Source organism: Engystomops pustulosus, chromosome 4 (genome assembly GCF_040894005.1).
Source record: "Engystomops pustulosus chromosome 4, aEngPut4.maternal, whole genome shotgun sequence".
Classification (NCBI taxonomy): domain Eukaryota; kingdom Metazoa; phylum Chordata; class Amphibia; order Anura; family Leptodactylidae; genus Engystomops; species Engystomops pustulosus.
Window position 1 is genome coordinate 62,412,620 of NC_092414.1, and position 278,749 is coordinate 62,691,368.

General features: G+C 43.7%; 3 protein-coding genes across 11 annotated transcripts; 2 read left to right on the forward strand and 1 right to left on the reverse strand.

Moving 5' to 3' along the window:
* The first annotated feature begins 81,929 nt into the window (after nucleotides 1-81,929).
* Nucleotides 81,930-178,145, forward strand: LOC140126526 (ranaspumin-like). Of its 9 annotated transcripts, none has more exons than XM_072146068.1 (15): nucleotides 81,930-82,110; nucleotides 82,231-82,292; nucleotides 83,250-83,309; nucleotides 84,634-84,690; nucleotides 84,781-84,831; nucleotides 89,280-89,345; nucleotides 92,357-92,404; nucleotides 99,815-99,859; nucleotides 106,896-106,943; nucleotides 107,461-107,502; nucleotides 127,653-127,703; nucleotides 129,025-129,057; nucleotides 151,048-151,089; nucleotides 151,270-151,300; nucleotides 177,830-178,145. In XM_072146068.1, the coding sequence occupies exons 1-14, from the start codon at nucleotides 82,023-82,025 to the stop codon at nucleotides 151,288-151,290; spliced, it is 714 nt and encodes a 237-aa protein (XP_072002169.1). In that variant the 5' UTR covers nucleotides 81,930-82,022; the 3' UTR covers nucleotides 151,291-151,300; nucleotides 177,830-178,145. The 9 variants fall into 9 exon arrangements, with proteins under 9 accessions (XP_072002169.1, XP_072002172.1, XP_072002176.1 ...); XM_072146066.1 differs by lacking the exon at nucleotides 177,830-178,145 and adding an exon at nucleotides 153,029-153,343 and having other exon boundaries at nucleotides 81,931-82,110; XM_072146071.1 differs by lacking the exons at nucleotides 99,815-99,859; nucleotides 177,830-178,145 and adding an exon at nucleotides 153,029-153,343.
* LOC140126523 (uncharacterized) lies at nucleotides 164,977-237,166 on the forward strand. Its single transcript, XM_072146063.1, has 11 exons — nucleotides 164,977-165,127; nucleotides 222,306-222,614; nucleotides 224,940-224,983; nucleotides 226,155-226,217; nucleotides 226,350-226,406; nucleotides 228,654-228,704; nucleotides 229,607-229,672; nucleotides 231,162-231,212; nucleotides 234,476-234,508; nucleotides 235,270-235,349; nucleotides 237,035-237,166. The coding sequence occupies exons 1-10, from the start codon at nucleotides 165,040-165,042 to the stop codon at nucleotides 235,318-235,320; spliced, it is 813 nt and encodes a 270-aa protein (XP_072002164.1). The 5' UTR covers nucleotides 164,977-165,039; the 3' UTR covers nucleotides 235,321-235,349; nucleotides 237,035-237,166.
* A 5,505-nt stretch (nucleotides 237,167-242,671) lies between these two features.
* On the reverse strand, nucleotides 242,672-250,103 carry GDF9 (growth differentiation factor 9). Its single transcript, XM_072146076.1, has 2 exons — nucleotides 249,686-250,103; nucleotides 242,672-245,110 (listed from the first exon to the last, which is right to left on the reverse strand). Exons 1-2 carry the CDS (start codon nucleotides 250,002-250,004, stop codon nucleotides 244,188-244,190), a joined length of 1,242 nt encoding a protein of 413 aa, XP_072002177.1. The 5' UTR covers nucleotides 250,005-250,103; the 3' UTR covers nucleotides 242,672-244,187.
* Between the last annotated feature and the right edge of the window lie 28,646 nt (nucleotides 250,104-278,749).

The window sequence follows — 278,749 nt, forward strand, 5'->3', positions numbered from 1 at the left end:
ACTGTCCCAGCAAAGGATCCTCTGGTGAGCTCTCTACACTTGCTGCAGAAGCTCAGACTAGCAAGCTCCGCCCACCAGCTCAGAGCTTCTGAAGTTTAGCAGCAGCTATGTATGCTGCTGCCAGTTGTGTATGGTGCTGTGTGTATAATGTTGTGTGTGATGCTGTGTGTATGCTGCATGTATATGCTGTGTGTGTATGATGCTGTGTGTATGCTGATGCCTTCTGTGCATGATGCTGTGTGTATACTGCTGCCTGCTGTGTATGATGCTGTGTGTATACTGCTGCCTGCTGTGTATGATGCCGTGTGTATACTGCTGCCTGCTGTGTATGATGCAGTGTGTATGCTGCTGCCTGCTGTGTATGATGCCGTGTGTATGCTGCTGCCTGCTGTGTATGATGCTGTGTGTATGCTCCTGCCAGTTGTGTATGATGCTGTGTGTATCCTGCTGCCTCCTGTGTATGATGCTGTGTGTATACTGCTGCCTGCTGTGTATGATGCTGTGTGTATGCTGCATGTATTTGCTATGTGTGTATGATGCTGTGTGTATGCTGATGCATTCTGTGCATGATGCTTTGTGTATATTGCTGCCTGCTGTGTGTGATGCTGTGTGTATGCTGAATGTATATGTCGTGTGTGTATGCTGTGAGTATATGCTGTGTATGTGTGGTGCTGCTCTGGCAGTTCCAATTGCTTGCCTTCTAGAACTACTGGCTCCCCCCCTGCACTGCTCTGCTCTGCTAGGGTTGCTGTGTTGTCGGCAATGAAAGGAGGGGATGAGAGAGAAGCAAAGATGGCTCTGGAAGAAGAACATGGCTGCACAGCCCCACTAATTGCTCTCCTGACCCCTTCTCCAGACTCCTGGTGCTCAGTTCTGAGGTTTTCACTCTCCCACAAACTGCCCATCCATGGGCTTTGGCCTTCCCTCAGCTTCTCTCATCTCACACCTCCCTTTTCCCTCCTCTTCCTGCTTACCTTTTTCGGTCAGCATTTAACCCCCTCATTTACTCTTTTGTCCCCGCCATCTACTACCTGCTGATGTACCAGTTCTGGCATAGAAGCACTGAAATAATCACAATTTTTGCAGCGGTAAGCAATCAGAACCCGGTGTCTTGCATTGTTTTAATAGCCGCCCAAATCACTCATATGAAGTACAATCTTGCCGGCTGCTCTTTTCCCTCCTGATATAGATAATTTACTATGCAGCAAGGACACCACATCATCTGAAGTCAAGGGACAGCAACATCAGGATAATAATAATAATCTTAATTTATATAGTGCCATCAAATTCAGTAGCGGTTTATGGATTTAAGGCAATGGACAAAATGCAGCAGAGCCACATTTCTAGGGGACCGCTGGTGGTTCCACAGATACACTGGTTGGCCAGTCCTACCCTGCCCATGAGATTACTTGGTGGCTTTTAACCCCATCCCCCTCCTTGAGGTAACTGTACATCATCAGGTGCGGGTAGTTGCTGCACCATGAAGTACAGTTAAGTCATGGAGATTCCACAAACTCAGAAGCTGAGCTTCTGCGATCACTGCAGGATCCCACTAGCATGTGAGAGTCGGGTTCCCGCAATAACAGCCAACATTGCTGCTATCCTGCAAAAAAAAAAACAAGTCATAAAACAGCTCTGTATACAAAAAAATGTAAATGTTATGTCTCGTAGAACATGGCGATGCACAAGAGAGTAGGTTCTATAGCTATATAAATGGGGTATCCCCGTAATGATGGTGACCCATAGAATACAGATAACATATTGGGGACATTTACTAAGGGTCCGCGGACCGCATTTCCTTCGGGATTCCCAACTATTTCCGTTTTGCGCCGCATTTAACCGGGGGGTTTTGGCACACGCAATCCGATTTTCATGCAACACAGATCGGGAAGAAGAATGTGAACTCCTGCGGACCTGAGCGGGGAAGCGACACATGCAGGATCTTGTTGAATCGTGGCAGACTTCATCCTCGTCGGACAACGCACCTCTGGGTTATAGTATGGTATACAGACATCAAAAAAAGCTAACAATCCTAAACCAGAATTAATGATTTACTTATCCCCACCAAGAAAGAGTTGATAAAATCTCATCAATTAGCTATTTAAACCCCCTAAATGATGTACCTGAAAAGTGGATCTCATACCAGCAAAAAATATTCCCCATTATGTCCACATTACAAAAAATCTAAACATTTTATAGCTTGTAAAATATGAGAATGCAAATCTGCTCTGAATGGGGGTCCTTCCATTGTATGCCCAGCTGTGTGCCCATACAGCAGTGTACAAACACATATCTATCCTGGGTCATTATACTTCTAAATTTATTCCAATAGGTAACAAGTATAGACATGCTAGATTACACCCCGCGTGGCTTACAACTACAGTTAAAAGGGCAATTAATGAGAAAAAGAGGGCATTCAAAAAATATAAATCTGACGGGTCACCTGAGGCTTTCAATACTTACAAAAAACTTACCAAAATCTGTAAGAAGGAAATCAAATCAGCCAAAATACAAAATGAAAGACAGGTGGCTAAAGATAGCAAAACAAGTCCCATGAAATTTTTTAAGTATATCGATGCAAAAAAAAATGGTTGGATTCCTTTATTCTGAAAATAGGGCACCGGTGACTGGAGACAAAGAGAAGGCGGAGATACTTAATAGGTAGAGATGAGCGAGCACTAAAATGCTCGGGTACTCGTTATTCGAGGCGAACTTTTCCCGATGCTCGAGTGCTCGTCTCGAATAACGAGCCCCATTGAAGTCAATGGGAGACTCGAGCATTTTTCAAGGGGACCAAGGCTCTGCACAGGGAAGCTTGGCCAAACACCTGGGATCCTCAGAAAAGGCTAGAAACACCACGGAAATGGACAGGAAACAGCAGGGGCAGCATGCATGGATGCCTCTGAGGCTGCTTAATCGCACCATTATGCCAAAATTATGGGCAACAGCATGGCCATGACAGAGTGACCGAATGAGGCTAGATAGCATCTAAAACATGCAATAATTGACCCTGACACTATAGGGGATGGCATGCAGAGGCAGCGGCAGCAGTGGCAGGCTAGAGAGTGTCATGGTGACATACCCTAAATGGACTCAGGTTTCACCAAAGGAGGTGAGCAAGAAGTGCTGAAATGATTTCCTATGTGAACAAAAGGTTGACGGTATATTTAGTCGATAACACAGCATGGTGGCGTCATAGTGACCAAGTTCCATAACGTATCTGGTGAAACACCCGAAAAATTAGCCTGACACAGCTCTTTTGATAAGGGGACGACATGTGGAGGCAGCCATGGAGACGACTTCCATGATTAAGAGCGACAGTATGGGGCATTCATATTGCGCTGCTATGATTGCAACTTCAGGTCTCCAGCATGACGGCGACAGATGGGCCGAGTTCCACTATGTATCTGGTGAAATACCTGGAAATTCTGCCTGACACAGCTCGTTTGATAAGGGGATGATGTGCTGCATATCCTCTCGTGCTCCAGCGTCTGGGGTATAGAGAGTTGAAAGTTGCGCATGGAGACATTGGTGGATGCTGTGGAGGATCGTGGAGGCAAAATGGACATGAAACAGCAGGGGCAGCATGCATGGTTGCCTCTGAGGCTGCCTAATCTTGGGATTGAGCTGGCGGTCCGCTGCCAGGTGAGCTTTCGCCTGTCCAAGCCCCTGTCTCTCGGCTCCTCCCCACCCAAAATGGGCCTGGGGGCCAGAAGCGTTTACTTTGAAAAAATTATAATTTTCAAAGCAGGCCGGGTCGTTTGAATATTTCACCTAGAAATAATGGAAGAGCATAGTGGTTCTATTTTTAATTGTTTTTTCGGAAATGGTTCCATGATTAAGAGCGACAGTATGGGGCATCCATATTGCGCTGCTATGATTGCAACTTCAGGTCTCCAGCATGGCGGCGACAGATGGGCCGAGTTCCACTATGTATCTGGTGAAACACCTGAAAATTCTGCCTGACACAGCTCGTTTGATAAGGGGACGATGTATGGAGGCAGTGAAGTAGTAGTAGATTAAAGGTGGTGTAGTTAAAACTATGTTAGTTGGATCTTGGGATGGAGCTGGCGCTCCGCTGCCAGGCGAGCTTTCGCCAATCCAAGCCCCTGTCTCTCGGCTACTCCCCAAACAGCACTTCTAAGAACCTTTTGTATAAGATCAAGTGTAGTAGTGTTCTTATAAGTTTGGGTTATGGCGGGTGAGGGGAATGTAATCAGATGCGCAAGAAGCGCTGAAATAATATTGGTAAATGATAAAAGTTTGCCAGTATATTTTGTGGATTACGCAGCAGGGTGGCGACAAAGTTAACAAGTTTGATGTGGAAGCCATGAAAACAACCCAAAATTCTGCCTGACACAGCTCGTTTGATAAGGTGACCATGTATGGAGGCAGTGAACTAGTAGTAGATTAAAGGTGCTGCAGTTAAAACTATGTTAGTTGGATCTTGGGATGGAGCTGGCGTTCCGCTCCCAGGCGAGCTTTCGCCAATCCAAGCCCCTGTTTCTCGGCTACTCCCCAAACAGCACTTCTAAGAACCTTTTGTATAAGATCAAGTGTAGTAGTGTTCTTATAAGTTTGGGTTATGGCGGGTGAGGGGAATGTAAACAAATGCGCAAGAAGCGCTGAAATAATATTGGTAAATGATAAAAGTTTGCCAGTATATTTTGTAGATTACACAGCAGGGTGGCGACAAAGTTAACAAGTTTGATGTGGAAGCCATAAAAACAACCCAAAATTCTGCCTGACACAGCTCGTTTGCTAAGGGGACCATGTATGGAGGCAGTGAACTAGTAGTAGATTAAAGGTGCTGCAGTTAAAACTATGTTAGTTGGATCTTTGGATGGAGCCGGCGCTCCGCTGCCAGGCGAGCTTTCGCCAATCCAAGCCCCTGTCTCTCGGCTACTCCCCAAACAGCACTTCTAAGAACCTTTTGTATAAGATCAAGTGTAGTAGTGTTCTTATAAGTTTGGGTTATGGCAGGTGAGGGGAATGTAAACAGATGCGCAAGAAGCGCTGAAATAATATCGGTAAATGATAAAAGTTTGCCAGTATATTTTGTGGATTACACAGCAGGGTGGTGACAAAGTTAACAAGTTTGATGTGGAAGCCATGAAAACAACCCAAAATTCTGCCTGACACAGCTTGTTTGATAAGGGGACCATGTATGGAGGCAGCTATATGGACGACTTTTGGAGGCAGCTATGGCGATTACGTGTGGAGGTAGCAATGGAGACAACGTGTGGAGATAGCTAAAAAGACGACGTGTGGAGGCTGCTATGGAGACAATTTAATTTGGATAGTGCCTGTATGTGGCAGTCCAAAAAAGTTTTCAAACCAGAGGAGCAGGTAGGTGGTCCTCCAGAAAAATTAAATAGATTGAGTGCCTGTATGTGGCAGTCCAAAAAAGTTTTCAAACCAGAGGAGCAGGTAGGTGATCCTCCAGAAAAATTAAATAGATTGAGTGCCTGTATGTGGCACTCCCAAAAATTGTTTAAAACAGAGGACCGGGTAGGTGGCCCTCCAGAAAAATTAAATACATAGAGTACTATAGCTAGAGCCAGTTGGCCCTGGAAAAAAATAGCCAGTTTCCTCTGCTTTAGTGTACAAAGAGGAGGAGAAGGAGGACAATGAGGAGGAGGAGTGCATACATTATTCAGGTTGAGCTTCTTTCACCTGGTGGAGAATGGAAATTCTGAGAAATCCAGGCTTTATTCATCTTGATAAGCGTCAGCCTGTCAGCGCTGTCAGTCGACAGGCGTGTACGCTTATCGGTGATGATGCCACCAGCTGCACTGAAAACCCGCTCGGACAACACGCTAGCGGCAGGGCAGGCAAGAACCTCCAAGGCGTACAGCGCCAGTTGGTGCCACATGTCCAGCTTTGAAACCCAGTAGTTTTAGGGAGCTGTGTGATCATTTAGGACGATGGTATGGTCAGCTACGTACTCCCTCACCATCTTTCTGTAAAGATCAGCCCTACTCTGCCGAGACTGGGGACAGGTGACAGTGTCTTGCTGGGGTGACATAAAACTGGCAAAGGCCTTGTAAAGCGTACCCCTGCCAGTGCTGGACAAGCTGCCTGCTCGCCTACTCTCCCTCGCTACTTGTCCCGCAGAAGTACGCCCTCTGCCGCTAGTGCTGTCAGAAGGGAAATACTGTTTCAGCTTGTGCACCAGGGCCTGCTGGTATTCATGCATTCTCACACTCCTTTCCTCCCCAGGGATGAGAGTGGAAAGATTTTGCTTGTACCGTGGGTCCAGGAGAGTGAATACCCAGTAATCGGTGCTGGAATAAATTCTTTGAACGCGAGGGTCACGGGATAGGCAGCCTAGCATGAAATCTGCCATATGCGCCAGAGTCCCAACGCGCAAGAATTCACTCCCCTCACTGGCCTGACTCTCCATTTCCTCCTGCTCCAACTCCTCCAACTCCTCTTCTTCTGCCCATACACGCTGAACAGTGAAGGACTGAAGAATGGTCCCCTCTTCTGTCTCACCAACATTCTCCTCATCCTCCTCCACCTCCTTCGATATGCGCTGAGAAACAGACCTGAGGGTGCTTTGGCTATCAACAAGGGAATCTTCTTCCCCCGTCTCTTGTGACGAGTGCAAAGCTTCCGACTTCATGCTGACCAGAGAGTTTTTCAACAGGCCAAGCAGCGGGATGGTGAGGCTGATGATGGCGGCATCGCCACTGACCATCTGTGTTGACTCCTCAAAGTTACTCAGCACCTGACAGATATCAGACATCCACGTCCACTCCTCATTGTAGACTTGAGGAAGCTGACTGACCTGACTACCAGTTCTGGTGGAAGTTGACATCTGGCAGTCTACAATCGCTCTGCGCTGCTGGTAAACTCTGGATAACATGGTTAATGTTGAATTCCACCTCGTGGGCACGTCGCACAACAGTCGATGAGCGGGCAGTTGGAGGCGGCGCTGCGCTGCCCTGAGAATGGCAGCATCTGTGCTGGACTTCCTGAAATGCGCACAGATGCAGCGCACTTTCGTGAGCAAATCAGACAGATTGGGGTATGTCTTGAGGAAACGGTGAACTATAAGATTTAACACATGGGCCAGGCATGGCACATGTGTTAGTCTGCCGAGTTGCAGAGCCGCCACCAGGTTATGGCCGTTGTCACACACAACCATGCCTGGCTTCAGGTTCAGCGGTGCCAGCCACAGATCAGTCTGCGCCGTGATGCCCTGTAATAGCTCTTGGGCGGTGTGCCTTTTATCGCCTAGGCTCAGCAGTTTGAGCACCGCCTGCTGTCGCTTAGCGATGGCACTGCTGCTGTGTCTTGAGCTACCGACTGATGGCGCCATGCCCACGGATGGTAATTCGGAGGAGGAGGTGGAGGAGGGGTGGGAGGAGGAGGAGGCATAGTAGGCCTGAGAGACCTGGACCGAGGTAGGCCCCGCAATCCTCGGCGTCGGCAGTATATGACCAGCCCCAGGGTCAGACTCGGTCCCAGTCTCCACCAAGTTAACCCAATGTGCTGTCAGCGATATATAGTGGCCCTGCCTGGCAGCACCCGTCCACGTGTCCGTGGTCAGGTGGACCTTGTCAGAAACGGTGTTGGTCAGGGCACGGATGATGTTGTCTGACACGTGCTTGTGCAGGGCTGGGACGGCACATCGGGAAAAGTAGTGGCGGCTGGGGACCGAATACCGAGGGGCGCCCCCCGCCATGAGGTTTCGAAAGGCCTCGGTCTCTACCAGCCTATAGGGCAGCATCTCCAGGCTAAGCAGTTTGGAGATGTGGACGTTGAGGGCTTGGGCGTGTGGGTGGGTTGCACTATACTTCCTTTTGCGCTACAGCGTCTGGGGTATGGAGAGCTGAACGCTGGTGGATGCTGTGGAGGATCGTGGAGGCGAAGATGGGGTTTTCGCACGGGAGGTGTTTGGGCCGGGGTCCTGGGCAGGGGGCTGACTAGCAGATGACACAGGGGAAGGAGCAGTGGTGTGCCCCGCCGGAGGTGAACGGGCTTGGTGCCATTGAGTGGGGTGTTTAGCATTCATATGCCTGCGCATACTGGTGGTAGTTAAGCTAGTAGTGGTGGAACCCCCTGCTGATCCTGGTTTGGCACAGGTTGCACACCACAGTCCATCGGTCATTCGGTGTCTCTTTAAAGAACCTCCAGACTTCTGAAAATCTAGCCCTCGCCACGGGAGCTTGACTACGTGAAACATTTGGCGCTGATGCACCAGTACTGGCCCTGCCTTTCCGTCTGGCCCCACCACTGCCTCTTCCAACCTGTTCTGCTATAGGACTCGCCTCAGTCTCAGAAGCACTATGTTCACCCGGCCTATCAACCGAGCTTGGGTCTGTCACCTCATCATCCTCCGATCCCTCAGTCTGCTCCCCCCTCGGACTTCCTGCCCTGACAACAACTTCACCACTGTCTGACAACCGTGTCTCCTCATCGTCCGACACCTCTTTACACACTTCTTCCACTACGTCAATAATGTCATCATCACCCACAGACTGCGACCGGTGGAAAACCTGGGCATCGGAAAATAGCTCAGCAGCAACCGGACAAGTGGATTGTGACTGTGGGAAGGGTCCAGAAAACAGTTCCTCAGAGTATGCCGGTTCAAATGCCAAATTTTGCTGGGAGGGGGCAGACTGGGGGGAAGGAGGCTGAGGTGGAGGAGTGGAGTAGTGCTGATTTCGGTGACATGGGTGGACTGAGTGGAAGACTGACTGGTGGACAAATGGCTAGAAGCATTGTCCGCAATCCACGACATCACCTCTTCGCACTGTTCTGGCCTCAACAGTGCTCTACCACGAGTCCCAGTAACTTGAGACATGATGAACCTAGGGAGTGTAGCTCTGCGGCGTTCCCCTGCTCCCTCATCAGCAGGTGGTTTCTCACCCCGCCCAGGACCACGGCCTCTGACCCCTGCAGTAGTTGGACGCCCACGTACATGCCCTCGTCCTCTACCCCTAGCCCTCGGGTTAAACATTTTCAAAATTAAAGTGTAAACTTAATTTTTATGTGTTATTTGTGTTTTTTTTTTTGTTTTTTTTAAACAAAACGATGCTATCCTATTGCTATGGCTAGTTTCTAACCTACACTGACAGCACACAACTGGATTTTGTGCTGTTCCTGATGACTTTGAGTTACAAAAAGAATTAAACGTAAAAAAAAATAAATCAGAAGACTGTGCCTAATTCAAATCAAACCCCTAATAAATTGTCCCACTTCGGTGTTTGAGGTGGATATGTGTGTCACTAAGAGCTAAACCTAATGGTCGCAAGTCTCCCAGCAAATTCCTCACAATATGGTACTAGCTGCACTACTAGTGGCAGCAAGCCCAGCCACAAGCAAACAAAAAAAAAGTAAAATATAACGCTATTGTAGGCCTAAATAAGCCGTTGGGGTTCCCCTATGGCTATTTTCTAGCCTACACTGAAAGCACACTGCTTTGCCATATTACTTTGAGTTATAAAAAGAAATAAACGTAAAAAAAAATAAATCAGAAGACTGGGTTACTAAGAATAGAAGTTGTCAAACTAACCTGATCTGCTTCTATGAAGAGGTGAGCAGGTGCCTGGATGGAGGAGCAGCTGTGGATATTGTGTTCTTTGCAAAGGCATTTGACACTGTCCCTCATAGACGCCTGATGGGTAAAATAAGGTCTATTGGTTTGGCAGAAATCATTTGCAATTGGATTGAGAACTGGCTGAAGGATCGTATCCAGAGAGTTGTGGTCAATGATTCCTACTCGGAATGGTCACAAGTTATTAGTGGTGTAAACCAGGGTTCTGTGCTTGGCCCATTACTATTTAATATATTTATTAATGATATAGAGGTAGGAATTAATAGCACTGTGTCTATTTTGCAGAAGACACCAAGCTGTGTAGTGTAATACAGTCTATGGAGGATGTTCATAGGCTGTAGGGTGACTTGGACAAACTGAGTGTTTGGTCGTCCACTTAGCAAATGAGGTTCAATGTGGATAAATGTAAGGTTATGCACCTGGGAGCTAATAATCCAAAGGCAAAATATGTCCTTAGGGGAATAAATCTAGAAGAGTCCCTCGTTGAGAAGGACCTAGGGGTACTAGCAGATCATAAATTGAATAACAGCATGCAATGTCAATCAGCTGCCTCTAAAGCCAGTAGGATCTTGTCATGTATTAAAAGTGGTATGGACTCTCAGGATAGGGATGTAATATTACCACTGTACAAGGCATTGGTTCGGCTTCACCTGGAATATGCTGTCCAGTTCTGGGCACCGGTCCATAAAAAGGATGCCCCGGAGCTGGAGAGGGTTCAACGTAGAGCCACGAAAATGATAAGGGGAATGGAGGGTCGTAGTTATTGGCAAAGATTAAAACAACTAGATTTATTTAGTCGGGAAAAGAGACGACTACGAGGGGACATGATTAATTTATTTAAATATATGAATGGTCCATACAAAAAATATGGTGATTAAATCAAATCAAATTGACGAGGGGGCACTGTCTCCGTTTGGAGAAATCAAGGTTTAATCACCAGAGGCGACAGGGCTTTTTTACTATGAGAACTGTCAATCTGTGGAATAGCCTGCCTCAGGCGCTGGTCACAGCAGGGACAGCAGAGAGCTTCAAGAAGGGTCTAGATGCCTTTTTACACCTAAATAACATTGATGGTTATGTTATATAGAACTGTTTCCCCTAAATCCCTTCCTCATACAATTCCTTCCCTTCCTTGGTTGAACTTTATGGACAAGTGTCTTTTTTTTTAACCGTATAAACTATGATACTATGATATGGAGTATTGGCATACTTAATAGAAATCTTTGGGATTTGGCCCAAAATAAATGTATTGTCCCCAAAAAGTAAAAATTGTAAATTCCACCAACAATTTTGTTTTAACTCCTGTAAAGGATCCTAGTGAAATAAAAGGATGCATAAAAAACCATGCCAACATAAAGCAGACATTTGGGAAATGTTATTTATGACGTTATTTGGCTGCTTGAAAAGCAAAAAATGTTTGCCAAATTTAAACGCAAAAGATATCATACAAATTTTTCCGCAATCAGGCTCGTCCGAAAGCCCAAAAGTGGCTTGGTCCTTAAGGGGTTAAACTGTATGCATGCAGCAACTTTAATTCCCTTTCCCAAACAGCAACATTAGGAGGTATGCTGTATGTAGAGGGTATGCCCCATGCTTTTATTCTCCACCTTTTTTGCCCCTTCTGCATAAGGATTGTTTATTGTAGATACTCTATAAGGATACAGTTTATGAACTGTCATATTATTAACCTAGATCACAGACGGCATATAATAGCATGATTCACATACAGTAAAGGCCTAGAATAAAACGGATAAATATTGTCAAGAGTTTAATTCTTTCAACATTTCTAAAATTAAGGGCAATCTGAATTATAGCCACAAGGGGGAGCTTTGCAGGTTTGAATCACTTAGTTACATTATAACCCTGATATACTACAATTCTGTTAATTTTCAGCTTTGATTGTGGTAATTGCTGTGTTTTTATCTTTGGATGAAAAGATGAAAAAAGTGACATCCAGCATTATGAATGTCAACATCTTTAAAGAGTTTGTATGTTCTTTCTGTGTTTGTGTGGGTTTCCCCTGGGTTCTCCGGTTTCCTCCCAGGCTCCGAAACATACTGGTAGGTTGCTTAGATTGTGAGCCCCATGGGGACAGGGACTGATCTGGCAAGTTCTGTGCAGCGCTGCATAAAAATAGCTCTATAAATAAAGGAATTATTATTATTATGATAGAAGATAAGTGAGAGATAAATACATAGAAGAGAGATAGAAGATTGATTCATAAATAGATAGATAAAAAGCAAGATATGGTAAATGGTCAGATTATAGGAGATAGATGATAAGCATCTTCAATTCAATCAAAGGGTATTAATTAGAGATGAGCGAGCACTAAAATGCTCGGGTGCTCGTTATTCGAGACAAACTTTTCCCAATGCTCGAGTGCTCGTCTCGAATAACGAGCCCCATTGAAGTCAATGGGAGACCCGAGCATTTTTCAAGGGGACCAAGGCTCTGCACAGGGAAGCTTGGCCAAACACCTGGGAACCTCAGAAAAGGATGGAAACACCACGGAAATGGACAGGAAACAGCAGGGGCAGCATGCATGGATGCCTCTGAGGCTGCTTAATCGTACCATTATGCCAAAATTATGGGCAACAGCATGGCCATGACAGAGTGACCGAATGAGGCTAGATAGCATCTAAAACATCCAATAATTGACCCTGACACTATAGGGGACGGCATGCAGAGGCAGCGGCAGCAGCGGCAGGCTAGAGAGTGTCATGGTGACATACCCTAAATGGACTCAGGCTTCAAACCAATGGGTGGCAGAGAGGAACCAAAGGAGGTGAGCAAGAAGCGCTGAAATGATTTCCTATGTCAACAAAAGGTTGACGGTATATTTAGTCGATAACACAGCATGGTAGCGACATAGTGACCAAGTTCCATAACGTATCTGGTGAAACACCCGAAAAATTAGCCTGACACAGCTCGTTTGATAAGGGGAAGACATGTGGAGGCAGCCATGGAGACGACTTCCATGATTAAGAGCGACAGTGTGGGGCATCCATATTGCCCTGCTATGATTGCAACTTCAGGTCTCCAGCATGGCGGCGACAGATGGGCCACGTTCCACTATGTATCTGGTGAAACACCTGAAAATTCTGCCTGACACAGCTCGTTTGATAAGGGGACGATGTATGGAGGCAGTGAAGTAGTAGTAGATTAAAGGTGCTGCAGTTAAAACTATGTTAGATGGATCTTGGGATGGAGCTGGCGCTCCGCTGCCAGGCGAGCTTTCGTCTGTCCAAGCCCCTGTCTCTCGGCTCCTCCCCAAACAGCACTTCTAAGAACCTTTTGTATAAGATCAAGTGTAGTAGTGTTCTTATAAGTTTGGGTTATGGCGGGTGAGGGGAATGTAAACAGATGCGCAAGAAGCGCTGAAATAATATCGGTAAATGATAAAAGTTTGCCAGTATATTTTGTGGATAACACAGCAGGGTGGCGACAAAGTTAACAAGTTTGATGTGGAAGCCATGAAAACAACCCAAAATTCTGCCTGACACAGCTCGTTTGATAAGGGGACGATGTATGGAGGCAGTGAACTAGTAGTAGATTAAAGGTGTTGCTCTTAAAACTATGTTAGTTGGATCTTGGGATGGAGCTGGCGCTCCGCTGCCAGGCGAGCTTTCGCCTATCCAAGTCCCTGTCTCTGGGCGACTACTCCCCAAACAGCACTTCTAAGAACCTTTTGTATAAGATCAAGTGTAGTAGTGTTCTTATAAATTTGGGTTATGGCGTGTGAGGGGAATGTAAACAGATGCGCAAGAAGCGCTGAAATAATATCGGTAAATGATAAAAGTTTGCCAGTATATTTTGTGGATAACACAGCAGGGTGGCGACAAAGTTAACAAGTTTGATGTGGAAGCCATGAAAACAACCCAAAATTCTGCCTGACACAGCTCGTTTGATAAGGGGACGATGTATGGAGGCAGTGAACTAGTAGTAGATTAAATGTGCTGCAGTTAAAACTATGTTAGTTGGATCTTGGGATGGAGCTGGCGCTCTGCTGCCAGGCGAGCTTTCGCCTGTCCAAGCCCCTGTCTCTCGGCTCCTCCCCAAACAGCACTTCTAAGAACCTTTTGTATAAGATCAAGTGTAGTAGTGTTCTTATAAGTTTGGGTTATGGAGGGTGAGAGGAATGTAAACAGATGCGCAAGAAGCGCTGAAATAATATCGGTAAATGATAAAAGTTTGCCAGTATATTTTGTGGATAACACAGCAGGGTGGCGACAAAGTTAACAAGTTTGATGTGGAAGCCATGAAAACAACCCAACATTCTGCCTGACACAGCTCGTTTGATAAGGGGACGATGTATGGAGGCAGTGAACTAGTAGTAGATGAAAGGTGCTGCAGTTAAAACTATGTTAGTTGGATCTTTGGATGGAGCTGGCGCTCCGCTGCCAGGCGAGCTTTCGCCTGTCCAAGCCCCTGTCTCTCGGCTCCTCCCCAAACAGCACTTCTAAGAACCTTTTGTATAAGATCAAGTGTAGTAGTGTTCTTGTAAGTTTGGGTTACGGCGGGTGAGAGGAATGTAAACAGATGCGCAAGAAGCGCTGAAATTATATCGGTAAATGATAAAAGTTTGCCAGGGTATTTTGTGGATAACACAGCAGGGTGGCGACAAAGTTAACAAGTTTGATGTGGAAGCCATGAAAACAACCCAAAATTCTGCCTGACACAGCTCGTTTGATAAGGGGACGATGTATGGAGGCAGTGAACTAGTAGTAGATTAAAGGTGCTGCAGTTAAAACTATGTTAGTTGGATCTTGGGATGGAGCTGGCGCTCCGCTGCCAGGCGAGCTTTCGCCTGTCCAAGCCCCTGTCTCTCGGCTACTCCCCAAACAGCACTTCTAAGAACCTTTTGTATAAGATCAAGTGTAGTAGTGTTCTTATAAGTTTGGGTTATGGCGGGTGAGGGGAATGTAAACAGATGCGCAAGAAGCGCTGAAATTATATCGGTAAATGATAAAAGTTTGCCAGTATATTTTGTGGATAACACAACAGGGTGGCGACAAAGTTAACAAGTTTGATGTGGAAGCCATGAAAACAACCCAAAATTCTGCCTGACACAGCTCGTTTGATAAGGGGATGATGTATGGAGGCAGTGAACTAGTAGTAGATTAAAGGTGCTGCAGTTAAAACTATGTTAGTTGGATCTTGGGATGGAGCTGGCGCTCTGCTGCCAGGCGAGCTTTCGCCTGTCCAAGCCCCTGTCTCTCGGCTCCTCCCCAAACAGCACTTCTAAGAACCTTTTGTATAAGATCAAGTGTAGTAGTGTTCTTATAAGTTTGGGTTATGGCGGGTGAGGGGAATGTAAACAGATGCGCAAGAAGCGCTGAAATAATATCGGTAAATGATAAAAGTTTGCCAGTATATTTTGTGGATAACACAGCAGGGTGGCGACAAAGTTAACAAGTTTGATGTGGAAGCCATGAAAACAACCCAAAATTCTGCCTGACACAGCTCGTTTGATAAGGGGACGATGTATGGAGGCAGTGAACTAGTAGTAGATGAAAGGTGCTGCAGTTAAAACTATGTTATTTGGATCTTGGGATGGAGCTGGCGCTCCGCTGCCAGGCGAGCTTTCGCCTATCCAAGCCCCTGTCTCTCAGCGACTACTCCCCAAACAGCACTTCTAAGAACCTTTTGTATAAGATCAAGTGTAGTAGTGTTCTTATAAGTTTGGGTTATGGCGGGTGAGGGGAATGTAATCAGATGCGCAAGAAGCGCTAAAATAATATCGGTAAATGATAAAAGTTTGCCAGTATATTTTGTGGATAACACAGCAGGGTGGCGACAAAGTTAACAAGTTTGATGTGGAAGCCATGAAAACAACCCAAAATTCTGCCTGACACAGCTCATTTGATAAGGGGACGATGTATGGAGGCAACTATATGGACAACGTGTGGAGGCAGCTAAAAAGACGACGTGTGGAGGCTGCTATGGAGACAATTTAATTTGGATAGTGCCTGTATGTGGCAATCCAAAAAAGTTTTCAAACCAGAGGAGCAGGTAGGTGGTCCTCCAGAAAAATTAAATAGATTGGGTGCCTGTATGTGGCAGTCCAAAATAGTTTTCAAACCAGAGGAGCAGGTAGGTGGTCCTCCAGAAAAATTAAATAGATTGAGTGCCTGTATGTGGCCGTCCAAAAAAGTTTTCAAACCAGAGGAGCAGGTAGGTGGTCCTCCAGAAAAATTAAATAGATTGAGTGCCTGTATGTGGCACTCCCAAAAATTGTTTAAAACAGAGGAACGGGTAGGTGGCCCTCCAGAAAAATTAAATACATAAAGTACTATAGCTAGAGCCAGTTGGCCCTGGCAAAAAATAGCCAGTTTCCTCTGCTTTAGTGTACAAAGAGGAGGAGAAGGAGGAAAATGAGGAGGAGGAGTGCATAAATTATTCAGGTTGAGCTTCCTTCACCTGGTGGAGAATGGAAATCCTGAGAAATCCAGGCTTTATTCATCTTGATAAGCGTCAGCCTGCCAGCGCTGTCAGTCGACAGGCGTGTAGGCTTATCGGTGATGATGCCACCAGCTGCACTGAAAACCCGCTCGAACAACACGCTAGCGGCAGGGCAGGCAAGAACCTCCAAGGCGTACAGCGCCAGTTGGTGCCACATGTCCAGCTTTGAAACCCAGTAGTTGTAGGGAGCTGTGTGATCATTTAGGACGATGGTATGGTCAGCTACGTACTCCCTCACCATCTTTCTGTAAAGATCAGCCCTACTCTGCCGAGACTGGGGACAGATGACAGTGTCTTGCTGGGGTGACATAAAACTGGCAAAGGCCTTGTAAAGCGTACCCCTGCCAGTGCTGGACAAGCTGCCTGCTCGCCTACTCTCCCTCGCTACTTGTCCCGCAGAAGTACGCCCTCTGCCGCTAGTGCTGTCAGAAGGGAAATACTGTTTCAGCTTGTGCACCAGGGCCTGCTGGTATTCATGCATTCTCACACTCCTTTCCTCCCCAGGGATGAGAGTGGAAAGATTTTGCTTGTACCGTGGGTCCAGGAGAGTGAATACCCAGTAATCGGTGCTGGAATAAATTCTTTGAACGCGAGGGTCACGGAATAGGCAGCCTAGCATGAAATCTGCCATATGAGCCAGAGTACCAATGCGCAAGAATTCACTCCCCACACTGGCCTGACTCTCCATTTCCTCCTCCTCCAACTCCTCCAACTCCTCTTCTTCTGCCCATACACGCTGAACAGTGAAGGACTGGACAATGGTCCCCTCTTTTGTCTCGCCAACATTCTCCTCCTCTTCCTCCTCCACCTCCTCCGATATGCGCTGAGAAACAGACCTGAGGGTGCTTTGGCTATCAACAAGGGAATCTTCTTCCCCCGTCTCTTGTGACGAGCACAAAGCTTCCGACTTCTGACCAGAGAGTTTTTCAACAGGCCAAGCAGCGGGATGGTGAGGCTGATGATGGTGGCATCGCCACTGACCATCTGTGTTGACTCCTCAAAGTTACTCAGCACCTGACAGATATCTGACATCCACGTCCACTCCTCATTGTAGACTTGAGGAAGCTGACTGACCTGACTACCAGTTCTGGTGGAAGTTGACATCTGGCAGTCTACAATCGCTCTGCGCTGCTGATAAACTCTGGATAACATGGTTAATGTTGAATTCCACCTCGTGGGCACGTCGCACAACATTCGGTGAGCGGGCAGTTGGAGGCGGCGCTGCGCTGCCCTGAGAGTGGCAGCATCTGTGCTGGACTTCCTGAAATGCGCACAGATGCGCCGCACCTTCATGAGCAAATCAGACAGATTTGGGTATGTCTTGAGGAACCGCTGAACTATGAGATTTAACACATGGGCCAGGCATGGCACATGTGTCAGTCTGCCGAGTAGCAGAGCCGCCACCAGGTTATTGCCGTTGTCACACACAACCATGCCTGGCTTCAGGTTCAGCGGTGCCAGCCACAGATCAGTCTGCGCCGTGATGCCCTGTAATAGCTCTTGGGCGGTGTGCCTTTTATCGCCTAGGCTCAGCAGTTTGAGCACCGCCTGCTGTCGCTTAGCGACGGCACTGCTGCTGTGCCTAGAGCTATCGACTGATGGCGCCATGCCCACGGATGGTAATTCGGAGGAGGAAGTGGAGGAGGGGTGGGAGGAGGAGGATGCATAGTAGGCCTGAGAGACCTGGACCGAGGTAGGCCCCGCAATCCTCGGCTTCGGCAGTATATGACCAGCCCCAGGGTCAGACTCAGTTCCAGCCTCTACCAAGTTAACCCAATGTGCCGGCAGCGACATATAGTGGCCCTGCCCGGCAGCACTCGTCCACGTGTCCGTGGTCAGGTGGACCTTGTCAGAAACGGCGTTGGTCAGGGCACGGATGATGTTGTCTGACACGTGCTTGTGCAGGGCTGGGACGGCACATCGGGAAACGTAGTGGCGGCTGGGGACCGAATACCGAGGGGTGGCCGCCCCCATGAGGTTTCGAAAGGCCTCGGTCTCTACCAGCCTATAGGGCAGCATCTCCAGGCTAAGCAGTTTGGAGATGTGGACGTTGAGGGCTTGGGCGTGTGGGTGGGTTGCACTATACTTCCTTTTGCGCTACAGCGTCTGGGGTATGGAGAGCTGAACGCTGGTGGTTGCTGTGGAGGATCGTGGAGGCGAAGATGGGGTTTTCGCACGGGAGGTGTTTGGCCCGGGGTCCTGGGCAGGGGGCTGACTAGCAGATGACACAGGGGAAGGAGCAGTGGTGTGCCCGGCCGGAGGTGAACGGGTTTGGTGCCATTGAGTGGGGTGTTTAGCATTCATATGCCTGCGCATACTGGTGGTATTTAAGCTAGTAGTGGTGGAACCCCTGCTGATCCTGGTTTGGCACAGGTTGCCCACCACAGTCCGTCGGTCATCCGGTGTTTCTTTAAAGAACCTCCAGACTTCTGAAAATCTAGCCCTCGCCACGGGAGCTTGACTACGTGAAACATTTGGCGATGATGCACAAGCTCTGGCCCTGCCTCTCCGTCTGGCCCCACCACTGCCTCTTCCAACCTGTTCTGGTATAGGACTCGCCTCCGTCTCAGAAGCACTGTGTTCACCCAGCCTATTAACCCAGCTTGGGTCTGTCACCTCATCATCCTCCGATCCCTCAGTCTGCTCCCCCCTCGGACTTCCTGCCCTGACAACAGCTTCACCACTGTCTGACAACCGTGTCTCCTCATCGTCCGACACCTCTTTACACACTTCTTCCACTACGTCAATAATGTCATCATCACCCACAGACTGCGACCGGTGGAAAACCTGGGCATCGGAAAAGAGCTCAGCAGCAACAGTCACTTACAATATGATGTCACCTGGATAACAACACTGTGCTATCCTGTGCTAGTAGTACACAAATTTACTATACACCCTCCTAATAGTTTATTACATAGTTCCAAACCAATAGATGAAAATACATAACATCACCCTAATGAACTTACGGTATATACAGCCCCCAATAAATGATGTACAAAACCCCATGTACAGCCGCCCTGTAATTAAAATCTGCCCCCCATATATGGAACTCCCCACTTTAATGATATACAGTACCCCATAACATTCTTCCCTTTTAAAGATGTGTCGCCAATGTAAAATACCCCTATTTAAGTTATATACAGTACCCCATCAACCGACCCCCTATTTAATCAGTATCCAACCCCCTATAAAAAGACACCTCCATCCCCAGTTTAGTTATATAGAACCCCCACCCCCATTTTAATCATGGGCAGCATACTGATTCATGGCCCTCTTCCACCAGGTTTTGTCATATATAAAGCCCCATAATACCCCCCAATTTAGTTAGGATCCGGCCCAATATTTAACTCTCCCTCTCCTTTTCATTATATACGGCCTCCCACAATTTTTTTATTAATAATATGGCCAGTTCAAAAATAATAAAACTTTTACTTACCTCCTCCCACGCCAAGGTTCTCTCCTCTTGGCTCTTCTGCCGGACAAGCGCTTCCTTGCATGGAGGCAATCATGTGATGTCATCAAATGCTGCCTGTGTCCTCCAGAGCAATAAATAAAGCAGCTTTGCCACACTCTACCACTTGCCTCCATGTCTGTAAGACAAAGGAAAGTGATAGTAATCGGACAGTATGGACTTGCCAGCAGTGGTGGGTGATTTGGGCAAGGGCCAAAATAACCAACAGCTGTTCTGCCGCCCCTTTCAATGTTCTGCATCCTGCTTCTTTGCAGTTCCGGCTCTGGTCTGCAGTCATTTTGTGATCTTGGCCCTTATAGCAGGAACACAGTTGCCCATTATCAAGTAATAGTACATGGTAGGTAATAAACATTGATTGTAAATCATTTCCATTGAAATGGACTCTACAGAGTGGTGTTATTTTTTTTCTCTTTTTGTCACATATGGTGCTACGTGCACTTTTTTTTTCCAAATGAAGATGTGTTCACATGCCAATATAGCACAAATATTGAAGAACATTATGAAGAACAGGATCTAGATGCAGGACTTTAATGTAGTAAATGAAATGTGTTACGCAAACTGTCTCCTTGACAAATGAGAAGCTCCGTTCTTGGAAGAAAGTGCGGCACACACCTGTTGTAACTAGCACTTGTGTGTTTATGAACCCACTGTTCTTTAAGATTTGTTTGTCTTTCGGATGCAGGATTTTGCTTAGAGGCATTGGTGTCTTTTAAGCATTTCATTAAATGTTCTTGCAATAAAGTAATGTACTTAGTTTGCACTGAGGACAGTTTGTACGTTTGTACCAGGACCAAATTCCCAGCCACATTTTACTTTGAGCTTTAACCAACTTGCTTTCCTCCCGTAGCATCCTGCAGCCTTCTTTCCCCTAAGTAACAAAGTAACATGGGAATTAGAGATGGGCGAATTGATTCTAATACATTGTAATTCGTTTAGAAATTCAGGAAAACTTTGATTCGTCATGAATCCGGAGTTTACAATGATTTGAGGGAGCAAAGTTTTTTCTTTTCCACTTTATTAGCTAAATAGGCATGAGCACAATGTGTTACATGAGGCAGAGAACTCTGGGAAGGAGAAAGGAACACCCTCAATGACATCTGCAGACCTGTAAGCCAATCAGCGTTCGGCAGGCTTATGTGATGTCACAGCCCTATAAAAACAGTCACCCATTTCTAATCTCGGCATTTCACACTGCATGTGCTGTCTGTAGCGTCTAGCTGCTTGTACTGTACTGTGCTGTAGTGATTTTTGCTCCAATTCCAGGGTGTCCGTTTTGGGGAATCTGTATACCCCAAATTGCTGGTCTTTTTTGTTGCTGAAGTTACTAACAAGAAATCTGTGTAAAATCCATGCAGTTGCTGCAGTGATTTTTGCTCCAATTCCATGGTGTCAGTTCTTGTGATTCTGTATACCCCAAATTTCAAGTTTTTTTTGGTAGATAAAGTAGATCCGTGTCAAATCAACATAGTTGTTTAACCAATATGCCAACTGCCGGTGTCATCTAGTGGCAGTGTGTTGATAACAAACCAAAGGTTCCGATTAGTTGACTAGATCATCCACTTCCTCCCAAATGACATCTGACAACCCCAGTCAAGAGTCCATGGGTTCGTCAGATACAACCCTTAGTTGGCATGGCCCAGGAGCAGGTCAGTGCCCCTTACCTGTCCTCAACAGGTCTCTGTCCTGTTCATTTCCCTCAGCCAGAGATGTACTAGGTGGTCTGGGCTCAGCGCCACTATACAGTGTGGATGAATTCATTGAGGACAGTCAGCAGCTGCTTGACAGTGAAGAGGTGGGGCAGACATCAGCTGCTTCGTGCAGAAGGCAGGAAAGTAGAGATATGGAGAGTGGCATGGGAGGTTATGTTGCACTTGCTCTAGTCTAGCGTGTGTATATGTTGAATCTGCGGGCAGAAAGTGAAACGTGGTCAGGGTGCTAACGTTGGCACCATGGCCCTGCGTCGACACATGCAGCGTCACCATCCAATGACCTGGGAGAAACGTGGGTCAGATGTGGTGGTCCATCCTGTCTGTATCCTCCTCCTTCTCCACCACCACCTCAGCCTGCAAACATCTAAGTGCTGCTCCATCATACCACATGTGCAGGGCACATCGTTGTCACGCAGTTCTACAACTGGTTTGCCTGGGCAAACTAAGTCACACAGGAGGAACTGCTCTGCGTCATGCAAGAAGAAATCAATCTGTGGCTTTCACAGCGATAACTGCAAATCAGAACCATGGTGACAGACAATGGGAGGAACATGGTGTCCAAGCCGCACTGAGGAGGGAAGGTCCATGCGCCCTGCATGGTGCACGTGTTCAATCTGGTTGTCAAAAGGTTCCTGAAGTCTTCCACCCATCTGCAAGACATTCTAAAAATAGACAGGAAACTGTGCATGCACTTCAGCCATTCTTACAAAGGCAAGCACACTCTCCTCGAGTTGCAGCAGCAGAACAGCCTCCCCCAACATAGACTGATACGTGGTGTTTCCACGAGTTGGAATTTCAACCTCCATATGTTAGGCCACCTGTATGAACAGAGAAAAGCCATTAATGATTTTTTGATGATGCAAGCCGACAGGAGTACTCCCCTGTGTAACTTTGATGTCAGCCACTGGCAGCTCATGCGTGACACCTGCCGTTTGCTCAGGCCCTTTGAAGAGGCCACATTACTTGTCAGTCGCCAGGACTGCGGGATGAATAACATCATTCCACTTCATGCTTCATGTCCTGGAACTGATGCTGTAAAATCTGTTTGGTCACGGCACTGGAGAAGTGGAGACTAAATCTCATGGCCTCATGAGTTCATTGGGGGCTGAACTCTCTGGCTTACCATGTTGCTGCCACCTCCACACTCTGTCATTGTGCCACTTTGTGGCATAATGCTGTTTTCACCCTCCACCACTCTATGACATTGCCACTATGTTTGGTTTTCCCCTTCATTTCATCTGTCAGAAGGAATGAAAAAATTCAGGATTGATAGCCAAAAGCAAGAGAGGATACAGAACACAGAGGACATGCAAATATCCCATTTACTGGTCATCTCTGTGTTTGGATCAACTCTTGTTTGTTTTTTGCTTTAGCAATACTGATGGATTATTGACCGATTGAAAGCGGACACTGATGGATGAAAAGAAGGGCAAAATGATCAGTGACGTCAACGCAAAATTACTGCCGACACCCTCTCCACACTTTTGGGGGGTTTCTACATGTATCCACGTCTAACAGAATAGGTTCTGTCATAATCTACTGTACTCAGTAAACTGAACACAATACTAACACTAAATATATATATATATATATATATATATATATATATATATATATATATATACAGACCAATCACAGTAAACTCAGGGTGGGAGAAACAGATGGCCTCAGACTGACCGTATTAATGGTTAACCCAAATCGGCATACCCGCCCCCGTCCCCCAAAAAACAACATAAGGCACTGTTTGGATAAAAAAGGTGGGGTCGGCCACAGCTTTATTAATAACAATATCCAAATTTAAACAGACCTCTGAGGAACCCAGACCCGTTCCCTAAAATTCACCTAGAATGCCTGGCCCGCCTCCGTGGGAGCATGTCCTGGTTGGTCCGTCAGGGGTCAAGATTCCACCACAGGCCAAGCTGTGACTACTAACAACAAACATAGCATCAAAACAACCAAAAACCATACAACAGTCAAAAGGACAACCTACATTGGGAATACAAACATAGGAATAACAAAATTATAATTTAAGGGAGGGAGGGAGGGAATCTCTTGAGCCCTGAGCAGTCAAAAAGTGGCTGGACTAGCTCCGCGCTAGCCACCGGGTGGCCAGCTAGCTTAGCTGGCCACATGACCGGAGGGGGAGGGGGAGAGGGAGCAGGAGGGGCCACACTGAAATTAAAGCACGGCCAGTTCTGCAGCCCCCCGACTTAGGCAGCCTGCGGGCTGACCATGAGTAGCTTCAACACAATAGTGCAGCAGACAAATATTCAGCCAGCTGAGTGGCTCAGCAAACAAGGAGACACAGAACAAGGCACCAGGACACAGGTTTCCTGACAGATTCCCAGTCTGATGTCTCCTCTAAGGAATCCTCTGACAACAGCTACTAGGAGTCTGTAAGTCATTCAGTAACAAACATGAGTATGAAAGTATTGAACAAGCATAGAGATTTTCAGATTCATTAAAATGGCTCTGGTCCCTGATAAATCTGCTGGCAGTGTCTTCTGCTATATGGGTTGTTTGTGACAGTCAGTCACAAAAGTTGCAAAAAAATATCAAAAGTTGCAGAACATAGACAATGGCTGGCATAAATTTGCACCAAAACGGAAGCTTGCAACTTTTTGGGGGTCATTTACGTCGCGTTTTCCCGACGTGTTACCCACATATTTCCTATTTGCGCCGATTTTCCCTGTATTGCCCCGGGTTTTTGGCGCACGCAATCGGATTGTGGCGCATCGGCGCCGGCATGCAAGCGACGGAAATCGGGGGGCGTGGTCGAACGATAACTCGATGGATTCAGAGAAACCGCCGCATTTAAAAAAAAAAAAAAGTGTCGTGGGACACACGCTTACCTTCATCCAGGATGGCTCGGTGAACTCCAGTGCGTTCCGATGCTCTTCAGCACAGCAGCGACACCTGGTGGACGTCGGAGGAACTGCCTTAGTGAATCGCTGGAAGACCCGAATCCACCGCAGAGAACGCGCTGCTGGATCGCGAATGGACCGGGTAAGTAAATCTGCCCCATTAATTCAATCCTATTGTGAAAATTTGTCTATGCAAATAATGAATTAGGTCTATTTCACAAGGACTTTGCACTGCCCTATGTTCATTTGTCGCAATGGAAAGTCGCAAAACAGCATTCGTACCTCAACTGCACAAAAACAGCATCAGGCATAGATATAAAATCCCAATAATACATTCCCCCCCCCCCTTTATTTCCAATTATTACTACTGGGCAAAGTGGAATTCACTGTTGTAGTCCCTTTTGTAAGTCCCATAGATTTGCATGGGAGAGACCAGGACTGGAATATGGTATGGGGCGACATCTACTCCCACTGCTCCAGTCTTCTGTGGCTCTCTCAATGTGGTCATCTCATGATAAAGCCTGGGGAATGGAGAAGGGTGGCACCTTTTTCCACCACAATTTTTTTTTCACTCAACTTACCATTCAATATGCTTTGATACAAAGCTCTGTGAACTGCCAGCTATTTTAACAATTAACTTCAGTGGCTTCCTGTCCTTGTGGAGTGTGTCAATGACTTCCTTCTGGACATCTGTCAAGTCTTCTCCATGATTGTGTTTCCTACTGAACCAGACTAGGGTTTTGGATTTATTATTCTAATTTCTGAGTCACTGAAATTTACTAAGGGCTCGATTCGCGTTTTCCTGACGTGTTACCCGAATATTTCCGGGATTTTGGCGCACGAGATCGGATTGTGGCGCATCGGTGCTGGCATGCACGAGACGGAAATCAGGGGGCGTGGCCGAACGAAAACCCGACGGATTCGGAAAAACCGCCACATTTAAAACAAAAAATCTGTTGCAGAGCTTGCACTTACCTTCACTCAACCCGAGCTGGTGAACTCCAGCGCGTTCCGATGCTTTTCAGCGCAGCAGCGCCACCTGGTGGACGTCGGAGGAACTACCTTAATAAATCCCGGCCGGACCCGAATCCAGCGCAGAGAACGCGCCACTGGATCGCGAATGGACCAGGTAAGTAAATCTGCCCCATTGACTTTTGGGTTTTCATTGGCTGTAAGTCATAATCATCAACATTATTATTAAAAAAAACATCAAATTATTTGAAAAGTTCACTCTGTTTTTAATTACTCTATTTAATACACAGTATAAGTTTCACTTTTTGAAAAACTGAAAAAAATTACTTTTTGCTGATGTTCTAATTTATGTATAAGCACATGTATCTTGAACTTGCCGTAGAGGGCACTGTATGTGTTTGTATATGTGTTAGCAATATGACGCCAGCAGCAGGTATAGTCATTTATTTCCTGGAAAATATAGCATTGCAGACAGTGCAAATTGAAATGTGAGATTTTTCCAAAAACTTACCATTTAAATGCACAATAGGGCACAGTTTTCTGTCAGACTATGATCATTCTTTTGGGTGAAAACTGCTTGCACAGGTGTTTAAGAAGTGCCAGCACCTGATTTGTATCTATTCTTCATGCAACACAGATTTCTGCACTGAAGGTGGCGGTCCGTTGCTCAGTCAGACCATGCGGCAGATTTAACATGCAAATACAACAGAAGTGTGTTGCGTGGCCCATGTTAAAGGTGCACTGTCAGGGCAATGCAGGGGGCACCAGATTCATCAACTAAGGGTTGCATTTCTTCTTTAACCCTATAGGAAAATTAAAATATTGACCATATTTAATTAAAAAACTTAACTGGCCGATGTTAATGAATGCTTTGAAACCCCTGTTGAGTTAAAATGTTTTTTATACCACTTTAGCACTTTCTTGAAAATATTAGTTTCTAAAATGGGAACATTCTGTTGGGTTATTCATCCATTGTTCTTGTGTCTCATGGGCTCTGATAATGTGATGTAGAACCTGAAAACTCTTGCAGCAAAATCTCCTCTCCAAAAAATAGAAGACCTCCAATGGTCTCCATCGCTTCTCCAGCTTAACATGGGGTGTTTCAATACACATGTAAAATTGTATAAAAAAATTTAGGATAAATTTTCTACTTTAAGCCTTTAAGGCTGTACCATGTGATAAAAAATGTCTCGATTGACACTTCTTTGCCATTTCCATTTTGGGACACATTTTGGGAAAAATTTTAACCCCCTTACCGACATGTGACGTAGTACTTGTACGTCACATGCCGGGTGCGGGTGCATGGAGAGGGCTCACGGGCTGACCCCTCTCCATCACCGGTAAGTCTTTGCTGCATATTGCAGCAAAGTCTTACCGGTAACACCCACGATCGGTGCAAGCAGCCGCCGGCTTCAAAAAGATGGCGACGCCTGGGCGCAGCTATCTTGCCGGGGATCGTCACTCCCCGTGACGTCATCGTCACTCCCCGTGACGTGACGTCCTGGTGACGTCATTGGGGATCACCGTTCTGTTGCCATGACAGCCTCAGGTCTTACGAAGACCAGAGGATGCTTCGGGTTAACCCTTTATTTAAAAAAAAAAAAAAAAAAATATTACAAAAAACTTAAAAATTCAAATCATCCCCCTTTCCCTAGAACTGATATAAATATAAATAAACAGTAAAAATCATAAACACATTAAGTATCGGCATGTCCGAAAAAGCCCGATATATCAAAATATAATAACAGTTTTTCACAGCGTTTAGCCCCGTAACGGAAAATAGCACCCAAAGTCTAAAATGGCTTTTTTGCCATTTTAAAAAATATAGAAAATTCTATAAAATGTGATCAAAAGGTCGTACACTCCTAAAAATGATAAATTGTAAATGTCATCAAAATTCGCAAAAAACCGACACCTCCTAAAGCTCTGTATACCAAAGTATAAAAAAGTTATTAGCACCAGAAGATGGCAAAATCCCCCAAAAATTTTTTGTACAGGAAGTTTTAATTTTTGTAAATGTATGAAAACATTATAAAACTTATACAAATTTGGTATCCCCATAATCGTACCGACCCAAAGAATAAAGTAGACATGTCATTTGGGGCGTACAGTGAAATCCATAAAATCCAAGTCCACAAGAATATGGCGCGAATGTATTTTTTCACCAATTTCACTGCATTTGGAATTTTTTTCCCACTTCGCAGTACACGGCATGGTATATTAAATACCAAAAATATGAAAATGCAAAAACAAAAAAAGCATCGGCGGGAAGGGGTTAATAAAAAGCAATCAAAAGGCTGTACAGTCCCCAAATGGGTATCAATAAAACGTCAGTTTGTCATGTAAAAATTTACACCTTACACAGGTTCATACATCAAATTATAAAAAAAAGTTATTTGATATTCCCATGATTGTACCCACCCATTGAATAAATTATTGGGGTCATTTGTAGCACACAGAGAAAGGCATAAAAATGAAACCCAGATAAAATGTTTTCCTCAATTTTAATGCATTTGGAAAGTTTTCCAGCTTTCCAGTACACGGCATGGAATATAAAAGGCTATCAATTGAGGCTGTGTCCAATGGAGGATTACCAAATAGGATCCCTAAGTGGCCACTAATACAGCCAGCATCCATCACCAATGAACTGTGTCCTCCCTGGATTGAAAGTACAACCTCTTCAGAAAGCTTCTAAAATAGTATCTCCTCAAGTGGCAGCTCGACGTAGTAACGCTGATTCTACAGTCCTGAAACTTCCTGGAGCCGGAGCTAGAAAGATAGCTGCATATAAAGGAGATAAGAAAGAGAAAGTGAATGGCTGTCCATCACTCCTCACTGCTACTGGAAAAACTGCTGCTGAGAGGCCTACACTATGAGGCGCGCTGGCAATCGAAGATTTAAAGGCCTAGCGTGACGATAATTGGCGCTCGCCGGCTGCCCTTCCTGTTTAAATCCCGGCCCTTTCCTGTGTCCCCTGCTAGATTTTCATACCTGTGCCCAAGAGAAAACTTGTTCCGTATCCACCCTGTCTGTATTGCGATTCCTGTTGTGATTCCGGTTCCGTTACTGACTACGGTCCCACTATTGTGGGCTTACGTCCTCCTCCGCAGTGATCCAGTGGGTCCACTACCCCTGGTGCCTGACACAAGCTTTAAGGGTCAGTATGTTATCCTATTGACTTATTTGTTACTATTGTGTAATTATTGTGTTGTTCTTTAGGTTATTGTTTCTGAGGGTCACAAGAAGGATTTAATTTTCTGGCTGAATATTTGTGTGAAAATCCACATCGGACTGTTCTCCATTTTCGGGATTTGAGCAGCTTTGACAGATATTTAACAGGGGTTTGCGCTGGGATTGTGTCGCACACAATTGGATTGTGCCGCAACTGCGCTGACTTCCATGCGACAGAAATCAGGTGGCGTGCCGCCAGACGATCCGACTGATTCGCAGTATTTAAGATTCAAGTTGTGTCGCAAGACAATGCACTTACATGCACCAGAAAGAAGAAGGTGAACTCTGTCGGACCTGAGCAGGGAAGTGACACATCGTAGTGAATTGGGGCAGAGTGCATTATCGGCGGACAATGCACTTTCTGTGAACTCCAAGGAACAAGTAAATAAATCTCCCCCAATGTCTTGTTACAGGGATCATAGGAGAGAGCCTGGTTGTGGTTTAGGTCCCTCTAAAAGGTAGCCAATAGGAAATCATATCTGTTAAATAACTAGGACATAATTTGTAGTTTTGACGCCACGCTTACAGGGTAGAAGTGAGGAATTTTACTTTAGCTTTCTTGTAAATTTCGAAACTCCAATGGATTGGGAAAAGGGTGAGATGACATAACTTCCCTGATCTTTAAGGAAATCAACCACTTAAAAAAGAAAAAAAAAAGATACAAACCTGCACTCGTCTTGGTGTTGATCTCTGCGCTGTCCTCCGCTAGTCTTGACACTCTGGGATCACCTATGAAACATGATAGGCAGCAAAATGAAGATGGTTGCATCATTATAATAATTTAGTGGAAGGAATTATGAGATTTCTTAACAACTCACCTAAAAAATGTCTCACTGCTGGGAGGGGGGTGGGGGTGCAGTGTATTCCATTAGCATGTGGACATTTCATTCTACATGACGTCACAAACTGGGAAGTGGGAGGAAGATCTACCATCTATAAATTATGGGCCTATGCTGTCCAAAGGAATTCATAGTTGGTTCTCCCACAGCGAATACTGCTACTATTTCATTAATAAGAGAAGAGAAAATACACCAAGCACCAATTCACACTGATTTCGTAAGATAGTTAATATAGAAGTTTTAATCGAGTTGTGGTCTCAATACATCAAAAAAATAAAATAAAATACACATCCTTATTCTCACATATTAAATTTCAATGTTATACATAAGCAACAATAGATAAAATACATAACAGTACTGAATATCAAACGCTTATAAAAATCAGTCCTATATAAGTAGGCAGCAATATAAAGCTGCAAAAAAATAAACGTAATGTTTTTACCCAATTAGGACATTAAACGGTATCACGGTGTGATCTCTACCGTCGGCAAATTTCCGGCAAAATTTGATTCAAACCGAATCAAATCATGGCGAATCACATTAAAAAACAGGTATTTCCTGGCTGCAGAGAGCCTGTAGGGTGTTGTACAACATTGTGCCACACTTAAATATGCATAGGGAGCGTGGTTTGGTGTTCAAACAATGCTGTGCTTTAGTATGACACACACATGACAGCCGCCGCTCTTAGAATCGCTTCACTCTTCAATTCCATGGACACTTACAGGGGCCAACTTCACCAAATAAGTGAAGTGGGAACGCAGCCTGACAAGGTAACGTCTGTGCCAACTCGAAAGGACATAGCTGAGGGCCAAGATCCCACTATAACATCAAAGAGTGCACTCTTTTTACACTGACATCAGATGATTCCATAGATTACAACAGAACCTGTTCTGTTAAACGCTGATACATGTAGAAACCCCCCAAAAGCGTGGAGAGGGTGTTGGCAGTAATTTTGCATCGATGTCACTAATCATGCCTTGCCCTTCTTTTCATCCGTCAATGTCCGCTTTCAATTGGTCAATAATAAATCAGTATTGCTAAAGCCAAAAACAAACAGGAGTTGATCCAAAACAGAGCTGACCAGTAAATGTGTTATTTGCATGCCCTCTGTGTTCTGTATCCACTCCTGCTTTTGGCTATCAATCCTGACTCTTTTCATTCCTTCTGACAGATGAAATTAAGGGAAAAACCAAACATAGTGGCAACGCCATAGAGTGGTGGAGGGTGAAAACAGTAGACAGCGGTCAGTTGGCAGCAGCAATGAGTAGGCCGCAGAGTGGCACAATGACAAGTTATGGAGGTGGCAGCAACATGGTAGGCCACAGAATGGCAGAATGACAGAATGTGGAGGTGGCAGAAGCGGCATCATGAAGTCAGTGAGTGGCACAATTACAAATTCTGGAGGTGGCAGCAACATGGTAAGCCACAGTGTGGCACAATGACAGAGTGTGGTGGTGGGCGGAAGCAGGAGCAGCAGCATGAGGCCAGAGAGTGGCACAATGACAATTTGGGGAATACAGATTTGGGGAATACAGAACCCCAAAAAATGACACCCTGGACTTTGAGAAAAAATCACTCCAGCAACTATGTTGAGTTGACACAGTTTCTTGATATCAACTTTAGCAACAAAAAAGAATTGAAATTTGGGGTATACAGATCCCCCAAAACGGACACCCTGGACTTTGAGCAAAAACCACTCCATCAGCTACTGAGTACAAGCAGCTAGACGCAGTGTGAAATGACACATGCAGTGTGAAATGACGGGATTGTTTTTATAGGGCTGTGACATCACATAAGCCTACCGGTCGCTGATTGGCTTACATGTCTGCACATGTGATCGAGGGTGTTCCTTTCTTCTTCGCAGAGTTCTCTGCCCTGTGTAACACATTGTGCTCGCAGGGAAAAAAATAAATATAGGGTAAAAAAAAAAAAATTGTTTCCACGAATCACCGTAAACTTCTTATTCATGCCGAACCGAAGTTTTCCTGAAATTAATTATCACATTAAAACAAAAATCCACCACTAGAGATGAGCGAACACACTCGTCCGAGCTTGATGCTCGTTCGTGCATTAGCGCACTCGTAACTGCTCGTTGCTCGGACGAATACTTCGCCAGCTCGAGAAAATGGCATCTCCCGCCGTTTTGATTTTTGGCGGCCAGAAACAGAGCCAATCACAAGCCAGGAGACTCTGCACTCCACCCAGCATGACGTGTTACCCTTACACGTCGATAGCAGTGGTTGGCTGGCCTGATCAGGTGACCCTGGAATAGACTAGCCCCTGCCCGTGCTGCTCGCATCATTCTCTGTCTGGATGCCGTTAGGGAATGAGCTGCTGCTGCTGCAGGGATAGCGTTAGGGTGTTATATTAGCTTACTGTTAGGCAGGAGTGAGTCTACAAGAACCCAACAGCCCTTGTTAGGGCTAGAATAGCGTTATATATTTATATATATATTTTTTTTCGTTTGCTTGTGGCTGGCCTTGCTGGCACTAGTAGTGCAGCTAGTACCATATTGTGACGAATTTGCAGGGAGACTTGCGAACGTTATATTTAGCTCTTAGTGACACACATATCCATCTCAAACACCGAAGTGGGACAATTTATTAGGGGTTTGATTGAATTAGGCACAGTCTGACGATTTTTTATTTTTTTTTTCAAAACTTAAAGTGACTTAAAATCTAGTTGTGTGCTGTCAGTGTAGGTTAGAAACTAGGCATACAAGAATCCAATAGGCCTTCTTAGGGCTACAATACCGTTATATATTTTATTTTTTTTTATTTGCTTGTGGCTGGCCTTGCTGGCACTAGTAGTGCAGCTAGTACCATATTGTGAGGAATTTGCAGGGAGACTTGGGAACATTCTATTTAGCTCTTAGTGACACACATATCCATCTCAAACACCTAAGTGGGACAATTTATTAGGGGTTTGATTTGAATTAGGCACAGTCTGCTGATTTTTTTTTTTAATTTAATTTTTTTTTCAAAACTAAAAGTCATCACAGGCAAAGCACAAAATCCAGTTGTGTGCTGTCAGTGTAGGTTAGAAACTAGCCATACAAGAATCCAACAGGCCTTCTTAGGGCTACAATAGCGTTATATATATATTTTTTTTTTTGTTTGCTTGTGGCTAGGACTTACCATATTGGGACTTACCATATTGTGACGAATTTGCAGGGAGACTTGCGAACGTTATATTTAGCTCTTAGTGACACACATATCCATCTCAAACACCTAAGTGGGACAATTTATTAGGGGTTTGATTGAATTAGGCACAGTCTGCTTTTATCTTTTTTTTTTCCTTTTCTTTTTTTTATAACTCAAAGTCAACAGGCACAGCACAAAATCCAGTTGTGTGCTGTCAGTGTAGGCTTGAAACTAGCCATACGAGAACCCAACAGGCCTTCTTAGGGCTGCAATAGCGTTATATATTTTATTTTTGGTTGATTTGCTTGTGGCTGGCCTTGCTGGCACTAGTAGTGCCGCTAGTATCATATTGTGACGAATTTGCAGGGAGTCTTGCGAACGTTCTGTTTAGCTCTTAGTGACACACATATCCATCTCAAACACCTAAGTGGGACAATTTATTAGGGGTTTGATTGAATTAGGCACAGTCTGCTTTTTCTTTTTTTTTTACTTTTACAGTTTACACTTTAATTTTGAAAATGTTGAACCCGAGGGCTAGGGGTAGAGGACGAGGGCGTGGGCGTCCAACTACTGCAGGGGTCAGAGGCCGTGGTCCTGGGCAGGGTGAGACACCACCTGCTGATGAGGGAGCAGGGGGACGCCGCAGAGCTACACTCCCTAGGTTCATGTCTCAAGTGACCGGGACTCGTGGTAGAGCACTGTTGAGGCCAGAACAGTGCGAAGAGGTGATGTCGTGGATTGCGGACACTGCTTCTAGCCATTTGTCCAACAATCAGTCTTCCACGCAGTCCACCCATGTCACCGAAATCAGCACTCCTCCAGCTCCTCCACCTCAGCCTCCTTCCCCCCAGTCTGCCCCCTCCCAGGAAAATTTGGCATTTGAACCGGCATAGTCTGAGGAACTGTTTTCTGGACCCTTCCCAGAGTCACAAACCACTTTTCCGGTTGCTGCTGAGCTCTTTTCCGATGCCCAGGTTTTCCACCTGTCGCAGTCTGTGGGTGATGATGACATTGTTGACGTAGTGGAAGAAGTGTGTAAAGAGGTGTCGGACGATGAGGAGACACGGTTGTCAGACAGTGGTGAAGCTGTTGTCAGGGCAGGAAGTCCGAGGGGGGAGCAGACTGAGGGATCGGAGGATGATGAGGTGACAGACCCAAGCTGGGTTGATAGGTCGGGTGAACACAGTGCTTCTGAGACGGAGGCGAGTCCTCGACGAGAACAGGTTGGAAGAGGCAGTGGTGGGGCCAGACGGAGAGGCAGGGCCAGAGCTGGTGCATCAGCGCCAAATGTTTCACGTAGTGAAGCTCCCGTGGCGAGGGCTAGATTTTCGGAAATCTGGAGGTTCTTTAAAGAAACACCGGATGACCGACGGACTGTGGTGTGCAACCTGTGCCACACCAGGATCAGCAGGGGTTACACCACTACCAGCTTAACCACCACCAGTATGCGCAGGCATATGAATGCTAAACACCCCACTCAATGGAACCAAGGCCGTTCACCTCCGGCTGGGCACACCACTGCTCCTTCCCCTGTGTCACCTGCTGCCTCTGCTAGTCAGCCCACTGCCCAGGACCCCAGCCCAAACACCTCCCGTGCGAAAACCACACCTTCGCCTCCACGATCCTCCACAGCATCCACCAATGTCTCCATGCGCAGCGTTCAGCTCTCCATACCCCAGACGCTGGAGCGCAAGAGGAAGTACAGTGCAACCCACCCACACGCCCAAGCCCTCAACGTCCACATCTCCAAACTACTTAGACTGGAGATGCTGCCCTATAGGCTGGTAGAGACCGAGGCCTTTCGCAACCTCATGGCGGCGGCCGCCCCTCGGTATTCGGTCCCCAGCCGCCACTACTTTTCCCGATGTGCTGTCCCAGCCCTGCACAAGCACATGTCAGACAACATCATCCGTGTCCTGACCAACGCCGTTTCTGACAAGGTCCACCTGACCACGGACACGTGGACGAGTGCTGCCGGGCAGGGCCACAATATATCGCTGTCGACACATTGGGTTAACTTGGTGGAAGCTGGGACCGAGTCTGACCCTGGAGCTGGTCATATACTGCCGACGCCGAGGATTGCGAGGCCTACCTCGGTCCAGGTCTCTCAGGCCTACTATGCCTCCTCCTCCTTTCACCCCTCCTCTACCTCCTCCTCCGAATTACCATCCGTGGGCATGGAGCCATCAGTCGGTATCTCTAGGCACAGCAGCAGTGCCGTCGCTAAGCGACAGCAGGCGGTGCTCAAACTGCTGAGCCTAGGCGATAAAAGGCACACCGCCCAAGAGCTATTACAGGGCATCACGGCGCAGACTGATCTGTGGCTGGCACCGCTGAACCTGAAGCCAGTCATGGTTGTGTGTGACAACGGCCGTAACCTGGTGGCGGCTCTGCAACTCGGCAGACTGACACATGTGCCATGTCTGGCCCATGTGTTAAATCTCATAGTCCAGCGGTTCCTCAAGACATACCCCAATCTGTCTGATTTGCCCACGAAGGTGCGCCGCATCTGTACGCATTTCAGGAAGTCCAGCACAGATGCTACCACTCTCAGGGCAGCGCAGCACCGCCTCCAACTGCCCGCTCACCGACTGTTGTGCGATGTGCCCACAAGGTGGAATTCAACATTAACCATGTTATTCAGAATTTACCAGCAGCGCAGAACGATTATAGACTGCCAGATGTCAACTTCCACCAGAACTGGTAGTCAGGTCAGTCAGCTTCCTCAAGTCTACAATGAGGAGTGGACCTGGATGTCTGATATCTGTCAGGTGCTGAGTAACTTTGAGGAGTCAACACAGATGGTCAGTGGCGATGCCGCCATCATCAGCCTCACCATCCCGCTGCTTGGCCTGTTGAAAAACTCTCTGGTCAGTATGAAGTCAGAAGCTTTGCGCTCGTCACAAGAGACGGGGGAGGAGGTTCCCTTGTTTATAGCCAAAGCACCCTCAGGTCTGTTTCTCAGCGCATATCGGAGGAGGTGGAGGAGGAGACGGAGGAAGAGGAGGAGAATGTTGGCGAGACAGAAGAGGGGAGCATTGCTCAGTCCTTCACTGTTCAGCGTGTATGGGCAGAAGAAGAGGAGTTGGAGGAGTTGGAGAAGGAGGAAATGGACAGTCAGGCAAGTGAGGGGAGTGAATTCTTGCATGTTGGGACTCTGGCGCATATGGCAGATTTCATGCTAGGCTGCCTATCCCGTGACCCTCGCGTTCAAAGAATTTATTCCAGCACCGATTACTGGGTATTCACTCTCCTGGACCCACGCTACAAGCAAAATCTTTCCACTCTCATCCCTGGAGAGGAAAGGAGTATGAGAATGCATGAATACCAGCAGGCCCTGGTGCACAAGCTGAAACACTATTTCCCTTCTGACAGCGCTAGCGGCAGAGGGCGTACTTCTGCGGGACAAGTAGCAAGGGAGAGTAGGCGAGCAGGCAGCTTGTCCAGCACTGGCAGGGGTACGCTTTACAAGGCCTTTGCCAGTTTTATGTCACCCCAGCAAGACACTGTCACCAGTCTCGGCAGAGTAGGGCTGATCTTTACAGAAAGATGGTGAGGCAGTACGTAGCTGACCATACCATCGTCCTAAATGATCACACAGCTCCCTACAACTACTGGGTTTCAAAGCTGGACATGTGGCACGAACTGGCGCTGTACGCCTTGGAGGTTCTTGCCTGTTCTGCCGCTAGCGTGTTGTCTGAGCAGGTTTTCAGTGCAGCTGGTGGCATCATCACCGATAAGCGTACACGCCTGTCGACTTACAGCGCTGACAGGCTGACGCTTATCAAGATGAATAAAGCCTGGATTTCTCAGGATTTCCATTCTCCACCAGGTGAAAGAAACTCAACCTGAATAATGTATGCACTCCTCCTCCTTATTTTCCTCCTTCTCCTCCTCTTTGTACACTAAAGCAGAGGAAACTGGCTATTTTGCCAGGGCCAACTGGTTCTAGGTATAGTACTCTATGGGGGTCATTTACTAAGGGCCCGATTCGCGTTTTCCCGACGTGTTACCCGAATATTTCCGATTTGCGCCGATTGTACCTGAATTGCCCCGGGATTTTGGCGCACGCGATCGGATTATGGCGCATCGGCGCCGGCATGCGCGCGACGGAAATCGGGGGGCGTGGCCGAACGAAAACCCGACGTATTCGGAAAAACCGCCGCATTAAAAAACCGAAAAAGTGTCGCTTAGGAAGCGCTTACCTTCACCTGGTCCAGCTCGGTGCATTCCGGCGCCTTCAGATGATTTTCAGCGCAGCAGCGCCATCTGGTGGACGGCGGAGGAACTGCCTTCATAAATCCCGGCCGGACCCGAATCCTGTGCAGAGATCGCGCCGCTGGATCGCGAATGGGCCGGGTAAGTAAATATGCCCCTATGTATTTAATTTTTCTGGAGGGCCACCTACCTGGTCCTTTGTTTTAAATAATTTTTGGGAGTGCCACATACAGGTACTCTATGTATTTAATTTTTCTGGAGGGCCACCCACCCGGTCCTCTGGTTTGAAAACTTTTTTGGACTGCCACATACAGGCACTAAATCTATTTAATTTTTCTGGAGGACCACCTACCTGCTCCTCTGGTTTGAAAACTTTTTTGGACTGCCACATACAGGCACTAACCAAATTTAATTGTCTCCATAGCAGCCTCCACACGTCATCTTTATAGCTGCCTCCACACGTTGTCTCCATTGCTACCTCCACACATCATCTCCATAGCTGCCTCCCAAAGTCGTCCATATAGCTGCCTCCATACATCGTCCCCTTAGCAAACGAGCTGTGTCAGGCAGAATTTTGGGTTGTATTCATGGCTTCCACATCAAACTTGTTAACTTTGTCGCCACCGTGCTGTGCTATCCACAAAATATACTGGCAAACTTTTATCATTTACCGATATTATTTCAGCGCTTCTTGCGCATCTGTTTACATTCCCCTCACCCGCCATAACCAAAACTTATAAGAACAGTACTACATTTGATCTTATCGAAAAGGTTCTTAGAAGTGCTGTTCGTAGCCCACGCCTGCTTTGAAAATGATACTTTTTTCAAAGTAAACGCTTCTGGCCCCCAGGCCCATTTTGGGTGGGGAGGAGCCGAGAGACAGGGGCTTACACAGGCGAAAGCTCGCCTGGCAGCGGACCGCCAGCTCCATCCCAAGATTAGGCAGCCTCAGAGGCATCCATGCATACTGCCCCTGCTGTTTCCTGTCCATTTCGCCTCCACGATCCTCCACAGCGTCCACCAATGTCTCCATGCGCAACTTTCAACTGTCTACACCCCAGACGCTGGAGCATGAGAGGATATACAGCACATCATCCCCTTATCAAACGAGCTGTGTCAGGCAGAATTTTCAGGTGTTTCACCAGATACATAATGGAACTTGGCGCATCTGTCACCGCCATGCTGGAGACCTGAAGTTGCAATCATAGCAGCGCAATATGGATGCCCCATACTGTCACTCTTAATCATGGAAGTCATCTCCATGGCTGCCTCCACATGTCATCCCCTTATCAAACGAGCTGTGTCAGGCTCATTTTTCAGGTGTTTCACCAGATACGTTATGGAACTTGGTCACTATGTCGCCACCATGCTGTGTTATCGACTAAATATACCGTCAACCTTTTTTTCACATAAGAAGTCATTTCAGCGCACCTTGCTCACCTCCTTTGGTTCCTCTCTGCCGCCTTAACCAGGCAAAATACTGATACATACAGTGCTACACGTTATCCTCGCCAAAAGGAACTTTTTTAATTGGTTTGAAGCCTGAGTCCATTTGGGGTATGTCGCCATGCCGCTCTCTAGCCTGCCGCTGCTGCCGCTGCCTCTGCATGCCGTCTTCTATAGTGTCAGGGTCATTTATTGGATGTTTTAGATGCTATCTAACCTCATTCGGTCACTCTGTCATCGCCATGCTGTTGCCCATAATTTTGGCATAATGGTGCCATTAAGCAGCCTCAGAGGCATCCATGCATGCTGCCCCTGCTGTTTCCTGTCCATTTCTGTGGTGTTTCCATCATTTTCTGAGGTTCCCAGGTGTTTGGCCAAGCTTCCCTGTGCAGACCCTTGGTCCCCTTGAAAAATGCTCGAGTCTCCCATTGACTTCAATGGGGTTCGTTATTCGAGACGAGCACTCGAGCATCGGGAAAAGTTTGTCTCGAATAACGAGCACCCGAGCATTTTAGTGCTCGCTCATCTCTATCGACCACCAATCAAAACGCCTCCAAAAAACTCCCATTCCAAAACAAGTTACAACTCCCAACAATATCCCCTCTGTATCCGATCTCACCCTTCACACTCCAAAACCATCAGGACCTACCACCACCCCAAATTTCTTTACTCCCCAATCCATTCCATCCCCTTTCACCAATCTAGAGACAAACATCTCTCCCTTGAATCTTCCTACTACCACTTTTGAGAGCATATGCCATAGCAATCTCCCAATGCAGCCACATTTGATTTATCCATTCTCACCCAACATAATACACCACCACCATCATCCCCCATAACCAGAACTCCACTCTGATAACTACACTCACCCAAACTCCTACCAGTTTAATCAATACCCCTACCCATTCAAGATCACCTATCAACCCAACCCCAGCTTCTTAAAGCACCCCATGTGTACCAAATCATAAGAAAACACATCAGTTTTTTTTCCAATGGTGCTCAGTAGAGATGAGCGAACATGCTCGTCCGAGCTTGATGCTCGGTCGAGCATTAGGGTACTCGAAACTGCTCGTTGCTCGGACGAATACTTCGCCCGCTCGAGAAAATGGCAGCTCCCGCCGTTTTGCTTTTTGGCGGCCAGAAACAGAGCCAATCACAAGCCAGGAGACTCTGCACTCCACCCAGCATGACGTGGTACCCTTACACGTCGATAGCAGTGGTTGGCTGGCCAGATCAGGTGACCCTGGGATAGACTAGCCGCTGCCCGCGCTGCTCGGATCATTCTGTGTCTGGATGCCGCTAGGGAGAGAGCTGCTGCTGGTCAGGGAAAGCGTTAGGGTGTTCTATTAGCTTACTGTTAGGCAGGAGTGATTCTCAAAGAACCCAACAGCCCTTCTTAGGGCTACAATAACGTTCTACTTTTTTAATTTTAATTTGCATCTAGTACCATTTTGTGAGGAATTAGCAGGGGGACTTGCTACCGTTGTGTTTAGCTCTTAGTGGCACACATATCCATAGCAAAGACCGAAGTGGGAAAATTTAGTAGGGGTTGGATTTCAATTAGGCACTAACTCAGTGTCATCTCATCTGGCATAGTAGTGTGCTTTGATACTTGGCTAGAAAATAGCCATAGGAGAATACAAAGAGCTTACTTACGCATACAGTAGCGTTCTATATATTTGATTTCTGGTTGATCTGCTGGTGGCTGTACTTTCTGCAGTGCATGTACTAGCCAATTCTGAGCAATTTGTAGTGAGACTTGCGACCGCTGTGTTCTGCGCTTAGTGACGCACATATCCATAGCAAAGACCGAAGTGGGAAAATTTAGTAGGGGTTGGATTTCAATTAGGCACTAACTCAGTGTCATCTCATCTGGCATAGTAGTGTGCTTTGATACTTGGCTAGAAAATAGCCATAGGAGAATACAAAGAGCTTACTTACGCATACAGTAGCGTTCTATATATTTGATTTCTGGTTGATCTGCTGGTGGCTGTACTTTCTGCAGTGCATGTACTAGCCAATTCTGAGCAATTTGTAGTGAGACTTGCGACCGCTGTGTTCTGCGCTTAGTGACGCACATATCCATAGCAAAGACCGAAGTGGGAAAATTTAGTAGGGGTTGGATTTCAATTAGGCACTAACTCAGTGTCATCTCATCTGGCATAGTAGTGTGCTTTGATACTCGGCTAGAAAATAGCCATAGGAGAATACAAAGAGCTTACTTACGCATACAGTAGCGTTCTATATATTTGATTTCTGGTTGATCTGCTGGTGGCTGTACTTTCTGCAGTGCATGTACTAGCCAATTCTGAGCAATTTGTAGTGAGACTTGCGACCGCTGTGTTCTGCGCTTAGTGACGCACATATCCATAGCAAAGACCGAAGTGGGAAAATTTAGTAGGGGTTGGATTTCAATTAGGCACTAACTCAGTGTCATCTCATCTGGCATAGTAGTGTGCTTTGATACTTGGCTAGAAAATAGCCATAGGAGAATACAAAGAGCTTACTTACGCATACAGTAGCGTTCTATATATTTGATTTCTGGTTGATCTGCTGGTGGCTGTACTTTCTGCAGTGCATGTACTAGCCAATTCTGAGCAATTTGTAGTGAGACTTGCGACCGCTGTGTTCTGCGCTTAGTGACGCACATATCCATAGCAAAGACCGAAGTGGGAAAATTTAGTAGGGGTTGGATTTCAATTAGGCACTAACTCAGTGTCATCTCATCTGGCATAGTAGTGTGCTTTGATACTTGGCTAGAAAATAGCCATAGGAGAATACAAAGAGCTTACTTACGCATACAGTAGCGTTCTATATATTTGATTTCTGGTTGATCTGCTGGTGGCTGTACTTTCTGCAGTGCATGTACTAGCCAATTCTGAGCAATTTGTAGTGAGACTTGCGACCGCTGTGTTCTGCGCTTAGTGACGCACATATCCATAGCAAAGACCGAAGTGGGAAAATTTAGTAGGAGTTGGATTTCAATTAGGCACTAACTCAGTGTCATCTCATCTGGCATAGTAGTGTGCTTTGATACTTGGCTAGAAAATAGCCATAGGAGAATACAAAGAGCTTACTTACGCCTACAGTAGCGTTCTATATATTTGATTTCTGGTTGATCTGCTGGTGGCTGTACTTTCTGCAGTGCATGTACTAGCCAATTCTGAGCAATTTGTAGTGAGACTTGCGACCGCTGTGTTCTGCGCTTAGTGACGCACATATCCATAGCATAGACCGAAGTGGGAAAATTTAGTAGGGGTTGGATTTCAATTAGGCACTAACTCAGTGTCATCTCATCTGGCATAGTAGTGTGCTTTGATACTTGGCTAGAAAATAGCCATAGCAATAGGATAGCATTGTTTGGTTTTAAAAACTCAAAAAAAAACAAAAAACACAAAAAAAAACAAAAAACACAAAAAAAAACAAAAAAAAGTTAAAAAAAAAATAAAGTTATAACTCTCATTTTAAAAATGTTTAACCCGAGGGCTAGGGGTAGAGGACGAGGGCGGGGACGTGGGCGTCCAACTACTGCAGGGGTCAGAGGCCGTGGTCCTGGGCGGGGTGAGACACCACCCGCTGATGAGGGAGCAGGGGAACGCCGCAGAGCTACACTCCCTAGGTTCATGTCTGAAGTTACTGGGACTCGTGGTAGAGCACTGTTGAGGCCAGAACAGTGCGAACAGGTGATGTCGTGGATTGCTGACAATGCTTCGAGCAATTTGTCCACCGCCAGTCAGTCTTCCACGCAGTCCACCCATGTCACCGAAATCGCCACTCCTCCAGCTCCTGCACCTCAGCCTCCTCCCCCCCAGTCTGCCCCCTCCCAGGAAAATTTGGCATTTGAACCGGCATACTCTGAGGAACTGTTTTCTGGACCCTTCCCACAGTCACAAACCACTTGTCCGGTTGCTGCTGAGCTATTTTCCGATGCCCAGGTTTTCCACCAGTCACAGTCTGTGGGTGATGATGACCTTCTTGACGTAGTGGAAGTGTGTAAAGAGGTGTCCGACGATGAGGAGACACGGTTGTCAGACAGTGGGGAAGTTGTTGTCAGGGCAGGAAGTCCGAGGGGGGAGCAGACTGAGGGATCGGAGGATGATGAGGTGACAGACCCAAGCTGGGTTGAGAGGCCGGGTGAACACAGTGCTTCTGAGACGGAGGAGAGTCCTCGACCAGAACAGGTTGGAAGAGGCAGTGGTGGGGCCAGACGGAGAGGCAGGGCCAGAGCTGGTGCATCAGCGCCAAATGTGTCAACTGGTGAAGCTCCCGTGGCGAGGGCTCTTGCGGCGAGGGCTAGATCTTCAGAAGTCTGGAGGTTCTTTAAGGAAACACCGGATGACCGACGGACTGTGGTGTGCAACATTTGCCAAACCAGGCTCAGCAGGGGTTCCACCACTACTAGCTTAACTACCACCAGTATGCGCAGGCATATGAATGCTAAACACCCCACTCAGTGGCAACAAGCCCGTTCACCTCCGGCCGTGCACACCACTGCTCCTTCCCCTGTGTCAGCTGCTAGTCAGCCCCCTGCCCAGGACCCTGCCACAAAAACCCCATCGTCGCCTCCACGATCCTCCACAGCATCCACCAGCGTTCAGCTCTCCATACCCCAGACGCTGGAGCGGAAACGCAAATATAGTGCAACCCACCCGCACGCCCAAGCCCTTAATGTGCACATTTCCAGATTGCTAAGCCTGGAGATGCTGCCCTATAGGCTAGTAGAGACCGAGGCCTTTCGCAGCCTCATGGCGGCGGCCGCCCCTCGGTATTCGGTCCCCAGCCGCCACTACTTTTCCCGATGTGCCGTCCCAGCCCTGCACCAGCACGTGTCAGACAACATAATCCGTGCCCTGACCAACGCCGTTTCTGACAAGGTCCACCTGACCACGGACACGTGGACGAGTGCTGCCGGGCAGGGCCACTATATATCTCTGACGGCACATTGGGTTAACTTGGTGGAGGCTGGGACCGAGTCTGACCCTGGGGCTGCTCATATACTGCCGACGCCGAGGATTGCGGGGCCTACCTCGGTCCAGGTGTTTCAGGCCTACTATGCCTCCTCCTCCTCCCACCCCTCCTCCACCTCCTCCTCCGAACTACCATCCGTGGGCACGGCGCCATCAGTCGGTAGCTCTAGGCACAGCAGCAGTGCCGTCGCTAAGCGACAGCAGGCGGTGCTCAACCTGCTGAGCCTAGGCGACAAAAGGCACACCGCCCAAGAGCTATTACAGGGCATCACGGCGCAGACTGATCTGTGGCTGGCACCGCTGAACCTCAAGCCGGGAATGGTTGTGTGTGACAACGGCCGTAACCTGGTGGCGGCTCTGCAACTCGGCAGACTGACACATGTGCCATGCCTGGCCCATGTGTTAAATCTGATAGTTCAGCGTTTCCTCAAGACATACCCCAATCTGTCTGATTTGCTCACGAAGGTGCGCCGCATCTGTGCGCATTTCAGGAAGTCCAGCCCAGATGCTGCCACTCTCAGGGCAGCGCAGCGCCGCCTCCAACTGCCCGCTCACCGACTGTTGTGCGACGTGCCCACGAGGTGGAATTCAACACTGACCATGTTATCCAGAGTTTACCAGCAGCGCAGAGCGATTGTAGACTGCCAGATGTCAACTTCCACCAGAACTGGTAGTCAGGTCAGTCAGCTTCCTCAAGTCTACAATGAGGAGTGGACGTGGATGTCTGATATCTGTCAGGTGCTGAGTAACTTTGAGGAGTCAACACAGATGGTCAGTGGCGATGCCGCCATCATCAGCCTCACCATCCCGCTGCTTGGCCTGTTGAAAAACTCTCTGGTCAGCATGAAGTCGGAAGCTTTGCGCTCGTCACAAGAGACAGGGGAAGAATATTCCCTTGTTGATAGCCAAAGCACCCTCAGGTCTGTTTCTCAGCGCATATCGGAGGAGGTGGAGGTGGAGGAGGATGAGGAGGAAGAGGAGGAGAATGTTGGCGAGACACAAGAGGGGACCATTGTTGAGTCCTTTACTGTTCAGCGTGTATGGGCAGAAGAAGAGGAGTTGGAGGAGTTGGAGGAGGAGGAAATGGACAGTCAGGCCAGTGAGGGGAGTGAATTCTTACGCGTTGGTACTCTGGCGCATATGGCAGATTTCATGCTAGGCTGCCTATCCCGTGACCCTCGCGTTCAAAGAATTTATTCCAGCACCGATTACTGGGTGTTCACTCTCCTGGACCCACGGTACAAGCAAAATCTTTCCACTCTCATCCCTGCAGAGGAAAGGAGTGTGAGAATGCATGAATACCAGCAGGCCCTGGTGCACAAGCTGAAACAGTATTTCCCTTCTGACAGCGCTAGCGGCAGAGTGCGTAGTTCTGCGGGACAAGTAGCGAGGGAGAGTAGGCGAGCAGGCAGCTTGTCCAGCACTGGCAAGGGTACGCTTTACAAGGCTTTTGCCAGCTTTATGTCACCCCAGCAAGACACTGTCACCTGTCCCCAGTCTCGGCAGAGTAGGGCTGATCTTTACAGAAAGATGGTGAGGGAGTACGTAGCTGACCATACCATCGTCCTAAATGATCACACAGCTCCCTACAACTACTGGGTTTCAAAGCTGGACATGTGGCACGAACTGGCGCTGTACGCCTTGGAGGTTCTTGCCTGCCCTGCCGCTAGCGTCTTGTCCGAGCGGGTTTTCAGTGCAGCTGGTGGCATCATCACCGATAAGCGTACACGCCTGTCGACTGACAGCGCTGACAGGCTGACGCTTATTAAAATGAATAAAGGCTGGATTTCTCAGAATTTCCAATCTCCACCAGGTGAAGGAAGCTCAACCTGAATAATTGATCCACTCCTCCTCCTCCTCATTTTCCTCCTTCTCCTCCTCTTTGTACAGTAAAGCAGAGGAAAATGGCTATTTTTTGACAGGGCCCACTGGCTCTTGCTATAGTACTTCATGCATTTAATTTTTCTGGAGGGCCACCTACCCGGTCCTCTGTTTGAAACAATTTTTGTGAGTGCCACATACAGGCACTCAATCTATTCCATTTTACTGCAGGGCCACCTACCTGCTCCTCTGGTTTGAAACATTTTTGGGACTGCCACATACAGGCACTCAATCTATTCCATTTTACTGGAGGGCCACCTACCTGCTCCTCTGGTTTGAAAAATGTTTGGGACTGCCACATACAGGCACTCAATCTATTCCATTTTACTGCAGGGCCACCTACCTGCTCCTCTGGTTTGAAACATTTTTGGGACTGCCACATACAGGCACTCAATCTATTCCATTTTACTGGAGGGCCACCTACCTGCTCCTCTGGTTTGAAAAATTTTTGGGACTGCCACATACAGGCACTCAATCTATTCCATTTTACTGGAGGGCCACCTACCTGCTCCTCTGGTTTGAAACATTTTTGGGACTGCCACATACAGGCACTCAATCTATTCCATTTTACTGGAGGGCCACCTACCTGCTCCTCTGGTTTGAAACATTTTTGGGACTGCCACATACAGGCACTCAATCTATTCCATTTTACTGCAGGGCCACCTACCTGCTCCTCTGGTTTGAAACATTTTTGGGACTGCCACATACAGGCACTCAATCTATTCCATTTTACTGGAGGGCCACCTACCTGCTCCTCTGGTTTGAAAAATGTTTGGGACTGCCACATACAGGCACTCAATCTATTCCATTTTACTGCAGGGCCACCTACCTGCTCCTCTGGTTTGAAACATTTTTGGGACTGCCACATACAGGCACTCAATCTATTCCATTTTACTGGAGGGCCACCTACCTGCTCCTCTGGTTTGAAAAATTTTTGGGACTGCCACATACAGGCACTCAATCTATTCCATTTTACTGCAGGGCCACCTACCTGCTCCTCTGGTTTGAAACATTTTTGGGACTGCCACATACAGGCACTCAATCTATTCCATTTTACTGGAGGGCCACCTACCTGCTCCTCTGGTTTGAAACATTTTTGGGACTGCCACATACAGGCACTCAATCTATTCCATTTTACTGCAGGGCCACCTACCTGCTCCTCTGGTTTGAAACATTTTTGGGACTGCCACATACAGGCACTCAATCTATTCCATTTTACTGCAGGGCCACCTACCTGCTCCTCTGGTTTGAAACATTTTTGGGACTGCCACATACAGGCACTCAATCTATTCCATTTTACTGGAGGGCCACCTACCTGCTCCTCTGGTTTGAAACATTTTTGGGACTGCCACATACAGGCACTCAATCTATTCCATTTTACTGGAGGGCCACCTACCTGCTCCTCTGGTTTGAAACATTTTTGGGACTGCCACATACAGGCACTCAATCTATTCCATTTTACTGCAGGGCCACCTACCTGCTCCTCTGGTTTGAAACATTTTTGGGACTGCCACATACAGGCACTCAATCTATTCCATTTTACTGGAGGGCCACCTACCTGCTCCTCTGGTTTGAAAAATGTTTGGGACTGCCACATACAGGCACTCAATCTATTCCATTTTACTGCAGGGCCACCTACCTGCTCCTCTGGTTTGAAACATTTTTGGGACTGCCACATACAGGCACTCAATCTATTCCATTTTACTGGAGGGCCACCTACCTGCTCCTCTGGTTTGAAAAATGTTTGGGACTGCCACATACAGGCACTCAATCTATTCCATTTTACTGCAGGGCCACCTACCTGCTCCTCTGGTTTGAAACATTTTTGGGACTGCCACATACAGGCACTCAATCTATTCCATTTTACTGGAGGGCCACCTACCTGCTCCTCTGGTTTGAAAAATTTTTGGGACTGCCACATACAGGCACTCAATCTATTCCATTTTACTGGAGGGCCACCTACCTGCTCCTCTGGTTTGAAACATTTTTGGGACTGCCACATACAGGCACTCAATCTATTCCATTTTACTGGAGGGCCACCTACCTGCTCCTCTGGTTTGAAACATTTTTGGGACTGCCACATACAGGCACTCAATCTATTCCATTTTACTGCAGGGCCACCTACCTGCTCCTCTGGTTTGAAACATTTTTGGGACTGCCACATACAGGCACTCAATCTATTCCATTTTACTGGAGGGCCACCTACCTGCTCCTCTGGTTTGAAAAATGTTTGGGACTGCCACATACAGGCACTCAATCTATTCCATTTTACTGCAGGGCCACCTACCTGCTCCTCTGGTTTGAAACATTTTTGGGACTGCCACATACAGGCACTCAATCTATTCCATTTTACTGGAGGGCCACCTACCTGCTCCTCTGGTTTGAAAAATTTTTGGGACTGCCACATACAGGCACTCAATCTATTCCATTTTACTGCAGGGCCACCTACCTGCTCCTCTGGTTTGAAACATTTTTGGGACTGCCACATACAGGCACTCAATCTATTCCATTTTACTGGAGGGCCACCTACCTGCTCCTCTGGTTTGAAACATTTTTGGGACTGCCACATACAGGCACTCAATCTATTCCATTTTACTGCAGGGCCACCTACCTGCTCCTCTGGTTTGAAACATTTTTGGGACTGCCACATACAGGCACTCAATCTATTCCATTTTACTGGAGGGCCACCTACCTGCTCCTCTGGTTTGAAACATTTTTGGGACTGCCACATACAGGCACTCAATCTATTCCATTTTACTGCAGGGCCACCTACCTGCTCCTCTGGTTTGAAAAATGTTTGGGACTGCCACATACAGGCACTATCCAAATTAAATTGTCTCCATAGCAGCCTCCACACGTTGTCTCCATTGCTACCTCCAAAAGTCGTCCATATAGCTGCCTCCATACATCGTCCCTTTATCAAACGAGGTGTGTCAGGCAGAAATTTGGGTTGTTTTCATGGATTCCACATCAAAGTTGTTAACTTTGTCGCCACCCTGCTGTGTTATCCACAAAATATACTGGCAAACTTTTACCATTTAGGGATATTATTTCAGCGCTTCTTGCGCATCTGTTTACATTCCCCTCACCCGGCATATCCTAAACTTATAAGAACGCTACTACACTTGATCTTATACAAAAGGTTCTTAGAAGTGCTGTTTGGGGAGTAGCCTAGAGACAGGGGCTTGAATTGGCGAAAGCTCGCCTGGCAGCGGAGCGCCAGCTCCATGCGCATCATGCGCTTCTTGCGCATCTGTTTACATTCCCCTCACCCGCCATATCCCAAACTTATAAGAACGCTACTACACTTAACTTGGTGCAGGCTGGAACCGAGTCTGACCCTGGGGCTGGTCATATACTGCCGACGCAGAGAATTGCGGGGCCTACCTCGGTCCAGGTCTCAAAGGCCTACTATACCTCCTCCCACCCCTCCTCCACCTCCTCCTCCTCCGAATTACCATCCGTGGGCATGGCGCCATCAGTCGGTAGCTCTAGGCACAGCAGCAGTGCCGTCGCTAAGCGACAGCAGGCGGTGCTGAAACTGCTGAGCCTAGGCGATAAAAGGCACACCGCCCAAGAGCTATTACAGGGCATTCCACATCAAAGTTGTTAACTTTGTCGCCACCCTGCTGTGTAATCCACAAAATATACTTGCAAACTTTTACCATTTAGGGATATTATTTCAGCGCTTCTTGCGCATCTGTTTACATTCCCCTCACCCGCCATATCCTAAACTTATAAGAACGCTACTACACTTGATCTTATACAAAAGGTTCTTAGAAGTGCTGTTTGGGGAGTAGCCTAGAGACAGGGGCTTGGATTGGCAAAAGCTCGCCTGGCTGCAGAGCGCCAGCTCCATCCCAAGATCCAACTAACATAGTTGCAGCACCTTTAATCTACTACTAGTTCACTGCCTCCATAATAATAATAATAATAATCTTTATTTATATAGCGTCATCATATTCTGTAGCGCTTTACAAATCATAGGAAACAAATACAAATGTAATGTAACAGAGCACAACATTTGTATGGAACAACAGGAGTGAGGTCCCTGCTCGCCAGAGCTTACGGTTTATGAAGATGATGGGGTAACACGAGGTAAAAGAATATTTAATGGTCAAGCCATTCTTCTTAGGGAATAGAAAAAAATATAATAAATGGAATTGCTGTCGCTTGAACCACTCAGCCGTCATCTTATATACCAGGTCCAGGGTGAATGGGACTGCAGAGAAGTCTGGTGCCTGTTGGTTGCTGGATAACAGATGGGAGGACGACACAGGACGGGTTAGTAGAAGAGTTAAAACTTCATGCAGTTAATGAGTGTTATAGGCTTGCCTAAAGAAATGGGTTTTAAGAGCATGTTTGAAACTTTGGAGGTTAGGTATTAGTCTGATAGTCCGGAGCAGAGCATTCCATAGAATTGGTGCAGCTCTAGAGAAGTCTTGGAGACGCGAGTGGGAGGTCCGCACTAGGGTAGAGGTTAATCTAAGATCACTGGCGGATCTAAGAGCACGGGTTGGGCGATAGACTGAGATAAGAGAGGAGAGGTAGGGGGGTGCAGCATTATACAGAGCTTTATGGATGAGGGTTATTATTATTTTAAACTGTATTCGAAAGGAGACTGGCAGCCAGTGCAGCGACTGGCATGAACTGTAAGCATACATGGTCCCCTTATCAAACGAGCTGTGTCAGGCAGAATTTTGGGTTGTTTTCATGGCTTCCATGTTAACTTTGTCGCCACCCTGCTGTGTAATCCACAAAATATACTGGCAAACTTTTATCATGTACCGATATTATTTGAGCGCTTCTTGCTCACCTCCTTTGGTTCCTCTCTGACACCCATTGGTTTGAAGCCTGAGTCCAATTAGGGTATGTCGCCATGCCACTCTCTAGCCTGCTGCCGCTGCCTCTGCCTCTGCATGCCGTCCCCTATAGTGTCAGGGTCAATTATTGGATGTTTTACATGCTATCTAGCTTCATTCTGTCACTCTGTCATGGCCATGCTGTTGCCCATAATTTTGGCATAATGGTGCGATTAAGCAGCCTCAGAGGCATCCATGCATGCTGCCCCTGCTGTTTCCTGTCCATTTCCGTGGTGTTTCCATCCTTTTCTGAGGTTCCCAGGTGTTTGGCCAAGCTTCCCTGTGCAGAGCCTTGGTCCCCTTGAAAAATGCTCGAGTCTCCCATTGACTTCAATGGGGTTCGTTATTCGAGACGAGCACTCGAGCATCGGGAAAAGTTCGTCTCGAATAACGAGTACCCGAGCATTTTAGTGTTCGCTCATCTCTAGTGCTCAGTTAATAGCCAAAAAAGAAATAACCCAGACAAGGCACCAGAGGTGGAAAAAGAAATTGTAGAAACAACAAACCATCTTCCACTGAAACAACAAATACTAGTCCAAAACCCAAAGAAAAACAAGAAACTGAAGTAATAATCTTCAATCTATCATCCCATGAACTACAGAAACATGAAATTAGCCTTCTCAACAAAGGGCTCTCCTACTTCCCCACCTCTAAACAAATTCCAAATTTTCATTGATCTACAATCATTCATTAGGAAACTCACCTCTAAACATATTCCAACTTTTCATTGATCTACAATCATTCATTAGGAAAGTCACACTAACGAGACACTTCACTCTTCCTAAAAAAGATTTTAAAGGATCCTCAACCAGAGGCGACAACTCACCAAAAAATTACGCTATCTCACCATCCCAATCCGGTGACAACCCTTGTGATTCCCTAGTCATAAACAGGGGCCAAAATCCACCTTCTACCCTCTCCATCATAGAAGCAACTACATCGAAAAATCCATGACTCTGGTGGAGAAAGAATTCAGGTCCATTAACTCCAATATAAAGCAATCTCATAATATGACAATCTCCGAAAGAAGAGCTATGAAATCCCATGTGACCAATCAATCCATAACTATATGCAATGCAGACAAAGGTGGAGGGATCGCCATCCAAGATTGACAAAGCTACATTGCAGAAGCCCTAAAAATAATAATTTTAGTGATAACTAAAATTGAAAAAGATTATGTATGGGTGAAAAACCCCAACACCCTGAGCTTTTATCATCTTTAGCGTAAAGATACGCTAAAAACGCCCAGGGAGACCAATTATCTGCATCATTTACTCCATCTACTGCGATCTGTCACACTACCTAGACATATATGTCATGTATCTGCTGGAATGCCCGTGCGGCCTCCAATATGTAGGCCACACAACCCAACAACTCAAGTCCCAGATGAATAGTCATAGAAGCAATATTACAAATGGATATACAAAATATCATCAAAAAGATTTTACAACTTTCTCCATAACCCCTGTCGAACAAATTCTGGAGGGAAATGACCACCTCAACCAACTATGCCAAAGGGAGCTGTTTTGGATTATTAAGATCAATTGCCTCATCCTAATTACCTGAATGAATCCTTGGAAAATAATTTTTAACATGAACCAACCCAATATCAATCACAATTCACCCCAACACAAAATATTCCATGAAACCATTTACATCCTCCATATCCCAACCTACACCTTAATTCCTCTACACATTGAGAAATATATATATATATATATATATATATATATATATATATACATAGCCCCACTACCCCATCTCCCATCTCCCCCCCCCCAACCCCCAATAAAAAGCACCCTCTTTCCCCTTTCTTTTAGGTCACACATCAGTGTGTCATCAAATCCATTACCCTCTGCTTTTGCCCCTTTGATTGGCCTTACCAACCATCATCATCAGATCTATTCCCCATCTTTACTGCCGTTTACCCACTCCCCTTATTATAAGTTATTCACTCATGATATCAATCATACATCCCAAAACAGAACGCCAATGTTAGCACTTTTTCTTACTTTTTCCTTCTTTTAATCTTTATGTCTTCGTCCCACAGTTAACGCTAACCACGGCTGACAGAGTACTAGAATCCCGTTCCCAAAGCGCACTACCGTGCATGCGTCACACCAACGTGTCGCCACTAATCCCGGCTGACATCTTACTGAATCCTGTATCCAGTACCCATATGCCAACCCCAGTTTCTGGCGCGAGCCAAACCCTCTAACCGCAACATATTAACACTGCCGTGACTGAACCGCCTGTCAGCTCTAGGACATGACTTCATCTCCGACGCTGCAGGTAAGAAAGGTTTTCCAATAAAACATGCTATCTTAACTGTGAAATATATTATCTGACTAAATTTTTTTAATTTTTTATTATCTTTATTTAAACAAATACCCATGTTCCAATTCGAAAAAATTTACTCAGTATCATTGTATATCAATTGTCATTATTTTATTTTATTTTATCCTATTTTAATTCATACTTTTTTAGTTTCACTCCACTTGATAAAGGAACTTTTAACTTCGAAACATGTTGTAACCTGAGATACAAATAAATGCTCCTCTAATTCTAACAATGTAAAGCTCTGAATTTCTGTGTGCGCTGTCTGTGACAGTCACCAACACATTGCTCCATATCCTGATCCAGACCATCCTGGCAACAGTGTCCCAATGACTACTGTCTAAAGCAGTGGCATAACTACCACCGTAGCAGCCGTAGCGGCTGCTACGGGGCCCGTGAGGTTATGGGACCCGTCGATGCACGGCAGAGTCATAATTTAAAGATACTGTGCCCCTGGGCAACTCCCTCTGTGTCCCTGCCGAGCCCACCCAGTGACTGACAAAGTGCGTGGCACTCTAAGTCTATAGCAAACCGCCCACCAAACTTCCCACGCTACAGCCCCCTCCCCCTGCTTGCCCACCGAACTCCCTGCGCGTGCGCCCACTGAACTTTCCGCACGCCCACCCACCGAACTTACTGTCCGCCCCCGCCCACCGAACTTACCGTCCACCCGCCCACAATCTTACCTTCCGCCTCCGCCCACAAAACTTACTGTCCACCCGCACACCACTCTTACTGGCCGCCCCCACCCATGAACTTACCATTCACCCGCCCACTGATCTTACCGTCCACCTGGAGCCTTCCTCAGAAATAGCGTTGTGATGAATTTAGCACAACTGCATCTGGTGACCCACTTTCCAATTGTTTATTCTAAATACCATCAGTTTTGCCATTACAATAATACTACTCTATGAGCTCTACTTGGTCTCTCCTTGTCTGCATTTCTATCTTGCATAGCTGGACAGGGCTTTATGTGTTAAATTTGAGGCTCTCTAGTATAGGTGAATCCGTGACATAGAAAAGGGATGGGTTCTGGGTTCAGCGGCCAGAAAAAAAGGAGCAAGAACAAGGGTACCCCACTAGGATGCTCCACCAGGGGATTCTTGGAAATATGCAAATATGTTTTCCGTGATGGGATTAGGAAACCAATGCCTCTTTAGCTACCTTGAATGGCAGCCCCTTAACATCAAGCATGACTTTTAGAAAGCATAAAGACATGAGGTGGGATTATATTGAACCCCGTAGTGTAGACAGTACTGTTTTGATGTGGTTGCATCTCTTCAGTAAAGTGTAGGGAACTGTAGCTGAGTGAAAGGGTTGGGACTTTTGACTAGGGTCATGAAGTCCTCATTACAGAGAATTTGCCAATTAATGCTGCCCTGCAGGAGTGTGGAAGCGTATAGTCCTTGATGCTCCACTGAGGGATTCTGGGAAATATCGAAATATGTTTTCCAGGATGGGATAACCATTATAAGTTAGCTGAAGTCCACTGTTTTCTTATCCGATTCTGGAAAACATTTTAACATATTTCCCAAGATTTTGTGGGACATACTTGCCAGTGTATATTTCATGTAATTTGTCAAGAGAAGAATTCTAAAAATATGAGAGAGTACAAATAACATAGGATATATTTAATGTTGATTCAGGAAGCTTTAATGACATATTTGGGATCGGGGCTGGTTTCAGCCTTGCAGGGATTTTGCCTTCCTCTGGATCAATGCTGTGTGATTAATTGTTTGGACTTGATTGACCATTATCTTTGTTCAACCCTTGCTACTATGTGACTATGTAACCCACTGCCAGTTTTCCAATGAAATGCTGAAACCCCTTCTCATAGAAATAAATGTGGTTACTATTTGTACGTAACATGTAAAATGGTATGAGAACTGACTTGGCCACAAAACCAGACTTAAAGGGATGTTCCCATTTCGGCAAATTAATGTTATTGTTTGCATGATGAAAAATGATACAGTTTTCCAATATACTTTCTGTATCAATTCCTCATGGTTTTCTAGATCTCTGCTTGCTGTCATATAAAAAGCTTCTATGTTTGCTTCCAGTGGATAGAAATCTGGCTATCATCGCACAGGTGCACAGCTCGTTATATCACACAGCTCTGATTACTCTCTGTGATATAACAAACCGTGCACCTGTGTGGTCAGATTTCTGTCCACCGGAAGTAAACATAGAAGCTTCGTATAGAATGACAGCAAGCAGGGATCTAGAAAACCGTGAGGAATTGATACAGAAAGTATATTGGAGAATTGTATAACTTTTATTATTCAAACAATAACATTTATTTACTTAAATGGGAACACCCCTTTAAGTATTAAAGGACCTAAATACGCTCTGATCCATTGTACAAGCTATGGATATATGAAAAATTGATGGCAAAAACCATATGGGTAACCATCACACAGTGTTACAAGTGCTGCAAGCTTCTGGCACACAGAAGTACTTATGCCTTTGCGTGTCTCACTATGTGCAGTGCTCAAACTTTGTGGAGTCCATTGCATCATTGCTAGTTTACTCACAGATGATTTATAGTTTCTGGGAAAAGTTTAATTAATTTCATAGCAGTTCACTTTAAATGCCAACTCATTTAAAAAACAAATAAGAAGCTAGAAAGAAGTCCCAATGCTAGAAAAGACTGTGCACAAAATGCAGTTGACAGTGGACATATGGAAGAGCGCGTCCCCGGTGAAGGCTTCAACTTTGCATTATACCTTGGTGGTGGTACTGCATTATGCTGCATTATATGCTGTGAATTATCTGACTTGTATATCACACTTTGAAGGCACCTTCGTGTAGGCATATCTGGTACATAGAAAGTCAGTCAGTCTCAAAATTAAATTTCTTTATAGATAAACTTGAAGTTCTCTGTTTTGTACTAGTGCTCTATTCATCATGCAGAGAGGGAGGTGAACAGTAGGTGAACATCATGTAGGTGTACAGGGGCTGAGTATAGTATTTGTCATTTCACTCGAGGACTTGGTCATGGCCATTTCAGTAACAATTGTGTTAAATAACAGTTCTTAAATATTAACAGTTTTGCAGGAATCAAAGATTGTAGATGGCAATGGAGATCATATACAATGAAATGTCAGTTGCTTAACCCTTTAATTTACTAATATGTTCTAAGGCTGGTAAAGGAGTATGCAGGGGACTCTCAGGCTGAGCTTTCTCCATACAGATGGGTTGTTTGTTGTAACACCCACCTTTAACACCAACAGTCAGTGTAGGCACCGATTGGGGGTGTTAACGTCAACAGCTTCTCGTGCGTCATTTAGAACCCAGCGGTGCGTGGGTACCACTATGTCGGTTCTGATTATATATGGTATGTAAATATATTGTGTATAAACTTGGTGTGATTGTAACTAGAGATGAGCGAACATGCTTGTCCGAGCTTGATGCTCGTTCGAGTATTAAGGTACTCGAGACGGCTCGTTGCTCGGACGAGTATTTCCCCTGCTCGAGATCGAGCATTTAATTAAAAAAACACAGTGAAGAACAATGAAGAATAGAATAAAAACAGTGAACACAGTGAACACAGGATCATTTAAGTGAAAAACACAGTGAAGAACACAGTGAAGAATAGATTACAGATGTTCGGCACATCTGCTTACTTGTCGGAAGATACGCGCGGAACGGTGCGAACAAAATAGCATGTGAAGAACAATATATATGTGTGAAGAACACATTGAAGAACACGGGGAGCAGGACAGAGACAACGGGGAGCAGCACAGAGACACCGGGGAGCAGCACAGAGACACCGGGGAGCAGCACGGAGACATCGGGCAGCGGCAGCACAGAGACATGGGGCAGCGGCAGCACAGAGACATGGGGCAGCGGCAGCACAGAGACATGGGGCACGGAGACATGGGGCACGGAGACATGGGCACGGAGAGCAGCGGGGCACGGAGACATGGGGCACGGAGACATGGGCACGGAGAGCAGCGGGGCACGGAGACATGGGGCACGGAGACATGGGCACGGAGAGCAGCGGGGCACGGAGAGCAGCGGGGCACGGAGAGCAGCGGGGCACGGAGACATGGGGCACGGAGACATGGGGCACGGAGACATGGACACGGAGAGCAGCGGGGCACGGAGAGCAGCGGGGCACGGAGACATGGGGCACGGAGACATGGGGCACGGAGACATGGGCACGGAGAGCAGCGGGGCACGGAGAGCAGCGGGGCACGGAGAGCAGCGGGGCACGGAGAGCAGCGGGGCACGGAGACATGGGGCACGGAGACATGGGCACGGAGAGCAGCGGGGCACGGAGACATGGGGCACGGAGACATGGGCACGGAGAGCAGCGGGGCACGGAGACATGGGGCACGGAGACATGGGCACGGAGAGCAGCGGGGCACGGAGAGCAGCGGGGCACGGAGAGCAGCGGGGCACGGAGACATGGGGCACGGAGACATGGGGCACGGAGACATGGGCACGGAGAGCAGCGGGGCACGGAGAGCAGCGGGGCACGGAGAGCAGCGGGGCACGGAGAGCAGCGGGGCACGGAGACATGGGGCACGGAGACATGGGGCACGGAGACATGGGCACGGAGAGCAGCGGGGCACGGAGAGCAGCGGGGCACGGAGAGCAGCGGGGCACGGAGACATGGGGCACGGAGACATGGGGCACGGAGACATGGGCACAGAGAGCAGCGGGGCACGGAGAGCAGCGGGGCACGGAGAGCAGCGGGGCACGGGACAGCGTATCTCCCGACAAGTAAGCAGATGTGCAGAACATCTGTAATCTATTCTTCACTGTGTTTTTCACTTAAATGATCCTGTGTTCACTGTTTTTATTCTATTCTTCACTGTTCTTCACATCTGTTAACTTGTCGGGAGATAATATACGCGCGGAACAGTGAAGAATAGATTGCAGATGTTTGCATACATCTGCTAACTTATCAGAAGACATTCTTTTTCAATTAATTAACACATTTTATTCCCGAACCATGGTCCCTTTGAAAAATGCTCGAGTCTCCCATTGACTTCAATGGGGCTCGTTATTCGAGACGAGCACTCGAGCATCTGGAAAAGTTTGTCTCGAATAACGAGCACTCGAGCATTTTAGTGCTCGCTCATCTCTAATTGTAACATGTTAGAGTATACATATAAATTCAATTTTTTTTTGGTGGGGGGACAGGAGGGCCCCATGCAGAAGTCTGCTATGGGACCCTGCCTCTCCTAGCTATGCCCATTGTCTTTACTTGGCTATTCAAAGGATTCCCTGTCTGATTTTGTCTCTGGGGAATCCCCCGCCGACAGCTACTAGGAGTCTGTAGGATGACACAAGTCATTCACTACCAAAAATGAGCATATATATAATATATATTTCCTGGTCGTCCTATAGCAGCACTGAATGGGATAAGTCTCACATCCTCCTATTGGACAGAAGATAACAATTAATTAGCAATAGAGATTGGTAGGCTGACTCCCTATAAAATACCCCTAATGAGCTAATGAACACCCATGTTTTTTTCTTCTGTGGAAGTGGATAACAAGAAGTTTGGTTGAGCATTGGCTCCCTGTCCCACGGTTTGGGTGCTCCATTCCCTTGGGACCGCTGCCTGGTGGCAGCTTGTTGCATAACCTGAGTGTGTTACAGGGTCACTGCACAGCACATTGGGGGTCATTTATTAAGGGCCCGATTCGCGTTTTCCCGACGTGTTACCCGAATATTTCCGTTTTGCGCCGCTTGTACTTAAATTGCCCCGGGATTTTGGCGCACGCGATCGGATTGTGGCGCATCGGCGCTGGCATGCGCGCGACGGAAATCGGGGGGCGTGGCCGAACGAAAACCCGACGTATTCGGAAAAACCGCCGCATTTAAAAACCGAAAATGTGTCGCATAAGGACCGCTTACCTTCACCTGGTCCAGCTCGGTGCATTCCGGCGCGATGAGTTTACTTTCAGCGCAGCAGCGCCACCTGGTGGACGGCGGAAGAACTACCTTATTAAATCCCGGCCGGACCCGAATCCAGAGCGGAGAAGCCGCCGCTGGAACGCGAATGGACCGGGTAAGTAAATTTGCCCCATTATGTCTGGTTGTATGCTGATATCAGCTGTTATCACCTCACGCAAGTATACCTGTGTTTCCCCGCTGTATTTTGTTTCCCCCGCCTTACCACGTCTGTAAAGGGTGGAGTTGGGCTTGCCGGGTGTCATGGCGCTTGTTGCATTGCCTCGGCGTCGCGCGGGGTGGTCTGCGCGTGCCCGGGGTGGAGGTGCGGCTTGATTCTGTCGAGTCTCCCTCTGGCGCATGCGCGGTAGGTCACTCCAGCGCCACGGTCTGTACGCATGCGCGAGTAGGAAGTCCGGTCTCGAGAGACTTTCTATTTAAACAGATATGGCGCGGTACGTGGGTAGCGCTCGCCAGGCAGCAGAGCGTGCCCACGGGAATTGTAAGTTCTTACCTCCGGTGCCCTGCTGGTTCTGTTTTATGGCAGTATAGTGTTCCTAAAGTTAAGTGTCTTCCAGATGCCCTCAGGAAGAAAAAGTGCCAGAAAGAGCAGGCATAGATGTTGTACTACCTGTCACCAGCCCTTTACCAGAGGATTGGGAACCAGACTTGTGTGAAGCATGCACTCCACACCAGGAGGAGATGAGTTTACAGGCAGATTCCACCAGGTTTTTTTCTTGGCTGGCTTATTCCCATTCTGCAAATATATGTAATGCTTCTCTGGCCTCTGTTCCAGTGGCAAGGGCATTGAGGATCTGGTTAAGCCAGCTTACCCATGATGTCAGGGATGGCGTATTGAGGAAGGATATTTTAGAGGATATCTCTCTTCTCAAATCAGCGTCAGAGTTTCTTTGCGACTCTCATGTAGACACAATCAAGCTAACATCATCTAGTCTGGCCTCAATAAATTCTATAAGGCGTGCTCTCTGGATAAAGCTCTGGCCAGGAGATGTCCCTGCTAAAACCCATTTTTGTAATCTACCATTTCAGCCGTCAAGTCTTTTTGGTCCACAGCTGGAAGAGATCTTAAAGGTCATTATTGATGACAAAGGCACTTATTTTCCCAAACCTAAGAAAAGAACAGCTTTTAAGTCCTTTCGTTCTAGACAAAGATCTCCACAAGTCAGAAGACAGTTTAGAAGAGATGACAAAAGGGGTTTCAGGAATCGGTTTGTCCAGAATAAAAAACCTCATTCAGAGCCCTCCAAGAAGTCTGAATTATGACGCCAGGCCTGTCAAAGTCGGAGCAAGGGTTTCCCAGTTTTCCCACATATGGGTCAAAACTTCTTCAGACGCATGGGTCAATTCTCTTGTAAGAAGAGGTTATTCTCTGGAGCTAACCAGCTTTCCTCCAGACAGGTTCTTCATCAACCATCCTATCGATCAAATTGTTCCTCGTCTTCTTCAGGACAAGGGTGCCCTGGAGCCTGTCCACTATCCCCAGAGAGTTTCAGGCGTTTATTCCAGAGTATTTCCTGTCCCAAAGCAAGGAGGATCTTGGAGACTGGTTATAGATCTCACTTACCTCAACCAGTTTATTCTGAAGAAGAGATTCAGGATGGAATCAATCAGAACAACCCTACCTCTAATCTCCAGGAACTGCTTGATGACAACAGTGGATCTGAAAGATGCGTATCTGCATATTCCAGTACTTCAGAGTCACAGGTCACAAGTTTCTCTGGGTCGCTATACTACAGGACAAAACAGTACTGCATGACAAAACAGTACTGCATTACCAGTTCACGTGTCTACCCTTCGGTCTGAGTTCAGCGCCCACAGTTTTTACGAAGGTCGCGGTGGTGTTATCGGCAGCCCTCAGGTTACAAGGCATTCAGGTGATACCCTATCTGGACGACTGGCTTCTAACAGCTCAAACGGAGCACTTAATGTACCACAATCTAGCAGTGGTCCTGAAGACCCTGGAGGTTCATGAGTTTGTGATCAACAAAAAGAAGTCATCTCTGGTTTCTGCAACCTCTCCAAAATTTCTAGGTTTCATAATAAACTCTTCCAACATGACGCTCTCTTTGTCATTAGCCAGAATTACAGCTCTGAAGAAAGCTATCAAGTATCTGATTCTGCACCCCAGGACAACAATCAGGAAAGCCATGGCAGTCCTAGGACGAATAACCTCGGCTATAAAAGCAGTCCCTTGGGCAAAAACCCATATGAGGGGTCTCCAAGCATCCATTCTCTCCCAATGGTCAAGGAATCTGCGGTCTTTGGACAAACCAATGACAATCTCAGTCCAGGTTTTCAAGGACTTAATCAGGTGGTCCCGAAACCCACTATTAGGCAGATCCATCCAATTCCTACAGCCAGTGGTCCTTACATCAGACACATCCAATTGTGGCTGGGGCGACCTATTGAAAGACCAATGAGTCCAAATTGCCTTCGAACCTCAAAGAAATGAGGGCTGTACGTCTGGCACTTCTTCACTTCTCCAGTCTCCTACTCGGTCAAGAAGTTTTGGTCCGATCAGACAACCTGGCAGTTGTTTTCTATATCAACAAACAGGGGGGCACGAGGAGCCGGTCTCTTGCCAGAGAGTGTTCCCTTCTGATGACCTGGGCCGAACAGACGGTTCACAACCTGATGGCGTCAAGATCCAGCTCAGCTTCCCCAGTTTTGTTCCCTGTACAAGCAGGAGAACCCAGTAGTGGTGGATGCACTCTCATTCGACTGGACAGACCAATTTCTTTACATATTCCCACCGTTTCCTCTCATTCCGAGAGTGTTACAGAAGATCAAGAGAGAGAAAACAACAGTCATAGCCGTGATTCCATTTTGGCCGAGAAGGACCTGGTTCCCTGTCATTGTCAAGAGAGGAATTCTGGTTTCTACCTCCCTGGAAGGACTTGCTACTCCAGAACGGGTTCCTTCACCCCAACCCAGCACCTCTCCATCTGGTGGCCTGGAAGCTGAAAAGGGGAATCTAAGAAGGTCGGGGTTTTCAGATGAGGTTATTGACACATTGTCGGAATCTAGGAAACTGAAGACATTAAAAGTCTACCAACGTGTCTGGGGAATCTATAAGCAAAAGAGCTTCTTCTACTCACGTACCTTCCTTCCTTCAATTTCTGCAGGATGGCTTAAAGAAGGGCTTAAAGTTTAATACACTGAAAGTCCATTTTGTCGCCATTAATTCTTCCTTGGGCGGAATCTTCTCTAAGAACCTGTTGGTCAGGAGATTCTTCAGGGGTCTGAAGAAGTTAAAGCCTACAGTTATGTCACCTCTACCGTCTTGGGATCTTTCTATTGTTTTAAAGCATTTATGTCAAGAACCATTCGAACCAATCTCAGATATCCCTCTGCATCTTCTCTCCTGGAAGACTGTTTTCCTGGTGGCCACTTTTTCTGCAAGGAGGATTAGTGAAATCCAAGCCTTCTCCTGTAAGGAACCGTATCTGAGAGTCATGGAAGACTGCATAATTCTTCGTACAATGCGGGGTTTTTTGCCGAAAATACCTTCTCAATCAGCTTTAAATCAAGAGATCTTCCTGTCCTGGGTACAGATGCCCCAGAAGAAGAGCAAGGAAAGCTTCAAGCCCTGGATGTGAAGAGATCAGTTTTTGCTTATCTCCAGAGTGCAGAAGTCTTTAGGGAGTCTGAAGCCCTGTTTTTACAGTTCAGAGGCCCTAGTAAGGGAAAACGGGCTAGTAAGTCTACTCTAGCCAGATGGATTAAGGACATAATTTCTATGTGTTATGATCTAGAAGACCTTCCGTCTCCTCTTAACCTGAAAGCACATTCAGCGAGATCAACGGCTGCATCGTGGGCTGAAATAGCCCATATATCGTTGGATCAGATATACAAGGCGGCAGTATGGTCGGGTCCTTCAACCTTCATCAGGCACTATAGGCTCAATGTGGGGTAGGCTCGGGGTAGGCTCGGCCTTCAGCAAGAGTGTAATTTGTTCGGGTGCCTCGAAGAAACCCACCCCTTATGTTTCTAATGCTTTTCAAGTCCCATTCAGAGCTGCTGAAGGACAACCAGGAATATTGAAATTTGCTCACCGAAATTTTGGTTTCCTGTAGTCTGTAGGCAGCACGTAGATCCCCCCCAATAAAAAGTACTTATTGCTGCATAAGAAAACACGTGTGTTCATTGGCTCAGGGGTATTTTATAGGGAGTTAGCCTGCCAATCTCTATTGCTAATTAATTGTTATCTTCTGTCCAATAGGAGGATGTGAGACTTTACCCATTCAGTGCTGCCTATGGACTACAGGAAACCAAAATTTCGCTGAGCAAATTTTGATTATATATATATATATATATATATGTATATATATATATTGAACAAGTACCGAGATTTTGTTTAACCCTAAGTCAGATTCATTAAAGTGGCTTGTGTGTGGCTGGTGTTTTGGGTTTATTATTTTAATTTCTGAGACAATGGGGCTCATTTACTAAGCTTCGCTTAATTGGACTGAGCGCCGTATTTAACTTTTAAATTGTGTTGCAAGCCGTTTGTTTAAAATGCACCACAAAAAAGATGGTGAACTCTGTCGGACCTGAGCTGGGAAGCGACACATTCATGATTTCAGGCGCGCAATCTTAGTGAATAGCCGTGAATAGCTTCTGTGAACCCCAGTGACCCTGTAAGTAAATGTGCCCCAATGACTTTTGGGTTTTCTTTGGCTGTAAGCCATAATCATCAACATTAATATAAAAAAAACATCTAATCACTTTTATTCTGTTCATTCTGTTTTTTATTGACTCTAAATAATACACAATGTGAGTTTCACTTTTTGAATTGCATAACTAAAAAAAAATAACCTTTTGCTGATATTCTAATGTAGTTATAAGCATGTGTATCTTGAAATTGCCGTAAAGGGCACTGTACTGTTGTGTTTGTACATTTGTTAGCAATATGACGCAGCCAGCAGTTATAGTTTTTTTTCCCCAGAAATTATAGCACAGTGCAAATTGAAATGTGAAATGTTTCCAAAAACATACCATTTCAATGCAAAATGGGGCACATTTACTAAAAATGCCGTGCTCCAGTTTTTTGTTGGACTTTGCACGTTCTTTTAGGTGCAAACTGTTATTTAAATCCTTAAGGACGCAGCCTGTTTGTAAGTTAAGGCTCAGTCCTTTTTTTAAAATTTGACCAGTGTCTCTTCCTGTAGTAATAACTTTTAAACACTTTAAGATAACCCTGTGATTTTGAGATTGTTTTTCTTGTGAGACACTGTAGTTTATGTTAGTAGTATCATTTCAGTGATCAGTTTCTTTTTGGGGGGATAGAAATTCAATAATTTAGGAAAAATTTGAAAAAAGGACAATTTTCAAAGTTTCAAATGTTCTACCTTTTAGACAAAAAGTCATACCACAAATTTGTAAAAAACCTTTTGCCATTGGTCTTCTTTTTATTACCATAATTTGTTTTACGTTTATGTTTTTTTTACGGATCTGAGAAGGTTTCAAGTTTTAGTAGCAACTTCTCAGATTTTCAGCAGATTTGAAAAATGCTACATTTTTGGTGACCAATTCAGTTTGTAAGTGCCCTATAAAGCTTTTGTACTATATACCCGCACAAGCAGCACCATTTTACGAACCTAACATCTCAAACCATTCAAATCAGCATTTGAGATGTCTGTTAACCATTTAATTCTTGAAATTTCAAATTTTTAATAAGATTATTCTCATTTAGCCCTAAAATGGACACATTCAGAAGGAACTTGAGGTAAATATATACCCCAAAATTTTTGCCCTGCTCTTCTGAGTACGGAAATACCAGACATGTGGATGTCAACTGCTATTTCATCACACAGCGATGTCCAAAACAGAGTTAGTGCTGTTAGGTTTTTGGCAGCCAATTTGGCTACAATTTTTTTGTGGTGCCACAGTGTACTTGAAGAGCCCCTGCAGTAACAGTACAATAGAAAACCCCCAAAGATGTCACCATTTAGGAATCTAGACCCCTCAAAGAATTTATCTGGGGTTATGGTGAGCATTTTAACCCCCAAAATGTTGGTCAAAATCTTATGCAAAGTAAGTGGTGCAGAGCAAAATTTGTTTTGTTTTTTTTTCAAAAATGTCATTTTAGTGCCTGATATATTGTGCCCATCCCATGGCACTTTAGACAAACACCCCAAAAAATAATTCTGCGGGTTGTACAGAGTACGGCAATGCCACATGCGTGCTAATAATTGACAGGCTGGGCACACAGCAGGGCTGAGAAGGGAAGGAGCAAAATTTTGCTTTTTGAGCACCGTTTTCACACGTCTGAATTTGGAGTGCCCTGTCATGTTCGCAGGGCCCGTAAGGTACCAGTGTAATAGAGACTTCGGAGAAATTATACCATTTTGGAAACTACACCCATCAAAGAATTTATCTGGGGTTGTGGTGAGCATTTTAAATCCCAACATGCTGGCCAAAATCTACTGCAAAGTAAATGGTGCAGAGTGGAAATTGTGTTTTTATCTCAAAAATGTAATTTTAGTGCCTCATACTTTGTGCCCAACCCATGGTACTTTAGACAAACACCTCATAAATTATTCTGTGGGTTGTTCTGAGTACAGCAATACCACACATGTGCCAATAATTGACATGCTTGGCACACAGCAGGGCTGAAAAGGGAAGAAGCAAAATTTTGCTTTTGGAGCACACTTGTCACTAGACTGGTGTTGGGTGCCCCTGAGCTACCAGTGCAATAGAAACCCCTGATTAGTGACCCCATTTTTGGAAATGGCACCCCTCAAATCTATGGTTGTATGAACATTTTAACCCCTGAGATGCTGGTCCATGTAATACAAAGTGAGGGGGCAGTGTAAAAATTGCATTGTTTTCTCAAATGTGCCAGAGTAGGAAGAAATGTATTCAGCCCAACTCATGTCACTGTGGATAAACACCCCAAAAATCATTCTGTGGGTTATTATGAGTATGGCAATACCCTATGTGTGGCAATAGTCTACAGGCTGGGGACATGGCAGGCCTGAGCAGGGACAAGCAAAATCTAGCTTTTGGAGCACCCTGGGTGCCCCTGAGGTACCAGGACAATAGAAACCCCCAAGTAGTGACCCAATTTTAGGAATGGGTAACCCTCAAAGAATTTATTTAGGGTTGTATGAGCATGATCCATAAGATCCTGGCTCAAACACAAATTGAATGGTGTCAAGTAAAATTTGCTTTGCAATTTCTCAAAATTTGTCATTGTAGTGTCAAAAGTATTTTGCCCAATTCATGCCACTGGAGACAAACACCCCAAAAATCGTCATGCAGGGTCTCCCAGGTACGTGGCAATACAAGTTGGAGACACAGCAGGGCTCGGAAGAGAATGGCATTTGGAGTACCGACATTGACATTTTTTTGGCAATATAAAACATTTGTAGATGCCCTTAAGGATTAGTACAGTAGAAACCCATGAGAACTGACCCTATATGAAAACTACATCCCTCCTTGAATTAATCTAGGTGTGTAGTGAACATTTTAACCCTACAGGTGGACCCCAAGGATGATGCATAATGGATAGTGCATAATTCAAAATATCCATTATGTCATCTTGTGCCCAGTTCTCCCTGGTAAGGCAATACCCCATATGTGCCAATAATCTACAGGCTGGGCACCCGGCAGAGCTCAGCAGGGAAGGTGCGGCATGCGGCATGAAGTATAAGCTGTGTGAGCTGTGTGCATCAGGGTACAATTATATATCCAGGGACGTGTGGCAAATTCTGAAACACTCCTTCATGCATAACCCTGGTTTCTTGGGGCACATGTCACACTAGTATATCGTTTGTGTTTTATGCCCCTTTTGGAGCATGCTCTGCACCTCTTCTGTGTCCTTCCCTTTCTGGAAGTTTGGGGAACTTCTCCTGGAAAGTGCTGGTACACTTCTCCTGGTACAATACGTGTTGTGGCCTCGCTTTCAGGCATACTAGCACTCCCCCTTTCCTGGTCTCCAAAAATGAACAACTTGACTACCACCTGTTGAAATTCCAGTAAAGTTCCCCTCTGGCCTGCACCATCTGCATGATGTGCATGGCCAGCTTCTTCTACCACACCCTCGACTTCCACTTGGCGTTGTATCGCTGAAGTACCTGGTCCAACAAATCCACCCCTCCCATGTACCTATTGTAATCCAAAATACGGTCCGGCTTCGGGGTTTCTGTACTGGTACCTTGTACAGGGGCAGGGATGGTGGTGTGCCCATGTATTGTTGTTAGTACAAGGACCTTTCTCTTGTTCTTGTACCTCGGCACTTTAGAAGTCCCAGGCACTTCAGCACTAGAATGAAAGCGCCTTCTCGGGGGTTCCTCAGAGTCGCTTTGTGAGGACGAGGTGGACAATTAAAACGTCCCTACACTCGTCACCACTAGCAGACTCCATATCGGAGGCCATATAATTATGTAACTCCAAGTCAGTATATGTCTTCTGGGACATGATGGGGGGATAGTACACAACCTACACAGAACAATGCCTACTCCTCCACACAATGCCTGCTCCTCCACACAACGACTTCTCCTCCACACAACGCCTGCTCCTCCTCAAAACGCCTCCTCCTCCACAAAATGCCTACTTCTCTCTCCTCCAAGAAACGCCTTCTCCTTTACAAAACGCCTTCAGTAAAGGGACAGATCACTAGCACAACTCTCTCCATCACCACCAATCACAAAATAGCGATGTTGGAGAGTGTTGGGTTAGTAAGATCTGCCCCAAAATTGACACAGATCGCTGTTATTGGCCAGTCTGTATTGACTGGCCAATGGCCACGATAGACGTCACAGGACCAATCAGATTGGTCCCTTGATGTCATAGGAGGGGTGTTGGCTGGCGATGCCGACACCTCCCACCAAGGTGTCACCATGTCTCGCGACAGGGTGACGTCCAAACTGCAAGTAGCGATTGTGTCCGATATATCGGACACTGAGCGTTATGTCACTGCGCTCAGCGTCCGATATATCGGATGCTGAGCGTGAACAGGTTAATATTTGTATGTGCGTGTGTGCTTTTACTTTATATGTCCCCCATGAGGTCATAAAAGACCCCTGGGGGACATTTTTTTTTAAATGTTCACTTTTATTTTTTTTACTTTTACAAGTTTTCCCCTGTATCTGAGGCATCTATAAGAGCCTCAGTTACAGGGGAACGCCCACCTGTTACTGGGGATTCAGATCAGAGCTGTACTGGGTCTAATTAGACACAGTAGCTCTGAGTAACCCCTTCAGACCCAGCAGTCAAGTGACGGCCATGTCTATGGAGCCAACAGGCGCGCCGGCTCAGCCACTCATTCAGCGCAGTGCACAGAGGAGAGGAGAAGGGAGAAGTGGTAACGAACTGCATCTCCCTTCTCCCTAGGGTCCTAGGCGATTAGTGCAGGAGCAGCAGAAAACTGCAGCGACGTCTAAAGTCAGCGGGCGAGCAGAGAGGAGTTAAGAAGTGCCTGCAGCACATTTGTTGTGTCTTTAGCCAGTGTGGGGCGCTCCAGCAATAGCTGGTGGGACTGGGGCTGTTGGAAAAATAAAAAACAACATACTCATACTAAGCCCCATTTCTAAGTTTGTACTTGGTCCCACTGGGGTGTTGCTACGCCATAATCTTTACGGCTACACATGGGGTGATTTTAGGATTAATTTTCAACTCTAAGCCATTAAGGCTGTAATGGCCCTGTAATACCCATCTTGCGATACATAAAAATTTGGGTGCTAACACCTTAAACAGCTCCATACACCAAAAGTATGAAAAAGTTATTTGATATGCCCATCATCGTACCCACCCATAGAATAAAGTGTAGGTGTCATTTGGAGCAGACAGAGAAAGGGTAAAAATAAAACCCAGAAGAAAATATTCGAAATCCATTTTTCCTCAATGTCAATGCATTTGGAAAGTTTTCCAGCTTTCCAGTACACAGCATGGAATATAAAATGCTGTCAATTGAGGATGTGTCCAATGGAGGGTTACCAAATAGGATTCCTAAATGACGACCAATACAGCCAGCATCCACCACCAATGAACTGTGTTCTCCCTGGATTCAAAGTACAACCGCATCAGAAAACTTGTAAAATAATATCTCTTCTTCTTCAGAGGTTTATAGTAGCCAGAAAGTGGCAGCTTGACATAGTAACGCTGATTCTACAGTCCTGAAGCTTCCTGAAGCCGGAGCTAGCAAGACAGCTGGACTTAAAGGAGATAAGAGAGAGAAAGGGAATGGTTGTCCATCATGACTCGCTGCTACTGCTTTTGAGAGGCTTTCACTGTATGTTGTGTTGTATGTTATCCTATAGAACTATTTGTTACTATTGTGTAATTATTAGAGATGAGCGAGCACTAAAATGCTCGGGTACTCGTTATTCGAGACAAACTTTTCCAGATGCTCGAGTGCTCGTCTCGAATAACGAGCCCCATTGAAGTCAATGGGAGACTCGAGCATTTTTCAAGGGGACCAAGGCTCTGCACAGGGAAGCTTGGCCAAACACCTGGAAACCTCAGAAAAAACGCACCATTATGCCAAAATTATGGGCAACAGCATGGCCATGACAGAGTGACAGAATGATGCTAGATAGTATCTAAAACATCCAATAATTGACCCTGACACTATAGGGGACGGCATGCAGAGGCAGCGGCAGCAGCGGCAGGCTAGAGAGTGTCTTGGCAACATACCCCAAATGGACTCAGGCTTAAAACCAATGGGTGGCAGAGAGGAACCAAAGGAGGTGAGCAAGAAGCGCTGAAATAATATTGGTAAATGATAAAAGTTTGCCAGTATATTTTGTGGATTACACAGCAGGGTGGCGACAAAGTTAACAAGTTTGATGTGGAAGCCATGAAAACAACCCAAAATTCTGCCTGACACAGCTCGTTTGATAAGGGGACCATGTATGGAGGCAGTGAACTAGTAGTAGATTAAAGGTGCTGCAGTTAAAACTATGTTAGTTGGATCTTGGGATGGAGCTGGCGCTCCGCTTCCAGGCGAGCTTTCGCCAATCCAAGCCCCTGTCTCTAGGCTACTCCCCAAACAGCACTTCTAAGAACCTTTTGTATAAGATCAAGTGTAGTAGCGTTCTTATAAGTTTGGGATATGGCGGGTGAGGGGAATGTAAACAGATGCGCAAGAAGCGCTGAAATAATATCGGTAAATGATAAAATTTTGCCAGTATATTTTGTGGATTACACAGCAGGGTGGCGACAAAGTTAACAAGTTTGATGTGGAAGCCATGAAAACAACCCAAAATCCAAAATTCTGCCTGACACAGCTCGTTTGATAAGGGGACCATGTATGGAGGCAGTGAACTAGTAGTAGATTAAAGGTGCTGCAGTTAAAACTATGTTAGTTGGATCTTGGGATGGAGCTGGCGCTCCGCTTCCAGGCGAGCTTTCGCCAATCCAAGCCCCTGTCTCTAGGCTACTCCCCAAACAGCACTTCTAAGAACCTTTTGTATAAGATCAAGTGTAGTAGCGTTCTTATAAGTTTGGGATATGGCGGGTGAGGGGAATGTAAACAGATGCGCAAGAAGCGATGAAATAATATCGGTAAATGATAAAATTTTGCCAGTATATTTTGTGGATTACACAGCAGGGTGGCGACAAAGTTAACAAGTTTGATGTGGAATGCACTGTAATAGCTCTTGGGCGGTGTGCCTTTTATCGCCTAGGCTCAGCAGTTTGAGCACCGCCTGCTGTCGCTTAGCGACGGCACTGCTGCTGTTCCTAGAGCTACCGACTGATGGCGCCATGCCCACAGATGGTAATTCGGAGGAGGAGGAGGTGGAGGAGGGGTGGGAGGAGGAGGAGGTATAGTAGGCCTTTGAGACCTGGACCGAGGTAGGCCCCGCAATCCTCTGCGTCGGCAGTATATGACCAGCCCCAGGGTCAGACTCGGTCCCAGCCTCCACCAAGTTAAGTGTAGTAGCGTTCTTATAAGTTTGGGATATGGCGGGTGAGGGGAATGTAAACAGATGCGCAAGAAGCGCTGAAATAATATCCGTAAATGGTAAAAGTTTGCCAGTATATTTTGTGGATAACACAGCAGGGTGGCGACAAAGTTAGCAACTTTGATGTGGAATCCATGAAAACAAATTTCTGCCTGACACACCTCGTTTGATAAGGGGACGATGTATGGAGGCGGCTATATGGACGACTTTTGGAGGTAGCAATGGAGACAACGTGTGGAGGCTGCTATGGAGACAATTTAATTTGGATAGTGCCTGTATGTGGCAAACCAAAAAAGTTTTCAAACCAGAGGAGCAGGTAGGTGGCCCTCCAGAAAAATGAAATAGATTGAGTGCCTGTATGTGGCAGTCCAAAAAAGTTTTCAAACCAGAGGAGCAGGTAGGTGGCCCTCCAGAAAAATGAAATAGATTGAGTGCCTGTATGTGGCAGTCAAAAAAAGTTTTCAAACCAGAGCAGCAGCTAGGTGGCCCTCCAGAAAAATGAAATAGATTGAGTGCCTGTATGTGGCAGTCCAAAAAAGTTTTCAAACCAGAGGAGCAGGTAAGTGGCCCTCCAGAAAAATGAAATAGATTGAGTGCCTGTATGTGGCAGTCCAAAAAAGTTTTCAAACCAGAGGAGCAGGTAGGTGGCCCTCCAGAAAAATGAAATAGATTGAGTGCCTGTATGTGGCAGTCCAAAAAAGTTTTCAAACCAGAGGAGCAGGTAGGTGGCCCTCCAGAAAAATGAAATAGATTGAGTGCCTGTATGTGGCAGTCCAAAAAAGTTTTCAAACCAGAGGAGCAGGTAGGTGGCCCTCCAGAAAAATGAAATAGATTGAGTGCCTGTATGTGGCAGTCCAAAAAAGTTTTCAAACCAGAGGAGCAGGTAGGTGGCCCTCCAGAAAAATGAAAAATAGATTGAGTGCCTGTATGTGGCAGTCCAAAAAAGTTTTCAAACCAGAGGAGCAGGTAGGTGGCCCTCCATAAAAATGGAATAGATTGAGTGCCTGTATGTGGCAGTCCCAAAAATTGTTTAAAACAGAGGACCGGGTAGGTGGCCCTCCAGAAAAATTAAATGCATAAAGTACTATAGCTAGAGCCAGTGGGCCCTGTCAAAAAATAGCCAGTTTCCTCTGCTTTAGTGTACAAAGAGGAGGAGAAGGAGGAAAATGAGGAGGAGGAGTGCATAAATTATTCAGGTTGAGCTTCCTTCACCTGGTAGAGATTGGAAATTATGAGAAATCCAGGCTTTTTTCATCTTAATAAGCGTCAGCCTGTCAGCGCTGTCAGTCGACAGGCGTGTACGCTTATCGGTGATGATGCCACCAGCTGCACTGAAAACCCGCTCGGACAACACGCTAGCGGCAGGGCAGGCAAGACCCTCCAAGGCGTACAGCGCCAGTTCGTGCCACATGTCCAGCTTTGAAACCCAGTAGTTGTAGGGAGCTGTGTGATCATTTAGGACGATGGTATGGTCAGCTACGTACTCCCTCACCATCTTTCTGTAAAGATCAGCCCTACTCTGCCGAGACTGGGGACAGGTGACAGTGTCTTGCTGGGGTGACATAAAGCTGGCAAAAGCCTTGTAAAGCGTGCCCTTGCCAGTGCTGGACAAGCTGCCTGCTCGCCTACTCTCCCTCGCTACTTGTCCCGCAGAACTACGCACTCTGCCGCTAGCGCTGTCAGAAGGGAAATACTGTTTCAGCTTGTGCACCAGGGCCTGCTGGTATTCATGCATTCTCACACTCCTTTCCTCTCCAGGGATGAGAGTGGAAAGATTTTGCTTGTACCGTGGGTCAAGGAGAGTGAATACCCAGTAATCGGTGCTGGAATAAATTCTTTGAACGCGAGGGTCACGGGATAGGCAGCCTAGCATGAAATCTGCCATATGCGCCAGAGTCACAAAGCGCAAAAATTCACTCCCCTCACTGGCCTGACTGCCCATTTCCTCCTCCTCCAACTCCTCTTCTTCTGCCCATACACACTGAACAGTGAAGGACTGAACAATGGTCTCCTCTTGTGTCTCGCCAACATTCTCCTCCTCTTCCTCCTCATCCTCCTCCACCTCCTCCGATATGCGCTGAGAAACAGACCTGAGGGTGCTTTGGCTATCAACAAGGGAATCTTCTTCCCCCATCTCTTGTGACGAGCGCAAAGCTTCCGACTTCATGCTGATCAGAGAGTTTTTCAACAGGCCAAGCAGCAGGATGGTGAGGCTGATGATGGCGGCATCGCCACTGACCATCTGTGTTGACTCCTCGAAGTTACTCAGCACCTGACAGATATCAGACATCCACGTCCACTCCTCATTGTAGACTTGAGGAAGCTGACTGACCTGACTACCAGTTCTGGTGGAAGTTGACATCTGGCAGTCTACAATCGCTCTGCGCTGCTGGTAAACTCTGGATAACATGGTTAATGTTGAATTCCACCTCGTGGGCACGTCGCACAACAGTCGGTGAGCGGGCAGTTGGAGGCGGCGCTGCGCTGCCCTGAGAGTGGCAGCATCTGTGCTGGACTTCCTGAAATGTGCACAGATGCGGCGCACCTTCGTGAGCAAATCAGACAGATTGGGGTATGTCTTGAGGAAACGCAGAACTATCAGATTTAACACATGGGCCAGGCATGGCACATGTGTCAGTCTGCCGAGTTGCAGAGCTGCCACCAGGTTACGGCCGTTGTCACACACAACCATGCCTGGCTTCAGGTTCAGCAGTGCCAGCCACAGATCAGTCTGCGCCGTGATGCCCTGTAATAGTTCTTGGGCGGTGTGCCTTTTATCGCCTAGGCTCAGCAGTTTGAGCACCGCCTGCTGTCGCTTAGCGACGGCACTGCGGCTGTGCCTAGAGCTAGCGACTGATGGCGCCATGCCCACGGATGGTAGTTCGGAGGAGGAGGGGTGGGAGGAGGAGGAGGCATAGTAGGCCTGAAAGACCTGGACCGAGGTAGGCCCCGCAATCCTCGGCGTCGGCAGTATATGACCAGCCGCAGGGTCAGACTCGGTCCCAGCCTCCACCAAGTTAACCCAATGCGCCGTCAGCGATACATAGTGGCCCTGCCCGGCAGCACTTGTCCACGTGTCCGTGGTCAGGTGGACCTTGTCAGAAACGGCGTTGGTCAGGGCACGGATGATGTTGTCTGACACGTGCTGGTGCAGGGCTGGGACGGCACATCGGGAAAAGTAGTGGCGGCTGAGTACCGAATACCGAGGGGCCGCCGCCGCCATGAGGTTGCGAAAGGCCTCGGTCTCTACTAGCCTATAGGGCAGCATCTCCAGGCTAAGCAATCTGGAGATGTGGACATTAAGGGCTTGGGCGTGCGGGTGGGTTGCACTATATTTCCGTTTCCGCTCCAGCGTCTGGGGTATGGAGAGCTGAACGCTGGTGGATGCTGTGGAGGATCGTGGAGGCGACGATGGGGTTTTTGTGCCAGGGTCCTGGGCAGGGAGCTGACTATCAGCTGACACAGGGGAAGGAGCAGTGGTGTGCACGGCCGGAGGTGAACGGGCTTGGTGCCACTGAGTGGGGTGTTTAGCATTCATATGCCTGCGCATACTGGTGGTAGTTAAGCTAGTAGTGGTGGAACCCCTGCTGATCCTGGTTTGGCAAAGGTTGCACACCACAGTCCATCGGTCATCCGGTGTTTCCTTAAAGAACCTCCAGACTTCTGAAAATCTAGCCCTCGCCGCAGGAGCCCTCGCCAAGGGAGCTTCACTACGTGACACATTTGGCGCTGATGCACCTGCTCTGGCCCTGCCTCTCCGTCTGGCCCCACCACTGCCTCTTCCAACCTGTTCTGGTCGAGGACTCCTCCGTCTCAGAAGCACTGTGTTCACCCGGCCTCTCAACCCAGCTTAGGTCTGTCACCTCATCATCCTCCGATCCCTCAGTCTGCTCCCCCCTCGGACTTCCTGCCCTGACAACAACTTCACCACTGTCTGACAACCGTGTCTCCTCATCGTCGGACACCTCTTTACACACTTCTTCCTCTACGTCAAGAAGGTCATCATCACCCACAGACTGCGACTGGTGGAAAACCTGGGCATCGGAAAATTGCTCAGCAGCAACCGGACAAGTAGTTTGTGACTGTGGGAAGGGTCCAGAAAACAGTTCCTCAGAGTATGCCGGTTCAAATGCCAAATTTTCCTGGGAGGGGGCAGACTGGGGGGGAGGAGGCTGAGGTGCAGGAGCTGGAGGAGTGCCGATTTCGGTGACATGGGTGGACTGCGTGGAAGACTGACTGGTGGACAAATTGCTCGAAGCATTGTCGGCAATCCACGACATCACCTGTTCGCACTGTTTTGGCCTCAACAGTGCTCTACCACGAGTCCCAGTAACTTCAGACATGAACCTAGGGAGTGTAGCTCTGCGGCTTTCCCCTGCTCCCTCATCAGCAGGTGGTGTCTCACCCCGCCCAGGACCACGGCCTCTGACCCCTGCAGTAGTTGGAAGCCCACGTCCCCGCCCTCGTCCTCTACCCCTAGCCCTCGGGTTAAACATTTTGAAAATGAAAGTTATAACTTTAATTTTTTTTTAACTTTTTTTTGTGTTTTTTAGTTTTTAAAACCAAACAATGCTATCCTATTGCTATGGCTATTTTCTAGCCAAGTATGAAAGCACACTGCTATGCCAGATGAGATGACGCTGAGTTATGAAAAAATAAACGTAAAATAAAAAGGAAATGGCAGACTGTGCCTAATTGAAATCCAACCCTTAATAAATTGTCCCACTTCGGTCTTTGCAATGGATATGTGCGTCATTAAGCGCTAAACACAACGGTCGCAAGTCTCACTACAAATTCCTCACAATATGGTAGTAGATGCACTACAGCAAGGACAGCCACCAGCAGATCAACCAGAAATAAAATATATATAACGCTATTGTAGGCCTAAGTAAGCCGTTTGGATTTTCCTATGGCTATTTTCTAGCCAAGTATGAAAGCACACTGCTATGCCAGATGAGATGACGCTGAGTTACGAAAAAATAAACGTAAAATAAAAAGTAAATGGCAGACTGTGTCTAATTGAAATCAAACCCCTAATAAATTTTCCCACTTCGGTCTTTGCGATGGATATGTGCGTCACTAAGCGCTAAACACAACGGTCGCAAGTCTCACTGCAAATTCCTCACAATATGGTAGTAGATGCACTACAAAATTGACCGATGTCCGGCGTGCAAGCGAGGTAGTGTCTCTGCCCCAGGGATCATATTTATGTGAGTCTTATCTATCATAACATACTAATTGTACCAAAGTGTTGGACCTTTTTGAATGTTACATAATCGTACCAGAGATTGACTCACATGACCCTGAGATTGATTTGTTTTATGCAAGCAAATATTCAAAGAAATGTGCAATACTTAAAGGGAAGTGCAATACATATATTTATGGAACAAACTGAAAATTACTGAGAAAAATGTATTAATAAGAAGTTTTGAAGTAAAGATAAGATTGGTTTACTAAGCCTGTATATGTGGTCAATTGTTGGACATTGTTCATAGACTGAGTAGATGCACTACAGCAAGGACAGCCACCAGCAGATCAACCAGAAATAAAATATATATAACGCTATTGTAGGCCTAAGTAAGCCGTTTGGATTCTCCTATGGCTATTTTCTAGCCAAGTATGAAAGCACACTGCTATGCCAGATGAGATGACGCTGAGTTATTAAAAAAATAAACGTAAAATAAAAAGAAACTGGCAGACTGTGCCTAATTGAAATCAAACCCCTAATAAATTTTCCCACTTCGGTCTTTGCGATGGATATGTGCGTCAGTAAGCGCTAAACACAACGGTCGCAAGTCTCACTACAAATTCCTCACAATATGGTAGTAGATGCACTACAGCAAGGACAGCCACCAGCAGATCAACCAGAAATAAAATATATATAACGCTATTGTAGGCCTAAGTAAGCCGTTTGGATTTTCCTATGGCTATTTTCTAGCCAAGTATGAAAGCACACTGCTATGCCAGATGAGATGACGCTGAGTTACGAAAAAATAAACGTAAAATAAAAAGTAAATGGCAGACTGTGTCTAATTGAAATCAAACCCCTAATAAATTTTCCCACTTCGGTCTTTGCGATGGATATGTGCGTCACTAAGCGCTAAACACAACGGTCGCAAGTCTCGCTGCAAATTCCTCACAATATGGTAGTAGATGCACTACAAAATTGACCGATGTCCGGCGTGCAAGCGAGGTAGTGTCTCTGCCCCAGGGATCATATTTATGTGAGTCTTATCTATCATAACATACTAATTGTACCAAAGTGTTGGACCTTTTTGAATGTTACATAATCGTACCAGAGATTGACTCACATGACCCTGAGATTGATTTGTTTTATGCAAGCAAATATTCAAAGAAATGTGCAATACTTAAAGGGAAGTGCAATACATATATTTATGGAACAAACTGAAAATTACTGAGAAAAATGTATTAATAAGAAGTTTTGAAGTAAAGATAAGATTGGTTTACTAAGCCTGTATATGTGGTCAATTGTTGGACATTGTTCATAGACTGAGTAGATGCACTACAGCAAGGACAGCCACCAGCAGATCAACCAGAAATAAAATATATATAACGCTATTGTAGGCCTAAGTAAGCCGTTTGGATTCTCCTATGGCTATTTTCTAGCCAAGTATGAAAGCACACTGCTATGCCAGATGAGATGACGCTGAGTTATTAAAAAAATAAACGTAAAATAAAAAGAAACTGGCAGACTGTGCCTAATTGAAATCAAACCCCTAATAAATTTTCCCACTTCGGTCTTTGCGATGGATATGTGCGTCAGTAAGCGCTAAACACAACGGTCGCAAGTCTCACTACAAATTCCTCACAATATGGTAGTAGATGCACTACAGCAAGGACAGCCACCAGCAGATTAACCAGAAATAAAATATATAACGCTATTGTAGGCCTAAGTAAGCCGTTTGGATTCTCCTATGTCTATTTTCTAGCCAAGTATGAAAGCACACTGCTATGCCAGATGAGATGACGCTGAGTTATGAAAAAATAAACTTAAAATAAAAAGTAAATGGCAGACTGTGCCTAATTGAAATCCAACCCCTAATAAATTTTCCCACTTCGGTCTTTGCGATGGATATGTGCGTCACTAAGCGCTAAACACAACGGTCGCGAGTCTCACTACAAATTCCTCACAATATGGTAGTAGATGCACTACAGCAAGGACAGCCACCAGCAGATCAACCAGAAATAAAATATATAACGCTATTGTAGGCCTAAGTAAGCCGTTTGGATTCTCCTATGGCTATTTTCTAGCCAAGTATGAAAGCACACTGCTATGCCAGATGAGATGACGCTGAGTTATGAAAAAATAAACGTAAAATAAAAAGGAAATGGCAGACTGTGCCTAATTGAAATCAAACCCTTAATAAATTTTCCCACTTTGGTGTTTGAGGTGGATATGTGTGTCACTAAGAGCTAAACACAATGGTAGCAAGTCCCCCTGCAAATTCCTCACAATATGGTACTAGCTGCAAATTAAAAAAAAAAATGTATAACGTTATTGTAGCCCTAAGAAGGGCTGTTGGGTTCTTGTAGAATCACTCCTGCCTAACACTATTCTAATAGAACAGCCTAACGCTTTCCCTGACCAGCAGCAGCTCTCTCCCTAGCGGCATCCAGACACAGAATGATCCGAGCAGCGCAGGCAGGGGCTAGTCTATTCCAGGGTCACCTGATCTGGCCAGCCAACCACTGCTATCGACGTGTAAGGGTACCACGTCATGCTGGGTGGAGTGCAGAGTCTCCTGGCTTGTGATTGGCTCTGTTTCTGGACGCCAAAAAGCAAAACGGCGGGAGATGCCATTTTCTCGAGCGGGCGAAGTATTCGTCCGAGCAACGAGCAGTTTCGAGTACGCTAATGCTCGAACGAGCATCAAGCTCGGACGAGTATTTTCGCTCTTCTCTAGTAATTATTAGTGTTGTGCCCTAAATTTTGAGGGAGATGTTGCACTTTAGGTTACTGTTTTTGAGAGTCACAAGGAGGATTTAGCTGAATATTTGTTTGAAAATCCACCCAGAATCTGCTATCTTACTGTACAGGACCCAGGTGACACAATGCACACTACCTCTGTCATAGGTGGCTCTTATCCCTCATCATGGACCTGTGATCTGTGGGCCCTCTCTAACTGCAGTTGCAAGAAGTGTATAGCTTGGTACTGGTACTGTAGCTATGTAGAAAACTTTGTTCTGGTACCGCATCTATGTGGTTCTGGTAATAGCTCTATGAAGTTAGCCACAATAATGGCAATCTCTGAAAAATGCAAATCGTTTTACACAAAAGAAGACCTCATATGTTAATTTAGACAGGAAAAAGTTATCCTCTGGATGGTAAGTAAAGAAAACAAAAACTTCTGATTCTCCTCAATTCACTCAATCAGGAATATGAAAATACTGTGTGGTAAAAGTATGAAAAATGCCCATGATTTACTGAGTGAAACCCCTCCAGACTTTTAGTTTCATTTACATTCATAATCAGTGCAAGCCTTTCACACTCTTTCACACATTTGCAAATGTTAATTTCATTTATAACATGAGCAGAAACAAAATGTCTGTACCTTCAGCTTATTGTGGAAACCTGCACAGCAGAGGGGGGGTGCGACATATAGGCTACATCAAAAAGTGGCCTTATAAAGGTATCAGATAAGTTAACACCTCTCTAGACATAATAGGGCACATTTACTTACAAAGTCGGACAGTTCACTAACAGTGCTTTGTCCATGTATTATACTTTGTGAGACCGATTTGAACATAGGGTGTGCGACACAATTTAAAAATTAAATATGGCGCTTGGTCCGAATCAGTCGGCCGGACTGACGGCATGCCCCCTAATTTGTGTGACATGGAAGCCAGGGCAACTGCAACATAAAGGGTCGTGTGCAACACAATAGCAGTGCAGACACTTCTTAAATACCTATGCAAGCCGTTTTAGCCTAGAAGAACGTGCACAGTCCGACAAAAGTGCATAGCAATGGGGCTCGTTTACTAAGGTCTTTGCACCACACTTTTATTGGACTTTGCACAGTCTTCTAGGCTAAAACGGCTTGCACAGGTATTTAAGAAGTGTCTGTGCTTCTATTGTGTCACAATCAACCCTTTTGTGTCGCAGCTGCGCTGGCTTCCATGCGAAACAAATTAGGGGCCGAGCTGTTGGTCCGACTGATTCGGACCAAGCACTGTATTTAACTTTCAAATTGTGTCACACACCCTATGTTAAAGGTGCAACACAAAAAAGATGGTGAACTCTGTCGGACCAGTGCAGGAAATCGACAGATTCATGATTTCCGTCGCTAGCTCTTAGTGAATAGGTTGTACCAAGCATAATACACTGACAATGCAGTTTTAGTGATTTTAGTGATCTGTCCGACTTTGAAGGGTTAAAAGGAATGGAACTTGAGACTGCAAAATGAAACCTAGAAGGCTGCCCAAATGAATTCTTAATTGGGTCTCACAGTAGCTACTATTTTATTAATAAGGTAATTAACTTATTTACATTTTTATTTAGCAACTGTTTGTACCGTATATACCGGCGTATAAGACGACTTTTGAAGACAGAAAATTGTCTTATACGGCGGCGGTTGGGTCGCGCTGCATGGAGAGGGCTCACGGGCTGAGCCCTCTCCATAGCCGGTAAGTCTTTGCTGCATATTGCAGCAAAGGCTTACCGGTAACACCCGCGATCGGTGCTAGCACCGATCGCGGGTGTTTTCACAGCGTTGGCTGCCGGCAAAGCTGCCGGCAGCCTCAAACAGTGGCGTACCGATCGCGGTACCAAGGCCCGCACCTGACCCCTGTGCTGCGCTGATAACTCGGCGCAGCACAGCGGGCAGATGTTTTGAATTGTGACAGCCGCGGGCCTTTCCGTTACAGCGCACGGACTGTTCTGCATCTGGTCCGTGCGCTGGATCAGGAGGGCCCGGAGCTGTCACAATTTAAAATTTGAACGGCCCCCGATATGCCCCCCGTCCCACCCACCTCCCCACCCACCTCATCCATCGACGCCGGCACAGGCTTAATGACGCGCCTGCCTGCGCCGGGTCTGCTGAGGTCTATGACCCGGCACCTGACCTGGCAGACGCATCATCAGCCGTCTCCTGCGCCGATCTTTAGAAGAGAGAGAGGGCGCGAAGAGGAGCGGAATAACTAGGTAAGTTTTATTTTTCATTTTGCTTAAATCTATGGGGCCCTGTTTCTATTTGGGGGGGGGAGGCATAGGTGAAAGTTAGGAAATGGCTATTTGGGGGGGGGGATATTACCTATGGGGGACATTAATCACGGCTACTGGTGGGGGGGACATTGATTATGGCTACTGCTAGGGGGGACATTAATCACGGCTACTGCTGGGGGTGGGGACATTAATTATGGCTACTAGTGAGGGGGGGACATTAATTATGGATACTGGTGAGGGGGGGGACATTAATTATGGATACTGGTGAGGGGGGGACATTAATTATGGATACTGGTGAGGGGGGGGCATTAATTATGGATACTGGTGAGGGGGGGGACATTAATTATGGCTACTGGTGGGTGGGGGCATTAATTATGGCTACTGGTAGATGGGGGACATTAATTATGGCTACTGGTAGATGGGGGACATTAATTATGGCTACTGGTAGATGGGGGACATTAATTATGGCTACTGGTAGATGGGGGACATTAATTATGGCTACTGGTAGATGGGGGACATTAATTATGGCTACTGGTAGATGGGGGACATTAATTATGGCTACTGGTGAGGAGGTGTTCAATGTTTTTATGCATACCGATGGTAATGTTGTTGTTGTATGCCTTATGTTTATGAGCAACAGTTTTCCTGCTATATACCTGCATGTCATAAGAATTTAAATTAAAAAAAGGACCATGTTAAATTCAAATCTGTTTTTTTTTTTTTTTTTTTTACCGGTGTTTTGTATGCGTTGGAAAAGGGGTAGTCTTATACGGCGAATATATCTTAAACTCTATATTTTAACAGGAAAGTAGGGGGGTCGTCTTATACACCAGGTCGTCTTATACGCCGGAATATATGGTATATGTGTCATGTGTATATTGTATTATCTGACAAGTGTATGTTTTTATGTATGCACTGTACTTTTTGTATATTAAAATTAAAAAAATTAAATATACCAAATATTTTTACATTTTAACAAATTAAAACTTAATAAGTCTCTGCTTGGAGTCTTATAGAATCTAAGTTTGGGAAGAGACAGCGCTACTAGGATTAATTTTTAGTAATTGTACAGAGGATTATGTAATTTTTAAATCTTTAATTTGGGTTACTAAATTGTTGAGCGACTTATTAGACAGGCACCTAATTGCCTTCTTAATAGTAATTATTTTAAAAGTGGGTGGTGGTAGCAAGGAAAGTGAGGAAATTAAGTGAGCACCAGGGCTAGGAGAGTAAAGTTTAAAGTAAAGGCGTCATCTTGCATAGGTGGATGGGGCTTTAAGTGTTAAAGGTGAGGCTCTCTAGTATAGGTGAACCACTGACATCACTCAAGAGTGGGATTTTCATCACATACTGTATTTTAGTTACAGGTAGAAAATTAAATATGTCATAGTGAATGTTAAATTTAAAACTGTTTGTTTTATAAAAACTGGATAAGCCCTTAAAGGGGTTTCCTACATATATCAGTTTTTAATCATTATCTCTTTTCTCTTAACATCAAAGCATTCATTTCATCTGCCAGGCACAGATGGACCAAAAGTCTCAGTGGAGAATCCACAGAGAAGATTCAGGATTAGATAACACAAGCATATAGAGTAACAGTCAAAATACTCAAGTGCTCTGAAAGCCAAGGGGTAGCAACACTATTGTACATAGAGACAGAAAAAGATAAGGCACCAGCATGAAAAAAAACTTGTCCTTATGGCTTTCATACTTCTCATCTTTGGTAACATAAAAAGAGGAGACTGGAACAATGAAACATTTGTTATATTTGTCTATGAAGAAGATATGAGTGACATTGTAACCTCCTAAGCTAATATTTTCTACATCATAGAAGACGTCACAGTCACCGGCAAATCTGTGCTGTTTACTTAGGTGTTGCCAAATGGTAAAACAAACTTTAAAGCAGAAGATATTAGTACGTGTTTTCTTCAGTGTCTTCAGTCCTGCTTGACAGTATAAATTGAACGTCGCGTTCCCTTCCAGTCATATTCATCTTGAACAGGCTGAGCTGACTTCGATTTCAGAATGAAGATTGCGGTTGTACTCTTAGTCATAGCTGTAAGCAGCTGCAGCGGACAGCTTTCTGGGGCCGGTTCTGTTGATGACGTTCCTGGTGAGGTTCCTGTTATTACTGAAACTGATATGTACTGGAATACATGTCTACCATAAAAAGTTCCCTTCTGTTTTATATAATGTTATATAATTGTGTTACAATTACTATTTTATGCTTTAGGACTTCGTGGTGATGGAAAAATTCCAGATGCTTTTAGTCCCTGCCTAATCCAAGCAATAGAGGTTCTGTATAATTGTTTTTATTATATACTTATTTTAATTATCTATTTAATTTGTACAAGTATTTCATTGTTTATTCATCATATCAATATAATAAGTAGATGCAATTTTCCACTGTCCTAACATTTGAAGGACAATTTCAAGGAACGGTCATTCTTAACAGTCCAGTCAAAAAGGGAAAACAATTATCTAGAAAATTAGCAATATCTCATTAGACATGCAGAATGCAGAACATGTAACCTGTATGAGGGTGAGTGGTTTGTTTACCTGCTTACAATATGAAAGGATCTGAACTAAAATGTCTGGAGTCTGATTATACCCTGCAGACAATGACACAGAATGACCCCACATACAACTTTCTGGACCGGTCCAGCAGGCAACGATCAGGAGGGAACATTTCTAGAATCATTCCTCCCCAATCACTTCATACTCTGTTATAAGAGAACAAATAATCAGTACCATATTATTTACACCTACAAGGCATAGTTCCTGACAAGTAGCCTGGTATTACCCTCTAAAGCTTTATGCCCTGTAAGTGTAGGCAATATTACACCAATATTTTACTTATGTCCTGTTACTTATCCTAAATCTATACATATTTTACCATATTTATGTAAACCTTATACTTTTGTACTGTTTTTTCCATTGTAAGACTAGAAATGTAGCTGCAAGATTTTGGGTACCCATACCAGATCTTAAAGAGGTCCCCATAATGTATAATTTATTATTATTTATATTAAACTAAACTATTTGCAGGGGATGAGACATGTAATGAGCCCCTAAGGCTCCGGCCTCTGGTGCACCTACACCCTCTCAAGTTTTGCCCCTGTGTAAGACCACTTCTTACTCCTTGTCATATATTCTAGAGATGCTTTGCAGCTTAGTATAAAGTATAAAAGAATTCTATAACAGTAACAATAGAAGGAATGCATTTCATTTCATCATTTCTGTCTCAAACAGGAATCCAGTACACTTCATTTAAGACTGGCAATATTAATGTGTACCTATGACGAGGGAAAGGTAAATATATGTGCTCCGAAGATATATATATATATATATATATATATATATATATATATATATATATATATATATTAATTTATGTATATGTGGGAATAACATGTACTAGGTTTCACACCTTGACATTAATGCCACAAGCACATGACAGCAATAAGGAGGTGGTATTCTAGTATCATGGATTAAGGTTGGTGGGGACCCCCGGGCAAAAAATCTGGTGGGGGCGCTCACTGAATGTAGTCCAGACAGTAATCTGTCAGCCAGGACCCCCGTACATTCAGGTAAAGGAGACATCTCAAACATGTACACTCAGGTATAGGATACATCTCATATCAGTACACAAATGTATAGGATACATCTCATACATGTATACACAGGTATAGGATACATCTCATACATGTATACACAGGTATAGGAGACATCTCATACATGTACACACAAGTATAGGATACATCTCATACATGTATACACAGGTATAGGAGACATCTCATACATGTACACACAGGTATAGGATACATCTCATATCAGTACACACAGGTATAGGATACATCTCATACATGTACACATAGGTATAGGATACATCTCATACATGTACACATAGGTATAGGATGCATCTCATACCAGTAAACACAGGTATAGTATACATCTCCTACATGTGCACACAGGTATAGGATACATCTCATACATGTACACACAGGTATAGGATACATCTCATATCAGTACACACAGGTATAGGATACATCTCATACATGTACACATAGGTATAGGATACATCTCATACATGTACACATAGGTATAGGATGCATCTCATACCAGTAAACACAGGTATAGTATACATCTCCTACATGTGCACACAGGTATAGGATACATCTCATACATGTACACACAGGTATAGGATACATCTCATACCAGTACACACAGGTATAGGATTCATCTCATATGTGTACACACAGGTATAGGATACATCTCATACCAGTACACACAGGTATAGGATACATCTCATACCAGTACACACAGGTATAGGATACATCTTATATCAGTACCCACAGGTAAAGCATACATCTAATACATATACCACAGAACATTAGAACTGTTTAAGTTACAGTCGGGAATGGGATCTATATATAAAAAAATGCATTTCTGACTGCTATTTTAACAATTAATATCTATATTTTCCCTTTAAAATTTCACCAGAATTGTGTTTTAGGTGTCATGGTTCAGAAGATATAGATATATGTAGGTTATTGAATTGTTTAACAAAATTTTTTAGTATTACAGTATTATAGACAGAAATAAAAGTTCTAATAATCTTTGTGTTGTGTCGCAGAGTCAACTGAATGATGAAAATTGGAATTCTCTTTATAATTCATTAGAAGAGGTTTTGGTATGTTTTCTTTGAGATATAAAGAAGAATGTGACAAATTGTGCAATTATTATCTTAAACAAATATACAATTTGTAATTTCCCTTTTCAGAAAGATAAGCCTTGTGCAATTTCTACCATCTTAGGAGACGTTGATAAATTGGTAAATATTTCTCTGTTATTCAAGTATTTAATATCTATAGTAAATGTATGAAACATTAGACAACCATCATTTGAAGACTCAATGGGGGGAGTTAAAAGCTGCAAATGCACCAGTTGTCTGACGCTCCAGACTAGCAGAAGCAGATGCATCTACTGATATACAGTTTTGTTGGAAAAGGTCCAGTATAACCAATACCTAATGTCATAAAATCTTTGAAGAATTATTCTTTTATTTTGGTAGAGTGCAGGTGATCAGAACAGGTGATAGAGTTGAAACCAGAACTTTATATACACTACATAAAAAGACACATCCACACAAGGTTTTCTCACTATCTTAAATTTAATGAGACCTAAAATTCCCATTTTAGGTGAATTAGGATTACCAAAATCATTTGTATTTGCCACAATGATGTTGACAAACATTTCACTAGTATTTGGTACCATTGCCCTTAAACCGTATGACTTGGGTCAAACGTTTTGGATATCCTTCCACAAGCTTCTCTCAATAGTCGGTAGGAATTTGTGCCCATTCCTCCTGAGAGAACAAAACCTTATTAAGAATGTGAGTAAACCTTTGAATGATATTTTTTTTATTGCAGTACTGAATATTGCAGGAGATCATAATCAACTTTTCAATATTTATTAACCTGTTGTTGCTCCTTGATGTACTATTACGGCATAGAGATTGGCAAATAGTGCTCCACGCTGGGCTACTTCTTACATCCCATATCACCATGTTGCGATATTGCGATATAACTTGGCTGAAGTATTAAGGAGAATCTCCTGCCCACACCAGCCCCGGCAAGCTCTGTGAAATCTGACTGGCCAATCACAGTTTTTACATAGTAAATGTTATTTATTAGTGTATTTTCTAATATACTTTGTTAACAAATTCTGCTTAGTTTTTTTTTTTTTAAATCAAGCTACTCCCTCCTACAGAGATGCATATTCCAGCATGTAACAGTGTGTGTCTATGGAGGCTGCATGAGCTCACATCTAACTTCCTGTGTTTGGTTAAACAATTTTGGCAGTGAGGATTAACCCCTTCGCTTTCAGCTTGATGTTTGCAAATATTGCTCACAGCATACTACAGCCAAGGAGAGAGCAGAAAGGATTAACACTGACAGCTGGGGAGAAAACAAGAGAGAAGAGAGACCTGTCTTCATTCTTGTACACAGAATTGCCCTAGAAACGTAGAAGTAACGCTGTAACTAGGGGGCACTGTACAGCCTGTTACTTTACAAACTAAGGAGAATTTGTTAATGAAGTATATTGTATGTTTACTGCTCCCTCCCCACAATATCAAAAATCATCTGAAATGATGGTTTCTCTTTAAGTATCCTCATTACTAGCTAGGTGCATTTTTAGCTCCTTTTTGTGCAGTGCACATAGGAGGTTTTTTTTTTTGCGCCCTATTGTTAGGTGCACCCAGTATAATTTTCTTTCCAGTGCGCCATCTATTTGGTGCAATGTATTTAAAGGAAATTTATCGCTAACATACCACAAAATTAAACTACACATACTGACTTATTGTCCCGTTGCTTGTCTTCTTTAATCCTGACATGCCGGGATCACTGGAAAAAAAGAGTTAGAAAAAGCAGTTCATTGTCAATTATTTATTCCTCCTGTGAAGAATGGAGAGGCTGTACAGAGAGGGGGACAACATTATAAAACTGTTGTTTATCCCCTTAGCGCTCTGCGCCGTAGCTGTACTACGCTGAGTCCCGCAAATAGCGCTCAGCGCAGTACAGCTACTGCGCAGAGACGATGCCGGTTCAGCTCTGCACAGGAGCCGAACCAGCATGGGGGGTCGCGGGATGTCAGCGGTAATCTACCGGTCGGAGTGGGCTCCGATCGCGGGTGTTTAACCCGTTAAATTCCGCCAATGCCGTCAACACGACCGCGGCATTTAACCTGCCTTCCGGAGGTCTTTACGCCACGATCGCCACCCCCCCCCCACGGCGTTTTCGAGGGGTGCCGATCGCTGCTATGGCACCTCTGGGGTCCGATCGGGACCCCAGAGAAGCCTGAAGGCAGTGCCTTTAAGATAGCGTCTGTGACGTCATCTTAAAGGCAAAGTGTCAGCCTATGCATATGCATAGGCTGACACTGCCAATACCCTGCAATACATGAGTATTGCAGAGTATTATCATGAATAAGCAATCAGATGATTGCTTGTTCATGTCCCATGGTGGATCAAGTAAAAAAAATGTTTTTCAATAAAAAATAACTTTATAAGTCACTAAAAATGCCTATAAGCCCCAAAACATATAAAGAGACATATAACGCTCAAAAAAGTCTAAATCATAACACAAACCCCACATATATAGTATCACCGCGTCCGTAACAATCCATAGAATAAAACTAAATTACTATTGAACCCATATGATGAACGCCGTAAAAAAAAACTTTAAAAACCTGCCAAAAATTATGATTTTTACCTATTATATCCCACTAAAAATGCAATAAAAAGTGATCAACAAAACATATGTACTACAGAATGATACTGTTGCAAAGTACAACATGTCCCGCAAAAAACAGGCCATCAACCAGCTCTGTAGCCAAAAACGTAACAATGTTATGCCACTTGGAAGACGGCGATGCAAAAATGATATATTTTTCCCCACATTAGGGTTTTATTTGGCAAATTTAGTAAAAAATAAGAAAAAATATTCATGTGTGGTATCCCCGTAATCGTATCGACCCATAGAATAAAGATTATTAGGCTATACGGTGAACACGAAAAAAAAAAAAGTTAAAAATCCAGTACAGAATTGATGCTTTTCTACTCATGACCTCAAAAAAAGTTCCTAAATTTTCAACAATAAGTGATACCAACCCCAAAATGGTAACACTGGAAAAAGCATCTCATCCCACGAAAAAAAATGCCGTCATATGGCCCCAATAACGGAAAAGCGAAAATTTTATAGCCTTCGAAAGGGGGCAACGAGAAAACTAAAATCCTGGCAGCTGCAGGGTGCTCCTTCCCTTCTGCGCCTCGCAGTAACAAGTAATGTCCACATGTGGGGGGTCTCTGCACTCAGGAGAAATTGTAGAACACATTTTATGGTGGGTTTTCTCTTTTTATCTTTTGGAAATGTGTAAATATTAGGGCTAAATGAACGTATAACCGACAAAATTTGACCATTCTAAATTTCACCGCCATTTTGATTCAATTACTATGAAGATCTCAAGGGGTTAACAATCTTCGTAAATGCTGTTTCTGATATCTTGAGGGGTGCAGATTTGAAAATGGGTTGGAAAATAGGGTGGTTTTAATGCTAAATATGTAAAATTTAATCCCCAAAATAGTCAATTCGGAAAATTCGGAAAATCGCTATTCGATTTGTAAGCCGCGTGACGTCAAAATAAATTATCCAAACATTTCAAAAATTATGAAAATGTAAAGTAGACATATGGGAAATGTTATTCGGCAAGTTATTTAGGTGGTAAATCTATCTGCCTGAAAACGCTGTGATTTCGAATTTTGAAAATGGCAAATTTTTCTAAAAACTCATCATTTTTTTCTTTTTTTGTAAATAAACGCAAAACTTATCAGCCAAAATTTACCACTAAAATGAAGTACAACATGTGAGGAAAAAACAATCTCAGAATCACTTTGATAAGTAACAGTGTTCAAAAGTTATAACCATATAAAGAGACGCAGGTCAGAATCCAAAAAATGGGACTGAGCCTTAAAGAGGACCTGTCACCCCAAATTAGTACCCCCATCCAAACATACCTACTGAATCTTCTCCCCGGCCCCTTTCTAATGCTGCCAATTTCAAAGTCCTGGCATTAATCAAACTTCAGTAATTGGCGCTATAGCATATGACACCTAACATACTTGATGTCCGATCGACGGATAAGCAGTCCAGCTTATTCATTAGGGGGCCGTCCAGGCACTCCTCTTCTCCACAGGCCGCCACTCCCCCAGGCACCAGTTCTTTTCATATGCACTAGATGCAAGCGATCGTGGCATCCAGTGTGCAAGCGCCGCTGGCGTCATGTTCCCGGCACCTACTACGCGCGTGCAGCGGGACAATTGGAGCCCGGGGGAGTGGCGGCCTGTGGAGAAGAGGAGTGCCTGGACAGCCCCCTAATGAATAAGCTGGACTGCTTGTCCGTCGATCGGATATCAAGTATGTTAGGTGTCATATGCTATAGCGCCAATTACTGAAGTTTGATTAATGCCAGGACTTTGAAATGGGCAGCATTAGAAAGGGGCCGGGGAGTAGATTCAGTAGGTATGTTTGGATGGGGGTACTAATTTGGGGTGACAGGTCCTCTTTAAGCTACAAAATGGCTGCGTCCTTAAGGGGTTAATAAGGCAGAGTCCACATTACCAATTGTACAGAAGGTGGACATCAGGATTTATAGTCTATGAGCTATCTAGAATCAAGACAGTACTGCATTTCTGTATATCGAAGTATTCATTTCTAATTTCAGAAAGCCCTTGGAAAATCTACTGCAGAGATTGTGGAATACCTTGTTGAACCCTTAAGACCTGTTTTGGTATGTTTTTTCATAATATACAGTATGTATAAGCATATGTATGAGTTTCGGCATGTAAGAAGCGGAAAATGATCATATCAGAAAATGTGGCCATAGCACTACCATATTTTTTGGACTTCTATACACATAAACACACACACAGGTCTGCTATACACACATAAGTAACACACTAGCCACTACTATACATATAAAAACACACACAGCCTGCTGTACACACATAAGGAACACACTGGGCACAACTATACACATAAACACACACAGCTCTGCTATACAAACATAAGGAACACTCTGGGTACTACTATACACATAAACACACACACATGAGGAATAAACTGTACAGTACTATACACATAAACACACACAGCTCTGCTAGACACATAAGGAATACACTGGGCACTACTAAACAAATAAATATACACATAGCTATTATCAGACTCCAGAGATAGTGGACCCACTGGACCACTGCGGACGATGACTTAAGCCGATACCTGGGACCAGAGTCTAAGTGGCACCTGGTTTTCACCAGAGCCCACCGCAAAGCGGGTTGGACTTGCTGCGGCGTGGTACCACCAGGTCGTTCCACGGGTGCAACTTTGTCCGCAGTGGCAGCCAAGACGAAGTACACAGAAGTCAGGCGGAATTGTAGTCAGGAACAGAATCGAGGTCACAACGGGAAATCACATTAAACGCAAAGGACATGGGAACAAAGCTTTTTATAAGGCTGTGAAGCACAAAGATCCGGCAGGGAACATAGGAAGGTTGTCCTCTAGCTGCCAAGACCTCTCCTCCAGCCCGAATCCCTTCCTGTCAACAAGAAAGAAACACTTCCCTCTGACTGACCTCATACCCAGGACCTCTTTCACCTCATAGACATCAGAGCAGTTCAGGATGACAGGCTTCAACAGGGAAACATGGAAAGAGTTCGGGATACAACTGGTGGGGGGAAGGCGCAGTTTATAGGCCACAGGGTTGATGCGTTTCAGCACCTCAAATGGACACAGATAGCGAGGACCAAGCTTGTAGCTGGGAATCTACAGCCGGACATATTTTGAAGACAGCCACACGTTATCACCCGGGGAGAAGACTAGAGGAGGCCTGCGTCTCTTGTTGGCCTGGGTCTTGGTGCAGGCAGACGCCCAAAGTAGAGATTTCCGTTTTTGCTCCCAGATGGAACAAAGGTCTTGAACCAATTCCTCCACAGCATGAACATCAACGAAGAAGGGAGTGTCACCGGCAGATTCAGAGACCAGAGAATTATATGCAACTTCTGCCCAAGGTTAGAGGGTAGACCAATGGTCCTAATGAGCAGAGACAAAGTGCCGAAGATAGCAGCCCAAAGTCTGGTTGACCCTCTCCACTTGTCCGTTAGACAGCAGATAAAAGGCAGAAGAGCTTAAGCTTAAATTGCAGTTGGCTAAACAAGAAACGCGAAAACCTGGATGCTCTGGACCCCTCGGTCCAAGCCAATTTGTTAAGGAAGCCCATAAAGCCGAAAGATGTGAAGAAAGAACAAGCTGGCAAGACGTGGAGCCGGTGGCAGACCAGGCAGAGGCACAAAGTGGGACATCTTGGAGAACCTATCCATTACCACCGAGATGACAGTATTACCGGAGGAAGATGGAAGATCTGCAATAAAGTCCATGGCTATGTGAGTTCACGGACAACTGGGTATCGGCAATGTGCAGGAGCAGACCTGCTGGCTTAGAACGTGAAGACTTGTTACGGGCACAGGAAGTACAGGAACTCACAAAATCTCAAATGTCCTTGACCAGATCTGGCCACCAGTAGTAACGAGATATGAAAGTGATAGACATCTGCACCCCAGGGTATCCAGCCACATGAGAGCAGTGTCCCCAAGTTAGTATCCTCTTCCAAAGAACTGGTTGGACATAGATCTTGCCAGGAGGAAGCTGCCGTAGGTCCACAGGAGCAGAAACAACCAGAAGTTCCAGAGAAATGATATGACGAGGAGCCGGTTCTTCCCCAACAACATCAGAGGCACAAGAGAGGGCATCAGCTTTGACGTTCTTCTCGGCTGGTCGGAAATAAATCAAGAAGTTGAACCAGGAAAAGAAGACTGACCAGCGAGCCTGTTGAGGATTGAGATGCTGAGAAGTCTGGAGGTACAGTAGATTCTTGTGGTTGGTATAGATATAGACCGGATTATTAGCTCCTACCAGAAGATAGCACGACTCCTCCAAAGCTAGCTTTATGGCCAGAAGTTTCCAATCACCAATCGAATAATTCCTCTCTGCGGTGGAGAAGGTTTTAGAGAAGAAGCCGCGGGTGAGGGTTCAACCCTTGGGTCTGTTTATTGGGGGCATGAGTTGGCTGTCTATATACTGGAAACAAGGGGCTTCTGGCTATGTACTGGGGGCATGAGTTGGCATGCTTTACACTAGGCTTATACTCGAGTCAATACATTTTCCCAGTTTTTTTGTGTTAAAATTAGGGGTTGAGTATATATGGTAATTATGCAGACCTCCGTGCTTTCACTTAACACCCACTCCCCTCCATCCATCTGCCCAAAAACTGGATCACCTGGCGTCTGATAATACTAGATGGGCCGTCTGTGCTATGTGCACTTCAGCGCCTAGTGCTAAATAACATATGTTTAAAAGTTGTTTTCCTCTGGGTTCTTGGCATTTAAAGCTTAATGTAAACATATTTCTCTACCTAGTACTAAAGCCCAACCCTGAAAAAAATATATAGTTTAAATCCTGACTACCCAAGTGGTAGTTTTCCTTTAATCATAGATATTAAATTTAAAGATTGTTCACAATTTAAACGTTGTGAACAGTGCTTAGAAACCATCCACTGCTATTAATATATCACTGTAATGATTGCTAACGACAGTGGGCTCTACCCCATTATGGGACTGTACTTACACCTGTTCCTTCAGGTACCTGTAGGGGGAAAAAGCTTTGCCTAGATCTATTGGCTTTTAATTGATTACTGCCTAAGCTTCTACTTGTTTATTTAGGATTTTTTGTATAATTTTTCTAACATAGGACAGCACTGAGGTCAGCAAGCTTGTTATGGACACAGCCGGTAAACTGGTAAGACACGTACTTCTCTATGTTCTATGTTCTACACATACTTCTCTAAGCAACAAATCGCATCCACTATATCTAATCATAGCAAATACACCAAGTATAATAAGCGATTATTAGGGCCAATTAAAGGTTCCAAAATACCTTTGTCCTAAAGGCAATTGATTAAATAAATCTATCGATACTCACAAAATTAAAGGGGTATTCCCATTTCCGCAAATTAATGCTATTGTTTGTACAATAAAACGTTATACGATTTTCCAATATATTTTCTGTATTAATTCCTCACTGTTCTCTAGATCTCTGGTTGCTGTCATTCTATAGAAAGCTTCTATGTTACTTCTGTGGTCACACAGGTGTAAGACTTGTTATAACACACAGCTCTGATTATTCTCTGTGATATAACGAGACGTGCATCTGTGTGACCATGATCAGATTTATGTCCAATGGAAGTAAAAATAGAAGCTTCCTACAAAATGACAGCAAGCAGAGATCTAGAAAACTGAAGAATTGAAACTGAAAGTATATTTGAAAATTGTATAACTTTTTATTGTACAAACATTAACATTTATTTGCTGAAATGGGAAGACCCCTTTAAGTCCGGCACCCACCGCCATGTACCCCTGCCACCAATATCCATAACACTAATAGGTAAGACTTGTGTTCCTATGCTTTTATTGCCACTAGGCCGTATTATTGTTTATCTTTTTTAAATGTTTAATTGTGTTTAACCCCTTAAGGACGGAGGGTTTTTCCGCTAATTTCTCACTCTCCAACTTCAAAAATCCATAACTTTTTCATTTTTACGTGTACAGACCTGTGTGAGGGCTTATTTTGTGCGCAACAAATTTTACTTTCCAGTAATGTTATTTATTTTAACATGCCGTGTACTGCGAAGCTGAAAAAAAATTCTAAATGTGGAAAAAGGGGGGTGATTTGAATTTTTAATATTTTATAAATTTTTTTTATTTTTTAAACTTTTTTTTTCTTTTTTTTCCCACTATTTCTTAGACCATCTAGAGTACATTAACCCTAGATGGTCAGATCGCTCCTACCATATACTGCAATACTTCTGTATTGCAATATATGGCATTTTTGCAGCACATTCATTACAATGAGTCACTGGCTCATTGTAACGAATCTGCAGAAGCCATGTAGCCTCGGGTCAAACGAAGACCCGAGGCTACCATGGCAACCGATCGCCGCCCCACCGATGACGTTGGGGGGCGCGGCGATCGTAATAAAGATGGCGGCGCCCGCGCAACGCCGTCTTTTAAACGCTGCCGGCGACTTTGCCGGCGGCAATGAAAGGGTTAATAGCCACGATCGGTGCAAGCACTGACCGCGGTTATTAGCGGTGGGGGTTTGTTGCAATATGCAAAAACCCCCACCCTTGTATGAAGAGGACTCAGCCCGTGAGCCCTCTTCATACACTCCTCATACCTCTGCACCGTAGAACTATGGCGCAGAGCGTTAAGGGGTTAATTGTGTATTATGTGTTTACGTTGTTTCTCTAACTCCTTGGCTCATACAGTGGGGGTCATTTACTAAGGGCCGATTCGCGTTTTTACAACGGGTTACCTGAATTTTCCCGTTTTGCGCCAATTTTCCCTGTATTGCCCCGGGATATTGGCGCACGCGATCGGATTGCGTCGCATCGGCGCCGGCATGCATGCGACGGAAATCGGGGGCGTGCCCGTATGAAAACCCGATGGATTCGGAGAAACCGCCGCATTTTTAAAACGAAAGTGTCGCTGGACACACGCTTACCTTCACTCGGCCCGGCTTGGTGAACTTCAGTGCATTCAGCGCAGCCGCAACACCTGGTGAATCGCCGGAAGACCCGAATCCACCGCAGAGAGTGTGCCGCTGGATCGCGAATGGACCAGGTAAGTAAATCTGCCCCAGTGTGTATAAAAAATGTGCAACATGATGTGTACTATTATATAATAGATGTCAAAAATGAAAGTCAACTTTGCGGTATGTGCCTCCATTTCACCATTTCACAATTATAATGTACTAGTCAATTGAGTATAGTGGGTGGGTTGCCCTATACTATGCCGTCTTCGGTCTCCTTCCAGTTGGAGAGGTAGTAATGATAAGAATTACAGCCAAGAGAGACACCTAATGTATGTCATAGTGACAGGTACTTACATGTTTCCGGTGTAAGCACACAGCCCTTTGATAATCGATGTATCCTGTAATCTATTGTCTGTTCTACTCTATCTCCCGGCGCACGCGCAATACTATCTAGTCGAGTACCGCTAAGTCTAGGCGCACACGCACAGTCTTTTGATACCCGTTGGACTTTTTTGTCGACCGACTGAAATGTTCTATCTTCTCGCGCACGCGCAATACCAATAGGGATATTTTAACTAAGACTTCGTGCATGCGCGTATCCTCTGAGACATCGCGGTACTTTGCGATACTTTCGTAGGGAGACTGATTCTAAGATTTCGCACATGCACGCACCTTTCGAGGTATCGCGGCATTTTTGCGGTACTCTCGTATGATGCTGATGTCATCAGGGATGGACGTCACCTACCGATGCCCTCACTGGCTGGAGGTATCCAATGATAATAAGGTAAAATATTCCATCAGCGGTACTGGGCGTGTCTAAAGGTTCTTTGAACCAATGAGCCCATAGGGATAGGGTATGCGAGCCACTCCCTTTATACCACGAACCTTCCAGCATGACCTCCTGAATATCTATTGGTCAGCACTGGGGTCAACATCGCAGCATTAAGTGAATCATTGGTGTATATCATCAGGTAGTCCCACCTCAAAATTATATATACCCACCCAGGCTCCTCCCACAAATCATTACCCCGATCCCCTGATGACGCTGGTTATCCGGCGAAACATGTCGGGGGGGCTACTGTTTGGTTTTTAAATTGACTTGTTTGAGGCCGCCATTGAGAAGGGTCACTGCAGAGACCCGTTCACATACGTATTGGCTGGGTGAACACTCAGCATTGTTAATGATACTAGAGTAAATAGCAGCCTCATACTTGCGGATTTTAAAATAGAGTGTGATTAACTACTTACTACAAAAAAATCTTATTAGACTTAATAAAAGTTATGTTTTAGGCCTGACCGATAAGGCTTTATCCTGTCTTAGGACAGATTTGTAAATAGATTAGCTTTTTGCCTTGGCAGTCCTAAAAGGGCTTTCTTTGTGATTTGAAAATCTTTATGTTATAAGACTCAGTATATATGCTGTATGTGCACATACTATATGTGTGTTCAGGGGCGGTCCGGAGCTGGTCCGGGGCCGGTCCGCACTCCCTACAACTTTTGATTTAATCTATAGTACCTGCAGCTATAGTACCATGTCAGCTGTCCGGCCCTCCGTGTAGCTCCGCGGCTTGGTGTAAGAGGCGCTGAGCAGTGACGTCACTATCCCGCGCCTCTACACCAAGCTACCGAAGACTGGGGACAGGAAGAAACATGCGCCAAAGAGGTGAGTATTATGTTTTGGGTTTTTTTATTATAGATTGGGCGACATTAATTATATGTCTGGATGGGGGGGGCATTAATTATATGGCAGGGGGGCATTATTCTATATCTGGGGCTGGGAGGGGGCATTAATTTTATGTCTGGGCCGGGGGGGGGGAGCATTATTCTATATCTGGGGCTGGCAGGTGGCATTATTGTATATCTGTGGCTGGCAGGGGGTTATTAATTATATGTCTGGGGCAGGTAGAGGACCTTGTTCTATATCTGGGGCTGACAGGGAGCATTAATTATATGGTGGGGGGCATTATTCTATATCTGGGGCTGGCAGGGGGCATTAATTATATGTCTGTGGTGGGGGGGGCTTTATTCTATCTATCTGGGGCTGGTAGGGGGCATTAATTATATGTCTGGGGCGGGGGGCATTATTCTATATCTGGGGCTGGCAGGGGGCATTAATTATATGTCTGGGGCGGGGGGCATTATTCTATATCTGGGGCTGGCAGGGGGCATTAATTATATGTCTGGGGCGGGGGGGGCATTATTCTATATCTGTATTATAGCAATTATAGCCAATTTTATAGTTTCTTCCAGGGCCGTTTTAAATTCCCAGTCCGCCCCTGTGTGTGTCTATCTGATGAGTATATAGTGTATATACGATGTGCATATACAACATGTATGTTTATAAATGTGTGAATGCATATATACTGTATGCATGAGTGTACAAATGTAAATGTGACTGCATAAGACTGTAAAAGTATGAATGTGTATATATACAAATGTATTTATAACAGTGTATAAATGTGTTTATACTGTATATGTGTGTGAGTAAATAAAATATGTTTTTAAGGTGTGAGGGGATTAAGAATTCTCCTATGGGGCTCAGCATCTTCTTGATACACCACTGTGTGTATTGCATATAAGAAACTTTCATTTTAATTGGTTGCAGAAATTCATTTAGATCGGAATAAACCTGCCCATTTTGAGTCTCTATTTATTCACCACCACACATGTATACCTAAAATGAATTCTTATACTGTTACTGTAAATTGATACAGGTATTGGTCATTTACTAAGTGGAGGCAGAAATTGGTCAATTACTGACTTATGGCTGCTGCTGGTCATTTACTGGGTAGAGGCCGCTGCTGGACATTTACTGAGTGGAGGCTGCTGCTGGTTACTTACTGAGTAGAGGCTGCTGCTGGTTATTTACTGAGTGGAGGCCGCTGCTGGACATTTACTGAGTGGAGGCTGCTGCTGGTTACTTACTGAGTAGAGGCTGCTGCTGGTTATTTACTGAGTGGAGGCCGCTGATGGACATTTACTGAGTGGAGGCTGTTCTGGTAATTTACTGAGTGAAGGCTGCTGCTGGTGATTTACTGAGTTGCTGCTGGACATTTACTGAGTAGAGACTGCTGGACATTTACTGATTAGAGGCGGCTGCTGGACATTTACTGAGTAGAAGCTGCTGCTGGTCCTTTACTGAGTTGCGTCTGCTGCTGGTTATTTACTGAGTAGAGGCCGCTGCTAGACATTTACTGATGGGAGGCTGCTCATGGTCATTTACTGAGTAAGGCTACATTCACTCGACACTATGCCCGCCGTACCATAGCATGGCTACTGTTACATCCATACTTTTATACACATAGCTCTGCTACATCCATACATTTACACACACAGATCAGCAATACACACACAGAACAACAGAAATAGAAACGCACTCATCACTGCTACATACACTGCGCACTGCTATACATAGTGGGCACTGCAAAATACACAAATACACACACACTGACCGGGTGCTACTATACACATAACCACATACAACTAAATGGGATGAGATACACTTTCCAGGTGCATCACTTAGGGGGATTAAATAGCTAATCGATGAGATTTTATGAACTCTTTCTGGTTTATTGTTTTTAGCTGGTTTTTGTTGGCTATATTTGTGAATAATGTGGTGACAGGTTCCCTTTAAGACAATAACCCATTTGCATAGCTTTTCATGGTTGACTTGTTTTGGAGAATATAGAACTCATTTGGTAAGAAATTTGCTTGTTGTTGCATTGCCATACATCGCCATCTAAGAGTCATGACATTTTTTTTTGTATTATGGAGCTGCTTTAGGGCTTGTATTTTGCGGGACAAGCTTTGCTATTTATTGGTATCAATGTTACTTTTTGATCACTTTTTATCCTGTTTTTATGAGGTTGGATTTTATAATATTCTAACTTTTGCAGGTTTTTTAAAAATGGCTTTTATGACTTTCACCGTACGGGTTCAATAACAATTATATTTTAATGACCATCTTGTACTTACTCATCCGGTGGAGTTCAAAGGAAGTGCATTGTCCGATGATAATGCACTGTGCCACGATTCACTAAGATTGTGCGCCCGATATTATGCAAGTGTTGCTACCCCGCTCAGGTCCGGAAGAGTTCACCTTCTTCTTCGTGGTGCATGTAAGTGCTTGGGCTTGTGACACAATTTGAATGTTAAATCCTGCGCTCAGTCCGAATCGCCCCCCCCCCCCCCCCGATTTGTGTTGCGTGAAAGCCAGCGCAGCTGTGCCAATATCCGATCGTGTGCTACACAATCCCCTATCAAATACCTGTCACCTGTCAGTGAAAAACTCCCGAAAACATCAGAAAGTCTGACGAAAGTGCATCCACGAACCCTTAGTAAATTAGCTTTTTTTTAATGAGAATTATGATTTTTATATTGCATGGGGCATTAGGAGCAGTTTATTCTTTTTCTTATAAATTTTTTTACAGTTTTGTTTTGTCCCAGTGTAGGATATGAACCAGTGATCATTTGATCATACTAATGTATTGAAGCTTATTTCCTTCTGCATAGGCTAACAGGCACACTGTTAGATTGTGCTGACTTCATCTGCTGACTGCAGCCATGGTGTCCTTCATAGGGCTGCCTTTGCCGGTTAAGCCCTATAGACACCAGGGTCACCTGCTGTTAGTGTAGGAACCCGACTATCACACACAGCCAGGCTCCTGCAGCAATTGCACAGGCTCTGCTTCTAAGCCTGAGCAATTGCTAAGACATAAAGGGCCGGCACCAGCACTGGGCATAGGTGGGCAAATGCTGGGGCCCAGAGCTGCTGGGGGGCCCACATAAGGCTGTACATAAGGAATCAATGGGGTGACGGGGCTATATCTAATTAACCCATAGGGTGCAAGGGGGACTTATATAAAAAAGACAAAAGTAGACATGGCAAACATTTGTTTTCATGCATACTTTGAGAATGCTGTAGCTAAATTGATGCAGAAACAGAGGGGGGTGTAGTGCTAGGGGAGCATGAAGGGAGATGGAAACAGAGTAACAGTCTGTGAAACTAGAGCACTGAGGGGCTTTGGCAACCCCCTCTTAGCCCTATTTGCTCATTTTAAAAGAAGGAAGGCCATTGATAACAAATACAGTATAATAAGATTACCAGAGTCATGTTGTCTGGATCTATGAGTGAGTGTCCCTGGTTTATCATGATGGATTTTTATTGTAGATTTCCTTTAATGGTGATACATGTTCCTTGTTTGGTACAGATCTCCCAGATGTTGGCCCAGTGTTTGGCTTAAAAAGTCTGAGTGCATATAAGAGGTATTTGTCAGGAGACTTTACCGGTTTATATGTTCTTCTTTGAAATATAAATACTTTTCATTTACCTGAGAATGAAATATTAGAAACAAAGTCCAGACCCCTTTCTTCCATGTATACAACGTTGGATGAATTCAGCCTTATTTACCAAAATTATGGACTCATTTTGTTTATCTTTTAATATTACAGTATATTGAGTGCTAGAAACACATAAAATATGAATATCTTTAGTTTGGGCATATGACAATGTTCTGGAGAGTAAAGTCCCAGTTGCATTGAAATTTGGTTTGCATTTTAAAAGACAATCAATATGTAACATAAAGTAGTAATTACCACATTCTTATTTTATTCCAGACAAAAAAAATGCTTAAACCCGAATGTTTGCCTTTGCTTATAGGTGTAAGTATGATTCATTCTCTATTTAAAAAAGTGTACAAAGTACATTTCATCATAGCTGTAAAGTCACCCTACAGTGTTAGGCTACATTCACACGACCATCATGGGGATGTACACAGGTAAAAAGAAGGAACATGTTCTTTCTTTCTCCTTGTGCACGGATGTGCACCGTGCATCCCAATGGAGTGGGTAGCAGTGCCCAGGGCTCACCCCTCCTCCTCTCCGGCGTGCGTCCCGTAGGCCGTAGCCGTGTGAATGTAGCCTTATTTAGAAAAATACAAGGGCTAGAAATGCAAATCAGATTGACAGTGTTTAAAGGGGTGTTCCCACAAGGACAAGTTTCTTAAATATACTCAGGATAACAAAATAACACATTCTCTAATTCAATTTTCTTAACAAAAATACAGTATTTCACAGATATAACTCCAACCTGTCTCTATCAGTCCTGGTGTGCACAATTTCAGTTGTCCCTGGTTTCCGACCTTGTATCTTCTGTCTTCTTGTCTGAAGCTTCACAGAGCTTGTCTCGCTTGCTGCTCCCTGCAGGGGCCCCAACCCTTGCATTTCAGGACGGAGCTCTCACTGACACAGACACTGACTTCCTGCCGGCAGCATTGTAAGGTGTCTAATCCTACAAATAGGCAGATAAGTTCTTTATCTAGGGCAGATGGAGAGAGGCATATAGTAGAGCTGACAGTATGTTATGGCTATTATCTCATGTATAATATGCATCTCATGGATCTCATCATCTCTTATCTCTGATCTGTCTCATCCCTCTTTCCAAGTGTCAGACACTATTAGAATATTCAGAAGCTAAATGAAAGTGTATATAAACCTGTACTCTGATAATCTAAGCACAATTGTCAGTACACAGCATTTCATAGCACAGAGGAAGCAAGTGTCTGCTTAGAGAGTCATAGGAGCTAAAACACCAATAAAACTGGTAATGGGCATGGGCAAACCCCTTTAAATGATTGTATGTTTTGTACATTGACACCAACCCCTCCCCCCCAATGCCCTATAGAGAGCCTCCAGTCCTGCACTGTTTGACATGTGGCAGAGCACAAAAACTATTAACTATTAGATAGGCACTGCACAGTACTACAATAGACAAAATAAGAAGTCTGCCATGTGAGCCACCCCTTTCACCCCATACTTATTCTACCCACACAAAATATAATTCCCCTTTATATTCTCAAATCTCTTCCTCACATAGAACTACTCTTCTTATTCTGCCTACATGGGCTCTGAAATGTATTACTGTCATCCTGAAGTTGTATAAACTGCAGAGTATCACTTATTTATTAATGCTGAGAGCTGCGTTGAGAATATGCAGAGAAGGAGGGGGCTCCTTTTCCATTACCATCAGCATCCTGCACTGCAATCAGAAATGCAAAAACAAGTAGCAGGGACATGTGCCTATCCCTACTGCCTATCCCTACTGCCAATTATTCCTGCTGCTTCTACTACACAATCTAATGATCTGGTTGTGGAGCCCTTTTGTGTGTTTTTAATCGTTTTGAGGTCCTGATGGCCCTTGTTACTATATATAAATAGTAAATAAAGTTCTGCTGATTGAATTGGTAAATGTTTTTAGTTTTGTAGGCACCATATGTTTTGATACCATGATAATTGATTTATATAAGACAGATCACATAGGGGCTAGGGTATTAGCATTATTTTAAAAGTTGATTTTGAGGAAGGAGGCCATGGATAACAAATGTAAGTAGATTACCACAAGTAAGTATCTCTGGTTTATCGTGCTTGATTTTGAAAGTAGATTTCCTTTAATTAAGTATATTACAATGTTTACTATTAGCATCTGCACTTTTCATTACTGCAATAAAATGCTTCATGTAAGACTTTAACCCCTTCCCGATATTTGACGTAATAGTACTGCATCGCGGGAGGTGCGTTCCCGCAAAATGCAGTACTATTACGTCAAGCTTCTGGCGCCGGCTCCTGAACGGAGCCGGCGCCAGAAGCTGCGGGTGTCGGCTATATATTATAGCGGGTGTTAACCCCTAACACGCCGCGGTCGCGCTGACCGCTGCGTGTTAGAGGCATTTAAAGTTTATTAAAGCTGAATCGGACATCCCCCCCGCGGCGCTTACCGGGGGGGTCCGCTGCTCCGATCGCAGCCCCGGTACTGCCGGTGCCCGCGGCTGCGAGACCTTCTGGCAGGACCCGGCTGTAAGACACTGGGCATGCGCAGTCTTACATTACACAGTGCAATACATCTGTATTGCACTGTGTAACCTATAAAAAAGCTTGAACAAGTGATCAGAAGATCACTTGTTCAAGCTTAGATGTCAGTAACTGTAAAAAAAGTAAAAATAAATAAATAAAGGTTTTTTACAATAAAAATAAATAATAAATGAAAGTGAAAGTCCCCCCAAACACCACATTTCCCTTTACACAAGTAATAAAGTATAAAAAACACTAAATCACGAAAAAACCCCACTTATTTGGTATCGCTGCGTCAGTAACAATCTGTACAATAAATCATAATCATAATTGGACCCGCTCGGTGAACGTGGTAAAAAAAAAAAAAAACTTGCCAAAAATGTAAACTTTTTATCAAATTGCTTTACAAAAAATGTTCTAAAAAGTGATCCGAAAAAGTTACAAGCACCAAAATGATACCAATAAAAAGAGCAACTTGTCACGCAAAAAATAAGCTTACAACCAGCTCCGTAAACCAAAAAATACTATAATTATGCTGCTATAAAAATGGCAATACTAAAACAAATGCAATTTTTTCTATTCTAGTTTTCCTTCAATAAAATTGGACAAATAAAAATAAAACTATATAAATGAGGTATCAACGTAATCGTAGTGATCCGTAGAATAAAGATAATATATTATTGTTATGCTACAGTGAACACCCCCCAAAAAAATGCTAAAAATCCAAAACAAGAATTGATGATTTTATTTTCCTCCACACGTAAAAAGTTAATAAAATTGCTTCAATAAGCTAAAAACCCACTAAAATTAAGTTTTTTTTACAGTGCATCTCGTCTCGCAAAAAATAAGCCCTTATTTGTCTAAATTGCTTAAAAAATAAATAAAGATTGTATAGCCTATTCCCAACGAGCGTTGTTATAGAATGGTGCGGCGGGTAGTGACTTGCCAACACCGGTCAGGGTAAGACGGCGGCTGTTCACTGATCGGGGTAAGACGGAGGCTGTTCCTGACAGCCATCCATCCTGCCCCATGGACCAGAAGGGTTACGTTCCCCCCACACACCCCCAGTTTATTATAACTGCTATTGGCTCATCAATGCAGACCAGCCAATAGCAGCAAATTTACTTATGACGTCAGTAATACCGATCACCATGTCTGTAGACACGGTGATCGGGGCAGGGTGGCGGCTGTTCCTGACAGCCACCAATTTTGCCTTGCGGTCCAGAGGGGTTTTGTTTTCCCCCTCTGTCCATGTTTGCCGCTATTGGCTGGTCGATTTGGTCCAGCCAAAAGCAGCAATATTCGTCACAATGGGCATCGCTAGGGTGAATAAGAGCAACACTTGGCGATAATTTCCCTACTAAAACGAAGATACGGTACAAAAGTGCTGGCTGTGCACATTGTTCAGATGATGCTGTACAACTCTTACGAGCTGTTCCAATGTGCAGGTCCTGCCGTATCATTTCTCAGTTTTCAAGAGGAAGATATTAGGAAACTAATATTGGGACAAGAAGGACGGGGCCCCTGTACCTCTGGTTTAGATGTTCCTGTGTTTTGCCAGGACAGCATTTTCCCGGTGAATTCTGCTGCTTCTAATGGTAGGACTCAATAAAGAGTCTGTTCCAAAAGAGAAGTTAGGATGGACACTACATACTACTAAGAGACCTGCGACAACTCCAGAGTGACAAAAGTTTAGTTGGTCCCTTGATATATACTACCTCCTTATACACTAGACATTCACAATTCACGCCCAACCTATTGTGAATTAATTTCGGTAAAATGAATAGTTGTAACAACTGTTATGTCCCGTTGCTCCCTATACCCCTCCATTATTTCATAAGGGGCGCCACATAACGGGCACTGAACTTTCCAGAAATAATTGCAATTTCCATCTTGGACTCCATTGCACATCATATTTGGAAACCACCTGTATGTTCAAAATGCTCATTTCACCACGTGTATTACCCTACACCAATTATTACACCTTGCTATATTCCCCAAGGGGTGTACATTCAACAGTTAGGGTTACTTTTTGGGTTTTCCTATGTTTTGGTACCACTACGGCTCTCCAAATGTATCCAGACACATGTGAAGGATTTCTTGCAAATTTGCCCTCTAAAAGACAAACATCCCTCTTTTCCTCTACTGTGCGCCCATAAAGTATTTTATATGCACATGTGGGGTACTTCTACACTCGGGAGGAATAGTTTTACACCTTTTTTGGGGTTATTTAATATATTATCCCTTGTGGCTTACATAAATTAGGGGTAAAGTGACATTTATAGGAACATTTTCACCTTTTTAATGATTAGGGCCTTATTGGATCATTCACCTGTAGGGGCAAATACATATATTACACATTGCAAAATTCTCTAAGGGGTGTGCATTCAAAGATTAGGGTCACTTTTCGGATTCTTCTCTGTTTTATACCACTAGGGTTCTCCAAATGCATGTCAAACATTTCTGTCAAATTTGGCTTCTAAAAGGCAAACATTCCCCTTTCCTTTTACTGTGCGCCCATACAACATTTTATATACACATGTGGGGTTACTTCTACACTTGAGAGAAATAGGTTTACACATTTTAGGGGGTTATTACATTTTTTTATCCCTTGTGGCTACATAAAATTAGGAGTAAAATGACCTTTATAAGAAAATGTTCACCTTTTATCTATTTAAGTCCTAATTAAATCAAACACCTTTACGGACAAATACACATATTACACCTTGCTAAATTCTCTAAGGGGTGTGCTTTCCAAAATGGCGATACTTGTTGGGGTTCCGCTCTGTTTTGGTACCACTACGGCTCTCTAAATGCATCCTGACATATGTAAAGGATGTCTGTCAAATTTAGCTTCTAAAAGGCCAACGCCCCTCTTTCCCTTCTGAGCTTCACTGCGTACCCATACAACATTTTATTTGCATGTGTGGGGCAATTTTATACTCGGGAGAAATGCTAGTACACATTTTTTGGGGTTGTTTCATCTTTAATGCCTTATGGGATACAAAAATTAGCCGTAAAAGTGACTTTTTTGGGAAAATGTTCACCTTTTTCCTTTTAGGGACCTAATTGAAGCAAACACCTGTAGGGGAAAATACACATATTACACCTTGCTGAATTCTCCAAAGGGTGCACTTTACAAAATGGTGACACTTGTTGGGGTTCCCCTCTGTTTTGGTACCACTAGGGCTCTCCAAATGCATCCTGACACATGTAAAGGATGATTGTCAAATCTGGCTTCTAAAAGGCCAAAGCCCCTCTTTCCCTTCTGAGCCCTACTGTGTACCCATACAACACTTTATATGCAAAAGTGGTGCAGTTCTGTGCTTAGGAGAAATAGTTTTACACATTTATGGGGTTGTTTCATCTTTTATCCCTTGTGGCTTACAAAAATTTGGGGTAAAAGTGACTTTTTTGAGAAAATTTTCACCTTTTTTCCCTTTTGGGGCCTAATTGAATCAAACACCTGTTGGGGAAAATACACAAATTACACGTTGCTAAACTCTCCAAGGGGTGTACTTTCCAAAATGGTGTCTCATGTTGGGGCTTTCCTCTGTTTTGGTACCATTATGGCTCTCCAAATGCATCCTGACACATGAAAACTTTTTCAGCCATATTTGCCCTGCAAAAACGAAACAACGCTCTTTCCATTCCAAGTGCCCCGCTGTGCCCGTACAGCAGGGTACAGTGACAAAATGGGTATTGGCATACTCAAGAGGAATTGCCCTCAACATTGTAAAATGCATTTTCCTTTTTAACCCATTGTGAAGGTGCAAATTTTAGTGTTCAATGAATCTATAGTGAGATAAAATTACATTTCTCTAATTTCACTTTCATTTATCTTTCACCCTCATGAAACGCTCAAAGGGTTAACAAAATTCCCAAAGGTTGTTTTGAATATTTTGAGGGGTGTAGTTTCTAAAATGGTGTCATTTGTGGGGGTTTTCTGTCATATGGGCCTTATAAAGTCACTTCTAACTAAATTGACCCTCCAAAAGTAGGTTTTGATGATTTTCGTGAAAATCTGAAAAATTGCACCTAAAGTTATAAGCCTCCTAACATCCTAAATAAAGGAAAAGATGTTTGAAAAATGATGCCAAGTTAAAGCAGACATATGGAAAATGTTAGTTATCAAGTTATTTTAGTGATATGACCAACTTTCCAAAAAGTAGAAAATTTTGAATTTGGAAAACATTGTTTTTCTCAAAATGTTTGTCAAATTTCCATTTATTTCATAAATAAATACTAAATATATTGATTAAATTTCTCAACCAGCATGAAGTACAATGTGTCACGAAAAAACAATCTCAAAATCAACTGGATATGTTAAAGCGTTCCAAAGTTATAACCACTTAAATAGATACATGTCAGATTTTAAAAAATGGGCCGTGTCAGGAAGGTGAAAAGTGGCTTTAGCGTTAAGGGGTTAAGGTCAGTTACATTGTAATTTATTATTTTTTACAAATCATAGTTATTTACAGGCCACACAATGTATATTTCAATAGTTGCCAGATCTGTGTTACTATGAAACGTAGAGTAAGAAAAAAACTGGAAAAAAATGCAGTGATAGAAAAATACACTTCAGGTGACATTAAGTGTGTGTGTAATTTACATGGACTGTGCTGCTACTAGGGCAGACAATATCCGATAGCTGTTGAAGTGATAGAGCTTTATCCTTTTCCATTAATAGGAAATTGTATATAAAGTGACCGGGTCCCTCCATGGCTCCAGCAATAACAATTCCCTTAGCTGGGCTGTCATTACTGGACCAGAAGTAGAAATTGGATTTATATAAATAATTTACTGAACCTATAAACAAATAGGTGATAATAATATGTTCTTTCATTTCCAGGGAGATGTTCCGCAACTTCTAATTGACTTAAAAACACAGGCATGTAAGGTAAGTAACCACCTGATAACACTGGAAACCTACCTGCGTAATGGGGGAGATTTATCAAGCTGTCCAAAAGTAAGACTGTTCATAGTTGTCCATGGCAACCAATTACAGCTCATCTTTCATTTTACCAGTGCACATGAATATTTTAAAGGGGGGCTGTAATTGGCTGCCATGGGCAACTAAGAACATTTTTGTTTTTGGACAGCTTGATAAATCTGAGTTAGTCTAATCAACAGCGGCTAACTGAACGCCCCACTACTCAATTGGCCTCAGTTACAACTTGGTAAAAGCATCATGTAACATCGTTGCACATTATAGGGAATGTCCTATTCCTGCATGGGTGGTCATTTGCTATGGACATCAGCATGTGAGTCATAAATACATGACCTATTGAAGCACTGTAATACATCTTGACACATGATTTTATTTGAGATCTAAATGCTTAGTATTGGTTTTGTGTATGTTTAAATTCATTAAAAAAAAAAAAAAGATATAACATGTTATTATGATTCCTTTATAGGGGTCCAACAAAGAAATTGTTATGAAAGATTTAAGTATTCTGGTAAGAATCCTTTCATTATTATATTTTATATTAAAATGTTCTACAAAATATTTATGAAATATTTTTTGTTAGGCCCCTTTCACACTTGCGTTTTTCACGCGCGTTTTCTGTGCATGCTTTTGACGTGCAGAACTTGCATTGCACTCTGACCCATTGTAATCAACGGGCTTTTTCAGACTTGCATTTTTTTTCACGCACACACGCGCGTTTTTTTTTAATGCGCATTTTAATCTCGACATGTTCTACTTTTGCAAGTCACGCGTGTGAAAAACGCACCATACAAGTCTATGGAGATGCATCAAAAATGCATTGCACTCTGAGACACTTGCAAGTACAATGCAAGTGCAATGTGTTTTTCACGCATCAATTGCCATAGAAAAGATAGAGCTCAGTCCTGAGTCCATTTCACGCGCATTATCTGCGCGTGAAAAACGCATTGAAATTGCATTGAAAACGCGCATGAAAAACTGAGACACTGAAGAAACTCTGACTGAAAACTGATTGCACTCTGATGCAAAATGTGCGTTTTTCATGGACCAAACCCTGATCGCACCCTGATCAAACTCTGACGTGATCTGCAACGCAAGTGTGGAAGGGGCCTTAAATGTTTTTTTTCAATTTTAACATAACATAAGATTTTGGGCTTAAAATGTAGTGTTGCCAATGTTTTGGCACCATGTAACAAAATATAGCTTTTTTTTTTCCAGTTTCTATTTTATTTTCTAAATTGCTGCAGCACTTATGTAGAGCTATAGGCAGGCACTTACTTGTATTCCAGAAATAATGTGGAGGTAACTAAATGGGGCTTATTTACTAAGGTCCCGTGGCCCCATTTCCTTTGGGTTTCCCGACGTTTTCAGGGATTGCGCCGGGGATTGCGTCCCACGCAAACGGATTGTGTTGCAATCGCGCAGGCTTCCAGGCAACACAAATCGGGGGGCGAGCCGATGGACGATCTGATGGATTCGGACTACACGCTGGATTTAACAAGTCAAATTGTCTCGCAAGACATGCACTCACATACAACGGGAAGAAGGTGAACTCCGGCGGACCTAAGCGGGGAAGTGACACATGCAGGGTATCGGGTGCACAATCTTGTTGAATTGCAGAAGACGTCATGCTCGTCGGATAATGCACCTCTCGAATCGCGCAGGGACCAGTTAAGTAAATGTGCCCCATTGAGTTCTATAAAGAAATTTCTATGTGCAAAATACCCCACTGGAGACCGACAGTGGATGGGGGCATATATGTGGTTAGGACCAGAGGGCCTGGCTTGGTAGTGGCCTTGCGGCCAGTGTCATGGTAGCTGTGTCCTAAACTAGGCTTTGTCCACCACTGTCAGGACAAGCTGGGTAGAAGCAAGAAAAGGAGGGAGAGACTGTGATATATTAGATATTCCCAGCGGGGCACTCCTAGTGTATCGGTGATCAATCCCGGGCAGTTACGGAAAGGAGGTCCAAGATGTTAACAGCAGGCAAGGATGCCCCCTTCAATAAAGTAACATTCTGAAAAATTACAGTTAACTGACAGGCTTGCTATGGTTTTTCCTCTGGGTACCAGATCTGTCAGTTGGCCAGATTTTGCTGAAGACAATAGTCCTTAGTTGCAGGAACAGTTGCAGTACCTCAGTCCTGGACCTATGAGTCAACTAGACTGACTTTGCCTCCTTTGCAGCCTTTTTGGCTCTGCTGCATCAGCAGCTCAGTAATCTGTGAGCTGTCAACATGGTCTATTTCTCTAGACTAAAAACAACTGATCCAGAACTGCAGGCAAGGTATTTATATCAACAAGGTCTTTAGTTACATTACATGCTCTGAGGTGCATTACCGCACAATTGGGGAGATTTACAAGAAGTGTCTGATAACAGAACTGCTCTAGTTGCTCATGGCAACCAATCAAATTGGTTGCCATGGGCAACTAGAACCATCCTGCTCTCAGACACTACAGATAAATCTCCCCCAATATGTTTTCCACATTTTTCAACAGAACAATTAACCCTTGGGTTATACAACCTGTAAAGCCTATTTTGAACTTCTGAACCTGAGTGGTTGATAACCCCAGTGGTGTGTTCAGTTCCACTGGATCTATACTCAATTCTCTGCCTAAGCAGTAATTAGGGCGTAATATGGTCTCTCTGTTTCTCACAAACTTTATCCACAAACATCATCTTTGGATAAACCATAATGAATACAGTCCAACTGGATCTATTTATCATTAAACGCCAGGTGTGGATTTATAATGGCCTAACTCTGGGCATAATATTACATGTGCAGATAACAGGTGTGACATCATCTATAGTCATATTCAGATGTAAGGATTGTACTATAAAGTGTTTTCTTATAATGTAATTGAATATGGTTTGTCTGTGAATTAAATATGTAGAATATAAAAAATATAAATAAATACAAATTTCCGACCTATGCCTCCCCTATGGGTTTTTCTATTTTTCTGTAATTACCATATTTTTAGTCCAAAGAAACAGTACTGCCAAACCCTCCAGACCTCTTATCTGGAGATCAGTTGAAGCATTGGCAAAGAGTCCCTGAACCATTCTCCCTGCTGAGCTGTCACAAAACTTTTGTTAAAGGACTTGATGTGACATCATTAGGTCATGTGACCCAGAAGTGGTGGCTCTACTTACATGGAGACTGTGAGTAGCTATGGGGCAGCAGGCTGGGGAACTGGGCAGAGAAGAGGAGCCTGGATGTACTATGGGAACGTGTAGTTGGAGGGAGCTGTTCAGAAGAAGGGGAGGCTGGTTATACTGAGGGGATGAGGAACTAAAGGGAATGTGCAGGAGCAGGGGTGCTGGTTATACTGAGGGGATTAAGAGCTGGAGGGAGCTGTGCAGGAGAGGGAGAGGTTGGTTATACCGAGGGGATGAGGAGCTGCAGGGGATGTGCAGGAGAAGGGGAGGCTGGTTATACTGAGAGGATGAGTAGCTGCAGGGAATGTTCAGGAGAAGGAGAAGCTGGTTATAGTGAGGGGATGAGGACCTGGAGAGAATGTGCAGGAGAAGGGGAGGTTGGCTATATTTATGGGATGAGGAGCTGCAGGGAATGTGCAGGAGAGGGGGAGGCTGTATATACTGAGGTGATGAGAAGCTGGTGGGAATGTGCAGGAGAGGGGAGGCTGGTTAAGCTGAGAGGATGAGGAGCTGAAGGGAATGTGTAAGAGATATGTGACTGAATATGCTGAGGGGATATGGAATGGGAATGGGCGGGAGAAGGGTAGGCTGCTTATACTGAGGGGATGAGGAGCTGGAGGGAGCTGTGCGGGTGAAGGGGGGCTGGTTATTCTGAGGGGATGAGGAGCTGGATGGAATGTGCAGGATAAGAGGAGGCTGGTTATACTGAGGGGATGAGGAGCTGCAGGGAATGTGCAGGAGAAGTGGAGGCTGGTTATACTGAGGGGATGAGGAGCTGGAGGGAATGTGCAGGAGAAGGGGAGGCTGGTTATTCTGAGGGGATGAGGAGCTGGAGGGAATGTGCAGGAGAAGGAAAGGCAGGTTATACTGAGGAGATGGAGAGCTGGAAGGAGCTGTACAGGAGAGGGGGAGGCTGGATTTGCAAGGGGATGAGGAGCTGGAGGGAATGTGCAGGAGATGGGGAGGCTGGTTATACTGATGGGATGAGCAGCTGGAGGAATTGTCCTTGAGAAGGGGAGGGTGGTTATACTGAGGGAATATAGAGCTGGAGGGGATGTGCAGGAGAAGAGGAGGCTGGTTATACTGAGGAGATGATGTGCTGGAGGCAGCTTTACAGGAGAGGGAGAGGCTGGTTATACTGAGGGGATGAGGAGCTGGAGGGAATGTGCAGGGAAGGGGAGGCTGGTTATACTGAGGGAATGAGGAGCTGAAGGAATGTGCAGGATAAGGAGAAACTTGTTAAACTGATGGGATGAGGAGCTGGAGGGAATGTGCAGGAGAAGGGGAGGCTGGTTATACTGAGGGGATAAGGAGCTGGAGGGAATGTGCAGGAGTAGGGGAGACTGGTTGTACTGAGGGGATGAGGAGCTGGAGGGAATGTGCAGGAGAAGGGGACGCTGGTTATACTGAGGGGATGAGGAGCTGGAGGGAATGTGCAGGAGAATATGAGGCTGGTTATACTGATGGGATGAGGAGCAGGAGGGAATGTGCAGGAGAAGGGGAGGCTGGTTATACTGATGGGATAAGGAGCTGGAGGGAATGTGCAGGAGAATATGAGGCTGGTTATACAGATGGGATGAGGAGCTGGAGGGAATGTGCAGGAGAAGGGGAGGCTGGTTATACTGAGTGGATGAGGAGCTGGAGAGAATGTGCAGGAGAAGACGGGGCTGCTTATACTGAGGGAATGAGGAGCTGAAGGAATGTGCAGGATAAAGAGAGACTTGTTATACTGAGGGGATAAGGAGCAGGAGGGAATGTGCAGGATAAGGATAGACTGGTTATAGTGAGGGGATGAGGAGCTTGAGGGAATGTGCAGGATAAAGAGAGACTAGCTATAGTGAGGGGATGAGGAGCTGGAGCGAATGTGCAGGAGAAGGGGAGGTTGGTTATACTGAGGAGATGGAGAGCTGGAAGGAGCTGTACAGGAGAGGGGGAGGCTGGTTATACTGAGGAGATGGAGAGCTGGAAGGAGCTGTACAGGAGAGGGGGAGGCTGGATTTGCAAGGGGATGAGGAGCTTGAGGGAATGTGCAGGACAGGTGAAGGCCCTTTATACTTAGGGAATGAGGAGCTGTAGGGAATGTGCAGGAGATGGGGAGGCTGGTTATACTGAGGGAATATAGAGCTGGAGGGAATGTGCTGGTGGGGGGGAGGCTGGCTATACTGAGGGGATGATATGCTGGAGGCAGCTTTATAGGAGAAGGGGAGGCTGGTTATACTGAGGGGATGAGGAGCTGGAGGGAATGTGCAGGAGAAGGGGAGGCTGGTTATACTGAGGGAATGAAGAGCTGAAGGAATGTGCAGGATAAGGAGAGACTTGTTATACTGAGGGGATGAGGAGCAGGAGGGAATGTGTAGGAGAAGGGAAGGCTGGTGATACTGAGGGGATAAGGAGCTGGAGCGCATTCTGCAGGAGAGGGGGAGGCTGGTTATACTGAGGGAATAAGGAGCTGGAGGGAATGTGCAGGAGAAGGGGAGGCTGGTTATACTGAGGGAATAAGGAGCTGAAGGGAATGTGCAGGAGAAGGGGAGGCTGGCTATACTGAGGGCATGAGGAGCTGGAGGGAATATGCAGGAGAAGCGGAGGCTGGTTATACTGGAGGGATAAGGAGCTGGAGGGAATATGCAGGAGAGGGGGAGGCTGGTTATACAGAGGCAATGAAGACCTAGAGGAAAGGTGCAGGAGAATAGGAGACTGGTTATACTGAGGGGATGAGGAGCTGAAGGGAATGTGAAGGAGAAGGGGAGACTGGTTATACTGAGGGGATGAGGAGCTGGAGGGAATGTGCAGGAGAAGGAAAGGAAGGTTATACTGAGGAGATGGAGAGCTGGAAGGAGCTGTACAGGAGAGGGGGAGGCTGGATTTGCAAGGGGATGAGGAGCTTGAGGGAATGTGCAGGACAGGTGAAGGCCCTTTATACTTAGGGAATGAGGAGCTGTAGGGAATGTGCAGGAGATGGGGAGGCTGGTTATACTGAGGGAATATAGAGCTGGAGGGAATGTGCTGGTGGGGGGGAGGCTGGTTATACTGAGGGGATGATATGCTGTAGGCAGCTTTATAGGAGAAGGGGAGGCTGGTTATACTGAGGGGATGAGGAGCTGGAGGGAATGTGCAGGAGAAGGTGAGGCTTCTTATACTGAGGGAATGAAGAGCTGAAGGAATGTGCAGGATAAGGAGAGACTTGTTATACTGAGGGGATGAGGAGCAGGACGGAATGTGTAGGAGAAGGGAAGGCTGGTGATACTGAGGGGATAAGGAGCTGGAGCGCATTCTGCAGGAGAGGGGGAGGCTGGTTATACTGAGGGAATAAGGAGCTGGAGGGAATGTGCAGGAGAAGGGGAGGCTGGTTATACTGAGGGAATAAGGAGCTGAAGGGAATGTGCAGGAGAAGGGGAGGCTGGTTATACTGAGGGGATGAGGAGCTGGAGGGAATATGCAGGAGAAGCGGAGGCTGGTTATACTGGAGGGATAAGGATCTGGAGGGAATATGCAGGAGAGGGGGAGGCTGGTTATACAGAGGCAATGAAGACCTAGAGGAAAGGTGCAGGAGAATAGGAGACTGGTTATACTGAGGGGATGAGGAGCTGAAGGGAATGTGAAGGAGAAGGGGAGACTGGTTATACTGAGGGGATGAGGAGCTGTAGGGAATGTGCAGGAGAAGGGGGGTTGTTTATATTGAGAGGATTAGGAGCTGGAGGAAATGTGCAGGAGAAAAGGAGGCTGGTTACACTGAGGGAATAAGGAGCTGGAGGTAATGTGCAGGAGAAGGGGAGGCTGGTTATACTGAGGGATGGAGAGCTGGAAGGAGCTGTACAGGAGATGGGGGAGGCTGCATTTGCCAGGGGTTGAAGAGCTGGAGGGAATGTGCAGGAGAGGTGAAGGCTGTTCATACTTAGGGGATGAGCAGCTGGAGGAAATGTGCTGGAGAAGAGGAGGCTGAATATACTAAAGGGATGATGTGCTGGAGGGAGCTTTACAGGAGAGGGGGAGGCTGGTTATACTGAGGTGATGAACTAGAGGGAATGTGCAGGAGAAGGGGAGGCTGCTTATACTGAGGGGATTAGGAGCTGGAGGGAATGTGCAGGATAAGGATAGACTTGTTATACTGAGGGGATGAGGAACAGGAGGGAATGTGTAGGCGAAGAGGAGGCTGGTTATAGTTAGGGAATGAGGAGCTGGAGGGAATTTGCAGGAGAAGGGGAGGCTGGTTTTTCGTACTGAGGGGATGAGGAGCTGGAGGGAATGGGCAGGAGCAAGAGGAGGCTAGTTATACTGAGGGGATGAGGAGCTGGGGGGAATGTGCAGGAGAGGGGGAGGCTGGTTATACTATTAGGGATTAGGAGCTGGAGGGAACTCTGCAGGAGAGGGGGAGGCTGGTTATACTGAGGGGATGGGGAGCTGGAGGGAGAAGATGGAGCTGGATGTACTGAGGGTATGCGGAGCTGGAAGGAATGTATAGGAGAAAGGAAGGCTGGTTTTACTTAGGGGATGAGGAGCTGGAGGGAATGTTCAGGAGAAGGGAAGGCTGGTTATATTGAAGGGATGAGGAGATGGAGGGAAAATGCAAGAGAAGCGGAGGCTGGTTATACTGAGGGGATGAGAAGCTGGAAGAAATATGCAAGAGCAGGGAAGGCTGGTTATACTGAGGGGTTGAGGAGCTGGAGTGAATGTGCAGGAGAAGGGGAGGCTGGTTATACTGAGGGGAAGAGGAGCTGGAGGGAATGTGCAGGAGAGGGGAAGGCTGGTTATTCTGAGGCAATGAGGACCTAGAGGGAATGTGAAGGAGAATAGGAGGCTGGTTATACTGAGGGGATGTGGAGCTGGAGGGAATGTGCAGGAGAAGAGGAGGCTGTTTATACTGAGGGAATAAGGAGCTGGAGGAAATGTGCAGGAGCAGGGGAGGCTGGTTATACAGAGAGGATGAGGAGCTGGAGGAAATGTGCAGGAGCAGGGGAGGCTGGTTATACTGAGGGGATGAGGAGCTGGAGGGAATGTGCAGGGGAAGGGGAGGCTGGTTATACTGAGGGGATGAGGAGCTGGAGGGAATGTGCAGTAGAAGGGGAGGCTGGTTATACTGAGGGAATAAGGAGCTGGAGGGAGTTTGCAGGAGAGGGGGAGGCTGGTTATTCTGAGAGGATGAGGATCTGCAGGGAATGTACAGGGAGGGTGAGGCTGGTTATACTAAGGGGATGAAGGGCAGGAGGGAATGTGCAGGAGAGGGGGAGGCTGGTTATACTGAGGGGATGAGGAGCTGGAGGGAATGTGCAGGAGAGGGGGTGGCTGTTTATGCTGAGATGATGAGGAGCTGTAGGGAATGTGCAGGGGAAGGGAAGGCTGGTTATAGTGAGGGGAAGAGGAGCTGCAAGGAATGTGCAAGACAATAGGAGGCTGGTTATATCGGGATGAAGAGCTGCAGCTAATGTGCAGGAGAAGAGGTGCCACAACAAGGCACTGACAGCATTAGAACAAGCCATGCATAAATACACTAACTATTCACCAGAACTCTTGACTTACATAATTACTGTTACAGATCTTTTACTCCATAACCATTATTTTTCTTTCAACAGAAAGTTTTATTTCCAGATTCAGGGATGCCCTATGGGCTCATGTTTTTCACCTTTCCTGATGAACATCTATGTGTTCATGTGGGATATGTGCTCCATGTACAGTGTGGACAACCCATTCCAGGACCATATTATATGGTACGGAAGATACATAGATGATGTGCTCATCATCTGGGGGGGTCCGCGCTGTGCATGGATCAATACTACATCAATACTAATAATTACAATCTTCAGTTTACTCACAACACAGAAATGATAGAAGTACCATTCTTAGATTTACTCTTACAGGGATCTGCTTCTACTAATTCTATCATAACATCACTATACAGAAAACCCACTAGTGGTAATTCTATACTTCATGCGGACAGTAATCACCCTAACCATGTCATTTATAATTTACCCTTAGGTGAATATATTCGAACAAAAAGAAGTTGCAGCAACACTAACCTATATACCCAGGAAAGAAAAAAAACTAGAAAAAAGACTTAGAGATAGAGGGTATACCAAACAGATGCTCAACAATGCAGCACACAAAGTAGATAACATGGACAGGCAGATTCTAATACACGAATCAAAAAGGACACAAAACAATGACAATAAAAATAATCAAATAGTTTTTGCTACACCATACAGCAATGATTATCATGACATTACCAAAATCATTAAAAAGTACTTACCGGTACTTACAGCTGATGAAAAATCCTATAATATAATCAAAAATGGATGCCGCTTTGTAGCACGCAAAGCCACAACAATAGGAAGCATGGTATCCCCATCAGCATATGAAAACAAACAATGCAAACAGTCTCCCACATGGCTATCCACCAAGGGGCCCTACCTGTGTGGTGGGAACAGATGCAACACATGTAAATATATGATTTCAACAAAAGAATTTGTGTCGTGCCACAATAAAGAAAAATATAACATTTCCACGTTGATAAATTGCAATACCAATTATATAGTGTATCTGGCTACCTGTACCCAATGTCAGGTTCAATACGTCGGTAGCACTATACGACCTTTAAAAACTAGATTAGCGGAACATATTTGAGATGCCACTAATATTAACATTATCAAAAATAAATCATGTTTATCCAAACATTTTCTAGAAACGCATCAAGGCAATACATCCACTCTACAGGTCACAGCTATGGAAAGGGTTACAGCACCGCCAAGGGGAGGAGATAGGACTCACAAACTTAGAAATAGAGAGATTCATTGGATCCTAAAATTAGATACCCGCTATCCATGCGGTTTAAATAATAGATAAGATACACTCTACTTCTACTAAATATAAATTTTGTATGTATTATATTTCCATATCCCAGATAAAAAACTAACCAGTTACCCTTCTTCTTCTGTGGATGTCCCCACTCACCTGTTTGTTACCACACCTCTTTTTTAGTATAAAACATTGTTGTACACGGAGGCAGATAGACCATGACTAAGGACGATATGCCAGTACTTGTCCGAAACGCGTAGGTCTGCCGTTTCTACATATTTTTAACAGGGAGCATCTTAGCTCATTTTTTACTATGGCTTTTTTGTTTTTTTGTATCTGCATAATATGGATTAAATAAAGAAAATGCTAATTTAACCTATTTCCCACGAGTGCTGGATCCATCTACTACTTTATCAGAAGAGGTGAATGGTTATACTGAGGTGATTAGGAGCTGGAGGAAATGTGCAGGAGAATGGAGGCTGGTTATACTGAGAGGATTAGGAGCTGGAGGAAATGTGCAGGATAAAGGGAGGCTGGTTATTCTGAGGGGATGAGGAGCTGGAGGGAATGTGCAGGATAAAGGGAGGCTGGTTATTCTGAGGGGATGAAGAGCAGGAGGAAATGTTCAGGGGAGGGGGGGACAGGTTATACTGAGTAGATGAGGAGCTGGAGGGAATGTGCAGGAGAAGGGGAGGCTGATTATATTGAGGGGATGAGGAGCTGGAGGGAATGTGCAGGAGAGGGGAAGGCTGGTTATACTGAGGGGAAGAGGAGATGGAGGGAATGTGCAGGAGAAGAGGAGGCTGGTTATACTGAGGGGATGAGGAGCTACTGGGAATGTGCAGGAGAGGGGAAGGCCGGTTATACCAGAAGATGAGGAGCTGGAGGGAATGTGCAGGAGAAGGGATGGCTGGTTACACTGAGGGGATGAGGAGCTGGGGGGAATGTGCAGGAGAAGGGGACGCTGGTTATACTGAGGGGATGAGGAGCTGGAGGGAATGTGCAGGAGAAGGGGAGGCTGGTTGTACTGAGGGGATGAGGAGCTGGAAGGAATGTGCAGGAGAAGGGGACGCTGGTTATACTGAGGGGATGAGGAGCTGGAGGGAATGTGCAGGAGAAGGGGAGGCTGGTTGTACTGAGGGGATGAGGAGCTGGAAGGAATGTAGGGGGGAGCTTCAGGGAATGTGCAGGAGATGTAAAAGCTGGATATACTATCAGGGGCTGGAGGATGTTTTGCAATGGAAGGGGAGGCCGTTTTTCCTTTCTGTAAAATATCTCCGCAGTTAGTCATCCTCAAAATATTAAGTACTGATAAGGGATGTTAATTATAAGGGATTGAGAGCTCGTCCATGTAGACCAATATGTCATGCTTTGTGCAGCGCTGCATAATCTGTAGGCGCTATATAAATAAAGAATTATTATGTAGGGGAAGGGATGAGGAGCTAAAGGGGAATGTATTACATATGGTGGTTTGGAAGCTGAGGGTATGTATGGGGATAAGTCATTATAAGGATTTGAGAGCTAATGGGGGTCATTTACTAAGGGCCCGATTCGCGTCTTCCCGACGTGTTACCCGAATATTTCCGATTTGCGCCGATTGTACCTGAATTGCCCCGGGATTTTGACGCACGCGATCGGATTGTGGCGCATCGGCACTGGCATGCATGCGGCGGAAATCGGGGGGCGTGGCCGAACGAAAACCCGACGTATTCGGAAAAACCGCCGCATTTAATAACCGAAAATGTGTCGCTTGGGAAGCGCTTACCTTCACCTGGTCCGGCTCGGTGTATTCCGGCGCGATCAGATGCATTTCAGCGCAGGAGGAACTGCCATCATAAATCCCGTCCGGACCCGAATCCTGTTCAGAGAAAGCGCCGCTGGATCGCGAATGGGCCAGGTAAGTAAATCTGCCCCAATGTTGTGCTTCGGGAAGGGGGGGGATGGGGATCTTGCACGCAGCTGAGCTAGGTGTGCACCTATGTACAGTAGCAGAGCTAAAAGAAAATATGGTACTTGAAAATTCCCCATTCATGTTCCTATGACATTTGAAGCTGCCTGCAGCAATTAGTTATTTCAGGGGCCCCATCAAAAGAACATTGAGCTAGAACAGGGCAAGTACTTGTTATTTTTTTACCTTCTTCCAGACCTACAGGATTTTTCCTGTGAATGTAGAGAACCCCTTTCAAAGTCCATTTACTGTTTAGGATGAATTTATATGACAACTATGTATAATGTTTAGAGATGAGCGAACATACTCGTCCGAGCTTGATGCTCGTTCGAGCATTAGCGTACTCGAAACTGCTCGTTGCTCGGACGAATACTTCGCCCGCTCGAGAAAATGGCAGCTCCTGCCGTTTTGCTTTTTGGCGGCCAGAAACAGAGCCAATCACAAGCCAGGAGACTCTGCACTCCACCCAGCATGACGTGGTACCCTTACACGTCGATAGCAGTGGTTGGCTGGCCAGATCAGGTGACCCTGGGATAGACTAGCCGCTGCCCGAGCTGCTCGGATCATTCTGTGTCTGGATGCCGCTAGGGAGAGAGCTGCTGCTGGTCAGGGAAAGCGTTAGGGTGTTCTATTAGCTTACTGTTAGGCAGGAGTGATTCAACAACAACCCAACAGCCCTTCTTAGGGCTACAATAACGTTATACTTTTTTTTTTTTTTTTTATTTGCAGCTAGTACCATATTGTGAGGAATTTGCAGGGGGACTTGCTACCGTTGTGTTTAGCTCTTAGTGACACACATATCCACCTCAAACACCAAAGTGGGAAAATTTATTAGGGGTTTGATTTCAATTAATTTACTTTTTATTTTACGTTTATTTTTTCATAACTCAGCGTCATCTCATCTGGCATAGCAGTGTGCTTTCATACTTGGCTAGAAAATAGCCATAGGAGAATCCAAACGGCTTACTTACGCCTACAATAGCGTTATATATATTTTATTTCTTTTTGATCTGCTGGTGGCTGGCCTTGCCGTAGTGCATCTAGTAGCCAATTGTGAGGAATTTGTAGTGAGACTTGCGACCGCTGTGTTTAGCACTTAGTGACGCACATATCCATCGCAAAGACCGAAGTGGGAAAATTTATTAGGGGTTGGATTTCAATTAGGCACAGTCTGGCAGTTTCTTTTTATTTTACGTTTATTTTTTCATAACTCAGCGTCATCTCATCAGTGTGCTTTCATACTTGGCTAGAAAATAGCCAAAGGAGAATCCAAACGGCTTACTTACGCCTACAATAGCGTTATATATATTTTATTTCTGGTTGATCTGCTGGTGGATGGCCTTGCTGTAGTGCATCTAGTAGCCAATTGTGAGGAATTTGTAGTGAGACTTGCGACCGCTGTGTTTAGCACTTAGTGACGCACATATCCATCGCAAAGACCGAAGTGGGAAAATTTATTAGGGGTTGGATTTCAATTAGGCACAGTCTGCCATTTCCTTTTTATTTTACGTTTATTTTTTCATAACTCAGCGTCATCTCATTTGGCATAGCAGTGTGCTTTCATACTTGGCTAGAAAATAGCCATAGCAATAGGATAGCATCGTTTGGTTTTAAAAACTAAAAAACACAAAAAAAAAATAAAAAACACAAAAAAACACAAAAAAAAGTAAAAAAAAAATTAAAATTATAACTTTCATTTTCAAAATGTTTAACCCGAGGGCTAGGGGTAGAGGACGAGGGCGGGGACGTGGGCGTCCAACTACTGCAGGGGTCAGAGGCCGTGGTCCTGGGCGGGGTGAGACACCACCTGCTTATGCTTTGAGCAATTTGTCCACCAGTCAGTCTTCCACGCAGTCCACCCATGTCACCGAAATCGGCACTCCTCCAGCTCCTGCACCTCAGCCTCCTCCCCCCCAGTCTGCCCCCTCCCATGAAAATTTGGCATTTGAACCGGCATACTCTGAGGAACTTTTTTCTGGACCCTTCCCACAGTCACAAACCACTTGTCCGGTTGCTGCTGAACAATTTTCCGATGCCCAGTTTTCCACCAGTCGCAGTCTGTGGGTGATGATGACCTTCTTGACGTAGTGGAAGAAGTGTGTAAAGAGGTGTCCGACGATGAGGAGACACGGTTGTCAGACAGTGGTGAAGTTGTTGTCAGGGCAGGAAGTCCGAGGGGGGAGCAGACTGAGGGATCGGAGGAGGATGAGGTGACAGACCCAAGCTGGGTTGAGAGGCCGGGTGAACACAGTGCTTCTGAGACGGAGGAGAGTCCTCGACCAGCACAGGTTGGAAGAGGCAGTGGTGGGGCCAGACGGAGAGGCAGGGCCAGAGCAGGTGCATCAGCGCCAAATGTGTCACGTAGTGAAGCTCCCGTGGCGAGGGCTCCCGCGGCGAGGGCTAGATTTTCAGAAGTCTGGAGGTTCTTTAAGGAAACACCGGATGACCGACGGACTGTGGTGTGCAACCTTTGCCAAACCAGGATCAGCAGGGGTTCCACCACTACTAGCTTAACTACCACCAGTATGCGCAGGCATATGAATGCTAAACACCCCACTCAGTGGCACCAAGCCCGTTCACCTCCGGCCGTGCACACCACTGCTCCTTCCCCTGTGTCAGCTGATAGTCAGCCCCCTGCCCAGGACCCTGGCACAAAAACCCCATCGTCGCCTCCACGATCCTCCACAGCATCCACCAGCGTTCAGCTCTCCATACCCCAGACGCTGGAGCGGAAACGGAAATATAGTGCAACCCACCCGCACGCCCAAGCCCTTAATGTCCACATCTCCAGATTGCTTAGCCTGGAGATGCTGCCCTACAGGCTAGTAGAGACCGAGGCCTTTCGCAACCTCATGGCGGCGGACGCCCCTCGGTATTCGGTCCCCAGCCGCCACTACTTTTCCCGATGTGCCGTCCCAGCCCTGCACCAGCACGTGTCAGACAACATCATCCGTGCCCTGACCAATGCCGTTTCTGACAAGGTCCACCTGACCACGGACACGTGGACGAGTGCTGCCGGGCAGGGCCACTATATATCGCTGACGGCACATTGGGTTAACTTGGTGGAGGCTGGGACCGAGTCTGACCCTGCGGCTGGTCATATACTGCCGACGCCGAGGATTGCGGGGCCTACCTCGGTCCAGGTCTTTCAGGCCTACTATGCCTCCTCCTCCTCCCACCCCTCCTCCACCTCCTCCTCCGAACTACCATCCTTGGGCATGGCGCCATCAGTCGTTAGCTCTAGGCACAGCAGCAGTGCCGTCGCTAAGCGACAGCAGGCGGTGCTCAAACTGCTGAGCCTAGGCGATAAAAGGCACACCGCCCAAGAGCTATTACAGGGCATCACGGCGCAGACTGATCTGTGGCTGGCACCGCTGAACCTGAAGCCAGGCATGGTTGTGTGTGACAACGGCCGTAACCTGGTGGCGGCTCTGCAACTCGGCAGACTGACACATGTGCCATGCCTGGCCCATGTGTTAAATCTGATAGTTCAGCGTTTCCTCAACACATACCCCAATCTGTCTGATTTGCTCACGAAGGTGCGCCGCATCTGTGCACATTTCAGGAAGTCCAGCACAGGTTCTGCCACTCTCAGGGCAGCGCAGCGCCGCCTCCAACTGCCCGCTCACCGACTGTTGTGCGACGTGCCCACGAGGTGGAATTCAACATTAACCATGTTATCCAGAGTTTACCAGCAGCGCAGAGCGATTGTAGACTGCCAGATGTCAACTTCCACCAGAACTGGTAGTCAGGTCAGTCAGCTTCCTCAAGTCTACAATGAGGAGTGGACGTGGATGTCTGATATCTGTCAGGTGCTGAGTAACTTCGAGGAGTCAACACAGATGGTCAGTGGCGATGCCGCCATCATCAGCCTCACCATCCCGCTGCTTGGCCTGTTGAAAAACTCTCTGATCAGCATGAAGTCGGAAGCTTTGCGCTCGTCACAAAAGACGGGGGAAGAAGATTCCCTTGTTGATAGCCAAAGCACCCTTAGGTCTGTTTCTCAGCGCATATCGGAGGAGGTGGAGGTGGAGGAGGATGAGGAGGAAGAGGAGGAGAATGTTGGCGAGACACAAGAGGGGACCATTGTTGAGTCCTTCACTGTTCAGCGTGTATGGGCAGAAGAAGAGGAGTTGGAGGAGTTGGAGGAGGAGGAAATGGACAGTCAGGCCAGTGAGGGGAGTGAATTCTTACGCGTTGGTACTCTGGCGCATATGGCAGATTTCATGCTAGGCTGCCTATCCCGTGACCCTCGCGTTCAAAGAATTTATTCCAGCACCGATTACTGGGTATTCACTCTCCTGGACCCACGGTACAAGCAAAATCTTTCCACTCTCATCCCTGGAGAGGAAAGGAGTGTGAGAATGCATAAATACCAGCAGGCCCTGGTGCACAAGCTGAAACACTATTTCCCTTCTGACAGCGCTAGCGGCAGAGTGCGTAGTTCTGCGGGACAAGTAGCGAGGGAGAGTAGGCGAGCAGGCAGCTTGTCCAGCACTGGCAAGGGTACGCTTTACAAGGCTTTTGCCAGCTTTATGTCACCCCAGCAAGACACTGTCACCTGTCCCCAGTCTCGGCAGAGTAGGGCTGATCTTTACAGAAAGATAGTGAGGGAGTACGTAGCTGACCATACCATCGTCCTAAATGATCACACAGCTCCCTACAACTACTGGGTTTCAAAGCTGGACATGTGGCACGAACTGGCGCTGTACGCCTTGGAGGTTCTTGCCTGCCCTGCCGCTAGCGTGTTGTCCGAGCGGGTTTTCAGCGCAGCTGCTGGCATCATCACCGATAAGCGTACACGCCTGTCGACTGACAGCGCTGACAGGCTGACGCTTATTAAGATGAATAAAGCCTGGATTTCTCATAATTTCCAATCTCCACCAGGTGAAGGAAGCTCAACCTGAATAATTTATCCACTCCTCCTCCTCCTCATTTTCCTCCTTCTCCTCCTCTTTGTACAGTAAAGCAGAGGAAACTGGCTATTTTTTGACAGGGCCCACTGGCTCTAGCTATAGTACTTTATGCATTTAATTTTTCTGGAGGGCCACCTACCCGGTCCTCTGTTTTAAACAATTTTTGGGAGTGCCACATACAGGCACTCAATCTATTCAATTTTTCTGGAGGGCCACCTACCTGCTCCTCTGGTTTGAAAACTTTTTTGGACTGTCACATACAGGCACTCAATCTATTTCATTTTTCTGGAGGGCCACCTACCTGCTCCTCTGGTTTGAAAACTTTTTTGGACTGCCACATACAGGCACTCAATCTATTTAATTTTTCTGGAGGGCCACCTACCTGCTTCTCTGGTTTGAAAACTTTTTTGGACTGCCACATACAGGCACTATCCAAATTAAATTGTCTCCATAGCAGCCTCCACACGTTGTCTCCATTGCTACCTCCAAAAGTCGTCCATATAGCTGCCTCCATACATCGTCCCCTTATCAAACGAGGTGTGTCAGGCAGAAATTTGGGTTGTTTTCATGGATTCCACATCAAAGTTGTTAACTTTGTCGCCACCCTGCTGTGTTATCCACAAAATATACTGGCAAACTTTTACCATTTACGGATATTATTTCAGCGCTTGTTGCGCATCTGTTTACATTCCCCTCACCCGCCATATCCCAAACTTATAAGAACGCTACTACACTTAACTTGGTGCAGGCTGGGACCGAGTCTGACCCTGGGGCTAGTCATATACTGCCGACGCAGAGGATTGCGGGGCCTACCTCGGTCCAGGTCTCAAAGGCCTACTATACCTCCTCCTCCTCCCACCCCTCCTCCACCTCCTCCGAATTACCATCCGTGGGCATGGCGCCATCAGTCGGTAGCTCTAGGCACAGCAGCAGTGCCGTCGCTAAGCGACAGCAGGCGGTGCTCAAACTGCTGAGCCTAGGTGATAAAAGGCACACCGCCCAAGAGCTATTACAGGGCATTCCACATCAAACTTGTTAACTTTGTCGCCACCCTGCTGTGTAAGCCACAAAATATACTGGTAAACTTTTATCATTTACCGATATTATTTCAGCGCTTCTTGCGCATCTGTTTACATTCCCCTCACCCACCATATCCCAAACTTATAAGAACGCTACTACACTTGATCTTATACAAAAGGTTCTTAGAAGTGCTGTTTGGGGAGTAGCCTAGAGACAGGGGCTTGGATTGGCGAAAGCTCGCCTGGCAGCGGAGCGCCAGCTCCATCCCAAGATCCAAATAACATAGTTTTAACTGCTGCACCTTTAATCTACTACTAGTTCACTGCCTCCATAATAATAATAATAATAATCTTTATTTATATAGCATCATCATATTCCGTAGCGCTTTACAAATCATAGGAAACAAATACAAATGTAATATAACAGAGCACAACATTTGTATGGAACAACAGGAGTGAGGTCCCTGCTCGCCAGAGCTTACGGTTTATGAAGATGATGGGGTAACACGAGGTAAAAGAATATTTAATGGTCAAGCCATTCTTCTTAGGGAATAGAACAAAATATAATAAATGGAATTGCTGTCACTTGAACCACTCAGCCGTCATCTTATATACCAGGTCCAGGGTGAATGGGACTGCAGAGAAGTCTGGTGCCTGTTGGTTGCTGGATAACAGATGGGAGGACGACACAGGACGGGTTAGTAGAAGAGTTAAAACTTCATGCAGTTAATGAGTGTTATAGGCTTGCCTAAAGAAATGGGTTTTAAGAGCACGTTTGAAACTTTGGAGGTTAGGTATTAGTCTGATAGTCCGGGGCAGACAATTCCATAGAATTGGTGCAGCTCTAGAGAAGTCTTGGAGACGCGAGTGGGAGGTCCGCACTAGGGTAGAGGTTAATCTAAGATCACTGGCGGATCTAAGAGCACGGGTTGGGCGATAGACTGAGATAAGAGAGGAAAGGTAGGGGGGTGCAGCATTATACAGAGCTTTATGGATGAGGGTTATTATTTTAAACTGTATTCGAAAGGAGACTGGCAGCCAGTGCAGCGACTGGCATGAACTGTAGGCATACATGGTCCCCTTATCAAACGAGCTGTGTCAGGCAGAATTTTGGGTTGTTTTCATGGCTTCCACAACAAACTTGTTAACTTTGTCGCCACCCTGCTGTGTAATCCACAAAATATACTGGCAAACTTTTATCATTTACCAATATTATTTCAGCACTTCTTGCGCTTCTGTTTACATTCCCCTCACTCGCCATATCCTAAACTTATAAGAACGCTACTACACTTGATCTTATACAAAAGGTTCTTAGAAGTGCTGTTTGGGGAGTAGCCTAGAGACAGGGGCTTGGACAGGCGAAAGCTCACCTGGCAGCGGAGCGCCAGCTCCATGCCAAGATCCAACTAACATAGTTTTAACTGCAGCACCTTTAATCTACTACTAGTTCACTGCCTCCATACATGGTCCCCTTATCAAACGAGCTGTGTCAGGCAGAATTTTGGATTGTTTTCATGGCTTCCATGTTAACTTTGTCGCCACCCTGCTGTGTAATCCACAAAATATACTGGCAAACTTTTATCATGTACCAATATTATTTCAGCGCTTCTTGCGCTTCTGTTTACATTCCCCTCACCCGCCATATCCTAAACTTATAAGAACGCTACTACACTTGATCTTATACAAAAGGTTCTTAGAAGTGCTGTTTGGGGAGTAGCCTAGAGACAGGGGCTTGGATTGGCGAAAGCTCGCCTGGCAGCGGAGCGCCAGCTCCATGCCAAGATCCAACTAACATAGTTTTAACTGCAGCACCTTTAATCTACTACTAGTTCACTGCCTCCATACATGGTCCCCTTATTAAACGAGCTGTGTCAGGAAGAATTTTGGATTGTTTTCATGGCTTCCATGTTAACTTTGTCGCCACCCTGCTGTGTAATCCACAAAATATACTGGCAAACTTTTATCATGTACCGATATTATTTGAGCGCTTCTTGCTCACCTCCTTTGGTTCCTCTCTGCCACCCATTGGTTTAAAGCCTGAGTCCATTTAGGGCAGTGGAGGCGAACCTATGGCACTGGTGCCAGAGATGGCACTTGGAGACCTCTCTGTGGGCACACTGGCTGTCTCCCAGGCACAGAGTTTGTCTGACATAACACCTTCCTGCAGTCTCAGGCAGTCCAAGTAGTGACCCATCTTGTGCTGCTTGGTCCTGTCTGAAGAGTTAAGAGGTGTGGACAGGGTCGGATTAGAGCTCAAAGATTCTGGTAGCAATAAAATTGTTACTGCCTAAATTGCAGTGTTGGCACTTTGGAAATAGCTAGTGTGTTTTAGGTCTCATTTTGGGCACTCAATCTCTAAAAGGTTCACCATCACTGATTTAGGGTATGTCGCCATGCCACTCTCTAGCCTGCCGCTGCTGCCGCTGCCTCTGCATGCCGTCCCCTATAGTGTCAGGGTCAATTATTGGATGTTTTAGATGCTATCTAGCTTCATTCTGTCACTCTGTCATGGCCATGCTGTTGCCCATAATTTTTGCATAATGGTGCAATTAAGCAGCCTCAGAGTCATCCATGCATGCTGCCCCTGCTGTTTCCTGTCCATTTCCGTGGTGTTTCCATCCTTTTCTGAGGTTCCCAGGTGTTTGGCCAAGCTTCCCTGTGCAGAGCCTTGGTCCCCTTGAAAAATGCTCGAGTCTCCCATTGACTTCAATGGGGCTCGTTATTCGAGACGAGCACTCGAGCATCGGGAAAAGTTCGTCTCGAATAACGAGTACCCGAGCATTTTAGTGCTCGCTCATCTCTAATAATGTTCAAAACAATTTTTATTTCTTTAGGAAAAGGCATTATGCGTGCTGGACGACATTGCTGATTTGGATATTAATGCAGTAAGTTTTTAGGAAAACCTTTAAAGATGGTATTTGTTGATGGGTGAATAACAAACTATTTGTCTGTCTGTGTGCTTGTACTTTTTCTCCTTCTGCAGGCCTGCAAACCTTTGTCTCTGTCCACTATTGTTTCAACAGACAAACTAGTTCAGCATTCACCACTCAGCATTACCTGATGTTACCTGTGTGTGCACAACCTGCGCAGAGGGTGAGCTGGGGTTATATAGCTGCACCTGATTAATGGCAAGTGATGCTGAGCTGCCTACATATGTTCGCATTTTTTATGATTTGGTTACTTGGTTACAGACAGACAGACTGTATTGTGATTTTTTTATATATATTATTTATTTATTATTTGTGATGTTTGCTGTTAAATTTGCAACTCAAGGGTGTCTCTGATCTGACAACAGGGGAGCTGCTTGTTCCAAGGTTGCTGTAACTTGACCCCCAGCATTTTTGTTCTTGCTATGTTCTGTTTATTTATTTTTTTTGTTCAAATAAATATAAGCCTTTTCTTTATACCTGAAGCCTGAGTCAAGACCTTTTTTAAACGGCCAAAAGATCTCATCAGTATTCCCACGAAGACAGGTTTCTTAAATGTACTCAGGATAACAAAATCACATTATTTAATTCAATGTTATTAACAAAAATACAGCATTTCACAGATATAATTCCATCCTGTCTCTATCAGTCCTGGTGTACACAATTTAGTTGCCCCTAGACACGATCCTGTATCTTCTGACTTAGGGTCGGCCACCATCTTGGATTTCTGTGTGAGGCCGTGTAGCTGAGATTTCTGTCTCTCTGCTCCCTGCACTCTAGCCCTGCCCCCCTGCAATCCAGGACGAAGCTCACACTAGTAGTAGTGCTTGGTATGGGAACTGGAGGGCTGTCCTACAGCCTGGCAGGTCTCCAGCAGGTGAGGGGAGGCCGCTGCTGGGACATGTTATTAGTGAGGGGAGGCCTCTGCTGGACATGTTATTAGTGAGGGGAGGCCGCTGCTGGGACATGTTATTAGTGAAGGGATTCCACTGCTGGCCATGTTATTAGTGAAGGGAGCCCACTGCTGGCCATGTTATTAGTGAAGGGATCCCACTGCTGGCCATGTTATTAGTGAAGGGATCCCACTGCTGGCCATGTTATTAGTGAAGGGAGCCCACTGCTGGCCATGTTATTAGTGAAGGGAGCCCACTGCTGGCCATGTTATTAGTCATGATTTTATTTGAGATCTAAATGCTTAGTATTGGTTTTGTGTATGTGTAGAAATTCAATTTAAAAAAATAAAAATAACATATAACATGTTATTATCATTACTTTATAGGGGTCCAGCAAAGAAAAAGTTATGAAAGATATTGTAAGTATTCTGGTTATCATATTTATGAAATATTTTTTGTTAAATGTTTTTTTTTCAATTTTAACATAACATTCCCATCCCCCAATCCCATAAACAATATTAATTTCTATATTAGTGTCATTGTTAAGATTTTGGGCTTAAATATGTAGTTTTGCCAATGTTATGGCACTATGTAACAAAATATATCATTTTTTTCTACTTTGTATTTTATCTTCTAAATTGCTCAAGCACTCATGTAGAGTTATAGGCAGGCACTTGTATTCCAGAAATGATGTGGAACTAACTTATTGGGGGTCATTTACTAAGGGCCAGATTCGCGTTTTCCCGGCGTGTTACCCGAATATTTCCGATTTGCGCCGATTGTACCTGAATTGCCCCGGGATTTTGGCCACGCGATCGGATTGTGGCGCATCGGCGCCGGCATGCGCGTGACGGAAATCGGGGGCGTGGCCGAACGAAAACCCTACGTAATCGGAAAAACCGCCGCATTTAAAAACCGAAAAAGTGTCGCTTGGGAAGCGCTTACCTTCACCTGGTCCGAGGTGGTGCATTCCGGCGCGTTGAGATGATTTTCAGCGCAGCAGCGCCACCTGGTGGACGGCGGAGGAACTACCTTCATAAATCCCGTCCGGACCCGAATCCTGTGCAGAGAACGCGCCGCTGGATCGCGAATGGGCCGGGTAAGTAAATCTGCCCCATTGAGTTCTATAAAGAAATTTCAATGCGCAAAATACCCCACTGGAGAACGACAGTGGATGGGGGCATTTATGTGGTTAGGACTAGAGAGCCTGGCTTGGTAGTGGCCTTGCGGCCAGTGTCATGGCAGCTTTGTCCTAAACTAGGCTTTGTCCACCACTGTCAGGGCGAGCAGGGTAGAAGCAAGAAAAGGAGGGGGAGACCGTGACGTATTAGATATTCTACTGGGGCACTCCTAGTGTATCGTTGATCAATCCCGGGCAGTTGTGTAAAGGAGGTTAAAGATGTTAACAGCAGGCAGGGATGCACCCTGGATACAATAAAGTAACATGCTGAAAAATTACAGTTAATTGACAGGCTAGCTATGGTTTCTCCTGTGGCTATCAGATCTGTCAGTTTGCCAGATTTTGCTGACAATAATGCTTAGTTGTAGGAACAGTTTGAGTACCTCAGTCGTGCACCTATGAATCAACTAGACTGGCTTTGTCTCCTTTTCAGTCATTTTGGCTCTACTGCATCAGCAACTCAGTAATCTGTGAGCTGTCAACATGGTCTATTTCTCTAGTGGTGTCTATTACACCAGTGGTGTGTTCAGTTCCACTGGATCCATACTCAATTCTCTGCCTAAGCAGTAATTAGGGCCTTATATGGTCTCTCTGTTTCTCACAAACTGTGTCCCCAAACATCATCTTTTGGTATATCCGCTCTGTAGGATGGACACTTCTTTTCATTAACACTGATCAGGTGCTGCGTGACCACCTATAATGATTCTGATTTTTATTGCTACACTTAATTGGAATGATAATTTTACACTTTGTATATGAACCTCGATGTTCTTTGAATAAACCATAATGAATAGAGTCCAACTGGATCTATTTATCATTGAACGCCAGGTGTGGAATTATACTAACCTAACTCTGGGCATAATAATGTAATTGAATATGGTTTGTCTGTGAATTAAATATGTAAAATATAAAAATAGCAAATTTCCGACCTATGCCTCCCCTTAAAATGGTTTTTCTAGTTTTCTGTAATTACCATATTTTTAGTCCAAAGAAACCTGTACTGCCAAACCCTCCAGACCTCTTTTCTGGAGATCAGTTGAAGCGCTGGCAAAGAGTCCCTGAACCATTCTCCCTGCTGTACTGTCACAAAACATTTCTTAACCCCTTAACGACTTGGCCTTTTTTAGTTTTTTCACTTCCATTTTTCACTCACCACCTTCAAAAATCTATAACTTTTTTTATTTTTCCACATAAAGAGCTGTGTGACAGCTTATTTTCTGCGTAACAAATTGCACTTCGTAGTGACAGTATTTAATATTCCCTGCCGTGTACTGGAAAGCGGGAAAAAAATTTCAAATGCAGTGAAAATGGTGAAAAAACCCATTTGCGACGTTTTCTTGGATTTTACAGATTTCACTGTGCGCACCAAATGACATGTCTACTTTATTCTTTGGGTTGGTACGATTACGGGGATGCCAAATTTGTATAGGTTTTATAATGGTTTCATACATTTAAAAAAATTAAAACCTCCTGTACAAAAATTTTTGGGGGGATTTTGCCATCTTCTGGCGCCAATAACTTTTTCATACTTCGGTGTACGGAGCTGTGGGTGGTGTCATTTTTTGCGACTTTTGATGGCGTTTTCATTGCTATCATTTTTAGGACTGTGCGACCTTTTGATCACTTTGGAGGGAAAAGGGAGGCTGGTTATACTGAGGGGATTGGGAGCTGGAGGGAGAAGGGAAGCTGGTTATAGTGAGGGGATTAGGAGCTGGAGGGAGAAGGGAGGCTGGTTATACTGAGGGGATTAGGATCTGGAGGGAGAAGGGAGGCTGGTTATACTGAGGGGATTAGGATCTGGAGGAAGAAGGGAAGATGGTTATACTGAGGGGATTAGGATCTGGAGGGAGAAGGGAAGCTGGTTATACTGGGGATTAGGAGCTGGAGGGAGAAGGGAGGCTGGTTATACTGAGGGGATTAGGAGCTGGAGGGAGAAGGGAGGCTGGTTATACTGAGGGGATTAGGATCTGGAGGGAGAAGGGAGGCTGGTTATACTGAGGGGATTAGGATCTGGAGGAAGAAGGGAAGATGGTTATACTGAGGGGATTAGGATCTGGAGGGAGAAGGGAAGCTGGTTATACTGAGGGGATTAGGAGCTGGAGGGAGAAGGGAGGCTGGTTATACTGAGGGGATTAGGAGCTGGAGGGAGAAGGGAGGCTGGTTATACTGAGGGGATTAGGAGCTGGAGGGAGAAGGGAGGCTGGTTATACTGAGGGAATTAGGAGCTGGAGGGAGAAGGGAGGCTGGTTATACTGAGGGGATTAGGAGCTGGAGGGAGAAGGGAGGCTGGTTATACTGAGGGGATTAGGAGCTGGACGGAGAAGGGAGGCTGGTTATACTGAGGGGATTAGGAGCTGGACGGAGAAGGGAGGCTGGTTATACTGAGGGGATTAGGAGCTGGAGGGAGAAGGGAGGCTGGTTATACTGAGGGGATTAGGAGTTGGAGGGAGACGGGAGGCTGGTTATACTGAGGGGATTAGGAGCTGGAGGGAGAAGGGAGGCTGGTTATACTGAGGGGATGAGGAGCTGGAGGGAGAAGGGAGGCTGGTTATACTGAGGGGATTAGGAGCTGGAGGGAGAAGGGAGGCTGGTTATACTGAGGGGATTAGGAGCTGGAGGGAGAAGGGAGGCTGGTTATACTGAGGGGATGAGGAGCTGGAGGGAGAAGGGAGGCTGGTTATACTGAGGGGATTAGGAGCTGGAGGGAGAAGGGAGGCTGGTTATACTGAGGGGATGAGGAGCTGGAGGGAATGTGCAGGAAAAGGAAAAACTGGTTTTACTGTTAGAACCTGGAGGATGCTTTGCAACAGAAGGGGAGGCTGTTTATCCTTTCTGTAAAATTACAGTATATACAGTAGCAGGGCTGAAAGAAATTATGGTACTTGAAAATTCCCCATTCCTGTTCCTATGACATTTTAGGCCTTCAGCAGTTAGTTATTGAGCTAGAACAGGGCAAGTACATTATTTTACTTTCTTCCAGACCCACAGGATTTTTCCTGTGAAGGTAGAGAACCCCTTTCAACGTCCATTTACTGTATAGCATGAATTTATATGACAACTATGTGTAAAATCTGCTTGGTTTTGGGGTGCCAGTTAATATTAAATTAACAACAATATTCAATGGATCTTTATAGGGGATTTATTAAGGGTACAATACAGGGAAGTATACATAGAGGGTAAACTAGCTAAGGGACAGAGAGATGGTGGGGAAGGAAATGCTCTCTAAAGATCTGTATACCATCTTGTATACATACACACGTAGCTCACACACTTTGCCCATCATCCCACCTCCACCACTGTCTTGGCCAATCCAATGATGATGTAGAGTCAATATATTCTTATCACACAACCTTGCAGGACAAGTAACTTGAGTCTTTGTTTCCCACAGGATCTGGGACAATGCCCAGGGGGCAATGACATACAGCTGTCCTCAGTGTGTCAGGATGGCCTTAGCCTCCAGGTGTAATAACACAGTCCATTGTAATCACATGCAGCTGTCTCTACAATCTTTATTAGGGGCAATGTAGGCATTTATGGCTTAGTTCTTCCTCTGTCCACAAAGACCCTTTACACTGTCTCAAGCCACATCATTTCATATTTCCAACATTATGCCCCTCTGGGCCTGAAAGGCCCACACACCATTAGACCATGTTTAGAACAGAAAATAAAATCCATTTCTCCTCCATTATCTTCTTTGGGTGTGGAAATGATCTTTCTTCTTCTGGCTTTTCCTCAAGACAAAGTAGTTGAAGGTTGTATGGGTAAGGAATAGGGCACCAATGGTCATCACACCATTCACTCACATTCATTCTCCTATCCATTTCTGGAATAACATTTTTCATCTATACCATTTATCTAACAAATATAGATCTCCATATATGCTAGTAACTGTCATATTTACAATATACATTAAACTAACACTGTATATCATATACAAAGCAAACTGAAAATCATTATAACGCAGATATGAAATTACATCATAATAAAATAAACAAAAAATCATAATAATAGAAACCAATAACAATAGTAAAGCAACAACTGATTCAAACAGATAGTCCATGGGGTAATCTAGGGGTTTCCAGATTATACCTTATTAAAAGGTTATAACTAGTTTCGTAAGGATGATCAGTTTTATCACATTTACCCCATTACCAAATTTAATGTCTATTTTTACAAAGTTTGATATTTACACTCCCAAATACTTTTACATTACATATCATAAATGTCTTCTGTTGTCCAGAACTGTATAGATTTACTAAAGGTATACCATGAATACATATCATGTAAATAAAAATGTCAGCAGTCACTATACTAGTGGATTCAGAAAATGTCACTAATCACCCTCTAGGGTAGGTGTCCTTCATCTAATCTTACTTGTGTACAATAACATATAATATACAATGTAGTTATGTAGCTGAGACATTAATTACTATATGTTTAGGCATCCATGGAGACAGACACACATAGATTAAGAACATTAAAATAAAAAAAAATTCAAACTGAATGCTGCTTTTATTTCCCTATGTTTTTCATTTAGATGCTTTACTGGTATAAAGGAAAGTGCAGTTTGTTTGAAAAACTTAAAATTAAGTTGCCAGTGAGACAAATGTATCAGAGAATAACCTTAAATAAAAATACATATGCAAACATCTACATATCAGAATGTATCTGAGACTGTCTTGTTTACAGTCCTCTGGTAAATGCATAACAGGAAAAAATAAAGCTAAATATCAAATGATCCTCATCTTCCTTATTTATATGTTTTTTAAAGCTTTATGCGAATTTACTATAGTCTGCCCCTTTGGTACTGCATTACCCTCTAAAACCATGCCCCTTTGGTACCACAAAATGGTACCAAACACTGTATAAAAAAATGCTTCATTTAAAAAAAAATGAAAAAAAAAAACAAAAAAGAACATCAGGAACTTAAACAAAAATGTGTATTGACACGGTTTACATAATACATTTAACAGAACACAAAACAGACAACATAAAACAATGAGAGCTACCGTATATATACCGTGTATAAGCCGAGTTTTTCAGCACAAAAAATGTGCTGAAAAACGTCCCCTCGGCTTATACACGAGTCACAAGTCCTCTTCTGGCTTCCGCGCCCGGCTACTGCACATCGCGCTGGGCGCCGCCATTGCTCTCTCACTCGCAATGGCGGCGCCCGGCGCGATGTACAGAGGACGGCGCGGAAGCCAGAAGAGGACCCGCGCGACATCTGGGGAGCAGCGCTGCAGATCGGGGCCACCGGAGGGTGAGTATATAAGTTTATTTTTTATTTTTTTTAAGGCTGGGCAGCGCTGTATACTACTGGGGGCAGGCTGGGCAGCGCTGTATACTACTGGGGGCAGGCTGGGCAGCGCTGTATACTACTGGGGGCAGGCTGGGCAGTGCTGTATACTACTGGGGGCAGGCTGGGCAGCGCTGTATACTACTGGGGGCAGGCTGTGCAGCGCTGTATACTACTGGGGGCAGGATGGGCAGCGCTGTATACTACTGGGGGCAGGCTAGGAAGTGCTTTATACTACTGGGGGTAGGCTGGGCAGTGCTGTTTACTACTGGGGGCAGGCTGTATACTACTGGGGGCAGGCTGGGGTGGCGGTATACTACTGGGGGCAGGCTGGGCTGTGCTGTATACTACTGGGGGCAAGCTGGTTAGTGCTGTATACTACTGGGGGCAAGCTGGTTAGTGCTGTATACTACTGGAGGGCAAGCTGGGAAGTGCTGTATACTACTGGAGGGCAAGCTGGGCAGTGCTGTATACTACTGGGGGCAAGCTGGGCAGTGCTGTATACTACTGGGGGCAGGCTGGGCAGCGCTGTATACTACTGGGAGCAGGCTGGGCAGCGCTGTATACTACTGGGGGCAGGCTGGGCAGCGCTGTATACTACTGGGGGCAGGCTGTGCAGCGCTGTATACTACTAAGGGCAGGATGGGCAGCGCTGTATACTACTGGGGGCAGGCTGGGAAGTGCTTTATACTACTGGGGGTAGGCTGGGCAGTGCTGTTTACTACTGGGGGCAGGCTGTATACTACTGGGGGCAGGCTGGGGTGGCGGTATACTACTGGGGGCAGGCTGGGCTGTGCTGTATACTACTGGGGGCAGGATGGGCAGCGCTGTATACTACTGGGGGCAAGCTGGGCAGTGCTGTATACTACTGGGGGCAAGCTGGGCAGTGCTGTATACTACTGGGGGCAAGCTGGGCTGTGCTGTATACTACTGGGGGCAAGCTGGGCTGTGCTGTATACTACTGGGGGCAGGCTGGGCTGTGCTGTATACTACTGGGGGCAGGATGGGCAGCGCTGTATACTACTGGGGGCAAGCTGGGCAGTGCTGTATACTACTGGGGGCAAGCTGGGCAGTGCTGTATACTACTGGGGGCAAGCTGGGCTGTGCTGTATACTACTGGGGGCAGGCTGGGCTGTGCTGTATACTACTGGGGGCAGGATGGGCAGCGCTGTATACTACTGGGGGCAAGCTGGGCAGTGCTGTATACTACTGGGGGCAAGCTGGGCAGTGCTGTATACTACTGGGGGCAGGCTGGGCTGTGCTGTATACTACTGGGGGCAGGCTGGGCTGTGCTGTATACTACTGGGGGCAGGATGGGCAGCGCTGTATACTACTGGGGGCAAGCTGGGCAGTGCTGTATACTACTGGGGGCAAGCTGGGCAGTGCTGTATACTACTGGGGGCAAGCTGGGCTGTGCTGTATACTACTGGGGGCAGGCTGGGCTGTGCTGTATACTACTGGGGGCAGGATGGGCAGCGCTGTATACTACTGGGGGCAAGCTGGGCAGTGCTGTATACTACTGGGGGCAAGCTGGGCAGTGCTGTATACTACTGGGGGCAAGCTGGGCTGTGCTGTATACTACTGGGGGCAGGCTGGGCAGCGCTGTATACTACTGGGGACAGGCTGGGCTGTGCTGTATACTACTGGGGGCAGGCTGGGCTGTGCTGTATACTACTGGGGGCAGGCTGGGAAGTGCTGTTTACTACTGGAGGGCAAGCTGGGCAGTGCTGTATACTACTGGGGGCAAGCTGGGCAGTGCTGTATACTACTGGGGGCAGGCTGGACAGTGCTGTATACTACTGGGGGCAAGCTGGTTAGTGCTGTATACTACTGGAGGGCAAGCTGGGAAGTGCTGTATACTACTGGAGGGCAAGCTGGGCAGTGCTGTATACTACTGGGGGCAAGCTGGGCAGTGCTGTATACTACTGGGGGCAGGCTGGGCAGCGCTGTATACTACTGGGAGCAGGCTGGGCAGCGCTGTATACTACTGGGGGCAGGCTGGGCAGCGCTGTATACTACTGGGGGCAGGCTGTGCAGCGCTGTATACTACTAAGGGCAGGATGGGCAGCGCTGTATACTACTGGGGGCAGGCTGGGAAGTGCTTTATACTACTGGGGGTAGGCTGGGCAGTGCTGTTTACTACTGGGGGCAGGCTGTATACTACTGGGGGCAGGCTGGGGTGGCGGTATACTACTGGGGGCAGGCTGGGCTGTGCTGTATACTACTGGGGGCAGGATGGGCAGCGCTGTATACTACTGGGGGCAAGCTGGGCAGTGCTGTATACTACTGGGGGCAAGCTGGGCAGTGCTGTATACTACTGGGGGCAAGCTGGGCTGTGCTGTATACTACTGGGGGCAAGCTGGGCTGTGCTGTATACTACTGGGGGCAGGCTGGGCTGTGCTGTATACTACTGGGGGCAGGATGGGCAGCGCTGTATACTACTGGGGGCAAGCTGGGCAGTGCTGTATACTACTGGGGGCAAGCTGGGCAGTGCTGTATACTACTGGGGGCAAGCTGGGCTGTGCTGTATACTACTGGGGGCAGGCTGGGCTGTGCTGTATACTACTGGGGGCAGGATGGGCAGCGCTGTATACTACTGGGGGCAAGCTGGGCAGTGCTGTATACTACTGGGGGCAAGCTGGGCAGTGCTGTATACTACTGGGGGCAGGCTGGGCTGTGCTGTATACTACTGGGGGCAGGCTGGGCTGTGCTGTATACTACTGGGGGCAGGATGGGCAGCGCTGTATACTACTGGGGGCAAGCTGGGCAGTGCTGTATACTACTGGGGGCAAGCTGGGCAGTGCTGTATACTACTGGGGGCAAGCTGGGCTGTGCTGTATACTACTGGGGGCAGGCTGGGCTGTGCTGTATACTACTGGGGGCAGGATGGGCAGCGCTGTATACTACTGGGGGCAAGCTGGGCAGTGCTGTATACTACTGGGGGCAAGCTGGGCAGTGCTGTATACTACTGGGGGCAAGCTGGGCTGTGCTGTATACTACTGGGGGCAGGCTGGGCAGCGCTGTATACTACTGGGGACAGGCTGGGCTGTGCTGTATACTACTGGGGGCAGGCTGGGCTGTGCTGTATACTACTGGGGGCAGGCTGGGAAGTGCTGTTTACTACTGGAGGGCAAGCTGGGCAGTGCTGTATACTACTGGGGGCAAGCTGGGCAGTGCTGTATACTACTGGGGGCAGGCTGGACAGTGCTGTATACTACTGGGGGCAGGCTGGGCAGTGCTGTATACTATTGGGGGCAAGCTGGTTAGTGCTGTATACTGCTGGAGGGCAAGCTGGGAAGTGCTGTATACTACTGGAGGGCAAGCTGGGCAGTGCTGTATACTACTGGAGGGCAAGCTGGGAAGTGCTGTATACTACTGGAGGGCAAGCTGGGCAGTGCTGTATACTACTGGGGGCAAGCTGGGCAGTGCTGTATACTACTGGGGGCAGGCTGGGCAGCGCTGTTTACTACTGGGGGCAGGCTGGGCAGCGCTGTATACTACTGGGGGCAGGCTGTGCAGCGCTGTATACTACTGGGGGCAGGCTGGGAAGTGCTTTATACTACTGGGGGTAGGCTGGGTAGTGCTGTTTACTACTGGGGGCAGGCTGTATACTACTGGCGGCAGGCTGGGGTGGCGGTATACTACTGGGGGCAGGCTGGGCTGTGCTGTATACTACTGGGGGCAAGATGGGCAGCGCTGTATACTACTGGGGGCAAGCTGGGCAGTGCTGTATACTACTGGGGGCAAGCTGGGCAGTGCTGTATACTACTGGGGGCAGGCTGGGCTGTGCTGTATACTACTGGGGGCAGGCTGGGCTGTGCTGTATACTACTGGGGGCAGGCTGGGAAGTGCTGTTTACTACTGGAGGGCAAGCTGGGCAGTGCTGTATACTACTGGGGGCAAGCTGGGCAGTGCTGTATACTACTGGGGGCAGGCTGGACAGTGCTGTATACTACTGGGGGCAAGCTGGGCAGTGCTGTATACTACTGGGGGCAGGCTGGGCTGTGCTGTATACTACTGGGGGCAGGCTGGGCTGTGCTGTATACTACTGGGGGCAGGCTGGGAAGTGCTGTTTACTACTGGAGGGCAAGCTGGGCAGTGCTGTATACTACTGGGGGCAAGCTGGGCAGTGCTGTATACTGCTGGAGGGCAAGCTGGGAAGTGCTGTATACTACTGGAGGGCAAGCTGGGAAGTGCTGTATACTACTGGAGGGCAAGCTGGGCAGCGCTGTATACTACTGGGGGCAAGCTGGGCAGTGCTGTATACTACTGGGGGCAGGCTGGACAGTGCTGTATACTACTGGGGGCAAGCTTGGCAGTGCTGTATACTACTGGGGGCAAGCTGGGCAGTGCTGTATACTACTGGGGGCAGGCTGGACAGTGCTGTATACTACTGGGGGCAGGCTGGGCAGTGCTGTATACTATTGGGGGCAAGCTGGTTAGTGCTGTATACTACTGGAGGGCAAGCAGGGAAGTGCTGTATACTACTGGAGGGCAAGCTGGGCAGTGCTGTATACTACTGGGGGCAAGCTGGGCAGTGCTGTATACTACTGGGGGCAGGCTGGACAGTGCTGTATACTACTGGGGGCAGGCTGGGCAGTGCTGTATACTATAGGGGGCTGGCTGTCTTTATACTGGGGGGGGGGGGTCTGTGACCAATCCATTTCCCACCCTCGGCTTATACTCGAGTCAATAGGTTTCCCCAGTTTTTGGTGGTAAAATTAGGGGTCTCGGCTTATACTCGGGTCGGCTTATACTCGAGTATATACGGTAATTCAGCTTCTACACATCTTAGGGTGGGACAGCAGGCAGTTTCCAATCCTTCTTCTGTCAATGATTAAGGCCCCTTTCACCACGAGATCAAAGAATGGAACCTGTAGAAGCAAAACAAAAGTGTTAGGCCCCTTCCACACTGGCGTTTTTCACGCGCGAGTTCTGCGCGTGCATTTGACGCGCAGAACTTGCATTGCACTCTGTCCCATTGTATTCAATGGGTCTTTCTTCATTAGCGTTGGTTTTCACGCGCGTGCTTGCGTTCGTTTTCACGCGCGTCAAAATCGCAGCATGCTCTACTTTTGTGTGTCACGCGCGTTTTTCCCGCCCCATTCAAGTCTATGGAGATGCATCAAGAACGCATTGCACTCGCAATCATTGCAAGTGCAATGCGAGTGCAATGCATTTTAAACGTAAGGGTTGCTAGGTGACCAGAATAACAGTATTTCCCCTGCTCGAGAACGATCATTTAATTAAAAAAACACAATGAAGAACAGTGAAGAATAGAATAAAAACAGTGAACACAGTGAAAACAGTGACCACAGGATCATTTAAGAGAAAAACACAATGCAGAACACAGTGCAGAATAGATTACAGATGTTCGGCACATCTGCTTACTTGTCGGGAGATACGCGCGGAACGGTGCGCCTAAAATAGCATGTGAAGAACAATATATATGTGTGAAGAACACATTGCAGATGTATTTAAACATCTGCAATGTGTTCTTCACACACATATGTATTGTTCTTCACATGCTCGTGTGTGCGTGAAAAAAAATGCAAGTCTGAAAAGACCCATTGGTTACAATGGGTCAGAGTGCAATGCAAGTTCTGCGCGTCAAAAGCACGCGCAGAAAACGCGCGTGAAAAACGCAAGTGTGAAAGGGGCCTTAGTTTCTTTGTCTTGGAGTCATATGACAAAAGAAATTCAGCCTACAAGAGAAAGAAAACAAAGTTAGGCCCCTTCCACACTAGCGTTGCATTTCACGTCAGGGTGCAATGCGTGAAAAACTGACGTTTTTGGCTTCGTTTTTGTTCCATTTTTCCTTGGAGTCATTAGCGTTTTTACGTTTTTCACGCGGGTGTTGTTCGCGTTTTTTTTTTGCATTTTCGTTGCGTTTTTCACGCGCGTTTTTTAAGTCAATGGGAGACTCAAGCATTTTTCAAAGGGACCATGGTTCGGGAATAAAATGTTTTATTTACCGTATATACTCGAGTATGAGCCGAGACCCCTAATTTTACCACCAAAAACTGGGAAAACCTATTGACTCAAGCATAAGCCGAGGGTGGGAAATGGATTGTTCACAGACCCCCCCAGTATATAGCCAGCCCCCTATAGTATACTGCCTGCCCCCAGTAGTATACCGCCACCCCAGCCTGCCCCCAGTAGTATACAGCCTGCCCCCAGTAGTATACAGCCTGCCCCCAGTAGTATACAGCACTGACCAGCTTGCCCTCCAGTAGTATACAGCACTTCCCAGCTTGCCCCCAGTAATATACAGCACTGCCCAGCTTGCCCCCAGTAGTATAAAGCACTGCCCAGCTTGCCCCCAGTAGTATAAAGCACTGCCCAGCCTGCCCCCAGTAGTATACAGCACTGCCCAGCCTGCCCCCAGTAGTATACAGCACTGCCCAGCCTGCCCCCAGTAGTATATAGTGCTGCCCAGCCTGCCCCCAGTAGTATACAGCGCTACCCAGCCTGCCCCCAGTAGTATACAGCGCTGCCCAGCCTGCCCCCAGTAGTATACAGCGCTGCCCAGCCTGCCCCCAGTAGTATACAGCGCTGCCCAGCCTGCCCCCAGTAGTATACAGCGCTGCCCAGCCTGCCCCCAGTAGAATACAGCGCTGCCCAGCCTGCCCCCAGTAGTATACAGCGCTGCCCAGCCTGCCCCCAGTAGTATACAGCGCTGCCCAGCCTGCCCCCAGTAGTATACAGCGCTGCCCAGCCTTAAAAAAAATAATAAACTTATATACTCACCCTCCGGTGGCCCCGATCTGCAGCGCTGCTCCCCAGATACCGCGCGGGTCCTCTTCTGGCTTCCGCACCGTCTTCTGTACATCGTGCTGGGCGCCGCCATTGCTCTCTCCCGGCGACGGGACAGAAGACGGGCATTGAAGCCAGAAGAGGACCCGCACGGACATCGGGGGAGCAGCGCTGCAGATCGGGGCCACCGGAGGGTGAGTATATAAGTTTTTTATTTTTTAAGTATTTTTTAAGTGTATTTTAACTTGTGACTCCTGTATAAGCCGAGGGGACGTTTTTCAGCACATTTTTTGTGCTGAAAAACTCGGCTTATACACGAGTATATACGGTAATTGAAAAAGAATGTCTTCTGATAAGTTAGCAGATGTATGCAAACATCTGCAATCTATTCTTCACTGTTACGCGCATATATATTTTCTCCCGACAAGTTAGCAGATGTGAAGAACAGTGAAGAATAGAATAAAAACAGTGAACACAGGATCATTTAAGTGAAAAACACAGTGAAGAATAGATTACAGATGTTCGGCACATCTGCTTACTTGTCGGGAGATACGCGCGGAACGGTGCGAACAAAATAGCATGTGAAGAACAATATATATGTGTGAAGAACACATTGCAGATGTATGGAAACATCTGCAATGTGTTCTTCACACACATATATATTGTCCCATGGCTGTTATAGCAGGTGCTGTGAAAGATCCTGCCAGGCGCATTCTTTTTACAGTAGTATTGCAGGATAATGTATTCACAAGTCAAGTCATCACATCCCCTAGGGTTCAAGTACCCTGGAGAGGGCTAAAATATATTTTAAAAAATGTGAAAGAAGTTTAAAAATAAAAAGTTACATTTTGTTAAAATAGCGAAATTGAGGGGGGTACCATATGCATTCATGTTGGTTGGTGCTAAAATGACATTCAACAGGGTGTGCTGGGATTACCTCAGAGCTGCCCTCTTAAAATTTGGGTTTTTGCCCAGTTTTATTGATACCATTATGAGTTTCTATAGTAAACCCTCAGCATTCGTGAGTGGTCTGGGCTCTATTTCTATTCCTTTTTAAAAAGATTACAAATAAATTCTCCTGTTTTTCATATTATAAGATCAATGAAAACAAAAGAAAATTATTGCTAAATAATAGCTCTAAACTGCAATTGAAACAATTTACCTTCATAATTTACCTTCAATAACACTCTCCATACATATTCATGTTTTTAAAATTCTTTATTAGCACGGAACAATAACTTATGCCTTTTATGAATGACTTATAATAAAAGTTATGTTTTAATATGAGTCCGTATATGGGGTTATGCTTGTTTGCCTTGGCATTTTCTGAAAAATGTTTATTACCCTGCTGCATTAAAGAATTCATAGATTTGTTAGAGAGATTTCTCGGAAATTATCAAAATGAATATGTAGGACTTAAAGGGATATTCCCATGAAAACAAGATTCTTAAATATACTCATGATAACAAAATAATACATTCTCTAATTCAATGTTATTAACTAAAATACCGCATTTCACAGATAAAATTCCAACCCAAAAATATATATTTATCCCTAATATAGACAGATATCCTATTCTACCATAGTGTGCGACACCGAACAGTAAATTTATTAGAAATTGGGGAAGGGGGAAAGATATGGTAAGATAGGTGAAAGTTAACTTTTATTTGTTTAAATTAATAGATAAACAAATAAACGTGCTGCTTTAATTTTATATCACAAAATTATTTAATACTAGCTAATTATTAGGGGCTACATTCACACTGCCGCATAGGGGGGTGTATATATGGCCGACATATATACGTCCGATATACATCCCCCATAGACGGCAATGGGCGCACGGCGCCCTACGGGAGCGGTACGGTGCAGCACACACATAGGATATGTCCTATCATTTCATGGCTGTGCGCCATGTATCCCTATGGAGAGGGGCGGGGGTGAGCAGCGCGCTACGGCGCGGTGGGCAACGGCTGTCTGAATCCAGCCTTAGGGTTTCATTAGGTGCACTATAATCTGTTAGTATTCAAATTCAAGCCGATGCAAATGTAACAGGGGGTTTTTTTTCTATCGCAGCCCTGCAGTGAAGGCAGACCGCTAACAAACTCTGCTAATCATAGTTGACAGCGGAAAACACAATAGCAGCATCCAACCCAGCTATTATCTTGCAACAACATTACGACCTTAGCTGCAGAGGAAATTGCCATTTATGGCGAACAGCAGTTTTCGGATAATGCTGTCAGGCACACAACATTGTACCACTGCATAACACTGAAATCATGATGTAACTAAGAGCAAGTTTTACGTCCCAGTTTTACGTCCCAGCAGAATTAATAACCGGTGAGATTATAGTGTGAAGCTTGGCTGTTTCAATCTTTGTACATGTATTAATGTGACATCACACAAAGTGAAGTATATAGTGAAGGTGTTTATGCCATATTTCATTTATAAGCTCCTAATAACTAGCTATTAGAGATGAGCGAGCACTAAAATGCTTGAGTGCTCGTTACTCGAGTCGAACTTTTTCCGAGTGCTCGTTTCAAATAACGAACCCCATTGAAGTCAATGGGAGACTTCAGCATTTTTCAAGGGGACCAAGGCTCTGCACGGGGAAGCTTGGCCAAACACCTGGAAACCTCAGAAACACCATGGAAATGGCCAGGAAACAGCAGGGGCAGCATGCATGGATGCCTCTTAGGCTGCTTAATTGCACCATTATGCCAAAAGTATGGGCAACAGCATGGCGATGACAGAGTGACTGATAATTGACCCTGACACTATAGGGGATGGCAAGCGGAGGTAGCGGCAGCAGCGGCAGGCTAGAGAGTGGCATGGCGACATAACCCAAATGGACTCAGGCTTCAAACCAATTTAAAAAATTCCTTTTGGCGAGGATAACGTGTAGCACTGTATGTATCAATATTTTGCCTGGTTAAGGCAGCAGAGAGGAACCAAAGGAGGTGAGCAAGAAGTGCTGAAATGATTCCCTATGTGAACAAAAGGTTGACGGTATATTTAGTCGATAACACAGCATGGTGGCGACATAGTGACCAAGTTCCATAACGTATCTGGTGAAACACCCGAAAAATGAGCCTGACACAGCTCGTTTGATAAGGGGACGACATGTGGAGGCAGCCATGGAGACGACTCCATGCGTCTGGGATACAGACAGTTGAACGTTGCGCATGTAGACATTGGTGGATGCTGTGGAGGATCATGGAGGCGAAATGGACAGGAAACAGCAGAAACAGCATGCATGGATGCCTCTGAGGCTGCCTAATCTTGGGATGGAGCTGGCGGTCCGCTGCCAGGCGAGCTTTCGCCTGTCCAAGCCCCTGCCTCTCGGCTCCTCCCCACCCAAAATGGGCCTGGGGGCCAGAAGCGTTTACTTTGAAAAAATTATAATTTTCAAAGGAGGCGGAGTCGTTTGAATATTTCATCTAGGAATAATGGAATAGCATAGCGGTTCTTTTTTTTTATTTTTTTCGGAAATGGTTCCATGATTAAGAGCGACAGTATGGGGCATCCATATTGCGCTGCTATGATTGAAACTTCAGGTCTCCAGCATGGCGGCAATAGATGGCCCGAGTTCCATTATGTATCTGGTGAAACACCCAAAAATGTAGCCTGACACAGCTTGTTTGATAAGGGGACTATGTATGGAGGCAGTAAGGTAGTAGTAGATTAAAGGTGCTGCAGTTAAAACTATGTTAGTTGGATCTTGGGATGGAGCTGGCGGTCCGCTGCCAGGCGATCTTTCGCCTGTCCAAGCCCCTGTCTCTCGGCTCCTCCCTGACCAAAATGGGCCTGGGGGCCAGAAGCGTTTACTTTAGAAAAAGTTATAATTTTCAAAGCAGGTGGGGGCTACAAACAGCACTTCTAAGAACCTTTTTTATAAGATCAAGTGTAGTACTATTCTTATAAGAAATTGGCCTGGTTATGGCGGGGGAGGGGAACGTAAACAGATGCGCAAGTAGCGCTGAAATAATATCGGTAAATGACAAAAGTTTGGCAGCATACTCAGGTAGGTGGCCCTCCAGAAAAATTAAATACATAGAGTACCTGTATGTGGCACTCCCAATAATTGTTTAAAACAGGACCGCATAGGTGGCCCTCCAGAAAAATTAAATACATAGAGTACTATAGCTAGAGCCAGTTGTCCCTGGCAAAAAATAGCCAGTTTCCTCTGCTTTAGTATACTAAGAGGAGGAGAAGGAAGAAAATGAGGAGGAGGAGTGTATACATTATTCAGGTTGAGCTGCTTTCACCTGGTGGAGAATGGAAATCCTGAGAAATCCAGCCATTATTCATCTTGATAAGCGTCAGCCTGTCAGCGCTGTCAGTCGACAGGCGTGTACGCTTATCGGTGATGATGCCACCAGCTGCACTGAAAACCCGCTCTGACAACACGCTAGCGGCAGGGCAGGCAAGAACCTCCAAGGCGTACAGCGCCAGTTCGGGGCCACATGTCCAGCTTTGAAACCCAGTAGTTGTAGGGAGCTGTGTGATCATTTAGGATGATGGTATGGTCAGCTACGTACTCCCTCACCATCTTTCTGTAAAGATCAGCCCTACTCTGCCGAGACTGGGGACAGGTGACAGTGTCTTGCTGGGGTGACATAAAACTGGCAAAGGCCTTGTAAAGCGTACCCCTGCCAGTGCTGGACAAGCTGCCTGCTCGCCTACTCTCCTTCGCTACTTGTCTCGCAGAAGTACGCCCTCTGCCGCTAGCGCTGTCAGAAGGGAAATACTGTTTCAGCTTGTGCACCAGGGCCTGCTGGTATTCATGCATTCTCACACTCCTTTCCTCTCCAGGGATGAGAGTGGAAAGATTTTGCTTGTACCGTGGGTCCAGGAGAGTGAATACCCAGTAATCGGTGCTGGAATAAATTCTTTGAACGCGAGGGTCACGGGATAGGCAGCCTAGCATGAAATCTGCCATATGCGCCAGAGTCCCAATGCGCAAGAATTCACTCCCCTCACTGGCCTGACTCTCCATTTCCTCCTCCTCCAACTCCTCTTTTTCTACCCATACACGCTGAACAGGTAAGGAGCTTCCCGCTTCTGTCTTGCCAACATTCTCCTCCTCCACCTCCTCCGATACGTGCTCAGAAACAGACCAGAGGGTGCTTTGGCTATCAACAAGGGAATCTTCTTCCCCCGTCTCTTGTGACGAGCGCAAAGCTTCCGACTTCACGCTGACAAGAGAGTTTTTCAACAGGCCAAGCAGCGGGATGGTGAGGCTGATGATGGCGGCATCGCCACTGACCATCTGTGTTGACTCCTCAAAGTTACTCAGCACCTGACAGATATCAGACATCCACGTCGACTCCTCATTGTAGACTTGAGGAAGCTGACTGACCTGACTACCAGTTCTGGTGGAAGTTGACATCTGGCAGTCTACAATCGCTCTGCGCTGCTGGTAAACTCTGGATAACATGGTTAATGTTGAATTCCACCTCGTGGGTACGTCGCACAACAGTTGATGAGCGGGCAGTTGGAGGCGGCGCTGCGCTACCCCCCTGAGAGTGGCAGCATTTGTGGTGGACTTCCTGAAATGCGCACAGATGCGGCGCACCTTCGTGGGCAAATCAGACAGATTGGGGTATGTCTTGAGGAACCACTGAACTATGAGATTTAACACATGGACCAGGCATGGCACATGTGTCAGTCTGCCGAGTTGCAGAGCCGCCACCAGTTTACGGCCGTTGTCACACAACGGTGCTAGCGGTGCCAGCCACAGATCAGTCTGCGCTGTGATGCCCTGTAATAGCTCTTGGGCGGTGTGCCTTTTATCACCTAGGCTCAGCAGTTTGAGCATCGCCTGCTGTCGCTTAGCGGCGATGGTAATTCGGAGGAGGAGGTGGAGGAGGGGTGGGAGGAGGAGGAGGCATAGTACGCCTGAGAGACCTGGACCGAGGTAGGCCCCGCAATCCTCGGCGTTGGCAGTATATGAGCAGCCCCAGGGTCAGACTCGGTCCCAGCCTCCACCAAGTTAACCCAATGTGCCGTCAGCGATATATAGTGGCCCTGCCCGGCAGCACTCGTCCACATGTCCGTGGTCAGGTGGACCTTGTCAGAAACGGCGTTGGTCAAGGCACGGGTGATGTTGTCTGACACGTGCTGGTGCAGGGCTGGGACGGCACATCGGGAAAAGTAGTGGCGGCTGGGGACCGAATACTTAGGGGCGGCCACCGCCATGAGGTTGCGAAAGGCCTCGGTCTATACCAGCCTATAGGGCAGCATCTCCAGGCTGAGTAATTTGGAGATGTGGACGTTGAGGGCTTGGGCATGTGGGTGGGATGCACTGTATTTTCTCTTGCGCTCCAGCGTCTGGGGTATAGAGAGCTGGACACTGCACATGGTGACATTGGTGGATGCTGTGGAGGATCGTGGAGGCGAAGGAGTGGTTTTGCCGGGGTCCTGGGCAGGGGGCTGACTAGCAGAGGCAGCAAATGACACAGGGGAAAGAGCAGTGGTGGACCCAGCCGGAGGTGAACGGCCTTGGTTCCATTGAGTGGGGTGTTTAGCATTCATATGCCTGCGCATACTGGTGGTGGTTAAGCTAGTAGTGGTGGAACCCCTGCTGATCCTGGTGTGGCACAGGTTGCACCCCACAGTCATTTGGTCATCCGGTGTTTCTTTAAAGAACCTCCAGACTTCAGAAAATCTAGCCCTCGCCACGGAAGCTTCACTATGTGAAACATTTGGCGCTGATGCACCAGCTCTGGCCCTGCCTCTCCATCTGGCCCCACCACTGCCTCTTCCAACCTGTTCTCGTATAGGACTCGCCTCCGTCTCACAAGCCCTGTGTTCACCTGGCCTATCAACCCAGCTTGGGTCTGTCACCTCATCATCCTCCGATCCCTCAGTCTGCTCCCCCCTCAGACTTTCTGCCCGGACAGCAACTTCACCACTGTCTGACAACCGTGTCTCCTCATCGTCTGACACCTCTTTACACACTTCTTCCACTACGTCAAGAAGGTCATCATGACCCACAGACTGGGACCGGCCTGACAAGTGGTTTGTGACTCTGGGAAGGGTCCAGAAAACAGTTCCTCAGAGTATCCCAGCTCAAATGCAAAATTTTCCTAGGAGGGGGCAGACTGGGGGGAAGGAGGTTGAGGTGGAGGAGCTGGAGGAGTGCTCACTTGGGTAACATGGGTGGATTGCGTGGAAGACTGGCTAGTGGACAAATGGCTAGAAGCATTGTCCGCAATCCACGACATCACCTGTTTGCACTGTTCTGGCTGCAACAGTGCTCTACCACGAGTCCCAGTAACTTGAGACATGAAGCTAGGGAGTGTAGCTCTGCGGCGTTCCCCTGCTCCCTCATCAGCAGGTGGTGTCTCACCTCGCCCAGGACCATGGCCTCTGACCCCTGCAGTAGTTGGACGCCCATGCCCACGCCCTCATCCTCTTCCCCTAGCCCTCGGGTTCAACATTTTCAAAATTAAAGTCTATTATATAGACAAAACAGAAATATAAACTGTAAACTTTTTTTGTGTTTTTTTTGTTTTTTGAATTTTTTTGTGTTTTTTTATTTTTTTATAGAACAGCCGTGAGATGACAGTTTCTCGAGCGGGCAAAATACTCGTCCGAGCACCGAGCAGTTGCGAGTATGCTAATGCTCGAACAAGCAGCAAGCTCGCTCATCTCTACTAGCTATTATTCAATAATTTTGTGATACATCATGCTTCCTTTAAATATAAAAGGATTTGCATGCTCAATTTTACAATAAGGGGTTCATGCATACATTTGAGGACATGCCCTTTGCAGCTGTGCCCCTTGCAGCTGTGGAGCAAAGACAATAGCGGGAGAGGCTGTTCTACCAATTATCTGTATGTGTGTCCTTTTTGATGGTGGAGGCCATGGGCAGAATTGTATCCCCCAATTAGGCTGGCAGAGTGGTGCCATTGGCTGGTGCCTACCTGTTGTGCTGGCCATAGACTGTATTTGAAAATGCTTAAACTATTACAACACTGCAACAGGAAGAAAACATTTTTCTTCGCTGCACCACCACACAAAAATTGAATTAAAATTAAACAATCAAACAGCAGACCGATTTACAAAGTTTGGATCTGTGCTAAATTTGGGTGGTCCGGGTTCCTTTCATCAGAAGTTCAGATCCTGGTTTGGGTCCAGCCCAACCAATTGACACTAATGGCAGCTGCATTTAAATTGATGCAGGGCATCAGCATGCTGACACCATGGGGCAGATTTACTTACCCGGTCCATTCGCGATCCCGCGGCACGTTCTCCAATGCTGATTCGGGTTCTGCTGGGATTCACTAAGGTCGTGCGCCCGATGTCCACTAGGTGTTGCCGCTGCCCTGAAGTCCGCCGGTGTTCACCTTCTCCGTCTCGGTGTATGTGAGTGCTATTCTTGCGACAATTTTTTTTTTAATTCCACGCTTTTTCCAAATCCTTAGGGTTTTCCGAAGGCCACATCCCCGATTTCTGTCGCGTGAAAGCCCTCGCCGACGCGCCACAATCTGATCACATGCGTCAAAATCCCGGGGCAATTCGCCGCAAATCGGAAAAATTCATGAAACCCGACGAAAGTGTGCGATTCGGACCCTTAGTAAATGAGCCCCATTTATTCCAATGCACACACATACAGTACATTAATTTAGATCTGTTTGGGTACCAAACCCCAACAAGGACCTAAACCACTTGTGATCAGTACTGAGTATAAACTGTTTAAATTCCGCCTGCGTAGTCGTTGTGGTTTGGGTCCGTGTTCAGGTTTGGTACCCAAACAGATTTTCAGGTTTGGGTTTGGCTGAACTTGGCCAAATTCAAATCTCACAGTCCCAGTTATTGTGAAGTACAACACCTTCTAAATTGCAGATGTCACCCTTTCATTATAAGACATGACTCTAATTACTGAGCTATCACTAAACGAGCCGTGCACATGTGTGACATCATATGACTAGGGATAGTTTCTATCCGCTGGAAGTAAACATTGAAGCTTCTCATTCAATGACACCATGCAGAGATAGGAAACAGTGAGGAATATATATGCAGTATATTGGAAAAACTACATACATTTCTATTTTACAAACAGTAACCTTACACAACCTTACACAACGTTACAACCTTACAAACTGCACAGCCCCTGTCAGAAGTTTTTTGTCTTGGTTTTAAATTGTTATTTCATTTCTGTTGCTGCAGACTACAGTTGAGGATCCTACATTGAATACTTTATGTTCTCTGGTAAGTGTTTTCACTACATCATATAGAACTACTGTATGTTTACTATAGATGTATATACTGTATATATATATATATATATATATATATATATATATATATATATATATTTTATTTTTTTATTTTTTTTAAATTTTATTTTTTTTATTGCCTGTGTTAGTAATACAGTTATCTTTATTTTAGTTAAAACGTTTCATTCCATGAATATAACCTGGTAAGTAGTACCTAGTCACTTGGATTGTCATTATACTTATAAAGTACAACTTTGTACAATAAAAATAAAGCATCCACTGACACTAATCGGATACTTCAGTGCTAAATAATTGTTTTTCTGAATAATAGCTAATCTCCAATATATAATCGCTATAAAAATTAAATCCACTTTGATTTACATTGTATTAATACCTTATATACTCGAGTATAAGCCTAGTTTTTCAGCACAAAAAATGTGCTGAAAAACCCAAACTCGGCTTATACTCGAGTCAAAAAAATAAATATATCTAAACTCACATTTCCGGCGACCCCTGTATATCTTTTATGCGATCTGTCCGGCAGGGTCTGGCAGGCTATATACACTGGGGCAGGGTCTGGCAGGCTATATACACTGGGGCAGGGTCTGGCAGGCTATATACACTGGGGCAGGGTCTGGCAGGCTATATACACTGGGGCAGGGTCTGGCAGGCTTTATACACTGGGGCAGGGTCTGGCAGGCTATATACACTGGGGCAGGGTCTGGCAGGCTATATACACTGGGGCAGGGTCTGGCAAGCTATATACACTGGGGCAGGGTCTGGCTGGCTATATACACTGGGACAGCGGCGGCTGGCTATATACACTGGGACAGGGTCCGGCAGGCTATATACACTGGGGCAGGGTCCGGCAGGCTATATACACTGGGGCAGGGTCCGGCAGGCTATATACACTGGGGCAGGGTCCGGCAGGCTATATACACTGGGGCAGGGTCCGGCAGGCTATATACACTGGGGCAGGGTCCGGCAGGCTATATACACTGGGGCAGGGTCCGGCAGGCTATATACACTGGGGCAGGGTCCGGCATGCTATATACACTGGGGCAGGGTCCGGCAGGCTATATACACTGGGGCAGGGTCCGGCAGGCTATATACACTGGGGCAGGGTCCGGCAGGCTATATACACTGGGGCAGGGTCCGGCAGGCTATATACACTGGGGCAGGGTCCGGCAGGCTATATACACTGGGGCAGGGTCCGGCAGGCTATATACACTGGGGCAGGGTCCGGCAGGCTATATACACTGGGGCAGGGTCCGGCAGGCTATATACACTGGGGCAGGGTCCGGCAGGCTATATACACTGGGGCAGGGTCCGGCAGGCTATATACACTGGGGCAGGGTCCGGCAGGCTATACACACTGGGGCAGGGTCCGGCAGGCTATATACACTGGGGCAGGGGCTGACAGGCTATATACTGGGGAGGCTGTGACCAATGCATTTCCCACCCTCGGCTTATACTCGAGTCAATAGGTTTTCTCAGTATTTTGTGGTAAAATTAGGGGCCTCGGCTTATACTCGGGTCGGCTTATACTCGAGTATATACGGTACATTAAAAACTTTTACACCACTTTTGAAAAGTCAGTGTGGTTAGACTCCTTGCACCAGATCTCCCTCCAGCAAAAAGGGCCAAGACACAGATCCATGAATAGAAAAATAAAATTGCAATGGTGATTAAAGGTTTTAAAAATATTAATAATTAACTATATATTTTTATTCATTTGTACAATAAGCAACAGAGCTTTAATTACTGTCAGAGGAACAGTAAATGAGTTGTTGGATGCTTCCACATCCCTTCCATCAGAGATATCACAGTCCAGTAATGTAAGCTGTCATTGCAGTGAACGGCTTTCTCTCATCATATTTAATAACTGCATATTTGTACTGTCATTTATGTGTAATGTTTCCTTTATTCAGGCACTGTATGAGTCTACAACATGAAAGTTGTCACAGAGGCTCGGAGAATGGTATGCTTACAAACTAATTCTTCACATAAGGATAGTAGCCACAATCTCTTCTCTGCATCTTTGATAAAGGCGTGCCTGAAAATATTACTTCCGGACATAAGACACATGTTGTATTATCGTCAACTATCACTGCCGATCATGTGATGGCATCGCTGGTTTGTTACAATGTGTTGTGTTCATCAGTGAAAAACAGAACCTGTTAATATTTTCATGAATTTCTTTGCTTTCAGTAGACTAATAAAAATTTAGCAGAGCAAATAAAATATTTTCTTGTGGCTTTTGCTTTATATTAAAAACCTTCTTACGGTCCAAAATTCCTTCTTGTATGAATATTATATCCCCTACAAGTCTGGAATCACTTCCTACATATGATACTAGAATCATACTACCTGCTTTCAATCTGCGTTCTCAGGACCATTGGAGGACCTTCAAATGTCCTGAAATAGCTCTTGTGTATATCTGTAATGAGAGCAGGAACAGATTTATAAGGATATTATGGCTGATATATTATAGCGCTTTGCAGTATAAAATTTGGTGGTTAATGTTGGTCTACACTCACTACACTTTATTACGTACACCATGCTAATAACGGGTTGGACCCCCCCTTTGCCTTCAGAACTGCCTCAATTCTTCGTGGCATAGATTCAACAAGGTGCTGGAAGCATTCCTCAGAGATTTTGGTCCATATTGACATGATGGCATCACACAGTTGCCGCAGATTTGTCGGCTGCACATCCATGGTGCGAATCTCCCGTTCCACCACATCCCAAAGAAGCTCTATTGGATTGAGATCTGGTGACTGTGGAGGCCATTTGAGTACAGTGAACTCATTGTCATGTTCAAGAAACCAGTCTGAGATGATTCCATCTTTATGACATGGCGCATTATCCTGCTGAAAGTAGCCATCAGATGTTGGGTACATTGTGGTCATAAAGGGATGGACATGGTCAGCAACAATACTCAGGTAGGCTGTGGCGTTGCAACGATGCTCAATTGGTACCAAGGGGCCCAAAGAGTGCCAAGAAAATATTCCCCACACCATGACACCACCACCACCAGCCTGAACCATTGATACAAGGCAGGATGGATCCAAGCTTTCATGTTGTTGACGCCAAATTCTGACCCTACCATCCGAATGTCGCAGCAGAAATCGAGACTCATCAGACCAGGCAACATTTTTCCAATCTTCTACTGTCCAATTTCAATGAGCTTGTGCAAATTGTAGCCTCAGTTTCCTGTTCTTAGCTGAAAGGAGTGGCACCCAGTGTGGTTTTCTGCTGCTGTAGCCCATCTGCCTCAAAGTTCGACGTACTGTGCGTTCAGAGATGCTCTTCTGCCTACCTTGGTTGTAACGGGTGGCGATTTGAGTCACTGTTGCCTTTCTATCAGCTCGAACCAGTCTGCCCATTCTCCTCTGACCTCTGGCATCAACAAGGCATTTCCACCCACAGAACTGCCGCTCACTGGATGTTTTTTCTTTTTCAGACCATTCTCTGTAAACCCTAGAGATGGTTGTGCGTGAAAATCCCAGTAGATCAGCAGTTTCTGAAATACTCAGACTAGCCCTTCTGGCACCAACAACCATGCCACGTTCAAAGGCCTCAAATCACCTTTCTTCCCCATACTGATGCTCGGTTTGAACTGCAGGAGATTGTCTTGACCATGTCTACATGCCTAAATGCACTGAGTTGCCGCCATGTGATTGGCTGATTAGAAATTAAGTGTTAACGAGCAGTTGGACAGGTGTACCTAATAAAGTGGCCGGTGAGTGTATGTTATAATCCATTATTGACAAGAGCTTTAAATCTATGAGAAGGAAGAGGAGACACAGGAAGTGCTTGTACAATGGTCCAGCAATTCTTATAGGGGTTCAGAATAGATAAAATTAATGAATAAATAAATACATATATAAATATATAAATAATGCCACTTTATGAAACTAGTTTCATAATAAAACCTATATGAATTTGGTATCTCAGTGATCATAATACCCCAAAGATTAAAAAAATGTGTCAGTTCGGGCGCCCTGTGGCCTTAAAGGGGTATTCCCACTACAGCAAATTAATGTTATTGTTTGTATACCCGAGATATATACTCGAGTATAAGCCGACCCGAGTATAAGCCGAGACCCCTAATTTTACCTTCAAAAACTGGGAAAACCTATTGACTCGAGTATAAGCCGAGGGTGGGAAATGCATTGGTCACAGACCCCCCCAGTATGTAGCCAGCCTGCCCCTAGTAGTATACAGCCTGCCCCTAGTAGTATACAGCCTGCCCCTAGTAGTATACAGCCTGCCACCAGTAGTATACAGCTTGCCCCCAGTAGTAAACAGCCAGTCCCCAGTAGTATACAGCCTGCCCCCAGTAGTATACAGCACTGCCCCCAATAGTATACAGCACTGCCCCCCAGTAGTATACAGCACTGCCCCCAGTAGTATACAGCACAGCCCAGCTTGCCCCCAGTAGTATACAGCTTGCCCAGCATTAAAAAAATAAATAAACGTATATACTAACCTCCGGTGGCCCCCACGTGCAGCGCTGCTCCCCCGATGTCCGGGCGGGTCCTCTTCTGGCTTCCGCGCCCATCTTCTTTCTTCTCTAACTTCGTGCTGGGCGCCGCCATTGTTCCCCGCCTAGTATGACGTCAGCAGCAGCGCGAAGTTAGAGAAGACAGAAGACGGACACGGAAGCCAGAAGAGGACCCGCGCAGACATCAGGGGAGCAGCGCTGCACCTCCGGGCCACCGGAGGATGAGTATATAAGTTTATTATTTTTTAAATATTTTTTAAGTATATGTATGTGTGTATTGACTCGTGTATAAGCCGAGGGGACGTTTTTCAGCACATTTTTTGTGCTGAAAAACTCGGCTTATACACGAGTATATACGGTAAGAAAAAGTTATACAATTTTCCATTATACTTTCCGTATTGATTCTGCACAGTTTTCTAGATCTCTGCTTGCTGTCATTCTGTAGAAAGCTTCTATTTTTACTTCCAGTGGACAGAAATCTATCCATGGGCACACGGGCGCATGGCTCGTTAGTATCATAGAGAGTAATCAGAGCTGTGTGTGTGCATCAGTTTCTGTAAACTGGAAATAAACACTGAAGCAATCTATAGAAGGTCAGCAAGCAGAGATCTAGAAAATGGCGAGGAATTGATACAAAAAGTATGTTGGAGATCTCTTTAACTTTTCAGTATACAAACAGTAAAATTGGGCATACCCCTTTAAATAAGGTGTAAAAGAGAGTATTCAGTGAGTCTTTATTTATAACTGTGTGAAAGAAACAACTCTAATTATTAGAAATTGATATGTGTTTTTACTGCCCGTAGAGAGTGGAACTGCTTAGACAGAAGCATCTCCAGAACCAACTGTGAGAAGGAGGCAAACTGTTTCAAATACAGCTAGATCATGGCAACCCGCTTACTAAGCCATACACATATGACACCAAGAGAATAGGGGCTTAAGGGTGGATAACCATAGCTTCATATAAAGCCTGTAGCCTGCACAGAGACCTAACTAGTGCACGTCCACATCATAAAAATCTTCCTCCAAGAAAAATCATGGGCTATGCTCTGCCTACAAGATGAAACAATCCCCCTAAATCCCCAGAGCTGGATGAAGACCTAAAAGAGAAAAACATTACAGGCAGTCCCCGTGTTATGTACAAGATAGGTTCTTTAGGTTTGTACTTAAGTTGAATTTGTATGTAAGTCAGAACTGTATATTTTATAATTGTAACCCCAGTCAAAATATTTTTTGGTCTCTGTTGCAATGTGATTTTAAAAATGTTGAGTTGTCATAAGAACCAGAATTTACAATAAAGCTTAATTCCAGACACCTTTGAAAACAGTTATAACCCTTTATAGTAGCCTAAGGCTAAAGTACATTAATTTACCAACATCCAGCGGTCCGTTTGTAAGACGGGTGTTCTTAAGTAGGCGATTGCCTGTACTGGAGAACCAAATGAGGGTGTATATAACCAGCAAAGACTGTCAGAGCCCAATCTCCTGCATATCAGCAGAAACTAAATTGCATCAACGGTTTACCTTCCTCATGAAAATGGATGCAACAGGGCAGGCCTTCCCCCAAAAGCAGAAACTTTTGGGGGAAACATCAGTCACAGGAGAAAAGTCCTCATTCTATTACCAGTGAAAACATTTTAGGTAAGTGGGCTGCTATCTTTTATAGGATAGCTTTCTCCCTTCCCGGGAGGTATAGGGAATATCAGTGTAATGTGTAATGTATTGTGTATGTTTTATGTTGTGCTGTCTTGGACTTTGTATGTATCAAAAATCTTTAAAAAAAGATTTAGGAACACTAGACTAGGGTTTGCACCGTTTTCATGTGGGCTTGTATTTTACTGCTTTCATTGTACACCCCAAATGACATGTCTACATTATTCTTAAGGTCCGTTTAGTCACGGGGGTACAAAATGTATTTAGGTTTCATAATGTTTTCATACATTTACAAAAATTAAAACTTCCTGTACAAAAAAAATTCTAATAACTTTTTCATACTTCAGTGTATTTTCTGTGACTTTTGATGACGTTTCAATGCTTTGATTTATAGCACAGACCGGCCTTTTAATCACTTTTTATAGAATTTTTTTATATTTTACAAAATGGCAGAAAAGTGACATTTTCAACTTTGGGGCGCTATTTTCCGTTACTGTTGCCTAAAATATATCTGCCTGGTTCTCAGGAATTAAGTTGCATAATTTAGAGTTATCATATTTTTAAAACCACAAAATAGTGACGTTCAAGGTTGGTCTGGTCACAATATTTTTTAGAGATTTAGTCTTACAAAAAAGGAAAAATATATTTTACACCAATTAAAATAACACAGCACACACAGATCTAAAACGTCTATACATTTACACACACAGCTCTGCTACCTTCATACATTTACAGACACAGCTCAATTGACACACTCACAAACAGAAATAGGAACATACTCAACAAAGGTATACATACACACATAGGAACACACTGTACACTGCTACATACACTGTGCACTGCTATACACAGTGGTCACTGCTACATACACTGGGCTTTGTTAAACACACACATTGACTGGGCACTGCTGTACACAGAAATACACACACAGCTCTGCTATACACACATAAGGAACACACTGGGCACTACTATACACATAAACACACACACACATCTTTGCACACATCTTTGCTATACACACATAAGGAACACACTAGGCACTACTATACATATAAATACACTCACAGCCCTGCTATACACATATAAGGAACACACTGTGCACTGCAATACACAGAAACACACACACACAGCTCTGCTATAGACACACATAAAGACCAGACTGGTAACTACTATATACATAAACACACACAGAACCCCGCTCCCTTCTTATCCCGTTCTTGTAATGAACTTATTTTCTGCCTGATCATCGGTAGCACGAGGACCTTGAATGATGTAGGAAGTGCAACATCTCCCACTGGGCTAGCCTTTTCATGTGGCCTGGAGGCAGCCAGGGCCCAGAATACCGGAGTGGCTGGCTAGTGCGGCCTTGGGCACACTGTGGTCATGGTGCTTGGTATGGGGGGTTAACCTACAGCCTGGCAGCTCTGCAGAAGGTGGTGTGTGCAAGAAATATGGAGGGAGAGGCTGATGAAATGGTTTCGCCCTGGGGCAACCCCTGATCTGTATGAAGTATGAATCCCTGGTTAATATATGGGGAGCCTGTGGTGGTAAGCAGCCTTATTCAGGGATTAGACAGAGGTAACGTTGTGCAAATCAACTTACAGTTCTTTTTACAACAGCAGGCAACAGCCAAACAATAACAGCAGGTTTAGTAGGCTGGAAGAGTCATGGAGAGCTGGTCCACAGGAAGGTTACACACAGCCTGGTATTAGCTTCAGCCTGGGCAGGTAGGGATGGAGCTGAGTCCAGGTGGATCTCAGCTCTGGGCTTAAGTCTCCTGACTTGCCCTGGGTGCTAGGCACAGGCCTGAGGCTCCTTTGGTTCCTGGTATTAGGACACTGGCTGGTGTAGCACTGCCTTGTGCTGCTCACTCCTTTGCTCACTGCTCAGACAGACCATGAGGTCTGATTCCCTCAGAAGACCATGACTGAACCACGTGCTCCTGCCCACCAGGGGTTTATATACTCCCTTGGTCAGATGGTAGCACTTCTCCAATCAGCTTCCAGCATGCTTTACAAGAGCATCATTGTCTCAAACAGAGTTCACCACTTTTTTTGGTGTACCTTTAACATGGGCCCTGCAACACACTTTTGTCGGACTTTGCATGTTAAACTTGGCGCATGGTCAGGGCCGGTTCTAGACAAAGTGGGTCCCTGGGCAAAACGAAAAGTGGGGCCCCAAAATAAAACTATTTTATGACCAGTCACAGTCAGTAAGACGCTCCCTTTACTATGGTAAAACAATCTGTAATATGGGAGAATTTTAAAGGAGATATATAGGAGATAGATAACTAGACAGTTAGGCGCGGCGCGTTCTCCGTCGAGGATTCGGATCTTCCGGCGATTAACTAAGGTAGTGCGCCCGATGTCCACCAGGTTTAGAAAAAAGAGGAGGGTCTGAGAAATATAACTAGGCAAAAGGGGCCTTGACGTATAAACATCCCAAATTTTAGTTAAGAGACATGGAAACAAAGCAGGATGTATGCAAGCATGACCACCAGGTGTCGCTGCTGCGCCGAGGTCCGCCAGAGTTCACCGGAGTTCACCATCCTATCCTGGGTGCATGTAAGTGCGTGTCAAGTGACACTTTTTTTTTTTTTATTCCGTGGTTTTTCCAAATCCGTTGGGTTTTCCGACGGCTGCGCCCCCCATTTCCATAGCATGCATGCCGGTGCCGATGCGCCACAATCCGATCGCGTGCACCAAAAACCTGGGGCAACTCAGAGAAAAATGGCGCAAATCGGTAATATTCGGGAAACCCGACGAAAAATAGCGATTCGGGCCCTTAGTAAATGACCCCCATAGACGATAGATATATAGAGAGGGGATAGATGATAAGCATCTTCACCCAGGAATTTAACCAAGGGGTATTAACCCTTTCACCGCCAGGCATTTCTGGATATTTTGTCGCGTCATTGACCAGAGCAATTTTTACAATTTAGACCTTTAAAAATAAAATCGAAATTACAGCAAAAAGAATTAAAGTAAACCCAACAAACCACATAATTTCTGAAAGCAGACACTTGCCCCATTTTCAAAATTGCATAAAACAGTTTATAGACATAGGCGCCTTCATGCAATTTTGATTCAAACTAAAACATTTTATAAAAAAATACTTAAACTTTGACTTTGATGGCAAAAATGTGCTCCAAACAGAAAATATTTACCTTCACATCTCCTAAATGTAATAGATGGACATGTGTAGAGTTCACAAATGTCCCATATTGATATGTTCACATAAATAAATCCACATACTATCACTAAAACTGTAATAAGTAAATATCTGCTTTCAGCTACAAAGACAGTCATAACCTGCAAAATATAGCAATAAAACAGAATAAAACATAAAGGCGCCATAAAACCTATATAATTTTGAAAGCAGACAACCAGGCGATGCATTTTGCAATTAACATTCAAAATTTCCTCTAAAATATGTACAAATCCAGAATACTTATATAAAGAAAATATACTTTCCTAAAACAGTAAGATGTGAGGAGACCATACAGACCCCACAGGGTTAAATCCACAGGGGACACCAAACAATTTTTGCAGAAAATTGCACTGAGCGCAGTGCACAGTACACAGATCTATTATTGTAGATAGATCAACAATGGTAACCCAAATAAATAACTATATATCCATAAACCAAGCTAATGAGATAATAAAAATCACTTTTATATGTGTGCCTTGTATTAGCCGCACAATAACAGAACCCTCCGCGCTTCATAAGAATTTGAGTGAGAATGTCATAACATAGGTGTAAATAATGGAAGAACAAAAAAAATTATCACAAAATAAAAGGCAATAAGAGAGAAAGTGTGTTCTTAGATAGTTCTGCATAGAGAAGGGTTACAAAACATGAATATTAGTTGATATTATCCCTTCCTAAAATGTAGTAACATATAAAGTGAATATTTCCATTATCTGTGAGGTGCAGCAGCTCCTGTGTGCAGCAAATTCTCCCGGTAGCCTGATGGCTAAGAATCTGGAGGGGGGCACACACTTCAGGGGCCTGTATCTCTGGCTCTGTGACACATAGAACCTTATTTCTTTCCTTTTTCATTATGAAAGAAGAGAGTCTCCTCTTTTATATGAATCTGCAGTCGGGAGTGGTGTTTTATATATAAAAATGGAACCTGATATTCTCACTTTAAACCTGAAAATCTCTGGATCCATGGCACATAGAAACAAAATTCAAGAATTGCCCACTTTGCATACCCATAGCGCCGGCCCTGCGCATGGTCCGACTGAGCACCGGAACACCCATTTTAGTGCAGAAATTTGTGTTGCATTGCTTAACTCTCATGTCCCCCTTCTATTGTGTCTTCTCTCATTTCCTCATTATAACGTGTCCTTTAATTTCCCCCTCATATCATGGCCTCGTCTCATCTCCCCTCATATCATGGCCTCTGATCTCCCCCTCATATTGTGGCCTCTGATCTCCCCCTCATATTGTAGCCTCTGATCTCCCCCTCATATCGTCGCCTCTCATTTCCTCCTAATATTGTTGCCTCTCATCTGCCCCTCATATTGTGACCCCTCATCTCCCCTCATGTTGTGGACCCTTATCTTCTCATATTCTAGCCCCTCATCTCCCCCTCATATTGTAGCCCCTCATCTCCTCCTTATATTGGTGCCCCTCATTTCCTCCTCATCTTGTGGCCTTTTATCTCCCCCTCATACTGTGGCCCCTCATCTACCCCTCATATTGTGGCCCCCTCATCTCCCCTAATATTGTGGCTTCTCCTCTTTGTAGATGCTAATAAATGCTAATATTCTTGTTTGGTTTGTCCAAACTATTCCAGTGGTCAGCCTCATCCTTAAATGATTTTTAAGTACAAATTGCAACCACCCAAACCATGTTTTTAGGCTTAAAGGAAACCTACCATTTGATTTGATGATTTGATGCATTATGAAGCAAACATACCTTGAGAATGCTGTAGCTACAATGATGCAGAATTGTATCTTTGTAATCCCTGTGTTGAGTGATTTTGCAGAAAAAATAATTATAAAATTATGAAACTCTGTAGCTCCTGTGGCTGGGGCTCAGCATTTTTCCTCTCACATTAGTTATGCACTGTACCAGAGTATGATGTAATCACTGAATTTACCCTGGCAAGCAACAGTAATTAATTGCCAAACCATCCCCCAGCTGCTTTGTATGAGTGATCCAGCTCAGGTTGATTAGTCCTATCATGGCTTTTCAGAAACCTATGTGTGTAATGTGGATCCAGCTTTTCCAGGGTCCTTAATTTTACAATAGTTTTATCAGCAAAACCACTCAACTCAGGGATTAAACAAGTGGGTTCTGTCTGCAGCTTTGTGCGGTCAATACTACCTACAGAGTTTTGTAGCAGACCTGTGTAAAAATGACTTTGTGTTTGTGTTGTTAGTAGCTGCAGGGCTTCAACCCCTTCAGGATTTAGCCTATTTTGGCCTCAAGGACACAGCCCCATTTTACATATCTACTCTGGTTATAGCTTTGGAATGCTTTAATATATCCAGGGGATTTTTAGATTGTTGAGAATGTTTTCTGGTGACAGATCGTATGTCAAATTAGTTTAAAAATTTGAATGATATATTTTGTGTTTAGTTATGAAAAATAGAAATTTGGCAGAAATTCTACACTTTTGAAGCAGATAGTCAAAGCACCCAAACTAATCCCAAACTTATAAATAATTTAGACTTCCCAAATGTCTGCTTCATTTTGGAATGTTTAGTTAAGAATCTGCATATTTTACTAGAATGTTATGAGGCTTAGAATTTGGGTGCCATTTTTCTCATTTTTTGGGAAACTTACAAAACTTGTATTTAGAGGGACCTTCTCAAATTTCAATTGGCTGTGAGAGGCCTCAATACAGCAAAACTCATAACTTACCCCATTATGCAAACTATGCCCTTCAACATTTGATAAAGCACTTTTAAGAAGTGTGTTAACCCTTTAGGTTTTTTATAGGGGTTAAAACAAAATGGAATATTTATTAAATGTACAAAGGCTCCCAACTTTTCCGTACTGGGTGTGTACTGGGGTCACAGTAGTAAACAGCGGCTGCACAAGGAATGGTTTTCTCACACATGGGCGCAGTGACATCAGCTGGATGTCTGGGAAGAGTGGGCAGAACATAGGGGTGGCGGGCGTGCATAATTAGTGGACAGCGGAGCCAAAAGGCACTCAGGTGACGTCAGCCTGAGTGCCTCAGGCTCATTTACATGTTTTTATAAAGTTCTTTCACAACTTATCCTAAAGCCTTGAAACAATGAAAACCACTGGGGTGATGTTTCAGACCCCTGAAGGGTATGCAAGGTCACTTAGTTATCCTTTTTAGACACTCCCAGAATGCACAGGTTCTGAGAGACGCAGGAAGTGTTTTAAAGTTGTCCACACAACTTCTGGATATGGAACAACAATAAATCACAACCGTGAATGACTATAAGACCCCTTTCACTAGCCTCAGTGAAACCGAATCTTATCAAACCAAATAAGCTGCCACCAGTTCTCCTTCAATATAAGCCCAGTACGTAACGGGATTATATAGAGTGAGGAACCAACCTGGTCGCATGTATATAACCAAGAAAAACAGATGTTTGGATTCGTGGATTGAGATAAAATAGCAACACAAATTAGATTTTATATTAAATTGCCTTAAGGATACAAAACAAAACAATATATACAGTAGAGATATATACAGTTAACAGAGTGCAAAATATAAGGTAGCACTACAAGTATCAGCAGTTCAAATGGGTTCCCAGACAAAGACAATGTGGCCTCAGAGGTGTCTGATTATATCAGGTGCAGACACACCTCTGTCCAACCCCAGGAGGGGTTATGGGTCCCCCCTACCTGTTATTACATCCAGAACCTGGGAGAAGTCATAGCTTCTCAAGGGGAAGTTGTAGTGTCTGGGTTCTGGTATCATTGGTTCCGGGTGAATCCCGGGATCACTTTGATACCAAACCTGACCCATTTGGTATGGTCCTATCCAGAGATATTTATATCCCTTGACCCAAGGGGGCTAGAACCTTGAGAATTGGGTGGCCACAATCCCTTGAAGATAACAAATCCAAAAATGTACTTGTCTTGGGCTGAGATGGACCATAACTCCATAACTGTCCCTAATCAACGTATTGGTTAAGGAATTTTTATGACTCTTTGTCTTTTGTTTGAAAATTGGAGGGAAGCCTCAGAGTCGCCCCTACTGGGCCTTCACTTTGAAGCCCGACCCGACCGAGCCAGAGTTCATATGCAGCTTCTGAAGTGTTAGATAACACTTTAGCTAGTTAAAATGTTATCTAATTGGGATAAGGCTAGGGGGGTAGGGGATTTTAGTAGTATAAGTAATATATAATATTAGTAGTATACATAATATAAGCCCCTCCCCCCCCCCCCTCCCCCCGGCCATATTTATCACAACTAGCAGGTTGTAAGGTAGAGAGTATTATTGTACATTTTGGTGGATTTGTTAAGGAAGATGTTAATCGTACGCCACAGAAAAAAGCCATGCTTATGATAAGTTTTTATGTGACCAGGTAGCTGAAAGGGTTTTCTTTATTACTGTGTCAGGAGGATGAGGACATCGGCTACATATTTTTACCTTATAATTAATATTACAGTCACTGGCAACTTTATGCTGTTTACATAGACGCTGCCAACTGAGAATGACTTAACTAACTGAAGGTTATTTGAGGTTATACAATAGGTGTGTTCTTATTTGATATTATAAAAGAAGAGCTCTGCTTCCTCCAAGTCATTTCACTTAAGCTGATCTACACCTTCAGATTTCAGAATGAAGATCAGTGTGGTGTTTTTGGTCATTGCTGCAAGTAGCTATAGGGGACTTGATGCTGTTGGAGATCCTGGTGCTAGTAAAAGCGGTAAGTACAAGTAGATTTTCTTAAGTTGAATTTATATGTACGGTAAGTCGGAACTGGTATACATGTATTTTATAATTGTAGCTCCAGACGGATTTTTTTTTTCCTGTGACAACTGGATTTTAAAAATTTTGTGCTGTCATGGGAACAAGTATTATCAATAAAGCTTCATTACAGACACCTTACAGCTGATCATTGCAGCCTGGGACTAGAGTAATAACATCCAGAGAGCTTAACCAGAGGTTATAGGGGGCAGAGAGGTCAGTCTGTAACTATGGGTCACCTGTAAGTTAGGTGTCCTTAAAGGGGTTATCCGGGTTTAAACATTTTTTTATGGCCGGGCTGGGAGGGCTAGTTAAACATAATAAACATGGACTTACCTCCTCCAGCGCCGCTGATGTCCCGCGCCGCGGTCCCTTCGATCCGTGCCCCTGTTTGTTTACAGGGGCACGGAAGCCGCGCACAGAGAACTTCCGGTCAGCGATGTGGACGGCTCCTCCCATCCGTCCCTATCTCTCAGCGTTGTAAGCGCTGGGAGATGGTGCGCATGGGAGCATCCGGCCGGCCGGAAGCTCCCTGTGCGCCGGTGTAATGAAACCGGTGCACCGAGAAGACCGGCCGCGGCGCGGGACATCGGCAGCACCGGAGGAGGTAAGTACATGTTTATTGTGTTTAAATAGCCCTCCCCAGCCCGGCCAGAAGAAATTTTTTAAACCCAGATAACCCCTTTAGGTCGGTACAAGACACTTGAATTTATCAGAAATGTATTTCTAATATAGATTGATAAATAAATACATAAATATATAGATAAATGAAGTTGAATATTTTTGTATAAATGTTCTCTTATGTCCTACTTGTCCTACTTATTGTTTTTCATGGCAGATGCTTCTGAACTCTCAGATGATGCGATTCTCTGTCTTGTCAAGAAGGTCCTGTGGGTTCAGTATAAAATATTTAAACAGATTAGATAATTGTATTATTTGATAACTGCAATTCCTCATTGTCGGATAGTTAAAGGAGAAGTTGTTTCTGATGACTGGCCATTATAGAGAACAAACTTATTCACTGACCACATTTTGTGTGATTATATGATTTATAGCATAAATGATGCTAGATTTGGAGCATAAAATCCCCCCCCCCCCAAGATGTGCACCTAGATATTCTGCTGCCTGAGGCGAGCCCTGAAATAACACCCCCACCCCTTACAAATTTTTTTTTTTAAAAACTCAATTTACCAAAACCAAAAACAATTATATGTGGTTGGCATATTATATAAGGTGACTGCATAGTACAACTATGAAAAGGGAACCTGTCATCAGGAGCCCCTTTTCTTCCCCCATAGAGAATAGTGTACACATTGCTTTTATAGTAAAACTGTCTTTTTCGTTAAAAAAAAAATTATATATAAGTTTATATTTTTGTATGTAGAGCTGTGTCCCTAGTCCCACGGGAGAGGCCAGCGAGGAGTGGTCCCCCACCCACCCTTGCACATGTATAGTACTTACATGCAGAAGGCCGCTGCATGAAAGGGTGCAGTCACACATATCGCTACTGCTGCTTTTACAAACCCAGCACTAGGGTACGGGGACGGGCTCGGCCCAATCGCTTATGTGTTTTTATGGAAACGCAAGTGATCGGCAACCAGAACCCAGTGTCTTGTATTTCATTTGTAAATGCAGCGCTAGCTGTACGTGTAAAATTCTGGCGCAGACTGCTTAGTAAATATTGGCCATTGTCATAATGGGTGATGTAACTGTAGTGTTCTGTTTTTTTTCTAGGCTAAATATCATATGTTGCCACATTAACATAAACTTTATATGTCTATTCTATTGTGTGACAGTTTTCTACAAGCAGAAATGTCTACATAACTTTTGCAGATCACTGTCCAGCATAATGGATTGTGTAACACTGACAATTCAATGACTGCATTCAATAACAAGATTTTTATTTTTAACCAGGAAATAAAAAATCTCCTTACGGAATATGAATTCCCAGAGAGCATAAATGAAAATAACCAGGTAAATATGTGAATCCATGAAGTATATATACATAGGGGGATTTAGATTTAGGCCACATACACATATAGAGGTTATATACACTAATATCTAGTGGCTGTAATGCTCATTGTGGCAAGTCAGAGGTATTATCATACAAAAACATCCATCCAAATAGCTTTATGGCTCTAAAGTGAGAGGGGCAATGAGTAAAATCTGTGCATCTGCACAAAAGGTAAGGGAACCGTATTAGTTTGTACGTTAAGGCTCAGGCTCTTTTTTGTAATGTCTCTTTATATAGTTATAACTTTGGAATACTTTAACTTACCAAAATGATTTTCAGATTTGTTTTTTTTATGACACATTGTACTTCATGTTGGTAAATTTTGGTTTATAGGTTTAGCGTTTTTAGGTATAAAAACTAAAGTTTATTAAATTGTTTCAGAAATTTAAAGATCTGCTTTTGAGACCCAAATGAGATAGTTTTACCACCCAAATGAGTTACTTGCTATCAATTCCCATATCTCGATTTTATGTTGTCATCTTTTTTTTTAAGTCCTTTTTGTCACAGGTGCTATTTCCCAGAAGGCTACTTAAACCTGCCTATCCTTTCACACCCTTGGTGCCTTGTGCCTTAGAGAAAGCTTTGTCTAATGCCCTGCACTGTATTTGTAATTTACTGTTGTGACCCCGGTCCCGTTTCTGACTGCCTTGACCTATTGCTACGACCCTGACTCTGATCCCGTGCTGCCCGTCCTGACCTCTTGTCCCCGTCTACAAGATAGCCTGCCTTTCCTGTACCTCAACCTAGGCTGCCACCACGGACAAGACGCGCCTGTGGAATGACCTGGTGGTACCGCGCCGCAGCAAGACCAACCTGCTTTGTGGAGGGCTTTGGTGAAGACAGGGTGCCACTTAAATTCCGGTCCCAGGTGTCGACTTGTGTCATTGTTCACGGTGGTTCAGAGGATCCACTACCTACAATCCTGACACTTTTATTCTAATATGACATTAGACAGCTTACAAATCATACAGAGACTTCCATTTTCCCCCTGAAACTTCTAAATTGTAATTTTTTTTCTTTTTTTTAATGGGTTTGAAATATAAATAAACATAATCCCCTTATGAATCCCCCCATTTTTATTTTTCACCCTGAGAGCTGCCTACCCTGTTTCCCCTAAAATAGGACATCCCCCCAAAATAAGATCTAGTACAATTTTGTTCAAGCTTAGAAATATAAGACCTCTCCTGAAAATATTACCTAGTGGCAGTCCTTGCTACAGTTGCCGCTACAGTAAATCCAAGCCCCAGTTCACACACAAATCAACACCACCTATTCTGCCAACTGCGGATAGTGTGACATTTTGGCACGGATGTTACAGCAACTCTTTAGGAGCAAAAATTAAGACACTACTGTATCTTATTTTCGGGGAAACATGGTAGTAATTAAAACAAAATGGACATGAAATTTACAATGGTCTAATTTGTAGGTAATACATTCATTTAGCCCTAAAATTTAAACATTACCAAAAGATAAAAGGAGAAAATACATCTTAAAATTTGTACTGCAATTTCTCCCGAGTATGGAGACTCCCCACATGTGGATGTTATTTGTTGAATGAGGCACAGAAGGGAAGGAGAGCCCTGCAGTCCTATAGAACTTAGATAGCCTAATAAACATATTTTAGTTATTCTATAGGTCAATATGATTACTTAGATATTTTTTCTTATGTTTTTTTTCTTTTACTAAGTTTTTTGTCTACAGATCCAGTTGATGGTGATGCTGCCAAGGCTATGACCAGTTATCTGTGAGTGTGAGAATTAGAAAGAAAGACAGACTGACAGTCAGGGAGAATAGAAGCCCCTCCTCCAGGGCCGGATTAAGGTTGGTGGGGGCCCCTGGGCGCAAAATATGGTGGAGGCCTCCATTGAACGTAGTCCAGACAGGGAACAGCAATCACTATATACAGCTCCCCCAGCAATCGTTATATACTGCTCCTCAGAAATAACTATATACAACTCGCCCATCAATCGCTATACACAGCTCCCCCAGCAATCGCTATATACTGCTCCTCAGCAATAACTATATACAGCTCCCCCAGCAATCTCTGTATACAGCCCCCCAGCAATCACTGTATATAGCCCCCCAGCAATCACTGTATACAGCTCCCCCAGCAATCACTATATACAGACCCATATAATAACTATATACACCCCTATAGCAACTCTATACAAACCCCCTATAATAACTATATACACCCCTATAACTATATACACCCCCCATAATAACTATACACGCCCCCCATAATAACTATACACCGCCCCATAATAACTATATACAGTCCCCCTATAAAAACTATATACACACACCCTATTACTATATACAGTCCCCCTATAACTAAATACACACCCACTATAATAACTATATACACATTCCTATTATTGCTATATACACCCCCCATAATAACTATATACACATTCCTATTATTGCTATATACACCCCCCATAATAACTATATACACATTCCTATTATTGCTATATACACCCCCCATAATAACTATATACACATTCCTATTAATGCTATATGCACCCCCCGTAATAACTATATATACATTCCTATTATTGCTATATGCACCCCCCATAATAACTATACACCCCCCCATAATAACTATACACAGTCCCCCTATAATAACTATATACACACACCCTATTACTATATACAGTCCCCCTATAACTAAATACACATCCACTATAATAACTATATACACATTCCTATTATTGCTATATACACCCCCCATAATAACTATATACACATTCCTATTATTGCTTATACCCCCCCCCCCCCCGTAATAACTATATTCACATTCCTATTAATGCTATATGCACCCCCCGTAATAACTATATATACATTCCTATTATTGCTATATGCACCCCCCCCCATAATAACTATATACACATTCCTATTATTGCTATATACACCCCCCATAATAACTATATACACATTCCTATTATTGCTATATACACCCCCCATAATAACTATATACACATTCCTATTATTGCTATATACACCCCCCGTAATAACTATATTCACATTCCTATTAATGCTATATGCACCCCCCGTAATAAATATATATACATTCCTATTATTGCTATATGCACCCCCCCATAATAACTATACACCCCCCCATAATAACTATACACAGTCCCCCTATAATAACTATATACACACACCCTATTACTATATACAGTCCCCCTATAACTAAATACACATCCACTATAATAACTATATACACATTCCTATTATTGCTATATACACCCCCCATAATAACTATATACACATTCCTATTATTGCTATATACACCCTCCGTAATAACTATATTCACATTCCTATTAATGCTATATGCACCCCCCGTAATAACTATATATACATTCCTATTATTGCTATATGCACCCCCCCCATAATAACTATATACACATTCCTATTATTGCTATATACACCCCCCATAATAACTATATACACATTCCTATTATTGCTATATACACCTCCCATAATAACTATATACACATTCCTATTATTGCTATATACACCTCCCATAATAACTATATACACATTCCTATTATTGCTATATACACCCCCCATAATAACTATATACACATTCCTATTATTGCTATATACACCCCCCATAATAACTATATACACATTCTTATTATTGCTATATACACCTCCGTAATAACTATATACACATTCCTATTATTGCTATATACCCCCCCATAATAACTATATACACATTCCTATTATTGCTATATACACCCCCCGCCCATAATAACTATATACACATTCCTATTATTGCTATATACACCCCCCGCCCATAATAACTATATACACATTCCTATTATTGCTATATACACCTCCGTAATAACTATATACACATTCCTATTATTGCTATATACCCCCCTATAATAAATATATACAATTCCCCAATAATAACTATATACTGTCCTACATAAAATACTAAAATTGTGCTCACCCTCCATCCTTCCCACGATGCGCAGCGTCCTCATCCTCCCTTGCAGTGTCCGGTGGATGTAAACAAAAATGGCGGCGCCCTGTTACAGACGCGCCATGAGTCGCGGCGCGGTGACGTCACGCGCTGTGACGTCACACTCTGCGTCGTCACCGAGCGGCAGGGCGCCGCCATCTTTATTTACTTCAATCGTCTATGGCAGAGCAGGGAACTTATTGTTCCCTCACTCTGCCATAGATTTAAAGCAGACACAATGGCGGGATTCGGCCTGCGGCCGCGGAGGCCCGGCAACGAATACATGGTCGCCCGAATTTGGTGGGGGCCCCTTTAACAGCAAAGTTTTGGGGGCCCCGGGGCTCGCGCCCCGCGAGCCCCCCTATGATCCGGCTCTGCCCTCCTCCTTTGGGGAGCTGCTGGGGGTAGAGACAGAAACACAGGTGACACGTGTTGCTTAGTGCTCCATCTCATTCCCCTCAAAGCATTCAAATCATGTTTATATGATGCCATATAAGTCCTTTACATAAAGCTGATGAGAAAGCTAGAATGTGCAACTAATTATAAAGATAGTCTAGTGACGGGGAAGTGTCTGCCATGGGTGCGCCCGTGATCCATGTCGCGGATCGCAGGTGAACCCGTGCTATGCTGCCTGCTGGTCCCTGTCCCGCTGCCCTCACTTACCTTTCCTGGCTCCTGTCTGTGCTCCGGCTCCCGGTGTGTAGGCCACACGCTCCTTCCCTGCAGTCGTGCGCTCCCAGCGTTAGGGGGAGCGTGCTCGGACTTCTCAAGCCTTAAAGGGCCAGCGTCCTGTGCAAGAGAAAGCCCATTAGCTTTTCCAGACGCTTTCCCGTCTTCCTGTGTGTCTCCAGCGTTCCCATAAGCTCCTGGTGTTCCTGTTTCCAGCGTTACCAGGGTACCTCCGTGTGCTCCTGCCATCCTGTCTCAAGTCTTCAGTTTTCCTCCGTGCTCCCTGCTGTGCCTCCCAGGGTTCCAGTCCAGCGGTGTCTTTAGTCCATGCCAGCGTTACCAGTGTTCCTCTGTGTTGCTGCTGTTATCCCAGGCTTGGACTGTTTCCTGCACATCCCTGTACCTTGGCTGCCACCGTGGGCCTCATACAATCTTCCGCGGTCCAGAGGGTCGACTGGCCCACACACTCCTCCCTCCGGACTCTTCCCATAGAGACTTTTAGTTCTGTTGTCTGTGTGACCCGTAACAGTGTCTTGCCAAAGAGTCCAGTTACAGCTGTCATGCAAAGAGTTGAATAATCTATTCTAAGGCAAAAGCTCATTGGCTGTCAATAACTGTGTTCAAATACAATTATTAATTAATTTGCATTCACAATGGCTTGTGGGGCATGTTGTACTTTGCACCAGTACCATTCTTGAGTAGATATGTTTTTGTCGGATGAAATAGGTAAAAATCATTATTTTTGGTGATTTTTTATGATGTTTATCATGCAGGTTCCATCTTGATTTCTTTTTATTCTGGATTCTGATATGGATGCAGTGAAACAATATGTGTGGGGTTTGTGTTTTGATTTTGTCTTTTTTTTTTACATTGTATGTCATTTGATAATGGAGCTTATGGACATTTTTATTAATTTATAAATTTTTTTATTTACAAACATTTTTTAATTTTTTTACATTTTTTTAAGTTTCACTTGGGACAGGAACAAGCAGTCATCAGTTGGTGAAAATACTCTGCAATACTGATTTTATGGTATTAGCTAAGTCAGTCTGTGCACACGCATAGGCTGACACTGAAGGTGCCACATTCCTGGGGTTGCAGGTTAAGCTCCCTCCGAATGCAGGTGTCAGCTGTTAGGTATAACTGAAGCTCCATGTATATTGATGCCGGTCTAGTTCCGATGACAAACTGAACCGGCATCAACTCAATGGCGGATATATATGTCACTGAGTGTCAATCAGCTGAGCTCAATGATGAATATATCCGCTGCTGAATGTGAAGAGGTTAAATATTCTGCGTGCTGTAAAGAAATTCCAATCCAAATCTTGTTGAATTGACATGTGCGTAAAGCACTTTATAATATTTCCAGATATAATTCTTCAAGCAATTGCTTTCTTTATTTTAGAAAATGTCAATGTTATCTTAAACCCCTTAATGACTGAGTTTATCTCTTTTCAAACATACTGGGTGTTTGTTGCATTATGCAGCAAACACCCACCGGTAACACCAGTGATTGGTGCTGACACCTATCTCTTGGTTTAACCTGTTAGATGCCGCCGACAAAGCTGCAGGCAGCATTTAAATCCTGCTACATCGTGAGTAGTATTGCAGTTTATGGTCAGAACCACTAGAGGATCTAGAAGTACAGTATAAAAATCTTTTTTAAATAAGTAAAATATTAAACCATTTTCCAATCCCCGCTCTTTCCCTAGAACTGATATGAAAATAAAGAAAAAGAATCATAAACATGTTAGGTATTGCCCATCCCAAAACTACTGATCTATCATACTATTCAAACAGTTATTACCAGTTGTGAACCCTGTAACAAAAAATAGTGCCCAAATATCGGATTCAGCAGTTTGCAAATTATAAAAATTGGAATAAAATAATCAATAGGTTATGTAGTTCCCAAAATAGAAGCAATGAAAATGTCAATGTTAAAGTATTCATACTTCATGGTGTAGCTACCAGATCCAGAAAATATGGATCTGCTAGCTACCACTGTTATACCACCCATGACTAAGGGTGCGTGTAGCACCTGAAACGCGTAGGCTTGATCCCGCACTTTTGTAATGACCGGTGTTGCCATTGGGTTGTCATCTTATATTTTAATCGAGAGAAAAATAAAGACTGAACAAGATTTTAAACGAGCCACGCTGGTGCCGGAGTGAATTTGTTTTTCGTTTTCCTATGTTATACCACTATATTTGGTGCTTGTATGTATAGTATATAGTATATATGTATGTATGCGGCCAGACATTGGAAGATGGTAAGCGGACCCCCTTTCTTTAAATGGGTGCAGGACCTTCATCCATCATTTATTAATGACATATCCTGTTCATATGTGAAAGATACCAAAGAAGAGGATACCCCTTTATGCAGCTGACTTTCTTGGTTCTCTGGGGTAGGACTTTGAAGTGAAAAAAAGACAAGAATGAAAAATGCTCCCTTATTCTTTGTGTTCCAGATTAAAGTAAGCGAAACCCAATGGAAATCTGCTTATGTGCAACTAGAAAGTGTTTTGGTAAGTTTTCTTTTAGACACAAGGCCTTCAATGCATCAATTTTTAGCACAAATTCCGTTTTCTGGTGCACAACATTAGTTATGATTTTATATAGTGGTGCACAGCCATTAATAATTTGATACACCAAAATAAACGTCAAAAATAAAACAAAAATCAGGGAGTGGTGTGGAAGATTATATAAATTTATATTGGGAAATCTCCAGCTCACCTCCTCCCCATAAAAGCCTGCTGCACAAGGAGAGCACAGTCCTTCTTTGCTTCGGAAAAAAGCACGTGCCAGCTCCAAAATTCAGTGCCAACTATTTTATTGTATAAAATCACATTATAGCCTTAAGATCTTAGACCACAATAAAGATCACCTGTTTTAGGTGCAACACATAACTTTATTCATGACTGCTCTACTGAGGTCCAGCTGACTTATGCTGGACGTTCTACTCTGAGAAACGCCCCACAGAGAAATCCAAGCCAATAGTTACCATGATAAAAGCATTAAACATACATAGAATCTAAAATATAAAATTTCCTTAATAGCTATGACTAACAATATGACAAAATACTGTACATTTGCTTGAGCTTTAGTGTGAAAACAATAATCGTGTAATAATTACACATAGATAGTATAATATTCCTTATTCACACTGCTTACAGATCTCAACTATTAACTCCTTAGCGCTCCTTCACGTAATATTATTGCATGGAGCACTGTAACTTAGCACACCATGCAGTAATAGTACATCATGGAGCTGAACCGGCATCGGAACACTCGTTAGCACTAATCTACCGCTGACATCGCTACTCTGATCCCAGGTGTTAACTCTTTAAATGCCGTGTCCAATGCAACCACAGCATTTAAATGCAGGTAGGAGATTCCCTGCCGATCGGCACCACAAATTGTGTCAAAAGCAGGTCAATTATATGAATACATGCAGTGAACGTGTCTGGTTTGGAGCAAGAAAAAAAGACAAGTGTGAGGGATGGGAAACCAAGATTACTGCAAAACAAAAACATGGGATCACCCGACAAAAAACTGATGTAACTACATTAATCCGTTCCCCCAATGGACTGTTATGTATACTGATTAACTACAATCTTTAGTATGTGCTAGACAAGATTTGTTGTTTTAAGACTATTGATACATTTTCTCTTTTCCTTACCAACTTTACAGGAAAAAACTGATTGTGATGTTACCCCGATCACAAATGGCATAAGGATTATGGTAAAAGTTTGTATTTTAGACAAGTTTTGTATTTAAAGACAACTATGAAAATAACATTATTCTATGTTTGCAATTTACACCAATTTTCTGCAATAACTGTAACTATCCCCTTAAAAATACTTGCCCCATCAGGTAGGGTACAACATTTTCTTTCTAGAATTCCCTCAGTAATGTAAAATATCACCCATTTACCCATAAAACAACTCCCCCAATGTCAAGTCAAAATGACCGGAGAAAAGTCATATTTTGCCTGCAATGAATCATGTGTAGAGGCTGCAGGGGGTGTGCCGCCATTTTCAAAAGATTCTTAATTTGTATATGTGATTCCATCCAAATGGCAAAATAATTAACAGTACAGAAAGTTTGCATTATGTTGACATCATTTTTTAAGGGATTTTTTAAAATGTTTTTGAAAATTTCCCAAACTGGCTCATTTCAGAAACTGCACCCCTAAAATAATCCAAACCATCTTTTAGGAATGAATACATTCATTTAGCCTTAAAACTTGTACATTCAAAAGGAGTTAAATAAAAAATTCTCTAGGGTGTGTGAAAGTGATCCAAAGTTACATAATCACATAAAGTGACATATCTCAGATTTGAAAAAAAGGGCTCTGTCGGGAAGGTACAAAATTGCCAAGTCTTAAAAGGGGTTAAACTTTATGGAGGATCTGCTAGGCCATGGTTACAAAAAACACTGGATTTCTGTGGCCATATACCTATTGATATTGGGGTGGAAATCCCATAGAGCTCCATCGATAAATGAATGGGTAATTGAACTGGAAAAATGAAAAAATTTTGAAAAAATTTAATTGTGTGAGAGGAGGAAAGGGGATTTATGGCATAAGAAATGGTTGGTAGACGAGTGAAAGGGGGAAAAGGGTAAGCTGGAAAAAAGGGGAAAAGAAAAGGAAAAGTTGTGGGTTTTTTCTCTCTCTGACCAGAGAGGGGCGGGATGGTGGTAGGAGGGAGGGTGGTCTAAGGATATACATTGGTTAATGTACAATGTCATCCTATTTAATATTTACAATGTGTAATGTACAAAAAATTAATAAAGAAATTTAAAAAAAAAATAAATGTGATTTTATGATACATTCTCAACCAATTGTTTTGCTGCACATAAGTAGTGAGATGTATTATCATATGCAGTATCATATTATCATAGTATATAAGCTCAACATTTAAGATTTAAGCAAATATTTTTTCCCCATTATAACCCGTTATACTTTTGCTATCCAGAAAATCATCCAGGCCTCTCTTGAACATGTACATAGAGTCCAACATAACATCCTCTTGCGGCAGAGAGTTCCATAGTCTCACTGCTCTTACAGTAAAGAACCTTTGTCTATGGTGATGGTAGAACTGCCTCTCCTCTAGGTGTGGAGGCCATACCTAGGCACAGGCCTAGGTATAAAAAGATCTTTGGAGAGATCCTTGTACTGCCCGATCAGGTATTTGCACATTGTAATAAGGACTCCCCTCTGCCGTCTTTTAAAAACATAAAGGAAAATTGAAACGGCAAATTGAAATTTTATTGATCATTCATCACACAATAAATTATATTATGTGCAAACAAAAAGCTTTATATATGTCATGGTTGAACATAAAAACCTTTTCCAAAAAGGATTACATTGCAAATCAACACAGTTTAAAGAAAAATTGGTATTACTGTATTCGTATTGACCCAGAGAAAAAAAGTTTTTATGTTCTTTAGTTGCCACAATAAATGCAGTAACATTTAGAAGAAAAAAAACCTTTGCATTATACACAAAGACCAAGTTGCCAATTACAGCTCATGCTCACAAATTTGAATTGGATCACTAATGCATGTTGGGCATTCTTCTGTAAATTGAAATTGAATTTAATTAAAACATGTAATTTCAGGAAAAACAGGGAATCGCTGGTCAAGAAATCTTTTTGTTCATTACTGAGAAGTTAAGACCTGTATTGGTAAGTTATTTGCCTCATATACTATATATAATATGTGCTGTTATATATTTAAAATAGATTCTTATTCAGATTAATATTAGTTGTATATTGCACATTAAATAATATAACATTGGGGGGGGATTTATCAATATGTCACAGAATCTGCAAGTCTACAGCTAGAGCACCCTAGGCTTTTGTGGCGCCAGATTTATTACTGATAATAATAAGAGATATTACAGTCTAGTAATGTAAGCTGTCATTGCCGTAAACGGCTTTCTCTGCATATAACTGCATATTTGTACTGTCATTTATGTGTAATGTTTCCTTTATTCAGGCACTGTATGAGTCTACAACATGAAAGTTGTCACAGAGGCTCGGAGAATGATATGCTTACAAACCAATTCTTCACATAAGGATAGTAGCCACAATCTCTTCTCTGCATCTTTGATAAAGGCGTGCCTGAAAATATTACTTCCGGACATAAGACACATTATTGTATTATCCTCAACTATCACTGCCGATCATGTGATCGCATTGCTGGTTTGTTAAAATGTGTTGTGTGCATCAGTGAAAAACAGAACCTGTTAATATTTTCATGAATTTCTTTGCTTTCAGTAGACTAATAAAAATTCAGCAGAGCAAATAAAATATTTTTTTTGTGGCTTTTGCTTTATATTAACAAACTTCTTAGAGTCCAAAATTCCTTCTTGTATGAATATTATATCCCCTACAAGTCTGGAAACCACTTCCTACATATGGTACTAGAATCAAAATTCTTGGAGAATGGAAGATGAGCCCCTTCTACCTGCTTTCAATCTGCTATTTCAGGACCTTTGGATGACCTTCAAATGTCCTGAAATGGCTCTTGTGTAATGAGAGCAGGAACAGATGTATGAGGATGGGTGAAGGTCCTTATCAGTAAAAAATTTGGTGGTAAATGTTGGCCTATGTCGCAGGCCCATTTTTTAAATCCGCCCTATGTCACTATAAGTGCTTATAGCTTTGGAACACTATAATATATCCAGGGCGTTTTGAGATTATTTTCTCGTGAAACATTGTACTTCAAATTAGTTTACAAATTTGGTTGATGTATTTTGTGTTTAGTTCAATTCATGAATAAGCGAAATTTGGCAAAAATTTTTAATCTTTTTTTATTTTCAAAGTTTCTACTTTTGATGCAGATAGTCACAGCACCCAAATAAATTCATAACTTACATTTGCTAAATGTCTGCTTTATGTTGGCATGGTTTTTTAAGATTCCACATATTCTACTAGAATGTTATGAGGCTCAGAATTTGGGTGCCATTTTTCAACTTTTTAGGAAAATCACCAAAACCTGTATTTAGATGGACCTGCTCAAATTTTAATTGACTGTGGGAGGACAAAATAATAGCTAGACTCGTTAATTACCCCAATATAGAAACTACACCCCTCAACATATGAAAAAGCACTTTTAAGAAGTTTGTTAACCCTTTAGGTGTTTTATAGGGGTTAAAATAAAATGGAGGTGCGGTCTACAAATTGTAATATTTTTTGACAATACAATCATTTTGGGTGGAAAATTAAACATTTGCAATGGATTAAATGAAACAAGGCTCCACTGAGTTTGATACCCAATTTCTCCCGAGTGCACTGATACCCCATATGTGGTGGTAACCTGGTGTATGGGCGCACGGCCGGGCATAGAATGGAAGGAGGCGCCATCCAGAGCAGATTTGCTATGTCACATTGTACAGGCTATAATTTTTGGACCTATAGGGGCTTATTTTTTTGCCACATGAGATGCACTTTTCTGGTACCTCATCTTGAAGCATCTATAGCTAATTGGTGAGATTTTATTAACTCTTTGTTGGTGGAGAGAATGAAAATCATCAATTTTTAGGACTTTTTTTGTGGTTTTTTTTGGCTGTTTACCATACCATAAAAATAGTATATTATTTTTATTCTATAGATTTTTTATTTTTTTCCCATTTTTACTAAGTAAAAAGTAATTAGGCGAAAATGTTGTCAATTTTAGCATCACCGTCTTTCATATACATAACTTTTTTATTTTTCAGCTGACAAATCAGGTTAAGGGCTTATTTTTTGCAAGAAGCATTGCTTTTTTTAGTGGTCTTATTTTAGAGTGAGTAACATTTTTTTAAAGGGTATTAATTAAAAATTATCTTTTTTTCGGAATGTTTTTTGAGGTTGTTTTTTATGGGGTTCACTTTGGGGATCTAATAATGATTCTGTTTTATTATGCAGATTGTCGCGTTTTTTTTTGTGGGGGGTTTTTGCCCGGCGTTTACCGTGCAGGTCCAGTAATGCTTCTGTTATTATACAGATTGTTACTGATGCGGCAATACCAAATATGTGTGTGTGGGGGGGGGTTATGTGTTTGTGTTTTCTATACTTTATCAAGCGTTTTTATGGGAAAGTTACATTTTAGGGGCTTATATTTTAATGTATTTATTTTTTATTCTAAACTTTATTCTAAACTAAACTTTAGTGTTTTTACCTTTTTACTTATACATACTTGAACTTGAACCAGCGATGCTCTGATCGCTGGTTCAATTTCAATTCACTGCTCTACAATACTAATTCATTGTAGAGCAGTGTAATCTGTCTGTCATGTACACAGTTTACAGTCAGACCCGGAAGGGGTCTAACTGCAAAGAAGATTGGGTAGCCCCGGGCCACTTGGCAGACCTCCAGGCTGTCCAGAAGAGCATCGGACACGGGCGATCCGATCCATAGGGGGAAGACCCTTACATGCCGGGGTCATGCTCCAATGGCGGATGTTAGAGCACGGTGTCAGCTGTAGTATACAGCTGACAGTTGCTGCTTCTGGTGCCAGCTCCATTCGTGAGCCGATGCCAGAAGCGGGACGTTATAGAACGTCCCCCTGCGGAAAGTATCTTCCCGCAGGGACATACTATAAAGTCCGGGTGCGTATAGGGGTTAAAATCTATTATTGACAAGAGCTTAGAATCTATGAGAAGGAAGATAGTGCTTGTATAATGGTCCAGCCATTCTTATAGGTGTTCAGAATAGATAAAGTGAATGAATTAATAAATAAATAATGCTACATTATAAAACAAGTTTCAAAATAAAACCTATATGAATTTGGTATCTCCGTGATCATAATACCCCAAAGAATAAAGGAGAGGTGGAGTTAAGTGGAGGTGGAGCGCCCAGTGGAGTTAAGTAAGGTGTGAGGGAGAGTATACTGTGAGTCTTTATTTCTAACTGTGTGAAACACATCTAATTATTAGAAATTGATATGTGTTTTTACCACCTGTAGAGAGTGGAACTGCTTAGTTAGATGAAATATAAATATCCAGGGATTCAAGTTTTGAAAACATATCATCAAGAACAGCTTCACACTGCTGTGTGCAGAAGCTGAAACATGGACTACTATGATAAAAAAAAAAATTTTGGTTTATCTAGAGTGTCCATTTAAAATTAGGGAAACCTAAATATTTAGGAGCCTGTGGCCTCACTCAAAGACAGAAGCATCTCCAGAACCAACTGTGAGAAGGAGGCAAACGGTTTCAAATAAAGCTAGATCATAGCAACCCGCTTACTAAGCCATACACATAGGGCACCAATAGAATAGGGGCTTAAGGGTGGATAACCATGACTTTATATAAGGCCTTTAGCCTGCACAGAGACTATTGCACATCCACATCATAAAAAGCGATCTTCCACCAAGACAAATCATGGGCTATGATCGGCCCACAAGATGAAACATTACCCCTAAATCCCCAGAGCTGGATGAAGACCTAAAAGAGAAAAACATTACTGGAGAACCAAATGAGGATGTATATAACCAGCAAAGACGGTCAGAGCCCAATCTCCTGCATCAGCAGAAACTAAAATTGCATCAAAGGTTTACCTTCCTCATGAAAATGGATGCAACAGGGCAGGCCTTCCCCCAAAAGCAGAAAATGATGCTCAACAATCCCGGCCAAAAACATCAGTCACAGGAAAAAAAGTCCTCCTCCCAGCAAAAATAGTTAGCAAACAGCAAAGCCTCTGTTTAGGAACACTTGAAGGGAGGATTTGATCCATTTTCTTGTGGGCTTGTATTTTACGTTTTTCACTGTGTGCCCCAAATGACATGTCTACTTTATTCTTTGGGTCAGTGCAATCACAGGGATACAACATTTATATAGGTTTTATAATGTTTTATACATTTGCAAAAATTAAAACTTCCTGTACAAAAAAAAAATCTTCATTTTGCCATCTTCTGGCATTAAAGGGGTATTCCCATCTAGGCATTTAAATTTAATTTAATTCATTTGCCATATGTAAACATTTCTTCAATTGGATGTTATTAAAACAAAATGTCCCTGTGTGAAGATAATTTCTCATAAATGTAGTCATATGGTCCCTTAGAAACCAGATGGCTTCCTCAGATACGACCACCTCTCAATTTGGCAGCGGTGGCCAGACATGCGCTATCGAGTCCTGCCTGACCTCCTGGATTCAGCGACAATTACCACAGGACGGCTGTGTGAAATGCAGTAACTCCCGGACATTTCATATACAAAAAACTTTTTGTTTCTTTGAGCAATCACTCCAGCAGAGGTGGCCACATCTAGGGACACAGTCTTGTTACTAAGGGACCATATGACTACATTTATGAGAAATTATCTTCACCCAGGGGAATTTTTTAATGACATCTAATTTAAAAAATGTTTATGTATGGCAGATTAATGAATGTGAATGTGAATGCCCAGACGAGGATACCCCTTTAATTTTGATGATGCTTCAATGCTATGATTTTTAGCACTCAGAGGCCTGTATCACTTTTTATTGAATTTTTTATTTTTTTCAAGATGCCAAAAACTGTCATATGAGTTTTGGGTATCATTAATGAATTGTGTGCATTCTCTGCTTTGTTCATTAAAGATTTGAGGGAGAATTCATTAAGACTGGCATTTTCATGCCGCTCTTAAAATATCCCCCTTCTCTGCTTAGAGGCTTCAGCCTAGGGCGCCAACTCTGCCAGTTCTGACCTGTAGGGTTCACAACTCTACCCGCTCTCCATGTACCCGGCCTCTACATGCCCAAAGTGGCATGCAGGATGGAGAAGCCCAAAAACTGTCAGGGAGGGAGAGATTCATGTGCTTTGACCACCAAAAGCTACAAAAAAAGACATAATGAATCTCCCCCATCATCTCTGGAAAAATTCCTTTTAAATATTTATAGTCCACTGATCGGTAAAGACCATATGATGTGAATAGGTTGACAGCTTGATGATTCTAAAACTGCATTATGAACAGCCCTCACAGGATCTCCTTCCATCATTAAATCAAGAAAAGTAATATAGTTACATGAAATGTGTCCTGTGAATCCAGGCACTTTGACTGTAGTAATCTCATCATACAGTATTTGCTATCCATAGCCTCATTCCTTCTAAAATCAACTTTTAAATCATGCAAAGCAGCCAGAAAGGGCTGCAGGGGCATTCAAAAAAAAGGAGAAAAACATAGTTGTGTGTTCCTTCCATCAGTACGTTCCATATCATGGCTATGCTGGATGAAGAAAGCCACTTGTTCCGGATCCAAGGCAAGGTATGTAGAAAAAATAGAAAATTAAAGGAAATCCACACAAGCAACTGTTAAAAAGTAGAAAAAATCTTCAAAATTTTATTAGTAACATCTCAAAAAGTGACATCACAAGGGGGAAAGGAGTAGATAGAGGTGACGCGTTTCGGACAAAAATAGTCCTTAATCATACCTGTTGAAGGAAACATTATGATTGATTTTTATAATGGAGGAGAACGCCACCGGAAACAGAGTAGTGAGCGCGGAGGGGGCGTGTAAGGGGAGAGTTCCAAGGTGGATCACATGACACAGTCAGGAGAGGCGGCATATACATCATAGTATGGTACACCAGGTAAGGGTTAGATGTTTACAAAGGGGGTATATATAAGTAAATTTATTGATAAAATGTAAATAAACAAGCATGAGATCATTTCTATAATTCATCCCCTTAGGGAAGCAGGTATCTAATAGCATAATCCAAAATGCTTTGCGCACATGGAGTTTCTTTTTTCCATTGCCTCCTCGTTTAGTGGCTGCTATATGTTCAATAGCTACAACTATTTCATTGAACCCTTGTGGGAATCTCAGAAGTATTTAGACACTCCGGATATGTTTCGGGTACTTGTTATATTGTGTGGGTTAGATCCAGTGATGTGTTCCGCTATGCAGACTTTTAACTAATTAAGATGTCTGTGAATCTAGTAAGTGTGACTAGTAACATAGGAAGAAAAGTTAGTAGTTTTGTGCAGATATTTGAAAAGGTTGCATCTGCTCCCACAGCAGCAGACACCTACCTTGAAATTCAACCATGAATTATGCTGAATGTTGGTGTAATAATTTGGGGAAAGTATACTGCCTAGTGTGGGTGCCCTGGTTGATAGGCAATGAATACCTTTGTGTATTAATTTGTCCATTGTGGTATCCTGATATAGAATGGGTATGTACTTTTTTACAATATCAGTAATTTCTGAGTATTGGAGACTGAATTGTGTGGGGAAGACAGGTAAGTCATTGGATTTGGTCTTAAAAGTTTTTTCTAGTAAATAGTGAGAACGATCCCTACTATCAACAATATTGCTAGCTCTCCGACACAGTTTACGGTTATAGCCTCTCTTCTGTAATCGATTAGTTATAGTGTGACATTCAGTGTTATACAATTCAGGAGTAGAGGATGCTCTTTTGGCCCTAATGTACTCTCCTATTGGTAAGGATGACAACTGTCGGCTTTAAGAGATGTGTTGCCTGATGTGGGCTTACAATACAATCTAGGAACAATTTTAGAGTTGACATTGTCTCCTGTAAGGAGAATGTCTAAAAAAGGGACACTTCTCCACTGATGGTCAAATGTAAATTTTATAAACAAAATAAATTCTTTACAGTGGCACTTATCAATCCTTATCTTTCCAGTCATATGTGCTGCCACAAAAACCTTTACACCATAAAAAGAAAAATACTGTAAACAAGAATTTATATGCAGATTGTGGGCACTAAATAGGATCTGTCTCAGACTCTCTTTATAAACATTTTTTTTTAATTAACTTAATTATAAAACATACAACAATGCATACAATAATCAAAGAAATATAATGTCCTCAGTATGGTATTATAGAAAGATAGTATTTTAATGGGTAATCTGTAACAAGGATAAATCCCCTCTTTTTATTTATTCACCAAAACTTGAGTATTGTTGGCTTATAAATAGGTTGTCAGTAGCTATGGCTTGATCTACTGCAACCTTCTTTCGTGCCCACTTTCCCGGCTTATTTTGTTGGGAGAACCCCGTGCCATCTGACGCAGTGTTCTTTGTTCCAAACCGGCGTTCAGATGCTTCTTCCTCAGTGGCTTTTTTTACTTTTAAAATAAATAAAATAAAAAAAGGAATTAGAAAGTCTGTTGTATGCTGATCGAAGATGTCAAGGGCAACTCCTTCTTCCACCAGTTTCCTCAAATCTTCTGTGATGTGTTCAGTTGCAACTTAAAGGGAACCTACCACCCCGATTCTACCTATAAAGGTAGAAGGGGTGGTAGGTGGATGGATGGGACGTGAGGAGAGCCCTTTTTTGGGCTCATCCCCACGTCCCGGGTGTCTTTTACAAAACTTTATTGCAGCTATATGCTAATTTTTTTATGTCGCTACTGGGGCGTGGAGTGAGCGGAAATGAGGCTACTAGTCGCGGCTACTGCACACCCCAGTAGCCAAGTTACTCCGCCTACCAGGTAATCTTCGGCGCGCAGCTCCTGGTAGCTGCGCGCCTTTGTCCGGGTCCCCTGCGTTCTGCGCATGCAGAGTAACGTGGCTACTGGGGCGTGGAGTAGCCGCGACTAGTAGCCTCATGTCCGGCTACTCCACGCCCCAGTAGCCGCATAAAAAAATTAGCATATAGCTGCAATAAAGTTTTCTAAAAGACACCCGGGACGTGAGGATTAGCTCAAAAAAGGGCTATCCTCACATCCCATCCATCCACCTTCCACCCCTTCTACCTTTATAGGTAGAATCGGGGTGGTAGGTGCCCTTTAAGATATGTAGATTGATTGTTCAGCATTTTCTGGGCTTTGATGAGATAAAGTTCTTTATCAAAAATCACTATCGAGCCCCCATTGTCAGATAGTCGTATTTCAATATACAGATTTTGTTTGAGAACACTAATAGCCTTCCTTTCCTGGGGGGTGAGATTGGAGATTTGTTGTATGTTCTGACTGTGTGTTTCATATAAGGCTTTAAGGTTGTTAGTTGTTGGTATGTATCCATCTCTGGGATTCTAGACTCCATGGGGTAAAAAGACAGATTTTTTTCTGGAGACAAATTTGGTAGTATTATGAACTTCGGTATCAAGTCTAGAATTTGTATTAATTTTTGCCATGTAAGTTGATTTGTTGACGTATGTTATACTGTAAATCAAAATCCATGTTTAAGTTGAAAGTATTGTTTCCCAGTTCATTAACAAAACTATTTCGGTAATTAATGTCATCAGTATTATTGTCTGAATTATCTGTTTGAAAAAAAAATGTCTTTTAACAGTCAAGAGTCAAACAAATTTGTTGACATCACACAGTGTCTTAAACAAATCAAAATATCCTGTGGGCGCATATCATAATCCCTCATCAACTTTAAGTTGATGATTTGTAAAAGTACAGGGTTTTTTCGCTCATTTCTTGCTCTCCACCTTCAAAAGTCCATAACTTTTTGATTTTTACGTGTACAGACCTGTGTGAGGGCTTATTTTGTGCGTAACAAATTTTACTTTCCCATAATGTTATTTATTGTAATATGCCGTGTACTGCGAAGCTGAAAAAAAATTCCAAATGTGGAAAAATTGAAAAAAAAAACGCACGTCACGTTCTTGTGGGCTCAGTTTTTACAACATTGACTGTGCACTCAAAATAACACCTCAGCTTTATTCCTTGGTTCGGTGCAATCGCGGTGATACCAAATGTATATAGGTTTTATTGTGTTTTAATACATTTTCAAAAATTAAACGAATGTGTACAAAAAAGAAAAAAAAATTGCCATTTTCTGAAGCTAATAACTTTTTCATACTTTGACGCACGGAGATGTGTGAGGGGTCATTTTTTGCGAAATGAGCCGATGTTTGCAATGCTTTATGATTTTAAGGTCTGTGCAACATTTTGATCATTTTTTATTCCATTTTTTTTTTTGTGATGTAAAAAGGTGTTAAAAGTCACTTTTTGGCCATTTGGGCGCCATTTCCCGTCTCGGAGGTCACCGCTGGCCGTAACCGTTTTAATATTTTGATAGATCGGGCATTTTGGGACGCGGCAATACCTAATGTGTCTGTGATTTTTACTGTTTATTATGTTTTATATCAGTTCTAGCGAAAGAGGGGTGATTTGAATTTTTGATATTTTATAAATTTTTTTTTATTTTTTACACTTTTTTTTTTTCTTTTCACTAATTCTTAGACCATCTAGGGTACATTAACCCTAGATGGTCAGATCGTTCCTACCATATACTGCAATACTTCTGTATTGCAATATATGGCATTTTTGCAGCTCATCCATTACAATGAGCCATTGGCTCATTGTAACGAATCTGCAGAAGCCAGATAGCCTCGGGTCAAACAAAGACCCGAGGCTACCATGGCAACCGATCGCCGCCCCCCGATGATGTTCGAGGGCGCGCGGATCTGAATAAAGATGGCGACTTTTAAATGCGTCTTTTAACCCCTTAACGCTGAAGCCACTTTTCACCTTCCTGACAAGGCCCATTTTTTCAAATCTGCCCTGTGTCACTATAAGTGGTTATAACTTCGGAACGCTTTAACATATCCAAGTGATTTTAAAATTGTTTTCTCGTGACACATCGTACTTCAGGTTATTTGAAAAATTTTGGTGGTATTTTTTGCATTTATTTATGAGAAAATCAGATATTTGGTGAAAATTTGGAAAAAATTTTGATTTTTGAAATTCAAAATGTTCTACTTTTTCCATACATAGTCATAACTGCAAAAAAAACGTAATAACTAACATTCACTAAATGTCTAATTTATGTGGACATGGTTTTTTATGCATCCTCTTATTTTTGTAGGATGTTATGGGGCTTTGAACATTAGGTGTGTTTTTTCACATTTTCATAAAAAACGCAAAATCCTGCTATTGAGGGACCTGCTCAGGTTTCAAATCACTTTGAGAGACCTAAATAAAGGTAAACCCCATAAATTACCCCATTATAGAAACTACGCCCCTCAACGTACGTGAAACAACTTTTATGAAGTTTGTTAACCCTTTAATTGTTTTACAGGGGTTAAAACAAAATCGGATGCAATTTTGAAAGTAAAATTTTTTTGGCTAAATTAATATGTTTTTCAAAAAATGTACAAATTCTCAGTGGATAAAATACCAAAACGCTCCACAAAATTTGATACCCAATCTCTCCCGTGTATAACAATCCCCCATATGTGGTGGTAACCTGCTGTATGGGCACACGTCAGGGCATCGAAGGGAAGCTGCGCCTTTCAGAGCAGATTATGCATTGTCAAATTTTATTGGCTATACAATCTTTATTTTTTTGGCAATTTGGACATATAAGGGCTTATTTTCTGCGACATGAGATGCACTTTACAAATACTTCATTTTAGTGGGTCATTAGCTTATTGATGAGATTTTATTAACTCTTGAATGTATGGGTGAAAAGAAAATTGTCAATTTTGGTTTACTTTCTTTTCGTATTTTTTGGGGGTCGTACACCGTACACTAAAAATATTATATTATCTTCATTCTATAGGTCACTACGATTACGGTGATACCTCATTTATATAGTTTTTCATTTATTTTTACAATTTTACTGGATAAAAACTAATATAGAGGAAATCTCATTTGTTTTTGCATCGCCATCTTTTCGGAGACGTAACTTTAATATTTTTTGGTTGACAGAGCTAGTTTAGGGCTTATTTTTTACGTGTTGAGTTGTTCTTTTCAGTGGTACCATTTTTGCGCACATAACTTTTTTTGATCACTTTTTAGAACATTTTTGTGTAGAGATTTTATGAAAAATGTACATTTTTGGCGTGTTTTTCGGGTTTTGTTTTTACGGCGTTCACCGAGCGGGTCCAATAATGTTTCTGAGTTATTGTACGGATTGTTACGGACGCGGCGATACCAAATATGTGGGGGGTTTTGGCGATTTTGTGTTTTTTTCACTTTATTGCATGTGTATAGGGAATATTTGTGTTTAGGGGACTCTAACTTTATTTAATTAATTATTTTTATTAAAAAATTATTTTATGTATTGTTTTTAACATTTTTATTAACTTTTACAGGTTAGCTTGAACAAGTGATCCACTGATCACTTGTTCAAGCTCTTCTTCACATTACACATGCTCAGTGTGTTACAGCCGGGTCCTGTCAGAAGGCAGGACCCGGCTCCCGGCAGGAGGATCGCGCAGCCCCGGGCACCGGCAGTCCCGGGGCTGCGATCGGAGCAGCGGACCCCCCCGGTAAGCGCCGCGGGGGGGTCCGATTCTTCTGAAATGCCCCTTGCACCCCGCGGTCAGCGCGACCGCGGCGTGTCAGGGGTTAACACCCGCGATCGGAGAAATCTCCGATCGCGGATGTTAGAGGCAGGTGTCGGCTATAATATATAGCTGACACCTGCAGCTTCTGGCGCCGGCTCCGTTTAGGAGCCGGTGCCAGAAGCATGACGTAATAGTACTGCATTTTGCGGGAACGCACCTCCCGCGATGCAGTACTATTACGTCAAATGTCGGGAAGGGGTTAAATGCCGCCGGCGGCAATGAAAGGGTTAATAGCCGCGATCGGTGCAAGCACCGACTTTGCTTATTAACGGTGGGGGTTTGCTGCAATATGCAACAACCCCCACCCTTGTATGAAGAGGACTCAACCTGTGAGCCCTCTTCACACATACCCTGTACCTCTGCGCTGTAGAGCTACGGCGCAGAGCGTTAAGGGATTAAGTGAAAATTCATAAAATCAAAAATTAGTGGAAGGGGAGCATGAAAAAAATCACACATAACTGGAGCATAGCAATCAGGAAAAAAGGAGAAAAACATAGTTGTGTGTTCTCTCCCTTCCATTGGTACGTTCCATATCATGGCTGTGCTGGATGAAGCCACTTGGTCCGGATCCAAGGCAATTAAGGAAAAAATAAAGGAAATTCGCACAAGCAACTGTTAAAAAGAAGAAAAAATCTTCAAGATTTTATTAGTAACATCTTAAAAAGTGACATCAGGAGGGGGAAAGGGGTAGATATAGGTGACGCATTTCGGACAAAAATAGTCCTTGATCATACCTGTCAATCATGACTATCTTTGTCCAAAACGCGTTACCTGTATCTAATCCTTTCCCCCTCATGATTTCACTTTTTAAGATGTTACTAATAAAATTTTGAAGATTTTCTTCTACTTTTTAACAGTTGCTTGTGCGGATTTCCTTTATTTTCCTATTTTTTCTGTAGGGGGCAATACCTGACAAACTCCACTTTCACAGACTGTTATACTGTTTATAAGTTGTCTACACAGTGTAACAGCCTTTGAAGCTTCAGCGTTGAGGGGCACCTTGAGAAGATAGGTGGCAATGGATAATAAATATAAGATGATTACCACAGTCAGAGTGTCTAGATCTATGAGTAAGTGTTCCTGGTTTATCGTGCTTGTTTTTTTATGGTATATTTCCATTAAAGTTAAACCAATTATTGCTCAACTCCTAAAAATCTCTATTTTTTATGTGAGAACTTGCTATACAATCAATAGATGGTCTATAAACCTGCTATACCAGACAATGTGGGTAATTTCTCTGTTATGCTCCTGTCTTTTTAGGGGGGTTTTGGGCTTCTTTGATTTATCTTAAAGGGGTTATCCCACAAACTAACTCAATGCTAAGACCCCCACAGGTCACAAAAACTGCAATTTCCATCAGCTCCATAGAGATTAATGGAGCAGAGTGGTCATGCATGGCTCCATTTGTCTAACGGAGAGGCGAGTGGACTTAAACCTCGGGGTTAAACTTTTCTCCCTCTACAGATTTTGATTTATACAGGACATTACTTGATGTAAACAAATTTATTAGAAACCTAACGGTAAAAATGCATTTTTTGGACAAAACAAACAATGAAACATGTGATCTTTCTCATTCCCTTAGGGAAAGTGTAACCCCCTTGACACCATCTGATGACCCCTATATTGTTCATTTTGAAGATCAAATGAATGTTCTTTGTCTAAGAAGCCTGGGTAATGAATCTGCTGATATTGATGACAAAATCTCTAAGCCTTTTTTCACTAATAACCCAGACTTCTATCCAGCAATGTCAAGAAGTGATCATATGGATAGATTTCAGGATCTTGTTGAAAAAGAGCTTACTAAATTAAAGTCACAATGTGACTCCTTCCATGGTAAGAAGAATCTAACAAGCTCAGAGACTAAGCCTCTACAAGATCTGAGAAACAATACAGATTTGGTCATCAGAAGTGCGGACAAGGGGGGGTCCATTGTCCTGATGAATGCTACCCTATACAAAAAATTGAATGAATCCATGCTTAACGATGTTAGTACCTATCGTAAATTAAGCAGTGATCCTACTGCCATTTGTCAAAAAAACTTACAGAAACATGTGAATGAGGGTGTAGCTCTGGGAGTCCTGGATAACAAACTCAGCAAATATTTGGTGAATAAGTTTCCTGTCATGCCGGTCTTCCACTCTCTCCACAAGGTACACAAGGGAATTTTCCCTCCCCCCTGCCGACCCATTGTCGCAGGAATTGGTAGTCTTGGGGAGAGACTGGGAGACTGGCTTGACCACTATCTACAGCCACTGGTCATGGTAACCCCCAGTTATCTAAAAGATACAAAACATGTATTACAAATAATGGAATATATCAAATGGGAGAGTACTTTTAGTTGGGCGACTTGTGACGTAATTTCACTATATTCTTCAATTCCACACGAGCAGGCCATATTTTTTCTTTCCAGGCATTTGGAAGAATTCAGCACTTTCTCTGCTGAATTAAAGGAATTTATTCTAATGTCAACAGATTTTCTCCTTAAAAACAACTTTTTTATGTTTGACTCTCAATATTATTTGCAAGTGGAGGGGGCTCCTATGGGGGCCAAGTTTTCCCCCTCCCTTGCAAATATTTACATGATCCAGTGGGAGAAACATTTTGTTTTCTCAGATTCCAATCCACACAGGTCGTCCGTGGAGTGGTTCGGCCGATTCATAGACGACTTGTTGTGGATTTGGAAGGGTAGCCACTCAGACTTCATTGATTTTGTTGGGCACCTCAACGCCAACAATATGAATTTGAAATTTACAATTTTTTGGATGTCACCTTAACAGGGCAGGGGGACAAAGTGTTGGTGTCACCCTTTCGAAAAACAGTTGCAGGCAACACTATCTTATTGTCCACCTCATGCCACCCTAGACATGTGGTGGACAATATCCCTTATGGCGAGTTAATCCGACTACGTAGGAATAGCTCCACAGATACAGTTTTTGATGAACACGTTATAGAATGGGAAAATAGGCTAGTGCATAGAAAATACAAACAGAAAGTTTTGTCTTCAGCCAAAAAAAGGATTAAAAATATCAATCGCAATGATTTGCTAAAAAAACAAACCTATAAGAGAGGGAAATTGTGAGGGCATGTCTGGTACTAAACCAATTGCATTTGTAACAACATATAGCAAACAGTTCAATCAGATCAGGAACATTGTTAACAAATTCATACCAATTTTGGAGCAGGATAACAATGCTAGAACATGCCTCTCCCATGGAGTTAGGTATATTTCAAAAAAGCACCCACAATTGGATCAATTGTATCACCGAGTCTATTCAATAGCAAAAAGGATAAACAATGTAATTACAGTTGGTTGCATCATCCAGGCAACCATAAGTGCGGATATTCCAGATGTTTGGTGTGTGGATTTTTGACCACCGCCAACTTCTTCATCTCATATACAACCAAAAAGAAGTACAACATAACCACTTATTTTAATTGTAACACAACCTATACCATTTATTTAATATCCTGCATTTCTTTTGAGAAACAATATATAGGATGTACCACGAACTCCCTTAAGACCCGTATTAGAAAACATCTCTCAAACGTCAAAAACACTACTTTAACTAATATGTCAGCCGCCTCGAAACACTTCCGCGACCTACACGACGGTAACTGCGACACTTTTAGGTGGCAGGGAATCGAAAAATTCACCAAACCAATAAGAGGTGGAGACCACAGGAAAAAACTTATGAATAGGGAAACATATTGGATGTTTATCCTGAAAACTGTCCAACCTTTGGGTATGAACTTAAGATAGGATCTAATCTTATGTTATTAAATATATTGTGTCATCTCACTGTCTTCCGCAATTCCCTAATGTTGTACTGTTCTACTGTCTTCCACAGTTTCCCAGTGTTACTCCCTGCAAACCAGTACCATAAGAAATTTAACTATTTATTTTTTCTCTTTTGTTGTTATCCGCAGTGTCTTTTATGTAAGTTCAACACTTAATTGCTGCATGTGTATCCACACATCATCCCACTTACCTTTTCTAGTGGCACTCTCTTCCTTTTTAATACTTCATAAGTCTTTTTAAAATTGTATATGATCGCGATCCTCTTGGAGGCGGAGCTTCTTGGGTCATGTAACGCGGGTCACGTGACCGTGACGTCACATGCTGGGTCATGTGTCATGTGACTGTGACGTCACACGCCGAGGAGGACCGCGACCTTTAAATAGCTGCAATACTTACTATGTAAGTAGACCATGAGTAAGCTCGCCTGAGCGAAACGCGTAGGTCATTTCTTGCAGACCATGACAACAGAGGCTGTGTACCTTGCCTAACGATTTTATGTTTTAGAACTTCAATAAAAGCAAAGTTTTATCATTATATTCCCCTGAGACGCTGGATCGTTTTTTCTCCAAAGTTTATATGTTATATAAATTTCTATGCTTGAGGTTTTATTAGGTTATAATAGATTTTAAAAAATGAAAACCTTTTATATGAAAAAAAGTCTTCATTTTACCCTATTCAGATCCCAATAACTTTTTTATGCATTGGCATATTTTTGTGAGAGGAGCAGATGTAGTGAAAAAACAAAAAAGTGGCAATTTGGTCACTATTTTCCGTTGCAAGCTTCACTGCTGGGAATTTTGGTACATGGCAACACCTAAAATGTTCATGTTTATTTATTTTTATTTGTGTTCTATGAAAAGGTGGGTGATTTTAGGTTTTTTACTTTTTTATTTTTTTTAAACTTAACATGTTTTACTATATTTCTAGGCCACCCTAGGGTACTTGAACAGATCTTCTCACTTTTACAAAATCACTGGCTATAAAAGACTGCTAACAGCAGGCGCTTTGACAATGCTTCTATGACGGCCATGGACAGGGCCCCTGTTTAGGGCTCTGACTGTCAAAGAAACTGGCCAGCACCCTATAATGATGTCACCGGGGGAACCGGTCAGAACCAAGATAGTGGCACTCATGTTGCGCCCTTAAAAATTGGATACTTTGCAAAAAATAGATGGCAAAACACCTGGTTCTCCAGCATCATCTAAAAAAAAATTGTATGCCATCTCTCACCAAGATTTGAAGATCATGGAGGTCCAGTATGATGGTATGTAAGAGGCACATAATAAAATGATGACTAATTATTGTTGGAGAATTGGGCAAAATTGTCCATAAATGGAACACTACAGCTATAAGTGTAATTTTCTTCCTTAACCCCCTCATTGACAAGGGCAGAAAAAGGACAGTTTCCTGTGTACCTCTAGCCTAAGCCAGAACCCTCTGTACTCCTAGGCTTTACCTGACCCTTTATCCTTTCTGTCCTCTTTCCTGTTTCTGGAATCTGTACTCAACTTTTTTCTTGGTCCTGTATCTGTGCCCCAAAGTCAGAGTAGGTAATATCGACCAGAAGTCCTTGACCTTTAGTGTTTGTGAGGCTTTTTGTGTAGGTAACATGGCTTGTTCTACAGTGACAAAATAACCAGCCTTTTTACTAGTCCAGTAGGGAGACAGAAATTTTGGTACGGGAGGTACATTGATGACTGCCTGCTCATTTGGCAAGGTCCAGTCACCAGTGCCCTTCCCTTCATTGATTATCTCAACAGTAACCATAGTAACCTCCCTTTCACTTTTGAGTTTAACACAAATTACCCTTTCTTTGTGTGTTGATAACCGGTAAGTAGTAGTCAAATCTCGTCAAAAAACAGGTATTTCCTGGCTGCAGAGAGCCTGTTGGGTGTTGTAGAACGTTGTGCCATGCTTAAATATGCATAGGGAGCGTGGTTTTGTCTTCAAACAATGCTGTGTTTTAGTATGACACGCATATGACAGCTGCCACTCTCAGAATCGCTTCACTCTTCAATTCCATGGGCACTTACATAGGCCAACTTCCCCAAATAAGCGAAGCGGGAACGCAGCCTGACAAAGTAAGGTCTGTGCCAGCTCAAAAGAACCGAACTGAGGGCCAAGATCCCACTATAACATCAAAGATTGCACTCTTTACACTGACATCAGATGATTCCATTGATTACTTAGAACCTGTTCTGTTAAGCGTGGATACATGTAGAAACCCCCCTAAAGAATGGAGAGGGTGTCGGCGGTAATTTTGCTTTTAAATCACTGATCATTTTGCCCTTCCTTTCCTCCGTCAGTGTACTCTTTCAATCGGTCAATAATCCATCAGTATTTTTTAAAGCCAAAAACAAACAGGATCCAAAACAGAGATGACCAGTAAATGGGATATTTGCATGTCCTCTATGTTCTGTATCCACTCCTGCTTTTGGCTATCAATCCTGAAGCTTTTCATTCCTTCTGACAGATGAAATGAAGGGGAAAACCAAACATAGTGGCAATGTCATAGAGTAGTGGAGAGTGAAAACAGCATTATGGAAATCACAGGGTGTTCCAGCGGTCAGTTGGCAGCAGAATGAGGAGGCCGCAGAGTGGCAGAATGACAGAGAGTGGCGGCAGCAGCATCATGAGGCCAGAGAGTGGCACAATGACAAATTCTGGAGCTGGCAGCAACATGGTAGGCCACAGAGTGGCACAATTACAAAGCACGGAGGTGGCGACAGCAGCAGGAGGTCAGAGAGTGGCACAATGACAATTTGGGGTATACAGATTTGGTGAATACAGAACCCCAAAAACTGACACCCTGGACTTTGAGAAAAAAATCACTCCACCAACTATGTGGATTTGACACAGATTTATTGATATCTACTTTAGCAACAAAAAAGTATTAAAATTTGGGGAATACAGAATCCCAAAAACGGACACCCTGGACTTTGAGAAAAAATCACTCCATCAGCTACTGAATACAAGCAGCTAGATGCTACAGACAGTACATGCAGTTGTGACATCACATAAGCCTGCCGATCGCTGATTGGTTTACATGTCTGCACATGAGATCGAGGGTGTTCCTTTCTTCTTCCCAGAGTTCTCTGCCCCATGTAACATGTTGTGCTGGCTGCCATTTTGCTAATAAAGGGGAAAAAAAATTGTTCCCACGAATCACTGTAAACTTCGGATTCGTGCCGAACCGAAGTTTACCTGAAATTCTAAACAAATTCCACTTTGTTAGAATCAATTTGCCGGTAATACGTATACACATAAAAATTATACTTCACAAAGAAACTCTTGGCAGGTAATTCTACTTTGCATGCATCTCACGACAAACATGTCACCAAAAACGTACCTATTGGCAAATATATTCGTGCTACTCTCTCTTGTAGTTCCACTCAGACTCTCACCACTGAATACAAACGTATGGACTGTAGATTACTGAACAGAGGTCACCAGAAACCCTTACTACACAGAGGTAATTTTGTAGTGTCTTGCAAATCACGCAACAAATACCTTTTTGGCAAAACTGATTTTCCCACTACATCTCATAATTCGGTTATAGATGCAGACACGTCTCACAAGTCTATTGTTTTTAGCACCACATACAGCACTGATTTCAATAAAATTGTTTCCATCATACGCAAGCGCTTGCCCATTTTGAAACAGGACACTATCACTGCACAAATTTTACAAAACGATTGCAAACATGTAGCCGAACGTGCCACTACTTTAGGCAACAAGTTATCTCCCAAAGTATTCTTGTCTGGGTCTGCTCCTGTTAACACCTGATTGCAACAAAAAAGGTCATTTTCCCTGTGGTGAAAATAGTGGCATGTGTAGATACATACATAAAGGTATCACCTTAGATTCTTGTTCTAATTCATCTCAACATTCTATAAATATATATATTTGCAACATAAAGTACGTTGGTTGTACTATACGCAAATAAAAAAAAAGCGTATAATGGAACATATCAACAGTGCATACACAAATCCAAAATCTATAGCAACCAACAAAATGTTTAGTGTATCTAAACATTTTCTTAAACAGCATTCTGCTTCTTTTAATTCCATGATTTTCCAAGGCACAGAAAGGGTGAACTGTCCACCTAGGGGTGGAGATTGGAGAAGATTTACTAGTACATAGAAGTACATATTTCTTGTATGCTTACTATTTTGTCCTTTTCTATATATTGTATGTAGTTTTCAATTGAGTTTTCTTCCTTTTCTTTTTCACCTCCTCCTTTCTCCTGGTCATTTTCCCTCCTTTTTCTTTTTGTATAAACATGTGCAGTGATTCACTTACATCGTGCGCCTGATATCCTGCAAGTGTTGCTCCTCGCTCAGGTCCGCCGGAGTTCACCTTATTTTTCCTGATGCATGTAAGTGCATGGCTTGCAACACAATTTAAATGTTAAATCCCGCGCTTAGTTTAAATCAGTCGGATTGTCCAATGCCCACCACCTACCCCCCACCCATTTGTTTCGCATGCCGATGCGGAAAAATCCGATCGCGTGCGCCAAAAACCCCTGCTAAATGCAACGCAAATCTGAAATCATTGGAATATCCGACAATAATGCGGTCTGCGGACCCTTAGTAAATGAGCCCCATTATTTTTAATGGACTCACTGGAAAGTTTCCTGACCTTTAGTGTTTAGGGTTGGTGAGGCTTATTAGGTAGGTGAAAGGGATTGTGGATGAGTTTAAGGCCTGCTCTACTGTGACACTGGGTTTTACTACAAGCTGCAGTATGACTTATTGTCTGATGTTTCTGGGGCGATATTTTGTGCTATAGTGGGGTATTTGTATATTGCTTCTGGGGTGGTAATTGTACTGCAGTGCTAATTTTGTTTAGTGCTTCTGGAGTGGCATTTTGTGCTTTACTTTGGGGTTACAAATGCTGTCTTATAAGATGAGCATAATGACTTTGTGGCCTTCAGACCAAAACAGGTTTTTCAACCTTGGGATTGGAATAAGCATTTGTTCACAGGAGTTGGCAAGTTGAACAGAGATGAATAGAGTGGCACACATGCATCATTTTCCTATTATGCAATAATTTCAGATACATTTTTTATATATCAGTATGTATTTAGTTTGGCTGCGGTTTATATTATTGGAATAGCAGTTCACTTTTGGTGCACCAACTAGCTTATTGTTGCTTTAGACTTAAATGTGTAATCTAAGATATTATCTACAATATTATTTGTTTTAAATGGCTGTAACATTTCCCGTGAGGGAATGTCCAATTTGATATCCATGAATTGTCACTGTTATCAACAAGATTGTGAGAACAGGTTGTAGATTTGCTGCACAGTACACATACAATAGACAGATATCACATTATAGCAATGTATAAATTACAGTCATGCCAAGGAAATTTTAATGAGTAAGTGGGCTCTGAGTCCTCTGTCTTTGATCAGGCAAATCATATAAAGGAAACAGATGCAACACCAACAAAGATTGAATGTAGCACAAATTGAAGTAGAAGAGAGCTATTCCCTTATCAATACAGATATGTTTTCCTCCTTATCTTCCAGGTCCAGCCCTTGGGGCTCACTCCCCGGCCGGCTGCTCCCCCCTTCACACCCCTCCATGCTCCCTGTCGTGGAGATGGTGGAAGGGGAAAATAATCGCAAGCACTAATGTATACAAGATACATGTGGGGCAAAAAAAGAAAAAGAAACTAACAAGTGATCACTGCAGAAAGGGAGATTGTACACGGATGAACCAAAAAGGAGGAGGGCTCCAGAACAAGAATCTGTCTCCATGATCCAGTTGGAAATTAAGGAGAATATAGAAAAAGAAGCAAGTGGCTAGCATTTGCAAATATTTCAGGGCTTCTATGCCAATGTCCTGACGCAGAAGTCCTTATGAATACCCCCCGTTGGTTCCATTGATATTGTAAAGATTGATTTTTCACAGGTTTAGATGCTCCACTCTATTTTCTCAATGACTGTGCATACCTCCCAAACCTTTGGGCTTGAGAAAGAGGGACAAAAGGCCCCTCCCTTTTTTCAGATACCACAACCCTTGTCCCACCGCCATACATAGTATAATATCGACCTTAATGGCCCCCACATAGTACAATGCCCTCTTCCTGTGGCCAATAATACCCCCTAATACACCTCAGCAACATAAAATACCCCTCTTTCATTTTATCCTCCCTTTACTTTTGTGCCCTCCATCTCCGCTCATATTGTGGCCTCCTGTCCGCCTTTATCACCTGTGATGACCGGTAATGATGAGGGGTGTCGGATGGGGACTGACCTGCAGTATGGATGGGTAAAGGGTGGTGGTGCAGTACCTTCCCATGGGCCTGGGGAGCGCTGATGTTTGGTAATGATGAAGAGCATGTGTTATGTCTATAGGGTGTGTACTGACCCCCAGCCCCAAACCTGATATTGCTGGATGTCCAATTAGTGTAGATCAAATGACCCCCTCTATTTACAAGGAAATGTACAGAACTACAACTCCCAGCATGTTTGACGTACAATGAAGCTTCAATGTTTACTCCCTTTAGATAAGAATCTATGCAGGCCCTTTTCTACAGAGGGGCAGGAGGCAGAGCACTGCAGTGTGGAGACGAGAAGTTATTCATGGAAAAACCCCTTTATGATAACTTACAGCCCAGTTATGCAAATAGGAGACAAGAACCCCCCCATTCTGTTACTTGGTGCCAACAAACCCTTACCATATGCCCCAGTTTTTGAAGGGTAGAATTAATGGAACTGGCTGATCAAACTGTCTTCTGCAGATTTTTAGACAACTAGGACTGTTCCATTGAACCATAGTCTTTCTGTCAGGATCAGTGGTTGTGGATCGTCTGTACCACCGCGGATGATGACGTAAGCCAACACCTGGGACCGGAGTCTTAGTGGTACCCAGTTTTCACCAGAGCCCACCGCAAAGCAGGTTGGCCTTTTTGCGGTGTGGTACCACCAGGTCGTTTCCACAGGCGCGTCTTTGTCTGCAGTGGCAGCTAAGACGAAGTACAGAATATTAAGGCAAAGTCGTGGTCAGGGACAGGCAGGAGGTCGAGACAGGCAGCACAGGATCAGAGTCGGGGACATAGCAGAAGGTCAGGACGGGCAGCACAGGAGTGAGGTCAGGAACGGAATCAAGGTCACAACGGGAAATCAGGATAATCACACATGGTATTAGTAACAAGCAGTACCAATGTTAGGAGGCTAAAGTACCATAGATGATCTCACCCTGATCACATGACACTAGGCACAGTGTAAAAAATATTGACACAATGGGGCACATTTACTAAGGGTTGCGCGCACACTGACTGTGCAAATTCTTCATGGCCAAAACAGCTTCCACAGACCCTTTTGCAGCGCTGCTGTGCTGGCTTCCGTGCGACACAAATTAGGTGGCGTGCCATCAGACCGTCCCACTGATTCGGACCTAGCGCCTTATTTATCTTTCAAATTGTGCTGCAAGACCTATGTTAAAGGTGCACCAGTAAACTATGTCGAACCAGTGCGAGAAAACAACACATTCATGATTTCTGGCCTAGAATCTTAGTGAAACGCCGCATACAGTATTATAGACGGACAATGCACTTTAAGTGAACTCTAGTGACTTTCTAAGTAAATGTGCCCCAATATTTCCTATAACTAAATAGAGCTTTATATGTCTGTAGTTAAATATTAGCAGGCAGTCTCTAAATAGGCGGGGCAGGGATTTGAAGAGAAACACAGCTGTCAGTCAAAATAATGGGGTGTGGTGTATTGGCAGACTTGGAGAGGAGAAGAGTCAAAGCTAGGAGACATGACTCAGGAAAACTAATTAGCATATTTTTAAAAAACTGCTGTTATGAAGGTACAGTGCCTCATGGGAAGCTAATTTTAGGTGATGTGGGGAGGACTTGAAACCCTGTATCAGCAAGCATTGTTAGTCAGGTTGATAAAATTCTGGTGACAGGTCTTCTTTAAGAAGAAATCTACATGATCTATCTTGTTTGTTACCTGGGGACTTCATGTGATTATACTAATCAGAAGTATGCAAAATGTATTAGACACAATAGATGAATTTATTTTTTAGGAAAAGTGGAAACATTACTCAAATCAAATGAAGCATTGTTGGTGTTTCATGGAAAAAAATTTAATTAAACTGTTGCAACACAATCCATAAAATGTAGCTTTCCAACATGGAACAATGGACCATGTGTTTCATATTGCGTGATTGTCTTGAAGAACATACTGAGAAAATATCTTAGTTAATATTGTTTGTACCTTACAGAGGATGTCGCAGTCACTGGCAACACTATGCTGTTTACTTAGCTGTTGCCAACTGAGAATGATTGAACAACTTTAAGAACCTATGATTTCAAGTATTGTCTTCTCTTATGATTCTTTAAATTGAGAGTCTTGCTTATTCTAAGTCATATTAAACTTAGACTGAGACTATCTGACCCCCTTCTATTAGCTAAAAATTGTTTCCCTCGGATCCCCATAAAATCAGAGTTATAATCTTGCCTGGTATCTATGCATCTTTGGAACAAGTCAAGGGGTATGGCCTAATGTCATGTGATTGGGGTGACTTCATCACAGTTCCTTGACATAATTAACATAAGCAAACTGTACCCCATATACATATCTGACCACATAAAACAATCACAGCAGCCTGCATTGACTTCTACTCCTCTCCATACAGGCTGCTGTGATTTCATGTGAGAAAATATGCTGTAATTTCATGAGATATATGCTTGGTGTACAGTCTTCTAATGCTAAAAAGTTAAAGGACCTGGGATGATGTCACTCTGGTCACATGACATTACAGCTAGAGATGGGTGAATTTGTTAAAATTCGGTTTGTCCCGTTTCGCCGAATTTTTAAAAAAAAATGCTTCGACCCGAATCGAATCATGACGAATCACGTTAAAAAACAGGTATTTCTTGGCTGCAGAGAGCTTGTAGGATGTGGTAGAATGTTGTGCCATGCGTAAATATGCATAGGGAGCGTGGTTTGGTCTTCAAACAATGCTGTGTTTTAGTATCACACGCATTTGACAGTCCCTGCTCTTAGAATCGCTTCACTCTTCAATTCCATGTGCACTTACAGAGGCCAACTTCACCAAATAAGCGAAGTGGGAATGCAGCCTGACAAGGTAACGTCTGTGCCAGCTCGAAAGGACTGAGCTGAGGGCCAAGATCCCACTATAACATCGAAGAGTGCACTCTTTTTACACTGACATCAGATGATTCCATAGATTACGACAGAACCTGTTCTGTTAAACGTGGATACATGTAGAAACCCCCCCCCAAAAGAGTGCGGAGGGTGTCGTCAATAATTCTGCATTGACGTCACTGATCATTTTGCCCTTCAGTTCGTCCGTCATTGTCTGCTTTCAATCGGTCGATAATCCATCATCTGTATTGCTAAAGCCAAAAACAAACAGGAGTGGATCCAAAACAGAGATGACCAGTAAATGGGATATTTGCATGTCCTCTGTGTTCTGTATCCACTCCTGCTTTTGGCTATGAATCCTGAGGCTTTTCATTCCTTCTCACAGATGAAATGAATGGCAAAACAAAACATAGTGGCAATGTCATAGAGCAGTGGAGGGTGAAAACAGCATTATGGAAATCACACGGTATTGCTGGGAGACAGCGGTTAGTTGGCAGCAGCATGTGTAGGCCGCAGAGTGGCAGAATGACAAATTATGGAAGTGGCGGAAACATGGTAGGCCACAGAGGGGTACAATGACAGAGTGTGGAGGTGGGGACAGCAGCAGGAGGCCACAAAGTAGCACAATGATAGAGTGTGGACGTGGCATCAGCAAAAGCAACAGCAGGAGCCCACAGAGCCCACAGCAGAGGAGGCCACATTGTGGCACAATGACGAAGTTTGAAATAAATTTAAAGTTGAAATTTTTCATTTAAATTTGAATTTAAAGATTAGAGACGCCACATGCATCCTACAATACTGTTTTCCTGAAAATATCATGTCTTTGCCAAAAAAGAACTGCAAAGGTGGCACCAGCAGCAGCATGAGGTCAGAGTTATGGAGTTGACAGCAACATGTAGGTCACAGAGTGGCACAATGATAGAGTATGGAGGTGGCATCAGCAGAAGCAGCAGCAAGATCCCACAGGTGGCAGCAACATGTTGGCAGCAACATGGAAAGTCACAGAGTGGCACAATGATAGAGCGTAAAGGTGGCGGTAGCAGCAGCAGCAGGAGTCCACAGAGCCCACAGCAGAGGAGGCCACATTGTTGCACAATGACGAAGTTTGAAATTAATTTGAAGTTGAAATTTTCCATATAAATTTCAATTTGAAGATTAGAGATGCCACATGCATCCTAAATTACAGTTTTCCTGAAAATATAATGTCTTTGCCAAAAAAGAACTGCAAAGGTGGCACCAGCAGCAGCAGCATTAGGTCAGAGGTATGGAGTTGGCGGCAACATGGCAGGCCACAAAGTGGCACAAGGATAGAGTGTGGAGGTGGCGTCAGCAGAAGCAGCAGCCCACAGGTGGCAGCAACAAGGAAAGCCACAGAGTGGCACAATGATAGAGTGTGAAGGTGGCAGCAGCAGCAGGAGCCCACAGGTGGCAGCAACATAGTGGCAGCAACATGGAAAGCCACAAAGTCGCAAAATGATAGAATGTGGAGGTGTAGGCAGCAGCAGGAGTCCACAGGTGGCAGCAACATGGAAAGCCACAGAGTGGCACAATGATAGAGTGTGGAGGTGGCGGCAGCAACAGGAGCCCACAGGTGGCAGCAACATTACAGTTTTCCTGAAAATATCATGTCTTCGCCAAAAAAGAACTGCAAATGTGGTAGGCCACAGAGTGGCACAATGATATAGTGTGGAGGTGGCAGTAACCTGGTAGGGCACAGAGTGGCTCAATGATAGAGTGTGGAGGTGGAGTCAGCAGCAGCAGGAGCCCATAGAGTGGCACAATGATATTGTGTGGAGGTGGTGTCAGCAGCAGCAGCAGGAGCCCACAGAGTGGCACAATGATATTGTGTGGAGGTGGCAGCAACCTGGTAAGCCACAGAGTGGCACAATGATATAGTGTGGAGGTGGCAGCAATCTGGTAGGCCACAGAGTGGCACAATGATATACTGTGGAGGTGGTGTCAGCAGCAGGAGCCCACAGAGTGGCACATTGATATAGTGTGGAGGTGGCGTCAGCAGCAGGAGCCCACAGAGTGGCACAATGATATAGTGTGGAGGTGGAAGCAACCTGGTAGGCCACAGAGTAGCACAATGATAGACTGTGGAGGTAACATCAGCAGCAGCAACAGGAACCTGCAGAGTGGCACAATGATATTGTGTGGAGCTGGCGTCAGCAGCAGCAGGAGCCCCCAGAGTGGCACAATGATATAGTGTGGAGCTGGTGTTAGCAGCAGCAGCAGCAGGAGCCCACAGAGTGGCACAATGCATAGCTCCCAACCGTCCCGATTTTGACGGGACTTTCCCGTTTTTCGTACCTCTGCCCCGCGTCACGGATTCTCCCCCCAGGTCCCGCTGTGTCCCGGCGCTGTGTCCACATAGTAAATACTTTGAAAGTCTGAACTCACAGTACAGAATGGCTTCTACAGACATCGGGAGGGAATACTTTTCAGAGAAGTGTCGGGCTTGGCGGAGAGCAGGGACCACGTCATCAGCTTCAGGTCAGCATCTGTCCATATATGGTCACTACATCTCCTAGGGTTCCCCAGAGCAGACATCGGGCAGGGAATCCTTTTCAGAGAAGTGTCGGGCTTAGCGGAGAGAGCAGGGACCACTTCATCATGTCAGATCACCATCTGTCCATATATGGTCTCCAGGGCTTCCCCAGACACAAGCTCTTTATATAATTAAATTAAATAAAGTTTTGGCCAGGCTGAGATTCGAACCTGGGACCCTCTGCACTGCAGATAGGAGCTTAACTAACTGAGCTATAAGCCCAGTGATAGAGAGCTGAGGATTTCTGGTAACTAAGAACTGTTATCTGCCATTTACACTGTGACACAGACTAATGCACTGATATATAGAGAGGGATCTTCTCAGAGATTATTATTGTAATTATTGAGACTATTATTATTATTATTATAAATTTTATTATTTTTATTATTATGGAGATGATTATTAATAATGGTAAAAATAATAATAATCATCTCAATAATCATAATAATAATAATAATCATCTCCATAATAATAATAATAGTCGCAATAATTACAATAATCTGAGAAGATCCCTCCCTATATACCAAGGCAGTATATAGTCATAGTTCTTAGTTACCAAAATTCTCCACCTTGTTAATCACAGAGGTTATAGCTCAGTGGGTTGAGGCGCTATGTTATTATTGTAAATGGACACTGCAGGTTCTGGGTTCAAATCCCAATGAGGATACTTTTTTTTTTTTTTTATTGAGATGATTTTTATTATTTTAATATGGCTAAAATTTGGGGCGTGGCCAGGGAGTGATTGGGGGTGTGGCTTAGGGGGATCGCTACGCGTGCCGCCATTTTGTCCCTCTTTCCTTTTCACAAATGTTGGGAGGTATGCACAATGATATAGTGTGAAGGTGGCGTCAGCAGCAGCAGGAGCCCACAGAGTGGCAGGATGATATAGTGTGCAGGTGGCAGAAACCTGGTAGGCCACAGAGAGGCACAATGATATAGTGTAGAGGTGGCGTGAGAAGCAGCAGCAGCAGGAGGTCACAGAGTGACACAATGATATAGTGTGGAGGTGGTGTCAGCAGCAGGATCCCACAGAGTGGCACGATGAAATAGTGTGGAGGTGGCAGCAACCTGGTAGGCAACAGAGTGGCACAATGATATAGTGTGGAGGTGGCAGCAACCTGGTAGGCCACAGAGTAGCACAATGATAGAATGTGGAGGTGGTGTCAGCAGCAGGAGCCCACAGAGTGGCACAATGATATAGTGTGGAGATGGCATCAGCAGCAGCAGGAGCCCACATAGTGGCACAATGATATAGTGTGGGGGTGGCGTCAGCAGCAGCAGGAGCCCACAGAGTGGCACAATGATATAGTGTGGTGGTGGCAGCACCCTGGTAGGCCACAGAGTGGCACAATGATATAGTGTGGAGGTTGCGTCAGCAGCAACAGCAAGAGCCCACAGAGTGGCACAATGATAGAGTGTGGAGGTGGCGGACAATTCCAGTCCCTGGTAGGAGGCAGATGGAGCAACTGGCAGCAGATGTGTGGCATCAGGCGCATGGCAGCATCAGAATAGTGGCATGGTAGTTACAACCCAGACTTATTTCTCAACGTTTGGGGGAGGCGTCATGGCTGATCTAATCTGATGCATAAGGCATTGGTGAGTTGAAATCCGGGCCGTTCCAAGCCTGATTCATCTTGACAAAGGTCATTCTCTCCACATTACGGGTGGACAAGCGGGTTCTCCTTGGGGTAACAATGGCTCCCGCCGCACTGAACACCTGCTCTGATGCCACACTACTGGCCGGGCAGGACAGCTTCTCTACTGCAAACTCCCCAAGTTGCGGCCACACATCAAGTTTGGCTGCCCAGTAGTCCATTGGATCCTCTACCTGGGGTGTTAAAGTGCTTTCCAAGTAGGCCACCACCTGCTTGTGCAGGATCTCCTCCATGTCCTGCCACTGCTGCTGGTGGCTGCTACCCTCCTCACTAGGCGGGTGAAGGAAGTTGCTCATTAAGGAATCCAGACTTAAGCTGCTGCTGATGAAGCTGCTACTGCTCCTATCCCCCCCATCTTCCCACAGAAGCAGTAGCAATAGTATGTGAGCAAAGACTGTCAGGAATCCCCTGTTAGACCTGACAGAGGATAGACAATGGCGCACATAGGCAGCGGTCAGCTGTGTGCACAGTATTTCTCTATAGTATGCCAGTTGTTCCTCCCTTTCAGCAGCTGGAAAAAAGTCACCCATTTTTGACCAGTAACACGGGTTCAAGAGGTTGGAGATCCAAAAGTCATCCATATGCAACTATTCGGCTGTCACTAGTTAGGCAAAGCAGCATAGTATCATAGTATATAAGGCTGGAAGGAGACGCAAGTCCATCAAGTCCAACCTTCAAGAATTAAATAAATGTTTTATCCCCATAACCCGTGATATTTTTTCTCTCCAGAAAGTCATCCAGGCCTCTCTTGAACATGTACATAGAGTCGGCCATAACAACCTCCTGCGGCAGAGAGTTCCATAGTCTCACTGCTCTTACAGTAAAGAACCTTTGTCTATGGTGATGGTAGAATCGCCTCTCCTCTAGGCGTAGAGGATGCCCCCTTGTCCTGGTCACAGGCCGAGGTATAAAAAGATCTTTGGAGAGATCCTTGTACTGTCCGTTCAGGTATTTGTACATTGTAATGAGGTCTCCCCTCAGTCGTCTTTTTTCTAAACTGAATAATCCCAAATTTTGTAATCTGTCATTGTATTCTAGTCCCCCCATTCCCCTAATAATCCTGGTTGCTCTCCTCTGCACCCGTTCCAGCTCTACTATATCCTTTTTATACACTGGTGCCCAAAACTGTACACAATATTCCATGTGTGGTCTGACCAGGGATTTGTATAAGGGCAGAACTATGTCTTTATCATGAGAATCTATTCCTCTCTTGATACATCCCATTATTTTATTTGCTTTAGCAGCAGCCGCCTGGCTCTGGTCACTAAAATTAAGTTTACCATCCACCAATACGCCCAAGTCCTTTTCAGCTTCAGTTTTACTAAGTAATTGACCGTTTAGAACATAATTATACTTTTTGTTTCCATGGCCCAAGTGCATAACTTTACATTTATCTACATTAAACCTCATCAACCATTTCTCTGCCCATCCCTCAAGCTTCCACAAATCCCTCTGTAATGCTAAACTATCGACCTCAGTATTTATTACTTTACACAGCTTAGTATCATCTGCAAATATTGAAACTTGACTGTGTAAACCCACTACAAGGTCATTAATAAAAATATTAAAAAGAAGTGGCCCCAATACTGACCCCTGTGGCACTCCACTGGTAACATCAACCCAATCTGAGAATGTGCCATTAATGACCACCCTCTGTTTTCTATCACTAAGCCAATTACTTACCCAGATACACAGATTTTCTCCTATTCCCAGCAGTCTCATTTTATATACCAACCTTTTATGTGGCACGGTGTCAAATGCCTTTGAGAAGTCCAGATATACAACATCCACAGCGTCCCCCAGATCCTGTCTTGAACTTACCTCCTCGTAGAAACCAATCAGATTAGTCTGACAGGACCGATCTCTCATAAACCCATGCTGACGCTGGGTTATAAGGTTGTGCACAGTGAGATACTCCAGGATAGCATCTCTAATAAACCCCTCAAATATTTTCCCCACCACAGCAGTTAGACTTACGGGTCTGTAGTTTCCAGGATCGCTATTTGATCCTTTTTTGTATATTGGTACCACATTTGCTATGCGCCAGTCCTGTGGAACATAACTAGTCCTCAGTGAATCTTCAAATATTAAAAATAACGGTTTGTCTATCACCGTACATAATTCATGCAGAACCCGGGGGTGTATGCCATCTGGCCCAGGTGATTTATCTATCTTAGTGGTTGCGAGGCGGCGCCGTACCTCTTCCTGGGTTAAACTGTTGACATTATAAAAAGAATTTACATTATTCCTCATTGTGTCTTCCACCAGGGGATTTTCCTGGGTAAAGACAGTTGAGAAGGCGACATTCAGTAAATTGGCCCTTTCCTCATCTCCTTCCACCATGACCCCCATGTTATTTCTAAGGGGACCCACACTCTCTGTTTTTAGTTTCTTATCATTTATATACTTGAAAAATAATTTGGGATTATTTTTGCTCTCCCTGGCAATTATTTCTCTCAGTCTCTATTTTTGCGGCCTTTATCTGCTTTTTACAGAATTTATTTTTCTCTCTATAATGCTGTAATGCCTCATCGCTACCTTCACGTTTTAGCACCTTAAACGCTTTATCTTTCTCGCTTATTGCTTTCCTTACAAGACTAGTTAGCCACATAGGGTTTTTCTTGTTCCTTTTATGCTTTTTCCCATAAGGTATGTGTTTCTCACAGGACTTTTTCAGAATATATGAGAAAAAGTCCCATTTTTGGGGGGGGCTTTTGTCTTTGAGAGCATTATCCCAGTCTATGCCTTTAAGGTCTTCCCTTAGTTGATGAAAATTTGCCCTCCTGAAGTTTAGAGTGTTGGTTGCCCCTTCACTAATGTGCTTAGTAAAGCGTAATACAAAATCAATGATATTATGATCACTATTCCCCAGGTTCCCACCAACCTGTAGTTTTGATACCCTATCAGGTCTGTTGGTAAGGATAAGGTCCAGCAGTGCCCCCCCTCTTGTTGGCTCCAGGACTAGTTGCGACAGGTAATTGTCTTTTGTTGTTGACAAGAACCTGCTACCTTTGAAGGACCTGCATGTTTCTGTCCCCCAGTCAATATCAGGGTAATTGAAGTCCCCCATGATAAGTACTTCACCATGCTTTGAAGCCGCATCCATTTCACTTATCAGCATTTCCTCTGCTGCCTCCATTATATTTGGAGCCTTATAACAAACCCCTAGTAATATTTTATTATTCTTTTTCCCTCCTCTTATCTCCACCCATAGGGACTCCACATTTGCATTTGCGTCACCGATGTCATCTCGCAGGACAGGCTTGAGGCAAGAATTCACATATAAACAAACCCCTCCCCCTTTTTTATTTATACGATCCTTTCTAAAAAGACTATAACCATCTATAGTAACAGTCCAGTCATAGCTACTGTCCAGCCATGTCTCGCTGATACCCACTATATGATATTTCCGTTCCAACATCAAGAGTTCCAGTTCCTCCATTTTGTTTGTGAGGCTTCTGGCATTTGTGTACATACACTTTATATGGTTTTCCCTGTCCATATTCCTTTTGTCCTTATTCCCCTATCTCATTCCAGCCCCCCTTCCTCCCCCATGGACTATGACTCTTCCCAGCTCTCTATGTACACCGTCTATTTGCCCTGCACAAGTGTAGTTGCCCTCCCCCCAGGTCTTTAGTTTAAACACTCCTCCAACCTTCTAGCCATTTTTTCCCCTAAAACAGCGGCCCCCTCCCCATTGAGGTGCAGCCCATCCCTACTGTAGAGCCTGTAGCCGACAGAAAAGTCAGCCCAGTTCTCCATGAACCCAAACCCCTCCTTCCTACACCAACTTTTGAGCCACTTATTTACCTCCTTGATCTCCCGCTGCCTTTCTGGTGTGGCACGTGGTACAGGCAGTATTTCGGAGAAAATTACCTTTGAGGTCCTTGCCCTGAGCTTATGGCCTAAATCTCTGAAATCATTTTTAAGGACCTTCCACCTACCTGTTACTTTGTCATTAGTGCCAATGTGGACCATGAACGCTGGTTCCTCACCAGCCCCTCCCAGTAATCCGTCAACCCGATCCGCAACATGCCGAACCCGAGCACCCGGCAAACAACACACTGTTCGGTATGCACGGTCTTTGTGACAGATTGCCCTGTGTGTTCCCCTAATAATGGAATCTCCTGCATGCTGCAGGCCATCTGCGCAAGTGACTCTGAGGGGCTCCTGGCCTCCATCTCCACTGTATACTGCCACAGTGCTTCTGGGTCATCTGCCTTGTCTTCTACCTCCTCCGGATGCTCCTGCTCCTCCTCTCTTGTCACCTAAGTGGAAAAATCACTGATTTCACCAGACTCTGCTATTGCTTCAATGTGGCCTCATGTGGCCATAAAATGTAGTCTCCACTTCTCCAGTGCCATGACCAGACAGATTTTGCAGCATGAGTTCCGGGATATGAAGTAGTGGAATGACGTTATTCATCCCGCAGTCCTGGCGACTGACAAATAACGTGGCCTCTTCAAAGGGCCTGAGCAAACAGCAGGTGCCACGTATGAGCTGCCAGTGGCTGAGATCAAAGTTACACTGGGTAGTACTCCGTTCCGCTTGCATCATCAAAAAAATCATTAATGGCTTTTCTCTATTCATACAGGCAGTCTAACATATGGAGGCTGGAATTCCAGCGGGTGGAAACATTGCATATCAGACTATGTTGCAGTAGGCCGTACTGACGCTGTAACTGGAGGAGGGTGTGTTTGGCTTTGTAAGAATATCTGAAGTGCATGCACAGTTTACTGGCCATTTTTAGAATGTCTTGCAGATGGGTGGAAGACTTGAGGAATCTGTTGACAACCAGATTGAACACATGCGCCATGCAGGGCGCATGGGCCATCCCTCCTCGGTGCAGCGTGGACAGCATGTTCCTCCCATTGTCTGTCACCATGGTTCCAGTTTTTACTTGTTGCGGAGAAAGATACAGATTGATTTCTTCTTGCATGATGCGGAGCAGTCCCCCCCCCCCCCACAGGCAAACCAGGTGTAGAACTGCGTGACATCGCTGTGCCCTGCACATGTGGTATGATAGAGCAGCACTTAGACTTGTGGAGACTGAGGTGGTGGGGGAGAAGGAGAAGGCGGACACTGGCGCAGGAGCAGTGGTTTGACAATGTGGAGGAGAAAGCGAGGTCTCTTGTTCAAGTTGTTGGTGTGGCAGGACGGGAAGCACATTCACCCAGTGGGCTGTAAAGGACATGTACTGGCCCTGACCGTAGTTACAGCTCCACACGTCCGCGCTGCCGTGAACCTTGGAAGAAACTGATAAGCTAAAGGACTGGCCTACCTTCTGTTGTACATATTGGTGAAGGACTGGCACTGCCATTTTGGAAAAAAATTTGCGGCTTGGAACTCTCCACCTCAGTTCGGCACAAACCATTAGTTCACTGAAGGGTGCAGAGTTCACGTTGGGACTGCAGTACCAACAACTTGGACAAGAGCACGGTCAGCTTCTGCACCTTAGATGGCTGGACGCATACAGTTGTCTCTTTGTAATCGCCTCTTTCAACGACTGCTGGCACCATGCATAGCCAGGAGCAGGAGCATCTGGACCTGGAGATGATGTCAAAGACAAACAGCTCCCTTTGGCAGAGCTGCTGGAGCCTTGATTGGCTGAAATGATCTGCTGCTGTTGCTGCGGCGGCAGGATGGACCTCCACATATGTTCCACGTTTCTCCCAGGCCATTGGATGGTGACACTGTTGTCTCAGGGTTGTGGTGCCAATGTTAGCTCCCTGGCCACGCTTCACATATTACAGATTCTACATATACACACACTCGGCTCCTCTGGTGTCTTAACAAAAAACTGCCACACCTCCGAGGTGGTGATTTTACTGCCCACACTCTGCGCTGAGTGTCTAATAATGCTGCTGCCTTGCTGAGCTCCTGTACCACTGCTTATTTGAACCTAAGAAGCGGGGTTTGTACCCCGCGGCCATTTTGCTCATGTGCTCACACTGCTGCCACCCTGCTGACTCACGGCCACAGTAGCGACTTGCTGCCTGCTTCGCTTCCTGACGTGCAAGCTGACACTATCTTCGCCCAACGTCTATGAACATGGGAGCCCTTGCTACACCCAGCTCCCAAGTGCGATCAGCTACATCATCATCAATTTACGTTTCCCTGTCACTGCTACTCTCCTCAACGGTGTCAGTATGCACATCCTGCCTACTGCACAAAGCAGAGGATGTCTGCCCCATCTCTTTACTGCCAAGCAGCTGCTGACTGTCCTAAAACGCTTCGCCCTCGCAGAATAGTGGTTCTGAGCCCAGACCACCTAGTAGCTCTCTGGCTGAGGGAAATGAACAGTACAAAGGCTGGTTGAGGACAGATGAGGGCCGCTGACCTGCTCCTGGGCCATGCCAACTAATTGTTGTATCTGACGAACCCACCGACTCTTGGCTGGGGTTGTCAGATCTTATATTTGAGGAATTGGGTGACTTAGTCAACCAATCAACAACCTTTGGGTTGTTGACCTGCTCCTGATCAACACACTGCCGCTAGATGACAACGGCAGTTCTGGCCTCGCAGAGTCACCCCTGCTGTGACGTCCCCTTACTGAGCTGCGACCTCTGCCTGCTCCACCAGTCACCTTTCTGTCTGACATAGTGGTTAATCAACTTTGTGGATTTGACCCTTATTTGTTGCTCTCAACTTTAGCAACAAAAATAGTATTGGAATTTGCGTTATACTGATACCCCACAACGGACACCCTGTAATTGGAGCAAAAATCACTCTATAAAGTACGTGAATTTGACACTTATTTGTTGCTCTGAACTTTAGCAACAAAAAGTATTGGAATTTGCGTCATACAGATACCCCACAATGGACACCCTGGGAGAGGAGCAGAAATCACTCTATAAACTAGGTAGATGTGACACGTATTTCTTGCTCTCAACTTTAGCAGCAAAAAAATATTATAGTTTGCGTTATATAGATGCCCCAAAACGCACACCCTGGAAGAGGTCCACAAATCACTACAGCTGCTGCATAGATATAAAACAGATTTCTTCCTATTGGATTCAGTCACTACAAAGAATTGCTATTTGGGGTATACAGATCCCCCTAAACGCACACCCTGGGATTGAAAATGAAATCGCTACAGCACAGTACACTAACAGCAGCTAGATGCTACAGACAGCACATGCAGTGTGAAGTGCCGAGATTGAAAATGAATCCTATCAAGTCAAGTAGACCTGAACAAATCACTATATAAAGGCCAATGCACAATAAAGTAGGACACTGTCACGGATGCCCCTGTGATCCATGTCTCGTATTGTCCTCCGATGTAGGGCCTTCCCCCGTCCCCGTCCCCCCCCCCCCCCCGTACTCAACTCTCCTGGCTCCGGATTCCACGACGGTCCCATCCAGGTCCCACGCCGGCTTCCTCTGTAGGCCACGCTCCCGCTGTAGGGCGTGCGCGCGCCAACTCTCCAGGAACTTAAAGGGCCAGCGTCATCCTAAATGGCACTGGCATTCCCGGCTCGGCTACATAATCCGGTGGCTCCCAGCATCCCCTGCCAGATCTTCAAGTGCTTCCACTGAAGTGAAAGCCTCCTGAGCGTTTCAAGACGCCTCCGTGTTTCCTGTGCATTTCCAGAAGCCTCCGTATTTCCCATGGTCCTGTGTTCCTGTGCCGTTCCTGTGTTCTTATGGCATTCCTGTGTTTCTGTGGCGGTCCTGTACTCCTGTGGCGGTCCTGTACTCCTGTGGCGGTCCTGTGTTCCTGTGGCGGTCCTGTGTTCCGGTGGCGGTCCTGCCTTCCCGAGGTCCTGCCTACCTGCGGTCCTGAATACTCGAGGTCCTGCCTACCCGAGGTGATGCCTTCCCTGTGTCCCTATCTTTGCTGCCACCGTGGGCCTCAATGGATACAATTGTATACAATGTATAAATGGATACAATTAAAACTTAAACATCAAATAAAATTAGTGGCTACATAGCAAAAACATGAGTGCAGGGAACACATAGCACATAGCATGAAATATAATACATTGGTTTATCAAAGTGCACAGTGCAAAGCATGAGATGCCATAATCAATTATTCAAAAGCAATAATGCGCAGTTGCAATAAAGAATTATGGTATATACCTGAAATCACATCACAGCAGTGTGCATGGAAGGATTGCTGCCAAGCAGCTCCCCAACATGTGTTTCGATTCCAACAGGTTCTTTGTCAATGGGCAGTGCTAGGAGAGTGTGAGGAAATTATATATGCATGGCTAACCAATAGCAGAAGAGTATGTAGACAAGCCTACTTATGATGATAGAGGGCGTGGGATGGAGGACGTATGGCACATGCTCAGAGACTTATGTGAAAGCACGATAGGGCGGCGAGACAGATGCAACATCTGGAGCCATGCATCCGGATGATGCAATGGCAAGCCGCTTGGGCGCGCAGACACAAAGCAGGCGCCGAGCATGCGGACATCCTTCAGAAATACCCAGGCGCCATTTTGGAAGAGAGCAGAGAGTTAACCAGCATATTCTACATTTAATATTAAAACAAAATAGAAACACATCCAAAAAGGCTGAAAATGCAAATGTGGAAAGACATGTGACCTATGAGTTGGCCAACAAAGAGCAAGGTGCTGTATGAAGAATATATGTATATGTATGCACAATCCCTATGAGAATATAAATATGTGGTGGTGCGAGATGATTCTGCATATAAAAAGTGCAGTGCATAACAATATGCAGATGAAACATGAATGGCTTTAAAAATGTGCAAAAATCTCTATGAGGATGTAAATGGTAGCAAAAAAATGAATGCACCATTATTCATATAGAAAGTGCAGTGCATAAAAATGTGCACATAATTCAAAAAATTGCATGAAAGTAAAAGGATGACAAAAAACATGTAAGTCAAAGCGTTAATAGATGTGATTTACTAAGGACAGCAGATGAATTCAAAGCATTCTGGGTAATAAATGTAGGTAAGGGAACGTCTCTCTAAATGCATAGGGCTCATGGGAAGCATCCAATTTCTGCTGTGTAAATCTGTGTTACGTGCTTATTTTTCTTGGATTTTCAGGAGTCTGCTTAATTATGCCACTACCCACAGACCAATGGATGAAACGGGGTAATGCGCGATTGTGTTGTATTCAGTGCACCTACTGTAGGATAAATATGGTTTTTAAATGTGTAAGGTTTATATTTTAATGGCCACATCACTAGGACAAATAAAATTGCAGAAGTGTGTTCATGACATGCATAACAAAATACATTAGAGTGACCAATATAACATGACATCTATTCAAAATTATATGCAGTTTCATGAAATTTCCTTTAAAACATTAACAAAGAATTCCGCACTATAAAGGCCGATGACATTAAGCATGTGTGGAGAAGGTTCAAAAGCTGAGCCCTCTCTATATATACGTTGGGTTACATAGCAGACACTCGCTACTAACACCCACATGTGCTGGAAGTGACCTCATGGGAACAGTGATCCAGTGATCCATTGACAGTCAACAGCCAGGAACCTCTCCGAATGATCTGAATTTGACCCTGCTTCAGGCAAGCTTCACCAACCACAATATCATGTTTCCTTCATATGCCTTTAGTGGTAGCTTACAGCATCTAAATAATAAGGTATGTTGGATCCATCTTTTTGGGCATGTGACCTATGCAAGCAATCCTGGTCCTCCAGAGGGTATTTATTGGGTCCAATAAATAAATTTACTGCTGTTCCTGAGATCTCGTCCTAGGTGCCCACCTGTACCTCTGGCTTCAGTAATGGTGTCCTCTAGTATGCCAAAGACCAGCTGTCTCGTGTCCCCAAACTCCTTAGAAGTGGTGTCCCCTTGGCTCAGCCATCTCCACCATCAGGAGCCCTGTGAAGAACAAGGGGTTCGTTGGGGCATTGCCCTCTGAGGAGGTGGGTCTCGTGGCACAGTGGATTCACACCTTCAAGCTGTAATACTTTTCCACCTAAATCCTGATTGCTTTTCCTCCAATACTGTTTGTAGGGAAGACTGAGTGTTGCACTGCTTGTAACGGACACCTGCCCCCTCCTTGCCTCCCTTTCTTACCCTTGTACTCCCTATTTGTGTCCCTCTGAGGAGGTGGGTCTCGTGGCACAGTGGGTTCACACCTTCAAGCTGTAATACTTTTCCACCTAAATCCTGATTGCTTTTCCATCAATACTGTTTGTAGGGAAGACTGAGTGTTGCACTGCTTGTAATGGACACCTGCCCTCTCCTTGCCTGCCTTCCTTACCCTTGTACTCCCTATTTGTGTCTGTTATATCAATTTTCTGGGTCATGTATTTCCTGGGATTGTTCAAATTGGTTGGTAATTCACTGGTTGCTTTCTCAGCCCAGAGTAGCTTCAGTAGACCCTTTTGTTTAGCTTTTAACATCTAACCTTGCACCACCTGGTATCATTTTGTTACATCCCCAAACTATATTTCAGGCAATTAGTCTTATGTCTAGGCTGTTAATTTCTCCATAGACTGCTGAACAATTTAATTATTAATTAATAAGACTGTTTTAATCCAAATTTGAATGCTGTTTGTAATTTATACATTTGTAAAACTAAAAGAAAGCAGATTACCAATAACCAGAAATCTATGACATATGTTTGTTATAAAAGGTGTAGAAAAATTATTTTCCATATGCTTCATGAGAATGTGGTCGTAGATGGTTTCCTCTAAAATACTTCTTTTAAAGGCTTAGTAAGATCATGTCTTGGATGGTAATCAAGTGATAATACATTGATATTTGTTTTGGTGTGTCAGTAAAAATATTACCAGGCTGGCATTACTATATTTACAACAATAATGTATTTGGAATAAAAGAGAACAAAGGTATTATATAACCATACAGTCCATTAGTAATACAATCAGCTAAGCTGCTTTTTCTAAGCAAATAACATTGAGGTAATATTAGAAGACTTTTAGTGGTTCTAGCCAGTCACCAAAAAGAATCATGGAAGCTATAGAAATTGCATATGTGTTATTGCACTCCACTTAAAGGGAAAATACCAGTTTGTCAAATGAACGTTATTGTTTGTATGATGAAAAATTATACATTTTCCAATATACTTTCTCGATGATATTCCTCATGGTTTTCTAGATTAGGATGCTAGCAAGTAAAAATTTTGTAACTTTTCATTATTCAAACAATAACATTTAATTGCTGAAATGGGAACACCCCTTTAACATTTTTTTAACCCCTTCAGGACGCAGCCACTTTGCACGTTAAGGCTCAGTCGTTTTTTTTTTTAAATCTGACCAGTGTCTCTTCGTGTCGTAATAACTTTTTAACACTTTAACTTATCAAACTGATTTTGAGATATTTTTCTCGTGACACAATGTAGTTTATATTAGTAGGATCATTTTGCTGATTGGTTGGGTTTTTTAGACTTAAACTTGAAATTAGAAAATTTGAAAAAAAATTACTATTTTCTAGCTTTCAAATGTTCTATTTTTTAGACAAGAAGTCATACCACAAATTTTTTTTATAGAAAACTTTAGCCATTTGTCTTCTTTCTATTTCGTAAATTTTTTAATGTTTGCTTATTTTTTACAAATTATAAAACATTTTTAGTTTTTATAGCAAGTTCTCAAATTGCATGCACCACTACCGCCTTCAAACATGCGGGCACAACTACATTGTCCGCATACGGCATGCACTACTACATCCTCCACATGCGGGGTTCACTATTACATCCTCCACATACAGCGTTCCCTACTACATCCTCTGCATACAGCGTTCCCTACTACATCCTCTGCATACAGCGTTCACTACTACATCCTCTGCATACAGCGTTCACTACTACAACTTCCGCATACAGCGTTCACTACTACATCCTCCGCATACGGCGTTCACTACTACATCCTCCGCATATGGCATTCACTACTACATCCTCCGCATATGGCATTCACTACTACATCCTCCGCATATGGCATTCACTACTACATCCTCCGCATGTGGCGTGCACTACTACATCCTCCACATACGGTGTGCACTACTACATCCTTCACATACGGTGTGCACTACTACCACCTCCAAACATGTGCGCACTGCTACCTCCTCTATACATGGCGCACACTGAGCTATGCATACTTCACTTACAATTAGAATTTGGGGTAGAATTGGCAGACAGTCTTCCATGATAGAAAGGAAAAATATGCTCATTTAATATTCAAGAAGCCTTGTGACACAACTTAGAATAATAGCTATTCCAGAAGGAAAAGACAACCATGAAGACAGCACTGTTACATCCTTATTGCTTCTCATTAATGTGGTAATAAGAACTGGTTTAACTAACCCAAGTCTATGGTTTTTTGCCAAGCTAAACCAGTTCCCTTTACTGCACTGATGAAAATAAATCACTTAGGGACAATGCTGTCTGCAATTGTGTGTCTTCTTCTAATATTGCAACCTGAAATCTTCATTTATAAACATTGATTTACAATTGTCGGAATGCTATGCTGTTAAATGCATCAATCACTGACAGTCGATGTCCAAGACATTTTTGGATAATCAGAATGGTAAATAATAAACTTATACTTTTGGTTATTTGTTTTGCATGGTGGAAATAATCTACTTGTGTAAAGTGTCTATGTAAACAACCACAAGGTATAGTAAAAGGTTATATAAACATAAGGGACCATTAGTAATGCAATCAGACAAACAAATAAATATGAGATAATATTAGCAAACCATTTAGTTGTTGTGTTCAGTCACAAAAAGAACCATGGAGATCAGTTTTGCTTTTGTGCTGTTGCTTTGTGGTAAGTACTTGAATTCATTGTATCCATTTATGTAGAAATTTCTGTTTGTATTTTATGACACTGTTAGCAATATGCAAACTTCTGGTGATCTAGTTAGCAATCCAATATTATCCAAGATGATACAAAACAGAAATTAACATTAGTGATACAAAATGTATTTAATATTAACTTTTAAGACTGACTGAAAGTGCACCAAAAAAAGTATTCACCCCTTATTCCTTTAGATGTATCATTGCAAACAAACTCGGAAGACAACATCCATGTCTATATTGGAAAATTGTGTTAATAATAATTCTTTATTTATATAGCGCACACAGATTACGCAGCACTGCACAAGCATATAAAATTGGTCCCTGTCCCCATGGGGCTCACAATCTAAACAACCTAAGAGTATGTTTTTTGAAGTGTGGGAGGAAACCAGAGTACCCGGAGGAAACCCACGCAAACTCGGAGAGTACATACAAACTCTTTGCAGATGTTGACCTGGGTGGGATTCGAACCCAGGACCCCAGTGCTGCAAGGCAGAAGTGCTACTCACTCAGCCACCGTGCCACCATGCTGTGTTCTATATTTCTAGCCATAGGATTTAAAATGCTTTACCGCTTTTAATTTTTGGAGATTCCAATACATTTTTAAAACTACTTAGATGTTAGTTAAAACTGGTACAAGTGAATACTTGTACAAAGAAACGTATCCCTACCCACAGAGTGTAGATAAGTATAAGATTAGTGCAGCTCCAGCTACATGTTGTTCCAATGGATGGGAGCCACAAACCACACATCTTTAATAGAGGTTTGGACTTTGGGCTACCATGAGGCTACCAAAAACATAAATTTAGTTTATCAAGGCAGATAATAACAATAATGGGGCAGATAAATTAATACTGTCTTAAAATTAGATCACAATCGCTCATCCTGAATAAGATACCTAGTGCATGTTTAAACAATGTGTCTAACTTTATGTAAACTTTTAGTTAGTACAGCTGAAAAAAGATATGTTCAAAGGATATCAGGAAACTGAATTCTTTACAATGAAATAGATACTTTCTGGAAGAATTTCTTCATAACAAGCTTCTCCATTGGGATCCCAGTAATCAGCAGTTATTTTAGGGAAGATTGCTCCATCTGGAAAAAAGTTTACTTTAGTAGCAAGGTAATATTTAGTGTTATACTGTAGTCTGCGCAATTCAGGACAGGTTGTACAGAGTAAGAGACAAATCCCATTATAGACAGGAGATGATTTTTTTTGGACCAAAGAAACTAACTCTATGCATTCAAAATTCCTTCAAGCTTTTTATAAATATATATAATGATAAAAATAGTCTGCTATGGCACAAAAACGGAGTTGTATCATTTTACTCAATGATTTCTTTATCAAAGGATTTAGTGGGGTTTATGAATGCTAAGAATATTCGCCCACGTGTATTGTCACATCTCAGCTTATTTACAGTATCCATACATTGTATTTTCATGTTTCTATAATCATGACTCTTAAACTCTCTTTTCACAAACCAACCTTGTGTACTCCTCCCGTCTGTTATCCTGCAAGCGCTAGATACCAGGCTACAGGCTTCTCTGCAGTCATATTCACCATGGCTTCTGTATATACCATGGCAGCTGGTTCATGCAGCCGTAACATTTGTTATTAAATTATTTTATTTATTCTGATCATTTACAAAGAATAGCTGACCATTATACAAGCAATGTTAGCTCCTTGTAGATTGTAAGGTCCTGCAAGCAGGGCTTTCACTCCTACGGGGAGTTTAATGAAAGTGTTGGTGAATAGACCAGTGCAGAGTTAGACTACATAGTAGTATTCTGCAGCAGATAAATCTTGCTGGATGATTTATCTGGAGTCCACTTTAGACCAGCTATTGGTTAGTCTAGTTTCTGACTGAATTTTCTGGCACACAGTCTAAGCCATTCCAAATTTTTTCACATACCATGCCCATTTTTGGATTAACTCGGGGAAACTGCCCAAAATGGACTAAAACCCTTAATAAATGGTGCAAGCCATTTCAAGTGCAAATTACTCCAGAATTCTGCCACAGACATATTGATGATTCTCTCCCCTATTGCTATTACTCTGCAATGTCTTATTTTGTTTCTATATGTACCCCATGATATCTGTATAACTCTGTTGGCACTAGATAAAGAGTTATTCTAATTGTTGTTATGTATAATCACCTTAAAAGTACCAAATACAGAACAAACCCTAGACCAAATGATAAATAAGACAGACAACATGCCAGACAATAATTAATAATATAGACCCCATATTAGATAATATATGAAACAAATTCCAGTCCAGAGGATAATCAGACACACCACAGACTAGTGGTCATCATTGTTATGATATATGTATATTAGAAAAGAGCGAATCTCATGAAAAGAAATACTCCACAAACCCATTAAGTTTTTACTTTTTGAGAGTCTCCAAGCCTTGGCAGAAATTCTGTGTCAACCAGAACAATGCACCAGACCATGGGAGAATGGGATCTTTGAGGTTAGATAGGGCTTCCCTGTCTTGCCTATCCAACTTCTTGGAAACATTTCTGGCATTGCCTGTGCCCCCACCCTCATTGTGGTAGAATTTCGGCATGACGTGGAGGCTCTCAAAAAGTAGCCAGAGCTGCAGGAAGCCACCTTTCCTGAAAGTCTGGTAGTGGGAGTACCCAGTCCATAGAGACTGAGTAAGAGCTCCATGATGGTGGCTACTTTTTGAAAGCCTCCTGGTCTTGGCAAAAATTCTGCTATGACTGTAATAAAAGACCAAGTCAAGCTTCAGGAGGGTGGCTACTTTAGGAGAGGCTTCAGGTGCTGGCATAAATTCTGATGCGACAGTAAAGAATGGCCTGGCCATGCTTAAAGGGTACCTAGAGACAGGCTATGGTTTCTACAAACAACCAGGTTTTAACTGGCTCGATTTGGACCCAAATCAAATTTTTGAAAAACAAAAGTCAAATCAGTTGAATCCATTTTTTTTTTTTATTTCACTAATTTCTAAAATTATTACAAAATTAAGACAAATAATACAAATAATATTACATACCCTAGACCAGAATGTTAATAATACTGCAGACCCTAGAATAGCTGGCTTATAATACAGAATCCAGACCAGACAATTGATTAGTATTTGTAATGTGTGTGACCCACAATTGATGAGAGTTACATAATAGGTTACATGTTGTGCATTGTTATTTATTCCAGACCATGAGATATTTAGTAGTATTATACTATATAGTATCTCAAAGGTTGTTACATGAAATACATAGGGATATACGTGTCTTAACGGTGTCGTGTGTTAAAGTGACGGGTGGTACTTATTATTATTTATTTACCATTAAATGTTTCTGCTATTTTGTGTTTTTCAGGATCCTTTGTACGAGGTGCTCCACAAGAATCAGAAGAGCAAAAAGTAATGGTTACTAAAACCAAAGCTAACTCATCCCCCGCCGTCATGCGCACATTTAGTTTACTAAAAGGCCAGTGTGGCTGTTTTGAGTTTTCAGGGGACAAAATTGTATACAAACCAGGAACTATGTGTGACAGCATTTTGTTATGCCGCATGTTCCATAATATCGCAATCATGCACGGTGTACAGCTTCAAAAATTTGGAAAATTTATTACAAGTTCACCTGATTTTTCAGAACTTAATTATTTGAAAACAAGTAAAGAGATAGGTATGTATTTAACTTTATAAAGTGAATATAAAAATTACAATTTTCTATTTAGATAAGTTAGAATGCTGTAAAAAAAAAAACAAAGCAAAAGTGTCTTGGTTGGAGCGAGCAGTGCTGTATTAGTGCCTTCTGGGGAGATGATCCATTGTTATGACAGCCCAGAGTCTCCTGTAAAGACCATTAACAAAAATGCCATGTACTGCAATACTACTGTATTGTAGTATATGGTATGAGCAATCAAACCCTCTAGGGTTAAAGTACCCTAGGGAGCCTGAAAAACTGTAAATGAAAATTTTTGAAAAAAACTAGACATTCAAACCCCCTCCCTATAAATCAAAAAATAAATTAATAAACATAATCATATACATATTACATTGTACCACATCCCAAAACTCCTGATGGTGAACCCTGTAACAGACATTTTGCAAACACATAAAAAAAACTATTGAAAGGTCAAATCTATTTAAACATAATAAATATGTTAGAAATTTAATATCTCAGTGATTGTGGAGAACCAAAGAATAAAGGGAAGATGTTATTTGGCGTAAACAGTGAAAGCTGTAAGAACAGAGCCCACAAGAAATTGCTCATATGCATATTTTTCTTTGTTAATTTTACTACTGTATATATTCGGGCATAAGCCGACCTGAGTATAAGCCGACGTACCCTAAAAACTGGGAAAATCTATTGACTCGAGTATAAGCCTAGGGTGGGAAATACATTGGTCACAGCCCCCTAGTATATAGCCAGACCTCTGCCCCCTAGTATATAGCCAGTAGCCTTGTTGTAAATAGCCAGTGCCTGCCCCCCATATATATAGCCAGTGCCTGCTCCCCACCGTATATAGCCAGTCCCTGCCTCCCCATATATATAGACAGTGCCTGCCCCCCAGTATATAGCCAGTGCCTGCCCCACTGTTTATAGCCAGTGCCTGCCTTCCAGTATATAGCCAGTGCTGTCCCCACTGTATATAGTCAGTGCCTGCCCCCCCCCTCCCCTGTATAAAGCCAGCAGCCCCCTATGCTCTGTACTCACCTATCCGACGCCCTTCCCTTCCTCTCGCAGGTCCTTTTCTGTCTACAGCTCCGGCTCCGTCTTCTGGTCCCCACGCTGTGCAGTTGCATATACCTTGACATCAGCCGCTTGCTGACATTATAGTGTGTGCCAATGGCGGCATAAACAATATGATGTCAGCAAGCGTCTGATGTCATGGTGTGTGCAATGCAGCCGCGGGGACCTGGAAAGGGAGCCAGAGCTGGAGCTGAAGACAGAGGAGGACCTGCGGGGCTTTGGAAAGGTAAGTACAGAGGTGTTTTTTATATACTCAAGAATAAGCCGAGGTAGAGTTTTTTAGCACATTTTTTGTGCTGAAAAAATTGGCTTATACTCAAGTATATACATTAAAATTTTTTCTTAGTTTCCAGGACATGGCATTGAATATTAATATTAGAAAGAATAATATTTTTTACACAGAAAACAATGCCTCTTACAGCCGTGTGCACAAAAAATGACACATTTACACAAGAAGGTAGCACATTTACATAAAAGTTACACATTTACACAAGAGGGTACAAAAGCTAATACAAAAATGGGCATTGGTGGGTATAAAATTGTTATTTTTGGAAGACTTTACTCTATTGCCACCTTTGACAAGCATTGTAAGGGCGAATTCTGACGAATGTATGCCTCTCTGGCCGTAACCGGGCAAGCATACTGTGGGGAGTTGGAGAGGAGGAAGGCTGACCCCTCCTTTCTCCATTGGGACGTATGCCGCACAGCCGTACAAACGGGAAAAGATAAAATAGAACGTGTACGGAGCCATACGTGTGCTGCACCTTATCGCTCCTGGCACCTATTGCCTATTGCCCGTCTATTGCCGGGGACGTAAAAAAAAGTATAAGTCGGCACTCAGATGTGATACTCCACCTAATAGAAGTGTGGCATGCTCTATAAAGAACTATACAGAATAAAGGAACCATCTCACCTGCTAAAATGGACTTAAATTTTTTATTTATATCAAAGAGAAAAAGTCTTGTGTGTGTATAAATATATATATATATATGAATGTCTTTTTAAACGGTCAAAATAGGCATTCAGCCATATATATATAATACATTTCAGTCCATTTTACCAGAGGAGACGGCACCTTTATTCTTTATAGGATTCACTAATATATGATACAATATATGATACAAAATAAAGAATGCTTGTGTCTTCTAACTTTCCATCAGTGGTCAGCAAAATGGCTGTTGGATACCTTTAATTCTTTTATTTGTTTAATTTTAGTTTCCTTTTTATAAAATATTTTTCTAACCTTTTTGCTAGATTTCAAGAATATCAATAAATCATGCCTTTCCAAACTGCTACAGGTATATTGCTTCTTCTTTATTCATATTCTCCGGTACATTTTATATGGGTGAAAATTGTGAAAATCTAACTTATGGGGCATGTGAAATTTAGTATTTATTGTTTCTACATCTTTTTTAAATTCCACTTTGCATCAGTATTGCAGTATACCAGACATGTGAAATAACTTTATTTTATGAAAATGTGCATCTTTTTATAACATTTTATGATAAATTTCCACACTGCAGACTCTGTAAATTTGCAATTCTTATCTGAGTTCCTGACTCAGTGCTGTGTACTGTAGAAGATTTCACTGTTATATACATATTATGATGGACAATGTGCAGCATAATATCTATATAAATGTGCACTTTCGCCATTCTCTAGTGTCTCAGGTTGGATGCCGGGGTCCCTGAGACTGTGGGCCCCATTGCAGCTGCCTTGGCTGCGACCTCTGTAGTTACAACCCTTTCTCTGTGCTCTTACTTCACAAGCTCTTGTTATACTGCAGTTGCACGTCTCAATTTCACATTTCCCCTGCACTCCCTGTAATCGCAGCCAGCACACTGTGCGAGGGGGAAAGTGCTTCTTCAGAATTTAACAGCATGATAACAAGCCCATAGCCTTCCGGGCTCATTAGAATAATTTTATAAGTTGATTTTAAAAGGAAAGAGGCCATGGATAACAAATATAAGAAGATTGCCATAATGACAGTGCCAGGTTCTATGAGCAATAGCCCCCAGTTTATTATGATATATTGTGATTTATGCAAAGTGTGCTAAAAAGTTAGTTTGGTGCTGTGCAATCAAAAGCATTGGCTTTCAGAATGTAAACCCTGTGGTCTATCATAATCTATAAATGCCTCATGATAAATTGAAGGTATCAGGATCAGTCTCTGTAAATAAATAATTACCGTTCAGCAGAATGACTCAGTAACAGAATCGCCCGCAGTGCAAGTCAAAACACTATAGAACAAATATGGGGTCCAACCCAAAATAAACAAGGAGATATAAAATCGAGATAATCAGAATATAAATACGTAGAATTAGCCGGAAAAATACGTAATATAAATATAGCCCATAGCTACCTAACCATGGAAATGGTTACCAAAGAGAGTACCGGAATGAGAAAGATAAATATTTCCTTGTTATGCAGTGGTATACTTCAAGCTTGTAACAGATTTCTTTTTTACAGATAGATGTCCCTTCTCTTCTTTTAAAATTGCAAAACCTGCTTTGTCTGTTTCAACAAGGGAAGGTAAACAAGAAACAAAAAAATCTATTTCTTAGCTAATGTGTTACATCTTACAAAATACATATAGACTACGGAGTATCTGGTGGCTCAGTGTAACACAGTGACATTTTAATGAGATCTTATAATTTCTTACAGGATGAGCACAACGAGGCTTTGTATAAAGAATTTCTGAAACAGCTGAATACTGCCCTTGTAAGTTTTCTTTTCAGGGTACGGGGTACATTTGCACGATCCCTCCCCTCTCCATAGAAATGCACGGCCTAAGGGCCATACACTCAGGGAAAGATACGACCTGTCCTATCTTTATCCCGTGTACAGAGCGGTGTGGTGCCACACGTGTGGCCATTGCCATGTGGCCTTTGCCATCTATGGGGGACGTATGTATGGCCGCAAGCTTGCAGCCAAACTTACGTCCCCCATACGGTCGTGTGAATATGGACCATGTGTATTACTTCCCAGTTGTAGGTTTAAAGAAAACCCATCAAACCCTTGGTGCACGCAGTACTAAAAGGTTGCTTATTGCAAAAACAATGTTTTATCTTTTTATGAAAAGATTTGGGGGGGGGTGCAGGTACAGCAGGTTTCTCCACTCTAAGAACCCCCACAATCACATTGTCATAGTAGCAAGATCCAATTGTATAATTGATGTCCACCTAGTAGATCCTATGAGCTTATAAGAACTGTAGAAAGCCACTGGCATATCGTAGTGTATGATACAAGGGGTCTCCTACTTAAGAACACCCAACTTACAGACGACCCCTTGTTATAAATGGACCTCGGGGCGTTGGTAATTTACTGTACTTTAGCCTTAGACTACAACAGACAACTATAACAGTTATCACAGGTGTCTGTAATTAAGCTTTATTGTTAATTCTGGTTCTTATGACAACACAAGATTTTTAAAATCCAATTGTCACGGAGACCAAAAAACCTTTGACTCGGGCTGCAATTATAAAATATACAGTTCCGACTTACATACAAATTCAACTTAAGAACAAACCTACAGAACCTATCTTGTATGTAACCTGCCTGTACTGGTGTTCAAGCCCTAGTGTTAAAGATCCAAAGTGGGACTAATAGAATTGTGCAAAATAAAATCTTAATTTATTTCAAAAGATCCTGTTGATATTTCTCGCATTAAAATTATGTCTAGAAAATACTGCCTTTTTGATTTTTATTCTTCTATAACAATTCTTTCGATAAAACTGTGGAGTTATTTATTTTGCACATTGAATGCCATAAAAATAGAATAAATCACAACAAAGCTGTGGTATCAAATGGTTATAGCAAAAACTGTATCTCCCTCTGTAATTAAAAGCTCTCAGAATATGAAGCACAAAACAAAGTGTTTTTATTGTGCAAAAATAGTAAACCAAACATAAAACTGTAGACACTGAGTCTTCTCACATGAGGACGTCAGGTTCCCCCACGGATCCATAAAAAGCTCATCTGAGATAATGTGCCTCCGGAGAATTGAGACACACTGGCGGACAACAATTTGTTCCAAATGGAAGTAGTGAGATAGGGCATTAGCTCAGTAGAGAAGACAGGTCCAGAGATGTCTTCTTTAGGATGGGTTCCATTGTTCACCTTCCAAACAAAGATGGCACCTGCAGTAGTCTATCTTCCCAGACCATGTCCTGCTTACCAAGAATTTGGGTTATACAGTTGCATTTGTGTCTGGCTATCACAATCAGTCAATGTTGACTTCATTTGTAGTTGTGTCATGAATGAAAAACCTAGACTGCTAAAGTCTGTACCATATGGTACAAGAAACAACATACAGGTTCTGTTTGGGATTAGAATATGGTGGTTTATCCAGGCATATTTTCCCCTAATTTTGTAACACTTCTAGATACCAAAATTATGATCACAAATTTATGGGACCTGCTGGTATTTTAACTTCAGAAGTGTAAAATCTAGCAGCCAAGTTGCAACATCGGCGAGGAAGGGTCCGGCTGGATACCTTATGGAACCGGTATGCTTACATTCTCAATGTGCAGCTACTCTTGTGTAAGGGCTATAAACAGCCCAAAATATGAGCAGGTTTTAGAGTGCTAGATCATTCTTTTAATTGTGCAGTTTATTTTGAGTTGGAAAGAAGTTTTGTCTTTTTCTTTGGATCAGCACTGAATAGTTATTGGGTTTAGTCCTTAGTCTCTTTTTTACATTACTAACTACCATACGATATAAACTATGATAAATATATACCATATTACGGACCTGCAGCTATCTCAAAAATTTGAGTCAAACCAACCACTATCTTTTTAACAGTACTGTGTTTACGTTTACTTAACAGTATTTAGACCTGCATGTATAAGACATTTATGTCACATCATGTGGTACAGCACTTCAAAGTTATTGCAGTAAAAGGTTCCCTTGAATAACCCTTTATTAAGTTTGTGCTAACTTTATTTTTTATCTGATGTTTCTTTCCAGAAAGATGTTGGCTGTTCACTGGATGAAGTTCTGATGACAAATAATATTTTGGTATGTGGACGACAAATTACATGTTAAAAATTAGTAGATAAAATGTGTGTTGTACATGTGTTTTTTGTAAAACGTATAACACTATTCATAGATTTAGAATTTTTAGAATTTTATGATGCTCTGCTTTATGAATAGGTGTCTCATGGCTACACTATTGCAATAATCCTTAATGGATCAGTGCCCACACCTGTTGTTTCAACCGACTGAGGTCCTATGCACACAAGCGTCGGCCATACATACGTTCCCCATAGTCGACAATGTCCTATCTTTCCTCGTGTTACGGAGCCGTATGCCATGCATCTCTATAGAGAGGGGAGGGGTCACCACTCCTCTCCATCACGGCGAACGTATGCCGTCGGAGCAATGGGCTGGTGGACATACATTCATGTGAATGTAGCCTGAGACTGACCCGCTAAAAAATAGACATGTCTTAGTCCAGGCAATTCTACACAGATCGCTCAGACTGTAGTTTATGGAGATTCATGAAAAACTGATGCCAGACTGACGCTAATCCACCATCTTTGAGATAACTGAAAATTAGAGATAGAGGCTACTAAAATAGAGCATAAAATGATGAAGACCTGTAATCCACAATGTACCGAAAAAGCAAAGTTTCTTAACAGGTTAACATGTACCCTTTAAGATCTTCAGACTTGTCAGATCTACCATATATTCTCCTAGATAACAGTTTAATACTACACATACTGTGTAATTCAGGATTAATTACAGAAGTGTTAGTGGATGTCACAGTTGTGATTTTCCATTTATTGCCTGGCTGTACCTGGACATGCAATCTTTAACATTTTAGCCTGCCTATTAACTGGATAATCCTGACTGGTGTTATACTACTCTTACTCTTGTAAACAATACATAATATTCAGAATTTAATTTTAATTTTGTAGGAGCAAATTACTGACAACGCAGGGAAGATTGCTGATCAACTAGTCTTTGAAATTCTCAAAATTGCGGTAATTTTTTTAATAATATGATTTTGCTTGATACATATTGCATTGTTTTAAATTACTCACTAAAATATATGGATTGTGTAATGAAATGCAGTGTACTTTTTATTTCCAAACTCTAGTGGCAAAAATATTGTTTATATGCTATGGCTGTAAACTTCTTCTAAATGTCACTTTAAGCAGAGAACCAAGTTCCAATTTAATAGATAGCAGTAAACTGAAAACAATTATTCAAGTGACTTCCACCATAGCAATCAATTAAATATTTCTAGGATATTTTATTTAAATTCAGAAGTTTATAACTAATGGCAGAGCTTGCATCTGCTATGGGACACTTTGTGAGAGGAGAGCAAGGCCTTTGTGGGTCTCATACCTTTTGCTTCATATAGTATGAACAAGCAGCTAAGGCTGAATTCACAAAAACGTATGGGGGACGTATATACGGCCACAAATTTACAGCCGCATATACGTCCCCCATAGTTGTCTATGGCACCCGGGCTTGGTACAGTGTGCATAACCTGTGCTCGCCGTACCCAACCGTGACCGCAAAAAAGATAGAACATGCTCTATCTTTTGGCCGTAAGCACGGCGTGCTGCACTATTCTCAATGGAGAGAAGATGGGTGAGCAGCATTCGCTTCTCCTTCACTCCACCGCACCAGACATGTGCCGCCCTGCCGTAGCCGTGTGGGCACATGTTCGTGTGCATGCAGCCTAATACTGAGTTTTATTAAATCCTGTCCAATACCACTGCAATCTCCTAAATTCCTGATCACATGACCACGTCTGCATACCACTGTGAGAACTCTATCAGCACAATGATATGCTTTAAGGCAGCGTTGCATATTAAAGTGAATCTGTCTACAGTTGACCATACTAAGCAGTAGAAAGTGTTAGATATTGGCCCTGAAGAGCTGTGTAATTGTATATGGATTTGGAGAGCCCAAGTCCACTTCAGAAGCCCCTTAGACACCACATGCGGCATGTAAGGGGTTGCCACCCGCGATCGGAGTGTTACAAGCGAGTGTCAGCTGTAATATACAGCTGACACCCGCAGCTTTTGAAAATGGTTCCGCTTCAGGAGCGGGTGGCAGAAGCTGAACGTAGCAGTATGTCACGTTGCGGGATGTCCCTGCACTATATTACAGCACTAGATGGCGTGTTGAGAAGGGGTTAAAAAGCAGACATTTGCAACTAGAATAGTCATTTACCACATTAACAATGTTTACAGTGTGTTTATGATTCATTTAAGGTTAGTTTTATTGAATAAAAATTGATTTTCTTTTAAAAATAAGGACATTTCTAAGTGTATGTAGTGTATGTATTGCATCCAGATGGCCTACAGCACTATTCAAAAAGGTATTAACTGTTTAAAATAATAATAAGCTTTATTTATATAGCGCCATCAAATTCCGCAGCGCTTTACTTATCATAGGAGACAGTAACAGTTTTTAAGTATCTACTTGCGAAAATATATTAATATTGTTTTTTTTTAGGATGACCTACAAATTACAGGAAAACTGCTCAATGTAGTATGCAAGTTACTGGTAAGAATCACTAATATGTGTAACATTATTCAGGGGAATTTATCATAGAATATGTGCCTTTTTTGGCATAGGTTTAAGGCAAAATTGTTGCATTTGAGCTTTGGCGACTATTCCCAATATACTCCACTTAGACATAGACCCATATCAAAACTACTAATATAAAAATGTAACTTTTGCAACTTTAAAAAAAAACAACTGTAATTTAGGGGCCAACCCACTCCAGTACCTGCCTTACTATATTACAGCACTAGATGGCGTATCAGTCCACTAGTTTAGGTCAGCATCATTTTCCTCACCTGACTACTGTATCAGGCACTAGATGGCGCACCAACACTATTTATTCTCATTCACATTTCAGTATACGCTCACAATAAAGGGGTTGCCCGAGAGTTGCAATAAATTAGGAGCTGGGCTGGGGCAGGATTTTAAATAAAAAATCAACTTACCTCCTCCGTTGGTCCAGATGTCCTGGTGTGCTCAGTGGTATATTCTTCTTATATGAGATGCAAGCTTGCGCAGCAATTTAAAGTAGGCTAAGGTGTTTTATATCTTATATTTATCTATCCACAAGCTGGTAAGATTGAATTGTCCCTCACTCAGCTATTAGGTTAAATATCATATCTGCAGTATAGGATCAGTGAACTGCAAGTTTCTCATAATCTTTAAAATCTTTAAAAAAAACATATATTGCGATTTACCTCCCTAACATGTTTCACCGCTACCGCAGATTGCATAGTGGTGTTTGTGTGATGTCCAGGGGCGTAACTTGAGGGGATGCAGAGTATGCGGTCGCAACCAGGCCCAAGAGGCTTTGGGGGGCCATAAGGGGTCACTTTCTCATATGAGAAGACTAGAACTATGAAACATAAGTTATAGTCGGGGGCCTGGCACAGACTTTGCACTGGGGCCAATCAGCTTCAAGTTACACCACTGGTGATGTCCCATTCTTTCCTCTGATGACTCCATGGCGAAACATGATATAGCTTTTAATAGATTTTTTTCTGAGCGCGACAATAAAGTTTTTTATTTGTATAATAATTAAAGATATCTCTTAAAGGAAACCCACCACTTCCGATGGTGGGTATAAGCAACAAATGCCGTACACCTGCTCAGGGTGAGCTGGCGCTTACTTTCGTTATGTTTTTAAACCGATATAAAGTGTTTAAACGCTCTATTAATCTTTATATACAAGTACCTTCTGGCACAGTGGTCCGCGCTCGGCGCACCATGCGCGTGACCACTTCCTATTCAGGCGCACAAAGTGGTGGCGCTTATAGTGCACCAAGCGTGGACCACGGTGCGGTGTAGCCACTTCGTATATAAAGATTACTAAATCGTTTAAACGCTTTACATCTGTTTAAAAACATAATTAAAATAAGCGCCGGCACCAGCTCACCCTGAGCTGGTGCACACCATTCGCAGCTTATAACCACCACCGGAAGTGGTAGGTTTCCTTTAATACACAAGCTATTCCAAGGCACAAAGGTCACATTATGGTGTTCTATATAAACACTGCTCTCTTTTTTGTGTCATGTTTTCAGTACAGTATAGGAATCGGAGTAATAGGAGGTAGGGACTCTCAGCGTCATTTTAGAATATGAGTCCAGGTTCTGGGTCTGTTTTCATTCTGAGAAACAAGTATTTCACAGACTAAATAGAGCCAGCATTACTGTACAATAGAACTAAAGGGGTCTTCCAGGGCCTGCTGGGGTCTGAAGCTCATCTGACATTACAAGCAGTGACTGGTTTCCTTCACATGTAATATACTCACCGGCCACTTTATTAGGTACACCTGTCCAACTGCTCGTTACCACTTAATTTCTAATCAGCCAATCACATGGCGGCAACTCAGTGCATTTAGGCATGTAGACATGGTCAAGACAATCTCCTGCAGTTCAAACCGAGCATCAGTATGGGGAAGAAAGGTGATTTGAGTGCCTTTGAACATGGCATGGTTGTTGGTGCCAGAAGAGCTGGTCTGAGTATTTCAGAAACTGCTGATCTACTGGGATTTTCTCGCACATCCAGAAAAAACATCCAGTTGAGTGGCAGTTCTGTGGGTGGAAATGCCTTGTTGATGCCAGAGGTCAGAGGAGAGTGGGCAGACTGGTTCGAGCTGATAGAAAGGCAACAGTGACTCAAATCGCCACCCGTTACAACCAAGGTAGGCAGAAGAGCATCTCTGAACGCACAGTACGTCCAACTTTGAGGCAGATGGGCTACAGCAGCAGAAGACCACACCGGGTGCCACTCCTTTCAGCTAAGTACAGGAAACTGAGGCTACAATTTGCACAAGGTCATCGAAATTGGACAGTAGAAGATTGGAATAACGTTGCCTGGTCTGATGAGTCTCGATTTCTGCTGCAACATTCGGATGGTAGGGTCAGAATTTGGCGTCAACAACATGAAAGCATGGATCCATCCTGCCTTGCAGTGTCGGACTGGGTATCCTTAGGCCCACCAGAGAAAATCATTTTTGGGGCCCACTCTTCATTATTCCCAGGGAAATATACTCTAGCAGCCTCCAAGTTATGGTGTTTTCTGATGGGCCTGTGGGATTCCTTATTGGGTTGAGCCAGGGCCCACCGGAGGATCCTCTGGTACTCTGGTGGGCCAGTCCAACACTGCTGCCTTGTATCAGCGGTTCAGGCTGGTGGTGGTGGTGTCATGGTATGGGGAATATTTTCTTGGTACCAATTGAGCATCGTTGCAACACCACAGCCTACCTGAGTATTGTTGCTGACCATGTCCATCCCTTTATGACCACAATGTACCCAACATCTGATGGCTACTTTCAGCAGGATAATGCGCCATGTCATAAAGCTGGAATCATCTCAGACTGGTTTCTTGAACATGACAATGAGTTCACTGGACTCAAATGGCCTCCACAGTCACCAGATCTCAATCCAATAGAGCATCTTTGGGATATGGTGGAACGGGAGATTCGCATCATGGATGTGCAGCCGACAAATCTGCGGCAACTGTGTGATGCCATCATGTCAATATGGACCAAAATCTCTGAGGAATGCTTCCAGCACCTTGTTGAATCTGTGCCACGAAGAATTGAGGCAGTTCTGAAGGCAAAAGGGGGTCCAACCCGTTACTAGCATGGTGTACCTAATAAAGAGGCCGGTGAGTGTACATGGGCGATACTTTTACTGAAATTACTGATATATTTTTAACAACATTTTATTTTTTTAGTTTCTTTCTAAGTTACCAGGATGTCTTTAAATCATAGTTTAATAATTCTGTTTTGTATTCAGGGAAAGACACTCTCTGACCTTAGTGGCATCTTGGTAAGTAGAAAGTAACAAATAGACAGTGCTTGGTATTCTTTACTAAAGAAGTTTTGGTATATTAACTGGTTATTCAATAAAAGTCTAGATAGTAGGATTATCCCCTCAATGACCCTAAATTTGTTTAGAAAAGGGGCATTCATCTCTAAAACAATGTGTTATAAATGTCCTGGATGAGTATAGTCTTTAAATGGTTTGGTTAAATATTATGTGTGTGTGATTTAAGTGTTTGTTTAAAACCATGTGAATGCAGGCTAACAGCCCATAAATTGGTTCTTACAGCTGAAATAGTTCCATCAGATCCATCATTAAAATAGCATGCAGTTCTTAGTCACATCATAACCCCATCGTGACCATGAAAGCCTTAGAGTGGCTCTTTATTACCACTGAATTAATAACTACAGCATGATAATAATTGTCACGTGTAAATGGACCCAATTCAGGTCCAGTGCCTGGGGCAGGGTGAGACATATCTTAATACCTCAGGCAGTGGCGTAACTTGAGGGGGTGCAGAGGGTGCGGTCGCAACCGGGACCAAGAGGCATAGGGGACCTATAAGGTCTCACTTTCCCATATGAGAAGACTATTACTATAAACCATACATTATAGTCAGGGAGCCTGGCACAGACTTTGCACTGGGACCCATCAGCTTCAAGTTACACCACTGACCTCAGGCTTGCCTCAGGGTTTTAATTATAGGAACGTTGAAGTGATTTTCTAAATACATGTTTACATTGACATTTTGGTACACTTTTGTTTAGGGTAACGTCGGTTCAGGAGTGAAAAATATTGTCGGTGGGATTTTAGGATGAAGATCAAAAAATTTCTTCATAAATAAATTGTAAGTAACTCTAAAATAAAATCTTTATTGTACACAATGTTAAACCCAGATGGATAAATCCAGAACCAATTAAGACCTAGTGTAATTGATGTATTTTACATGATGACTTTTACCTAGTACTTACTATGATGCATATTCTTCCATTAAGACAGATGTCATATTCATTGTGTATATAGCACATATAAGATCTCATATGTTATTCCATCAGATTCTGCCACTATGTGAACACTGTAATAATATACATCTTCAAAACACAAACTTGTATGTCAAATGGAGCATAAAGCAGGGATCTGTGGATGAGGTTTCAGTGTGGTATTCAAGGATTCTGAAACCACGAATCTTTTTTAATTAAAATAAATTGGTTTTTCACATTGAGGGTGGTTTCACATGAGGGATTTTTCACTGAGCTCATATTGGTTTAGGGAGACGCACAGATTGGTTTCCTCTTCCCGGCTTCAATGATTTGTCACTGGTGCCTTACTGAACCCTTCCTTTCAATGGGCTTTTTCACACTTCCATTTTTTTCCACTGATCCAGTGTTGTCAGTGAGCACAAAAATAACAGGTTCTAAACCAATCACTGAAGCTGATTGAAAAAAATGGGTCAGAAAGGCATTAGTGAAAATCACTGTAGCCTGGAAGAGAAAGTTAATCAGTATGTTTCCGTAGGCCAAAATGGGTTCAGTGAGAAATCACTGATGAGAGAAAAAAAAACGCCAATGTAAGTATACCCTGATCTAATGAGAAGCAACAGGTTGAAAAACACTTGTGAATCCACCCTGGAGTTATATGATCATGAGTGCCATCCTGCATTGTTTAATTCAAATTTCCACCACCAATCTGCTACCCGTGACCATACCCTCCTGCTGTCTGTTCCTGCGATATTGTTTGGCAACAATATTTCTTTCTATTTCCTTGTTGGAAAATAACATTACAAGTAGTTTTTTGAGAGAAAATAATCAATTTTCCTTCTAGCTGGAGCTCCAGAGTTCCTCTAATCCTTCTCCTCTAGTGTTAGATATCCATTCAATGAAATCCAGCATTAGCATTGACAGATCCTTCTGATGAAACTATGCCTCAGTTCAGACCAGCACCACCGCGTTTGTTCCCCTTTCGTCTCTTAATTGATTCTTGTCAGACGATATTACTGCGAGGAACATACAGGCAGATGGTGTAGTGTGTTTCAACAGGTTAAGAATTTATTTAAAAAACACTCACAAACATAAGTAAATTGCGTGTCAAAATTAGTAGCGGGATGCTAGCTCAACCAAGCTGCCCGACCCAGGGTTTCACCTCCAGGGCTTCTTCCGGGGCGTTTTCTCTCAAAAAACTGCTTTATTATTGAGACTTTTTAGACCGGTCTTGTTCCGTGAGTAGCTCCGTAGGGGCGAATTGTGCACCGCAACAACAATTGTTTTTCTGAACTTTACAAGTAATTGCAGGATAAAACATCTAACCTAGGATTTTCAATGATTTAGGAAAGGTATTCTTTAGGTTTGGTGGGAGTCCAAATAGTGGGACCACCCAGATGCTTCTCTCGTTTTCTGTGAACAGACGATTAGTTTAAAACTTGCTACAAACCTCTCCAACCACTAAAAGGTCTTCATTTCACTGTATAGATAATATTTCTCTTCCGCACAGTTTCTTATATCCCTGTAGATAACTGATCTTTCTGTTCTTTCACAGGTGTCTGCTCTTTTCTTCTGGATGTTAAATCATGTTGGTTAGAGTCATTCAGCAATCGTGTGTCACTTCATATACAGTCTCATCTTCAAGTAGATTCTCAAATAAATGTAGTAATCTCATTACCAATTCTGTGTATTATTTCCCAAGCATTTTCACACAGTGTACAATTAAAAATCTAACTTTAGATTTAATAGATCTGATGAAAGCCTATGATATATGCCAGATAGTGTCATTTGTCACTCATTGGGTCCCATTGTAAAAAGTCAAAACACTGCTTTTTCTTTGTGGTTGAAACACATTGCTCCATGTCAACAGCATATCTATCATCTTTTATGTTTCATCAAAGAACGATCACTAAACAAACAATATAATGCAACAAGAAACAATTATCATGAATTAGTACCTACTGCGTATCTGTTCTTATTGACAAAGTAAAGAACCAGGTTGAAGTGTTATGTATTATTCCGACAATTAGTATCCAAGTTTTTATTATGTTGTGATTATGGTTTCACATTGGGGCAACTCGACTGTGACCACCCAGCTTTCCCTGAGTCTTCTACAAGTTATCACTATTTGGCAGATATGCATGCACTTACTGATAATGGGCCAATCTGCCATCAAGCTTCAGCCTCCAGATACCTATAACTACACAACCACAAAGAAATGCAGACCAAATTAAGGACACTAATAGTGTCATGTAACTTGTCTTCACCTTGGTCACCTGGTCAAGTTATTTGGAACATCTTAGTTATGGCCAATTAACTTGAAACAGGTCACATTGTGTAAACTAGGCTCCATGTTGAGAACAGTAGAAAATCAACTAAAATGTCCTATAAAAGGAAAAAGTTTTGCAAAAAAGATTGGTGCCTATAAAGAGAACACTACTGACATCTAGTGGCAACCTGATGGTGGACCCTTCCTAGACACATCTCCACAAGAGTGAAAATTACTTAAAGGGGTTGTCCGAGTTTAAAAAAAATAAATAAAATATATGTGGCCGGGAGGGGGGTGACTAAAACAATAAAGCTGTACTTACCTCCGGTGCCCTCCGGTATCCAGCGCTGCTGTCGCTCCGGTCCGGGCGCCATGTAAACAAACATGACCCCCGGAGCAGCGCTGGACTCAGCTTCCGGCTGAAGATTAACACCAATAACTTGCAAGTATCTGAGGTTGTGTTCACACATTCAGGTTTTTCAGATGCAGTTTTCAATGTCCAAACCAAGACCAGCATGAAAAAAAAAGCAGCTGCTTTTCTCAATGATATGTCGACACCCATTATAATTCACACCAGCTTTTGGCTTTGAAAACTTGAATGTGTGAACATACACTCAAAGTGTTCTCTAATTTTGATCAGTGTTCTTTTACAATGATCTCACTTACATTTTTATTCTGTGCTCTAGAATATATACCTGAACTCACGATGTTTGGCACAGACCTTAGCGGTGCGGTTCTGGTCAGACACGACTTATAATATCATATAAGCTCATAGAAGTTATAATGTGTAGGTGCCTCCAGGGCCGGTTCTAGACAAAGTGAGGCCCTGGGCAAAATTAAAAGTGGGGCCCCAAAATAAAACTATTTTATGACCAGTCACAGTCAGCAAGAGGTTCCCTTTAGTATGGTAAAACAAACTGTAATATTGGAGAATTTTATAGGAGATAGTTGATAGGGAGATTGATGGGCAGCACAGTGCCTCAGTGGTTAGCACTACAGCCTTGCAGCGCTGGTCAACATCTGCAAAGAGTTTGAATGTTCTCTCTGTATTTGTGTGGGTTTCCTCTGGGTCTTCTGGTTTCATCCCATTTTTCAAAAAATTACTGGTAGGTTGATAAGACTGTGGGGCCCATTGGGGACAGGGACTGATCTGGCAGCTCTGTGCAGTGCTGCGTAATTTGTGAACACTATCTAAATAAAGAAATTATTATAATGATAAAAGATAAATATGAAAGATGATAGACATTTCTAGAAGAACTATAAAGTAGATGATATATACAGTGGATAGATATGAGAGATAAATACAGTAGAAGAGAAATAGAAGATTGATTAATAAATAGAGAAAAAGTGAGTTATAAAAATGGTCAGATTATATTAGATAGATAACTACACAGATAATAAGCATCTTCACCGGGTATTCAACCAAGGCGTATCAACCCTTTAACCCCCTGGCATTTCTAGATATTTTGTCGCGATATTGAACAGAGCAATTTTTACAATTTTGTCGTTTAAAAATAAAATCAAAATTACAGCAAAAAGAATCAAAGTAAACCCAACAAACCACAAACTTTATGAAAGCAGACACTTGCCCCATTTTCAAAATTGCAATAAAGAGTTTATAGACATAGGCACCTTCATGCCATTTTGAACTGAAACATTTTATAAAAAATACTTAAAATTTGACTGTGATGGCAAAAAATGTGCTCCAAACAGAAAATATTTACCTTTACATCTACTAAATGTAATAGATGGACATGTGTAGAGTTCACAAACGTGCCCTATTGATATGTTCACATAAATAAATCCACATAATATCACTGTTAGGGATTTTTATGCAGGGCCCCAACAGCCCTCTTGACTTTTGTAAGGTGAGTCCTAATTAACCCTTTCATGATTGAACATAGAGACCAAGACATGTCAATCTCTTAGTCAAGATCTTCTCCCGTTTAATAATCAAAAATGCATAATATATATCAGACAGAAGAGTCATCAAAGGGGTGTGAATAGTATACTGCAAAGCTATTGGTCATCAGCATATTCTGGGAAAAAAAGTGAATTAATTGTGCTCAGTTCTCAGAGACCTTGTACACAGATATTGTTTATACTAGTTTGCTGAGAAGAATATGATAAGTGGCTCCAGAATCATATTATAATCAAAGACAGACTGGCTTCTCATTAAATGTCAAAGGGTATTAGCTGACAGGCGAGCAAACATGTTACATAAAATGAAGTTTGAATCATGACATTAACTTGACAATGGTCAGGGAACATGGCCGCTGTATCTAAGATGGCGGACAGTAGTCAAGATGGCGTCCGAAACCAGTGCGACCTCCTTAACATCACTAAAACTGAAATAGCTAAATATCTGCTTTACAGCTAGAAATTTTAAGACAGTCACAACCTGCAAAATATATCAATAAAACAGAATAAAAAGTAAAGACGCCATAAAACCTATAGAATTTTGAAAGCAGACAACCAGGCAAAGCATTTGGCAATTAACATTCAAAATTTCCTCTAAAATATGTACAAATCCAGAAAACTTTATAAAGAAAACATACTTTCCTAAAACAGTAAAATGTTAAATCCACAGGGGAACCAAACTATTTTTTCACAAAATTGCACTAAGCGTCACACAGATCTATCATTGTATGTTCCTTACACAATGGTAACCCAAATAATAAACTATATATCCATAACCCCTCTAATGAGATAATAAAATCAAGTCACATTTAGATGTGCGCCATTGTATTAGTCGCACAATAACAGAACCCTCCGCGCTTCATAAGAATGAGAGTGAGAACGTCATAACATAGGTGTAAGTAATGGAGGATGGCGTGAAATAAAAACTATTCCAGAACATGTGCGTTTTTTTGGTGTTACATATAACTTTATTGGCTTGTTCTGGTCGTGATGTTAATATGCAGTCACATTAGGTGAAGAGGATCGAATGTTTCATCACGAAATATAAAAGGCAATATGAGATAAAGTGTGTTCTTAGATAGTTCTGCATAGAGAAGGGTTAAAAACATAAATATTAGTTGATATTGTTCCTTCTCAAAATATAGTAACATATAAATTGAATATTTCCATTATCTGTGAGGTGCAGCAGCTCCTGTGTGCAGCAAATTCTCCCTGTTGACTGATGGCTAAGAATATGGTGGGGGAAGACACTTCAGGGGGCTGTATCTCTGGCTCTGTGACAGAACCTCACTTCTTTTTTCCTAAGAAAGAAGAAAGTCTCCTATTTCATATCTATTAAATTGTTTCTAGGTATTAGGAAAATGCAGATATTAACTGTTAAACTGCCATTGGGAGTGATTTTTATATATATAAATGGCACCTGATATTCTCACTTTAAACCTGAATATCTCTGGATCCATGGCACCTAGAAACACAATTCATTTAAAAGAAGAGATTCTCTTGCCCACTTTGCCTACCCATAGCACCGGCCCCGGGTGCCTCAATACCTCTGGCCATACAATGCTCCTTGATAATTTTCAGAATGTTCTATTCTGTAAAAATATAATATTTTCTCAAAAGTACTGCAAGTAAATGGAGAGAATCATATCCAAGAAGATCAGCTCTTGATGCAGGAAAATGAGACTAAATCATCACTGCTGGCATTACCAATTTATAGTCGGACAAATGCTGGAAAAATGTTGTAAATTTCATGTGCCTGATGTAGCTCCCTCTTCTGGATATCTACCTCAATTGCAGCTTTTATACTGTAGTAACCAAGTGCATTGGAAGGTGGCCTCACTGCTATAAAATGTATGCATTTCCTGGGTACAGGGTCAGGTTTGGGTAAAATCACTATCTACCAGGTTTATGATAGGTATCACTGCAAGAAGAGAAGACCACAGAGGAGCAAGGACATTATACATACTAGTACAATATGGTCTATACCAGCACTGCTGCCAGCCACTAGCCCGGGTCTGACTATAGCAACACTGGCTTGAACAGTCCAGTCCCACTCCCAGAGATATCCTGCACCAGGACAGGAGGGATATAATACCTTACCTCCTCAGCAACTCAGTCCTATCCGACTTGGTTCCTGTGAATGGAAAGGAAAAAGCAAAGCATCTAACTGTTTACCCCCACCCCGTGTGTAACAAGCAATAATAATAATTAATCTTTTATTTATATAGCACAGTATGTACCCTTTGTTATTTAAGGGTAATTATAAGCACTGGGGGTGACTGGCCCCAGACAAGTCGGCCCACTGGGAACCTCCCCAGTAGATAAATGGCCAGTCCGCCCCTGGGTGTATTTGTATATTAATGTGTGTATATTTATACACGCATACTCATGCGTATGTATATAAATCGGGTGTGGATATGGGGTACTGTAGTTTATGACCATTTACAATGCTGTCATAATTACTAAAACCATGGTAGCAGTGTGGACCCTCACATAACAAGCCCCAACAGAACCTGGGATGTTGAGGTTCTGCTGTGGTACCTTGTTATGATATATCTTGTTTGAATATTGGATGTGTAGTGGTTAAATATCCCTGGGGGGCCCAGGTGGGGATATACCAGGACAGACATGGTCACGCCAGTCTTTATCCCCCCTGCCCCAGTGCTGTGCGCACCTGTTATATGCCAAGGTGCAGACTTTGTCGAAAAAGTAGATGCACAGCCTCACTACACTTTACTCCATGAAGGGACTATAGTCAATTGTAACACGCTTTAAAGTTTAAGAAAACTGGCATAAAAGTTACGTTGTCCTTTTCCCTCTATTGTAATAAGTGCTATGGCTGCAATTTACAAATCAAATTCCTACTGAATCAATAAAGTTGTATTGTATGGTAGATCTTAGTGCCATGTCTAGGCAGTGTCAAACCATGTGATGGGAGAGGCAGACTTCTCTTCGGGCCTACAGCACATGATACAAATAATAACCAGTGAATAGTAAATTAGGACACGAGACAGGTTTTGCATTCTCCCCTTTAATTTTGTGTAAGTGAAAGCTAACAATTCATTACATGGTCTACCAGAAATATTCATTGTGTCATTGGTGCCTTCATTTTTAAGTTCTAACAGTTTCAGTATGAAGCATAATAAGTGCAGCAATACGAAGACACTAACTGCGCCAGGCAACAAAAACTGTAGCCACGTGCTCATACAATTTATATTTCTACCTAAACCGATTTAAAAGACATTTTAAGACAGTGTTATTTAAAGCGCAGCGCAACAGGGGAAAAAAAAGTCTCCCAATATTAAAGTGCTAGTATTTACCCAATTACCCATTTTCATTAGGGGTTCCCCAAGCTGAACTTGAGGGTAGACCCACAATCTTTTAATAGTCTCATTAAAAGATCATCCCATAACAGAGCTCTTTAAATATTTCATATTAGCAATAGCTCTTTAGACTCTCACTGGAAATAGTTCTAAGATGTGAAAGCATAAACAGCTGGGAAAATATTTACATGTGGTCCTATTTAGTAGTTTTGAGACTAATTTCTATAATTATCCATTTCATATAGTTTACCTATCTACCTATCTTTTTAACTTTGAAATACCCAAGAGAATGCTACCACTTTTATTCAATGTATTTTCGCATTCACTTAGCTAAAGTGCAATAAGACATAGCGCCAACTCCAATGCACATAAGAGGGCATTATTACTGTGTTGTGTAAAGGAGGTTGTCTTCATTTCAGACAACTTTTTTCCCCAGAAACCACTGCGGAAGGAAGGCAGTTGTCCCCTGGACAACCATTTGACCTGCTCTTTAAAAAAAAACATTTAAAAAGTGACCAGTAACCTTAAAACCTCCTTCTTGGCATCTGGGGACCTTTAGATATTAAAATCGACAACACTGCGTTATTAAAATATCTTTTAAAGTGAAATACATTATAAACTTGTGTCCTTCAGTCTCCTCATTGCACATATAGCCCATTAAAAGGGGAACATTTGATTCTTGTTTAAGAGGTTAACAGAAATGTAAGGGTTCGTTCACACGAACGTATGCCTAGAGCCACGTGCAGGAGAGAGGAGGAGTGAGCACCCCTCTTCATAGAGAAGCACAGGGCCTGCGCTGTATCAAGGCGAAATATAAGACATGGTTATATTTCTCCAAGCACGGTCTCAATGCACCGTGACCGCACGCCATTGGCGTCAATGGGGACCGATATGTGGCCGCAAATGGTGCGGCCACATTTCAGTCCCCATTGTGTTCATCTGAATCTACCATTAGAGTGGAAAAAGGGGAGCTCAACACTTCATTAACTAATGACTTATTGATGGGTTGCAATATTTAGATAAATTCTCCTTAATTATTATTATTATTATTATTATTATTAATTTTTTAGATGTTTTTTTAGAGTTGACTTTATATAAAACTCAATTTAAGGAAACATTTTTGCCCCTACGTTTCAATTAAACCCGATGGAACAGGCAATACAGTTGGGTTAGGAACAAGAAGTGTCAAAGGAAGGTTAACGGCATGTACATCTAGTCGCAATCATATCTTGATACTCTTTATAAGCAATAGAGTTATCAGGTTCAATCGTTAGAACACTCATAGGTCGATATTCAGACGGGACACAAGAGGGCCGAGGAATTGACGAATCCACTTTTTCATAAATTATGTTTTGTACTATGGTGTGTACTGGAGAACCATACTTATGGCCAACCAACCTAGGACAATCACCCTTACAGTAATCTGGACTGTACCGATGTGGTGCCAAAATCCATTTGTCCCAGTTCAGCTGACTGAAACTGAGTCGAAATTTATGAAGTTCACATTCATTTTCATGGTACACAAAGCCCTTAAATTTGCTGAAATTGAACGCTATTGATTCTAAAGTTGGATTGTTTACTTCAACTTCTTGTTCCCTACGATGGCGAGACACTTTAGTTGTCGGTTCGTTCTCTTGCAGATCGTTCAAGTGTGAAAGAATGTGTTCATTAGACCAGTTTTGAGGTTCTACATGCATTTTTCTTCTGTGATAGGCCTTGTTGCTTGTGTCATTTAGATACAAAAGTAGGCATGGTGGAGATCTCGTCACTTGTGAAGGTCCCATAATCTCAAAAATATGGGGGTGGTTGTTCCTTTGACACGTCAAGTTAACGGACAGATGGAGAACTTGCCTGGTTGAAACAAATGGCTGAAGGAACGTAGTTGCATCGATTTCAACCCATCTTTGTCTGTTACGGAGCTGGAATTCAAATGTCTGAGGGATTCTAGGACAGAGAGGGTTGCCCAAGTCCCCATTGAGGATTTCCAGGGCACAGAGGCAGGTGATGTTGGAGGAGGAATATTGCTTGTTAACAGAATAAAGTAAAATAGATTGAAGATTCTGCTCCAAGACTGACACACTGTCAACATGGAATGTCAAATCCTGGGATTTCAGATGTCCTAACAGGAAAGAAGCAAAAGGATTATTACCAGGTTCAAAAATAAGGGAGCGATTTAAAGGTTCTTAAGCTAAAACAAAATAACTTGAACATCACTAATTATACATAGTCAAATAGAACTCTTCAAACACATCTGTAATGGTACATAGTCTCCATGTAGTCTAGTCCACATTCTCAACCAAGTATTCATATCTCAAAGAGAGAACTCTAAAGAACCCCCTTCCACATAATTTATCTCTCTTTCTTATGAAACCACACCCTGTACAATAACCCATTTTGCTGTAGGACCGCATTAAAAATGCCCCGACCATCGAATGTCTTTTTGTTTTTTTCAGTCCGTATAACCCCTCTTTGCTTTAAAATCTGGCTTTTTTGCAAGTTTTTTGAAGTTGCTAGGGGAAAATCACATAATACCCACCTGCCGCAGCAACACACAGCATTGGCAGAGGCACAATGGTGAAGCAGGTAGGGGACTGCTTCTTGCTTTACCATTGCCTTAATCTTTCTGGAGGAAGCAAATAGAGTTGAAGCCCAGGATGTACTTCCCGCCACCTGGGACATCCTGTAAAATGTGGTTGGGAGAGGTGCTTAAAGGAAACCTATCACTTGAAGTGGCAGGTTTCAGATAGAAAGGGTGAGCTGGTGCCGGAGCTTATTTTTGTTAGTGTTTTAAACCGCTGTATTGCGGTTTAAAACACTTTTTAAACTTTCTAGCTGGTGCAGGGAGGTACGCGCTCGGCGCTTACCATGCGCGCGGCTCTCCTTCACTTACTATGTAGCCACGCGCATGGTAAGCGCCGAGCGCGTACCTCCCTGCGCCAGCTATAAAGTTTAAAAAGTGTTTTAAACCGCAATACAGCGGTTTAAAACACTAACAAAAATAAGCTCCGGCACCAGCTCACCCTGAGCTGGTGCCCGGTATTGCCATCGGAAACCTGCCACTTCAAGTGATAGGTTTCCTTTAAAGCTGTCGTCCCGTGTTTGCAAAGTATGGCTGCTTTCTTACAAAACCTCCTCTCCTTACCAAGGGGTGGTGCAAGATATTGTAGCTAAGCTCCATTCATCCAATGGAGCTGCAATACCAGAAAAAACCGTAGTCAGATGTGGCGCTTTTATTTTTAGATCATAAACCTGTCTAAACCAGAACTCTGGAATTATTTACATCTTGCACCCCATTTATTAAGGGGTTAAAAGCATTTTCAGTGCATTTTTGGGAGTGTTGCATAATCCAGGAGCCAGAAAATTGTGACCTAAACCCAGACCAACCAAAGTCTGGTCTAAGCTAAGACTCCACTGTTCCAAACTACTCCAAATACATCATCCAGCATCATTTATCAGGTTCAGAATAAGACACTGGTGTATGTATAACCCAGCACTGACACTTTTTATCCATCTCCTATTTGTAGTACCTGTCCGATAGCTTGCGTATTGATTACACACTACTTATCCAGTTCTGTGTTCTGTTTGACCAGAACAGTGGGGTAGATTTCTCAAAAGCATCAGTGTCAATACTTCCCTCTAAACACTACAGGGCAACATTCATTACACTTATCAACATTAACCACTTAAGGACATGTGACACGCTATTATGTCACAGTGGCGTTAAAGATGTTTGAAGAAGGCTCATTGGCTGGGCTCTCTTATTACATACGGGTTGTTTTCATTACACAGCAAACAGCCACAGGAAACACTAGCAATCGGTGGAAGCAAAGTACCCTAGGGGGTCTGCAAACAAAAACACACACACCAAAATATTGAAACTTATTCTTGAATTCAAACTTGTGCCATTTTGCAACCATGAAAATTGCAAGAAATAGTGATCAAAAGGTCCTACAGTCCAAAAAATGTAGTAATTAAACCTTACACAGCACTGTATACAATATTGAAATACGTCAGAATATGGTGAATGAATACTTTTTGTACAAAAAGGTTTTCGTTTAAGGTTTTAAGTCTGATAAAACCTATTTAAATTTAGTAAGATCACACCACCCAAGAGAATAAAGATAATGTGTCATTTATAGTACACATTTGTGTCATTTGCCATAAAAAAAAGCAGTGTGCAAACTGGCGCAATGTCAATTTTACTGCAATTTTTTTTCCCCCAGCTTTACAGTACACAGCATGGAATATTAACCCTTTCAGGACCTCGCCCTTTTTTCTCCGTAACAAATTGCATTTCATAGAGATGGTATTTATTATTCCATGCATACCAATTATCCAGGCAAATTAGGAAGCACAAGGTCTGCTACAAAACAGATATATTGTACCTATAAACAGACCTCATAAAGACTGCCCAAATAAATAGACAATTATTGACAAAAAGTATATATTTTATTAATTAATAATACACTGAAAATTACAAATGTATGATCACCATGATTAAAAACCAACCCATAAAAACAATCCCTGGTGGACAAAAAGGTGCATAGCCATTCCTGAAGTAGTGTTATTACAATACAGGTAAATACAGGTAGATATAATATTACAATAAAGCAAGTTCAGATGAATAAGTTAACGACATGTAATATCGGTCACATTAAATAATACAAATGAACCTCCATAAAATATGGTTTAATATCAATACTAGTGCCCCTAATATTTCACTAGCTATATAGATTGTATTCTAAATCCTGGTAGATAAACGCCTAACAATAGCAGACATACAAGTATATAAAGTGCATAGTGCAAAGAAATTCATGTATACCGACCAGGTTGCATCATGCTCAGGAGAAATGGCGATGGACCACAGAACCCCAGGGGGGGGGGGGTGTTGATGTGGTCTGATATTTGATTTGATGTGACTGATATTACATGTCGTTAACTTATTAATCTGAACTTGCTTTATTGTAATATTACATCTACCTGTATTTACCTGTATTGTAATAACACTACTTCAGGAATGGCTATGCACCTTTTTGTCCACCAGGGATTGTTTTTATGGGTTGGTTTTTAATCATGGTGATCATACATTTGTAATTTTCTGTGTATTATTAATTAATAAAATATATACTTTGTCAATATATGTTGTTTATTTATTTGGACAGTCTTTAGGAGGTCTGTTTATAGGTACAATTTATTATTCCACGCACTGTACTGGGAAGCGGGGAAAAAATGTAGTGAAAAAACACATTTGCGCCGTTTTCTTGTGAGCTTGGATTTTACGGCTTTCACTGTGCACCTCAAATGACATGTTTACTTTATTCTTTGGGTCAGTGCGATCACGGGGATAAAAACATTTATACAGGTTTATAATGTTTTCATATATTTACAAAAATTTTAAAACTCATGTAGATTTTTTTTTTGCCATCTTCTGGCGCTCATAAATTTTTCATACTTCAGTGTACAGAGCTGTGGGTGGTGTCATTTTTTGCGACTTCTGAATAAGTTTTTAATGCTACCATATTTAGGACTGTACGACCTTTTGATCACTTTATATTGATTTTTTTATATTTTTTAAACTGACAAAAAAGTGCCATTTTCGAATTTGGCCACCATTTTCCGTTACGGGGTTAAATGCAGTGAAAAAAATATTTTGGTAGAACGCACATTTTCGGACGCGGCAATACGTAATGTGTTAGTGATTTTCACTGTTTATATTTTTATCAGTTCTAGTTAATTTAATTTTTTTTTACTTTTTTAAATTTTAACTTTTACTATTTTCAGACTCCCTAGGGAGCGACGATCCTCCGCAAGATGGCAGCGTCCAGCTTTGCCGGCGGCAAAGTGTGGGTAAACACCTGCGATCGGTGCTAGCACCAATCGCAGGTGTTACCGGTAAGTCTTTGCTGTGATATACCCGCGTCCGACCCATGATGTGCTATTTCTGCACGGGTCGTGAAAGGGTTAAATGCCATCACTAAGAAACAAGCCCTGAGGATGTGTTCACAAGTGGCACATTGTCTTGATATGCAATACAACAGCTGAAGAGGAGAGGAGATGTGCTCAGTTGTTGTTAACATCTGAGTATACAAAAAGTAATATCAGCACCAAGCGTTAACTACATGTTAACAAAACAACCATCAATGTGGTGTCAACACATGCATTGACATGGTATTAACTTTGCAGAGGCAAACATTAACAGCAATGTAATAAGGCAAATCTCCTCTCCTCAGCTGTTATGTTTCAAAACGGAATGTAACCGTGCCTTGTGAATGCAGCCCAACTGCTCCGTACACATAAAAATAAAGTTATGGATTTTTGGGACAGCAAAGAAAAAAAAATGTATAACATGGGACCATAGTAAAGCATCTATGGAGCTTCACCAGAGGTCACAGTGGGCAGAGGGGTTGGTCTTTAACTAGGGGTCGTCTGTAAGTCAGGTGTCCTGAAATAGAGGACCGCCTGTATGTGCAAAACAAGTAAAATAAAAAATAAAAAAAATAAAAATACACAAATTTTTACATCGGAAACAGAAAACATCAAATTTAACTTTCAACCCAAACTTCAAACATATCTATAGATTTACATTTGTAAGGATTACCGTCATACATCCAGGAATTTTTTTTATTTATGTTTGCGGCAGAAAACAAAATGAGGGGATGATGAAAGTGCTCATGTCACTATAGCCTGTACTGACCTTTTGTTTCCAGTTTTGGGCCTGGTTTACACTCGGTCTTGGGAGTGAACAGCCGCACGGTGTTATATTCAGCATTCCTGTGTAACCTGGGTACACCCTCCTTGGTGGCTGACATCTTGTAGAGCTTTTTCATGTATTTGATGGCTACTGATTGTGGAGCTGGCTTTCCTTCTCTCCAGTCTGGCCGCTCTGACAGCTCCTTAAGCAACGGAGGGAGCATCTGGAAGGCTTGGCTGTCATACAGCTCTTCCGAATCACCTTCAGAGGAGAGCAGCCAGGTGGAGTAGTACAACATGGCCACAAAAAGTGTCAGAGCCATTCCTTGGAGGAGATGTAGTTTTCTATCCAATTCCCTCCATGACAATTAGCAGACTGCTCAGGGGAGGTAGTCCTGCTGCTCACTCCCTTAAATGAGCTTCAGCTGCTTTTTCCTTAGGGTGCGACCACACGTTCAGTTTTTCAGATGCAGTTTTTGATGCCCAAACCAGGAATGGAGTAAAAGCAGGAAGGAGGAGCAGCACCTTTCAATTATTTGTCTCATCCCATTATCATCCACACCTGCTTTTGGCTCCAAAAACTGCATCTTCAAAACTAAACGTGTGAACGCGCCCTGAGGGAGAGCCTTAACCCTTTTCTTGCTGTCATATGTCATCATATACAGTGGGGGACATTTACTATGGCGTTTCCGCCAGTTTTGTGGTGCTTTCACCACATGTTCTGCTCTCCTACCTATTTATTAGCTGTCGGGGACAGAAAAAATGACTTTTTCCGTCTGCTCCGACTCTTCTCCGAAAAGGGGCGTGGCTTTGGCGGAGTGGAAACTCAGACAGAATTAATATGTGTCACAGCCATTTTTGGGCGCTGAAAACTGGCGGAAAGTAGACCAAAAGAAAACTGGTCTAGCAGGGACTGTTGGACATATTTCTGGTGTTCTGGACAGATTTTGGTCCCAGGGACAGAAAATGGGCTCGGGGACAGAAATGTCTCTGCACAGCTCTACAATATTAAATGTGTATCTTCTTTCCGAGAGCAGGTCGGTAACAAAGCCAATGCAGACACCGACACTCTAAGTAAATGTCCCCCATTATGTATAAACATCGCCAAACTATTAGGGTTGCTAAGGGTCATTACTGTATGTTTTCGGACACGTTCTGTACCCGCGGAGGTTAACCTTTCGTGACACCTGTTCTATGTTTAGTGAACATTCTGTGTACACTATATCGCTTGTTTGTGCCAAAAGTTTATTAACATTCTCGTCTCGATGTGTTCATATTAAAACCTTACTTGCAGTAATCAGTTAATTAGCGGCTGGAATGCTCTACTTGGCCGCTCTCCATAGATGAGTTGATTTTTGTAAGGGATGAATACGCTTCATTGTTTTTCATGCCTCGCAATTCAGACAAGGGGGGACATTTATCATAGCTTTCTTTTGTGTGGTGCTTATTTGTGCCTGTTTATGTGATTTTTCCAGCCATATTTTTCAAAAGTATTATTTTTTATATATATATATATTAGATCCCATCCCTTTTTTTAATTTGCTACTTTCCAATGAAATGCATGCGTTTTATGGGAAGCGTATTTTCATTTTGGCCAAACCCCCTCCACTTGCATTTTGGATGTGTTTAAAAAAACGCAACAAAAATGCAACATGGGAATCTGCCTCATACTACCGCACAGGTAAAGGCGCTTTCACGCGATGCATTGCGTTACGTTTTTTTATGCGTTTTTGACTCATTCTTAAGGCTTCAGCCTTGATCACATGCTGAGGTTACATTGCACTTTAGGGTGATGTCACACATGGCGTTTTTAGGCCATTTTTGGGCCGTTTTTAGTTAGGGTGATGTCACACATGGCGTTTTTGGTCCGTTTTTAAACATCCGTTTTCAGTCCATTTTTTTGGCAGTTTACCATGCATTTGGTTGCTTACAACCTGTTTAGCTATTAAGATAATTGGGAAAAACGAACTAAAAATGGACCAAAAACGCCATGTGCGGCATCACCCTTAGTGCGTTTTCAGATCGTAAAAACCGCATGCATTAAAAAACGCCTCAGTTTTTAAAAACAAATGCGTGTTTTTGAAAACCGGACAAAAAAGCATGCATGTTCAAAAACGGATGCTTTTTTAACGCATTTTTTTTACAATCTGAAAACTAAAAACGGCCCAAAAACGGCCTAAAAACGCCATGTGTGACATGACTCTTAGGGTGAAGACACACGTGGCGTTTTTAGGCCGTTTTTGGGCCGTTTTTAGTTAGTGCGTTTTCAGATCGTAAAAAACGCATGCGTTTTTGACCAGTTTGAATTAAGATAATTGGTCAAACCTGTCAAAAACGCATGCGTTTTTTACGATCTGAAAACGCACTAACTAAAAACGGCCTAAAAACGCCACGTGTGTCTTCACCCTTACCGTAGCAGATGCAATAGAAACTAAATATAACCTTAGCATGTGATCAAGGCTGAAGTCTTTGGAATGCGTAAAAAAACACATCAGAAAATGCGACGCAACGCATCGTGTGAAAGCGCCCTGACGGGAAACCAGACCCTGGTGTCTTGTATTGCTTATATGCAAGACACCGGGCCTGGTTACCGATCGGGCATATGTGATTGTGCTAAGACCCAGACCCCCGTGTGTCAGGGCGCATTCACATGTTCCGGTAGGGCGGGGCTCGGGCTGATGGCATATACGTTTCCCGAGAAACGCATGCGATTGATAATATTTCCGATTTCCCCTGATTTGCCCCGGGATTTTGGCGCACGCGATCGGATTTTGGCACATCGGCGCTTGTATGCACGCGACGGAAATCGGGGGGCGTGGCCGAACAAAAACCCAACGGATTTGGAAAAAACGCTGCATTTAAAACAAAAAATGTGTCGCGGAGCTTGTACTTACCTTCACTCAGCCCAGCTCGGTGTATTCCAGTGCGTTCCAGGGAACTTCAGCGCAGCAGCGCCACCTGGTGGAAGTCGGAGGAACTGCCTTAATAAATCCCGGCCAGACCCGAATCCAGCGCAGAGAACGCGCTGCTGGATCACAAATGGACCGGGTAAGTAAATTTGCCCCAATGTGTCGTATTGTGTTTTTTTAATGCGTTTTTGACGCATTCAAAAGGCTTCGGGTGAAGACACACATGGCGTTTTTGGGCCGTTTTTGGGCCGTTTTTACTAAGTGCGTTTTCACATCGTTAAAAATGCATGCGTTAAAAAACGCATCCGTTTTTTAAAAACGCATGCGTTTTTTGAAAACGCATGCGTTTTTGTCCGTTTTTCATTGCGCAATTTCGGAAAAACTGACAAAAACGCATGCGTTTTCAAAAACCGATGTGAAAACGCACTAAGTAAAAACGGCCCAAAAACGCCGTGTGTGTCTTCACCCTTCAGCCTTAAACATAGGTTGAAGTAAGATTGCGTTTTAGCAAATTCAATGGAAACGCAATGTTACTTCAACATGTGATCAAGGTTGAAGCCTTTGTAATGCGTCCAAAACGCATAAAAAAACATGAAGCAATGCATCATGTGAATGCGCCCTGAACCTTGATCACATGCTGAGGTTACATTGCGTTTTAGCTGATGCAGTTGAAACGCAATGTATCCTTAGAAGCCTAGGGTGAAGCCGTTAAAATGCATCAAAAATGCTTAAAAAACGTAACGTATCGTGTGAATGCGCCCTCAGGGCAAATTCCCATGTGGTGTTTTTGTTGTGTTCTTAAACGCATCCGAAATGTAAGTGGAACGGTGTTAGGCCAGAACGCATATGTGTTTCCAATGAATCTGCCCTGAGGGCGCCTTCCCACGTGCCGTTTTCATTGCGTTTTTAAACGCATCCAAAACGAAAGTGGGAGGGGGGTCTCCCTGAAACGCATCCAAACTTAAGAACGCAGTCATTTTATATCTTAAGGCCAGAGGCACATGTGGTATTTTGAACCCGTTTTTGGGCTGTTTTTAAGCAGTCCGTAAAAAAAATGCGTCCGTTTTTTTAAACGGTTTTGTCCGTTTTCCAATTATCCTCATTAAGATAATTAGAAAAAACTGTCAAAAACGGATGTGTTTTAAAAAAACGCATGCATTTTTTAATGGACCGCTCAAAAGCGCCCCCAAAACAGGTTCAAAACGCCATGTGTGCCGCCGGCCTAAGGCTCCGCCCCATTTTTTGTGTTCTGACTTGCGTCGCTTTATATGGTTATAACTTTTGAACACTGCTACTAAACGATTCTGAGAAAGTTTTTTCCGCACATGTTGTACTTCATTTTAGTGGTACATTTTGGCTGATAGATTTTGCGATTATTTACAAAAAAAAAAGAAAAAATGATGAATGTTTTTGAAAAAATTGCCATTTTCGGAATTCAAAATCATCACATTTTCAGGCAGATAGATTTACCACCTAAATAAATTGCTGAATAACATTTCTCATATGTCCAGTTTACATTTTCATAATTTTTGAAATGTCTGGATAATTTATTTTGATGTCACGCGGCTTACAAATCGAATAGCGATTTTCCAGATTTTCAGAATATTTTGGGGATAAATACAGTTTTGAATGAAATTTTACATATTTAGCATCAAAACCCCCCATATAACCAACCCATTTTCTGCACCCCTCAACCTAGCTTTTAGGAGCTTTTAGGAAGAGTGTTAACCCCTTGAGATTTTCATAGTAATTACATCAAATTTATGGTGAAATTTAGAATAATCAAATTGTGTAGGTTATGTTCATTTAGCCCTAAAATATAAACATTTCCAAAAGATAAAAAGAGAAAACTCATCTTAAAATTTGTTATGCAATTTCTCCAGATTACAGGGACCCCCCTCATGTGGATGTTACTTGTTTTATGGGTGCACAGCGAGGCGCAGAAGGGAAAGGCGGCACGGTGGCTTAGTGAGTAGCACTTCTGCCTTGCAGCGCTGGGGTCCTGGGTTCAATTCCAACCCAGGTCAACATCTGCACAGAGTTTGTATGTTCTCTCCGTGTTTGCATGAGTTTTCTCTGGGTACTCCGATTTCCTCCCACATTCCAAAAACAAACTGTTAGGTTGTTTAGATTGTGAGCCCCATTGGAGACACCCACGTCTTCTGCCATATACTGCGCAAATGTGTTACAATGTACCACATGTCTTGTACTTTGTAAAATTTTTTCTGTATTACGTTTAATTTTTGTAATTTTTTGTATACTTTATTCTTGTACAGTGCCTGATGAAGGTCTGTGTATAGACCAAAACGTTGCATGTTTAATTGGAGTGCCATTCTGAGTTTCGTCTATAAATAAAATACACTATTTTCAAATGAAACAAATAAGGAGTACCAAGTTTACATGAAAACCATTGGGGACAGGGACCAATTTGTCATGCTTTGTGCAGCGCTGCGTAATCTGTGTGCACTATATAAATAAAGAGGGCCCTGCATTTTAGTTTTTTCATTCGCCACTTTTGAAGGCTATAAAATTTTAGCTTTTTCGTTATTGGGGCCATGTGATGGCATTTTATTTTGCAGGATGAGATGCTTTTTCCAGTGTTACCATTTTGGGGTTGGTATCCCCTATTGTTGAAAATTTAGGACCTTTTATGGGGAGGGCAGGAGAAGAAAAGCATCAATTCTATACTGGATTTTTTTTTTTTACCGTATAGCCTAATAATCATGCTATCTTTATTCTATGGGTCGATACGATTAGGGGGATACCAGACTTGAATATTTGTTCTTGTGTTTTACTAAAGTTGTCAAATAAAACTCCTATCATTTTTGCATTGCAGTCTTCCAAGTGGCATAACATTTTTACTTTTTTGGCTACAGAGCTGGTTGATGGCTTGTTTTTTGCGGGACATGTTGTACTTTGCACCAGTATCATTCTGGAGTACATATGTTTTTTATCACTTTTTATTGCATTTTTTGTGGGATTCAATAGGTAAAAATCATATTTTTTGGAGGGTTTTTAAAAGTTTTTTTAATGGCGTTCATTGCGCGGGTTCAATAATTATTTACTTTTATTCTGCGGGTTGTTATGGACGCAGTGATACTATATATGTGGGGTTTGTGTTATGATTTAGCCGTTTTTTTCTGTTATATGTCTCTTTATATGTTATGGGGATTATGGGCAACTTTTATTGATTTATTTATTGAATAACATTTTTTTTTACTTTTTTAATGTTTCCACCACGGGACATGAACAAGCAATCATCTGATTGCTTGTTCATGATAATACTCTGCAATACTGATGTATTGCAGGGTATTAGCAGTGTCACTGTGCCTTTAAGATGACATCCCTCAGGCACTGCCTGATCGGACCCCAGGGCTGCCACAGCAAAAATTGGCGCCCCCGGAAAACGGCGTGCAGGGGGGGGGGATCGTCAAGGAAAGACCCCCGGAAGGCAGGTTAAATGCCATGGTCGCGCTGAGCACGGCACTTAACGGGTTAAACACCCAAGATTGGAGTCCACTCCGACCGCAGGTGTTACACTGGGGTGTCGGCTGTTAGCTACAGCCGGCACCCCGTGTATCCCGATGCCGGTTCGACTCTAAGGGCGCTGTCCCACATATGCATTTCCATTTAACCAAATGTCATTAGTAACGAGCATCCAGTGTTTTGCATGTAAACAGCGTAAACAACAGTGCTTGTTACCAGTTGAATGTATTTCAATAAAACGCATTTGAGATCGGGCTGAGCCTTGTCTTCCTTCTCCACTAATTTTTGTTGGACTTCATAGTTTACATGGTTGAAAAGAGACACTTGTCCATCAAGTTCAACCGAGGAAGGTAAGGGATTGCATGAGGAAGGGATTTGGGGGAAACAATTCTATATAACATAACCATCAATGTTATTTAGGTGTAAAAAGGCATCTAAACCTTTTTGAAGCTCTCTGCTGTCCCTGCTGTGACCAGCGCCTGAGGCAGGCTATTCCACAGATTGACAGTTCTCATAGTAAAGAAGCCCTGTCGCCTCTGGTGATTAAACCTTGATTTCTCCAGACGGAGACAGTGCCCCCTCGTCTTTTGATTTGATTTCATCTGGAACAACTTACCACCATATTTTTTGTATGGACCATTCATATATTTATATAAATTAATCATGTTTCGTCGTAGTCGTCTCTTTTCCAGACTAAATAAATCTAGTTGTTTAAATCTTTCCTCATAACTAAGACCCTCCATACCCCTTATCAGTTTTGTGGCTCTACGTTGAACCCTCTCCAGCTCCAGGTAACTAATACTGTGCTTGATTATCTCTGGAAGACCTGGAAACAAGAGGTAACAAATGTTGCTACTTTACCAGATACATACATTTTGGTCGAAACATTTATCCGTTCAGTGATGCATTTCTCCTAATGCGATTGAAATGTGTTTCAAAATATAATCCAAGTGCATCAAGAGAACGAAGCCTGAATACTCTCTGCCCATCGGGTTCTGTAATGCAAATCCATAACTGCTGGTGTTGCTACGATTTTGTTATTTCTCGAAACTTCTATATTCCGACTTGTGAGTTAATGAGCAATATATTAACATCAGCAGGGTATTCATGTTAATGGGAGGGGCACCTTATATACAGATATGTATGAGCAGATGATACACTTAAAAGCCTCACAGTACGTCAATATGGCCATGTTCTTCATTGACTGGCTTTGCTGTGTGAGGGTTAAGTGAGATTTCACAAGCAGAATAGCAGCTGTTTACTTTCACCTATTGCTGCTTTGGTTAATCATTTCTCATTTCATTTTATCTTCTCTACTTGCCTGCATTCACCCAAGGCTTTGGAAAACATCCTGTCACTCTTATATATGTTTGAGATTGCTTTTATGGGATTATTGGGCAAGCTTGTGACAAGTCTTCTTTGTAATTCTACGTTTGCTTTGTGGCAATAATAAACGTCATCACAGATCTATATGTGATGTCAGGGCAGGGCCGGCGCTATGGGTAGGCAAAGGTGGCAATTGCCCAGGGCCCCTGGGAGAAAGGGGAGAATCTCTTCTTTCAAATGAATCTTGAATTTTGTTTCTAGGTGCCATGGATCCAGAGATATTCAGGTTTAAAGTGAGAATATCAGGTGCCATTTTTATATATAAAAATCACTCCCAACGGCAGTTTAACAGTTAATATCTCCGTTTTCCTACATTTTAGAAACACAAATTTAGATTTAGATAAAAGAGGAGACTCTCTTCTTTCATAGGAAAAAGGAAGTAAGGTTCTATGTGTCACAGAGCCAGAGATACAGCCCCCTGAAATTAAACCCCCCAAATCCAGATTCTTAGCCATCAGGCTGCAGGGAGCATTTGCTGCACACAGGAGCTGCTGCACCTCACAGATAATGGAAATATTCACTTTATATGTTACTACGTTTTGAGAAGGGATAATATCAACTAATATTCATGGTTTTAACCCTTCTCTATGCAGAACTATCTAAGAACACACTCTGGGCCACATGTATCAATCGTTTTTGTCTGTTGTTTTTGCGCCTTTTCATTCAGGCGCACTGTTTTTGTGCCATTTTTGCGACTAAACGCCAAATTAGCTGCGCAGCAAAAATACCCAGCTTTCCCTCATTTATCCTAGCAATCCAGATGTTTTGCTGTGCCTAATGATATTCATCATTTGCGACTTTTAATTTAGGCGCAAAAACTGGCGCAAAAACACTCCAGCCCGAAGGTGGCGTTATCTGAGAAGAAAGCACTGAGCCTCTTTGCAGAGCAGCTCATTTCTAGCAGCAAAGATCAGCCAGACACTGCAGACACTAGTACATATAATACAGACATGAGATGCTCTGCAGACACTAGAACATATAATACAGACATGAGATACTCTGCAGACAGGAGCTGCAGACTCTATTTACAGTTCATCACCTTCTATTTACAAAACATTCTGCAGAATCCTGAGCTCAAAGCAAGAGAGAAGAGAACGTTACAGAATGTTGCACATAGTACTGACAGGTGTCCCCCATGTCATTCTGCACAGTATCACCAGTGTTTCTGAGGGGGATATTGTACAGAATTACAGGGGTACAGCAGGAGACCAGCACTGGGGGATCCCCTCCAGGAGAAGCCACTGCTGAGGAGGTCACTGGGTGCTGGGTGTCACACACCTGGGTGCTGCTGTGAGTGTTATCTTCATTCTGGGCTGTGGCAGAAGCAGAGAGGAGCTTGTAGCAGGATCACATGTAAGTGCCTGAATCTAACATTGCGCCTAAACTGTGTTAAAGGACACCTGTCATCAGGTCTGTGTCACTTGCCCTGTCACCTCTTCCTGTTGGAGCAGCTCACAAGGATCCCATCCCAGCCTTTATCTAGTTATTTCATACATTATTCATTGTAAAATCATCTTTTCTTTATCATATAAATGAGGCTGGTCACATGGTCAGAGGCAGTGATGTCACCTCTATTACCCCTCCCCTCTCCTCCCCCTGCTCATGTCTGTGTGTAATGCATAATAAAGCATGGCTAATGTGTTTGCTGCATCCTCCTAATATACAGAGACACAGACATGAGCTACACATGAATCTGACATGTTCTGCTGTAACATGGCTGCCTGGAGCTGCTGTATCTCTCCTATACACACACACACATGCACACACAGGCTGCAGGGGGCGTGGCCACCAGCACCAGGAAGCACATCATTATACAGCCTCACATCATTATACAGGCTGTCAGTCATGCACTGGGGGTGTAGCTGTGCCTCCCACTCATGAATAGAGTGGACAGCTTGAATATGCTAATGCTTCATTGGACATTTCACAGGTCATTTGCATACAGCTTTAGGACCTCATTGCTTAGGTTTACAGGCATGTAGAGGGACAATGAAGGGATAGAGGCAATGCTCTCTAATGGCAGTTTATGAAAATATATTTAGTTTAGGGGGGTTATTTTGCATGACGGGTTCTCTTTAAAGTAAAGTGATTAATAAGAGGCAGGAAATTAACTTATCACAGATGGTTGTAGCTTGTGATAATTCTGTAAAACAGTGCGCCAGAATTTAGGTGCAACTACTACACTTAGGCGCACAAAAGTGATAAATGTGGCCCTTTCTCTCTTATTCCCTTTTATTTTGTGATACTGTTTTAGGAAACTAGATTTTCTTTATATAAGTATCTGGATTTGTACATATTTTAGAGGAAATTTTGAATGTTAATTGCCAAATGCATCGCCTGGTTGTCTGCTTTCAAAATGATATAGGTTTATGGCGCTTTTACTTTTTATTCTGTTTTATTGCTATATTTTGCAGGTTGTGACTGTCTAAAAATGTCTAGCTGAAAAGCAGATATCTACTTATTACAGTTTTAGTGATATTATGTGGATTTATTTATGTGAACATATAAATAGGGCACATTTGTGAACTCTACAAATGTCCATGTATTACATTTAGGAGATGTGAAGGTAAACATTTTCTGTTTGGATCAAATTTTTTTGCCATCAAAGTAAAATTTTAAGTATTTTTAATAAAATGTTTCAATTTAAATCAAAGAAGGCGCCTATGTCTATAAAATTTTTGATGCAATTTTGAAAATGGGGCAAGTGTCTGCTTTCAGAAAATATCGGTCCCTCTCCCCAATGGGCCTCACAGTCTAATCAACCTACCAGTAATTTTTTGGAGTGTGGGAGGAAACCGGAGGACCCAGAGGAAACCCACGCAGACACAGGCATACAAAATCTTTGCAGATGACCTGCGCTGCAAGGCTGTAGTGCTAATCACGGAGCCACCATGCTGCCCATAAATCTCCCTATCATTTATCTATCGCCTATAAAATTTTCCCATATTACAGTTTGTTTTACCATACTAAAGGAGCCTCTTGCTGACTGTGAATGGTCATAAAATAGTTTTATTTTGGGGCCCTACTTTTAGTTTTGCCCAGGGCCCCACTTTGCCTAGAACCGGCCCTGTGTCAGGGATTAGGTGAAAACGCATAGAACGCTGGGGGAAGATTTGTTTAATACTTTAGCGGGTACAACCACCATCAAAAAAAAAAGAAAAATGCGAGGGGAAATTCAATAACCTGTCTGCACCAGAATTAAGAAGTAATTTGCTCGCCACATTTATTAAAGGCTTTCAGACCATTTTCAGTCAGAGTTACGACTTGTCTGAAATAGGGCGTGTCCTTTGGAAAAGGGGGTGTGGCCTAGCCTGTGGGCCAGAAAATTCAGTGTGAGCATCAGAAAATGCAAAAACTAGACCAACTAATAGTACATCTCCTAGACCAACTAAAAGTACATATCCACAGCAGGGCCGATTGTAGACTTTTTGCTGCCTGGGGCGAAAATTTAAAATGCTCCCCCCTGTGCGAGATGATGCTCCCTCACACACTTGTAGTCAGTCAATGATACAGACATAAGTGACATCTAGTATTTAGTACCTTGCAGGTGACGATCTGCTCAGGATCTGCTCAGGAAGAGGACCTTCTTTACCATTTCTCCCTGCTGAATTCACATGTCTTCAGCTTTATGTAGCACCCCCACACTGCACCCGTAAAAATACCACAGTCACTTATAGTTTAATGGATTGTGTTTCTAAATATATATCATATATGTTATTCACAACACAATTGAACACACTATTCCCCACAAACATCCTTTATATAGTCCTTCAAATGAATTATAGCCCATTCATTACCCACAATTTATATACCACACTACCTACACTAGCACCCTACTGCAACACCCTGCTAATTTATATACACACCCATTTTTATTTATATACAGTTCCTCTGTATGTGTAATTTATTTATAATAGCACCCATATACACACTCCCAAATTAAATGATATACAGTACTCCATATAAGGCCATCCAGTGTAATTAAAATCCAGCCACTATATACAGATTCCCCATAGACAGTGTACACAGCCTCCCCCAGCAGATATTATATATGTAGCCTCTCCGACAGATGTTATATACACAGCCTCCCCAGCAGATATATTATACACAGCCTCCCCCAGTCCTAGTATACACAGCCTTCTACAGTCCTAGTATACACAGTCTCCCCCAGTCCTAGTATACACAGCCTCCCCCAGGTGTAGTATACACAGCTTCCTCCATTCACAGTATACACAGCCTCCCCAGTCACAGAATACACAGCCTCCCCCAGGTCTAGTATACACAGTCTCCCCCAGTCACTTTATACACAGCCTCTCCCATTCACAGTATACACAGCTTCTCCTATTCACAGTATACACAGCCTCTCCCAGTCACAGTAAACACAGCCTCCCCCAGTCACAGTATACACAGCCTCCCCCAGTCACAGTATACACAGCCTTCCCTAGTCACAGTATACACAGCTGCCCCCAGCCCTAGTATACACAGCCTCCCCCAGTCATAGTATAAACAGCCACAAATAATAAACATAATACTTACCTTTGGGCTTCAGAAACCAGTTTCCCCTCCCCCCCACAGCTCCCCTCTATCTCATCATCTCCCCTTGGCTGCTGAATTTACTGTGAAGGCACACAGGGCGGCGTGCCTTATGACGTCACACTGGTCTGTGTCCTGCAGAGCAGTGCGCACAGGTACTAGGTATTAAAGCCACCATTTGGCAAGTCCGTACAACCAGCAATCGGTCACCCCCTCAGGGTTCCATGATCTTCATCCCACCTCATGGCAGATGTGACCCTGCACCACAGTTATAAACTACTCCAGATACATAATCCAACATAATTTATCTTTTGCAGAATAAAAATATGTCTGCACTGGTCTATTCACCAACACTTTAAGAGCTGACTGCAAATGTGCGACATATAATATTTACAAGGCTGGGATCCAACCCAATCACCCCGCTTGGTGTGGTTGTTAAAATCATCAACTAGCTAGCCAAGCCGGGAATAAGCAGGGCAGGGGGCTGGCTCCCATCCCTTACCTGCTTAAATCTCCTTGCTCCACCACATTGGCTGCTATGGGGCATCACTGTGACTAATGGCTACTGGGAGCATCCCCAGCCCTGTTACTATTGGCCAATGGGGCAGGCACTGGGACCAATGGCTACTGGAGACATTACTGTCACTACTAACTACTGGGTGCAGACACTGTGACTACTTTGGGCAAGCACTGTGACTAATGGCTACTGGGAGCAGGCTCTGTAACTCCTGGCTTCTGAGAGCAGGCTCTGTATTTACTGACTACTGGGGGTCAGGCACTGTGACTACTGGCTACAGAGGGCATCACTGTGGCTACCGGGGCATCAATGCAACTATTGGGTACTGTGGCATGTACTGTGACTACTTGGGGCAGGGACTTTGACTATTGGCTTCTGTAAGAGAAGGCACTGTGACTAATGAATGCCAGGGGCTGCTGGTCTGGCTATTGGCTACTGTGGGGATGGTGCTGTGACTATTGGCTTCTTTCAAGCACCGTTACTAGATTAGCTACTGTGACTATATCGGCTACTGTGTGCGGGTACCATTACTGTATTGGCAACTGTGAGAAGAATATTACTATTTTGGTTACTGTTTTGGACACAATCTCCAGGGGAACAACAGAACAGTATAAAGTTTATGATAAGAAGTTAGAGGAGATGATGATGAAGTGAGTAGCCTAAAATTTTTGTGTTGCTAAATCTGCATAGAGGAGTCATGGTTGGGAGAAGCTGAAATAGTTGATAGGTAGAAGAAGAAGATGAAGCAGTCTTCTCCAATTAGACATCACATTTACAGTAATCATGGTATTACTCATGAGCTCATAATTCTGCACTTATGTGAACAGCATCGCAGGTAAGTTATGCTTTCATAATTTTTCAAACTACAGGGCTGGGATGGAAAGGTTGGTGGCTGAGGGTGGTGAATTATTTATAGAATTCTTTACTTTAAACATTTATTATTGGGATGCTCTGTGCTTAGTATATATTTCTAATTGGGGTGCAGTACTTTACAGAATTGTTATGGGCTTGCTGCTCTTCATCCCCATAATAAATTTATAATTCCAGATATATAGTTCTCAGTTGCGCAGGATCGTGTCACCACCGGCCTTTGTTTCGTATACAGAGGCCGGTGGCAGAGCCACGTGCCTGCTACTGTAATAGCTATAGGTCGTCACCAGCCCCTGTATAAAAACAGGGTTGTCTATTGATGAAATTTTATTAACTCTTACTGGATGGAGGAAAAGAAAGTAACAAATTATTGTTTTTGATTTGCAGCATTCTTATTTTGCCCGTTCAATGAACCATAAAAATAAAAATAAAAACAATAAGAACATGAACATTTTGGGCAGATAGCCCTTTTCTCATTTTTATGAAGGGATTTGATGAAAAATCATAATTTTGGCAAGTTTTTCAGGTTTTTTAATCTTACGATGTACACCATGCAGATCCAGCAGATCAGATTTATTGTAAAGATTGTTATTGATGCAGTTTTTTTTACAATATTTGATTTTTATTTATAATCATAAACAAGTCATAAATACTGTATGTATTGTACAGTTTCAAAATACTGATAATTATAATGGAAGGTTTTCACCACCCATAAAATTTTAATAAAATTGGATTAAAAAAGTCTCTAGTGTTATAAATGTCGATACAAAGAAGTCTTACTTACCTAAAAGTAATAAGGTATAACCTATAGCCTATGTAAAATATGTATCTCCGTGATCACACAAAGAAAAACGGGAATGTGCCATTTAGACCACACAAAGAAAGACATAAAAACAAAGCCCATAAGAAAACTTTTTTTGTCAATTTGACCATGTTTAGAATAAAAATTTTCCAATTTCCCAAAAAGTTTCTGTTTGCTAAACCAAGAAGGCAGAAAGAACATATTTTAGTAATTGGAATTAGTAAGTGTTAGTAGCCAGTAGGAAGTATAATCTTTCTTTCCCTTGGAATCTCACCAGTCATGTGACCTCTGACCATGCTCTTCACACAGAGACGGGGAATTGTCTCACATTCTTGTATAAAGGTCAGCTACTGTCCGCTTTAGTTCTAGTTTCTGAAATCCTGCTTAGAGATTCCAAAGTACAATAACCCTCTTGCATAATACACAGTTCGGGGTTGTGCTCTCATTTTATCCGTTTACGATGGAGAACAATATGACTGCATTGCACTTTACAGAGAATGGAGCTTTTCACTTATCTTTATGTAGTTTTCTCAATTTATAATAGTTTATTAGAGTAATATAATATTAAAATAAGAAGTACACCAATATATTCTTATTCTCTTTCCAGTTTTTGTTTGATACAGAGAGACACCTGTATCACACCGATAGCACTTCCACTGTTGAGTTATCCTATTGATTTGTCTCCTCTAACAATCAATGTCTGGGTAGTGCAGAGGTTTTATTTATTTATTCATTAAATATAAGATTAAAAAATATGATAATGTGGCTGACACAGAGGGGGAGATTTACTTACCTGACCCGTTCCCCGAAAGTGCATTGTCCGACCGGAATACACTGTGCCGCAATTCACTAAGATCGTACGCCCGATATCCTGCATCTGTCGCTTCCCCGATCAGGTCCGCCGGAGATCACCTTCTTCTTCCCGACGCATGTAAGTGCTTGAACTTGCAATACAATTTGAAAGTTAAATCCCGCGCTCAGGCCGGATCAGTCGGATCGTCCGATGGCCCACCCCATGATCTCTGTCGCATGAAAGCCGGCGAAGCTGAGCTACAATCTAATCGCCTGCGACACAATCCCCAGTTAATTACCTGTCACAGCAGAGCAAATCCCGAAAACGTCAGAAATTCTGACGAAAGTGCGATCCGCTGACCCTTAGTAAATTAGCCCCACAACTTCCAATTTATCACTAATATCATTCAGATGGTTTGATTTTATAAATTATAGAAAACCCTTCACCAGCTTTTATATCACCTAACTAGCTGTCCCTCCAGGTACGGTATGAAATATATTTTCTAGCATTCCCTTTTTATGTTAAAATCCATTTACCTTATTTTTTGCCTTCAAGTAATGGGTGGAGGGGGAGAGTCACTTCAGATGCCCCTATCTTGGACTGTAAAGCACATAGAAGTATCCTTTTGGAGACATTTTATATGTGAATCTGGATAGTGTTTTTGTTTGTCTACAGAATCAGGGATGCAGGAAGTAAAGACATTGTCTGGAATTTAATCTTTATCCACAGCTCATATGCCCAACTAAGGTGCACGGGAATGTACATTTAGTGCTGAGTGTGAGCAGGGGCGCACCTGCCATGAGGCGAGTTGAGAATCTCGCCTCAGGCGGCGCGCCACCTGCTGGACGAGGGGCGGCATTGTGCGCCCGGCCGTCCATGCTACCACCCGCCAGTCTGCCTATGCTGCCGCTGGAACCCCCACCCGTGCTGCCGCCAACCGGACCTTGCTGCCGCCCGCCGGCCTGTCCTGCCGTCCACCTGACCACCATCCCAGGCTGACACCCCCCCCCCCCCGCTCTCCCCCTCCTCTGCTCTGCTCTGTTCCGCGCCGCTCCCCCCCTCTCCTCCACTCTGCTACGTTCCGCTCCCTCTGTCCCGTTCATATCCGCTCTCCCCCTCCTCTGCTCCGCCCCCCCTCTCCTCCACTCTGCTCAGCTCCCTCTGTCCCGTTCATATCCGCTCTCCCCCTCCTCTGCTCGGCTCCCCCTTCTCCTCCACTCTGCTCCGCTCCCGGCCTCCTCCGCTCCGCTCCCCCCCTCCTCCGCTCCGTCCTCCCCCTCTCCTCCATTCTGCTCCGCTCCCGGCCTCCTCCGTTCCCCCCCTCCTCCGCTCGGCTCCCCCTTCTCCTCCACTCCACTCTGCTCCGCTCCTTCTGTCCCTTTCATCTCCGCTTCCTCCGCTATGCTCCGCTCCGTCCTCCTCCGCTCAGTCCTCCCCCTCTCCTCCACTCTGCTCTGCTCCCGGCCTCCTCCGCTCGGCCCCCCTTCTCCTCCACTCTGCTCCGCTCCCCCCCTCCTCCGCTCGGCCCCCCCTTCTCCTCCACTCTGCTCCGCTCCAGGCCTCCTCCGCTCGGCCCCCCCTTCTCCTCCACTCTGCTCCGCTCCCGGCCTCCTCCGCTCGGCCCCCCCTTCTCCTCCACTCTGCTCCGCTCCCGGCCTCCTCCGCTCCGCTCCCGGCCTCCTCCGCTCCGCTCCCCCCCCCCCTCCTCCGCTCGGCTCCCCCTCCTCCGCTCGGCTCCCCCCCCCCTTGTACGCCCAAGCCCCCCCTCCCCCGCTCCTGGAGAACCTTCCTGGAAAATACAAGAAAATAAAGTAAGTTTATCTGTTTATATGTATGTGATGTGTGTATGTAATGTATATATATGTGTCTATGTATGTGATGTGTCTATGTATGTGTGTATATGTGTATATGTATGTGATGTGTGTATGTAATGTATATATGTATATGTTTGTGTACATGCATGTGTGTATATGTGTACATGTATGTGATTTGTGTATGTAATGTGTATATGTATGTGATTTGTGTATGTAATGTGTATATGTATGTGATTTGTATGTGTATATGTATGTGATGTGTATGTGTATATGTACGTGTTTATATGTGTATATATGTATTCCGTATGCATTTTATACTACATGGTGGCACGTTGTATGCGGTTTATTCTACATGGCGATACACTACATGCATTTTATACTATGTGGCGATATGCTGTATGTATTTTATACTACATGGCGATATGCTGTATGCATTATATACTACATGGCGATATTCTGTATTCATTTTATACTACATGGTAGTAAGCTGTATCCATTTTATTCTACATGGTGGTACGTTGTATCCATTTTATACTACATGGCGATATTCTGTATGCATTATATAGTACATGGCGATATTCTGTATGCATGTTATACTACATGGCGATATGCTGTATGCATTATATAGTACATGGCGATATTCTGTATGCATTTTATACTACATGGTGGTATGCTGTATGCATTTTATACTACATGGTGGTATGCTGTATGCATTTTATACTACATGGCGGCATGCTGTATGCATTAAATACTACAGGGCGGTACTCTGTATGCATTTTTGCATTGCTTTATTTTCACACCAAACCAATATGATGGATCTGGTCCTGACACTCCCTGAAAGATTACATATATGGGCGGGGGGGGGGGGGGGCGTCTCTCTATGGCTCGCCTCAGGCAGCAGACAGGCTTGGTACACCCCTGAGTGTGAGGCAGAGACGGGAAAAAGGGGGTACCAACAAGGGACTTTACCCATCTAGAGGACAAGGAAGTCTGTTTTTTCTAAACTAGAAGTATTGCCAACCATTTCTCAGTACAATGGTTTACATCAAGCTGCCACTTGAAATTTCGGCCCCCTAACTGGTAAATGTTGTGTATCTTCTGCTATACACATTGATGTAGCAGAAGAAATAAATCATGTTTAACAGGTAAAAAACCTTTTCTCTGAATATCAATAGCTAACAAATACAAATGTTCCCTGTTAATGCAATGTGTTATTTGGGCATTTTAGGTGGGTGTCCACTTTCAGCAAATACTTAAAAGAAACCTTCCATTTGATTTGATGCATTATGAAGCAAACATACCTTGAGCCACTCATCTCAGGGATTAAATAAGATATGATCCTGTATCAGTGTAGCTACAGAATTCTCAATATATGTTTGCTTCATAAGCCATCAAATCAAATTGTAGATTTCCTTTAAATTATTTTGTGTAATGAAAGGTTAAGTTATTTTCCAATATACTTATCATCATACTGCATCAATTCCCCAAGGTTTTCTAGATCTCTCCTTGCTTTCTTCTTGCTGACATTCAACAGGAAGTTTAATTGTTTACTTCCTATGGATAAACAATGGTCATGTGATGTCACACAGGTGCACAGCTTGTTAGTATCACAGAGAGTAATCAGAGCTGTGTGTTATAATGAGCAGCATACCTGTATGACATCACATGATCGTGGAACAGTTTTTATTAACAGGAAGCAACATTGAAGCTCCTGGTTGAATAACAAGAAGGAGAAAGCAAGTAGAGAGAGATAGAAAACTGTGCAAAATTGATACAGAAAGTAAATTGTAAAATTGTATAACTTTTGATTACACAAACAATATCAAGTACAAATGTAAAACATAAAAATATTTGCCTAACTCTGTACTAAACAAAATAAGCAATTCTCTAATTAACTCTAATTAGCTGTCTGCAGCTGTTTAGCAGCTAGCAGAGGTTTTACCTTGCACCCCAGGCTAATCTCCATATGCTTTATGGTTGCCATGGGAAACCATATACTACAGCTAGAGACAGTAGAAGGCTTGTTGAGAGGGGCTTAGGTCCTGTAGTGATGCCACATGCATGTGACGCATCACATGCTTCAGATCGGCCAATTACAAACAAGGTTTCCTGCATCATTTTAAAGTACTTAATGTGATGCAAAGGACCTTCAGTGATGTCACAAGCATGGGACGTATCACATGCTTCTGATCAACCAATTACAAACATTCTGGCTTCATTGCCCTGAGCTGATGTCACAACCTGGAAGTGCCCGTCTAAGCTAATCAAAGGTTTACTCCAGCTGTGCTAAAACTATTTTTTGTCAGTAACTTTACAATAATGTTTTGAAGCAGATCTATCATCAGTTTTACTGATGGCAGATGTGTCCTTTTAAGAAGTTCCTGAGGAACTATGATTCTCAGGACTTATATGCCACAATTGCAACAAATATAGAGTTATAAAATTTGTGCTAAGCGGTCTAGGGTGCTCCGGAAACGTCACCAAACGCCTCAGATCACCTTTCGTTAGAATGTATTTACTCGCCTGTATGATACAAGTCCCGCCTTGTCCTGCATGTCAGCTGATCTATGCACTGTGGACAGAGCCCCAGACCGATTAGCATAATTTTTATAACTATGTGTTGTCGTAATTGCATCGTATAGAGTTATAATCAAAGAAGTCTTGAGGATCAGAGTTCTTCAGGAACCTCTTAGTAGGACACGTCTACCATCAGCAAAACTGATGGTAGATGTCATTTAAAGTAGGTTGCATTTTTAATCCTGAAAGTTAGGTCATTAAATGGGCATGTTAAAGGCAGTGTGAAACTGATGACAGAAATAAGTGATTATGTCTCTGGCTAACAAAGTGTTCTCAGTAGGGAAGTCTGAGACACCCCTGATCTCTTACAGTTGAGAAAAAAGATGGAGAGGAGAGGCCTCATTACAATGTGCAAATACCTGAATGGGCAGTACAAAGGATCTCTTGGACACAGAAAACTGGCGCACTGCCCTTAGTAAATGTCGACCGGTGTGCAAAGAAGAGTCTGAGAGCCTGGTGGACAATTTCCAGAAATTACCGGGGGACCAGGAATCAGAAAAAACATACCAGAAAGATAAAGAGAATATTATTGGTTATTCTAACTTGTTATTTATTTTGTCACAATTTTATATGGTGAAATGAAGGATATCTATAAAATAATAGCTGAATTGTAATTGGTTGTTATGGGCAATTGGACCAGTTTAAGACATGTTCCGTTGTTTAGGATGGAGGGTGTGTCATGGTGGAAACTTCAGCATTTAAGTGATTTTCCTAACTTTCCAATCATTATTATTTCATGAAAATGAGTAGGTACCATGGTAACAGATCTCCTTGATTTATATATAGTACTGTCAGATGCTGTTTTCAGTCTAACATATTTAGAAAGTATTATGCAAGCACACAACGTTGCCTATGGTAGCTATGGGCACTATAGTAGAAGGAGGAAATCATGTAAAGTTCGGTTCTGTGCACATTTGTTTTTTTGCTTCTAACTGTTAAATGTTTGTTATGAGACTGAAGCACTGTCCACCGTGCCAAGATACATAGGGGATGTCTAGTCAAAAGAAAAGAGAAGGGGCATAATGTAGCAGATATGGCTGCTACAGGGTCCATGGGGTCAGGTGCCCTAGCGGCGTTAGGGAAGGGGGGGCAAAGATCTTCATAGAAGTCTCTGTGTCCAGATAGTGGCCAGTAGTGCTCTATCCATCTATAGAGAGCCGCACAAGTACTATTACACGCCTGCAGTGCCAGAGCCACAGCTCTTCTGCCTGCAAAGGTTTCCTTTACACAGGCAGCGCTATATGAAGATGTAATCATCAAGCTGACTGTGTAGTCTCGACGGAGCCCTGGCATATGAAGAGAATATGGAGATTGCAGGAGCAATACAGGTAAATTATTTTCAGGGGGGGCCCTGTGCATAATTTATTGGTGGGGGGCACAGTATATAATTATTCAGGGTTTCCTGTGCATAATTTATTAGTGTGGGGGGCACAGTATATAATTATTCAGGGACCTATGTACATAATTTATTACTAAGGATGTGACTATGCATATCAATATTAGTGAAGTGGTCCTGTCTATAATTTATTAGAAGGGTCCACGTATATTGTTAGTGAGGGTGACGATATTTCATGTACTGTGGGGGGCACAATACATACTTTATTAGGGGGGGCAGTACATTTTTTAAAAGTGAGGCTAGGAGGGCATCATTATTCTGGGGTTTAGGGATGTAGTGTTGTTATCCAGGTGGCATTATAATGTAGGAGAATGTGCTATCTTTAGGGGCACAGTGTGGATTTGTGCTGCATGGAGCTGAAGAAATCTGCTGGGAAGTTCTACATCTGGGAGAAGTTTTCATGCAGTTCTTGAACCAACAGAGAAAACATGTCACCTGTGAGTACCTAGATGCTACTACTGCCATGTGTGCATGAGGGCATATATCGGACGCATGCCGGGCCATCTTCGGGGTGCGTCGATCGTTGCTTACAGGATCAGGCTTACACTGCTAATACCCTGCAATACATCAGTATTGCAGAGTATTATCATGAACAAGAAATCAGATGATTGCTTGTTCATATCCCATGGTGGAAATAGTAAAAAAGTTTAAAAAAATTGTTTTTCAATAAAAAATAAAGTAATAAATCAATAAAAATGCCCATAAGCCCCCTAACATATAAAGCGACATGTAACGCAAAAAAAAAGTCTAAATCATAACACAACCCCACATATGTAGTATCACCGCCTCTGTAACAACCTGTAGAATAAAGGTAAATAATTATTGAAGCCGCCCGATGAACTCCGTTAAAAAAACTGTTAAAAAAATTATGATTTTGACTAGAGATGAGCGAGCACTAAAATGCTCGGGTACTCGTTATTCGAGACGAACTTTTCCCGATGCTCGAGTGCTCGTTTCGAGTAACGAGCCCCATTGAAGTCAATGGGAGACTCGAGCATTTTTCAAGGGGACCAAGGCTCTGCACAGGGAAGCTTGGCCAAACACCTGGGAACCTCAGAAAAGGAGGGAAACACCACGGAAATGGACAGGAAACAGCAAGGGCAGCATGCATGGATGCCTCTGAGGCTGCTTAAATGCACCATTATGCCAAAATTATGGGCAACAGCATGGCCATGACAGAGTGACAGAATGAAGCTAGATAGCATCTAAAACATCCAATAATTGACCCTGACACTATAGGGGACGGCATGCAGAGGCAGCGGCAGCAGCGGAAGGCTAGAGAGTGGCATGGCGACATACCCTAAATGGACTCAGGCTTCAAACCAATGGGTAGCAGAGAGGAACCAAAGGAGGTGAGCAAGAAGCGCTCAAATAATATTGGTACATGATAAAAGTTTGCCAGTATATTTTGTGGATTACACAGCAGGGTGGCGACAAAGTTAACATGGAAGCCATGAAAACAATCCAAAATTCTGCCTGACACAGCTCGTTTGATAAGGGGACGATGTATGGAGGCAGTGAACTAGTAGTAGATTAAAGGTGCTGCAGTTAAAACTATGTTAGTTGGTTCTTGGCATGGAGCTGGCGCTCCGCTGCCAGGCGAGCTTTCGCCAATCCAAGCCCCTGTCTCTAGGCTACTCCCCAAACAGCACTTCTAAAAACCTTTCGGATAAGATCAAGTGTAGTAGCGTTCTTATAAGTTTGGGATATGGCGGGTGAGGGGAATGTAAACAGATGCGCAAGAAGCGCATGATGCGCATGGAGCTGGCGCTCCGCTGCTAGGCGAGCTTTCGTCAATCCAAGCCCCTGTCTCTAGGCTACTCCCCAAACAGCACTTCTAAGAACCTTTTGTATAAGATCAAGTGTAGTAGCGTTCTTATAAGTTTAGGATATGGCGGGTGAGGGGAATGTAAACAGATGCGCAAGAAGCGCATGATGCGCATGGAGCTGGCGCTCCGCTGCTAGGCGAGCTTTCGCCAATCCAAGCCCCTGTCTCTAGGCTACTCCCCAAACAGCACTTCTAAGAACCTTTTGTATAAGATCAAGTGTAGTAGCGTTCTTATAAGTTTAGGATATGGCGGGTGAGGGGAATGTAAACAGATGCGCAAGAAGCGCATGATGCGCATGGAGCTGGCGCTCCGCTGCTAGGCGAGCTTTCGCCAATCCAAGCCCCTGTCTCTAGGCTACTCCCCAAACAGCACTTCTAAGAACCTTTTGTATAAGATCAAGTGTAGTAGCGTTCTTATAAGTTTAGGATATGGCGGGTGAGGGGAATGTAAACAGATGCGCAAGAAGCGCTGAAATAATATCCGTAAATGGTAAAAGTTTGCCAGTGTATTTTGTGGATAACACAGCAGGGTGGCGACAAAGTTAACAACTTTGATGTGGAATCCATGAAAACAACCCAAATTTCGGCCTGACAAACCTCGTTTGATAAAGGGACGATGTATGGAGGCAGCTATATGGACGACTTTTGGAGGTAGCAATGGAGACAACGTGTGGAGGCTGCTATGGAGACAATTCAATTTGGATAGTGCCTGTATGTGGCAGTCCAAAAAATTTTTCAAACCAGAGGAGCAGGTAGGTGGCCCTCCAGAAAAATGGAATAGATTGAGTGCCTGTATGTGGCAGTCCAAAAAATTTTTCAAACCAGAGGAGCAGGTAGGTGGCCCTCCAGAAAAATGGAATAGATTGAGTGCCTGTATGTGGCAGTCCAAAAAAGTTTTTAAACCAGAGGAGCAGGTAGGTGGCCCTCCAGAAAAATGGAATAGATTGAGTGCCTGTATGTGGCAGTCCAAAAAAGTTTTTAAACCAGAGGAGCAGGTAGGTGGCCCTCCAGAAAAATGGAATAGATTGAGTGCCTGTATGTGGCAGTCCCAAAAAATTGTTTAAAACAGAGGACCGGAAAGGTGGCCCTCCAGAAAAATTGAATAGATTGAGTGCCTGTATGTGGCACTCCCAAAAATTGTTTAAAACAGAGGACCGTGTCGGTGGCCCTCCAGAAAAATTAAATGCATAAAGTACTATACCTAGAGCCAGTGGGCCCTGTCAAAAAACAGCCAGTTTCCTCTGCTTTACTGTAGAAAGAGGAGGAGAAGGAGGAAGATGAGGAGGAGGAGGAGTGGATAAATTATTCAGGTTGAGCTTCCTTCACCTGCTGGAGATTTGAAATTAGGAGAAATCCATGCTTTATTCATCTTGATAAGCGTCAGCCTGTCAGCGCTGTCAGTCGACAGGCGTGTACGCTTATCGGTGATGATGCCACCAGCTGCACTGAAAACCCGCTCTGACAAGACGCTAGCGGCAGGGCAGGCAAGAACCTCCAAGGCGTAGAGCGCCAGTTCGTGCCACATGTCCAGCTTTGAAACCCAGTAGTTGTAGGGAGCTGTGTGATCATTTAGGACGATGGTATGGTCAGCTACGTACTCCCTCACCATCTTTCTGTAAAGATCAGCCCTACTCTGCCGAGACTGGGGACAGGTGACAGTGTCTTGCTGGGGTGACATAAAGCTCGCAAAAGCCTTGTAAAGCGTACCCTTGCCAGTGCTGGACAAGCTGCCTGCTCGCCTACTCTCCCTCGCTACTTGTCCCGCAGAACTACGCACTCTGCCGCTAGCGCTGTCAGAAGGGAAATACTGTTTCAGCTTGTGCACCAGGGCCTGCTGGTATTCATGCATTCTCACACTCCTTTCCTCTCCAGGGATGAGAGTGGAAAGATTTTGCTTGTACCGTGGGTCCAGGAGAGTGAACACCCAGTAATCGGTGCTGGAATAAATTCTTTGAACGCGAGGGTCACGGGATAGGCAGCCTAGCATGAAATCTGCCATATGCGCCAGAGTACCAACGCGTAAGAATTCACTCCCCTCACTGGCCTGACTGTCCATTTCCTCCTCCTCCAACTCCTCCAACTCCTCTTCTTCTGCCCATACACGCTCAACAGTGTAGGACTCAACAATGGTCCCCTCTTGTGTCTCGCCAACATTCTCCTCCTCTTCCTCCTCATCCTCGTCCACCTCCACCTCCTCCGATATGCGCTGAGAAACAGACCTAAGGGTGCTTTGGCTATCAACAAGGGAATCTTCTTCCCCTGTCTCTTGTGAGGAGCGCAAAGCTTCCGACTTCATGCTGACCAGAGAGTTTTTCAACAGGCCAAGCAGCGGGATGGTGAGGCTGATGATGGCGGCATCGCCACTGACCATCTGTGTTGACTCCTCAAAGTTACTCAGCACCTGACAGATATCAGACATCCACGTCCACTCCTCATTGTAGACTTGAGGAAGCTGACTGACCTGACTACCAGTTCTGGTGGAAGTTGACATCTGGCAGTCTACAATCGCTCGGCGCTGCTGGTAAACTCTGGATAACATGGTCAGTGTTGAATTCCACCTCGTGGGCACGTCGCACAACAGTCGGTGAGCGGGCAGTTGGAGGCGGCGCTGCGCTGCCCTGAGAGTGGCAGCATCTGTGCTGGACTTCCTGAAATGCGCACAGATGCGGCGCACCTTCGTGAGCAAATCAGACAGATTGGGGTATGTCTTGAGGAAACGCTGAACTATCAGATTTAACACATGGGCCAGGCATGGCACATGTGTCAGTCTGCCGAGTTGCAGAGCCGCCACCAGGTTACGGCCGTTGTCACACACAACCATGCCTGGCTTCAGGTTCAGCGGTGCCAGCCACAGATCAGTCTGCGCCGTGATGCCCTGTAATAGTTCTTGGGCGGTGTGCCTTTTATCGCCTAGGCTCAGCAGTTTGAGCACCGCCTGCTGTCGCTTAGCGACGGCACTGCTGCTGTGCCTAGAGCTACCGACTGATGGCGCCATGCCCACGGATGGTCGTTCGGAGGAGGAGGTGGAGGAGGGGTGGGAGGAGGAGGAGGCATAGTAGGCCTCAAACACCTGGACCGAGGTAGGCCCCGCAATCCTCGGCGTCGGCAGTATATGACCAGCCGCAGGGTCACACTCGGTCCCAGCCTCCACCAAGTTAACCCAATGTGCCGTCAGAGATATATAGTGGCCCTGCCCGGCAGCACTCGTCCACGTGTCCGTGGTCAGGTGGACCTTGTCAGAAACGGCGTTGGTCAGGGCACGGATTATGTTGTCTGACACGTGCTGGTGCAGGGCTGGGACGGCACATCGGGAAAAGTAGTGGCGGCTGGGGACCGAATACCGAGGGGCGGCCGCCGCCATGAGGCTGCGAAAGGCCTCGGTCTCTACTAGCCTATAGGGCAGCATCTCCAGGCTTAGCAATCTGGAAATGTGCACATTAAGGGCTTGGGCGTGCGGGTGGGTTGCACTATATTTGCGTTTCCGCTCCAGCGTCTGGGGTATGGAGAGCTGAACGCTGGTGGATGCTGTGGAGGATCGTGGAGGTGACGATGGGGTTTTTGTGGCAGGGTCCTGGGCAGGGGGCTGACTATCAGCTGACACAGGGGAAGGAGCAGTGGTGTGCACGGCCGGAGGTGAACGCGCTTGTTGCCACTGAGTGGGGTGTTTAGCATTCATATGCCTGCGCATACTGGTGGTAGTTAAGCTAGTAGTGGTGGAACCCCTGCTGATCCTGGTTTGGCAAATGTGGCACACCACAGTCCGTCGGTCATCCGGTGTTTCCTTAAAGAACCTCCAGACTTCTGAAAATCTAGCCCTCGCCGCAGGAGCCCTCGCCACGGGAGCTTCACTAGTTGACACATTTGGCGCTGATGCACCAGCTCTGGCCCTGCCTCTCCGTCTGGCCCCACCACTGCCTCTTCCAACCTGTTCTGGTCGAGGACTCTCCTCCGTCTCAGAAGCACTGTGTTCACCCGGCCTCTCAACCCAGCTTGGGTCTGTCACCTCATCATCCTCCGATCCCTCAGTCTGCTCCCCCCTCGGACTTCCTGCCCTGACAACAACTTCCCCACTGTCTGACAACCGTGTCTCCTCATCGTCGGACACCTCTTTACACACTTCTTCCACTACGTCAACAAGGTCATTATCACCCACAGACTGCGACTGGTGGAAAACCTGGGCATCGGAAAATTGCTCATCAGCAACCGGACAAGTGGTTTGTGACTGTGGGAAGGGTCCAGAAAACAGTTCCTCAGAGTATGCCGGTTCAAATGGCAAATTTTGCTGGGAGGGGGCAGACTGGGGGGGAGGAGGCTGAGGTGCAGGAGCTGGAGGAGTGCCGATTTCGGTGACATGGGTGGACTGCGTGGAAGACTGACTGGTGGACAAATTGCTCGAAGCATTGTCGGCAATCCACGACATCACCTGTTCGCACTGTTCTGGCCTCAACAGTGCTCTACCACGAGTCCCAGTAACTTCAGACATGAACCTAGGGAGTGTAGCTCTGCGGCGTTCCCCTGCTCCCTCATAAGCAGGTGGTGTCTCACCCCGCCCAGGACCACGGCCTCTGACCCCTGCAGTAGTTGGACGCCCACGTCCCCGCCCTCGTCCTCTACCCCTAGCCCTCGGGTTAAACATTTTGAAAATGAGAGTTATAACTTGTATTTTTTTTTTAACTTTTTTTTTTTTTGTTTTTTTGTGTTTTTTAGTTTTTAAAACCAAACGATGCTATCCTATTGCTATGGCTATTTTCTAGCCAAGTATTACAGCACACTACTATGCCAGATGAGATGACGCTGAGTTATGAAAAAAATAAACGTAAAATAAAAAAGGAAATGGCAGACTGTGCCTAGTTGAAATACAACCCCGGGCCCTAATAAATTTTCCCACTTCGGTCTTTGCGATGGATATGTGCGTCACTAAAACACAGTGGTCGCAAGTCTGACTCCAAATTGCTCCCAATTTGATAGTAGATGCACTGCAGCAAGTACAGCCACCAGCAGATCAACCAGAAATCAAATATATCTAACGCTACTGTAGGCGTAATTAAGACGTTTGTATTCTCCTATGGCTATTTTCTAGCCAAATATTACAGCACACTACTATGCCAGATGAGATGACGCTGAGTTATGAAAAAAATAAACGTAAAATAAAAAGAAACTGGCAGACTCTGCCTAATTGAAATACAACCCCGGGCCCTAATAAATTTTCCCACTTCGGTCTTTGCAATGGATATGTGCGTCACTAAAACACAGTGGTCGCAAGTCTGACTCCAAATTGCTCCCAATTTGATAGTAGATGCACTGCAGCAAGTACAGCCACCAGCAGATCAACCAGAAATCAAATATATATAACGCTACTGTAGGCGTAATTAAGACGTTTGTATTCTCCTATGGCTATTTTCTAGCCAAGTATTACAGCACACTACTATGCCAGATGAGATGACGCTGAGTTATGAAAAAAATAAACGTAAAATAAAAAGAAAATGGCAGACTCTGCCTAATTGAAATACAACCCCGGGCCCTAATAAATTTTCCCACTTTGGTCTTTGCGATGGATATGTGCGTCACTAAAACACAGTGGTCGCAAGTCTGACTCCAAATTGCTCCCAATTTGATAGTAGATGCACTGCAGCAAGTACAGCCACCAGCAGATCAACCAGAAATCAAATATATATAACGCTACTGTAGGCGTAATTAAGACGTTTGTATTCTCCTATGGCTATTTTCTAGCCAAGTATTACAGCACACTACTATGCCAGATGAGATGACGCTGAGTTATGAAAAAAATAAACGTAAAATAAAAAGAAACTGGCAGACTCTGCCTAATTCTACTCAAACCCCTAATAAATTTTCCCACTTTGGTGTTTGAGGTGGATATGTGTGTCACTAAGAGCTAAACACAACGGTAGCAAGTCCCCCTGCTAATTCCTCACAATATGGTACTAGCTGCAAATAAAAAAAAAAAAAATTATAACGTTATTGTAGCCCTAAGAAGGGCTGTTGGGTTCTTTAAGAATCACTCCTGCCTAACAGTAAGCTAATAGAACACCCTAACGCTTTCCCTGAGCAGCAGCAGCTCTCTCCCTAGCGGCATCCAGACAGAGAATGATCCGAGCAGCGCGGGCAGCGGCTAGTCTATCCCAGGGTCACCTGATCT

Excerpts from the sequence above, each read along its gene's own strand:
- GDF9 (XM_072146076.1), bottom strand. The coding sequence starts at position 250,004 with ATGGCTCTGACACTTTTTGTGGCCATGTTGTACTACTCCACCTGGCTG. Across the intron at positions 245,111-249,685 it reads CCCAAAACTGGAAACAAAAG|GACATCTGAAATCCCAGGAT; the intron begins GTCAGTACAGGC and ends CTTTCCTGTTAG.
- LOC140126526 (XM_072146068.1), top strand. The coding sequence starts at position 82,023 with ATGAAGATTGCGGTTGTACTCTTAGTCATAGCTGTAAGCAGCTGCAGC. Across the intron at positions 82,293-83,249 it reads GCCTAATCCAAGCAATAGAG|GAATCCAGTACACTTCATTT; the intron begins GTTCTGTATAAT and ends TGTCTCAAACAG. Across the intron at positions 107,503-127,652 it reads TGAAAGATTTAAGTATTCTG|GAAAAGGCATTATGCGTGCT; the intron begins GTAAGAATCCTT and ends TTATTTCTTTAG.
- LOC140126523 (XM_072146063.1), top strand. The coding sequence starts at position 165,040 with ATGAAGATCAGTGTGGTGTTTTTGGTCATTGCTGCAAGTAGCTATAGG. Across the intron at positions 222,615-224,939 it reads GAAAACAAGTAAAGAGATAG|ATTTCAAGAATATCAATAAA; the intron begins GTATGTATTTAA and ends CCTTTTTGCTAG. Across the intron at positions 228,705-229,606 it reads TGATGACAAATAATATTTTG|GAGCAAATTACTGACAACGC; the intron begins GTATGTGGACGA and ends TTAATTTTGTAG.